The 228,453-nt window shown below is 39.5% G+C and overlaps 22 protein-coding genes, 1 long non-coding RNA gene and 9 other non-coding genes across 63 annotated transcripts; 10 read left to right on the forward strand and 22 right to left on the reverse strand.

Moving 5' to 3' along the window:
• Positions 1 to 281: 281 nt before the first annotated feature.
• Positions 282 to 353, reverse strand: TRNAM-CAU (transfer RNA methionine (anticodon CAU)). Its single transcript has one exon. It is a non-coding gene; the product is annotated as a tRNA-Met (tRNA).
• A 360-nt stretch (positions 354 to 713) lies between these two features.
• TRNAM-CAU (transfer RNA methionine (anticodon CAU)) lies at positions 714 to 785 on the forward strand. The gene has a single exon. It is a non-coding gene; the product is annotated as a tRNA-Met (tRNA).
• A 2,811-nt stretch (positions 786 to 3,596) lies between these two features.
• Positions 3,597 to 3,670, reverse strand: TRNAI-AAU (transfer RNA isoleucine (anticodon AAU)). Its single transcript has one exon. It is a non-coding gene; the product is annotated as a tRNA-Ile (tRNA).
• Positions 3,671 to 3,858: 188 nt separating this feature from the next.
• On the reverse strand, positions 3,859 to 3,932 carry TRNAI-AAU (transfer RNA isoleucine (anticodon AAU)). Its single transcript has one exon. It is a non-coding gene; the product is annotated as a tRNA-Ile (tRNA).
• Positions 3,933 to 4,145: 213 nt separating this feature from the next.
• Positions 4,146 to 4,219, reverse strand: TRNAI-AAU (transfer RNA isoleucine (anticodon AAU)). Its single transcript has one exon. It is a non-coding gene; the product is annotated as a tRNA-Ile (tRNA).
• A 124-nt stretch (positions 4,220 to 4,343) lies between these two features.
• Positions 4,344 to 4,417, reverse strand: TRNAI-AAU (transfer RNA isoleucine (anticodon AAU)). Its single transcript has one exon. It is a non-coding gene; the product is annotated as a tRNA-Ile (tRNA).
• Positions 4,418 to 4,579: 162 nt separating this feature from the next.
• On the reverse strand, positions 4,580 to 4,653 carry TRNAI-AAU (transfer RNA isoleucine (anticodon AAU)). The gene has a single exon. It is a non-coding gene; the product is annotated as a tRNA-Ile (tRNA).
• Positions 4,654 to 4,865: 212 nt separating this feature from the next.
• On the reverse strand, positions 4,866 to 4,939 carry TRNAI-AAU (transfer RNA isoleucine (anticodon AAU)). The gene has a single exon. It is a non-coding gene; the product is annotated as a tRNA-Ile (tRNA).
• Positions 4,940 to 5,997: 1,058 nt separating this feature from the next.
• On the reverse strand, positions 5,998 to 6,713 carry LOC108008806 (thioredoxin C-1). The gene is made up of 2 exons (XM_017072711.4): positions 6,438 to 6,713; positions 5,998 to 6,373 (listed from the first exon to the last, which is right to left on the reverse strand). Exons 1-2 carry the CDS (start codon positions 6,608 to 6,610, stop codon positions 6,109 to 6,111), a joined length of 438 nt encoding a protein of 145 aa, XP_016928200.3. The 5' UTR covers positions 6,611 to 6,713; the 3' UTR covers positions 5,998 to 6,108.
• A 683-nt stretch (positions 6,714 to 7,396) lies between these two features.
• Positions 7,397 to 8,897, reverse strand: LOC108008942 (uncharacterized). 2 transcript variants are annotated; one of them, XR_011603801.1, is made up of 3 exons: positions 7,799 to 8,604; positions 7,479 to 7,745; positions 7,397 to 7,411 (listed from the first exon to the last, which is right to left on the reverse strand). It is a non-coding gene; the product is annotated as an uncharacterized lncRNA (long non-coding RNA). The 2 variants fall into 2 exon arrangements; XR_011603800.1 differs by lacking the exon at positions 7,397 to 7,411 and having other exon boundaries at positions 7,432 to 7,745; positions 7,799 to 8,897.
• Positions 8,898 to 9,650: 753 nt separating this feature from the next.
• Positions 9,651 to 10,256, reverse strand: Obp56e (Odorant-binding protein 56e). The gene is made up of 2 exons (XM_017072365.4): positions 10,121 to 10,256; positions 9,651 to 10,059 (listed from the first exon to the last, which is right to left on the reverse strand). Exons 1-2 carry the CDS (start codon positions 10,247 to 10,249, stop codon positions 9,718 to 9,720), a joined length of 471 nt encoding a protein of 156 aa, XP_016927854.4. The 5' UTR covers positions 10,250 to 10,256; the 3' UTR covers positions 9,651 to 9,717.
• A 9,115-nt stretch (positions 10,257 to 19,371) lies between these two features.
• Obp56d (Odorant-binding protein 56d) lies at positions 19,372 to 20,125 on the forward strand. The gene is made up of 2 exons (XM_017072444.4): positions 19,372 to 19,570; positions 19,631 to 20,125. Exons 1-2 carry the CDS (start codon positions 19,523 to 19,525, stop codon positions 19,976 to 19,978), a joined length of 396 nt encoding a protein of 131 aa, XP_016927933.2. The 5' UTR covers positions 19,372 to 19,522; the 3' UTR covers positions 19,979 to 20,125.
• Positions 20,126 to 22,667: 2,542 nt separating this feature from the next.
• Positions 22,668 to 23,775, forward strand: Obp56c (Odorant-binding protein 56c). Its single transcript, XM_017072870.4, has 2 exons — positions 22,668 to 22,803; positions 23,019 to 23,775. The coding sequence occupies exons 1-2, from the start codon at positions 22,735 to 22,737 to the stop codon at positions 23,655 to 23,657; spliced, it is 708 nt and encodes a 235-aa protein (XP_016928359.3). The 5' UTR covers positions 22,668 to 22,734; the 3' UTR covers positions 23,658 to 23,775.
• A 705-nt stretch (positions 23,776 to 24,480) lies between these two features.
• Positions 24,481 to 25,049, forward strand: Obp56b (Odorant-binding protein 56b). Its single transcript, XM_017072763.4, has 2 exons — positions 24,481 to 24,562; positions 24,636 to 25,049. The coding sequence occupies exons 1-2, from the start codon at positions 24,503 to 24,505 to the stop codon at positions 24,987 to 24,989; spliced, it is 414 nt and encodes a 137-aa protein (XP_016928252.3). The 5' UTR covers positions 24,481 to 24,502; the 3' UTR covers positions 24,990 to 25,049.
• Positions 25,050 to 25,601: 552 nt separating this feature from the next.
• On the reverse strand, positions 25,602 to 26,502 carry Obp56a (Odorant-binding protein 56a). Its single transcript, XM_017072382.4, has 2 exons — positions 26,350 to 26,502; positions 25,602 to 26,073 (listed from the first exon to the last, which is right to left on the reverse strand). Exons 1-2 carry the CDS (start codon positions 26,407 to 26,409, stop codon positions 25,714 to 25,716), a joined length of 420 nt encoding a protein of 139 aa, XP_016927871.1. The 5' UTR covers positions 26,410 to 26,502; the 3' UTR covers positions 25,602 to 25,713.
• A 13,188-nt stretch (positions 26,503 to 39,690) lies between these two features.
• Positions 39,691 to 43,148, forward strand: LOC108008657 (uncharacterized). The gene is made up of 7 exons (XM_017072542.4): positions 39,691 to 40,120; positions 40,831 to 40,997; positions 41,154 to 41,546; positions 41,611 to 41,787; positions 42,142 to 42,425; positions 42,489 to 42,634; positions 42,736 to 43,148. Exons 1-7 carry the CDS (start codon positions 39,847 to 39,849, stop codon positions 43,050 to 43,052), a joined length of 1,758 nt encoding a protein of 585 aa, XP_016928031.3. The 5' UTR covers positions 39,691 to 39,846; the 3' UTR covers positions 43,053 to 43,148.
• A 4,499-nt stretch (positions 43,149 to 47,647) lies between these two features.
• On the forward strand, positions 47,648 to 48,105 carry LOC108008932 (uncharacterized). Its single transcript, XM_017072843.4, has one exon. The coding sequence runs from the start codon at positions 47,769 to 47,771 to the stop codon at positions 48,027 to 48,029; it is 261 nt and encodes an 86-aa protein (XP_016928332.1). The 5' UTR covers positions 47,648 to 47,768; the 3' UTR covers positions 48,030 to 48,105.
• Positions 48,106 to 57,054: 8,949 nt separating this feature from the next.
• Positions 57,055 to 59,869, reverse strand: Kpc2 (Kip1 ubiquitination-promoting complex subunit 2). Its single transcript, XM_017072162.4, has 6 exons — positions 59,323 to 59,869; positions 59,176 to 59,187; positions 58,632 to 59,121; positions 58,241 to 58,576; positions 57,879 to 58,182; positions 57,055 to 57,813 (listed from the first exon to the last, which is right to left on the reverse strand). The coding sequence occupies exons 1-6, from the start codon at positions 59,724 to 59,726 to the stop codon at positions 57,665 to 57,667; spliced, it is 1,695 nt and encodes a 564-aa protein (XP_016927651.3). The 5' UTR covers positions 59,727 to 59,869; the 3' UTR covers positions 57,055 to 57,664.
• A 1,352-nt stretch (positions 59,870 to 61,221) lies between these two features.
• On the forward strand, positions 61,222 to 65,875 carry hrg (poly(A) polymerase hiiragi). The gene is given in 7 exon segments (XM_017074592.4): positions 61,222 to 61,871; positions 62,633 to 62,757; positions 62,823 to 63,586; positions 63,654 to 63,850; positions 63,911 to 64,492; positions 64,555 to 64,827; positions 64,888 to 65,875. Coding segments are annotated over 5 exon segments (2,589 nt in total). The 5' UTR covers positions 61,222 to 61,871; positions 62,633 to 62,757; positions 62,823 to 62,856; the 3' UTR covers positions 65,695 to 65,875.
• Positions 65,876 to 67,508: 1,633 nt separating this feature from the next.
• LOC108008745 (uncharacterized) lies at positions 67,509 to 69,071 on the reverse strand. Its single transcript, XM_017072642.4, has 2 exons — positions 68,883 to 69,071; positions 67,509 to 68,817 (listed from the first exon to the last, which is right to left on the reverse strand). The coding sequence occupies exons 1-2, from the start codon at positions 68,940 to 68,942 to the stop codon at positions 67,912 to 67,914; spliced, it is 966 nt and encodes a 321-aa protein (XP_016928131.3). The 5' UTR covers positions 68,943 to 69,071; the 3' UTR covers positions 67,509 to 67,911.
• A 3,718-nt stretch (positions 69,072 to 72,789) lies between these two features.
• LOC108008105 (uncharacterized) lies at positions 72,790 to 75,596 on the reverse strand. Of its 2 annotated transcripts, none has more exons than XM_017071895.4 (4): positions 75,462 to 75,596; positions 74,438 to 74,598; positions 73,378 to 73,550; positions 72,790 to 73,275 (listed from the first exon to the last, which is right to left on the reverse strand). In XM_017071895.4, the coding sequence occupies exons 1-4, from the start codon at positions 75,466 to 75,468 to the stop codon at positions 72,855 to 72,857; spliced, it is 762 nt and encodes a 253-aa protein (XP_016927384.2). In that variant the 5' UTR covers positions 75,469 to 75,596; the 3' UTR covers positions 72,790 to 72,854. The 2 variants fall into 2 exon arrangements, with proteins under 2 accessions (XP_016927384.2, XP_036669280.2); XM_036813385.3 differs by lacking the exon at positions 75,462 to 75,596 and adding an exon at positions 74,654 to 74,771.
• A 5,209-nt stretch (positions 75,597 to 80,805) lies between these two features.
• On the reverse strand, positions 80,806 to 84,446 carry LOC108008106 (uncharacterized). Its single transcript, XM_065863846.2, has 4 exons — positions 83,739 to 84,446; positions 82,616 to 83,158; positions 81,798 to 82,327; positions 80,806 to 80,923 (listed from the first exon to the last, which is right to left on the reverse strand). The coding sequence occupies exons 1-4, from the start codon at positions 84,444 to 84,446 to the stop codon at positions 80,806 to 80,808; spliced, it is 1,899 nt and encodes a 632-aa protein (XP_065719918.2).
• A 6,243-nt stretch (positions 84,447 to 90,689) lies between these two features.
• On the forward strand, positions 90,690 to 91,872 carry LOC108008864 (uncharacterized). Of its 2 annotated transcripts, none has more exons than XM_017072768.4 (3): positions 90,690 to 90,966; positions 91,062 to 91,597; positions 91,685 to 91,872. In XM_017072768.4, the coding sequence occupies exons 1-3, from the start codon at positions 90,766 to 90,768 to the stop codon at positions 91,758 to 91,760; spliced, it is 813 nt and encodes a 270-aa protein (XP_016928257.3). In that variant the 5' UTR covers positions 90,690 to 90,765; the 3' UTR covers positions 91,761 to 91,872. The 2 variants fall into 2 exon arrangements, with proteins under 2 accessions (XP_016928257.3, XP_036669322.3); XM_036813427.3 differs by having other exon boundaries at positions 91,688 to 91,872.
• Positions 91,873 to 102,955: 11,083 nt separating this feature from the next.
• On the reverse strand, positions 102,956 to 103,612 carry LOC108008886 (uncharacterized). Its single transcript, XM_017072791.4, has one exon. It carries the CDS (start codon positions 103,513 to 103,515, stop codon positions 102,964 to 102,966), a length of 552 nt encoding a protein of 183 aa, XP_016928280.3. The 5' UTR covers positions 103,516 to 103,612; the 3' UTR covers positions 102,956 to 102,963.
• Positions 103,613 to 108,818: 5,206 nt separating this feature from the next.
• On the reverse strand, positions 108,819 to 109,361 carry LOC108008773 (uncharacterized). Its single transcript, XM_017072671.4, has 2 exons — positions 109,221 to 109,361; positions 108,819 to 109,159 (listed from the first exon to the last, which is right to left on the reverse strand). The coding sequence occupies exon 2, from the start codon at positions 109,115 to 109,117 to the stop codon at positions 108,950 to 108,952; it is 168 nt and encodes a 55-aa protein (XP_016928160.1). The 5' UTR covers positions 109,118 to 109,159; positions 109,221 to 109,361; the 3' UTR covers positions 108,819 to 108,949.
• A 59-nt stretch (positions 109,362 to 109,420) lies between these two features.
• Positions 109,421 to 110,845, reverse strand: LOC108008772 (uncharacterized). Its single transcript, XM_017072670.4, has 2 exons — positions 110,604 to 110,845; positions 109,421 to 109,594 (listed from the first exon to the last, which is right to left on the reverse strand). The coding sequence occupies exons 1-2, from the start codon at positions 110,814 to 110,816 to the stop codon at positions 109,526 to 109,528; spliced, it is 282 nt and encodes a 93-aa protein (XP_016928159.1). The 5' UTR covers positions 110,817 to 110,845; the 3' UTR covers positions 109,421 to 109,525.
• Positions 110,846 to 112,008: 1,163 nt separating this feature from the next.
• LOC108008107 (uncharacterized) lies at positions 112,009 to 112,294 on the reverse strand. Its single transcript, XM_036813520.3, is given in 2 exon segments — positions 112,009 to 112,254; positions 112,256 to 112,294. Coding segments are annotated over 2 exon segments (285 nt in total).
• Positions 112,295 to 118,785: 6,491 nt separating this feature from the next.
• Positions 118,786 to 228,151, forward strand: sm (heterogeneous nuclear ribonucleoprotein L). 28 transcript variants are annotated; one of them, XM_017073319.4, is made up of 12 exons: positions 118,786 to 119,347; positions 121,654 to 122,270; positions 148,771 to 148,908; positions 178,897 to 179,079; positions 179,167 to 179,245; positions 188,685 to 188,756; positions 210,363 to 210,410; positions 218,396 to 218,577; positions 218,765 to 218,857; positions 225,243 to 225,518; positions 225,578 to 225,776; positions 227,230 to 228,151. In XM_017073319.4, the coding sequence occupies exons 2-12, from the start codon at positions 122,121 to 122,123 to the stop codon at positions 227,364 to 227,366; spliced, it is 1,557 nt and encodes a 518-aa protein (XP_016928808.1). In that variant the 5' UTR covers positions 118,786 to 119,347; positions 121,654 to 122,120; the 3' UTR covers positions 227,367 to 228,151. The 28 variants fall into 28 exon arrangements, with proteins under 28 accessions (XP_016928808.1, XP_065719471.1, XP_070851289.1 ...); XM_017073316.4 differs by having other exon boundaries at positions 118,788 to 119,347; positions 225,578 to 225,782; XM_017073321.4 differs by having other exon boundaries at positions 118,788 to 119,347; positions 188,685 to 188,735; positions 225,578 to 225,782.
• Positions 153,318 to 156,622, reverse strand: TTLL6A (Tubulin tyrosine ligase-like 6A). The gene is made up of 5 exons (XM_017073314.3): positions 155,790 to 156,622; positions 155,569 to 155,722; positions 154,623 to 155,516; positions 153,656 to 154,405; positions 153,318 to 153,545 (listed from the first exon to the last, which is right to left on the reverse strand). The coding sequence occupies exons 1-5, from the start codon at positions 156,488 to 156,490 to the stop codon at positions 153,432 to 153,434; spliced, it is 2,613 nt and encodes an 870-aa protein (XP_016928803.3). The 5' UTR covers positions 156,491 to 156,622; the 3' UTR covers positions 153,318 to 153,431.
• Positions 163,858 to 164,250, reverse strand: LOC108009184 (SCO-spondin). 2 transcript variants are annotated; one of them, XM_017073336.4, is made up of 2 exons: positions 164,133 to 164,250; positions 163,858 to 164,074 (listed from the first exon to the last, which is right to left on the reverse strand). In XM_017073336.4, exons 1-2 carry the CDS (start codon positions 164,206 to 164,208, stop codon positions 163,878 to 163,880), a joined length of 273 nt encoding a protein of 90 aa, XP_016928825.1. In that variant the 5' UTR covers positions 164,209 to 164,250; the 3' UTR covers positions 163,858 to 163,877. The 2 variants fall into 2 exon arrangements, with proteins under 2 accessions (XP_016928825.1, XP_036669135.1); XM_036813240.3 differs by having other exon boundaries at positions 164,129 to 164,228.
• On the forward strand, positions 188,242 to 188,313 carry TRNAE-UUC (transfer RNA glutamic acid (anticodon UUC)). The gene has a single exon. It is a non-coding gene; the product is annotated as a tRNA-Glu (tRNA).
• Positions 201,948 to 202,421, reverse strand: LOC108009183 (uncharacterized). Its single transcript, XM_065863037.2, has one exon. The coding sequence runs from the start codon at positions 202,354 to 202,356 to the stop codon at positions 201,970 to 201,972; it is 387 nt and encodes a 128-aa protein (XP_065719109.2). The 5' UTR covers positions 202,357 to 202,421; the 3' UTR covers positions 201,948 to 201,969.
• Positions 228,152 to 228,453: the final 302 nt, after the last annotated feature.

Here is a 228,453-nt window from a genome sequence, read left to right on the forward strand (position 1 = left end):
CATATTTTGTAACAAATAATTTCTTCAAAAAAATTTATAATTTGTAGAAATCACTTTATTAGGAATCACAACAATAAGCAAATTTAAATATACTTATCAAATTGGGACTGTTCAATATATTTATATGAATTTTACTTTTTTAAAAAGGAATTTTCAATTGCCCTTGTTCTTTTCTTGCCCGTGTCTTAAATACCCCTGGTAACAAGGTTTCTTTACATTTTGGTTGCATGTCGCTTAAATAAAAAACGGAAAAAAGAATTCGCACATGTGAATTCACACCATAGCAGAGCAAGGTTTCGATCCTCGGACCTCTGGGTTATGGGCCCAGCACGCTTCCACTGCGCCACTCTGCTTGTGATTTCGCAAGCACAATGTTGATTATGAGTCAACGTCCCTGAAGTGAGCGAGATGGCACTTAACTAAATAAATGTCAGAAAATAAGGGTGAAAAAATAAGGGTTGGACACCAATAACTAAACCAGAATCTTACTAATATGTGCTTTATAATTTATTTTTGCATTTATTCAGTTCTCATTTGTGTTATCAGTGGTTTTATATTCTCTATTTATATTAGTTTATTTAACAGCTTATATTTATTATTTATTTGCCAATCAAATGAGTTTCACAAGGAATGTAAATTATTTCAAGTAGTAGAGTATTTTCCTTCACGGAACCACGTAGACTGATATGAAACTTGGCGCGAAGATAACCACAAGCAGAGTGGCGCAGTGGAAGCGTGCTGGGCCCATAACCCAGAGGTCCGAGGATCGAAACCTTGCTCTGCTAAGTGGTACAATCGCAAGCGCGGTTTCTTTTTTCAATTTTTTTTTTGTTTTTCAAAAAGTTTTAAAAAACAATATAATAATTAAATGTTTTATTTATATTAAAAAAAAACTTGACTAAGGTACTCTATATAAATGAAAAAGAAACACTTACTTTGCTAGTTTAAATTAAATAACCAATGTTTTATAAAAGAAAATAAACACATTTTTTCAAGTTTGTATTTTGTTAAATTATAATTTTTAGAAAACAAAAATCCCGAAAAATATTTAAAAATTATATCGAAAATTTGATTTCGTTTCGCTCATTCCACAATGCGTGTCATCGGCTCCAGCTCACGTGGATTTTGTATTTACTCGGTGCCTGGCCGCCACCTCTCTTATCGCGGACTTGCAGCTCGCCCCCACACATCTGCTGAGGCTCTGCATCCATTTTTTGCCCACTGGCACAGATACGGCTTTAATAACCACTCACCGAGTGGGACTCTGTTGGTTTTGCCGCTTCTGTTTGCATTGCTAAGAGATGCGATGTGGCTGCGAGCAGGAGTCCAGGTTTCCGGTCATTAAAGTTTCCGAAAAGTTGCCTTTAAAGAAGTTAAAATATTTTCCTTAGCAAACCAGGGATGTGAAAAATGTTACCAAATGTGCTCAGCCACGCGGAGGGTTACCAATCATACTGACATATTTGTCAATAAATGGCAAAAATTTTAATTAATTTTCGCGCCACTTAAAAGCGCGCCATCAAATTGCACAAAACCATTCAGTTGAGATGGATTCGGTGGGGCGTTTGAGTTGCGGGCCAGTGGAAGCCAACCGCAAACACTAAATTGCAAATAAATTTGTTTAAATATGCAATGGCAGAGCGCGTCAAGTTTGGCACAAACCCCATGGACGACCAATGGCCAAAAACTGCGACGCCAGACTGCGACATTTTCACCTAGGAGAAGGGAATGTCATAGGTTGGTATGACCGGGTATACGTATGGGTTGTTGGGAACCACCTATCTACCGGTGGTTTGTCCAGTGCCTGCTGCACGTGCAGCTGCGACAACGAGACAACAACATGCGCATCAAATTTTAATAGCAAAACCCCCAAAAAGTTTCAAGCCACAAAGTCCATTTCCATTGGACTCGACCCAAAAGGGTTTGGGTGCTTCTCCTTGCGGATTGCCCCCCAAACGTTGTTGTTGGTTTTGTGTGACATGCTTGATGTACGCTTTTGGTTTTGCCCACGAAGATGTTGCAATGACATTGAATATTGATGAAAATAAATCGAATTTCCGTCAGCCCGGCATCCGACATATTCGATAGACGGTAAAGGGGGTAAAAAAAAAAAATAAACTGGACACATTTCCTCCATATTCTCCCTCACTGGTCGGTCGCCGGCTTTCCTATTGAGACAGCAAAAGGGTTCCGCCTGAACTGAGCTCGATGCAGTCAGCTGGCGAGTGTTAAAATCCCACGTTGTCAGTGTTTTTGGGGGGTATTTGTGGTTTCTCCGAGTTCCGACTTTTAGTTTTTTAGTCGGCTGGCACTTCAGCAATCGAAAATAGTTAAATAATACAGATTTTAATGCATTTCTAGGAGTTAGGTATATTTTTTTTAAAGCATTAACTGTATGGTAATAATTAGGTTTTATTTTTACATTTTGTTCACAGGCAAAAAACATTTGTTTCTACCAAACAAATCAACCAAATTGGTCCAATAAAGTCCAGCAAAAAGCATCGAATTAAAGTCACAAACATTTTTTTGCGTAAGCCTTTAACAAATTTAAATTTTCTCAAATAAAAAGCAAACGTGATTGGGTTTTTTATAACCCCTTCGGTGGCCAACCCACAATTAAGCCCCCAGTTAACACTTGATTTGTATTTAAAAATTATTGACCAATCCATGGGTACTGATTAAGTTTGTGTTTGTGCTTGTCAAACGATGGACGACTGCTGTTTGGGGGAGGAGGACCGATTGATTTTTGCCGCCACAAGGCAACGGTGGGTATCGGAAATTGCATAAACTGAGACCGAAAGAGATGGGGAAAGACAGAAAGAGAGAGGGAGATAGAGGGGGAGACAGTGCAGCACATATGAAAATCCAATTTTCCAGTGATTGATCAGGGCGATGAGGGGAACTGAAGAGCTGGCCACATACGTGAAGTGGGGAAAGTTTGTTTGCCGGGCGTGTACGCAAAAATAATGTAATTAAAGCAATGTTTGCATAATAAAAATTAATATTTGTTGCAGTTTGTGTCGCCAATTTCTGGGTCGGTAGAGGGAAGAAAATCCAGGGGAGGTAATGCATTTAGCTGGCCCTTTCAGCGAGTGTTTACCTAGGCAGCGAGGACCAGAGTCCTTTGCTCGCTTTATGCGGGCTGTCAAAATCAGACAGTGTGCACACATGCACCCACACCTCGTCGACATCCCCATAGATTTCGTCCTGGTGTTGTCCACACCGAAGAGCATCCTCTCGCCATCCTCCAGAATCTCAACTGTTTGTCCAAGTTTCGTTTCACCAAATTATGCCCGAGCATATGAGGGATTTATATCCGCTCGAGGACTCAACTGGACTGCATACCACTCGACACAACTCGACTCGGCACTCCTGTCTGCTGGTTGTCTGCTGAATTTATGCAAATATTGAAATAAGTCTTAATTGAATACAAATACTCAATTACATTGCGGCAAATCTATTTTGTGGGTGCGGCGCAAACAAACTTTACTGCGGACTGTACATTGTCAACACTTTTACTTTACAATTTTAATTGTGAATTCGTTTGGAAAATAAAATAAATAATTTAAAAATTAAAATATATAAAAAATGTTTAATGGCCCATGAGGGGATCGAACCCGCGACCTTCGCGTTATTAGCACGACGCTCTAACCAACTGAGCTAATGGGCCTAGATGACGCCATCTTGATTTTTAAACGTACTTAATTTAAAAACATATTTTAATTCTAAACTGTTAATTTACCTTCTGGCGTCGGTGGTTTATGGCAAAAAAAAGCCAAAGGATTTGTCAAAAATTGATCTCCAAACGTTTTCATGTTTTGCTCAATTCGATCAAAAACTGAGAAAGTAAAATAGTTATGGCCCATGAGGGGATCGAACCCGCGACCTTCGCGTTATTAGCACGACGCTCTAACCAACTGAGCTAATGGGCCTATATGACGCCATTTTGATTTTTTAACCTATTTAACTTAAGAAATGTTAGTCCTGAATATTAAACATGTCTGACTTCTTAACATTAAGTCTTAATTTAAGAATTCGATTAATTCGACTTAACATTTTGAAAGTTCACAAATTTTTGGGCCTGAATGGAATCTATTTTTAAAAATACACAACAAATTAAAAATTTAGAAGTAAAAAAAATGTTGTGGCCCATGAGGGGATCGAACCCGCGACCTTCGCGTTATTAGCACGACGCTCTAACCAACTGAGCTAATGGGCCTTGTTGACGCCATCTTGATTTTCCACCCTTTTTGAATTAAAAAATGTTACTCCAGCTTACGTATTTATTTATCCATGCATTGCTCAATCTTGCAATCAAAATTAAAAAACAAAAAAAAATTGTGTGGCCCATGAGGGGATCGAACCCGCGACCTTCGCGTTATTAGCACGACGCTCTAACCAACTGAGCTAATGGGCCTTCTTGACGCCATTTTGATTTTTTAACCCATTTGACTTAAAAAATATTCATTCTAATGCGTCTGCATTTTTTTTTAATATAAAATATCAAATTGATTACTAAACGTTTCTTTGCTTTGATCAATCCTCAGATAAAAATTTGGTTAATTAAAAAAAATTGTTGTGGCCCATGAGGGGATCGAACCCGCGACCTTCGCGTTATTAGCACGACGCTCTAACCAACTGAGCTAATGGGCCTAGTTGACGCCATCTTGATTTTTTAACGAATTTGACTTAAAAAAGGCTAATTCTTATTTACGCAAATATTTATCTATAGACTGCGACAGTATGTCGCACTACAAAATGTGATAGGGTTTAAAATATAACAAATAAAAAAGTAAACTTCGAATGTTTTCATGTTCTGATCAATCTTTCGATCCGAAATTGGAAAATTAAAAAAAAAGATGATGTGGCCCATGAGGGGATCGAACCCGCGACCTTCGCGTTATTAGCACGACGCTCTAACCAACTGAGCTAATGGGCCTTCGTGACGCTGGCAGTCTCGGTGCCTGATTTCCAGCACGGGGGTGGTTCTTTCATTATTTAAAGATCGGCATTGCTTTAAAGAGAGGTTCTTATCAGCTTTATCCGTAAATAGCATATTAATACAATATTTTTCGTTTTTATTCATATTCTTTGGAATATCGCGCAACCATGTAGCAAAAAACATTTTAATTAAAACCCAATAGAATGGTATGAGTTTTTTTCTGTATGTAGACAATTTAAGTCGTATTTATAATTAATTTACCACTGACTGTAGACGGCATTAATTGTGTTTCTTTTGCGCTCCTGAGGGAGTTTAATGCTGCTCGACACCACATGCATCATCGCAAGCAACACATTTGTGACACTTCATTAAAAAGCAACATTACCAAAATCAATTAGAGACATTCCCCCATGCATTGCCATCGCCTAGACAGGCTGGGATACACAACAAAAGCACACATGGCCACGGAGAGCGGGTAAGTTTGTTGTTTTTGGCAAACAAATACGCAAACAATTGAGATGTGTATGTTTTGTATTTGTTGCTGGCAGTATATCCTTTTCCCACCCATCCCCGCCCCCTTGTCCACCGGCGCCGATCCGCAAATTGTTTGAGCACGAGACGAGACTTTGTTTGCATTTTGAATTGCCGCCACCGGGAGCCAAGCTATTTGAACAGAGGCACACTGAGCGAAAATTGTATGATTTAAAAATTTTATTCCAAACTAAAAATTGAGCTTTAACGATCTCCTTACGATATAATAAATAAAGTAAAGTAATAAATTTTACTTCAACTTAACTTCTTTTCAACAGGTCTGTGTATTAAAGTCCTTATTTCTATAAAATAAAATACTAAGTTGAATATACATTTTTTAAAATATATCTATTTCTTAAAAATTTTCAAAATGCTTAATAATAATAAGTAAAACCAATCAATATTTAACTGTCACTATGACAAAGAAGATTTTGGTGAATATAATGAAAGTACCTACAGTTTGCAAAAACAAATATATTTTATTTTCCTCAGTGTAGAAACCCTATAGGTGAGGCGCCAGCAGACAACTTGTTAAATCGAAATTTAATTAAAAACGTGTTGCCCTGAACATGGTTTAATCGTACTTAAAGCGAGCCTACAAAGAACGTGTTTCCACTCTCGATTGACATGCTGATCTATTTCTTCGCATCCGCAGATGATTTTTGGGGCACAACTTTATGGAGCCACTTGCGGATGTATTCGCTGGTCTGTAGGCCAACCATACGATTTACCACCTTGCCCTTGCTGATGACCACCAGGGATGGAACGGATCCCACGTTGTAGTCCATGGCCAGTTCACCGTGCTCATCGATATCCACGCGGGCCAACCTCACCCGACCGCCCTGCTCGGACACGATGTTCTCAAGTCGAGGGGCCAGAGCCTTGCAAGGACAGCACCAGCTGTTCGAAGAGAAAGTTTGGGTCAAGGACAAGGATCTAACTGGGTAATGGGGGATGAGCTCACCTGGCATGGAAATCCACTACCACCGGTCGATCACTGTTTATCACCCGCTGTTCAAAGTCCTTTCTGGTCTCCACATCGAAGATCGGTTGCCTGCCTGTGCTGGTCATTCCGCGGTTCGCCTTCAGCAGATTCATGAGTCGCTCTGCTCGGTACAGTCGTCTATAGCTAGACATCTTCACGCGAACAACTTTAATTTTAATCGAAATAAATAATTTTTCAACCAAATTTTGATCCAAAATTTTTGGGGGCTAAAGTTTGCTTACGGTTTGAGTTTTTTGAATCAACTGAATACCGAAAATTACTCTAAAACCCTTTTTGAAATAAAGCTAAATTCAATGGCTGCTTGATCATAAAAAAATAAAAAAAATGTTTATTATACAGAGTTTTTAATATAAATTTGTTTCATAAAATCTATCTCTGTCTATTCTGGATAACCCATTTGTAGGACTACAGAACCTTGGGTCCCAATTCACATTTTCTGGCTACCTTAGTGGAATGACACTTTTCATGCGCTTGTTTTGATTAATTCCCGAATGCCAAACATTCTTTCAAGGTAGCTCTGGGCTGATCTCAATATTTGAGATGATTTCTCTAGAATCCATTAAGCAATGCTCAAAGCACTTACTATTTGGTTATCGAAAAAATATATAACATTTTTTAATCTTTTCAAAATATTTTATCTGGGATCGGGAGCCATAACCCGTGCTGAAATCGAGGAAAAAAAAATTCTTAAAACCCAGAATACTGAAATAGAACGGGAATCGCTCTTAAGAACAATCACACTTTCGTCTCCATAAGAGAGATTTTTTACTAAAATCGTAAACTATTAACTCTAGAAAATTAAAGATCTTACCCTTGGAAACGAGAAGGCTTATGCTTGAATTTGAGAATACTCCTTCTCGGATCGCCAGCCTTCATCCTGTGCCCTAAAAGACAATCCATCTCAAGACATCACTTATCCTTGTTGCTTTTTCCTTATCGAAAACACAAACAATGGCATTGGAAATTCCAACTTTATTTTTAAGTCAAAGTTGAAAACACCTATTTATCGTAATAGCATTTAAACTTTTTCAAGCCCTCCTCGCACTTATCCTCATCCTTGATCAACATGCAGTGATCGACCTTGCTTGGCGGTACTAAATTAAAAGCCTTTCTGAAATTAATCGATTCTTCGATGGAACAGTGCAAAAAGCACTTGACCCTGAGATCTATGGGCTCGGTTCTCCTTAAAAATACAGCTTCGTAGGCTTCCATCAGTGTAACATTTTCTTGTCTTTCGCAATCACGCGTAGTTTTGAAGTCCCTCCGCTGTAATTTTTAAAAATTAGAAAAGTACTATCTCCGAAATATTTTGTACTTACTTGTGAAGTTGTCACAGCCATAATGCCTAATAGAAATACCAAAACAAAATACCATTTCATTTCGACGGCTGTGCTTCTATACCGATTTCAGATGCTGCGGACGTGCTTTAAATGGATTCATTTTACCGACGAATTGCACGCCTATTAATGATTAATTTATCGTTCCAGTACAACCTTCTAGATTTCGCTTGAACAAATTTATTCTTAAAATACATTTCGCACAATTTTGAAATGTAAACTTTATTTGTAGTTAAACTGTTTTGTCAAAAACCTATATTTCGTTTTAGTGATAGGAGCATTGCAACTTCTTAAATTTATCATTACACATATCGTTATCATTGATTGATATAAGGCGGTCGACTATATTGCTCCAAAATGAAAATTTTCTTTCCTTCAGATACTTAAACTACATTTTTCACTCTCATCAAGGCTTTCAAGCATGTTCTAAATTGATTTCACATGTGTTACGGTTTAGGAGAACCTTTAAAATAATTGTATACTTTGATAATTTTAGGATACGCTAAAGGTAAAGTAAATTAAATAAAAATTATTTCTTAGAATATGATGTTAACTTTTGTCAGCAATAACTGTGAAAGATTAGGCCACTCTGCTCCAGGAAACAGTTGGCGAAGCACTTCACCTTGGGATTGGAGTTCCCGAAGTAATTTCCTTCTGCTCGGCACAGGATTTCATCTCCTCAAACAGTTTGGATATCTAGCTTATAACTTACCACAGCAGCTGCAAAGAAAAGTGCTGCTTGTGGTGTTTAGAATCTCTTGAAATCGAAACTGTTGGCTGAATGTCTCGGATAGTAAGCATTTATACGATTCGACACGATGGACTTTAACCTTATATAAAGTGAATGGATCCCTTACCTCACATTCGGGTTCTTGGAGAATCAACCTCGCCATGCTGACTGGCAGTTTTAGTTTTAGTCTCGCGTTCATATGTCTTTTATATATCAATTAGCTAAGATTAAAAACTTATGAAAGCTTTGCAGCTTGTAAGGAGTTTCGTTGGGCCTTTATCTTTCCTGGGACAGTATGAATATACCGAAGAGAGATATATTTTTAATCCTTTTGTAAATTAATATCTTTAAATAAAGTTTGACCTTAATAAATTGATAAAATTCATATACCCATTGTCAAAATGGCATAGGCCAGGGAAAGATCCGAGTTTTTTTTTTTAAGCTTTGCCGTATAAATTAACCAATCGTTTAACTACATCTGTACGATACAAGATGGCGAACCTTAACTGAGGTCCATATATTGTTCCCTTTCCTTTAACTTATGTTCGCTGTGTGTTCGCTATGTTTTCATTCAGGGAATCATAATGTTTTATAGATTATATGTTATTTGATCAAGCTATAGAAAAAACATTAGTTATTTAGGATTATTAGGGTAGTTGAGTTCCTTTTTTTTTGTGTTAAAATTTTTGAAAACGTTCAGACCTTTTTTTTGGATAGCAACGGCAGGTTTATTTTGCAAGTATGGGAAAAATGTATAACATATTGTTTTTAAAGAAACAAATCAAAGTTAATTAATGTTATTGTAATGTCCTTTTCTGAGAAAAGACTGTTTGTGAGTTTTCGAGTGAAACTTTCTTGCCCCTTTTGCCAAAATGTTAGAATTGAAATGAGAACTCTAATACGTAAAATATAAACATGTCTGAGTATTTTATTTTTAAATCATTATTTAAAGGTTTAAAATTATAGATTTTTGGTGGTTGCTTTATCAACAAAGTTCTTGCGGTTTTCCACAAAAGAAATTTAGTTGATTATTTATGTAACCTTTTAAACGCTTGTTCAGGAGCTCACAACTGATTTCTAAGTGTTTTTAAAAATACCAAATAATTTTTGCAGCTCAATTAAGGAATGTTTATTTCATAAAAATGTCAATGTTCAGATTACATATTTTGACTTATATTTCAGCGCGGTTTTCGAAGTAGCACTTGTACAACTGGTAGCTGGTGTCGCACTTATCGGCTCCCTGGATCGAGTCGCACTTGGCCTGGACCTCCTTGACCTTTGCCTCCCCGGCGATGGGACCCAGTTTGGCCAGGACCGCAGCGGGATTGACCTGACCGTTGGCCACCAGGCCACTCTGCTCCAGGAAACAGTTGGCGAAGCACTTCACCTTGGGATCGGAGTCCCCGAAGTTGCCGGCGCGCAGGGCAATAGCCTGCTCCTTGGTGATTCCCTCCTGCTCGGCGCAGGCTTGGGCCCTCTGTCTAACCACGGCGATCTGGGCCGGCGAGAGTTCCTGAAGGGTTACAAAAAGATAGGATATAATCTCTGTAAGGAACCTCTTGAGAATGTCTTACCACAGCAGCTGCGAAGGACAGAGCTGCAAAGGCGACGAGAGCGATGAATACTTTCATGATGCTGATCGGGAGTTGCTTAGAATCTTTTGGAATCGAAACTGTTGGCCTAATGTTGTGGGCAGTCAGCATTTATACGATTCGATTTGATGGACTATAGACCCTAGTCTGATTACCATATTAAGTTAACGGTTGCCTTTTCTCTAACTTGGGTTCGTGGAGAAACAACCTCGCCATGCTGACTGGCAATTTTTGTCTTGGTGTCATTTTCATGTATCTTTTCAGCTTTCAATCAGACTAGCTTGAGCTTCCCAAGACTTTGCAGTTTATTAATAATTTTCGTTGCGTTCTTTAAAGTATCCTAAGTCAGCAGGGATTAAGCCACCCCAGCTCCTGGCTATGAACCACCACACATTTGGGTCAAACTAGATCCCAAAAAAGTGATAGCATTCACTCGCTGGCCTGGCCATATTTGTTTGGGCCCAATGAATGATGACCCGCCCAGCCTCAGTTTGTTCTCTAAACATTTTTATGATTCAGGGTTAGAGATAGGATTCTTCTTACTTGCCTGTGTCTTTACATAATCCCCACTGCTTACACAGGCATCAAGGCGTTTTAGCAATTAGTTTCTGTTTCTGCGAGCATCCAATGTGAAGATAAGTAGCCCAGAGTTTTCACAGTCCTGATGGGTTTGTGGGGGGCTTTGATGGATGATTGACAAGCAAGTGACAAGAGGACGAGTGTGTGAGTGGGTGTCGAAAATGTGGGGCTAATGCTGAAATTAAATGGGTTAATGTGTATGCAAGAAACGAGTTCCCCACGTCATCAGTTAATGATCATTTCCATGCAGCCTCTCTAAAAAACGAGATTCGCCAAGCTAAAGATAGGAATCTAATATATTAAGCTGTAAAAATAACTAAGTAGCTGTGTTGCTAATGAAATTTACTTTACCTTTTCAGATCAAAGGTATATTTTTTGACCTTTGCAATAGGCCATACTATCCTCTTAGTTAAAAAAGATCTTTTTAAAGACCTATCACTTTTCCACAGCTCAATAGAAGGTCAACTTTCTACTACCAGTGCTTACTTAATTTCTCATTTCTATTTTATAATACCTTTCTGAAAAACCAAAGTAGCTGTTAATAAAAAATGTTTTCAAATAAACATAATCAACCTGCATTCCTCTTATTTTTGGTACCCACACACACCATTAGTGTCAAAATAGGTGGCAAAAAAGGGAAACAAGTAAAAAGTGCACATTAGAAGGAGTATCGCTTCTACAACAAGAACAACGGCTCACTTTTGTGTGTTATCGTTTCTAATTTGTTTCAAATTAAATGAGTTTTAAACATTTTCCCAGCCAAATACAATCATAAACCGTAAAATATACTCTGAATGACGCGAGTGTGGATGTGTTTTTCGGATGGGTGGACCAAAAGGATCTGGATGTTGTCGTTGTTTTTTCGGTGGGTGGTTCGGGACTCCTGCAAATGTAATTAAAAAACTTTTAAACCGCATCAACATAAATGTATGGCGCTTAAAATTCTGTGCATTTGACAATTTTCGGTTGGCAAAAAGTTGACATTTTGTGCTCCTGTGTTTGTGGCCAAGTGTGTGTGTGCAAAAAGTAACCGCCAAAACATGTCAGACTCGCCCCATTATCCCATTCCATCAAGTTTCAGCGGTGGCCATTTGTATTTGAGTTAAATGAAAAGCTTTAAAAGTTATTAGCGTTCATAAATAAATGTCAGTGGAGGGCATTTATTGATGGCAACCAGCACCCATTTAATGTGTTTATCATTTTTACGAGCCACTCTTTTCGGCAATTTCATTTATTTTAATTGAACCCCCGGCCTACCATTAAGCATTGGAAGACTTTCCATTTAATTGCATTTAAATCGTCGGTCAAACACCTTAATAGACCATTAAGTCTGGCCCCAAACCCTTACCCATTTCTCCGAAAAGGTTTAGTTCTGCAATGTGTGCAGGTAAGAAGCATTTGCAACCGGAATGCCATTCCGAGCATTCCAGGTGATAACGCTAAATTGCTTTGCCATAAATTCAACACTCGACATTATTTTTCAGTGTGAAATTTAATCAATTCGATATTGAGGAATGTCTGAGTGCCATGTAATGAAACGGCATCCCATTAATTGTCCGGTGGTTTGTATCTATGTTTGTAATGCCACCCCGAAAAGAATCTCTTCCGCCGTAGCCCCCAGGCTCCATAACTTTCCATTAGCTTTATTATATACTCATTTGGGGAAATGTCTTATATCATTGTTATTAGTAAATCTTACGCCTCAGTTTATTGCCTACCCCGTGACATGTGGGAGGTTTTGAAACAGAATTATCAGTTTCAGAAACTGTAGGACAATTCCTTTGGGGTTTCTCGCCTTTGGAGGCGCCAGTTCGTTGAACTCTCCCCAAAATATTTGAGGATAGTTTCCAGAGAAAAGAATATTTGGCCACAACTAAGGGTTGTTCTCATCTTTAGATAACCATTTAAGAGTACTTTTACGCTGGTAATGTTTGCCCTAAAGGCCAAACCTGATATAAATATTATAACAAAGTTCACTGTATGGAAATCGGTAATTATTTATGTGGAACTTCATGAAATAGTAATTATCATGTGCGTATTGCTTATTGGTTTAATATTGGCCTTGTATTACAATAAAAATGTACAAATTCATCACACTATCATTAAGTAATAAAGGTAGTTTGACGATATCAAAACGATTTCCATTTTTATGTGTGAAAATAAATTAAGCTGGTATAATTATCATTCGACTCATGTATAGATAGGTCTAAAATCAGCCAATTGGTGCTGTTAAAATGGTTCAGAATATTGCATAGATAGGTCTAGGATGGAGCCAAAAATATTTGGATATAATTGGTGCTGTCGAAATGGTTCAGAAAACACACGAACAGAATACTCGGTTCGCCGGAGCCTGGTGCAAATTAAAGTTTTCGCACAGTCATTTCACGGAAAGAGCTCTTTTTAATTAATTTAATGACTGGCTGATGTATTTGCATATGGAAGTGCACGTGAGGAGAACTTTGTGCACGTGGGTAAATAATCAACTCTTTTGTTGCAGTTCCAAATTTAACAGACCTGCTCTCGGCCAAGCTTTACTTTTCGCTTTGCATCTGGATTGTGGGTGTGGGGTAGCTGCCATTTCCCACTAATTATTTTAACAGCTTGAAAAGAGGTATCCGCCCGAGTGCTAAAATAATTTCTTTCTCCACCCCCTCCCCCCTGGCAAGTTCCGGAAAAGAAAGCTCAGTCTCCTTGGTATTTTCAGTCCGTAATCCGGGATAGCTTATCACAAATTCCGGGCATAACTCAAAACAGAATCGCCGGCCAGTTGGGAAGCAAATTAATGGCATTGTTTTGGCCCATCTGCCCCAAGGCGTTGCAACACTTTCTGATTGCATTAGATGCTTACAATAATTTTCGGGGCAACTCCGCTAGGAATGGGAACGTAAATGGAATATTTTATGCAATTTATTTTGATCAATTTGCACGTCGCAATGGCAGTTTCCTCTTAGGGCGCCTAAATATTCTCCGGGTATTTTGTGGATGCAATCGTGCGTGCTACGGAATGGAAATTTCCGAATGGAAGCCACAGGCTGTCCTCTATTATTCGAATATTTTTGGGCAAGTGAAAATTTAAAAACAATCATTGGGCATAAAAATGTTTTCCCTATTTCAAATAATAAAATTTAAAGAGCGAAATTAAAAATGTTAATTTAAAAGTCCTTTGTTTTAGAAAGCTTTATTTAATACCCTTATTTAAGCCAGATATATGCCGTATTATCATTGGGTATAAAAATGTTTCCCCTTTTTCGACTAACAAAATTTTGAGTGTTAAATTTAAAAACGAAAATTTAAATTTCGTGCTTTGTTCTAAATTTTGAAAGGTCTCCCATATTTTTTACTTCGCTATTGACTTAAAAAAAATTAAGAAATTCTCTTAAGAGTACTTTGTTTTAGAAAGCTATATTCATTACCCTAATTAAAGCCATAAAAGCCAGATATAAAATAACCTATAGTGACAAAAAATTAATTCGATTTGTAAGATTTACTTTTTAAAAGTTTCCGCAGGTTAATGGAAAAATGACCAACCATGCGTGTGATAAGTTCTTTCAAGTTTCCCGTCTGGCATTAGTGGAATGTGTATATTAAACCCATTTGCAGCCCACCTCATTACACACTAAAAAAAGCAATCGAGCATCAAATTACAAAGAAAATAAAATGCAAATAGGTTTTTCTTTTACTTTCAGGTTGTTCTTTTTTTCTGGAGCGGGTCTGCCCTTTTTCCCATCCAGTTTATCTGCCTCGTATTCCTCGGACGGAGTTCCAATTTCATGCAGCTGACCACGGACCCTGTAATTGTAATTGCCGAGCTGGATTGGAGTGGATTAAACAATTTCCACATTTAACATGGCGCGCGTCTTTAACCTTTGCCACAATAAATTTTTCCCGGCTTTCCTTGTCGCCTTTTCCTCGCTTTTCTGGCTCTGCTCCCCAGTTGGGGCTTAATTTTGGTACCGGCGATAAGAATTTTTAGCGACGTTGTCATTTGGGGGCTTTGGCTTTTACGAGGCGGCACAAAGGACGCATGTCCTTGTTGTGCGTCTCTAATTAGATGCTTTGCCTAATTAGTCGGTTTTATGTGAGGCTCTTTATGCCCCTGGATTACCTTTTTGGTTGCAGTTTCATGGAGTCAAGACATCGTTGTATTCTCCTTCAAGGATAAGCCTCGGGCGTCGATATGTACTGTATGTGGCATACAGATTACGCTGAGCGTAGAATGTTATAAACTTTAACGTTTATTAAAAATTCCAAGCGCACAGGAAAATATCCGCACAGCATCATGACAATAATGCCAGTGAAAGCAGCGCGTTTGCTGCTGATTTTCGCAGCTTGAGATTTTCCATTTTTCCCATCATCGGGAAGCCGCCGAAGCTTCCCCCAGTTCGGTTTTTTTTTTCAATTTCTTACAGAACGCAGAGCACTGCATTCCTTCACCTGGACGTCTTTGATGCGCCATATGACAGGAAGATTGGAGGATTGGAGGATTGGAGGAGCAGCAGCAACAGTTCGCCTGGAGTTCCATATATGAACTCCGCATCCCAGCCACTGACTGGCCCCTCAACCGAATTGAACTTGTCACAAAAGAATTCATTTTGCAGAGCTCGGAATTTTCCGGCTGTTTGGGGGAGGGGGGTTTCCCCGGGTGTTTGGAAAATGTGCGTTGAAAAGCTTTGTAAGCTTTGCTTGACTCCATGGCCCCCCGTCCCTATTTTTCCCCCTTTTGGGTCTCGTACACACTGTCCATTATCCAACGCTCCATCGGTTCTGGGTTCGTTAACTGGAATTCAATAAATATTACTAAAACACTCGCATACGCATTCGCCTTTTCCTTGCGTTTTTATTGGGAAATGGTAGGGGGAGACAACGGCAGATGCCAGAGCAGACATTTTCACATAATTTCCCCCATTTGTGATCCATTTTTAGGGCCAAACCGACCGCCATCAGTTCACAGTTCCCGCGGGCCAAGTATATTTTGGCTTATTTTATGACGCGTTTTGTTACCAAAACGAAAATTTTTGGTAGTACCAAGACATTTAATTGCCTAATTGTTTTGTTTTTGGCATTTTATTGCAGGCGGTCTGGTTTTTATGAAGGAGCCAACCCAGCACGCCACTCTTTTTTTATGACTTAATTACTTAAATGCGTTTTATTTTGCATGCGGCCATAATCGTAAACAAATTATAGAAGTGGAAATTATGATATCTTTTCCATTTTTATTGCGAGCCCTGGGAAAAGATTATCCAATGGATTGTAACATACTTTTAATGCACATTATTTTAAGACCCTTTTTTGTGATGATTAATAGAATTTGGCATATATTTTATTTTTATACAAGTTTTAGTACCCATTCTTTGTAGCGGAGTTCATTATTTAAATTCCACTTGGCTAATACAAATACGCACACCATATTTGTACAAGTTTTCGCCTGCTTTTCATCTTTCCATCAGCAAATAGTATTCTCTGCTTAGCCCCCGCCATCGTGGTCTCATTATAATTTAAATTAACTGAATTTGCTTTATTTGATTTACCTGGTTTAGTGTTACACTGGCTTTCTGGCCCATTGAGGATTTTCCGCTCCAATTGTGGAAAAGCCAAGGATGCTTTCTGAATTTATTAGCCACACCGGGTTCTGACCCTAAAGGGTGCCTATTCGCCAGCCGAATCCCATCCTATCTGGTGGTGGCTATGGTTTCCTTTGGGCCATCTCTTTTTATTTTCTGAAATTAATGCGGCAAACACTAATTAATTGCGCAGGTGTTGCAGCTGTTCTGTAGCTCTTGTTGTTGCTTGCGGTGTTGTTATTGCATGGGATAAGCCTAATTGAATTTCTGTAGCTTTTTGCTAGCCTTGCGAATTCAGGAGCGGGAGATCCTATCTCGCCATTGGTTATAATTAATTACACAGCTGCCATGATAGGAGGCCTTTTGCATTCATTATCTTTAAATTATTGATTTTTATCAGCAGCATAATATAGAGTGACTGGGGCAAGAGCCTATAGAATAGTTTACAAATTATTAATAAATAAAAATATATAATATAGTTAAAAAGGGTTAAAATACCATTAAGAGATATTATAAAATAATATTTTCAGTTCCAAATTTATAGTTCCATGTAGGAAACTTTTTACTTATCAACTACGATACGTTGTTTTTTATAATGATAGATTTTTGACGATCTATTTGGCGATAGTTCCAAGCCTATAGTTTCTTATAGACAACTTTTTACCTATCAACTATGATACATTGTTTCTTACAAACGATAATCCATTTGGAAAAAAAATTAATTCTAAGTAAATGAATAAAAAACTTCACAAAAGCTCTCAATATAACACCTAGTCTTTTACTCTAATTGAAATTTAAGAGAATTTCTAACTAACCTGTAGTGCATCAAATTTCTGCTTTAGTAGTTCCCAAACCATAATCAAATTCACGCTTTGCACTTATTTAATTGTTTTTCTTTTTAATTTCTCATAGCTAATAAATTGGCTTTTATGACTGGTCATGAGAAGCTCGTAAAATTTGCATATGACTGTTAACCGAGCTTTTGGCTTTAAGACGGGGGTCCTTCAACGGTTGACGGCATTATTATTATGTCAACGTAATGTTCTCGTCAAATGGTTTTTCGCGTGACATTTGCATTTCAGTTCAGTTCGGTTGAGTTGAGCCCTCGGGTCCGATGACATTTCATTAGCCGTAGTTCTTCGGGCACATAATAACGTGTGCCATTGTTTTTCATTGTCGTTTTATGTGCTGTTTATATTTTTATGGCATGCCATATAGTATTTAATATTTATATTATATATGAGCCACATGCGACCCTCCCACCCGTCCTATCATGTCTGCGAATAAAACAGTTTTATTCCCTTCTTCTAAGGGGAACTTTTAGGGACCAACCAACTTTTTCACCAGGTACAAAAAAGCTACATCTCCATCTCCTTGAACTGAAATCAAACTACTTGAGGAGTCACCCGCTGCTTCGTGTTTGCAGTTATTATTGTCTATAAATCGTTGGGAGGAACCCGATAGGAGCTGGAGCTGTATACACGATGACATTATGAATTTATTACTATTTAAATATTTTACTTCTGTTATGGCCCTGGCAGGCGACGATGGGCCGCAATAATCGTTCTGACATTTTGTTTTGCCTGGCGTGCGTAACTATTTACGAGTCTACTCTGGTAACTTTTCTCTCCGTAAAGCCCAAGCCCATGGCACGGGTCTATGGCTTGAGTAGGTCATGAATTATCGATGCTGTCAGCAATAAATATTGATAAAATATAAGTCCAAAGTTCTGGCACGTAAGCATCAACTTTGGGTAGCTGCCTCTATTACCATAATTTAATAATTCGGGCAGTTAGACCCCTTAAACGGTTCCGCTTAAAACTCATGCATAAATGTACATATATCTCCATTTCATCTGAATGTCACTTTAATTATTAATCAGCCAGACATATCTGGGCTACAAATTAATCAGCAAACCAGTTCGTTTCGCCCCATGGACTCGAGATTTTGAGACTCGTTTGCATTTTTAGACTTTGATACCGGCACTTGACTTCAAACTTTGCCCAAAACAAACAAAGCAATGGAAAAAACTCACGAACTTAAAACCGGTCTGATAATTCAGTACGATCATCTGTCAGCAATTAATTTATACAATGTAATTGCAGATTTATTTTTAACTTTAATCAAATAAGGGCCAAACAACTCAATTATCTTTAAGAAATTACTTACATGACTAAGTAATAATTGTTAGGAGTATTGAGTATAGTAATTAGTCTTTAGATTAACACTTCAATTTTTTAATTATAAGACTTGTAATCTGACAAATATATAATGATAGGAAAGATTGGTGGTTCAGATTTGTATTTCTAATAGATGACGATCGGTTTATCTTTTCATAAATATAAAACCCATAGGCGATTTACCGCCGATTGAATATATTACTATAAATATTGCACAATGATAGTTGTCCACTCATGCTTGACCTGCAATTCTAAGTAATGAATAATGGCAAATAAATATATTAGTTTTATTACCTATCAATAATGGGTGGATAAATACTTAAGATTACTCGCATTATTACCAAAATTTGTTTTTTTTTATGTATGTTCTTAAGTAAGAGAAAATCTTCTTTCTACCTTTATGTAGTCCCTTTAAAACTGCCCTCTCATGCTTTGCCCGCACTTTTTTTAACACCTTAATAAAAACCTACGTTAAATCGTATTTCAAGTTTAAGGTTTTGAGAGCTAGAGGTATTGTTAAATCCAATTTGTTGACGTTGACGCTTCGCTGCCCACTCTGACCCTTGGGAAGTACAACATTTTTATAATCGTTGGAAAATCTGAAATTACAATTAGCACTTACATTATGGAAATCCAATTATTTTAGCCATATAATGAGCTCGAGTCTGGGGCATTAAGGCCAATTATAACTACAATGGGAACCGCAACGAACTTGCTTCATTTGCTGAGTTGAGTGTCGGATGAACTTTAAGCCGAAATGGCACAAAAAAGTGAGTCAGTGTCGGGTTATCAACAAGATCGAAGGGGGTTGGACCAAACAAAAAAGCAAAAACAACGAGAGAACCATTAAAACGGCGATTTAAATAAACTAACCGATATATAGCCGTGTGTATATTTAATTGCTTATACAGTGTGATCACCGGAGTAAAGCGAAAACAAAACGCGATAATCAAAACAAAACTCTAGCGAAGCAGCATCAAAAATCGTATAAAAGCCAGATGCTAGCAGAATAAAACAAACAGTTCCGATACCAAAGGGTTCCCAATAACATCTCAACCGGCACCATGAAATTCCTGATTGTCCTGTCTGCCATTTTGGCCATTTCTTTTGCCGTAAGTTAAATGAATACCCCACCGATTGAGTTATATGTTTATAATATATGTATCTCATAGGAACTTCAGCTGTCCGATGAGCAGAAGGCCGTGGCCCATGCCAATGGCGCCCTTTGTGCCCAGCAGGAGGGAGTCACCAAGGATCAGGCGATCGCTCTGCGAAATGGCAACTTTGGGGACAGCGATCCCAAGGTCAAGTGCTTCGCCAACTGTTTCCTGGAGAAGACCGGATTCTTGATCGATGGAGAGGTCCAGCCCGCTGTCGTTTTGGCCAAGTTGGGACCGCTGGTTGGCGAGGATACCGTGAAGGCCGTTCAGGCCAAGTGTGATTCCACCAAGGGAGCTGATAAGTGCGACACCGCCTTCCAGCTATTCCAGTGCTATTACAAGAACCGCGCCCAAATCTAAGCGGAAATCTTGCAAATTCAATATGTGTGATAATCTGTCTGTGACCTGTTACTTTTTTGTTTTAACTACCTTTGTCCTATGAGAATACCAAGAATATAACATGAGCTCCTTGAATAAAAAGTTACCTAAAAATGTGTTAAAATGTAATATTTGGTAATAGTATAATTATTTTTCTAAGGTTCTAAAGTATAAGGAACGTTTTAAAATTAATTTTTGCTTCGAAGTATCATCAGGTGCAAAAACTTAAAAGTTTTTGTTAATACATAAAAATAATATTCATAAACTGGAATTTTAGTTGTTAGATTAGCACAGGTTATTTTAGCTCTGTAGGTTAGGAATCTACTCAACTTTAAACATCAAATAATATTAATTATAGAAAATATCTTTAAGATTACTTAAATCTTAAACGGATCCACGGGGGTGGGCGATATGGAGGATAGATCCCCCACTCGGGTTAAAAAGTACATTTAGTATTTATTTAATTCCAAATGTAGGATTTCTACCCAACAAATTTTTTGTATATCCCCCCACAACGAAATTTTGGATCCGCCACTGATTTAAATGTAAATTTAACTGATTTTAAAGGACAATAATTTTATAAAAATAATTATTTATGTAAAACCGAGCATATTCTACGAAAATGTTTAGAAGTTCCAAAGGTCTTTGAGTCATTAAGGGAACTTTTTACCAAAATTACGTTGCCAACTTTGACAGCCCCTCACAGCCCATGCCCCTTTTTGTATATCCAAAGAAATTAGGACCAAAATTCTTATACATAATTATTTATGCATATTCGACTTGTCAATGGAAGCTCCACTGTATGACCCATTTGCGTGGTGGTCCTGGCCACGCACCCATTTGCATAACAGTGGGCCATCATTAGGGACCACTGTCAGACCGTCGTCAGGGGCTTAAGTCCTTGGCCAGAGTACCGATCCCAGAGGTATTTGCCCGCTCATGTCTGGCATAAATATTGATGAGCGACGGCAAACTTATTCGCACAAAGACCGGGATCCTGTGTACCGAATCCTGGGATCCTGGATACTGGGATGGATGCGTGCGGGCCGAGCAAATGAATTGGACACATGGAAGCGTGTTTTTAAAAGCCCAAATCCAATTAACAAATCATTAAACATTCATTGAGCACGTGTCGCAATTGCATTTACCGGCTGAACTTCTGGGGCCAGGTGGGGCACATAAGGCACAATTGCTTTGCCTTTTGGCTTTGGCTTTGGGGATTGTGGATCGCAGCCAGGGTGGCGGACTTGGCTTGGCGTCCATAATTCATTTTGTCACTTCCTGGGGACGGTCTGGCTGTCATGTCACTTCCATTTAGCATCCGTTTCAGTTGCAGTTGTCTGCACAAGAGCTTGGCCAACAAACAATCACTGATGCGTTTACTAATGTCTATTAAAAAGGCAGTCCAATCGACGGGTTTCAGGGTTCCACCCCCCAGAACTAATGCATTTAAGTAGACAGCCATGGCGGCCTGTCAAAGGAACCAACACGCGTGAGATGGTAGCACATTGATGCTCGACATCAGCCTTTGTCTTGGCCCTCTTGTTTGGCTTGTCTTGCTCCCGTTAGTTGGCTTTCAATGGCCAATGGAGCAAGGTCTGAGGAAATCGCTGGGGTTGGGTGGGGTTGATTCCTAATGCTTTGGTTCAGGCGGGAGGGTTCTCTAGCCTGCGGTTCTCACATTAATGTAATTTAATTTTATAAAAACTTCGCTGCAGGGTGGCTGCCACTGTCTTGTTTCATGCTTCGATGTCCCTCGCTTTTTGTCTGTCCATGTGCAGTTTCTTTGATCTTAAAGGCCAATATGTGATGTGGCCGGGGATGTTGCGGTTGTATTCCTGATTATCAGCACAAGACTGTTATTAAGTCCGTCTATTAGAGAGAGCCAAGGAAAGTTGGAGTTGAAGTTAACCAGTTGGTGTGGTTGAAACTAATGTGATTGAATTGGTTCGCAATAGAGCTGGCAAAGTATTCGGCGTTTAAAAGATAGAAATACCATGATTACGGTTAATGGCCAATACAGAGCAGAATACTGATAGTTTTTAAAACGAGGGTAATGCGCATTTCTGTATTTTCCCCCTAAAATCAATAGCAAATCATTCGTTTTGCCCAGCTCTATTTTGCAACATTACCATATCTGGAATCTAATTAGAGCTGAGTTAGAAAGTATATTTTGTTGAATTTATTCGAAAGTATTTTATGAAAAAACTCCCATTAGTCACCAAAATAAATTAGTCAGTAATTACTATGATTATTTTAATTGAAATAACTAACAAATGGGAACAATACAGACTAAAAGTATACAAAGTAATTGCCTCGCCAGTTTTTAGACACTTTTATGGAACGTCACTTAAATGTTTTGTAGATTCATCTACCAAATTGAGCCTGCCATTTTTTGCGTAATTATAGAAGCCATTAAACGGGCACATTATATATCCCATATGAAGGCTTTTAGGCGATGCTAATTTGAATTCCCACCCGAAAATGATTTTGGCAATGCACTGAGGCATGGCACATTATTTGCTATATTTCTAAAAAGGCTAACCTAATGTCTGACCAGCTAGTCAGGCATTAAATGGATTTGCGATCGATTTAGACCACAATTAAATAGCAATTTTAAATGAGATGGGCTCTCCAAAGTAGACTCTATAAAAGCAGCCTGTTAAGCCACGACGGGCCTTATAGTTCAAACCTGTTTTAAAGTAAAATCATAAATATTTGTGAAACATTGTATTTAGATGTATTTTCGAGCCAATTTGCTGTCTTTGCTTTGCCTGAGTCTCAGTGATCTTCTGCCAGTAGCATGGGTAATGTTTCCTCAAATTATTAGAAAACTAAACGATTTAATAATACTGATAACAAAGAAAATTAAATTTCCTATCAAAACGAATTTTACAAATTCAATTATTATTGACAATAAAAGTAAGAGAAATGTGCTCCGAACGTAAATACTTGGAAATATAAAGATAACAAATGCTAGTAAATTAGGGATTTCACAATGCTAAAAATAATCTATTTGCAGGCCCGATCGCTGACCGTCTCGCTAAACTTGTCCATGACACGAACCCTGGTTCCAGATCCCCCAAACGGAACAGAGACCAAGCTTAGCCAGGATATGCTGAGGTCCTGTATGCGAAAGACCGAGATCTCGATGTCTCAGCTGAAGCTCTTTCACATGAGCCTGGTCAACAGTGACTACAACAACGAGAACGATGTGGCCCCGACGCCAGTTCAGTCCATGGGTGATGTCAACAACCTGGGCGATTTGGACTTTAATGGCAACTCCCAGATGCCTTTTCTCGACCTTAAACACAATGAACCGCTTCAGTGCTTCGTGAGCTGCCTGTACGAGACCCTGGATCTGGATAGGTACAATGTCCTGCTGGAGGAGGCCTTCAAGAACCAGGTGCAGACGATCATCCAGCACGAGAAGGCCGAGATCAAGGAGTGCAGCGATCTGCAGGGCAAAACCCGCTGCGAGGCGGCCTACAAGTTGCACCTGTGCTACAATCACCTGAAAACCCTTGAGGCGGAGCAGCGTATCCGTGAGATACTCGAGCGAACGGAGGCGGAGAGCGAGGGATTCGGTCCGGATGGCAGCGACTTTATCGACGGCATCCAGCACTCGGGCGAATCAGTGACCACAACCAAATCGGAGTAGTTAATTTTGTATAATTGGTATAATCTTTACTTATCGATGTCTGCTTAATCAAAAACACAGTAAATAAACCAATGAGTGTATACAAAAGTAATTTGGCTACTCAAAAATTAAATAAATTGTCTGCATATAACCATTTTAAAATTTAACTTATCCTAAGTTGGTAATGTAGCTTTCACGTTTTTTTTAAATCCCAACTATTACCAATAAAGCACAATTTTGGGCTTAAACTTTTATCTACGTAAGTACCAAATATCCAAAGCATAGTTTTGGGATGTGGGCTAAGTAAAATAAATGTAGGTTATGTAAAGAATTTGGAAGGCATTAAAAATATATACATATATATATAATATTAAAGTATCCAAAAAAGATTTTAAGCTTAAACAGTATTAACAATTTTAATATTCTATATAAATAATAGAGCACATTGGTATTGCAAGGCTAACCATATTTATTTTTCTGAGACTTAACAATATTAAAAGTTGTACCCATATTTTTGGCCAATAGATGCACTGTTTACTTTCCAAATTTATTTTATTTACCACTAAACTTAAATTATAACTATAAACAAATTTAAATAGGCTACGCACAGCAAAACAGAGTAAATAAATACTGAATTAGAGCTCGCTGACCCGAAAGACAGCTGTCCGAAATGTGAAAACGACCAATTGGTTAAGCAAATTATAAAATTAAATTGTTCAAAAACGAAATAATATATATAATTGAATTTTAATAATAATAATCACTTAATTAGCACACCTTATTCTGGAATTTAAAATTTTTACGAGTATTTAAGCCATGCTGAATCAAATAGAATTCAGTTGTATAGTGAAAATAGCTTTGTGAAGATGAACTTAAACTACTTGGTGGTGGTATTCCTTGTTTGCGCTTTAAGCGAAATGGCAGCGGTGAGTTATAAACAAATATAATTTTTACAGGATATAATACCATTTTAATTTGTTATATATAACCCTGTTATAGGGTCAGACGTCTGCTGAGTTGGCAGCCTACAAGCAAATGCAACAGGCTTGCATTAAGGAGCTCAATATTGCAGCCAATGATGCCAATTTGCTGACCACTGATAAGGAGGTGGCCAATCCTTCGGAGTCGGTGAAGTGCTATCATAGCTGCGTCTATAAGAAACTGGGTCTCCTTGGAGGTGATGGAAAGCCCGACACAGATAAGATCGTCAAGTTTGCCCAGCTCCGTTTCAGCAGTCTGCCTATTGACAAACTGAAGACTTTGCTTACAAGTTGTGGAGCCACCACATCGTCCACCACCTGTGACTATGTCTATAACTATGAAAAGTGTGTGGTCAAGGGAATTAGTGCTTAAAGGTTGTCCCTACCAATCAGCAGCCTGTTTAAAACAATAAAGTTATTTTGAAGTGTTCAACGCACTCGACGGTTAATTGTCCGGTCGGGGGGTCTCATGCATTTAATTATGCAAATTGAAAACGCCGAATGACCTGGCACACACATGAATATGGATTATAAGCGGTTTACGCGAAACAGGGCCTGAAATCCCCAATTAAGCTGCGGAAAATTCTGAACCCCAACCCACTGATGCAGACTGAATTATTTTTTCAAAGCAGCTTCACAATTTACAAAAAATTAAACATAAATAGAATGCAGCAATAAGCCCAAAAGTAAAATCTGTTGAATTAACACAAAAAAGGTCAAGGAAAAATTAATTAGTTTAGCAATTTTATAATTGGTTAATTCTGCTTCCCAATCCAAGAATTCATCATATTTTTAATTTCGATATATCAAAGGTTTTTTATGCTGAATTAATATGAGTTAAACCCAATTTTTAATTGAATTGAAGAACATTTCTATGATATTAAGGTTCATTTATAAGCCATTTCAGAGCATTGAATGTTAACGATCAATCCTTACTCTGATACTATATTACAACCCATTTGAGAACATTCAAACAAACAAGAGATTTCCTTTGACAAAGCATATATTCCAGTTTTGCATACAAATGTTTTAAGCTACTTTTCACTGTTGTTTTATAAATGGATCACAATTTGCCAAACTTCAAGTCCCGAAAATCCTTAAGCCTTAACCTCGGGGGCGTGCTTGAAGGTCTCGAAGCACTCGTGCAACTTCACGGCGGTTTCGCACTTGTTCTCGCCCTTGACGGACCTGCATTTCTCCAGGGCTTCCTTGGCCTTCTCTTCGCCGATGAAGGAGCCCAGCTTCTCCAGGACAACGGACTCCTGCAGCTCACCGTCCTTCAGGGTTCCGACCTTCTCGAAGAAGCAGTTGGCAAAGCACTTGATGTTCTCGGTGGGGTTCTTGAAGTCCTTGGCCTTGACCTTGGCCTTCTCCTCCTCGGTCAGTTTCAATTCAGCGGAGCACTGTTCACCATGCTGCTTGGCCAAGGCCTTCTGATCCTCAGTCAGTTCGATGGGCTATAATCAAAAATATATGAGAAAATGTATCATATATAATGATCTCAATATCGAAAGGGACTTTTATATTAGAATTTTTATGAAATTAATCTTTGTTAAAGTTGATCATTCATATATCATGAAGTCGTGTCCACAAAATTTTATCTTTGGAATAGTAAAAAGAATAACTATCCCTAAAGAATAGGATTTTAGTAACTCTTAGAATTAGTTTTAGAATTTTTCGGACTGTTATTCAGGAGTGATCTTAACTTTCCTAACTTAGAACCACAAACTCACCGAGGCAACAGCCAGAGCCACAAACAAAGCACTCAAAGCGATCACAAAGTAGGAGTTCATGTTGAGAATTGCTATGACTTGCTAGAACGTTTGGGGAAGTTCTGATGCCGGTCTGGGATGTGATCGCCGTTTTTATACCCGCATTCGCGGTCAATAAAAGCCGGTTTCTCTTTATGCCCCCGGGCAATGATCCATCTAAGCCCAGCTGATGTTTTTGATTTTTGTTTTGGTTTTTAGGTTTTGTTTTGTATTTTGTATCTCTCCCATTTCCCTTGGCCTAGCTCAGGTTTTTTTATTTTACTATTTGGTTTTTTTTTTTTTTTTGCATTTTGGCGAGTGCTTTCGTCTATTTGTGGCCTGCGGCCAGGTAGACAATCCAAAGTTATGGTCGCTATGAAAGCATGGTTCATTAAACTGCCTTCTCCTTCGCCGGCCGGGGGAATCGAATCAATTATACAAATAGAACGCAGACGTGGTACAGACAGGGACGCCTCGAGTGGTCTCGAGATCGTAGGTCGCTCGAGTTACACGTACAATCGCAGACGGACTTTGAGTTTGGGGAGTTGGAGTTGCGGCTGCTCACTCATTATCGCGGCACTCTATCAAAAACTTTCCACTGCTGATGCCACCCAGCCCCATTCCAGGTGGCAGATCCCAAGCTCAGGCCAAGAAGAACCATCCCACAATGCCCCAAACAGTCGGATTCTGATTCAGATATATATCTTAGGATCTGGGCGAAGAGGTGTGGCGCGTATTGAAAGTTGAGAAGCGCAAGGAGACAGACGACGGCGACGACGACGACGGCAAAGTTTTTTCATTTGAATCCTATTATTTCAGCGTAGTTGTAATCTTATTATCCACGAGATGACAGCAAAATGACATTTAGAAAATTTCACGCTGTGTGAAATGTACAAAAAGAAAACACGGGAATGCAGGAAAGTCAGCCCAGCCAGCAGGCAGTGCGTGTGGGTGGATGGTTGGTGATGGAATCGAGCCGGAGTCGTAGTCGGATCCAAAGTCGTGGCCGGGATCCGGAGTTTCTGATTGGGACTGCGTACTGTGGCGAAACGAGACTGCCCCACTCCCTTCGGAAAAACCTTCATCTACTTCTTTGAGTCGGGCGTGTTTTTCACAAGTTTTCCACTGGCTGCTACTGCTGCCTGTCGCCGCCTTCCTTTTAATTTCAATTCTGACATTTGTTTGTCTGCTGTCAAAATAAAGTAGCTTTGGCGCAAAAGAAATAAACCATAAGATTGCGATTGAAAATTTTCCAACCCACACGCAGCCACCCAACCACCCAACCGCCCAACATCCCACCCCCTGACCACTGAGTGGCTGAAACTTTTCGCTCTGACGCAATAATAATAATAAACTAAAGCTTGTTTGACTTCTCCGCAAATGCTTTGAAATCCTTGTGTGGTAATCTTAATTCAATTTGCTTGTGGTGGGGACAGTCGACTTGGGTGATAAACTCCGGCGTTACACATGCAAAGAGTTTTGGTTGGGTCTAAGGAAAAACCAGGAAATTTAATCTGAAAACTTTATAATAATAATGATTTTGATAGACAGCGTTTGATAAAAGCATTCTACAAATGTTTACAGGTGACATTCTTTTAGGCACTCAGGGATTTACTTTCTTAAAATGTAAGCAAAGGGAATAATTTGAAGTACCATTGGTTTGAAAATATTTTATAACCTAATCAAAGAAATGTTTTTCACAGATTAAAGAAAAAAGCTATAATATATCCATACAAAATTTAAATTTAAATTCAAAGTGAGTTGCTTGTAAACAGAATTTATTTTCCAGAACTTCTGTATTTTTTGTAAACATTTTCCGGAATCATTTACCAAGCTAAAGTGTAATATTTGTGCTAGCTTATTTCTAATGAACAAGGGCTGACATAGGGATGGCCCTCCCTATAGAGCACAAAGCAAAACCATGAAGAGCATAATCAGTCTGAAAAACCCCCTCCCCCCTTCAGCTAGAAATTAAGTACAATTTTCATTTTAAATTAAGCTGCCATGGCATCCCCGCCGAGCAGATCCTGCTAAGCTTTCGACGTCATTAATCACCACAGAAGCAACAACATGCTGGCCAAAGAGCATTTGTCAGAGACTTTTGGGTTACTTTCTTCGGTGGTGTGGGCCATGCCATTTTCTAATCGCCCCCATGCAAAAAAGAAAAGAAACCGAGTTGGAAAAAGTTGCGCCCCGAAAATCAGCCCGTGTACACATGTCAGCTGGAGGGGGTGTCCGGAAAATCGCCCCCAACTATGAAAACTCCAGGCTGACGAAGGCCCACCTGTCTGAGTTTTATTTCTGTGAGAAAAATGGTCGCTAAATTTGCGTGAAAAGGCAAATAATTTGAAATTCCCAGGGGTTCTAAATAAGTAAATTTAAATTGCATTTGTATGCGTTCAAAATTTGTACTCCCTTTCTTTTTTTTTTTTTTGTTAAGGGCTGGAGGTTGGAGGATTTTGTATGTTTTGGCCACTGCAAGTTTTTGTTTGCACCGTTGCCGTTATAAATTTGCGTGTCAAAAGCGACGAGGTGAAGGTTTTTCCGCCTTTTTTTCTGATGTTTCGCATATGCGGAAGGAAGCTTTCCCCAACTTTTCACCCTCCGCCGCCCCCTTCCTGCTTTTCCGCATGTCTATGTGTTTGGCCAAATGTTAATGTCCTTATCAGCGCTTCAGCATTTTTACATGTGTCCGCATTTGAAATATGCGGCAATGGCAAATGTTTTTCTGGCACTTTGCATGCACTAACCCTTTCCCCGAACGAAATGCAGGGCTGGGGATTTTCTTTTTGCCGCTCCTGTTGCCGCTTCCGCTGCAGTTGATGTCAAGTGTCAAGTGTCGGACAGTTGAAGTTATTTATTATAACGACAATTACACGAAACCAAAAGCTGGCCAACAGCTCACGTCAGTGGATTCGGTGCTCTGCGGGTTCCCTACATGGCCATAATTACATTTCCCACGACTCTGGGGGTGAATGGAAATTAGAAAATGCCGAAAAACGGAAACGGAAGTGAGCGAACTTCGCGTTGGTGTGCAATGTGTGCTTTGTTATTGCCTCTGCCGCGCCCCCCTCCATCAGCACACACTCACACACACATGGCAAGTCCTTTTATCGAAGTCCTGGATCCATCGTCTCAATCGAAATCACCCTATCCCCCGGAATCGGGGAAATTTGCTAATGTAATGATGCTTAAAAGTGTTTCAAAGTATTCCTCTGCCTTGTTTATTTTTATTTAAATGCCAGCATGTGTGGACTATGTGTGTGTGTGTGGGGGGGGGGCGTTTGATTGAATTGAAAATGCTTTGCCAAAAAATTTCCATTCGCCTTCGATGGCTGTCTGTTCTCGTCTACACAGCCCCGCCCTTCCCTTTTCGATCGTTTTGTATTCAAGGGTTGAGGCACGTTGCGAATAATTTGCTAAATGGCTTAAAGCAAGTGACTGGCCGGATTGAAATGCTCGAAAGCCACAGCAACATTAATAGCCGGTCTGGACTTTGAGCTTGATTTTGGCCAAATCTCTGTGTAGAGCTATCGGGGAAGTTTGCATCGCACTAATGTTGTTTATCTACCTTTATTGCTGTAGCAATAAAATTCAATTTACATTAACTACCAGAATGAGTAAGACGTTTTTGAAAGGGAATCCCAATTTGAATTGCTTGAGTTAGCACGAACAACAACAAAATAAAACTAATCTGATTCTTAATTAAAAATGTTTTCTATATCTTATCAATTGTTGAGGGTAAAGTTCGAGCTTACTTTAATATTTGGAATGTCATCTCTTTAATTCTTTAACTAACTAGGTTCAAGAAGTCGAAATTTGATTAACAAGCACAAATATTGGGAGAACAGAGGTAGTAAATATCAAAGGTAATAGAGGAATATAAAAGCATTGCATTTATAAAGATTTTTATAGCTTAAATATTTTATTAAAAATAGTATACTTTGTACCTTTATATACATATTTATATGCCTTTTTAGGTAAATAAAGCCTTTGGCATATTATTTACACATTTTGTAATAATGTCTTTCATCTGCTCTCACAAAATCCTAAAGGGCAAGCCCTAATCTAGAATTCTGTGGTCCCGCAATTAGTTAGTCAGAATCATCCCTATAAAATGCCATCTGCAGCCAGTTGCATTACTGCAGCTTTAGCGCCACTTCAACTATTCATTTTGAGCCACTCGAGCATGTCGATACACCCACTTGTGGCCAAGAACCTCAGCTCCCAAGGACCCTTTCCTTTGGCTAAGTTCAATGCCATAAGTCGCTGTTTCTGTCTCCCTGGCGAGAAGGTTACTCTTTTACTGTGTTTTTGTGGCTCTAATTCCATGTGTTCTGTGGGCATATTTAACGAGCGCCTGCTGTGCCACTTCAGCCACTATAATATGCCAAATTAAAACTTTAACTAGCGCGCCGAGAGTCCTACAGCGTCAGCATAAAGAGCAAGTGCAGTGCAGCCAGCGACAGACTGTCATCATTATCATTAAGAGACACACACACCCGACTCGTTTTCGCACCTTATCCAGTGCTTAAGGCACTGAGAGAAAAAAGTTCTACCAATGAAATCAATGTAAGTCAGTGTTGGAGTCAAGAATTTTAGATAAGCAAGCAAGCAGTATGTAAATAAATAAATAAAAAAAGAATATATTTTAAAATATTTTTATATATTTTTAAAATTTTTTTTGTTTTCTAAGGGCATTTTTGAACATTTTTTTTAAGCTGCACAGAGAGAAATATTCAAGTACATTGTTCTTGAATTGAGAACATTCGTTCTTAAAAACCGCGTCGGCACATATTTGTTTGATTGTTCTCAACACCAGAAAAAAATGGTGAGAAGAGAAAAGTTAAATTGAGTTTATTTAATAAGTATGTAGTAACGACTAAGACTCAGTTGTTGAGATAAACAATTTATCTTTACTTGGGCACATTTTTAACTCAGATGAGAACGTCAAAATTCTTATAAATTTATTATTTTTAAAATAATAGTTAAATAATAAAAAAATATTTTTGTCTTACGGTTAATTTAAAAACTATCCAATTTATAATCTAAGCTAATCAGTTATCCTTCGTAGTGTTGATAATTAGATTTAATCATTTATTTTTCTCAGTGCCTTGGGGCTTTGGTGGTATTATTGTCGCTGTAGTTGGCACTGAAGTGGCCGTCATGAAACAGTCGCCCAAAAGTGACAGAGTCGGTGGAAAAGTGGGGGAAAAGCTCGACGAGGAGGTGCAGCTTCCGTTGCAGTTTGTTTTTCCTGCTCCTCGCAGACGGCTTAGTGGCATAAGCATCAGCATGTGGGCGAGTGGGTGTGGAAATGGTGGCAGTGCATCCGATGTGAGTGCCGTGCCGCATTAAAAACAAAACGAAGGCGTTAATCTTTCCAACAAACCCAGTCCGTCTACATAACTTTGCTTGCACTTTGGCCTAACATAATTTATGCACTGCAACTAGACTGAAACTATGCGAATGGGGGGTAAGGGCAGCATACGCCCAGTAGCATACGTAATTACACACTTTGGGATAATGCCAGAGCTTTGGGGGCAGCCACTTTGCATCATTGTGAATGTGAAGCACAGGAAATGAAGCAGGAAAGGCAAAAAACAATCAAGAATGCTGAATAAATAAAGCCAGGAAATTGTATACAAGAGCCAACAAGAGGCATTATAACGCAATGTCTCCATGGCAAACCATTCAGGTGTTGAGAGGTAAAATCCCTTAAAATGATTGCTAAGATGGAACTGAAATGTAACTAATACTTATTGAGATGGGTGTGTTACGGAATCTGCAGTAAAAATTACAAAGAATCGAAGTATTTTAATCTTTTATTGATAACTTAATCTCTTTGCCACCCAGAGATATAAGATACTATTTTTAAAATGTTTCGAAGAACGAAGTAATATTAAATTGTTTTTTGTTTAATAGGAACATGCTCATGTTAAATGCAGAACAAAACATAGTTATTTTATAAACATTTTACTATTTTATCGGCTAGGATCGGTTGGTCGTTGACTGACAGCTTCTATATGTACAGACTCCAATTTCTAATCAGCACTTATTTTTAGCTTTACTACCTATAGAAACAGTAAAATTTGGCAAAGCCTTAAATTTTATGCCTTTCGGCAATCAAAATGTTCTACAATTGACATCCAAACCCTTGAGCTTTGTTCGAAGCACTAACCAAACCTCAGAATTCGCTCTCCGATTTTTCCGAATTTCACTCAATATTGCGACGCATGCGTGTCGTAGTACGAGAATTGAACGCCACGAGGAAAAGTGGCGCCACTGTGCCCGGAAAACCTCAATTTATTGTTTCTCTCAACTCTCAGTTTTAGAATTATTCACTCTCTTTGGGGCTCTTTCTTAACCAGCTGATGGCCCGAAGTTATTGCTAACATCGCGCTTCCATCGCCTAAAAGCGTGCTTCGGTTTTTCCTTTCAGGTTTTCCCTTCACTGTTTTTTCCCTGCTTGTCGTGAAAATGCCTTGGGTTGAGTTGAGTTTTGGGTTCGAGGGCTGGGATTCGACGGGGTTTTGGGGGTTTTTTTCGGGGCTGGGTGACCGGGAGCAGCGACTCTTTGTTGCTTTTGCTGCCACTCTGCTCCTGCTTCTGCTTTCAATTCAATTTTTCGCCAGCTGTTGTGCTTAATTTGAACTTTAAGCATTTCCCTTCATGTTGTTGTTTGGGCATTTCCGGCTTTAATGCGGCGGCCGTTTTCTGTGGCTGGGCGACAGCTCAATGTGAATGGAAAATGGCGAGTTGTGAGTGAAGAACCGATTTCACGGCACTGAGAAGTCCTTTGTGGGTCAACCAGTCAGCCTTTTAACCGCTAATGAAGACTTATTTCGCAGCACGGCAAAGGCAATGCACTTATTTATGGTTAGGCTGGAGTATTTCGTATTTCGTACTTCCCATCCGAAATATGGACCGGTTGACAGTATAAATAATGTGTTCCTTTGCCAGAATTTATGGCACTTGTATGTCTTCTGGTCTTCGGCATCCACTTGGCTGCTATAAATTAGAGCCACCGACCAGTCCGACCTTAAATGCCAAGTGCGTGTGTGAGGCTCCAGGACCTCCACCCCCACTTTCCCCTTCCCCCACTGCCACTCACACACACGAAAACACACACACACATTCCCGACACGCAACAAAACACACAGATACCGTTGGTAAACTGGTATTGGAAAACAGCGGCTTTTGAGGTTTAAAAGCGTTTTGAGGTGACACATAATGATTAGCCAGCCATTAATTGCCTAGCACTCGAGGCACTCGATTACACTAATTAGACGGCTTATTAACCTTAGACATACACACACAGTTACAGAACTTCCTTGGGGCAAACGTATTTATTCTACTTCAATCCTTAAAACTATCGTAAATTCATTGTTAAGTTGTTAAATTCCTTAGGAAATTGTGCAGCAAAGGCAGCAGGGACGAGGAGGTCCATGATGATGGGGTGGACCATGATGATGCGGTGGTCCATGGTGACCTCCATGATGCGGAGGTCCACCGTGATGCGGTGGTCCACCATGTCCATGACCGCCGTGTCCGTGTCCTCCAGGTCCTCCGTGTGGTGGTGGCATATTTCTAATATTTTAGTTTACTTCGAACAACGTGCGAATGGATCCAACTCTTATAGGAAACTAAACCCTCATTGACAGTGCAAATCTAATCGAGACTCTCTCCTTATAAAGATAAGACTTATCTAATCTGTGGTATATAGCTTGCTAATCGATAGACGTGTTTGTTAGCACAAGATTTGGTATAATATATTGCCCATGGCGATGAGTAAGAACTTGTAAATGCCTGGAGCAGAGTTAGTCATCGCAAATATAATGTGGAAAACCCCTTGTTGGGGCGGTGCGGCTTGATCGTTGAAATAATTGAAGCCCCAAGATCGAGTGGTACGCATAAAAATACGCGGGTACTTTTGGGTTTTTACGCGACGTGCGTAGGTGTTTATTAGTACACTTTGAAACATTAACTGCTTAAGCCTAACTTAACTTAAGCGCTCCAGAGCAGAGCGGAGACTTAGGGGAGAGATGGAGAGGGAGAGCGGACGGCAGTGCGAGCGCGCGAGATATAGAAATCTGGATAAAACTGCGGCTCGACACTGCCTCCTGAAATTAAACGCCCTTTTGGCGTGAACATTCTCCCCCCCCTTGCGAGGACACCCGTAGCAAGAACCTCAGGATAGTAGGCTCAGGAATATGTTGGAGGTGTAGATCGGTCGTCCGTATGTAGGAGAGTGTGGTGGGCCTTTCCACACTTGTGGCAGTGATGACCACTGCGGCAGGAGTCCTTGGAATGATTGTGAGCCAAGCAATTGGAGCAGTACTTCTGGATATGTACTTCCTGAAGCCGATTCTGGGGGCTTAGCCGTAGAAAGTGGTGGCACTTCCGTAGAGGATGGATCTTTTGGCAGACTCGGCATTGGTAGGATTTAATACCTCGAGTACGTCTGCCATCCAAGGCGGGGTATGAAACCCAATATTCGGATGGAGTATTCTTAGGAGGAACTTTTTGTACGGAAACTTGCGTTGAATAGGACGAAATGATGTGTGGAACTGAGGCGGATACTGGCCTTGGAGGTTCGGATGGAATCGTCGGAGTAGTAGGACCGCTGTTTCGATGCAGCAATGTGTGATGCCGATCTTGGCAAGTGAGACAGTTGTGAGCGCTTGTGCAATCCCGGAACTGATGGCTACTTGCAAAGCAATTGGAGCACAACTGCTTCCTTTGGATATAGGCTAAGCGATCTTCTACCGTCATCTGTAGGAAGCGTGGACATATACGCACGGGGTGGTTCTTCTTCGAACACAGATCGCAGCCTTTGGTTATCGGAACTAACCTTGTGTTGAAGGAATTTATTTTTGGAAATTCTGCCTCTCGATTTGTGTCTTTGGACTGGACGTGGTGGAAATTGGAAGATCGGAAGCTATCGACGGCCTCAAGAGTTAGATGGCGCTCCGTCAAATATAAATCAAGCTCAAGCCACGTAGGAATTTCGGCTTTATTTTGGATGGATTGCTCCCATAAGGAGAGAGTGAGCTTTGGTAGTTTTGTCGAGCACATATAAACCAGGATAGGGTCCCAATTCTCAATATTAACACCGGAAAATTTTAAGGAAGTTAAGCAACCTTGAAAAGTGCGTTGAAGTTCCTTTAAGGCTGCTCCCGACTCCTGTGCTATGGATTGCACATTGAAAAGTGTTTTCAGGTGACTGTTCACCTGCAATCGCTTATTTTCGAAACGCTCAGTTAGGTTATTCCAGGCTGAGCGAAAGCCATCATTGGTGAGTGGGGATCTTGAAACTATGGAATGAGCTTCGCCACTTGTTTTTGAATTTAAGTGGAATAATTTTTCAACGGGCGTTAGACTCGGATTGTCTATGTATATTGCCGTGAAAAGGTCCCGGAAAGTCGGCCAGCGAAGATAATCGTCAGAGAAAACCTCTGTGTCGATAGGAGGGAGCCGACAGCCATAGGACGTGGAATTTTGGGACGGAGTTACTGGAGCTTGAGGTATTTGGGAGGAGCCTTTTTGGATTTGTTCCATCAGCTGCGCGGCAAATATTTCGTAAGTGGAGTACGTTTGGTAATACTTGGACTTTAGTATGGATTTTGTGTCTGCGGCGCTCTCGCCTGCAGCTATAATGCAGTCGGAGCATATGTCGTATGCTGCCTTTACCGATTGCCACAAGGAATTGAGGTGATCGCGACGGATGTTACAGGCGGATAACGTTGGTGTAGGAGCACCTGGAGCGTTCACAGTGGCCTCAAAGTGGATCAGACAGTCAGCTGTGGCCATAAATCGGGTTAAAGCGGATTTTACTGATGTTGCCATGACGTTAAATAATTTAGAATTTTAATTCAGATGTAAGGAAACGGATTGGAATCAAATTGGAATTTAGGAACCAATTAAGATTGTAAATATATACGGTCACACTGTCGGATAGGCAATAAATATTTATTATATCGGATGGTCGGACTTATGTAAGGAATTACGGACTTTAATATTGTTTGTTTGAAAGGAACACTTTTTGTGAGCTCTTGACCCACTGTGCACTGGCGAAAATATCGATATACGTATGTATGTACACTGTACGTATGTATATATGTGGGGTGCGAATAGCAGAATAGCGTTGCGGAAATTGGAAAGACTTCGCTTATGTTTGTATGTCGGTGCGTTTGTTTGTCACCTGCACAACTAAATTGCAAACGATTTGCTGGAGTAAATTTGTGGATATTGTAACTTTGTTTTTAATTTTAGAAATAGTTTAGCCGTATTTGTAGCTCGAGAAAAGTAGTTGGAGTGGACTGTATTAGAAAGAGTAGTTAGAGTGGACTGTATTAGAATATTTATGTAAATATACACACGCAGCTGGAACACAGTAAAAAATAAAGAGTGCAAATCTTAAGGAAAAATTTTATGACCGGGAATTTTTTACTGCGGCTGAGTTATATTTTACACACGATTGGAATTGAAAATATATTTGACAAATATTTTCGTTGAATAGTAGCACTGAAATATTTACTGGAATTGTTTCAAGTGTGCAACTGTGGGCAAAGGAAACTGGAATATTGTCGGGCACAAGTAACGGAATTGAAATACATATATTAAATGCCGTTGCGTCGGATTAATCTCTTTTGGATTTAGACAATATATCATACAGAAAGTTAGTCGAAATAGGGTTCGAAAAACTGGCTGTATGACCGGCAATTATAGTAAGCGGAACTTATCTGGAGTGTTTCAAGCCTGCTGGGACAAAATCAAAGGAAACTCCAGGAGAGGAAAGTCAAAAGATTTTGAAATCCGGCTCGAAGGACCAAAATGTTGGGGCGGTGCGGCTTGATCGTTGAAATAATTGAAGCCCCAAGATCGAGTGGTACGCATAAAAATACGCGGGTACTTTTGGGTTTTTACGCGACGTGCGTAGGTGTTTATTAGTACACTTTGAAACATTAACTGCTTAAGCCTAACTTAACTTAAGCGCTCCAGAGCAGAGCGGAGACTTAGGGGAGAGATGGAGAGGGAGAGCGGACGGCAGTGCGAGCGCGCGAGATATAGAAATCTGGATAAAACTGCGGCTCGACACTGCCTCCTGAAATTAAACGCCCTTTTGGCGTGAACACCCCTCTAAGGTTTTCTACAAAGATAAGCATTTCTATGAACAATATTATTTTAAAGCAAATCTTTTAAAAGGTGCGTCTTGTATAATAAAAGTTCCACTACCTACGATAAGATAGAGTTTTTCAAGGCATTAAAAGTATGCGAAAGTCAAGTTCAAATTTATAAAAAGAGCTAACGACGATAAAGACTTGTATTCTTTATTATCCTAGAACAGCGTTATTCATCAAATACAACCTAAGTTCTTCAGTGATGTAAACTTTAGATATAATATACAATAATTTCAAAACTAATCTATTCCAAGGTACGCCCAGTTTTATGAAAGGTTTGTTTGGAAATCGATAAGATAGAGCTCCCAAAATAATCGAATTCAAGTCTTAATAGAAAGCCCCTACTCGATAACATCTTTTCTACAGAAGGCAGATAAAGATATTTTAAATTTTTTGGGAATATTAACTTATCTACTTGGGCTATTCAATACAATAGGACTTTATTTACTGCCTTTAGAAATCAAACTTTCCACCACTCTGCATTTGAGAATTTGCCATGCGAGTGGAACAACTTGATTTTAATTCCTGATTAAGCCACTCGTGGCCAAGTAACTATTTACTTTCCTCATGACATGACCCAGAAAAGTATTGCGAAAATTCGCCAGCCAAGTGCAGGCACTTTGGCAGGAAAACGGAAGGAGCAAGACCAATGGCTTGGCTTTTTGAATTCAATTAATTTTATCTGCATCAGTTTTCCTTTATAATCGCATCAGAGGACGGCTCACATGCGAAACGGAAAAGGGCGAAAGGACGATTTCCCGAAAAAGGACCGCAGCTCGTAAAATGTATAAAGTCATTGCGAAAGCCAATTTGTATATCAGCGTTGGCGGCTGAGGCCCGGCGATTATCAAACTGCGAAACTTACTTAAAATGCCCTCAAAAAGGGGGGGCTTTTCGTTAGGCGATGGGTATTTGTATTCGAGTTGGCCCTGCTTTCATGGTAACAATTACATTTCACAGATTTTCATTTGGGGTCGCGTGTGCCGTTGCATGTTGTTGGTGCGGTCGCATTCGCGTCCCTTATTTCGGGCTTAAAGGGGCTTACATTATCGCCAGGGGCTGTGGGAAAAGGGAAAACCCCCGGCAGGCGAATTTCCACTCGGCTTTTGGCTGATGGGCGACGTCTAAATATGAGAATGTTGTGTGAAAATGTTTAAAATCCACGCGAGCCGCCTCTCTTCGGTCGCAAATGCTTAGCACGCCATAAGTGTCAGGCAGCCAGGATTGCGGTTTTCCCAGTGTATTTTCCCCGGTATATGTATGTGTGGGTTTTCCTCCCTTTTGGCCAAGGAGTGGCCACTTTTGCATACCGCCCCCCTCACCACCCTGAAAATGGCGTGGCGGGCGCTAAGAAAGGAAGTAAATAGTGGAAAAGGCATAAATAATAGCAAATAATACGGCGACAATGCGCACAAATTTGCCGCTAAAGTGTAGTCATTGTCGGGTCCTTCGTGGCGAAAAATAAAAAAAAAATATGAAAAAGTCCTGTGCGTGAGCTAAGCCACACGGACCTGCCTTTGCTTTTTGCATGATTTTGCTGTTTAAATTTATTACACATTAGATTTATGATCGCGTTGAGTTCAACACCCACCCACTCCCTCCAACGTCCAGCACTTATCACTGCCCTTTGTGGCGGCTTTAATTTCATTGTTACAACTTCTATTTGAACTGGGTGTGAAGCATAATTTATAGGTGGCCGTGTGGGTTTTTTAAGTGATTTCTTTCGCTCGGTTGCCACTGGGCATGCACAATTATCGGGTGGCCTGTGCCACTTCTGTCACTCGCCTTGCGGTCGGATTTCCACAGCGGTTTTCCCCCACCCGGTTTTTCCCATTTAATCACAGGTTTTGGATAGCCTTGCGTGGCTTTTAAGCGCTTATTAGAAGTGTGACAGAATTCGAAGTTGAAGAGGAAACGGAGACGCCCCCTCACTTGCCACTTCCACCTGCCACTCACGAAAGGCCCACTGTAATAATATGGGGCAACCATTAGTTGTGCCTCGGTACACAAACAGTTGGGTAAATAATGTTGGCAATAAGTGAAATCTTTGATCAAAATAATTCATTTTTGATGATTTCTTTGAAGAAAGAATGTTTTGCTTAAATATTTTATCAACATACCTCTGATTTTATGTTTTCGTATTAGACAGACTTCACATTCTGTTCAACTCACATGTGTTTTAACCTTTGTTAAATTTATAGTAAAATTATCACCACTGTTTTATTAAAACTTTACCAACATTTACCACTTTGCACTCTACTCATTTTAAAAACGCGCATCAATACTCTGAGCCAAAATGACGTCGATTGTGGAGATGCCAAAGGCGAATTTGGATGAGGCCTTGCCGCCATGGATGAAGATAGACTGGTCGGACGAGGTGCTCCATGACATTTACCGGGACTGGGGAACCTACTACTCCCGTCGCCGCCGAGAGAACTTCGCCCTGCACTATCTGAACAAGGCACTCGCCTTGGAGCCCACGGATCACATGACGCTGTACAAACGGTGCCAGAGCAAGAGGAAGGCTGCCCAGATGTTGGGTGCCCTGGCGGACAGTCGGGATGCTGCCAGTAAGTTACTAAGGGATAGCTGAGTTTAAACACATCTCGTTTAAGATAACCCATACTACTTTCACATTTTATAAAGAATAATTATGTGGTCTAAAAGTATGCGTTGACAAAGATTGTTGCATGCTTTTATACGCCTTTATGGTCGATTTCAAAATGATATTAACTTCTATGGCATCCTTTGTAAATCAGGAATTTAGATAGGGATAACAATAGGTACAGCCAATTAAAGTCACTCTTATTTTACTAGATTTAGTCACTCATGTTTAAGATCATCATTACTATTATACCATCATCGGGATTTGTGATTGTATCAATATATACACCATTATGTTTGATTTAAAAATCTTATTAATTTTTGTGACACCCCTCTTAAAGCAAGAATATAGGTAGGGTCTACCATTGGTAAGACAACTTAATGTTACCATTATTTTATTTATCCTTATCACTCAGTTTTAATATGTCGCGATGTCATATTACCAAGATTCGCCAGTATCCGTCCGGTCCCTGAATTCAATACATCTGTTTATCAGTAAGTCCAATCTAATTCTTAATAAAGAAACTATGTAAATAACATCATCACCAAGCATTAATCCTAATAGCAATAGCTATAAATATGGGTTTGTTTAATTTAAAATTCCGGCAAAATCAGATAAATAAATACAAATCAACTTACATCATGTAAACTTATTTAACCTTATTGCTTTTTTCAGAGCTGGCCCTTAAAGTTGATGGCGAGGAGAAGGCCATAATCAACCTTGACATTTGTGACGTGCTTTACGAATTAAACCAGTTTGAAAACAGCAAGGCTGAGATGCACAATAACATGCGGATCTTTATTGGCAATAAGAGGAACAGCTTTGTGCAGCGCCAGCTGGTGGTAAGTTTTTATTTAAAAATTGGTCATATTCATTGGGGAAAAAATGTGTTTCGACCCAGTGTTACCGATTAACCACAGGAATTTAAGACATTTCGATGCCATAACTTTTATTATATTATCTTTTGTGTGCAAATAATGTTAAGACAATCTTTCTAGGTGGATGGGGTGATCAAAGACGTGACTGGAGAGGCCATGTCGGCCTTCTTCACGAAGAATCTAAAGACGGTCAGCATTGTGCACGACCTCATCAAGGAGAGGGAAAGGATCGACGATCGGCCTCTGTGGAAGATACTGAAGGAGCAGGGCAAGTGCGATGTGCAGAGCATTCCGGAGGTCCCAGAGGAGCTGCTGTCACCAATGGAGATTGCCCGCCGAAAGCGAGCCTTCAACATCTTTCACCAGTCGTACATCAACGACTCCTGGATCGATGTGCTCTTCATGAAGATGCTCTGCAAGAATCCCAACCTTCTGCTGCCACAGTGCAAGGAATCGTCGTACTTCCTTCAGAATCTCTCTAGCAAACAGTACGAAATCGTTCGTAAGTTCATGGTAAGATGGGATTAGTGGGGAGTTTTCAGCTGTCGATCCTGATCCTGGCTTTTCCCGTCTGCAGAAAATGCTGCAGTCCCGTTGCCCACTCTACCTGGTCAACTACCTGAAGTACCGCAACAAGGCCATGTCGGACAGATACCGAGAGGCCTACCTGTTCCGCGTACAATATCAGACACATCGTAACATGAACCAGGCCCTGAAGCAGATCCGGGTACTTCGTAAAGCCAAGAAGGTGCAGGTGAGTCGTAGCGGTATTCCTGGAAAATTATTGTATGTAATATTGTGGGGTAAAATTTGGATTATAGAAATTATTTGTAGACAAAAAGGTACCTTCGACTTTAGCCATCTTTCTTTTTTAGATTTACAGATGTGTTCTGCATCTCAGTTGTGATCAATTTGTCTGAATCGAATTGAGTATCGACCAATATTACAATAAATACTATCATCATTTATAGGTTACAGTTTTATCTGAGATAACAATTGGAATTTAAATTCCAATTGAGAATGAGTCGAACCCATCCCGGTATCTTTTTTAAACAATTTTATTAATTCCAAGGAATTAATCGTTTAATATTATTTAACCGATCCATAGCAACTGGCCAAATTCGTGGAGGAGCTTATGGGATCATATGTGGTGCTGAAAACAGCCCGTGTGATGTGCTGGAAATTCGAGTTCCTCAACGAGGTCTACAATACAATGGCTTTGGCTCTATCCGAGCAACTTCGAGTGCCAAAAGGTTTTATACCTCAAGGTAGTAATGGAATATTGAGGTTACTGCGTTTGCCGGTGGAGAGAATAAAGGACTTCGTTTCACTGACATTTGGAGATCGACAACCGGAGCCTGAGGGTAACGATCCAGCGACCACACGGGCCAAGTAAGTTTTAAATTCTCCAACAATCGTAAGATTATATTAAATGCCCATAAATAAACTTTACAGAAAGCTGACTGCCCGGCTGGAACATCGAATGGTTTTTGCCAAGTATTCAATTGAAAAATGTTATCTGTTGCATCAGATTTCCCAGTCGTATTTGGACCAAGGACGTCATTCCGAGTGTGCTTTTAACGCTCGCAAGGCAATCAAAGGTAAACAAACTTATTTATTATGTGTAATAGCACAGAATAATAGACTTTACTTAAATCTAATATTATATATATCATTTTATTTCTTAAAATTAATCCTTTAGAGAGCAAGAACTGCAATAGCAATCTGTGGAAGTTCCTCAGCGTGGTTCAGATAGTCAAGGCCAATGCCATTCTCCACAAGCTGGAACAGACTAAGGAAGCCCTGGACGATGCCCTACCCATCGCCCATAGCCTAGGAGCTCCGGAGTTGGTTCTCTTCATAGAGAACTGCATGATGTGCAACACAGAGGAGTCGATCAACAAGCGGGCCACCCTAATGCAGTCTCGGCGGGTTAGCAAATCCGAATCGGTGGCCACCCACTCCTTAGTTAGCGGTCAGGAGAATGAGGAGGGTTCCCAAGGATATAAGTCGGCATAACTGCCGATTTAATGTTTAGCATTAATTTTACATTCGTTACTAATGTTTGGAGTAAGTTTACACTTGGCAAATAAATGTTTTACAAACGTTAAAATATGCGTAAATTTTTTAGCCTTCTTTAAAAATGATAAAAATAACTATTTTTGTAAGATAAATTTAAAATTTAGTTTAGAAGCAGGTAAAATGCCTTTTTAACATACCTATTATATATGCCTAATAAATTAAATGATTTTTTGTAGCTTTAGTTAATTGCTTAAGCCCATTTGCGTATAAAACCTAAGGGATTTCACTTCTTATTGTGCACTTAACATTTCTATTTCAACTAAAGTTTAGCCCACGTAAAGTTGGTAATGCATTTTCTTATCTTCATGGCCAGCAATAAAATGGCGACGTGTGATTAAAACTTTTATTTTGTCCCACATTTTAAGCAAAGGTTCGCGTAGACACACTTCCGCACATACATACACCTGGAGAAAGGTGTCGTAAAAATTCTATCAACTCGATTAAATTATAACAAGTGGATTTTCATGTTTTTGTGCCGCATTTATGTGTTTTTATTGTGCTAATTTTATGCCAGTCCTGGCTGGGTGAACACCTCAAGGAGCAGCTCCTTGGGCAATTTCGGCAGAGAGCTGAGACACACACACACACAAATGGCACGTGTGTGTGTGCAGATAGGCACCTGGTGGCACCTGCAATAATACTTGGCACACATTTAGTGGCAGCATTTAGTGGCACACTGCGGTCGCAGGATCCAACGGCGAAGTTCATTCTTGGGACATTTCCACTCTGGCTTTCCCGCTGCCGCCACACTTGGCAAAGTTTTCGGCCTTCTTTCGCCCCCTCCCGTTTTTCACCTGCCACCTTTTCACCACCCACCTGCCCAACAGCCCACCTGGTTCGGTGGCCTCGGCTCGGCTCTTTTGTCTTATCAAAGTTTTTGGCGCGCATGTGTTTATGCCACAAATGGCACTTTTGCGGCAGCGCATTTTATTTTTTACTGCCACTTTTCGCCATTTTGCTTTATCATTTTTATATGTATTGTGTATATATATTATATGACCCCGTGTTTATACAGAAACAAAGCTGATAGGCTTGGTCCTGACCTCTGGTAAACTAGCCATTGGTATTTTGGGCCAACGATGCGTATACTTTATTTCCAGGAAGGACTTTCACCTAGTTTTTATAAGTGATTATATTAGGTTAAACATTGTTATTTAAAATTTTTTTATACTATTTTACAGCCATTAAATTAACTAATATCTATACAATCTAAGAAAAACAGAAATTACCTCGTTTTAGACATTCCCCCGCTAATAAATCTACGGGAACCCCATTAACCCTTTAGTTACGTCGGAGGAAAGTAACGACTCTATTAGTCGCCGGCTTTATATAGAGTAGAGGGATTCAAATTACCGCCTAGTTCGTTTTTATTATCCTGTAGGAGGTCTGGGACCTCTGGCTAAAGGTATGCCAGCCAACTAATGACCCCGTATTTATATGACAGGGGAAAGTTTATAAATATTTATGGGCTCCGCTGTTGCTTCAGCTTCGAATGCTGCCTGCTTTCATCAGGCTAAAACTCATTTGCTTATTTTAAAATTCCGAGCAGGCGTAGTTTCATTTTTGACACCCGGCATTCGCCGCCAGTCCCCCAAAAACCAATGTACCCCATCCATTGCCTTTTAGGGATCTGCCGCACGTTGTTGCCATTGTCACGCACACACGTACTATATTTTTTACGCGCATATCATATTACACCCTGCAAACACACAGGGACATTCCCCTGGCTTAAAGGACCCTCCTTTTGCGCCGAAACACCCAACCCCTTTCTCAAACGGGGATGCTACTGGGATCCATGGGGGTTTTTTGCGGGGGGCCCAGTCGAAGTAAATAGAATCACGTACACTAATTATCATCGCCATTGCAAGAAGGGCGCTCAAAAATATATATTTTTATTAATTTCAGAAAGGTAACGCCCCTCGGAACCCAACGAATCCACCTTATATCCCATCCCCCAAACTGCGGTGTTGGGTGAAATTTTTAATTGAGATCTCGGTTTTATGATAGCAACGAGGAACTATTCGCCCGAAATTGATGCGACGCCTGATGCTGATGGGGCCACTTGGATGGCTGGTTTCGAATGCAAAGTGCGTAGTCGGATATAGTTCTGAGTGCTCAGATAAGGTGGCATATATAATTAGCTGCCCCATTTGGCATTATGCGACATTAGCGTGTTTCCAGTTACCCCTGATAGTTTGTGTAATGTGAGTCATTCAATTGATAAACTCGTGGGGGAATGAGGGCACCGGTCTTGGGTGTAATTAAAGTGGAAACTCTACTTCAAGTAAATGGAGAATTAAAACCTTAATAGAGCACCATAGTATTGCATTGGTAATATCATAGATTTAACAACCATTAAAACCAAGGTTTGGGTAGGAGTTACAATAGACATATTTAAAGTGGACCATTCACTGCAGATGACAAATGCAATATTGTATCTCAGTGACGTAGTTTGGTAGACTACAGATATTTAAAGCCAGATAAGATATACAACTAAAATAGATAAGAATTATCTGCATTTTATCAGATTTGCATAAGTGATTTGAATGAATATGTGGCCATGTTTATTTGAAACACAGTATATCCGTAAACATTTTGTAAATACAATCATGTAATAAATAACCCATCGATTTGGTGTTCCCTTATCATAAAGCTGGTTGAACAACCAAGGTGAGACCACGACGAATCGCTGGGTACTTCACACAAATCGCTGGTAACTGATAACAGTTCCAGTTACTTTTATCTATAGATAAAGACGCAGATTGGCGAGAGCGTGGCTATAATAACACAATCCCGGTGTTTTGACCAGTGCCAAACGAAACGCGTGCGGTGCAACAAGTTGTGTTGATGTTATAATAGACCAAACTACCGTTTAACTACAAATCACAATGGATCACAGAACTCGCGTTGTGGAGGTGGTTCAGGTACCGCCCCAACCAAACACCACGGTGATCGTTCAACAACCTCCACCACCACCCCCTCCCAAGGATAACAGCTGCTGTTGCTGTCCTTGTTGCCCCTGTTGCTGTGGATGTGGCGACTGCTGTTGCTGTTGCACCATTATGTGAAAGGACCAAGAGGAGGCTTCGGAAAAGGGGACCTCAAATCCCCTAATTCGTTACGTTAAATTAACTTTCTATGTCTATGGCGACCACAAACAATTCACACAGTTTTTTCGTGCAATAAAATTTTACGATTTGTTATAAATAACGCTGTGTTTTGCTTCACACTCTGCTTTCTCTTTTTGGGGGGAGAGCCATTATATTGTCTTACATAAATCTCAATGCCAAAAGACCACATGATAATAAAAAGCCAAATTTAATAACATGCCACAAAAATTTGTAGTTTTATGGCGGCCAAGTTGGAGCAATCCTTTTTGGCCGCCGGCAATGCTCGCCACATCATTTCAAAGTTAGTTCACATTCCAAGTTATTATTTATATGTTTCTCAATTTGCCAATAAAAGCGGAAAATGTGTCAAGAGTGCTGCCAACTTCGGTTCCATGGGCCTGCTGCTCCCATTTGATAAAGGATTTTATGACTCTTGGCGCTTGAATTGCAACCGCAGCGACAGAGTTCTCGCCCCAAATATTTTGACGAGGGTCCTCAACTGGGGCATTACGACTATGTGGGAGGGAGTTCGACTTCCATGGGAGTGCTTTTTCTGGTGTTGACCTGCTCATTTAACATAATTTCTGGCCCGCTCTCTTTCGTTGCCAAACGTTTATCTAAAGCCCAAACAATATTACTCATACGCAACGTGATATGCCAGCCGGAAAACCGTGGTGCGGATATCAAAGTGAATTGGATAAAACTATCTTAATTTATAATATAAATATTCAAGAGTAGTAAACACAATTTAAAAGCAGGACAAATACAAACTTTAGCCTTAATTGGGATTTGTTTTAAACCTGTTTATAAAGTTTGCTTATATGGAAAGCTACTCATGTTGTTGTTGAAAAACTTGGCATAACATTTTTGCTAATAAAAAAGTAAATACCAGTATAAAGCTCATACAGAAGCTGACACATGCCAAAAGAGGTTAGTAATTAATGGGAACAAAACACTAAATAACAATGTAGTTTTATTTGATCACTTAAAAACTTAAAACATTATTATTTAATAAGGAGGTAACTACGTTCTCAATCTTACCTCCTTCTTAAGTTTTTCTTAGGTTGTTTCTTATTAATTTTACTACACGGAGAGAATGGTGACGTTCTAATATGAGTTCAGAATGTTCTTAACTCAATTTAACTTTTCTCTTATCACCATTTTGTTCCAATAATGAGATAAATGATACCAAAAAGTACTAACACGGTTTTCAAGAACGAATGTTCTCAAATCAAGAACAATTAACTTAAATATTTCCCTTTGTTTAGAATATCCTATCCTATCGTCCCACTGTAGCTGTTTTCTCAATGTTATTTGCGTGTACACAAATTCGTAATCAGGGCAGGGCATTGATCAAATGCCTACCGGCTTTAGATAATAATGAGTAAGATATTTTCACCAAAGCGCCAGCCATTTGCGTTCAATGTTTCAGTTAAAGGCGCGTTACCGAGCGGGGTTCACTTAGTCGAGCAGTTTAGGCCAGTTACTATTAACAATAGTCACTAGCTAGCACCAAAGTCAGTAGAAAAGTTAAGCAAGGAGGATGTACAACCCAGGCTACCAGGTGGACGTGATCGATCCTTACTACCAGCCGCCCGTGGAGGTGGTGAATGTGATTGGACCCCCTCCGCCCGTGGAGGTGATAATGCCGTCACCCATGTATAATCAACCGGTGGTCGTGGTGGAGCAGCCCAGCTACAATCAGCCAGGACCCCCTCAGTCAGGACCCAGTGACGCCGAATGCTGCATGCTCCTGGGAGCCTGTTGTGTGATGGAGGAGTGCGGCCTGTGTGTCATCTCGTAGGATTGTGCAGTTGTCAAATACTTGATATAAATAAGAACTATGTAAACTAAACGCTAAATATAGACTGAAACTAAGAGTGACTAAACGGAGTGATGATTCAACTCGGTTCCCTAAACATAACATATCAGTTTAATACATAGGTTTGTGATTTCAAAACGGTGGTGTATTTCGTTATATGGTTTGTTATACCTTTTATCAGAAAATAACTCCTAATCATGCCGACATGTGGTTTTTATATTTTACATTTAAATACTTTGTTACAAAAACACCATTCTGATATCAGGCAGATAGCTAGTTCCCGAATTTTCGATAAATCATAAACAGCATTAAAGCCATTGTCAACCGATAACGGCCCTTTGATATTAAAAATTACCGAAGTTGCGCCCAGTTTTAGCAGTAAAGTGCTTGATGAAATGTTTTTCGACAGTCTCTTGCAGTATCCTTAATTTTCCTGGCAAACTCAGCCATAAATATCAATTACCATAGAATTTCTCCATCACCAACAAGATGAAGGATATACAAGCTTTTAGCAAACTGGGAATCCTTCTTGTTTACCACATTTTTTTTGCCAACTGTCAAAGGAACTTCAGTGTCTACGTATGGACACATTCATCCCCCTCTTCAGAGGGCCACGCCCAAGACCATTTTCTTGGGTTTCCTTTTAATAAATATAAAGCGTTAATTTGCTGCATAATTGCGCCCTGCCACACCAAGGACTCGGAGCCCGAGAATCGAGAGACAGGACTCAGAAAGGACGGACCCTTCCCTTGAAGTCTCAGTTAAGTAGCGCAGCCTCGTACTCCATCAGCTCAACTCATCAGAACTCGGGCCGAAACGGAGAAATTGTCTATCCCCCATCGGAGCTCCCTTTTTCATGTCTTCAATGACAGTTATTTCATTTTTCTTGTTGATGTCTTTCCCTGCACTCATTAAATCAAGTTAAAAAGGCATATAGCACGCAGTTGCTGCTGATGTTGCTTGTTGCCATTGCCGTTGCCGTTGTCGTTGTCGTTTCCGTTGTAAGCCAAGCTGTTGAGTTGTTCTGGCCCCAAACACTCTGTTGTTCTTGTGGCTGTCTTGCCGCAGTAAACAACAAACAACAAACGACGAATTTTCAAATAACATCTCACAGAGCTCCAGAAAGGAAACAATAAAGCCGAAGCAAAGAAAGCGAAACTCCCCGTTGTCGTTTGAGACTCGACTTTAATTATAATAACTTGGCAGTGGCATCGTCGTGTTTTGACATCCTGGCTGACTTTAATGGCTCTACCGCAAATGGGGAAAACCGAAAAACACCTGACAAACAGCTACTTTCAGTGTCCTGAATGGAGTTACGGCTCACATTCACCTCTAATATTGCTAAATGTTTCAAAAAAAAAAACTGCAGCTACTAAAAGTAATTTGGTGTCTGCAGAAATGCCTTTTTGGAAATGTTTCCCTGGGGAAATGGTTGAGTCACCTGCCAGATACGAACTCTTTATAAACTTACATGGTTGAGATAGGAAAAGAAAAGTTAAGAGGCTGGGTTGTTTTCGAGAGAGTTTTATGCTCTCAATATTTGAAAATATATCTAGGAAAATGCGGAAGATTCACGATACCCAAGGGAATGTGGACTTTCAAGTTGTAATACCCCTTTTGCAATATCTTAATGCTTCCTAATACAGGAACAACCAAACCAAACATGATAGAAAATGTATCCATAGGTCATGCGGATGCAAATAATATTTTTTGCATACTTTTAGGCGCCTTAATAAGTGATTTTAAAACCCTTATGATTTATGTGATATTCTAGATAATCCTTTTCAAAACACCTTTCAAATATTGTATGGTAATAAATTCTAAATGAGCTCTTTATTTTATGGCCTTTTCAACAACTATTTTGATTGATTACCACCAACCGATGTAATATAGATTTTCCCGACTTTTCAAAGCCCCTTAGAGTCAACCCTCGAGAAGTGCAGCTAAAAAAGAGCTTGTTATCATGGAGTACAACTGGCAAACTAATGCATATTTCGTGTTTGCCAGGCAATGAGGGCAAACCCATCTAGTTGGCCAGTCACCCGCCCACCAGAATAACTTCCACCCACGGCGCCAGTTTCCTATTCCTACCCTCTGAAACAAGGGTGTGTAGTATATCTTCTACTTATATTTGAGCTTGTTGCATTTCTTGCAAGTAATTTTGTTATGAGTTTTTACTGTTTCGGGGGAGGTAATCCTTATAAATGAAGCAGCAAATTTGATGCTGCGTGCAACGTGCCCTCGAAGGATCGCCTTCTAGTTGATTCCCCTCTATTTACCACAGTTAGTTGACTTAATGCATTCGCCATCGCTTCGTCTCTTGCTAATACACGTTAATATCCTCTGAGCTATGAAATTTCGCTCATTTGTCAGGATTTAGGGCAAGAAGAAGGCCAGAAAGGACACGGCTCTGGACACGGGAAATTGCAATTGTATTCCATTGTGTTTTTCTACTGCCGTTGTTGGCTTTTGGCAATGATGATTTATTGGGGTGGCACGTGAGACCGCATCCGGTGGGGGTGGGGAAATCGGTGGGCGGTTTGTTGCTCTCTGCCTCATTAATTGTTGCCTAACTGGCTCATTAAAAATTAATCCGTCTTGGGACCCCGTATCGATGGCTCAGTGTGAGCCCATCTTCTGAAAGTCAGATCGGCTTAAAAAGCCGAGAAATAGGGGAACATGATTTCTATTAAGCTCTCTTTTGAAATCAATCTGATAGTGATGGACGGATTTTCTTATAACGCGAAGGAGATTTGTGTTTCGGACAGGAATTAACACATATTTTTCTAATTGTTCTTTTTTAATTACTCCATATGTGTAGATTAGGAAAATAGGAAGATGTTAGAGATATATCATATATATACACTGAGAAAATTCTGACGTTCTTATCTGAGTTGAAAATGTTCTTAAAAATAGAACAACATTTTTGAAGATAAAAATTTTGTATTTTGCTCAAATCAAGCTAAGAGGTATTTACATTGTATATCTCAACAAATAAACTATGTATTAGTCCAGTCAGTAGTGTATACTTATCAAAAATTTGATAAACAAACTTAATTAAACTTTTTTCTTCTCACCATTTTGTTCGCTATTTAAGAACGAATGTTCTCAATTCAAGAACAATTTACTTGAACATTTCTGTCTGTTTATCTGTTTTCTAATTTTTTTTGCGTTACCTTTTAAACTTTTTAAAGTGTCTGAAAGTATGCAATGTTGAAATATTATCATTATTATAGAAAAAAGTCGCTCGGATATGAAATGTGTTGCTGCATTCTTTTAAAAACCGTATAGTTTATTTCTGGGCTCCAACAAAAAACTATTTTTGTACAAAATTGTATTTTTTTACCCACACTTAAAAAAACTAAATGATGTTGATGAGGGTAATTTTCTAAGTTTCTTTTTGACCTTCTGAGCTCTCATGGTATCCATTTTTGTATTCTGTTTATATTTGACAGTATTATTATGACAAAAGGATATGAAAAATGTGCCATTGTACATTTCTAAAATCCAAATAGAAGGTCACCCAAAAAACACATTTCATCTGAAATGAATACTTTGCAAAATGGAAAACACCTGAATGTCGGCATTTAGCCACGCATTAAGACACTCAACCCAGTTGCATTTTTAGCTGTTTGTTTACGGGGTCCTTTGTGCAGGATGGGTGCTATAAAGGGGGTTTTGGGAGGAGGGTGGTGGGTGGTGAAAGGTGGGCGCACTGACCCGTCAAGTACCGTTCGACTCTTCACCGCCATCCATCTCGCTCCCACCCGTTCGCTGTGCATTGTATCAAGTGCAAAATGTGCAATGCAGGAGACAAAGCAACCGCATGCTGCATGCAACCTCTCTCTCTGCCCCTCTCGCTCGCTCCCTGCCACTCTGAACTAACGGCACTCGCATTGTGTCAGGCGAAATAACGGTGAAGGAGCGAGGGAAAAGCACAACACGAACAATAACTTCTGTGTGACACATTTGGCAATGCGTTTTTAAACTGGCGAAAACAAAACGAATGTGGCAGCCGCAAAACAGAATAGAACACAGTGGAAAAGTCAGCGGCAAGTGGGAAAAAGTTTTTAGCATTTTCCTTTTTTATATTTTTTTTACCGCTTTTTTTTTAAGGTTTTCTTGTCCTCGGCACTGAATTGCACTTAAAGTCAGCGCCAGTTAAAAACTTTGTGTAAAAAACTAAAATAAGAAGAGGAAGGCTGCAGAAAACTATTGCATAGAGTGCGAAAGAAACAATTGAAAAGTTTATTGCTTTTGCCTTTGCCTTTTTCACTTTTTCACTTTTTGTGTTCGCAAGTATGTTGCGTCACACGGAAAAGTCGTTGACAAAAACCAGAGTGTGATCAGCTGTTTAGGCGAGAGGGAGATGGCGAGATGGGGCCTAGGCGTTTGCTGAAAAGAGAGCGAGCTAGCTGGAAAGTTTGGGAGCTTTTTATTAATTTTATAACTGTGCTGTGCTGAAACGGAAACGGAAGTCGGGGGGCGAAAGGACTTGGAATCTGGGCTGGGTTAAAGGGGCGGGAAAACTCTCAGCATCTGCGGTCAACTGGGAGCCTGCCCACTAATTGGCCTTGTGAAAATATTTGCTACGCTTATGAAAACAGTTGACCGCCGGCAGCCCACGACCCTTGAAACTGAAATGACACCCACAAAGGACGAGGGCCCAAAACAGTAACACTCACACATGGGCATGAGAACACACACCATCAAAAACTATGGGTTTATGCAGCGAAAATTGGTGAAAAGATATAACAAGGCTAGCCTTGACATATCATGCTTTTTTAGAACCTTATTGTTATTGGTTTTCTTAACTTTTTTAAAAATAATTTAACAACTAAGTCAAAAAATTAATTACAGAGCAGCTGGATTGGAATGATGGGGCTAATGTGTTAAAAATATATTTTAAGGATTAGTTTAGCACTCTTTAATATGATTTCGGTCTAATGTGTCTGTGCTCGAAGACCCTTAATGAATTATTTATTTAAAGATATTAAAGCTATTCAGAAAAACAAATATTGTCTTTAGGTTATTATTAATAAGTCATTTTATACGTTTCTTCTTGTTAGGTAAAAGTTTCCTAGGAACATTGGTAAAATTTTGGTGTTATTTTATACAATATTTATATCTTGAAAAAGAATTCTTATTTATATCAAAAAGAATTATTATATAAAGAAAGTGTGATGTGGTGATGCAAAAAAAAATATTAATTAGTAAATACCTAAATTCAGCTCTTAATTCGGAACAATTTAGATATGCTTTTACTATTACATGTTTGTTGGTGGGCAATTCCATCCAAAATCCGCATAACCCAAAATTAATGTCCTTTGATAATTCGAGTTACGCATGAACATAATTAGAGTCGCAGCCATTTGGCCATTCCCAAACACACACAAACTCTCGTGGAGGAGCTCATGGGTAAGCCAGTCCAATCACAGACACATGCCGGGCCAGCCACATAACCCTGCTACGCCCCCTGCCCCATGACCCCCGCCCCTCTGGCACTCCAGTCCCAGCCCCTCGACCTCCTTTGCCCACCAGGCAACACCGCAATTTTTGTCAACTGAACTAATTAATTAATTGTGGGCGGCCAGCGTGGCCTTCCAGCCAAGACCAAAGCGAAACGTACCGCCCAACCTCCCAACCACCCACTTGCTAACTGACCGGCAACTAATTTTTATATTTATGAGGCTGGGGGACTTTGGCCTACTGCGTCATAAACTGTGGCGCTTTGTTTACTATTGTTGCTGTTTGGTATGCATGTGTGTGTGTGTGCAGTCTGTGCGGCCACAGCGACCAACCACCCACTACCACCCACCGCCACCCACTTAGAGGACATTTTATCCTTGCCGCAGACTCCATGCCGTTTGGCCAACATAAACTTGCATGTTCAAATTTTTAGTATCTTTGTGTGATTTCATGCGTTAAAGCAGAATTTTTATTTGCTACCCGTAAAGACAAACAATTTCAGGACATATATGGGGTATGTGGCAAATAGGATGGGTGTACCATTTCGTTTAATTTTCATGTCGCGTTGAAAGTTTCATACAAGTATTTATGGCATATAAATGAAATATTTGCGACGAGGGAAGAAATTGGGCAATGTTTGCTAATGAAGGAGTTCGATACGCTTTTAAATGGTTAATTGGTCTGAGGATTTCGTGATGAAGGAGGGTTTTCCTCGAAGGGAAGATGCGATGTTCGCTGAATACTAAGGGTCTTTCTGTTAACAACTATTATCAGATTGGGATCTGAGTGCCTCCCTGAAATGGGATTGTATAATTAAAAAGGCTGAGATTTTGGGAACATGAGGATATAAACTAACTTTTTGTTTATCAGTGATTTATTCATGATGATGTGTCTATTGCAGTTTCTAGGAAACTTTTGCTTATACTCTCAACTTATTTTGAACTTCAAGCAATTTGGAAAAATTCTGTAACTATTAAAATTTTGGAAACCTTTTCAAAGAACATTTTTTAAAGTGTCCAACAAGTGATCTTTTGGTTGTTAAAGATGGAAGGATTATCTCTAATAAGAAAAATGGAACAAATAAAATATAATCATAAAATTCTCGAAGATAAACAATAATGTATTTTACAGAATTAATTGATTCTATTTCCTCATTTACCTAATTTAATTGTTTAAATATTAAAATATTTTTCATTTTGTCTTTACATTTTTTTAATGATGATTATTACTTTATTTTAACTTTACTCACAAATTGTAATACTGTAAAAGTATTTCCTTTATACTTGCATGATGCGATTATCTGAAATTGGATTTCCTGATTATCTGCTCATTAATATCCTGGATTTGTATAACAAAAGTCGAGAATTTTTTATTTCGCCCTCCGGCGACGGCAGAATATCACGTCTTATATCTTTCCCAATCTCAATATTTTATTATTCACATTCGATTTTGGCTGATGATGTGGATAATGCCGCTGCCTTGGTCCTGGTGCCATTAATGCATATTAAATGCAATTTTTTAAGAGGGCCATTCTATGGAGTTATTCGGCTGGCTGCCTTTAATGGCAAATATAAACATGGAAAGCTCGCCAAAAACGCATGTGACAGGAATTTTAAATCATTGAATGCGAAATGACAAAACATTTTCATTTTCATACAAATTGCGGAATTTGGCAGGAGCTCTTTTACCAATGCGATTCCAGCATTGTTTCGCTTTTTTGTGGTGGTTGGTGTGATGTTCGTCGATATAAAGCTGTTCATAAATTTGCGGCGCCTGCAAATATGCAACGGAAATTGCCAAAGCCACACTCTTCAATATTATACCATCTATAGATTCTATATCTACCCTATGGAAACTCCAGATGCTGGGATGTTTTTTTTTTTTATAGGCAACGCGTGGCGGGGGACTTTTGCTGCGGGGTAGGATTAGTTGGGCGATGTTCAGACCTCGTCGTCCTTGTCAATGCATTTCGTCTTTTGATAATATCAAAAACTCATTTGCCTTGGCCACTTTCGGGAGCAATCACTCCAACTTTCACTTAGAAAAAAATATGACTAAAAATAATATACCATTATTATTATTTTAATATAATCATATTATATCATATCATACCTTTTATCATATTATTCTTACATTTTCAAATTTGTTTCCTTACCTGGAAACCAAAGCAAATGGAACCAGATTTTGGTATACCGAAAGTCAATATAGTACGCTAAAGTGCAGGTTGAAAAACTATTTTCCTATAGAAAACATACTCAAATGTATACCTATAATATAGGTCCTATATACATAATTTTATTTTTCTCCGTGTATTAGCCGGGAGCGCTTAGCAAGGGTCCAGATGATTTATTATGCTCTATTTCCATCCTCGCCCGCTGCATGCGTCATCAATTTTTAGAGATAGATTTGCATGGCCATCGCCAAGGGCCATTAGGCGAAGCTTGCAGATACTTTGTACGCTTCCGTTCCGCTCCGCTTTTGTTGCAGATGCAACATGCAACCGCAAACATTTAATAAAAACACGAGCTGACCATAAATAATTTGCTCTTTGCCCGCATCTATATCCTAAACAATCCAAATATTGCGCGCAAATATTAATTAAAAGCCACCAGATAGTGAATGTTACTCATGGATACACAACCACTGCAACAACCACTTAATAAACGCGCTTAACATAAATTAAAATGTATCTGCCCATTTTCTCCCTCCAGGCTAAAAACAATGAATTGTATGTGTTTGAAAAAAGAATGTGCAACAAATGAATAGAAAAGTTTTCTTTCGCTGTTTTTGTTTACTGCGTTGTTGCGATGGAATAATGAAATGAAAAATGTGCGGCCGCATGGAAAATTAATTGTAATACATTAAAAGTGCAAAAGCGAAATAATTCAGTAGATATCCAAACTGCCCTGCCAACAAAGCAATTCAATTTGTACAAATTACGACCCTGAGTAATGGGAACAGTTTAGCTTAACATATGCTTTGAATTCCGGATGAATGGCCACCGACTTTTCACCATGGGTGACTCATTTCGGTTAAAAAGTATCTGCAAATATTACTCATACGCAGTGGTTAACTCAATGAAGCATTAGTCACTTACTTATCTATTTTGTCCAAAGGTAATGAAACCCCAACTTGGGAAATACCCACGGGCTTACAGATAAAATTTAGTATTTCATATATTATGGGTTAGACACTGAGCGCTCTTAGTTTGAATGCAGTGGAGCGACAGAACATTAAAGAACATAAACGAATTATACAGAAAATTTAAAAGTAAAAGATCGCATTATGTTTAAATTATATACACACTTTTAGTTCACTTAAGGCCATTCCGAAGATGAACATAAATATCTCTTTCTTTTCTACAATTTGTAATATGAATAGTCTCACGCGATTCAAAAATGGGTTTCTGATGTAATCCAAAACCAGATCATTACTACAAATTGAATCTATGATTAAAAAATAAACTTATAAATTACAATTCGGATCCACGCTCTTTACGAAGTAATAACCATACCATAATAAAAACGCCATCTCTTCCTTTGTTTTGTATCAAAAACTAATTGATTTATTTGCGTCTTGTTAAAACAATGCAAATCGAATATTTGGTTTACAAAATAATACTTTGAGTTGATGGTTTCGCAGGCGGCATTTTCAACAACCTGTCATTACAACGCACTGAAATCACCACAAGTTTACGCGCTTACAACTGATGATGGTATGTATCTGTGGGATGCAGTATGACACATTTTCTAGGTATAGTGCGAGATTCGGCTGAAGATGAGCTAGCAAACTAGATGAATAGAGTAGGTGTTTAGCCTAATAGAATCGTAGGATGAAGGCCTGACTAGAACTAGTTCCTATTTATATTTATGTGTATATATATAATGCATTTCGTACTGATCGGTAAGCGTTTGTAGTGCAGTTTCGCGTGCTCTTGGCGAAGCGATTGCAACTTTGGCTTTGTGCAGTTTTACTCTTATGGTTTTTGGCTACAAAAATACTCTTTACATATGGGCACATACACAATGTATAATGTGGGCCCCAAAATGGACCAAGCTACAGCCATGCACTTCGGTTGTGTGATTGTGTAGGTATATGTATAAATATAATTTGGTTAATCTCATAATAAAGCCACTTAGCGGCACCGTTCACCAGCGGTTCGTGTAGAACTGGTTGATGCCCAGCACATGCTTCTCCTCATGGTACTTTTGCAGGATATGTGTGATGACCGAGGTTGTGTCGTTGTCGCCACGCCACACGCGTATCGCATGCTCGTTCTCCAGTATGCCCAGAAATGCTGTAAGAATATACATATTTAGTTTTGTTTTTTAAATGATTTGTTTTTGCTAAAGGTAGACCTACCCAGAAAAGTCTTCGGATTGCTAAGGGTCATCTGGACCTGTGGCATTTCCAGAATCACCTTTAGGATGGGCGAATCGGGCGCCAAGCCCTCGCGCAACTCAATAACGCTGCCCGAGCGATTGTCGCACAACCATTCGCAAGCAGAGGCCTTGTTGTTACCAGTCTTCTTCAGCGCCGCCAGCACTGCCGTCTCCTCGAATCCCATTTCAGTAAGCGATTCCACAATTTCATCACTGGGCGGTGAATCCCGATGGCTGTAGATTCGCACAATCTCGATCAAGGCGGCGGTGTTTTCAATGGTTTCCTTCGAAATCAAAAAAGGTTGTAAGTTACATGAAAAGCGCTGATTGGATTCCACTTACATTATTGGTGACTATCGTAGATGGCGAAATGGAAGATAGACTGTGCTGCATGTTCATGGCCGGAGGTTCCTGCGGGTTTTCCTCGTTTTGGTTCTGTATCAGCCACTCCATCGTGGTCGAGTAAATGCCATTGTTGGCCTTCAAGGCAAATGCAGCAAGCTCCCGTTTGAAGCCCATGTCCACCAGGCACTGCAGCGTATCGGCCTGCTGATTACGCCGGTTAATCAAACGTTGCTTCAGCATGGCTATCAGTCGCGGTGCATAGGGACCCGCTCCTATAACCGCCGCCGAGGCCTGTGCTAGCGATATGAGCACCTTCCGCACATCGTATTGTATCTAAAAACAAGGTACGGTTAACTAAATTAAAAGGAGTGAAGAAGGTGGCGCTCACGTTTGACTGCTGAAAGATCTCATTGATGTCGATGGTGGGCAGCTGGTTGCAGTTGACGGGCACATATCGCGTGGCGCTTTCCACCAACTGCTCATTGGGGCCGGGTACCTCGCGGATCCGTGATACAGTTTGTGGCAGAGTGTTGCGCCGTGGAGACAGGATAAACGTTTCATTGTTGCGCACTTTAAGCTGGGCCAGAGTGTCCCCCTCGTTCAATTCGCCGCCAAAGTATTCCGCCCGGTAGAGACGGTATCGCGGGTTTAGGTGCCGCACGTCCGGGGCGAACAGTTGGATGGATTCGGGATCGTCACTGAGTTCCAGGATCACCTCGCTCTTCAGCTCATTAAGGCGCTTGTTGACGTCCGTCTTGAAGACCAGAACCCGCGAGCTGGGGCAGATTACCCGCACCATGATCGACTCACCCGGCTTGTTGGCATCGTCTGCCTCGCCAGCAGAAGTGGAGGAATTGGGGCGATTGTGAGATGATTTTCTAAAGAAAACTATTAGTAAAGAGATGATACGTTAAGTTCAGAGCATTACGAACCTGAGGAACAAACTGCGCAGTTTTTGCATAGTTTGATTTGGGACGAGTGGGCAAGCGAATCCAACAGAGAATTTGGAATAAATAAATATATATTTGGGGTAAGCACTTGGAAATACTTGAGCATGTTCGTTTTGCCTGTCAACTTACGCATGGGCCTGCTGCTGTTGACTGGGCGTGGGCGAGTCATGGGGTGCCACCTGCTGCCCTGTCCGCTCCTCCCGGCGCTGCAGCTGCAGTTCCAGGTGCATGCGACGACGGCGGGCGGGCGATGGAGTCCTCAGGACGCAGCCGCCGCCGCCCACGAGAGGCCGGGATTGGGAGCCGGCTATCCCGCCATCCGTCTGCGTCTCCGACTCCGCCGTGTGGACATTCAGCGAGGACCCGCTGAGGCTGAGGCTCTCCGCATCGCTGGCATCTGTCCCCGTCCGCTGGCTGTGACTGTGGCTACTGCTCCGAGGACTTTCGTCCGCAGGGGAGCCACCGCTCCTCTTGCTGCGCGCCAGCCACTTGGCCCGTTTCTCGTTGAACTTCTCGCGCATCCAGGGTATCATCTTGGGTCTGCAGCTAGGTGCTCTCCTGTTTCGTTACATTTTGCGGCGCTTTTCCATGGCTAATCTGCATTTTCCCCGCAAATAAACAAAATCAATGCCAAAAAGCGATTTTTATTTTTGCAATGTCGATAACAAACAGCTGATTGGAGGAGTTTGCTAGCGACGGCCAAGCCGCGATATATCGGTATTTTATACTATTTCTAGTATTTAAAATTATGTTGAATAACGGTTACTTTTAAAAGTGTAAAAGCTGTACTTTTTATGTTGAGTCGATTGATATAAATTTATAAATTTTGTAATTCTGTGTGCCAAAAGAAACGTATTTTGTCGAACGAAACCAATGAAGTCTAAAAGACCAATCAGAAATTAAAAATCGTACATTTCTTATTTTTGTAGGGGTGGTAAATTCTTGTTGATGGGACAAATCCAGTTCAGAGATACGTACACTTTGAACAAGTAAGTGCTATTTACCTGATAAAATGTTGACCAAAAACCCAACCTACATACTTACTTGAAACCAGTTTGAGCCGGGATTTCAAAGTGCAGGTATAAAACTTTAGGTAGGAATTTACCGCAGCCAAAGGTGAATTTTTTTCCATCTGTCGAGGATCTCAAAAAGCAGATGGCCATATTAGGTATGAACTATAAAATACAGCTATCCCTTAGGAAAATGTAATGTAGCCATAAAAGTCTGTGTTGAAAATTCTATTGCCTTACAAGTATTAGCTACTAAGTTAATTTAGGTACAAGTACAAAAAATGAAAACATGAGAATATTACCAAGTGAATTAATTAATTATGGGTTTTACACAATTGGTTTTTATATTTAAGAAACGTATAAAAAGCCTACAATCAGTAAAGCCATAATTCCGAAATAGGCCTTTATGTATTTGAAATTAAATTTGTTTTAAGTATATGAAAAATGTTTTTTTTTGGTTTTTTGGAACTAATATAATTACATGATTTTGTATTGCTTATATCGTCAAAATTCAACTAAAAAAGCAAAAACAGCCAGGTGCTCCACTATTTGATACCGCCAACTAAAATTACTCTCAAAAGAACAGTAAACGTGTTATTAAATTCTGAATAAAATTATTTACGATTACTTGTTTCTTATTTTTGGCAAATTATTAATATTTGAGCCTATATTAGATTTAAGGTTGCTTAGAGTTTTCAATAGAACCTTAATTCAGGAACAATCATTTTCAATGCTATTACTTTGACCGCAACTGTGTGTTGCATACCCAACGGTATTTGGCGGTGTTTCACCAAAATTATTTAAATTTAATATAAAAGAAGAATTATGGTAGCAAGAAGCCAATTTATAATAAGTTGATATTGCTTAAGCATAATAATTTAAAAAATATGTATGTATATCTTTTTTAACCTCCCACGTTATAATTATTGAGATGGTCGACCATTCACAATAGATGCGCGTGCTCCAAACATCGCGACACGCTGCCATCCCTAGCTGCCATCACGGGTTCATCTCTATGCGCCAAGAGCAACGATACCGATACCAAAAGCATTCAATCGATTGCTACACATTTTAATTATTGCTAGAACGCGCAAATCAGTGGCTAAAAAGTCAGCGAAATATGTTTGCCGCCCGCTAAAAGCCACCGCGTCGATACCGCAGCGTTATCAAAGTGCCCCCCGTCGCCTCCAGCGCCCCACAAGTGGGCGAAAAGTGTTTGTGTTTGCGTTTTGGCAACCCAACTACTGGCATATGCATATCGGTGTGTGCGTGTGCGTCAGTTTCGTTTCAGCAGAGCTCACGTAGCATAAAACGCGAGAGTTTCTGTTCTTTGGTCGAGGGAGGGGGTGAGACGGGAAGCGGGAAAGGAAAAGAAAAGAAAAGCGAGGCGAAGAGGAAATGTGAAGAGTGCCGCAAAACAGATCGACACGAATTGGAAGTAGAAGCCGGAGCAACAACACATGAATGGGATACACTCTCCTGCCAAAAATTCTAACAAACATTCATACATACATATGCACCACTCACGAATGCAGCGGACATACAACACGACACACATCCACACACCCTCAAATATTGTTTGAAGCGGCAGAACGGAACAGCAAGAGAGACCGAGAAACAGAAAAAGAAACAACAAAAACAGGCCAAGAATCTGAAGACGCAGCGCAGGTAAGCAAAAACAAGCGATAAAACTTTTCCCTCATGTGTGTATGTATGCGGTGCGTGTGGGTGTCCGTGAGTGCGTGTGCGAGAGTACCGTTTACCTGCGCGGGAGGGGGAGAGTGGGTGGGTGCAGGCAAATATTCGGTTTGAATTCGCTTTCTTTGTTTATGTTTGTCATTGTCACAATTATTCTGCTTTTGTGCACACGCCGAGCAACAACCTCATCCTCCCACTCCTCCCCGTGAATTTTTTGCTAATTGTTTTACGCATTTGTTTATATGCCCAAAGGCAAAGCGGAACCAGTGTGACCAGCTGATGTGCAAAACTCATTGTTATGTTTTTCGTATATAACGGCAGTATCTGAAATATCTTATCGCACATAACAAATTGCATTTAGTCAGCGCGAAAGTAAATTGTAACTGTCCATCAACAACTGTCTAGCTACACAGTAAGAAAATAAGGTAATTTTGATTGTAACCAATCGGTGTTATATATAGTAAACATTCCGTTAGCCCTTATCAAGTAATAAATGTGTATCCCACATTTATAATGACATATCAAAATTCTCTAGTTTAAGTATAAGTGATTCACTTTTTGAAATCCGCTTCGTCATCTGTGTGTGCAAATCTCGTTCACTTTATAAGATCTAAATATTTCACAATCTACATTATATAGTGATCATATTGGCCACATACCCCCAAGCCATTCCAATTTGGCTTTATTATCTGCTAATTATTGAAACTCATGATATACTTATTGTTTTCCAGCATTTTATTAACCGCAGCATCGTAAACAGAGCCTCAAGAGGAAGTGTCGCATATATATGATTCCATTTTGTCTTCTTGGAGAGCAAACTTAAGTATAAAACCCCATACGTTTTAAGCCTAGATAGGTGAGTAAGCAACTAGAAACATACACCAAAAGATCAACTAACATTCCTTTAAAATCCCTTCCCAGGACCTAACTTTAAGCTCAAACAAAGGCAGACAGCATGTGGAATTCCGAACCAACACATCGCCAGCACCACCATCAGCACCAGCATAATGGCAACTCTACCTCGGGCGGACCGCCCGCCAAGCAGCTGGGCATGACCTCGGCCATCAGCCTGGCCGAACCACGGCCAGAGGATCTGCAGCGGACCGATGAGCTACGCGGCTCCCTGGAGCCGTACAACGTCTTCGAGAGCCAGGACGAGCTGAACCACCGCATGGAGATCCTGGCCAAGCTCAACACACTGGTCAAGCAGTGGGTCAAGGAGATCTCCGTCAGCAAGAACATGCCAGAGTCAGCCGCCGAGAAGCTGGGCGGCAAGATCTACACATTCGGCTCGTACCGACTGGGTGTCCATCACAAGGGCGCCGATATTGACGCCCTCTGTGTGGCTCCGCGCAACATCGAGCGCACCGACTACTTTCAGAGCTTCTTCGAGGTGCTCAAGAAGCAGCCGGAGGTCACCGAGTGCCGCTCTGTGGAGGAGGCCTTTGTGCCGGTCATAAAAATGAACTTCGACGGCATCGAGATCGATTTGCTGTTCGCACGTCTGTCCCTAAAAGAAATACCCGATGACTTTGATCTGCGGGATGATAACTTGTTGCGGAATCTGGACCACCGCTCGGTGCGCAGTCTGAACGGCTGCCGAGTTACGGACGAGATTCTAGCTCTGGTGCCCAACATTGAAAATTTCCGCCTGGCCCTGCGCACCATCAAATTGTGGGCAAAGAGTAAGTGTTAAAGAATTAAGTTTTCTGTATGGGATTATGACTAATTCTCCTGTTTTCCCCCATCTAGAGCACGGCATCTACTCAAATTCTTTGGGTTATTTCGGCGGTGTGACTTGGGCCATGCTGGTGGCCAGGACTTGCCAACTGTATCCGAATGCCGCAGCTGCCACGCTGGTGCACAAGTTTTTCTTGGTCTTTTCGCGCTGGAAGTGGCCTAACCCAGTGCTACTTAAGCACCCCGACAACGTTAATCTGAGATTTCAAGTGAGTCAGATACAATTGTACAAGCTTTCCAGATTAACTAATCTTATTTCCCTTTTCTAGGTCTGGGATCCGCGTGTCAATGCCTCTGATCGCTATCACCTGATGCCCATTATTACGCCCGCGTACCCACAACAGAATTCCACATTCAATGTGTCCGAATCCACCAAGAAGGTCATATTGACCGAGTTCAACCGCGGCATGAATATCACGGATGAGATCATGCTCGGCCGCATTCCGTGGGAACGTTTGTTTGAGGCGCCCAGCTTCTTCTATAGATATCGCCACTTTATAGTCCTGTTGGTCAACTCGCAGACGGCCGACGATCATCTGGAGTGGTGTGGTCTGGTGGAGTCAAAGGTGCGTCTGCTGATAGGCAACCTGGAGCGGAATCCCCACATTGCTCTGGCCCACGTCAATCCCAAGTGTTTTGAGTTTAAGAAGGGCCAAAGTGCCAACAACTCGCAGAACAACAGTGGAAACGAAGACGACCTGAAGCAGTCGCAGGGCAGCCAATCTGCGGTGACATCGGCACCCTTCTGCTCTATGTGGTTTATCGGTTTGGAGTTTGAACGTTCGGAGAACCTCAACGTAGACCTCACCGAGAGTATACAGAACTTTACGGAGCACGTTATGATGCATGGCGTAAGTAGATAAACAAAAACCGAAATTTTACAAAGTATGTTATTAATTTATTACATTTGCAGGTGAACATCAAAATGCTCAAAGAGGGCATGACCATTGATGCTCGCCATGTGAAGCGCAAGCAATTGTCGCTCTATTTAGACTCGGACTTCCTCAAGCGCGAGCGCAAGTCCATGGAGAGTCACAATAATTTTAATAATGCGCTACTGGCCAACCGCAAGCGATTGTCCACGGAACTGGCACAATCGCAAGACCCACTGCCGCCAGGTCAACAGCAATCGAGTGGAAATCGCGGACGGGATAGCGGGGCCAAGATACATAGGCTCAGCGAATCGGTAAGTGATTATAGCTATTTAATTTCGAATGTCCAATAATATGAACCACTTCCTATTTAGCTGACAGAGGATAACTCGAATGCCTCTAGCGATATGGGGGCAGGAACGCCTACTACGCCCACAGCCGCGCAAATGAGTGCGCCGAGCTTCAAGAGCTCGGGCAAAAACGGTTCCGAAATGGACGTAGTGGAGCAGGAGCCGTCGCAGCCGCACAACAACGGCAGCAACAATGGCAGCGCCAACAGCAACACAACCACAACGGAGGTGGCATGTTCGTGACAACCGCCAACGCTACATCCACATCCGCCGCATCAGCAGCCACCGCCCCCGCCGCCACAGCCCCCTGCCCATCATCATCATCATCAGAAGTTCCGGAAGAACAACAATGCGGCTGCGGCGGCTGCCTCCAACAGCATTTTCAACCAGCGCTCGATTCTGCATGCCGCTTCCAGTCTATCGGCTGCTCTAAGCATAACCGGACACAAGCGCAAGCAGCAGACGGCAACATCAACAACCACGATCAGTAGCATTGCTCATAGCAACTACAACCACCACAGCAACAATAATAACAACAACGGCGGCGGAGGCGGCAGCGGTCACTACAACAAAACGTACTACATTGATGATGATGATGAGGACAACAACCAACAACATTTGACACCTAGCAACCAACCACAACAGCAACAAAAAGCGGTCAGAGTAGCAGCAACATCGACGACACCAGCAACATCAGTCCCTGTAGCTGCAAGTGTCGCACCACCGGCACCGACAATTTCTTGTAAGTTGCCTAAATGTTTTTCCTTGTTCTCGTACTCTCATCCATTTTCTCCAACTTCCTTTGACACGAGACTGTTTCTCTATTCTTAAGTTGCCTATCTACTTACTATTACGTATTCTATAACCAGTATTTCCGCCAACGTGGAAACAATCTAACAAAAAATTACTTTTAATTTAAACATTTTTAAAATCCAATTTACAAAGCCGGAGACTAAGCTCAATAAATGATGATGAAAATAAACTTTTAAAAAAAGAAAAAACAAAAAAAAACTGAACATTTTTGGTATTTTTATTTTCCAAATTATTTACAGTGAAATTTGTTTTGGGCAAATGATTACAGGTTTATGAATCTGCAAGGAATCTTTGATTAAGCCTTGTTTGGTTCGAGTCCAAGAAGCAATTTCATAAATAAATAAAAATAAAAATCTTTAAACATGATATTTTTCTTTTGGTTCAAGGAATTGAGAAATTTTAACATTGCTTGGTTCCATCTATTATTTATGGCCTTTTTCTCTTTCTTTAAATGGCTTTAAGTTATTACTTATCTAGATGCTAGATAAAGTATAAGGATCAGTTAGGAAGTTAAAATCATGTTTTTAACGTTTCGATATTATAATTTTTTGGGGATATTAGTTAATTAATGGAACACTTTCTCCTCGAATGTGGAGTTATAGTTAACATCCGTCTTATTTTTAAAATTATAGATCAAAATTAATATTCAAGATTCTGCAATTTTTCTAAGCCATTTCTGTGCTTCTATTATGTTGACTTCTTATTTCTTCTTCGTTAATATATGGAAAGCACGGATTGATCCGTAAACTAACTAATCAAATCATTTCTGAGAAATACTGATCGACAAATTCGAAATGAAATTCGGGTTGAAATTTGTTTGCCCCATAACGTATCACCTATCCAAAAACCTTATAGTCCTATTTTTATTTAAACTGATAATTTATTATTTTGTTGTAGTCTATTACAAATATTTTCAACGATAAATATACATGTAAACTAACCATTTTAAACCATTTTGTAATATCTTTGCAGTGTAAAAAGCTATTAAACATACCATTTAAGGATTAGTTATCATAGTTATTTTCTCCCCAATGATTTTCTCGGCATTGATGCCCAAACAAAAATGAAGCCCACAATATTTTATACAAAACGGTGAGTGGGACGCCTAACTTTTGACCACTGTCGTATCTAATTTTGCTGTGTATCCATTGCAGGTTTCTATCATACACCTTCTACAAAGTTATGTTAAACATTATTCTTTCAACATACTAACATTGACCAATCGTCAAGTTAAAATTGGCATTAGGAGATCAACAATCGCCGCTAAGACAAGAAAACATCAAAGACTTGCTCGACCTAATAGCGGCAGAGAAAGCATTTCTCTAACATATGTCTTAATAATATTGTTGTACATCTTTTTTACTTCCCCACAGCTGGTTTGAGGAGTGCGTAGAAGAGAGATGTGTGGAGAGGATGAGGAGGAAGATGGATGGGTGAAAGCAGCGGACAGACAAGATCCTGGAGAAATCTGCTGCGAAAACTACTTACAAATTAAGAAGATTTCTTTATAATTTTTCATCTTCTTGTTTTCAATATTTGTTTTCTTCTTCTTCTAGTTGTACAACGCTGAAAATTTGAAACAATTATGTTCGTTTTTCTAAGAAATGATATCTGAAAAAAGGTAATAACAAAAACATATAAATGAAATGAAGATATTGATTTAATTTTACCAAATAAACCAGAAAAAACAAAGCGAAAGCTAAAAACAACAAAGTATTTGTGTTTTATTTCAATGTACTGGGAACCGGGAATGGGATTGAAAACAAATGCTCCAGGAAATCAATAGATGTAGTTATAAATTGCATAATAGAAAACAGAACTGTTAAATCGACTTGAGTTTAACGTATTTTATTGTATCAATGAAAAAGTATACTAGACCTATATAAAATCTCTTTTAAAAAGGTAAAAGATTTAGAGTTAGCAGAGTCAGTCTTGTGAAGTTTGATTATATTGTAGTTAAAAAGTAATAACATTTTATCTCAGGAACCAGGAATCCAAGATACATTTATATTTGCAACACTTCTAGTTAAACTCGAATTTTTACAGTATGCGCCTTAAAAAAGTATTAAATAATTTGAATTTACATTTTAATGAAGGGAAAGATCGTAGATATAATAATCATTCCTTGTGTTGTCCCAATAATTTCCTGGATTTCACATGAAGGATATATCATGATCAATGTCTAACTGAAATTTGAACAGAATTGTTGCGTCCAAGAGGTACAGTATTGGGAGATTAGTTTGTTGCAAGTTGGTGTCGTGGATACTTGGGGATGAAGTACTCCATGCGCTGGTTTCGCCGTATAGCGCACTCCTGGTACTGCAACCAGTCACTAAAAGACGTCTTGTGACACTGCTCCGAATCGCCCTTTTCGTATAGCTGCTGACGCAGAGCGAAAAAGAATGGGCGGACTTTCTTCTTCCTGCTGTAGACATAGCGCATCAGCCATTTCTCGATCTTAATATCGTTGTAGATGGTCGATCTGTTCAAGCAGACGGTCGTCAGGTTCTCAACACTGGGATAGTAGTTCTGAATCGGATTCGGTTTAACCGACAAACGTGCCCTCTGACCACTTCCCGGACCGAAGCGGGTGTCCAAGAATTGATGTCCAAAGGTGATTCCCCAAGGATTGTATACCTTGTCCCCATATTGATTGGTATAGAACTTTTGGATGCTAACAGTGAGCTCCTTGCCTGTTTCATTTCCTGCTCCTCCACCACCGGCTTCTTCAGCTTCTCCTCCTCCTCCTGAACCTTCCCCTTCCGCCCCTGCCTTAGTCACTCCTTCCCCATCCTCACCTCCGGCTTCTTCATCTTGTGGATCAGCATAGAGTCGTATGCCACTTTTGGGTGATTTCTTGGGGACAATAGTGGTTCGTTTAGTCACAGCAATGGGCAGTGGGGCATGAGTTACATCGTAGCCATTTCTTCGGTCATAGTCGTCTTGTAGTTTCTTTCCGAAAACTCTAAAGCCATCGGATTTATGCTGCATTTGGGTATTGAAAACATCAACATCGGACTGATTTTGATTGATCTGCCTCGGAGCTCTCTCCGCCGGAAGATCCTCCGCCATGGTGATCGGAAGTGACTCCGGATCGGGTAGAGCCAGTGGCAAGCCAACGAGTCCTTGCACCCATAAAATCTATATGAACATAATACACACACATAAGGACAATTTTGAAGAATAAAGTTGCGTTAAACACTCACGATTATAGATGTTATCGCTAGGAGGACCCCTTGGAGTACTCCATAGCTATGGCTATGCATTGTGTTCCGCGCTCTTTCCTTTGCTCAGTATTATTACTTTTGTGTTACTTCCCTTATTTATATAGTGTGATTGTACCTTACGAATGTAGAAAATAAGTGTTTCCAATAAAGAGTGTACATTGACTTCAATAACACAGGAACTTAGATTCCCAAAAACTAACCAGAAATCAAGGCCTCCTGACAAACCAAAACTAATTTTATTTAAAATAATTTTGTTATTGTAAAAATTTAACAAATACCTTACGTGTAATGTAGTACTTAAAGGTACAAGTAAATAGTGGTTATAATATCCAGCACCAGAAAACCTCATAAAATGTCCTAGCCTTATCTCTTGAAATGAATTTAAAATTGTTTATATACAGTAAAATGGAACAGAAAAATAAAGCAAAGGGTAGATAGAGAATTGTAATGAACTGATAAAATGTTATCCCCATTAGTTCCGAATTCTAATATTATTAAACAAGTTTTTCCGCTGGTGATCGGTTGTACGGTGGGTATTAAAATAAAATATAGTCATAACCAAAGGAATTCACGTTACGAATTTATAAGACTGTAAAGTATACATTAAATCCGATTCCTATTTATAAATAAAATAGGTAGTCGGAGGTTTCTTGTGATTAACACTCTTTAAACCTACACGGATTTAAATTTAAATTTAAAAAACTTTAATATAATTCAGAACAAAAAGTTATTAGTTGAAATGTATGGTTAATTTATGATGTATTCAAGAAATGTAAGTGATTTCAATACCAGGGAAGAAATAGACAAAGTCCTCGACAAGAGTATAATATAATTTGGTTAACTACAATTTCACAGGTGGTTGTCTCAAGAGCGACCAACATCAAGGATGATCCTATCCTATAGTAAGTACAGTCACCACAAGAACAGCTTAAGGTAGTGAAAACTTCTTGACTGATCCTGCGTGATACCTACATTTCGTGGGACGACACGGGGAACATACTTCGCGCTAACTACCCAAACTAACCCGACGGTGATTTTCGATCCCAAGTCCTTGTGGGTCGTGGGCCTAAACTAATTGCAATTCTGCGAAAATTATGCGCGACACAGCTGCGCGTTTTTCCCCGAAGCCGAGTAGCATTAATCCGTTTATGGCCATGGATTAAGTTGCAAAATATTCACGAAGGTCGCCGCGATCCGGGACGCGAATTCGCGGAACCACCTCGACCCCTGCAGGTAAACTCACCCGCCACCCACAGGTAAGGGATTACAGCCCAAGAAAATGGGTATATAAGATCCAGCCTCCGGCAGAAAGATCATCAGTTACCAAAGCATCTTCAGAGTGTGACGATCCAGCAGTGAAATAAAGTAAATCAGCTCGGGACAGCAATTATACGACAAACCTTGTTCGGTTTTGCCAATTTCCTAGCAGCACTGGGTAAAGTTTGTCCTATAATCTCGAAAAGACGACCAGCAAAGTGTGAACCACCCGAAGGTCTCGATCTTGGGATGCATCTTGTGCAGTTATGGTTCTATATCTCATCACTGGGCAAAGTGTGTCTCAAGATCCTGGCCACAACATCGTAACTTAAACGGAAAAAGACATACAAAAGTAAGTGATAAAATCGCACACCAGTTTTAAAATTGAATGGCGAATGTCGGTATGGTCTCTTTTTCAAACGGTAACGATCAAGCGAAGTGACTAGACCGAACACTCGTGCTATAATTTTAAAATATTCAACATGCAAAGTGAAGTTAAAGGTGCAATTAGGCAGTCTAACTGGGTTGCAATTAGTTTCTTTGGTCGTCCAGCCTTAGGTGACTCTTCTGATCATAAAGCTAGACAACCATTGAAGTTCGTTGTGGCATTTGCAGCACTACAAGCCAATAAATAAAGTTAAGTGATCCCAACATATCTCGGGCCATTCGCCAAAAGGAACGATCGTTGTGATATGCGTTGTTCCGTTACATATCACAGTGATTTTCCTTTATAGCGCATGTCTGAAGCCCAAAACTCTTCAAGGGAAATACTATCCCAAATTACTAATCTAATCCTGAAAAACAGCCTTTAAAGTAGAGGGAATAGTTGCTGTGCTGTAAGTTAACAAGCTATATCTATATCACAGTGGCTGTTCTTTTTGTACCTAAAGTGCCTAACATCAGAGGTTTTGTTCTTCCTGACAAATAACCATTCCGTTTTCAACCCCAGGGAACTTCTGCTGCTGATATATTATCTAAAGCTGCTATATCACAGTGGCTGTTCTTTTTGGTTGCACGGCCAATTCCAACGATTTGTCATCTGCGGCATGTATTTGTGTCACCTCAATGCGAAAATTGAAAATTGTTCAAAAAGAAGGGAACGGTTGCTGATGATGTAGTTCGAAACTCTTACAATTTATATCACAGTGGCTGTTCTTTTTTGTTTGCCAATCGATCTACGTTTAGTGGTTTTCCAGGACGTGTAATAGACAATATTCTCTTACAGCCAATTCCTCGAGCTTCGAACTTTGGAGAAAGACAGATGAGAAGGTGGTTTCCTGGCTTGTAAAACAATTCGTCATCTGTCTGAACTTTTGTCAATAAATAATGCCCACCTTACAATGAACTCATTGCTTTTCTTGAACATTTTTTTGGGATGGTGGAACTATTCATACAAAATATTTTATAACTTATTCAAGATGCCTTGAATTAAATAGAAGAAGCTAAGCAATAAAATAAAACATTGTCTTTTAAAATGTTTAGTTAGGAACAAACGAAAGTAGTTTCTTTTTTATTAACTTTATTAAATATTTTCTTCGACTTAGCATAAACTTAAGTAACTGCAACTTAATAAAATGTCTCTCTAGCCCATTTCTATTACTTAAATCAACTTAAAGTTATCTTGAGCATTTGACAATATCAATTTCAATTTAAACAATCGGTAACTGTCGCCTCGTGCGTTTTAAATTAATTGTGATATGTGGCTTAAAACATGAGCCAGGAAGTGCCATGGTAATGTGGAACTTTTGAAACTTTCTCTCCTGCATCTGCCTGCTATGCGACCCTTTTCAGGTGAAGGAGCACCTGACTCGCATTTGGAATTTCACGCGTGTGCGGAATGACCAAAAGTTGGCCAAAACCAACTCTTTGCTCGAGGCGTGGCCAGTTTGCTGCTGGCCAAATGCAAAACAAGCAAACTGTGAAATCCCATTTTGCATTGACAGCGTCCATGGCGTCCCCATGCCATAATGTTCGCAATGGCTGCCAATGGCCAGTAGCCATTGTTGCATTGTGGCCAAGGACGGTGCTGTCTATGCCACTGTTTCTGTTTCTGACTTTGGCCACCGGCTCCAGGTGGGCTGCTAAATCCTCCTTCTCGGCCGGAAGTGGGGAAACGCAAAAGGAAGAGGAAACCGAGTGGCGGAAATGCGATTAAAATGTTCCATACAGTCAATGCAAGCTTCCGCTATGAGGAAAACAAAGAATAATGTTCTTGAAATTAATTCTCTAAACGAAGATAAAACGTTCCTAGTTTCCAACACGATTTTAAAATCTATTTTGTCTTAATTTAGCTGGAAATTTAATGATTGCGATTGAAACTCCAAGTTAAAAATAATAAACTCTTGATTTCAAAGCCATAAGACACTTAGTTAAGTTGAAATATCTTTACATCCAGGAATTACATTAAAAATTAATATTAAAAACATAATGTTTTGTTTAATTATACATAGTTTACAAAACTTTTTTAGCAGGGTTTAATTTTTCGTATTATCCAATACTCCAATGTTTTTTAAACATTAAAAAAATATTCTTTTTTAAATTAAAATTGTCTTGGATCATATTTAAATTCATAAATCTTTAGAGGTTTATTTGATTTCTAGCAAGAGGTGGAAGAATAAATCATATCAACTAAAAGGAAAACTAATTTATTTCTTTTATGAAGAGTTTAGGATAGAATACATTTTAATGAAAATTCTACTCTTTCTTCGCATTGAGACGATACAGGTAATTTTCCACGCGAATCTTTTGACGCAACACCTTCCGCGATTCCCGCTCAATGGTGGCCGTGGTGCCATCGTGGTTGTGGAAAAATCCGCAGTAGCGGGCGGGCACGAACTGCTTGATCTTCTGCTGCCGGCTGTACCTCTCGGTCACCTGCAGGTTGCACTTTTTGATCGCTGCCACCTCGGCGTGCATGCAATTTCGACACATGTCCGCATCGCTGCTAAAGTTGTGGAAATAGTCACCCACCGGCTTTTCGCCGCACACCGAACACTTGGCGTTGTTTTGGGGACTGCAGAATACCGCCACCGCTGGCCAGATGATGCGCCTGCATCCGAAGGCTGTCTCCACATCCCATTCCGGGTATTTCAGGTGGTGCGTGTAGGTGGAGGGCCTGGAAAATCATTTTATAAATTATCACTTTAAATTAAGAACTAAGGCTAGTTAAAGAACCCTATTTATTAATGAAATATTAAAGTGGTTTTGAAATATTTACCCAGGGGTTACCCATTTCTGTTCGCGCACAATCTGCTTGTTAAAAGTGAAATAGTACTGAGTTCCTGGAAAGTCGGTGGCGTAGGATCCAATAGGTGGATACCCGAGCTCTCGATAGGGCGGTAGGCGTGGCATCTTGTTGGCCAAAGCTGAAAAGCCAGCTTTTGACGGGTACTGTAATAGGGGTGGAAAGTGTTACTAAATTAAATACGTGAAAAGGCTCCGAAATAAGCTGGACAAGTTAATTATATGCTGCCTACTCAGCCATTTTATATTTTTCTTTATTCGGGTACTAAATATATTTGTTTTATTAAACAACATTTTCTCTCTAGCAGGTTAGTGATAAGAAACGTTACGATAAACCTTTTAAGGGTAGAACATCTACTAAAAAACTAAATCGGCTTAGTAAAGCTTTTCTAACTTTTAACTGTCTAAGGAGCAAGTTTCACCCTTAACCGACTAAAAATTGAACTTAAGTGCCTTTAATATTATTGAACTAAAGAAGTTCACACACTTAGAGGAGAGAGCTCCAACTTGTCTGCAATTGGACATTCACACGTAAGATCCATATATTTAAAAATTTGGTAAAATAGAATGATATTCCTAATGAGAATCGCAATTAAAGTTTCTTAGTGTATCTTCGGCTCTCTGCCATAATAGGTGTGTCCCCATTATTCAAATTTTATCTTGTCGGTAATCGAGTACATCCATTCTGGTTTTGGTATTACCATTATCGTGCTGCTCATTCTTAAGCGCACCACCCTTAGGCTTCTTATAGATAGGTAAGACTTCAATATATAATTGCCTGTTTATGACCAATCTATTCACAGAATTCAGGATAGACAGTATGAGCAATTCTTAAAGACATTTGCAGAATATTAAATAATTGTAGTATAGCATTTATAAAAGGCTATTTCTAAAATGAAACGATGCATTCAAATGAATTATTTTTTGAGAAACATTAAAGTTGAATAAAAAACGTATGCAATCAAAAAGATAATCAACATTTTTAAAAAAATTCTCAGGATATGTGTACAAAATAAATAAATTTGGGATCTTACCTTAAATCCGATTGGTCTGTCTACATCATAGGCATTTGGAGCGACCGACGGAAGTTTTTTCGTATAGCTATCCCGACAAAAAGTGCCACTCGAGTCCCTGCGGATTTTCCTGAGAAAACCGACCGTCGGCCAAACTGGCGGGTTGACCACATACTCGAAACCTGCAAGAAGGAAGTCCTGACATATTAGTGACACTTAAAACCTGGATGTGTCCACCTAGATCATTGCATCGGGCCACAACGAGTCTCGTTTCGGAGCGCTGGCGACGCAGTTTTTCGCGCTCCTGGGCATTTAGCCTCTGGGCACGCATCTTGGATGAAAGTCGAAGTAAGACTGGAAGTTTTACCGAAATTGGCGGACCGTCGAACCGTGACAGCCACCGCAGCACACGCATCGCAGCACGCACAGAGTGATTTAATGGAATTCGCGTATAGCCCGCCCCATCGATGATGATATAAAATCAATATGTCTAAACCGTCGACGGTTCGCCGCGGAATCAGTATACGATGTTTGATTTCATTTGGCACACGTCTAGACGACTTTACTCGCTTCATATTTTTTCAATGTTTCTATTTTTCTATTCTGTTTCGCTGTTGTTTGGGCTGACTCCCCGAACTTTGACCCAGTTGTGCCAATTTTATTCGGTTTTAATAGCTTCCAGGGGAAGAGGAAGTAGGGCATAAAGTGGTTTGTCATTGGTGTCGATAACAACGGCGGTTGGAAATTGATTTACGATGCGTGCTGGGTTTTGGAAAAAATGTAATGAACTAATTATTTCAAGTTGTATGCTGTGCACAGAGTTATGCAAGGAAGTGTAACCTATGTAGAACCCGAATCCAAAAGAAAACCGAAGGTTAAAATAAAAGTAGGTTTTAAACGAAAATAACATATGGATATTTGGAGTTCTGAGCATACATACTTTCAGTTTAAGATTTGTAGGAGAAGACGGATAAACAAGCAAGCTCGTCAACATTATATTTAAATGTGTAATTTAATTGTCCCAAAGTGCATTGTATCCACTCACCCTCCATCGAGGAAAACCCCTTAAAAGAACAGAATTAGCTGCCAATAGATAACAATTAAAATTTGGTCACAAATCGGCTCTACAGCAAACTCAATTTGATAGACTGAAACGTCGTCGACTACTGATCGGAATACAAAATCAAGAGCTTTTTAGGCGTATCAGTGCTCCCCCATAGTTTCAAAATATTTTCGAAATACCTCACCAAACATTGAGATAAATGGCATGGCAAATGTTTTAAAGGCGCATATACCTGGGATATGCACACTCAAGGTTTGGAAGTCAGACAATGCCTTACAAAAATTTTCCGAGCGGTTTCGCCGGCGGCTTCCTGAGCTGGCTGAAGGGACAGAATGACTGCATGCCATTAATGCCAGTTAACCCCAACGTTGTCATCGGCGTCAGCTGCAGCCACCACTTGGCTTGGGGTTTTTTGGCCAGGACCTCTAGGTCCTCTCCCACTTTTCCAATTTCCCGCTTTTCCACCTGCCGGATGGCACACACGCACATGAATGGTAATGCAGGCAGCGGCAGCACGCACAAATGCACAACCGCATCGCAACCACAGGAGGATCCCAGCCAGACATCCAACCGGATGGGGACAGTGGGTCAATTTATTTTCTCTAAGGACTACAATTATTTTTACCAGGAACTGTCAATAAGGGTTTTATGTGGTTTTAATTTTAAACCAAATAAGACTTATATACACTTAGTAAATATTGTATTTACTTTCCCAATTTATTGTTCGATTTTTACTTTGTGAATAAGAGTAAAGGATCGTTATTGTTTACGTTTAAAATACAATATCAAAGTGGACCTTTTCAATAAAAATCTCAACATTCCCTTATTTACAGTCCCTGCTTTGTATACCATAGTACATTCATAAGACCAGGGAAACTAACATCATGCTACTATAATTTAAGTAGAAAAATTTTGGTTGACTGGTACTTTAAATAAGAAAACTTAGCTCCATTTGGTTTCATTTTCGTCAATGAGAGAACCGGAATTTTCTTTGCACGATTAGAAGTGTGGCTATGCGAAAAATTGACAGAAAAATGTCAAAAGAAAATCTTTTGAAAGCAATTTAATTACAAACTCCTACAAAATTAAATACATATCTTTCCATATATTGCATTTTTCTGACATTAAATATAAAGTCTATTTGATTAAACCTTTTGGGTACACAAATGTAGTTTGCCATTGTATATGACGATATATTTAAAAGAATTTGGAATTATTGTTAATTGTAATCCTAAGACTTAATCTTTTATGTGGAATGCAAATTATAAATGTAATTGGAAAATCATTATTTTTTCTACTTTCGCCACTGTAAACATTTCACGACGAGTGCCGCTTAATTCGTGCAAATAAAATGATTGTGCAACATATGTTTGGGTAGTGGGTCTATTATAATACAACGTGACGGGGCTGGCAGGTGGCACGTAGTGCTGGGCGCATCTCAAGTGCCCCTGCACTTCCGTCCGGAGTCCTGCTGCACGCCACATTGTTGCCGCAAACTTGCAACGCAATTACACAGAAATTGCGCATTATTTAAGTGTTTTGGCTGCTCCCAAAATTTCGTAGGCGATGTGCGAAATGTTAATGAATGGTGCCACATGGCACAGCATCGACTGCTCCGATGGGGAGGTTAATTATGTCAACAATTAGACTGTTGGGGACCCGGGAACGCTTGGAACTGCCAAATGGAGTTGAATTCATTTAGCGTAAGCCAACCCACAATACCGGGCCAGTTGTTGCACTCGGCAAACAAACAATTCCATTGCTCCTGAAGGCGGGGCTCTTTCATTTTGGCTAGCCAAGTGCCATGTCCTACACAGGCAATTACAGCAACAATGGCTGCTGGCAAGCCATCGAGTGAATTGCAAATAAAAATGCAGCTCAAGTTTGCGGCATCGCTTCTCTATTTTGCATGGCACGCAGGGAGGCTAACAAGAAAGGCCCATAAACGTGCCATTCACAAGCAAAGCTCAGAAACTTTCGAGAACAAACTATAGGACAGAGGGAAAAAATCATAGGATTTGGTCACCAGTTCTCCTATCTAAATTTTTAACAAAGCCTAAAAGTATGTTACATTACTTTAAAAGCTTGAAAACTACACAGACAAATGCTGAAAGACAAAATAATCTTTTTTAAAGCATACTTTTAGGCACTTCTAAATTGTTTTTAACTTTCTTTATAAGTGTGTGGCACATTTGCAGTGATATACAAATATTGAAAATCTCATTTTCCTTTGTGTACTTTTTAAAGGCGGCCTGAAGTGACAGCATCCTTGTGCTGCTCCAGCTCCTGTCTTCCGCCTGAAACGAAAATTTGACTCACAATAAAAACAGGACCTGGCAAAAGCCAACAATGACAGCGCCGAAAACAAAACAGTTTAAGCCCATTGCGGAGCGGAAGTGCCGCTTATTACGCAGGATGTGGTTAACCGGAAATGAAACGAAGCAAGCCAAGTGCGACAAGCCTTTCGGCTTTTTGTTTAGGGCCCGTATGCGTGACCCCTTCTCTCTCCCTCTATACAACCTCTGTGAAGTGCATCCAAAACTAATTAGGCTCGAACCTTTAACAATCTAGGTATACATTTCTTTGAGCCACTCAAATTGGTGCTCAGGCAGCCAGCCTTTGTTGGCCATGGCAATCAGGAAAATGTCAGGCCAATAACCAACGGCCAGCTCACAAACAGCCAACAAACAGCGGCGCCGATTGCCAGGATGACGGCGAAATCAAATTACAAGATGCTCTGACATTTTCCACCAACCGCTATATGGCACCACCCACAACCCACTGCCCTAAACCACCGCCAACACGCCCCCAATCCGACATCAGCCCCCCTCATTATCCGCCCGCTGACCTAAATTCAATGCGTTTGCAATTTGTGCGGCAATGCGGCGGGGTTAATCATGCTAATAAACACCAACGTTGCACTTGCAGTTGTCGCTGCTCCTGTTTCCATTTCACAACGACTAAGGATGTTATGGTCGAATGCCTGATCAAGGAATACCCAGCAATCCGCTTAGCATACTTTTAGGCGGATCACTCATAGCTGGTTAAGTTAATTTGGAATCTAATTGAAATTAAATTCTTATGATCTTTAAAAAATTGATAAAAATTGTTTATTATTATGCTTCTATGAGGAGTCTTAGAAATCACTAATATTTTAAATCGCCTTTTTAAGTTATCTAATAATAGGTATTAGAAAAGAAAATAATTTGTTGTCGGCTTTTAGGGAAATTTATAAATGATTTTAAAATATTAGTTGTTTTAAAAGCCTTTACAGCTCTTCATATTGATGCTTACTGATGCCCAGTACATTTCTTGAGGTTCAGCCTCTTCATTAACAATTATAAATATAATACACCCCTGCATATTCCAAGTACCAGATACAAAAATCTACTTTGGGTCCCCAGACTCAGAAATGAATTTAAGTCACATTTAAGAGTAGGTATTTTTACCGGGTCTTAGACTTAGCTTCTAGGGATCTTTATAAATGATTTTAAAATATTAATTATTTTTAAAACCTTTACAGCTCTTACATTTGATGCTTACTTTGACTGCCACATTTCCTGAGGTTTAGTCTCTTCCAAGTACCAGGTGATAAAATCTACCATAGAGACCCTTAGAAATGATTTAAAGTGGCTTTTAAGTGTGGTTATATTTTTACTGGGTTTCACCCCCCTTAAAATGATTTCAAAATATTAATTATTTTGGAAACCCTATTTACATTGATACATATGATACGCCCCATCATAATCCAAGTACCAGGTACAAAAACCATTGCATACTTACAGGCGGCGGAGTAAGGATTTTGGTCCCGGCAAAAGCCAGTGTCGATACAGGACCGTTGCTTTTTGCGGTCGCTGCGTGGCATTTGCCATTCAAGTGGGGCGATTGTGTTGCGGGGGCGGGGTCAAAAGGGGGCACGGCTGGAAATCATACAAAATTGCAATGATTATGCACGCGCCTAGTTGGCAGTCAATTGCGGTCAGGTCCTCATTTGGATGTGGCCCAAAGTGGCCCATTATTGGTGCTAGATGGTGGGCAATGGCTGCCAGTTTATGGTAATCCGAACATGCCAAAGCAGCTGCTGCCTGCCCAAAGAATTATTTTTTCAATTTTCAATGCATTGGTCTTTAATTAAAGTGGAATTAAACATAAATTTATCAGTTACAATGTATTTAAAATGGTTTAAGTTACTTACAATGTATCTTAATGTTATTTTATGCTATATATAAGGTTCATAAGAACATGAAATGTTTCCTTAATACCTGTTGTTATTGCAACTCCGGCCAACATTTAAATTGTGTAAACATATCTCTAGCTGATTAAAAAAAACTATTTTATTCAATTAATTGTATTTTGTATATGTCTTACGCAATTATTTATATTCATGATTTTCTATTATATCTCAATAACCTTTTTTCTATTCCAAAATATGTATGATCCATACAATATATCATTCATGACGTGCTGAGCCCACGCAAATCCCTGGCACATTATCTAATGATTTACTGGAATTGTCGGACTTGGCCTCAGTGAAACGAGAGTGAAACTTTCTTGACACTGCAAAATGCATAAGCCATGGGGTCAAAGGGTGGTAGATGCAGGGTGGCAGGTGAACAGGTCTACACACACGCTGTCAGCACAAAGAAGCAGGGGGTGGAATAGGAACAGGAATCCTAGGCTGCCATCTCATCATTTCAGCTGTCACATTAAAAATGCATAAATGTTGCTTAAATGCAATCCAAGAAATGCAACTTGCCGTAATACGTGCAAAAATAAGGGAATGGGGCAGGGGGCCTTCAACCAATCAAAGTGCTTCAAGGATCCGGAAAGGTTGAGTTTGGAAGGGGAACATGTAGCGAGGAGCTAGAGCATACAATTTGTAACCTGCCTGCCATTTTGTGGGGGAAATCGTAAACACACTTGGAAAAACACGCATTCAAAAACCTTTGTAGACTTGTAGACTTGCATATTGGAGAAATAACTGTACCAATAGGCAGGAATGGGTAAAATGTCGTACTTATGGCAATCTAAATCAATCCAAAAAACCAAAGCTAATTTGTTAAAGCTTTAGCTTATACTCATTATTTCGATCTATATATAGAAATTTTCATAATCCTGTATGAAAAAATTAAAAACCTATCCACTTTTTTATAACGATCTAACAATATGATATAATAATGGGGATAGGTTCGGTATGTTAATAGGTTAAGGTACATGCTTTAAATTCTTCATTATTTCACTCACATAGTCGTGATATCCATATCCAGAATTTATGGTATTATCAAGACCAAAAACAGTATTGATTCTAGATCTAAGTTACATAGATCTAGTTTTTCTCCGGTGCAGATGTCTTGGGGCCTCCGGCCTTGTCTTTGCCTTTACCTTTGCCTTGTCTGATGTTGCCTACGTTGCAGGTGAGAGTTCTGGGATTGGAAACGGAGTGGCTGTGGATGTGGATGTGGCAGTGGAAGTGGAAGTGGGAATGGGAATATGTTCCTGACTGCGGATGTGTGTCTGTGGGGTCTGGGCCTGTTTCTCTGCTGATTGTCGTACTGTTGATCTGTGTTTTCACTTAGATATTGGCCCGGGGGCTGGGCGATAACGGTACGTGAGTGTTACCATCGATACAGGAAGTTTGTTTGTGGCCAACTTGCTGAGTGGGCAGAAGCCATGGGCGGGGATTGGGCAAGGTTTTTTGGGGGGGAGGGGAAGTGGGTGAGCTGACATGATGGGAATGAGGGCCAGAAGCGTATGCCATTCGGATTGCCTGTGGAAAGTTCTGCTGAAGGCTGGCCCAAAAGTGCACAACAGACAGACTGGCAGGTAGGAAGGCTTTCGTTATCCAGTAAGCAATCGCTTCAAATTGAATTTTCTATTTACCCAGTCGTCGATATGTTTCCAATTGCCCAACGACTCTCCGTTCCATCTTTCGATTTGCTTTGCGAAGTTCTGCAGACAAAAGTTAAGCCAAATGAGTTGCGCTCAAATATGAATGTGCCACCCCTGAGGGAAATGATAAACGGTCTCAAGACTAGCGCCTGGTTCCATATTGTAAAGGGATTGTAATATCCATTTTGAAGTTAGTTTAAGGTTCTTGTTAGTCTACAACAGAAAACTTTTTTTTTATTTATTTAATTTTTTTTTTTTATTATTTTATTTGATGAACAAACTTAACTTAAACTTATAGATAACGGGTTCTTTAACCATTAAATTCTTCAAAAAAAATGCAACGAATGCAATGTGTGATTAGAACCTTAACTTTATCTTGCATTCCTGTAATTATTACAAAAATTACAAATAAATTCACCAAAAAGGCACAAACTACTGCCCAGCAAACAAAGCAGGTATATTTTGATCAGAACTTGGAAATCCGCGAGTGTCAAGCTCTGGAAGGGCACATAGTCATCAGTGAGTTCGACGACGAGACGCAGTTGGATCGCCTCCAGCAGACTTTTCCTCGTCCAGTGAGCCCAGAAGCCAAATTGCAGCGAATGGATGCCAAAGCGGTTGAAGTTCTGCTGGAAGGGCGAATTCCGCTGAACGGGAAATCGCAGAAATCGAGGGGTGGTGCAGAGGTTCGAGGCCAGTCGAAATGGTGGGCGGTACATGCGGCGTTGCTGCAACATAACCACACTCCAGTGCTCCGCGGTGGTGCAGTAGGCGTAGCTGCTATTCAAGCTGTCCAAGTGCTCCATCAGCGTCGTCTTGTTGACCACGAGGAGGCGGGGCATTAGTGCCGAAGGCAGGAGTCCTGCGGTAAAATACATTTCCACTTCCGTTTCCGTCAACATGAGCCGTAATGGCGTGGCCAGAAAGTCCTTGGCGGTATTAATCTGCCACCCAGGAACCTGGATTATAAAAAAAATGTATATATCATCATCATTTTATAATTAGTAAAAGTGTAAATGAAATTTGTTCTAATTATCAATACCAACCTACATGGCCAAAATGGTTCAAATCGGTCTAATAAAGTGTGCAATCTCAAAAACAGCCCATATGCTGCATGCATATCTCCATCTTCCTCGCACTACCTTCAGTTGAGGCCACCGACTATGCGTTCTTTCATGTTTTTTATTATGTTACATACGACGTTCTAACGCCAATAACTTTTTTTAAATATTTTTTTACCAACCCACCTGTGAGGTAAAAACCGATGACAAATACCCCGCACGCATTGTCCATAGAACTAAAGAGCCGAGGAGCAAGGCAACATGGATGATCTTGTATGGCTCGGCCAATTGATGAAACTCTCTGTTCGGCACCGATTGCTGAAAGAAGGTCACCAAAGTGAGATGTACGCCTCGTCGCCATCGTCCATGGACCAGCTGCCAGGATAGGGTCATCGCCACAAGGAGTATCAGGAAAAAGGGACCATTTATTTGGGCGGCCACCTGCATGAACCGCACCTGAGGCGATTCCCGCTGCCAGGGCACTAAAACACAGGTGTTGGTCATACCCAGAGGGAAACTACCGGCCGTCAGTGAGGAGTTGAGCTGCATCGAGGAGTACGGATGCACGCCCATCTCGATTTCGCCGCGGGCAGCGGCCAGCATCAGGTGCTCCTGGTAGCTGTACCTATTTACATGGGCGTTGGGCTCCGGGCGGAGAACCCCCATTCTGTGGTGCACGTAAGCGGAAAACATGAGGCCCAGGGAACCGGATAGATCACCGTTTGGGAGCTGTTACAAAAATATATAAAAGATGCAAAAATAAGTCTATGTTAACTTAAAATCAAATAACTAAGAATTATATTAAAGAGAATAATTGGATTCATAATGTATGGGATAATACTGTTTGTGGGTCTGTTTTGAACCCAGAAAACGCATATAAATTTTTAGGATTGATCATTTAAAGAAACATTTAAATTATATAATTTGTTTTACTTTTCTTGAAATGCTTTAATAGGCTTTCAAGTAGTTAGTAATCCGTGAACCTGATATGGTTGAATAGAATTATCATTTAACATAATTATTTAACTGATAAAATTCTTTTAGAAGAAATAGGCAAATAAAATTTTAAAATTCATATACAACTTTTCTAAACAACATGCCAAAGATAATTTTATAAATGATATTGTAAAATAATCATTATCATTAATAATCATTATCATTATAATATCATTATGACCAAACTGATGTAATTAACAATAGCTGTCATGTTTAGAATAATAAACAATTATGTATTAAACATCTTATTACTACTTCTTTTGATTATTAATAATTTCTTTAATCAAAATTACAGTTATGACAATTATAATACCTGAAAGACCGTGGGGGGATCCTGAAATACAGGCACTCTAAACTCATAGCCCGTTAGATTCATCATTATATCCACTGGCTGATATCCCGTCTCAGTTATATTCCGAATAGTGAGATTGGGAAATGGTGTGTAGCTATAGATTTCATTGCGCCCACCTTTACTGAATTTCCAAGAACTATTATCAAGCGAACGTAGATAAAATGTTAGAAACACATTGGTGAACCTGTGCTGCCAGCACCAGGCAAAAAATACTTCTAACATATCCCTCGTTGGCGCCATCATTCGCAAAGGTTTGTAGATAAAGAGCATTGGAACATAGTGCAAGCCCACCAATCCATCGTTTAGGACATCAAAAATGGGATCCACGTCGGGCACCACACTGGATATGCTAACACATATCAAGGTTTTGTAGCCCAGTAAATGGCGAATACTGATATTACGTCTCAGTCCCCAAACGACGATTGGTACTTGGAATTCCTCCATCAACGATTGCTCAATGGATTTGGCCACAATCGGTCCCAATCGGTACCGTTCCCAATTTACTCCGTATGAGGCCAGAGTTTCGATCCGGTTTTCGGCTACCATTTGACTGGTCAAGTTATGTAGAAAAGCCGATTCATAGGTCTTTCCCTCAAAGGGAATCGGCGGCAGAGCCAAGACCCCGAGAAAGAAATAAATACCGCAGACGAAATGCAATCCACGAAGCATTCTTAAAGACTGAAATGGAATGAAACATTAAGTCTTCAACAAATGTATAACCCATTCCTTGTTCTTAATCTTACAAAAGATCTCTAAGTTAAAGCTCTGGGTATGGCAATTTTTGCCAGTCATCGATTGTAAAAGGGTTGAAGTTGCTTAGTTTCAAGATACAATTAATAGCACGTGATACTTATGGATGACTTGACAAAATATCCTTGAATTTTCAACCCCATTGGTTTTAACTATGTTACATAATTATACTGACGCCGCATTCTGCATTAATGAGTTTGAAAGTTTAAACCAAACGTGGCTCAACGTTCAACTGCTCTGCAACAAATTTGTTTAAATTATATTATTTTGAAATTTTAAATAATTAATCAAATAAATAAAAACATTGAATAATAATATTTTGTATACAGTTCAATTTATTCCCAATAAATTTTTTTATTTTGTAACTCCCAAAACAATTGAATAAATAATAAAACAAATTCAAAGCACCTACATTTATTTACTTTCCCATTGAACAATTATCCCATCCAAATATAATTTCCTCTGTTGACACCTTGCAATCCTGGCTGCCATCTCCTCGGCATTCGTCACTCACCTTCTGCTAACTGAACCTCAGGATGATTGATGCTCAAGTTGATTGATGCCTCTTTGCGGCGGGATGAACCCTACTTCCGGGCAAGTCTGGTGAAAGTTTCGCTGGAGACACCGGGCTCACGGCCCCGAAAAATATTATTAATATCAGATGGCAGTGTCGCTCAATTTAAAATATTACTAGCGAACACATTCCATGAACTTGAGTAATTTTGTACAAACAACTTTAGGAATTACTTAATCGCAAAGTTCTGGCAGAGAAATGTTTGCGAAAAGGAAATAAGAAACGAAAAGGTAGGCGGCACATAAATTGTGTTTATTATGAAGGCTGGAGCATACTTTTGTGCGCAATTTAAAGTGCAAATAGCAAGGGAGAGCGGGAAAATCCACACCAACTCGCTGTCAACCCACCATTTTCCCTTACGCATTTCATTAAAGCGCAATGAAGACATTTTCCGGGGGCGAGTGGGAGTGTGCCAGCGTCGGGGGAAAGCTGTTAAAAATATTTGAAACACTTGAATGTTTCCCAACTGACACTAGGCCGTGGGGTTGGCATCTTCGCGGCCCTTTGAGCTGCCCCATAAAGAACAATAAATATTATTTATGTGCCCAGTGATAAGGATACACACACATTCCTTCGCGACTGCAGCACGCGTTTATTTGACTGTCATATGAATTTCTCCATATCTAATCGTTGGCATTCCTGGCATGTACACAAAAATAAATATTTCTAAAATTACTTTTAAAATAAAAGACGTTAGCAAATTATATTAACAATATTGTTGCTACAAACTTTAAAATCTTATTTGTAAAATGATATTGCGCCCAACCTTCCGTTTTTCATATGAAAAAACAAGTTTTGTTATATAAAAAATATATTTAATTTTTGAAATTATACTTTTAATTCATTATTGTTCTTTGTTAAAAGTGTTTTGTTTTTTTTTTTAATTAAAGTGCACACATATATGTATATTGCGCCCAACCTTCCGTTTTTCATATAAAAAAAACAAGTTTTGTTATATAAAAAATATATTTAATTTTTGAAATTAAACTTTTTTTCATTATTGTTCTTTTTTAAAAGTGTTTTATTTTTTTTAAATTAAAGTGCACACATATATGTATTAATAATATACTGCTGATTTATAATCATATTTTTTTTTTCGTGCTTAAACTCTTAGCGGGAGTTCGTCGGGTGCCCGATAGGTGGCTGCGCGTATAGTTGGCCTAATGAACGCACATACATAGAGGGCTGAAATGAGCCTTTGAGCCCACCATTTCAAGCACCTGCGTCACATAAAATTAAGTCCAACCTATACAACACGTGTGCGTATGTGTTTCTGTGTGTTTACCTGATAAATACGGGCGCCAAGCCAGCAGAGAGACGGGCATGTTTATTTTAATAATGTTAACCTAATTAAGTGATTAATATGCAAAATGTGCGCAGAGATTAAAACGATGAGCGCACTGTGTTTAATTATCAAATTAATTTTTTTCGTTTTGCCACCTGGCTGCGCGAATTCGCTTGACGACAGTTTAAGGCCAAAGTGCATATACACAGACTCGTTGACAACATTGGATAGACCTATTTTTTGTTTGCCTTTATATTTGAACTTTAGATAAATCACATAATTAATCCAGAAATTTTCTAGGCTGGCTGACAGGAAATTTTTAGCCTTTGACATTGACACTTATTTATTTACATAATTTTAAACAGTTTTAAATATATATTTAAATAGACCATTTATGTTAAAATTTGATTTTCAAATTGAATTTTATTACACATACCAAACAATTTTATCATTATTTTGAATGCAAAATAAAATATATGACCCATCTTTAATGTCATTTTTAAGAGAAATAACCTATTTTTCTAATATTGGGTAATTTATTTCCCAAGTAAGCAGCATAAACAAGCAAAAGCCTGATTTATATGTACCAAAGTGCTGGCCACATTCGAATATTGTTGAAAGTGAAAACCTCCGGGAAAGTTTGCGAATTTACTCAGCATCACAAATGCATTTGAATCGCAATAATTTGAAATTTTATGCGGGTTGGTTAGTATCTATTGGACATGGTTTTTTGTATACATAGAATAGATGATTTTTGTTAAACCTACTTAAATATTAATATGCGTATGGCTATTGTATCTGCCAATAGATGATTGGTATTTAACGCCTTAATCCTTTCGAGATGTATATTCTTGGCACTACTCAGGAAAGTGTAAGATTTGCAATGGCACAAAATAACATCTGCTGCTTTTGCATTTAACAGTCCATTTCACTCATCCACTTGAGAATGCGATTTACCAAAAGGGGCCCTATAAGCCTGACAATTATTTACGAAAGCGTTTCTGCCGAAAAAAAACTGGGCAAGGCAGAAGTTTTTTAGCATAAGCCTTTTGCCTGGCAGTCTTACGACACTAAAAGCTATTCAGCGTTTGCCTCCTTTTTTCTGCTTTCAAGGAGCTAATTGATGAAAGCTCCAAATGGTCGTGTAACGACAGTAAAAGAGCACAAAAAAGGGGAAGATTTTCTTTCGTCGGCTATAAAGTGCAAAATTAAAGGTGCTGCTAAACGGCAAGCAGTTATAAGGGAAAAGGCAAAAGTCCTTGGACTGGCATGGCTTTGGAAATTAGAATTAATATTTTTCCGCTGAGTTTACACAATTTCAAGTTGGCTGCCGCGAAAAATGCATGCCCTGGTCAACATCCCACAATCGCTGTTGTTGCCTTGCTGCGTGTTTAGCACCCCTTTTACAGCATTTCTAAGGGTATTTCAGATTTTTTAGATTTTACAACCTCAATAAAGCATCAATGATTGATTAAAACCGGAACGAGTTGCAAGTTTTGATACCTTTTATAGCCAATACTTAAAATACACATCTCACAGAGTTTCAAAAATCCAGAAACATTTGATGGGAGAGGGAAACTAAAATAGATACAAAGCATATAAGCAACGAGGTATTAAAAAAATGATTAGTAAAAAGGCTTTAAAAATTCATTTATTTTATTATTAACAATTTGATGTCATAATGCATGAAATGTTTTTATGTACAAGCATATTAAATATTTTCTATATATTTTTGAAATGCACCATAAAAGGTACAGTCTATAATCTCAAAATAGTATATTACATAATCTATAGATTATGATTTTAAGACCATTTTTTGTTGTCGCTTAAGTAATAGTCAACGGTGTTAAAGTAAATTTTTAACTGGAAAGCCCGATGAATGTATTTTATAGGACTGCCTTTTTATCACTGCATACTTTTAGACACTTTTAAAAATTATTTAAATTTCCAGAGATTTTATTTGTCCCCCTAATGTCGAAAAAACGACGTAGTACATAATGATTAAACATCTAGGGTACTTAGAGTTTCGATCCTTGAAATCCTTTTTCCATCTTGTTGTGGCTGTGTTTGTGTGCAGGTGAGAAAGGAAAGGAGCACATCTTGTGCTGAGCAAGCGTGCTGCAGTGGTGCATTCGTGGCAGCTCCAGATGCAGCTGCTGCAGCACTGATAATAAATTCATGATGAAGTGTAATTTATACACTTCATATGCGGCCAGCTCCTTTATACCCTTTTTGCCTCGTTTTTTTCCCACTTTATTTTAACTGAGCTTGACATAGGTCTGACCCAAAAGACGAAAAAGTTTCCTCAAGGCTCGCCAGCCATGCATTAAACCTTGAAATGTTTGCGGCCCAGAATTCGCTTAAAACTAATTACAAATGCCGGCCAGCCCCGAAGGAAATCCGCGGGCCTTTGGCTGAAATTTCATTTCAAATTAATCTAATTTTTTGAGGCTACACTTTTTTTTTCTTAGGTTTGGCTCTGAGAATTTCATCTAATGAGAAATGCTGATTTTGCACTTTGCCTGACGTTGCATACAAATGAGGGACCATGACGGTCGAGAAGTGGTCTTGGCATATGATTTCCCTGGAACTGGCTTGCATAATTGCATAATTAGTGGTTAGGTGTTATGTAAATGGAGCGGGAGCGTTGATTGGCTACGCACAAGAAACTGACCTCCTAATTACTCAATGGCAGCTAATTGGAGAGGCGAAATTCGATGGATTCCTGGATTAATTAATGACTTTTCGATGAACTATAAGTGGCCATGCCTGGTGAACCTCGAATTATGATTTGTACGTTGGTTAAGAAAGGTATACAGTTTAAAGGGGGGACATAAATCGCAATATATTATACCATTAATCTGTATTGGAGATTACTGTCTAATGAACAGGGGTGGATAGCATTTAACATCCATTTGAATATTCTAGCAGACCTTTCCCTTGTCACTTACCCACATCAACAGACCTCAAATGAACTCAACTGGACTGTCTGACTATTTGCTTGGATGTCCATCTGTTTACCTTTATGATTACATATATGCATTTGGTATTAGCCAAGCTGTTGGTCAGTTGGTTTCCAGCTCTTTCAAGCAGCTCCTTAGCACCTCAAAGGTGCTGTTTGTGTTTGCCTAGTACACCTAAAAACATAGTAAGTGGTAGTGCTTTGACTTTGATTCAAATATTTTCAGTATTGATTTAGCCACCACACATACCCATATAATTCTAGATTCGTAAGATTTTTCAACATCTAATAATTTAATTTCAATTTATAATAAATTATGACCCATAGAGATAAATCAATTTGTATTAAACTGTAAACAGTTTGAATTATAATAATTTTACATTTTATTACTACTTAATTTAAAGAGATTCATTTTATAATATTTTGTATAAAAGGCATAAATAAATTTCGAGTATTTCTTAATAGATTTTTTTTTATATTCAAGAATATATTTAAACATAATTCATATTATGGTCAAAATCATATGGATTCGTTTTTAATATTTTCGTGTTTAAATTTCCAGTGTACTTTTTCAATGGGTGTAGATAGTAAATATTGTGCTCATATATTTACATAGAGTCCGGCTTAAATGTGCATAGAAACACCATAGTTAAATCGGTGCAACATTATCCCGGAAAAAGAAGTATAAATGCCAGTTACTTGCACAGAATCATGCTATAATTGGTCCAAAACATAATGGACCAAAGATTTAACCACTTCACACAAAACCCAAAAAGACAACACAAATATGCGTCCGTCTTTTAAATTAAAGATGTGTTGGGAAAGAGAAAAATGTGAAAAATAGCTTGTTTTTCATGGTTCTGGAGCACTAAGGCCCGGATTGTGTTTTACTTTTAAGAGCTTTTAAAAATAAAATAAATAATGTGCATACAAAAGTTTTTTTGTGAGTATTGTTAGCTATTTATTTACAAAATAAATACTTTATAAATAAAATAAGACCATATTATAATGCATACAAATGTGACATAAAAGCACTAGGGGTTTGAATTATTTTTAAATATAATTTTTTAGGTGTCAAAAAGTAGGCAACAATATATTTCCAGCTTGGAAGTACAAAAAAATAATTCCAAAAGACGACCATCTTTTATTCGCTGCACATCTAAGATGATAATAAAAATGATATTTAAAAACAAAGACCAAATTTTCGTTTATTTTCTTATATTGTAATACAATTATATTATTTTTAAACCAACTTAAAAAATCTTCTTTTCTCAGTGTGGCCCAACAAAGTAGTACCTTTAAGTAGGGCCATCATACCCAGCGGCCAGCTCAGTTGCGATCGCACCTTCAAGAAGAACAAACGTACATTCAGCAGAGATTCTTTTCGTGCCCACTTAGAACTGGTTTCAATTGGAAAATGCTGCTGATATCGCTTACACTGATGGCTTTCGGCCTGGCCCAAACGCTGCCCATCGAGGAGGCCGAAATGCCGACAACCAGTGAGGCTCCCGATTCAGGGCGAGTGCTCTTCGATCAGCGGCAGACGGGCAGATTCAACATCCACGTGAGCATCAAGGATGTGGCCATCATCGAGGTGGGCCAAAATGGTCTGGCTGAGGTGAGTGAGTGAGGCGAGGGCCCAGAAACCAGTTAACCAATATGCAGCTAACGAGTTGCCAGTGAGCTAAAAATAACATGGGATCTCTCAATTAGGAGACGTATAACGATGAGGAGGATTACTACTATGATGACAGTGCGTTGACCGTCAAACCGATCAAGTTAACCACAGAGGCGAGCAGCAGCACCACCACCACGAGCACCACATCGGTGGCAGCACTGCCAGAGAGCACTGTAACTACAGTGGCCACTTCCACTGTGGCCACCACCAGCGATCCCAAGCTAAATAGCAGCTTTAGTTCTAACCTCTTGGCTGACATTGCGGCCCATGTATCGAAGTCCAAATCCAGGCTAAACAATCTGATGATTGTGGAGACGCCAATCGGTGGAACAACTAAGCCCCAGCACCACCCACTTCATGGCCGATCCAAGGATGTACCCATTATGACTGCTGCTGCAATTACACCACCCACTTTGCCCGAGAGCATTGAGTACACACCGCCCAAGAATCACAATTCGCCCATTTTCAAGGTTAAGGTTCAACGATCTTCGATGCCGGCCGCAAAGAAACCCGCCCGCTGCCGAAATCACCAGGTGCGAGATGCCCAGGGCAAGTGCTCCGACTCGATCTAGTAAGCCAAAAGTTATATAACATCCCCACTAAGCCGCTTACCAATCACCCAACTCTTTCCGCATTTACTTTTCATTCTTTTCGATAGCAGAAAGCTGTACAGCATGCTGATGGGAATGAATTTCCCTTTTTTGGCAGCTGCAAATGCCGCGGATAGTGCCTGATGACTCAACAATTACTAAATAGTTTACTCAGACATAGAATTTAAGTGCCTCTAATTGGATCTTAGCCATTGGCTTGAAATATATTGACTGAAAGCTGATTTATTCACCAGAATTGTCTTACTATTAATGGATTACCTTTTTACATAAGAATGTTTGTCTTATTTTTTAAACATTTTTGGTTTGCGGGGGCATCACAAATTTTTATTTTGTTTTTATTTCAGCTTAATACTTGTTTTCACATTTTAATAAACAATCCGTTTAACTAATTTTAAAGCAGAATAATTACATATTATTATAATAATAGTTTGGATTTGCATAAAAAATGTTATTAATGAGTAAGCATTTGTTTAAATAGTTTAAATTTTTGGTTGAGCTTTTTTCCAATAACAATTTGCTTAAAAAATGCTTAACATTTTTTTTATTCTACTGAACTTAACAGAAGGGCATGAATGGAGTTATTAAAAGATTAACATGTTCACTTCGTTTAAAATTGAATGTATAATCGTTAATTTTTTTTATAAGCTGCATGTTAAAGGGAACTAATTTCTTAACTGGCAGTTTTCGTTAATTCACCCCACGCATTTATCAAGGCCACGATTTTACACAACACATTGCTTTTGTAAAGGATATTTTCAAACATGGCCTGAAAGGACGTTACATTTAAATTTGCACTTAATTGAAAACCAATTTCCGTTTGACTTTAAAACCCTTTCAATGTAGGCTGTCAGTGGGAATTTTAATTTATAAAAGTTAATACGTTGTTTTTCAGTATTTTTTTTATTTACTGTGAATTGCGAATGTCAGTTGATGAATTGCGTTTAATTGGTTAATGGAGAAATGAATTGCATTCCGATTTCATATGTGCTGGCACTCGATTTTCTTTGATATCACTGGAGTTCCCTGGCGTAAGCCAATTTTTCACCTTACATAACAAGGTTTTTATTACCGCCATATGCCATACATGTGCACTGATTTTGCTCTATCAATTTGAGTTTGTAATTTCCGCATGCGCTTAAAATGCAATTGCAGCTGAAAAAGCATTGTTTCTCGTCTGTGTGGGTGGTTGTATTGGTGTGACTGTGCCTGTATTTGTGTGGGCGTATCTGTGTGGGAAGGCTGCTTAATTGCAACTGTTGCGTGTGCGGCAAATCTTTGGGGTCGCACTGTGCACACGCCGTGCTCTAATTAAATTAATTGCTTAATTTTAAGTTAATTTGCCACATGTGGCAAGTTGTCCTCGTTGTCCTCGTGTCCAGACAAAGCCCGCCCACGTGTCCTGGATCGGTGTGTCCTGCCTGCAGATGCTCCGTATCTCTCGGATAGCCCATAAACTGGTCAGCTATATTCCCACAACAACTGCATTATCCCGATGTCCTTGTGCGGGGCTTTAATCGAGTTTAAAGTTTAAACTGAATGCGTAGCAAGGCCTATATATGAAATTCCAGTTAGCTAAGAGTGCATATCTGTGCTGGCTTTTATGTTGGTCACCTGAGTGCTTTTCTATATGCAGCAGGTTCCAGAAAGCACTAAATCAGGTCGACAGTTATTGTTAATGATAATAGTGCACTTAACGTTAAATCACCTTTACACTCATTAAGAGGAATAATAATGTTTAAAGCTTATTTAAGCTACTGAAATTACTGTTGCATGAGTTATTTCTCTTTTTTAATATTTTACATAAAAGACGTTACTTAAGAATTTCTTTATCTAGTCAATGAATAAATCATAAATTTAAACAGATCAAACGAATTGTTTTAATGTGAGAGCCTTTTTAGCTATTATTATTTATGGGGAATTTTGAGACACACCTACATATAATGTTTTTTCATAATATTTTTTGTAACTAACTTTTAAAAAATCAACAAGGAAGAACGCTATGGCGGTTTGTGGGCGTTAGAGTGGGCGTGGCATATTCGCGTAACAAACTTGGGCTGCGCTTAAGGATACGGAATCTAAATCTGAGGTGTCTAGTGTCTAGTTTATTACGTCCGGGTGCATTCCTAGGTGCATCTGGGTTGCATCTGGGTGCATTCCTAGGTAAAATAATTTTAATTAACACTGTCTAATTTATGAGCCTTATATACCCAGTACTTTCAGAAAGTGAAAAAGTGAATTTGCAACCCTAGGTACATCTGGGTGCAACCCTAGCCAAAAAGTGAATTTTGAGGGCGAAAAAATACGATTCCGTAAGGATTTTGTAAGGGGTGCAACCCTAGGTGCATATGGGTGCATCCCTAGATACATCTGGGTGCATTCCTAGGTAAAATAATTTTAATTTTAATTTTAATTAACACTGTCTAATTTATGAGCCTTATTACCGAGTACTTTCAGAATAAACAGTTGGAAATTATTAGAGTTGGCAGACATTAAAATTCCAAAAAGTGCTCAATATGAGAATTTTTAGAGCACGAACGTTCTTCCAAAAAGTAAATTTTGAGGGCGAAAAAATAGGATTCCGATTTTGTAAGGGGTGCAACCCTAGGTACATATGGGTGCAACCCTAGGTACATCTGGGTGCATTCCTAGGTAAAATAATTTTAATTTTAATTTTAATTAACACTGTCTAATTTATGAGCCTTATATACCGAGTACTTTCAGAAAGTGAAAAAGTGAATTTTGAGGGCGAAAAATAGGATTCCGATTTTGTAAGGGGTGCAACCCTAGGTACATCTGGGTGCGTTCCTAGGTAAAATAATTTTAATTAATTTATGGTACCTAGCTACATTTGGGTGCAACCCTAGCCAAAAAGTGAATTTTGAGGGCGAGAAAATAGGATTCCGATTTTGTAAGGGGTGCAACCTTAATTTATGAGCCTTATATACCGAGTACTTTCAAAAAAGTGAATTTTGAGGGCGGTAAAATAGGATTCCGATTTTTTAAGGGGTGCAACCCTAGGTACATATGGGTGCAACCCTAGGTACATCTGGGTGCGTTCCTAGGTAAAATAATTTTAATTAACACTGTCTAATTTAATTAGCTGTCTAATTTATGAACCTTATATACCGAGTACTTTCAGAAAGTGAAAAAGAGAATTTTAATGACGAAAAAATAGGATTCCGATTTTGTAAGGGGTGCAACCCTAGCTACATCTGGGTGCAACCCTAGGTACATCTGGGTGCATTCCTAGGTAAAATAATTTTAATTTTAATTTTAATTAACACTGTCTTATTTATGAGCCTTATATACCGAGTACTTTCAAAAAAGTGAATTTTGAGGGCGGTAAAATAGGATTCCGATTTTGTAAGGGGTGCAACCCTAGGTACATATGGGTGCAACCCTAGGTACATCTGGGTGCGTTCCTAGGTAAAATAATTTCAATTAACACTGTCTAATTTATGGTACCTAGGTACATCTGGGTGCAACCCTAGCCAAAAAGTGAATTTTGAGGGCGAAAAAATAGGATTCCGATTTTGTAAGGGGTGCAACCTTAGGTACATCTGGGTGCATTCCTAGGTAATAATTTATGAGCCTTATATACCGAGTACTTTCAAAAAAGTGAATTTTGTGGGCGGTTAAATAGGATTCCGATTTTTTAAGGGGTGAACCCTAGGTACATATGGGTGCAACCCTAGGTACAACTGGGTGCGTTCCTAGGTAAAATAATTTTAATTAACACTGTCTAATTTAATTAGCATGAATTTTGAGGGCGAAAAAATAGGATTCCGATTTTGTAAGGGGTACATCTAGGTACATCTGGGTGCATTTCTAGGTAAAATAATTTTGATTTTAATTTTAATTAACACTGACAATTTATGAACCTTATATACCGAGTACTTTCAGATTAAACAGTTGGGAATTATTAATGTTGGCAGACGTTAAAATTCCAAAGTGTTCAATATGAGAATTTTTAGAGCACGAACGTTCTTCCAAAAAGTAAATTTTGAGGGCGAAAAAAAAAGGATTCCGATTTTGTAAGGGGTGCAACCCTAGGTACATATGGGTGCAACCCTAGGTACATCTGGGTGCATTCCTAGGTAAAATAATTTTAATTTTAATTTCAGTTAACACTGTTTAATTTATGAGCCTTATATACCGAGTACCTTCAGAAAGTGAAAAAGTGAATTTTGAGGGCGAAAAATAGGATTCCGATTTTTTAAGGGGTGCAACCCTAGGTACATATGGGTGCAACCCTAGGTACATCTGGGTGCGTTCCTAGGTAAAATAATTTTAATTAACACTGTCTAATTTAATTAGCTGTCTAATTTATGAACCTTATATACCGAGTACTTTCAGAAAGTGAAAAAGAGAATTTTAATGACGAAAAAATAGGATTCCGATTTTGTAAGGGGTGCAACCCTAGCTACATCTGGGTGCAACCCTAGGTACATCTGGGTGCATTCCTAGGTAAAATAATTTTAATTTTAATTTTAATTAACACTGTCTTATTTATGAGCCTTATATACCGAGTACTTTCAAAAAAGTGAATTTTGAGGGCGGTAAAATAGGATTCCGATTTTGTAAGGGGTGCAACCCTAGGTACATATGGGTGCAACCCTAGGTACATCTGGGTGCGTTCCTAGGTAAAATAATTTCAATTAACACTGTCTAATTTATGGTACCTAGGTACATCTGGGTGCAACCCTAGCCAAAAAGTGAATTTTGAGGGCGAAAAAATAGGATTCCGATTTTGTAAGGGGTGCAACCTTAGGTACATCTGGGTGCATTCCTAGGTAATAATTTATGAGCCTTATATACCGAGTACTTTCAAAAAAGTGAATTTTGTGGGCGGTTAAATAGGATTACGATTTTTTAAGGGGTGAACCCTAGGTACATATGGGTGCAACCCTAGGTACAACTGGGTGCGTTCCTAGGTAAAATAATTTTAATTAACACTGTCTAATTTAATTAGCATGAATTTTGAGGGCGAAAAAATAGGATTCCGATTTTGTAAGGGGTACATCTAGGTACATCTGGGTGCATTTCTAGGTAAAATAATTTTGATTTTAATTTTAATTAACACTGACAATTTATGAACCTTATATACCGAGTACTTTCAGATTAAACAGTTGGGAATTATTAATGTTGGCAGACGTTAAAATTCCAAAAAGTGTTCAATATGAGAATTTTTAGAGCACGAACGTTCTTCCAAAAAGTAAATTTTGAGGGCGAAAAAAAAGGATTCCGATTTTGTAAGGGGTGCAACCCTAGGTACATATGGGTGCAACCCTAGGTACATCTGGGTGCATTCCTAGGTAAAATAATTTTAATTTTAATTTCAGTTAACACTGTTTAATTTATGAGCCTTATATACCGAGTACCTTCAGAAAGTGAAAAAGTGAATTTTGAGGGCGAAAAATAGGATTCCGATTTTGTAAGGGGTGCAACCCTAGGTACATCTGGGTGCAACCCTAGGTACATCTGGGTGCGTTCCTAGGTAAAATAATTTTAATTAACACTGTCTAATTTATGGTACCTAGGTACATCTGGGTGCAACCCTAGCCAAAAAGTGAATTTTGAGGGCGAAAAAATAGGATTCCGATTTTGTAAGGGGTGCAACCTTAGGTACATCTGGGTGCATTCCTAGGTAACACTGTCTAATTCATGAGCATCATATACCGAGTACTTTCAAAAAAGTGAATTTTGAGGGCGGTAAAATAGGATTCCGATTTTGTAAGGGGTGCAACCCTAGATACATCTGGGTGCGTTCCTAGGTAAAATAATTTCAATTAACACTGTCTAATTTATGGTACCTAGGTACATCTGGGTGCAACCCTAGCCAAAAAGTGAATTTTGAGGGCGAAAAAATAGGATTCCGATTTTGTAAGGGGTACATCTAGGTACATCTGGGTGCAACCCTAGGTACATCTGGGTGCATTCCTAGGTAAAATAATTTTAATTTTAATTTTAATTTATGAGCCTTATATACCGAGTACTTTCAAAAAAGTTAATTTTGAGGGCGGTAAAATAGGATTCCGAATTTGTAAGGGGTGCAACCCTAGGTACATCTGGGTGCAACCCTAGCAAAAAAGTGAATTTTGAGGGAGAAAAAATAGGATTCCGATTTTGTAAGAGGTGCAACCCTAGGTACATATGGGTGCATTCCTAGGTACATGTTCCAGGTGCATTAAAGAAGAGTGCATTTTCGTTCTTCAATCAAGTATAAATAATTCTTAAATCAAGTCATATTTGGGCTAAAAACAAGAACGATTTAATAATAAAGTAAGAAAGTTCCAGGCCTGATTTAAGGACGAATATTTCTTAAATCAATATATAGATGTTATAAAATTAAATCAGTTTTTAATATATGCTAGTAAGAGAAATAAGTATTGGAAAGTATCAATAGCCTAGCTCTTATAGTTTCCGAGATGTCAGCGTTCTTCCGGACGGACAGACAGACGGACATGCCTAGATCGACTCGGCTAGTGATCCTGATCAAGAATATATATACTTTATGGGGTTGGAAACGCTTCCGACGAATCTAGTATATCCTTTTACTCTACGAGTTACGGGTATAACAAGTATTTTTATTTGAATTTTATTTAGAATAGGACATTTATACATTATAACGAGTTTTAGGACAGATCCTTAAATGTTCCACAAGTAAGCCCCTTTAATAATTTTACTAATTAAGGCATTATTTAATTTAATTTACGTTTGTCAAATGCCAACCTGGCTTATCCAATCCCTTTAAAATATTTTCCCGCCACGACGACAACTTATGCAATTGACAAAAGCCCATCCTGGGCAACTTTGTGCCGGAATCTTTTTGGCAAAGTTGGCCCGCACTAATTACCTACATTAGGCCACCTGCACAGACTCGGCACACTCAATTAGCAACTGTAAACTGCAATTTCTATGCAGGCCAAGTGAGTCTTGGCCAACAGCAGCCGGTTAGCTCAAGTCCGCAACTTTGTCGTTTTCGTTGTTCCCTGCATTATTTATGCCACCTTTTTGACCTTTCGCCTTGATGTCGCTGTTCGAGGAGCGTAAACTTTACCCTCCCCTTAAATGCGATGTTTTGTCAAATTAAAGCTGGGGCTAAGTAAGCCAGAGACAAGGAAAAGCGGAAGCACGACCGCCCGTAAACGCGACAACTTTCGCAACCGGAAGTGTAGCAGACGCCCAGCAACAAAAGCAGCGAAAGTGTGCGCTGAATTGGTTGTTCAGCTATAACGGATGCGGGGCGCCATCTTGCAGTTGTTCACAAACATGGCGGCAAAAGCCCAGAGCCAAAAAGCCACCCCCTAGCTCAGCACCCACACCCCCAATACCATTCCAGCTATTCACGAGCAACAATTGCATTTTATTTATTGCATAACTAGCGGCGTTTATGCGTTGGAAAGTGGATAGCAACAACAGCAGAAAAAACTAAACAAAATATGAGAAACAAGTAAAAGTGTCCGAGACCTGAAATAGAACCATTCTTTCTTTCAGAGTAGCCAACCCCCCTACACTATCCCACTGGCCCGCAGTCCAGCATAATAATTACACTCGCTATCAGCGCCGACATTTCCCAATGAAAAACTGCATTGGCACGCAACCTGTTGTTGGCTTCCTGCTTCGGTTGCCAACTCACTGAGAAAAAAAATATAAGAAGAAAAGGTAGAAAAATTAAAATATAAAAATATTAAATTCATAATAATAAATTCAAAATAATAATTCACACATCATTTTATAACAAAAGTGTAAGTGGGAACTTAAAAATGATTATTAACAAGAACTAAAGAGACTTCTAAGTATCTAATTTCCAAATTGTACTCTATATTTTATTTGTAGGATTCCAAAATAACTCAGTCCACCGAATTTCTTACATTTTATGGAATTCGTTTCCAGCGGTAAATGTATAATACAAGGATTAGGTATTTTTAAAATGACTAATTACGTATTGGTCGGCTTGAATATACGACGATTAAAAAAGTCAGGTTTGTCGAAAACATAAAAAATCATTCTTAAATGACTAGATAAAAAAATCATACATTTTCTCCGAGTGCAGCTACACATCCAGCTCCCTTGGTCCAACTAAACGCTGGCTAAGAGGAGAGTAGCCTGAGCACACTGTCCAGGAAGAGGTCCCTCCTTTAACAGGTCCTAACTATGCAAAGCCATAAAACGCAAGTGTCGCACGGATTATTCATGGACGGGGAATGAAGATGAAGAGCCCAGCGGGCTGGCAGTGACAGGTAAAGGGAAAGAAAGGAAACGAAGGACCAGTTGGAGGGAAGGGAGAGATTCTTAGGAATAGGATTTAGAAGTCGAGAAGATAACTTAAGGCTAATTTGGCATCTTTGCTTGGGAAATAACTTAAATCTTACACAAAAAAGAGGTTACAAACTTAGCAATAATCTTAAAACACAAAATTATACAGCGGAGTGCGGCTTTAAGAATTATGAATGGTACAAATAAATTAATGTACGATAAATTCAGCCTAATTTTTTTACAAAATCAATAACGGATTTATGTGTCTCAGTTTTTGACAAATGCTTTTTATAGTCAATAGAGATCTGGGATTAATATTCCATACTGCTGAAGGAGGCCACCGTGCTGTTCAAATGAAATACCAAAATAGACATCCTTTTTGTACTATACAGTTTTTGGGCCTCGATTACATTGTTCACCACAATCTCTGTATTGTCTAGAAAATGAATTTTTACATCCTCATTGTTAGTCGCAAAACAATTTTCCGCCTTGAGCTTTTCGATCTCCGAAATCAATTCCAACACATCCGTATTAACCTTTTACATTGTGGCAGTCTTCAGGTTCAGTCTGTCCCTCAAGATTTTAAGAGTATTACGGCATCTATTTGCTTTTGGTTCTAGCCCCTCTATTATTTTATTTATATCGTTTAAGTACTATAAGTCAACCGGGTCTTCGTTACTCATTTTATTAAATAGTTATTCAATAACTGTGGCCTCTAAATATGTAATCAACAGGCTTTAAACATTCTGACGTTCTTCCAAAATCAGTTTTTTTATTGACCACTTTATTTCTTGCTTTGTTTGGTGTTAAGGCAAATATTTAAATAACATTTTTTCTTAGCTATGGTGATTTAATCGCTCAATTCGATTCTTTTAATTTATATATCATATGTATTGGTTTTAATTTTTTCCGTTCGTCACAGCTCACTGCCTTTTCCATCCTGTTTCATTAGCTATCTCTGCTCTGCTCTGCAAACTATGACTTTCTATGGATTCGCTTTCAAATTATTTGTTCAACGCATTTCTTTCATTTCGTTTTTATTTGGGTGCGCTTTTTTGCGAATTTGATATGCGCTAAAAGTCAATTTATTCACTTGACTTAATTTGATTTCAACCTTCAAATAATCCAATCGGGTTTTTTGTGCGGTTGCACTTCAAGAGATGCGATAAAGCATTTTTTTCAGGTTTTAGAGTTGGTTAGTGCTATGTCAAGAGTTATTTAAATGGTGGTTAAATTGTTACAGAAAAGTAAATATTATTGTTTATGATTTTAAGTTAGAAAAACAAGTGGATTTTAAAAGTAAATACAAGATTTTTTTCTTTAACCTCCCCTTAATGTTTTTAAGGTCTAAACTCTTTAAATCTTATTACTAATAAGCTTAAACTAAAAAAAAAAAAGTTATACCATTTAGGAAATTAAACATAATTATCTATGTTAACTATAGCTTTTCATCTAACATGCCATAAAAATAATTCATTTAAATATATATTTTTTTTAATTATAAAATAAATAAATTATTTACCGAATAAATATAAAATGATTAAAAAATAATTAGAACAGCTTTGCAGATAATTATCCTGTCAAGTTCTTATAGATCTTACCTAATTATCAAATACGTTCTTGTATTGTTAAGCAGAATTACTCATACGCAATGAACTAAATGAATTATATTTATGTAATAAATGTATTTCTATTTAAAGGTGTAAATTCCGTTAAAATAATTAGTTATGACCGTAGCTTTGGAGTGTTTAAAATAAATTATATTAGATAAATATGCTCTCAGATTCTTAAAAGTCTTGCCTAATTATCAAATAAGTTCTTATATCATCTAGCAGTATTACTCATACGCAGTGAACGCCTACCCCATTGATTAAATTCAAGTTATTCACTGGCAATAGAGGTTCGATAGGAGCTGCCCCAATCTCGGCAGCCTCATTGTTAACCCGCACTCAATTTCGATTCCCAATATGCTCCACATAACCGAGAGTAGGGCCCGATTCTCTATGCCGGTAATCGTACGTGTGGAAAAGACGTCAGCACTGATTGCTGCATAAATGATTGAGCATGTGTGGCTGTGTGTGCGCCTGTCTTTCAATCCTCGTGAGTGTGAGGGTGTATGAGTGGGCTGGCATGACTTGCCACAGACGAATCCCAACTACTATCAGCATTCCTCCATGCAACAGGACCTGCATCTCAGGCGAAGGGACGGGGTTGCATTATATGAAAATTGATGGGAAATGCCAAAATATTTAAATCTAATTTTGTGCAAAAATGACAGGCAGCCAACAGTCGCAGAAGCCGCAGGCACTGCATTTGATTTTGATTGCAGTCCAGTTCTGACAGTGAATTTGGCGACTCTCGCCCTGGCAAGCATTTAAATATTCAATACGATTATATTTTTAAATATATAACCCGAGAGGAAAGAAATGAATTCTTGAATTTGACCGTGCCAAATGAAAAAGGCTTGCAGAAAGCGAAACTTTATTCGGACGAGGGAGAGAAAATAAAGGTGATTAAATTGGATTTTTACCTTTGGCGTCGTTTTTCACTCGCGCAGATCGTGTTTATTTTAATTTGAAAAGGCTCTGAATAAAAAGCTTTAAAAATGTGCTTGAAATTATTTGGAAAAAAATATAATTATGTCTGTATAGAAAAAAGAAAATAATAAAAGAAATGACTTTAAAATTGCTTGTCATTTTTAGGACACCTTTTTATGTGATTATTAAATTGACAATTATTCACTTCAATTTATGCACGTTTGGAAAACAATTAAATTAAATGTGATATATTTATATACAAAAAATTAAATAATTCAACAAATGTCTTTTAAAGTGCTCGTCATTCTATGACAATTATTTGTGATGATTACATTGCGATTTTCATTTAAATTTATACACTTTTGAGGCTAAATTTAATAAAATGTTATAAATTGTTTTGCAAAATATTATTTTTCGGAATTGATTATTGTGTTTTAGTTTTAGAATTAAATTTATTATGGTTTTCAATAAGATCGTGACAACATTGTGAATGGCTAAAGCCAATAAAAATTAATTTAGCGTAGAAAACATCAGTTATTTACTGTATCGCCAACAGAATCAGGAACTGATTTTTGGTTCTTATTTCGCATCTCAGCTTTATACCAATCCTTAACATACTCGACATTCATCTTGGAAACTCCCTCCAGATAAGTGACATGGTCCACATCGCTGTCCAAAGACAGTATCTCACCATAAATGAAACTCATCTTTACGCTATAATGTTCCAGGGCATCTTGTACACTGTATTCCTTAATCTCTGCCTCGTCTAGAAAATGCAATTTTACTTTCTCACCGTTAGTCACAAAACGAATCTCCGCTCCGGGCTTTCCGACCTCCGAATTCAATTCAAACACATCCGTCTTAATCTTTTTCATGGTGGCTATCTTTAAGCTGAGTCTGTCCTTCAAGATGTTGATAATATTACGACATTGTTGTACGTTTGCTTCCAGGCGTTCGGTCAATTCATTAATATTGCCATTAAAGTTTTTGGCATCGGACATGAACTCGCGTATATCATAAATGCGTTCCACTTTGGGCACATTTAAGTCTTTTAAGTTGTGGGAGAGTAGTTCCTCACTCATCTTAGTAAATATGTATTTAAATACTGTTGCCTCTAAAAATTTAGTGAAACGCAAGCTGAATTTTCAAATCGTTTCACAATAGCAATTTTAACAATGACTACTATTTTATTCTAATTGCACCATACCTTTGTTAATTTACAAAAACTAGCTGCTTTTACTCAAAGGTATTATATCATATGTATTATATTATATCAAGTATATCATGATATAATTGATTTCAACTATATTCAAACAGCTAGTATTTTATTTATTTATTATTTTCTTTTTACCTCTATATATTCACATGATATTTGTTGAAAAATACTAAAGAAAAATCTTTATAGCCAGAACCAAAGAGGGAGGTTTTTTTTTACTATAAGATATATTAAACCATATCTTAGATTTAAAATGGGCTGTGTTACATGTCTTCGAAATTGATAGGAAATGTGTTCATCGTTTGCCGCTATCCATTTCCTTATATTTGCTTCCTGATGCACTTAAACAGGACTCGAAATAAAATTTAAATACCGGCAAATTGTCTACCTTGGCACCTGTCTGCCTGTGCCCATCCCCCCAAAAGGACCTCCCCTTTTTTAGCCCAGCCAACCGCCCAACAATCCAGCGTCATTCGCATTTGCTATTTCCGTTTTGCACGGCCGTGTTGCTGTGTTGGCATTTCATTTAGCGCACAACTTCACATTTGCCTCAGCCGTTGTCTTTCTGCCGCCTTTTCCCATCGCTTGCAATTGCCATTTCCGCTTCCTGAAATTTGCCATTCGTTACACACAGAAGAACACGGCGCAGACACAGATACAAACACACGGATCTGACACACACACACGTGTAAAAAGGACTAAAAGGGCTCGCTCTCTGAAACCGAAACTTAAACAGAAACAGAGGCAGAAACAGAAAGCCGCTCCCCGCATGCACCGACATTTTCATTTCCATGCTTGGGCGCATCGCAGCGAATCAATTATTCATCATCATCGATTAAGTAAGGGGAGTTTTTGCCCCCAAAACGGCCAACGGCCCACCATCCATCCCCTTTTCCCTTCCGCCCTGTCACACTTTTATTGTTATGATTTCTGCCGTCTGTAATGGGCACACTTGAAGGACTCCAGCGACCAGCAGGAGCAGCCAAAGTCAGCAGGATAAGGACAATGGGCGCGCTGCCTGCTCCATTTCGCGTAAATTTTTCCCTCATTTTTCAGGCTTTTCATGCGCTGTAATTGGCAGGCGTTATGGGGTATCTAACATAATGAATTCACACATTTTTACAATCTTAAGAAACTTAAAAAAATTTTAAGGATCACAAGAACCACCGACAGGCAACCACAAAAAAATTTTCTCAAAACACTTAGGTTTATTTATGTGATACAGATAAAAAATATTTAAATTTTAATAATAGCAGTTGAAATTGTTTGAAATAAAATAAATATATATATATACATTTTGCAAAGAAAATATTGGGTTTCATATTTTTATACACTTTATATTATACCTTCCCAACAAATTTCTACAAATTTGTAAAATTAAAATTAATTTTATAGATTTTTAAGTGTAAAATACAGAAAATAAAAATGTTTTACAAATGATCTTATTATGATGAAATCTAATAAAAATATGAGGTATACAAATTTTTATATTTTATTTGATACCTTACCCTTCAAACTCCTCCACAAAAAATTATAATGCTACACAAATGATTTTATATTTTATTTGGTACTTTACCCTTAAAACTGCTCCACAAAAAAGTATAACGCTTTACGAATAATTTTATATTTTATTTGATACTTTACCCTTAAAACTCCTCTAAAAAAAATTATAATGCCTTACAAATGATTTTGTTAGAAATAAATATTATGAACAATTTCTTGAAAAGAACCATTCTGATATATTTGTATTGCCTACTCTTAGGCACCTTTTCTATAGATTTGAAAAAACAAGCTTAAAAGGTAAAACATCTGTTGAGACCCTCTCTTACGATCCTTCTTTTATGTTTTTGGTACTTTAATGAGAATCACTGGGGCTCGGGTAGAAACTAAAAGCTGAGATTCGCCCACACACCCACGGATATGCACACATATGTTATGCTGACATATCAATACGGAAGAGTGGCGAACCCTGCATGAGAATCATACATATATCTACACAAACATCACAATACATCGTCGGAAAACTGGTGGGGGTGGAAAACAGACGGACATGTGTAGAGTCGGCCATTTCCCTGCCCTCCCATCATGCGGCTGGGCCCTGCTCCTGGCGCTTATTTTCGCCATTATCCATTAAATATTTATGAAAATTGCTTTTGCTGCAGTTTTATTCACTTTCCAGCTTTCCTGCTTTCCTGCTTCACTTTGCATGCGTCGCGCGGGGCAATCCCCCACAGATCCCAAACTGAGTGCCAGAAAAGGAGGGGCCAGTGAAACAATAAAGCTTAAGATTTCAATTTCCTTACGGCTTAAAGCTGACTCTTGGTCTTTGCCCCTTGTGTGCTCTTCCTGGCACATAAATCCCGGCAAGACATGTGCCTAGATAATCCAACATTATGAAAAAGCCGGGCCACAATAAATATTCGCATCAATGGCGCCATTTTTAATAGCCGAATGTTAAACGAGCTGCAAGGCTCTCTATAATGAAATATGGCTGCTGTGATGCGAGATGTTTCCAAAGTACTTGTTAGTCCTACGATATGATCTCAATGCTCAAGACTGTCTTTAGAAATATCTTCATAATAACTGAGTCAGGTCACTTGAACTCAATATTCAGATTAGGATATTAAGTACTAGACAAGCCCACTAAACTACCCAAAATGCTGAAGAAGGTTGTTGTCTTTGATCGCTTCTTACTTAGTACAGTTTTATATTTTAAATATAAAAACACTAAAACTTATTAACAAAATGAGTAAATTAACTTATTTTTAAGCCGCGTATGACTGCGTAAAAATATTAACAATAAATATAAATACTTATAACATTTGGTTTTGTCCTTTTTAGTATTTTTGCTTCTTTTGGTTCTTACCACATTCCCAATATCCTTGGATCCTTGAATATCACCAAACCATAAAGTATTTAAAGCGTAGACGCTGCACGAAGATGGAAATTATATTCAGGATACCGGAAACTATGGCAGATAGTCGAAGAAAAGCTATGAAACTAATACTGGAAATCAATTAATTAATATTTTACTCTGGTATAACTTGTCTATATACATTTTTAGCACTGACTTAACCAAAAGATTCTATGCCTAAATCAAGGAGTTTTACCCTGTATCTCGTACTACTAACCAAGCACATACATTAGTCGGTTTGATTTGTCTGGTAAAAAACCAGAAATCGTATAGGGGGAACGTAATCTTTAAAGGATTATAAGCAATGTTGGGCAACAAAGTAATAATCTAAAATTATGTTTTATATTTAATTTCGATCATAAACGCAGCCGATCAATCTTAAATCATCTTATACATAGTATTCCCTAAACTGTGGAAAACTTACTAGGTTAACATAGGCTTTCTATTCGTATAATTTGACTAGAAGTTAATTATAACCACTCACAAGTAGTAGTAGATTCGTGAAGGTGTGCGGTTAATGGCAGTCCCTTCTAAAAATTGTCTTTGAGCCTCTCGTCTTTTCCTGTAAATCTTGTAGGAGTCGGAGCTTTATCCTCTGGCATTCCGATGCCATTCCGCCTGTTTAACACATCACCTACCGTGACACCTGGCGATGATTTTCCGGCTGGCGCACGTAGCAGCTATCTAAATTTCAATTAGAGTTTAAACCACCCGGTCAGGTGAAGCTGGGCTCCCGTGGCGTGTTCCAGTTACCAGGTAGCTACTGCCTGGAAATAACTCAGCTCATTAGTTGCATGTTCATGTGCGGCAGCATTTTCACTGGGTGTCTGCAAGCCGAAGAAGAAACTGAAGAAAAGTTATATAATACCCCCGACTATCACATCTTGAGTATATTTACAATATAAATTTTTCAGCATTTTTTTTTTTCATGGGGTATGTCTTTTGGAAACGGCGCATCATAAATTTGTTGCGAGGGATTTGGTTCGGGGTATCTGGGCAGGTTTTCCTTCTGAATAACGATACTTAATAAACCCGCATCATTTTCCCATTTGGTACTCGCACTTCATACGATCCCCTGCCCCAAAAACCATCGTGGTAGCACTTCCACTTCCCCTTCCTGTTGCTGCTTCCAAATTACCTGTCATTTCGAAATTATGATGCCAAGGAATCGCTGCTGGCTAAGGATGGTCCGCCCCCTCCTGGATACTGGATGCTGTCATCCTGGGGATGCAGGAGCAATTTTTATGTTTATGACAAAAAGTGCCTCCTAATTTTATTTTCTTTGCCGCGGGGCCGGAGGCGTTTTCGGCACACATATCTCAAACTAATGCCTGCGACGGGCGGAATGTAAAACCTTATGCGCATTTTCCGATTGTAATCTCTAAGCAGGATGAGAGTGTGTATCATTTGGGGAATCATCCAGCTCCACGATGCCTGTCAGCAGGCCTCACACTTGGTTTTTTACCCAAAAGTAACATGACAGCCCGATGATATTCCCTTAAAGTGGACATTTTCACCAAGACGTCGGCATCCAGAAAATGGTTAATATGTGATTTACTTCTGGCAAAAAGCTGACAACTGAGGTTTTGATTGGTCCCAGGAAGTGAAGCTGTGTCATAAACCAAATGAAAGTCAAAAAGGCAACTGAAGACGATGAACAGGCTATTGACAGATGAACACAAGTTGGGGCATAGAAATCGAAAGTTTTCTTTAATATTGAGGAACACAAAGTAAACTCAAAAAAAACCCAAATGGGCTTGAAAATGCCACATGTTCGAAATGGGCTTGAATTTTATTTCAAGAACGTTTTATTCTTAAATCATCTCGGCCACGCTCGGTTTTACGTGGCAATGGCCAAAACATACAGAAGTATTTTAGATTTCATAACCAATCTTACTTGTTTTTTATGTGTATTGAATAATGTTCTTGAATAAAGGACATTTTCGGATGATTTGAAATTTAAGAATGATTAATTCTTTATTCAAGAACGCGCTCCATATTGATTCCTAATACAAGCACCAAAAATATATTCGGATAGTATAAGTAAATCGTGCTTAAATTAAGGATCAGATTTTATCTGAGATTCTATTTTTGTTTTGACTTTTCAAGTTTCTTAACAGAGGTCAAAAGTTGAAACACCATCCTACGTGAAACAGCCATTGATGTACTTAGAAACCCTTTACCGACCCATCCATTTGGTAATTGGCAATTAAATACCGTAAAACAGTCAAAACTTTAAACAATATTTGTTTAATTCGATTTAAATCAACAAGTTAAGTACCATGACGATACAAAATTTCAGAAACATCAATCTGTTTTTTTTTTCTCCGACGTCAATTTGGTGGGATGACCAGCATTATGATCCTACTTTAGGCCAGTTTGAGGACTAGATTTCGGGAACCAAGCTGCTGTCCGGCAATTTTCCGTCGAGGCTTCGCACCAGGAGTACCCCGGCACAAAAAGCAAGGGAACACTTGACGAATGACCACGAATGATAGTCCCTGTAGACCGACCTACACCACTCCATGGGTCTCAGCTGCGACCACAGAGACATATTGAGCTTGAAAAATTTGCGGTGGAACTAGTCCTAATCGAGCTAGAGGTGTGAGTGGGTGAGATGCCAATGAATTACGATTTAATCTGGACGGATTACTTACCAATTTGTATGGCGATATGTACACTCACGTCGGTAGATATATTTGTAAAATGTGTTTTATCTGCCCAGGTATATAGAGCAGAAACGAATGGCAATTTCATGACACACTTGCTCAAAAGAATTTCTGATTTTGGTTTTGCGTATACATTTTTCAGAAATGCAAACAAGCAAGTGGGTCAAGACAGCCAGCCAGCGGGCAGATGTGTTGATTTGGCAAGCTTGTTAATTAGCCAAGAAATTTATTTGCGAACCATACACACTAACTTATATACGATAAACAGATTAACTTATGCGCCATGTGCATATTCACTTCACGGAGCTGCTAAAGTTTTTCTCATTACTCAGGCATTGATTGCAAATGGTGCAGAAGATTTGCTGGAAAAATATAAGTGGGTTGTAAATGGGAAAAATATTAGATAACTTATAATGCAAATATAATACACATGGAAACGTTTAAGTTTGGGGTATAAGTCAAGTGCCAATTTTGTATTTATCGTATTTATTAGGAACCAAATTCGGAATTATGGGAATGTTTGGAAAATCTATTTTTAAAATATTTTAATCGAATTTTAGCCAAGCGATGATAGTTTGGCTGCAGTCGCTCTATCGAACAGTTTACAAATTGAAATATTAGAAGGAGTATAGTTCGAGTATGTCAAGTGATAATTTTGTATTTATCATATTTATCAGAAGAAGAACAAATTCGGAATTAAAGAAAAATTTGGAATATCTACTTTTTGAAATTATTTGAATCGAATTTTGGTTGTTATCGCTCTATATATTTACAAATTTAAATTCATTGTATCTTTAAAAATAAACAATAATGTTTTGCTAAATATAAATTATAGTATAAAAATTAATGAAATTATTTTAAAATGCAGTTGCAATGTGAAATGATGAAAACGCGTAATAAATCATACCAAAACTAGTCTACTTTTATTTAATAACTCCATTTAAAATTCAGTTGACTTTATAAAATAAGGTTAAAAACCCTTTTGACTTTATAAAATAAGGATACAAACCCTTTTAAAAGAATTTAAATCGAAACTAATATCAGGAGCTAAAAAAGGCTTCTCATTCTTCTGACGTTATTAATTCTGTCGCATGTGCGAATAAAATGTAAACTATTATTTTTGTGTCACCACAGATGTGTTCTATAATTTGAATAATATATTTATAGTACAATTAAATTTTTGAATTTACTGGATTGCTTTCACAAGTTATAATTTTCTTGAAGGTCTGAAACTGCTGTTATAGGCTATAGCACCTTAGAAGGTCTGGAACTTGTATTATCGTTGTGAAAAGAAACGACTGCAACTGGGGACTTCAGGGGCCGCCAAGCTAATAATATGTATCTTGACTGGAATCTATAAGTTCAACTTACTGGCAGCGAGGATCGTGCGTATCCGCCGCAGCCTCCTTGCGAGGATCCCGTGCTCTCGAAGTGCCTCAGCCAGGACTTGATCACGTTCGTCGGCGGCGTTTGGTAAATGCTGAACTGCTTCTTGAAGAGCCGCTGGGCTCCGCTGATCGAGTCGTTGCTCTTGTAGTAGGCCCGAATGACGAACGCCCGGTGCACACCCGTCCACTGATCCATTCCGAATGCAACTGGCGCCGCCGCAGAGAATATGCCATGTGCCCACTGGCACTGCCAGTTCGCTGGTGCGACAGTTTTCGCCGGCACTTCCGGCTCATGGCCGCCATAAAAAAGTGCTCGTTGCCCAAAATCTGAAATATCTGAAAATGTTGTGCGAAAAAAATTTCAAACATTCATAATTTATTTGAACGAAATTAATTGGTCCCAGCGCGTAGGGGGGGGATGGGCAGAAAGTGGGGGTGTACCGATGCCTATATGTGCAACGTTTTGCTTCTAAAATTATCCACCGCACGACGGCTGACGCGGCGTATGAGCAATCTGAAATTCTTCTTGCTAGAAATTCATATGCGGTCGGTCGTGGCTAAGTTTCAAGTGCAAACTAAGGAAGCCCCCCGCCACCAATCCTTCAGCTATCAATCAATCAATCGGGCGAAGCCATCATCATTATGCTTCATCAGTGCCAGAAGTATCTCATCATCGATGGGGGGGCGTAACTGGAAAAGGGGGCGGTGGCGATGCTGTTCGATTTGCGCCCAAAATCTACTTGAACTCATTTAAAGTTTGGCTACAACTTAAATCCGCTTTGCGATTTTGGCAAGTGAGTAAGCAGTTGGCAATGCCAAAGTCTTTAAGCCGTTTTGTTGGCTTTATTTTGCCATCAATGCCCTTAGTTGCGGCTTTTTGGTTTTGTCATTAGCCTGGTTGAATGATTCCAATTGTCATTTAATTTTAATGTTATATTATAGCTTATAAGATCATCTTGTAAATGAAGTTTTGTGTTTTCTATTTCTGTAGGGGTTTTATTTTAAATTACCAAAATGTTGTGGGTGCAACATAAATTTCGCTGCAAATGTATCTATATATAATTTAAACTTTTATATTTATTGTATCCAAATAGTTTCTGTGAAATACGCACAATAATAGTTAAAAGATTGTTTTGGTTTGCTTAAAATAAAAAAATAGAGGTTTAAAAAACGATGAGTAAAGCCCAAAATTTGTTTAAATTTAAGTTAATAAAGTCAAAATTTGAAAACAATAAACGGACTCTGGTTCAAAGTCTTTTGTCGGGAATGCCACCTGTAGTTCTCTTTATTAATTCCATGCTGGCTGGCTATTTTGAGAGCTTTTTTCCCATGTTTATACGAGTAGTGTATTCAAGATTTTACAAACGAAAAGCACCCTGCTGTTTCTGCTACTTCTTTGTTGATTTTGTTTCAGAGATTTTTTGTTCGCTTCGCCATTTTGCTGGACCATCGAGCACGTAACTGCAATACAATGCACGGCCATCGCTTAGCTAGATATAGCTATAGATACAGATACATTTATGTAGTTCTTGTTGTAGCTGTGCTGTAGCCTTTGTTGCTGCTGCAGCAAAGTTAGCAAATGCTGCTGTCGCTTTGCCATTTACACAGTTAGGCGGTCTAAGAGGCGGAAGGGGGCGGGGCCGAAAAGGGGCGGCCCGGAAGGCGGCCATCCATCCATCGCACGTCCAACCCACTCCTCTTGTATCTCAGTGTATGTGTGCATCCTTCGTTTCCGTTCTTTCTTTTTTTTTTAGCTGTCTCTGCTTGTCATTTTGACACCTTCATTTGCTCTGAACATTCAGCTCCAGTCAGGGGGCAGTGATTCTGTTTGCTTTCGTAACTTTTTTGCCCCTGCCATCCAAATGTGTGTGTTGGATGGTGGTGGTGTATCTGTGTGGGCCGTTCGAGAGCGTCATTTTGGGTGAAAATGCTTTAAATTGGGCGGTCAGGGGGAAATGTGGCACCCTACGGTCAGATTGTTGAGTAGTAAATGAACACATTGTCTGCTAATTTATACTAAAAAGGGAAAAATAATTGTTTTTTTTTTCAGCGCAAACGTTATTTAAACGTTTTTATAAACGATATTCTATGAATTCAACAAGTGTAGTCGAATAAATCTCTTAATGAAATTAAATTGTTAAATTTTTTAAGACTTGTTAATACATTTTTAATTCAAAAACAACATTCTGCATATTATTTTAGGATTATATAATGATAAACAAACATTTTAAATTCAAAACGAACATACTGTATATTAAATTTTGGTTATATTATGATAAGAAAAACTTTGGTGCTGTTTTAAGTTTGTTGCCAGCTTGTACTGCATGGTCCATCAATTTTTATTACTTTTGGATGACTAAATACACACGGTCTATATTTTAAAATAGAAATTTGTCGAAAACCGCAATTAGCTTTTTAATTTACACATACCTTGGAAACGAATTCAGCTACTGAACATTGTTGAATCTATAAACATTTTAATGTTTTTAAATAATTAGTTTTTGAAAACAAGCGTTTTGTATATGTGTAAACTTTTAACTGCTAGTTTTGCCCTATATTATTTAGTGCTAATTTACAGTAATATTTAAAAACTCCAAAATAAATTCTCCTTAAAGGCGTTTGATGCTATAGTATTGTAAGGAAAAAAAATATGTACCAACTGGCTGAACCTTATTTAAACAAAGAAATCTTTATAATTTGTTTAAACAATTTAAACGTGTTTAAAAAATAATATTTCGGTCTTGAACATGAATAAATTGTATTACTCCAAATATTTTTTCAGTAAGTACGTAAAAGGTAGTATCTATAAAATTACTTCCTTCCTATCTCTGATGCTTTGAACTGAGATGCCTGAAGAAATACCCGCATTGTCGTTCAACTCTTGATACAAAAAAAGAAGACCGAAAAAGAAATCTGGAGGAAAAAGCAACAATGCCAAGACAAATGATCCAATGACTGTCTGACTGCACTTTGCCCCATATCAACCAGCCAAAAAAAAAAAGGGAGCAAAGCAAAAAATTTAAGGAAAATGTATCGGGTTAGGACGCCCCTACCACGTAACCCCGGTCGCTGTCTCAATTTCGGTAAGCGTCCGTTTTTGTATGTAAAGTTGGTGGATTTGGCACCACCCACGCTGGATGATGATGACAAAGGGCAGCGCAAAAAGCAACTCTCAACTGGGTCAAGACTTCATTGTTTATCTTTTTGGAAGCACTTGTATCTGTGTGAGCTAAGAGCCGGAAAAGAGGATTCCACACACACACTCGAGCCCGCATTCGGAACTTGCATTAGATGGTTTCGAGCATTCTTCAGCTGGCAAATTAGCAGGGAGCCCAGCTTACGGTTATATATTAAATTTTGCATGGCAAATGCGCCGAAGAAGGTCAAATAGCTGGGAGGCTGGGGCAGCAGAACGCTTCCATAAGCATTTCACTTTCCGGCGGGGCCGCAGATAAACAAACTCTCACATTTACATGGAGAGAAAAAAAGGTGCGGAAAATATGTAAAAATATTTGTAAGTATGTCAAATATTTATACAGAACTTAAAAATAAATGGGAACATGGCTTAAAGTTAAGCCAATAAATAGGTTTCTCATCGAAATCTAAAATTGAGTCATGACAATATTCCTTGTTCATAATTTTTGGAACACTTAAGTAAAATCTATCGCGTTTCAATTAGAAAACACAAATTTTACATCAAACAATTTATGATGCTTATCAAAGTGTCTATTAAAAAAAATATTTTCATATGGCTACAAAAAATACAAAGACATGAACAATCTACTTTATATCTCGGGATCCCAATATCATATTTTAGTGGTGGTTTAAAATATGAATTTTCAACAATGTGTGCCACACATATCACTAGGGTTTTGAAATAAATTTTAAATGTAATCTCAGGTTTCTAAAATGATTCAGTGAATAAAGGATAGTTGTCTTTCTGAACGAATTTATTGTATCTAACAGTTTATAATATATTGTTGCCTACTTTTAGACACCTAAAATTATATTAAAGGGTGATTCAAAAACCCTAGTGATTTGAGTAATATATTTTGTGTGTAAAAATACAAACAATTATATTCTTTGAACCTTTATAATACATTAAATTCTTCTATGCAACTTCAGAAAGAACCTGAAATCGTAAGATATTCTGTTTAATTTTATTGTATTGTACTAATAAGTTTTTTCTCTGTGCAGCTACGGAATTCGAGGAGTTCGCTTGGTTGTAAATCTGGCTAAAACAGGATAGCAAGCTCCGGCAGATGCAGCGGAAGCGGATGCAGGAAGCGGGAGATGCGGAGTGGAGAGTTCGGAGAAAGGGAAATCCCATCGCCAAGACACGCGCGGATGTAAGGCGTTGATAGCGTCGGCTTATCGGCCTTCCGAGAACTGGGAGCCGTTACTCCCGTTACTCCCGGGATGCATCCTGCTGGGGGACACATTGCGTGCGCGGGCATTAAAGGAGTCTTAAAGTGGGGGCGCATATGGTGGATGCAACCCAGAAGTCGAGTGAAAGTTGGCAGCCAGAACAGGCCACTTACTTAGTGCCCTTTTAAGCAGATTTACCTTACTTGAGTTGAAAAGTGGCTAAAGTGTAGGTATTTGTCGAATTAGATCAGGGAAAATCCGTTAATTGAAAGCATTTATTCCACTGCAGCTACTCCATGATCCGAATCTGGTTGCTCAACATCACGCAGTCATCTTAAATCTGTGTAGCCTTCGTTTCTCCTCCTGTTATAAGGATTTAAACAAGTAAAGATCCAAAAATATGAAAAGTTCTATATAATTGTTCTCCGGTTTTTGCAGCTCAAGCGTAATATTGCTGATTTGGGTATAGTATTTTTACAAAGCATCATCGATGGGAAGACATTTCATGAACGGCGCCATTATTACCCATTTATCTTTTTAAAAATGTTGCGACCTTCTCCCCCTTTTTTTCTCTGTTCCTACACTTTTATCTAGCTCAAAAATTCAATATTTTTGAATCAAGGCGCCATGTGTTCTTCCTCTTCATGAACATGAGTCATATTTTTCCTGATCAACCTCCATGTTTTAGAAACCAAAAATATTGCATATTTTTGGGATGGAACACAATTTCCTTACAGGCAAAGCCGATAAGTATATTATGAATTTTCGATTAGTAATGTTCTTTTGCTTGTACAGTCGAACTTCCCAAAAACGTACTTCCGCTACTCAAATTTTCTGTATAACCAACATTAAGTCCCTCGCTCGTTTTGACTTACATGGGTCGAGTTTTTCCAGGAACAAATTTTATTAAATTAAATTAAATTTATTTCTGAATAAACGTATCAACATTTACAAAGAAAAAAATATTTTTTACCTAGTCCTTGTAACTCAAACTTTTTACTTAAGAGACGAAGGATTGATCCTTGGAAGTTCGACTGTATATTGTTAAGCCGTTTAACCAACTACTTATTATTATCTCAATTTCCAACTGATGGCAGCAAGGTTACCATATGGAGATTATCGCGAAATCACTGGAAAACTGCAACAAGTGCGGTGTTCCACGATAAGTTGAAGCCCACAGCGGTATGCATGTACCAATATACGGTTTAATCCATACTTTATGACACAAACATTACCGAGGAGTGCGGTTACGGTCTAGGGACCTTCGACTACTACGGTTGGCACCCATTATGTACACCACCCCAAAAGCCCGCCCCGGACATACACGCACCCACCCACTCATAGACTAAATAGTTTATGTTGTTTACCATTCAGCTGACTGTTGTTGCTGCTTTGGCTGCTGCACTTTGGCATTAGGCGAACACGGAGCACGTCCTGGACACTCAAAGTCATTTGTGGGTCTTGCCAAAGTGGAGGCGTCCTACGAATCGGGTGATAACGGGCTTAAAGTGAAATATCTCGACCACTTTTCGGCCTACCTCTTCAGATCATCAATTCAGAAATAAGCTTCAGGAACTTAAACAGACAAATTCAAAGATTTTTAAAAAAATTTACAAAAAAAAAAAAGATGTTTTCTGCACCACTACAAAGATGTATTTTCAATTCTATGGCACGACAAAAATTTATAAAATTATAAAAAACATTGGTATGCAATAGGAATGTGAGGTAAGCGGGGTTTTGGGGGTAAATACTCCCCACCCACAATACAAAAGTTTTATTAAAAATCCCCACAACCAAATCCTGGATTCGCCACTGAACTTCACTGACCATGTAAACCTTAATTTGTTAGTAAATAACAAAAAAAGCCATCGGTAGATATTGACCGATATCTATGTATGGCAAACATTGTCATGCCTAATCCCAACGTTCTAGCTTTCAAAGTTCCTGAAACGTAGACGTTTGTACGGGTTCAATCACAAATACCAATTTCATTAGAATATGTTAAATGTTTTAAAAATGTTTTATCAACCAAAAACACCTTATAATGAGGTCGCACCTTCAACATACAATAGTTATAATATCTGGGGGTGATAAATTGATAATATGAGGGGAGCGGAGTCCACAATCCTGAAAACTATGATTACGTAATATATGGACAGCCCTTTAGCGCTCCCCTATATACAACTTTGTATCCATTCCCAAATATTTTTGCTTCATTTCTACACCATAATTTTCTATTGCGGCATTCTTCCTGCCTTCTAGTGCATTTCGTCACTACGTGTACAGCCCCCGAATGATATTAGACAAGGTGTGATTTAATCACAACTTTTCTCCAAGGGCCAACAAAACGATTTCGGCAAATTTGTTGGCTGCGCCTGGGTAAGTAAGTGTACTGTAAGAGACAATTTGCTCTCTTTCATGATTCTCTTTAGAAATGCAGTTGGATAAAGATATCTTGAAGATACATAATTGGAAATAAGATGTGACCATTAAACTTTTATAATCAAATTGAATATATTTATTTTTACCTACTACAAATAATTACTTTATGAACCTTAGAGATTTTGTAAGATATTTACAAATTGTTATTTGAATAAACTATATGTTTAAAGTGTAAATAAATTAGATATTTAATATTAGTTCTTGCTAACGTATCATTTTTAAATTAAACTATTTTGGGAAGTAAAATAAAAATAACAAAATAACACATTCAGAATCAAAGTGGGTTTAATTATAACTTCTAGTAAGGATAGCTGAATAAATTGCGTGCATGTCCCACTGTGCGCTGCTGAGATTCGCAGTTGCCCATTACAACGCCCGCAGAGGGAAAGAGAACAAGTATTCTCTCTCCGCTGCCAGCACTTGCGTTTTCTCTGGCTGTGTGCGTGTGCGTTCGTTTTGGTTGAATCCGTGAGATATGCGCGCGGCTGTAAGAGCGAAAGAGTAGCGCCGTAAGTTGTACTCTTTGCTGTAACTCTTTCTCCAAAAGTATCTGATGCGCGCAGTTGCAAAGAGAGGATGATTACAAGCGCATTTAATATTGCTGCACCGCTTGCACATATTGATCAGCATTTGCGGTTGTCTCGCTCCTACAAAAGTAAAACAAAAATATAATGCTCTCATTTTCTCATTACGACGTGGAAACAGCGCACAGTGGTTACAATAACACAAATCAATTTATTTTTTGGTGAAATTGGTTTGCAGATAAAATTTGTTTATTATTTCAGTTAAAATTAATTAGCAAAAATTAAAACCTAATAAGCCTTTTTTTCTTAATTTTTTTGCGGATTTTTGGAAAATTAAAACAAATAAATTGTTCAGTTTCTGTCGATTTGATACCATTAGTTTTCTTTTATAATAAAGGTAATGAACAGGTAAATAGTAAAAATTTGAAGAAATTCAGAAAATCAATATACGTTTTTGTTAATTATATAATATGGCGCAATTAAGATTTATCAAAAATTCTTGTAAACCACCATTGATTGCCTAACTTTGACCACAGTGCAACGACAGCGACGCCGACGTCGACGCAGAGCGGTTGGCGACCGCTGCTCTCATTTTCTCAGCAGTTGCAGCGGTTAACATAGCATTTACAGCGTGCGTGGAGTGAGAAAAGCGCCTAACAGGCCGATTTGTATGCGGCTAACATTCTGCGTGAACTGAGAAAAGCGGTTAACAGCGGGTAAGAGAGCGAGACGGTAGAAAATGGCCTCTGCCGACGTCGCTGCCGCGGCGGCAAGAAGAGAGAAAACCGTATCCGCGGTTTTGCTTGGCGTTCGGTGAATTGCCATTCGCAACCTCAAACAATCTTCGAGCTTCGAGCTAAAACTTTGTGCACGGTTGGAAATTGCTTCCCAGTAGCGAAAAAAAAAATAAAATAAAATAACAGAGAAACAGAGGAAGAAGAAGCAGCGGCAGCAGCAGAAGTAGCTGAAAGAAAAGCGACGACAACAACAAAGCAACAAAAGCTGATGAATATACGTGTGTTCGTGTGGGTGCCGTGCATTTTGCGTACACAGATACACAAGTACGCTTAAATTAAATACTTTGGCTTAATTAAATACTTCCGCGGCGTCGTTTATCGTTGTTGCTGTTGTTGTTGATATTTTGCCTCTTCTTCACGCGCTTGTCTACGGTTATCGATTCTCGTCGTCTCGCTCCCCCGCACGCAGCGAGTTGTTGTTTGTTTGTTGTTTGTGTCTGTCACTCTCTCGCCCCGTCCCTCTCTCACTCTCGCCCGCCGTCGCGATTTGTTTGTGTACTGAAAAGAGGCAGCAACAAAATAAAAGCCAAAAGACTGCGAAAAAGCATAAATAATAAACAACGAGACAAGTGCAAAAAGCGCAGCGAAAAGGCCAGGTAAAAAAGAAAAGCTGGCGCTAACGGTGAAAGTGAGCCGTTACGACTGTGTGTGTGTGTGTATGTGTGCGACTGTGTGGTGCAGGCGTGTGTGTGCTAGTGTGGAAAAAGCAGTGTGTGTGCAAAAGCAGAAACAACATTTGTTGAATAAGAACAACCGGAAGATTTTTCCTTTGCCACCCACGAAAATTCAGCACAAAAGGGCCAGGCAAAAAGGTAGCGCTCTCCCGCTCGCAGGGAGAGTGTCGAAGAGAGAGAGAGAGAAACAGGCGCGTGGCAGTGTTAAAAAATTAGTGTTGCAGTTGCAACACTCTCTCTCTCTCTCTATCTCTCTCTTTTTTTGGACACCTTGCAACCCTTAGAGAAATGCTCTCTCTGCGCCTGACTGCTCTCTCTCTCGCTATAGCCGTCTCTTTCTGGCCTTTCTCTCGGTTTCCACTTCGCTCACAGGTTTCCACTTCTTGCATTTGACTGACATTCGCCAGCTCGGCGTCGAAGTGGAAAAACTCAGAAAATCCGAGTCGGAAAAGCTCCTTGCGACCGTTAGAAAATTTCACTTAGTCCCATCATCTCGCGTTTCTTCCTCCTGTCCGTGCGTGTGCGTCTGTGTTGCCAAGTTGTTTCGCAGTTTTTTCGGAAGTAAGTTGGGGATAGAAGAGGATGGTGACAATCATTCTGCCGCCGAACTGTCATCCAGTCTGAATTTCCCTTTTGACAGGTGCACAGTCGCACATTTCCCCACTCAGAGTGCAGTTCGTCCACTTAGCGGTTCTTTCGCAGCACGCTCTTTTTTCAAATCAAATGATGTGATTGCAGGACTAAATTCAGAAACACCAAAAAAACTACTTACAAAAATACACAAAAGAAAAAAACAGTGAAAGACTTGAGATAAGAGGCAAAAATTTCCAATTTGCTAAATTGATTTACATACGTGTGTGTGTGTGTGCAGTCAAAATTATCGCTATTTTGCATTGTTGTTGTTGTTGCCGCGCTCCACCATTTTGTAAGCGAAAAATGGGAAACGAACGGGAAAATAACAATCGCCGCCGCATATGAAAACAAAATAGAAAAGCGCACGTCACAAAGTTCAGCGTTCAGTTTTGCCGTTCAGTTTCCATTAATGAAAAATCCACCCCCACAAACAAAACAAAGTCAGCCGTCCGTCCGTGTGTGTGTGCTGTGTCTGTGTGTGTGTGCGGGGCATTTTCCATTTTCCATAAGGGTTGTACTCGAAGCGGGCCGAAAAAGTTTTTCAAGTTTACTTTTACGCGATTTTCACAGCACTTCTTTTTCGCTTCTCTGACAGTTCTCCGTCCGTCCTCTTTGCGCCTCCTGTTCGTCCTTTCTTTCTTTGCCTCTTCTCTTTCTTCGTCCTGACATTTCGGGCATATTCATTTCCTTCACTTTCTGTTTTCTCCCCGTTTCCGTTTTCGCTTTGTCATTTGCCGGCGCTTTTCGCTGCTTTTCCATCTGTTTTTGACAACTTTCCGAGGGTTGTTTCAGAATTTTCCTCTTTGTTTTGTTCTTTGATTAATGCCCTTGCCTTACCTTTCCAATTAGAACGCATTATGGATTGTCATTTGTATAGATGGCCCGTTATGTATTTCGACCAAATTTCCCATAAAAATATAATTGTTCTATTTCGTCATTCTCCGCTTGGGACGCCGTATAATTAACCCAATTAGACTCCGATAAGAAATGGTTCCTAGTTCTAGTTATAGTTCTATAAATAATGGTATAATAGAGGTTCCTTTTCAAGTTCTAAAATAGACATAGTAAAAGGTCAGCTTGATTCCAAATGTCTGGTTTTATAAAAGAAAGACAAATTTTCCTTTCATATGAATATTAAATCGTTTAGAATCTTTAAAGCATTTAATTTTCCCTCAACGAAATTGAATCATTTAAATTATAGTTCTTCACTTTCAAATTAAATTTTGCAAATATAATCCTTTAATGGTTACTCAAATTATATTTATTTTGATAAAAATCTCTATTTTTATCAGAAACCCATTATAAATGTAGCTCCATTAAGATAAGGGGTTTTTTTCGACAATAAATTATAAACTTAATTCCCCTTGATTGCCCCAAAACATTTAAATTATTTTCACGACACATTCAAGCTGCGAATCGTGCTTAAGTGTTATCCTGGGAATAGCAGGAAATTTGAAATGCAATTTAATGCCCAAGTTTCTCCTGCAGTCGTAATGAGCAACGAAATTCTTTTTCCCCGTTTCGATTCGCTTTTCTTTTTTTTTTTATTAATAAAGACCTCACCGCTTGTTTTCTCTCTTTTATTCGTCTTGCAGCTGGTAAATCCAACTCAGAAGAACATTCAGAGGAAACCGGAAAATTTATCACGCAAATCAAAAGTGCAATAAAAAGTTGAAAGTGTTTTACACAGCGCCAAAGAAGGAAGTTGAAGCGAGAATAGTAAATAAATGAGAAGAGTCCACAGCCACACCGTCATATAAACAACAACAACAACCCAAACATCCCACATTCAACACCAATTACAAAGTAAACATTTACAACTCATTTCTCGCCCAAGAGATTCGAGTGTAAGCCACAAGAAAATACAAAACAAGAAATCGCGCGCGCGTTTTAAAAGCGTTTTACCCCCAAGATCTCGAAATTCGCGCGGCTTCGTCGCACGTAACTTAAATATATCTTTCGCGCAACCACTGGGCTCAGGCCTCAAAAATCCGCCAAAATTCTACACCAACAAACTTTAATCAGCCCCGAGATTTCGCTCCAGTTCGCAACGGCGACCACAATGCCCTACAACGGCGCTAGTAATGGCAGTGGCGCCAGCGGCGCCGGCGGAGGGGGGGCCACCATAGTCGTCACCGAGGGGCCGCAGAACAAAAAGATCCGCACCGGAGTCCAGCAGCCCGGGGAGAACGATGTGCACATGCATGCTAGGGTGAGTACCACAAACTATTGGATATTACAAAAAAAGAGTTCTAAATCGGTAATAGATAAGATAAAAAATATAACTGATCGGTTCTAAAACTAACACTTTGTATCATGATGTTCATACTGTCCAACTGATAATCGTTCAATAAAATATTGCTCAATTTAATTAGCTTATCAAGAAATCTTGTCATTATTTCTAGTACCATACCTAAAAAAATGATTAGATATTTTTACCACTAAACTTTAATGATAATTACCAGGACAGATATAGGAAAAATTTATATAAATCCATATCATGTTGGCCACTAAACTTTAGCGACTAAAGTTTTTGAAGAAAACTACCAGGAAAGATATACAAAAAATGTATACAAATTCATATTATGTTGGCTTTGGTTCCGCTCGGAGTTCGAAACTAAACGATAAAGAAGGTTCCGGATTGTGAACCGGTTCGTCGATATGCTGGAAAAGTTTCAAAAAAAGTTTTAACGAAAGTAAAAAAAATATTTTGTTTAACCAAACAGTGTCAATTTTATTTGTATTGCTTTTTAGTAATATAAACAAAAAAGTTGGGTATTTAAAAAAAAAATTTTTTTTTCCCTTAATAAGCACAAAATGTTAATATGAACACAGTACTTCCAACAATGTTTGTCAATTAGAAGAAAAAAAGGCACGAAACATTTTTTTTTTTTTGATCTGATCTCAATTTGTTAAATTATAATTTCAATTCAGTTCTGGTTTACTTACAAAATAAATATTTGCTCAAGTTAATGATTCGGTTCATTTTTAAAAAATATTTGAACTGGGTTCGGAAGGGTTCACTGCCCTGATAAAAATAAACTTAAGTTATCTTTGATCTTCTTAAGCTCCTCGTGACTCTTTGTAAGTTCTAGCTGATGATCACATCCATACTGTTTTTTAAAATAGACTTCAAGTTCTAATAAGTATTTTCCAGTGCAGATCCCACCTCCATCAGCTCACAAAGCTCGTTGGGTGGGTGATCCACTCTAGCCACCCTTATCAGACGGTATTCCCGTATTACTGCGTGTTTTCGGGCACCCAGCTCACAGAACTCGGCACCCGTTCCATCAGCCCTCACCATCACCATCCCAATCGCCATCACCACCTTTTCCCGCTTTCTGATCCCTTGCATGTACTTTTTTCGATGGGTGGCCCTGGGCGTTCGGGGCGGCTGGCCTTGCTGATAAGTCCGGGGTAGAGGTGGTGGTAGTTGCTGCGCTGATTCTGATAAAGTTTTTCCGAATTGGGGGTTGAAGTGCCCGAATTGCATGGAGCTTATCGGGGAGTCGCGATTGTGAGGCTGTCCACGATATCGTTCAGTTTTATCGGGAATAGAGCGAGCTGATTTTGTTTTTTACTATTCAATATTGCTGGAAATGTAACCTGGAAATCAATGCATAGATAGATAGATAGCATTTTAAATGAACACCCGAGATTGTTTTATTTCCCCAAGAACAAAAGGTTGTGTTGTGTTTACTTCATAGGAAATAAATTTCATGCCGAAATGGGGAAAATCAAATATTTATATTCTCCTCACGTTTTCTGTAAAAGTTTTCTTTACGATTTCATTAATGCTTAATAACGAAGAACTTCACTTAGCATTTTTGTTTATAAGCTTTGAGGATTTCAAATATATTTACTAAGTATCTACTCAAGAATTCAAAATGGTTTTCTCTTTTTAATGGAATTTAAAATTAACAAATTTAATAATCTCTATTTGGGAAAATTTAATTGTTATGTGTTTTATGGTTTAATATTTTTTTGTTGTACTTTCGAATGTATTGTTAATGCATTTTACGATTAATGCCATATTTAAGAGTACATTTTGATGTTTACAACTGCGTTGCTGTTTGCATTGCAATTAGCTTGCAGCTTTCTCTGGCCGTCGGCAACCATTGCAATTTTCCACGGCCCGAACTTGTGTTCTCACCCACGTTGCCTGCAGCAGCAGCAATTGCAATGGCAGCAGCAGCAACATCAACAGCAGCAGCAGCAACATCAGCAGCAGCAACAGCAATTGTTGCTGCTCGTGTTATGTTTGTTTTTGGCGAGGGCTGGAAAAATCGATTTTGCCCAGTGGCAGTTGCTGGCCGGGAAATTCTCGTCTCTTGTCTGCTGGCGACTTGCCGGCGCTTATCGCCACTCGTTTCGATAAAAATGTTGGATCCAAGCGAAGGCAGGCAGTCAATAAAGCCCATAGAACATGATAAACAGGCTGTGTGTTCGATGGTTTATTGATTCGAAAGGGCTGGGTGCTGACAATCCTTAGCACAGCGTACTATATTACTTAATTTCGGCGGGCGTTTTTGTGCGCTGGTGGAAAATTCTTGTTGTGTTGCCGGCGGATAATGAGAAAATGCCGGAGAGTTTGTGGAGAGCGCGCAAAACCGTGTTTTCCAAAACGCTCTTCTTGCGGCCGCGCAAAGTATGCAACAATTTTTCTCTTAGCCCTGCTCTCAAACAACGCCTAATGGCCTGCTCATTGGGATGATATGATATATATATTATATGTATATGGTTGTATATATCTGTTTGTGGGTGGCCTTTGAGCTGTTGCTTCCGTCTGTGGGTCTGTTGATGTTGCTGGTTGCTGGTTGCTGTTGCTAGTCCTGATGTTGCTGCTGCTCGTCGCACACACTTGACTTGACAGCGCAATTAGCACATGAAGCAGCATCTTCTCGTCATCTGAAGAGTCTGTCCTTTTCCGTAGAATCCGCCGGACTGGATGGAGCCGTTTGTCGCTCGTCGCCTGTCGCTTGCCACTTGGCATCGTTTACGGTCTCGCTGGATACTACCTGTGGACCCATCCTATACCATCCCCTATCCCATCTTCTGGAACTCGGAACTTGGCGCTGCGTACGTGCCCAAAAGGCGGAGGAGCATCAGGCCGCCAGTTGGTTGCTCTTCCATGTGATTAAGTGCACTCGTAGGCGGATGCGCTAAATCCCATCAACGAGGCAAAGCCAAAGAACTTTGGCCCACTCGTCGTGTGGCAGGTTAAACGATTTAGTTCTTGCCCTTTCGCCAAAGCAGGTTGAACCCTGAGTGGGGAGGGGGGGGATTTGAGATCGGGCAATGTGTCAGCCATCAAGGGGAGGGGGTGGTGGCGCCTCTTGGAGCTCTTTTGACCCACTAATGACGGGTTAAGCCCCTAAGCAGCGAAAGGGAAATCTAATAGAATGCTTACGAGTATCTTTAAAGCAATTTAATATTCGGAAGCAAGTTAAAGATTCAATTTCTAAATAAAATGAATAAATAAAGGAAATTATTTAAAACGCTGCATTAAACCGGCCTGTTTGCTATGTTTATTATCAAAGAACTTGATTGAATTCAATTTGAGTTCTTAATTGTGTTATACTCATTTGTATCTCACATACTAACAACATATTATCATAGCCACATGATTTTGCAGTATTTTCCAGTGTGAAATGTATGTTTTGTTAATATCTGGTGATGGAAACTGAGAATAAATAATGAAATTCAGAATAATATGATTTTAGAGTGGTTCTTAATATAAGACACATATTATTATAATCAGAGTGGATGTTTTCTAAGATACAACAAAATTTTAGGAAAACATGTCCTAGCAGTGAAATAAACAATTTTCTGATGGGATGAGCTTTTGGAACACCAGCTCGTGTCTGAAAATCCAATATGCTGTGCCACCAAATTTCGTCTGGCATCTGATAAAATCATCAGCATCAGCATGCACGTCTGTCATTTGCACTTTTCCCCCAGACGCACGTTTCCCTTTCCATTTTCATCCTTTCAGAGCAGAAGGGTCAGCGGGAAAATGCGTTTGGTTGCGACATCGTCACCAAAAACGCGACTTTCACAGCCGCCGATGCGTCTGGCAGCGTGACGCATGCTGCAGCAACCAAAATCCACACTCACTCGCTACGACATGGTCATGGCAAATAAATTCTGCATCCAGACCCCGCCCAGCCAGACCGGCATCCTCCCATCCACATCCATCCCATCCTCCCAGCCATCCATCTATCCATCCAGACAGTTATAAATAGAGCAGGCAGACTGCAGTCTGACCAGCGGACGATGCATCCTTGGCAGCCACTCCTCTGAACTCCACACCACTCCACTCTACTCCAGTTGCCAATGATGTATTCAGGAAAAAAAGGCGAAAAAAAATCTGGAAGCATTTTTGGTGGTGCGTGTCTCGAGGCCAGAAACCCGCATGCAACCCCAAAATGAAAGCCCAAACCCCTGGACTAGATTTTTAACCTGCCAAAAAGGGTCCATTCTAATGGAACGGATGCAACGGTCAAAGTGCATTTCCACATACCCTTTCCCCGAATCAAGTTCTTAATTAAATGCAATGGCAATTCTCGGGGTTGGTATTCATCTTCAATTTCGGTTATTCGTTTTTTCAGTGTTCCTCGTTTTTTTCGGCGATCGTTTTACCTTTTGCTGACCAGCAGCTGCTGCTGGGTTCGCTGGCCTTTTATTAAAGATAATTGATTTTTATTGTCTTTCACGTTTCAAGTTTTAATTGCAAAAAAGTTGCCATCGATGTGTACCACACACAGGGGTGGCATCAAAGGAAAGGGTTGTTTTCCCCCCCGTTGGCAGGGGGTGCATTACACCCTCGACTCGGTCTCCTGTTGCAGTTGTGTAATTGAACTAATTGAAATTGCTGTTTGCCAGGGACTTTAAGGTGGAGTGGCGAATGTCCTTGGCATCCTCTGTGCGCATAACCTTTTAGAGGAAAAATGCATAGCACTGACTAACTAATTGGCTCCCTGACAGAAGAGGGTTACCTAACTAAGCTCTCTTGTCTCAGTCAAAGCCCAGCTCTTGGAGTTTCCCCTCAAAATCTGCTGGTGAAAGCCGTCAAATTCAAGTAATTTATCTTTGATAGACATAAGGACAGTGCCTTAACAGACGACCATCATCATTGTGTGCAGCATGGCCAAAATTGGAAACTACTATAAGAAATGGCCAATTGTTGCAATCAGTTGTCGGTTCTTGCGTATCGATGAGCAATTGATTTTCTCCATTTTACCCAATTTACTGTCATAGGAAATGAAATTCCTTCTCTGATTCGAATACTAAATTAGACACACAGCTGTGTTCATCGTGAATATTAATTTTCGTAGTTCATATTTCGGTCAAAGCCATCATAAATTCAAATCCGAAAGGAAAGTCTTGTCCAGAACTCGAAAACAACCCGTTATGGCTTTATGAATTGTTAAAGAGATCGAAAATATGTGGAAGTTCTTTGGACTGAAAAGTTCTGATTTTCTTTCACACAATGTCATGAATTTTCAAGTTTTGTTGCACTTCTTCAGTGTTACACATAGACATGGTGTTTCTTCTGGATATTTACTGAAAAAATAATAAGCAGGAATGTAATTGAATATTTATATTTTATTATTTGTTATTAAAATAGCTTATTCCGATTATCTTTTATGTCGATTATTGTCGATTATGTCAAATTTGTAAATCACGAAATATTATGAATAGAGTATAACATAAGTAAATATATTTATAGAACATTAATTCGCTATGAATATTATTTGAACCATAAATCTATTATCTATTAAATCTAACTTATTGTCACTTCCCTTAACCTTCGATGAATTGAGCAATCAACAATCGCCCTAAAACAAGACATCACACCATGATGACATGATGACGATGCGGGCGATGGGAATGATGGCCTGTTAGTAGCATTTCAAATTAACACCTTGTCATTATACTTTTTGGATTTTCTTTCGAGCGTAATAAGGCGATTTCATGGCATTAAAAATACATAATCTAAGACAGCACCAAAGTGATTCTAAAAATAATTTGTCAAGTTTGTTTTTCCTTATTTCTCTTTTTTTTTGTTTTGGTTTGAATGGATGAGGTTGTCGACTTAAACTCCAATTACAACAAATTATGAATCGTGTAGAAACAGCGGAGGAGGAAGTATTTCTTTGCGACAAGTTCGAGCAAAAAGTTCAATTTCATCGCGCTACTTCTGTTTCTCCCTCGTTTTTCTCCCCTTGGCCAAAAGATACATTTGGTTCCCCTGCTGCTATTACCGCTGCTTTCTTTATGTTTCGTTCTTTTCTCTTTTTGTCATTTACTTACATTGCCTGCCAGATGTACGAAAAGGGGGGGATCCGGGGGGCCAGTCGTGTATTTGCCGGATGTCATGCTGGGTCTCTCTCGAAGGTCGGAAGTGTAGTTTTTTAAGTACACGTTTATATATAATTTGATATATGGCGCATTGTCATTTGCCATCTTATGTGGACAACTATATACGTATGTACACATTGTCTTTGGGGGAATCAGATTCTGCAACTGTATCTGGAAGATATGAAATTGGGCAGAAGAAGTAGCTGCAGCAGAGGGTATTTTTGTTCGTATTTTTTTGGTGGAAATGGTACACAGTTGAACGAGGTCATATAGCTATGTTTCAATGTTTTAAGGGGAAAACCTGAACACAGAAATGCTTTAAAATGAAATGAAGTGCTTGGAATAGTGCTAGAAAATATGTGTAAATTATAAGGTGTTAGAGAGATAATTATTCTTAAAAAGAACTATTTCACAAGGTGATAATTAGGCTTGCTTGAATCTATATGAAACTATGACGTTAAGTAAATGAAATATAATAAACTGTTAAGTTGAAAACGTTAAGTGTGTTTTGCCTAGGACAAGCTAGTACCTTTTATACAAAAAAATTAAAACTAAATTTTAATAAAAGCTTTGAAAATTTAAACAGTTTTAATATATGTATTTCAATATATCACCTTTTTAAGCCCCTTTTTTAATATTTAATCTATTTATCCACCTCCGTAAGTCGTAACACTTAGACACCCTTCCTGGGACTATTGTCAGCTGCAAGTACATTTATTTATTCAAAGTCACACTTGCGTATCTAGTTAAGGTACTTTTCAATTCAGTTTTATTTCGGGACCCTTTATTTACACTTTCCATCAGCCAAACAATCAATGGATCATCGCCTGCTTTTGTCGATGACATGCGACATACTTTTAAATGCCAATTACGAGGGGCTGCTAACGGTTCTCAAATCCGTAGCTCTTCTTCTTTTGCCATTACCAACAGTGGCGTATTGTTTTTTATTCATCGGTTCAGCTTTTCAATATGCCACGCACACGCTGTCTCTATCTATCCGAACCCAAGCCCAAACAGAGACCCATGTAATGCAGCACTTTGGAAACTTGCGTTAGGTACACAGAAACAAATCTTGGAATATTTTGGGAAATATGTAGTTGTATATAATATTTATAGCTTATATGTTATAAAAAAACAGAAATTTAAAGCAAAGAAAATGAAGTTGGATCGGTAAGAACTATAAATTTAAAAAAGAGTAGATTGTCTTAGTCGTGTTGCTTAAACCAGTTGGGAATTATAAGGGCATAGAAGGAAATTTTAGTGTTAAAGACAACTATATCTTTATATGAGGCAAGAGAATATTATCCACATATTTGGTTTTAGCTTCGTAAGCTAAGAACATTTTGAATCTTATAAGTTAAGAAGAGAAGAAAGTAAAGTTGAAAAGGTGAACATTATAAATTAAAAAAAAAAGTAGGTTGTCTTAGTCGTGTTGCTTATACCAGTTGGGAATTATAAGGGCATAGAGGGAAGTTTTAGTGTGAAAGACAACTATAATTATGAGGCAAGAGTATATCATCCGCATATTTGGTCTTAGCTTCGTAAGCTAAGAACATTTTGAATCTTAAGAGTTAAGATCAGCTTATTTTCGCCGTGTAGTAATGTGTGCGTGTGTGGGAGGGGGTGGTGGGTTTGTTTGGGATGAGAAGGTAACGCCGTGACTTGCATAGAAATGTACTTTTTTTTTTGCTCTTTCGTCGCCTTCGTCGCCGCTGTAGTTCTCCAAATTCCTTTTCCCCAACTTTGGGTCTTGCCTAATTCGCTACGCTACAATTAGTTTTCATTTGCCCGTGCCGCCTTTGCTCATCGCACCCTGGCTGCCACGCCCCCCGGCCACCGCCCCCGTTTTCCAGCCTCCCGCCGGCGTCAGAGTTCTTCGCTTTTGCCATCTTTGGGCCAGTTTATTTTCACTTTGAGTCATTACAACATTTTGCCATGTTCTTTCTGCTGTATTATTGCCATTATGATTATTGCGTGCCACGTTCTTGGCTGCTCCCTTTTTGTTTTGTTTTATTTTCCAAGAGAATTCTAATATCTTTTGGCCGTAATTTTTCTGTTTCTCTCTTTCTTTTCGTTTTTTTTTTGTTGTTCGCCTATGTCGAAATGAAATTCGTGAGTGAAATACCGTGATGCAAGTAAACAAAAGGCGCCATAATCAACGAGGAAAACTTTTTCCCCTGGGCGCATTATGAGCTTTCGGTTGTGGAGAGTTGCGTTAAAGTATCTTATGGATAACCAAGAACCGTAAGCCATGCGGACTGCAAAAATATGTGTGCTTGGCAATTTGATTTGCTGTTGATTTTTTAATTATGATTTTTGGCCCGGCTTCCTGATGTTCTGGAGTTTTTTTGGGTTCTTGCTTTTGACTATAACCGCTGACTAATGAAATTTAAGTCACATGCACTCCAAGTGCAACTTGTGTGCTGAATAATTGTTTATGACTTTGGCATGGCTTTACATCAAGTTTTAGATACATTCTAAATTGTTGAAGCACCAAAGTTTTGACCAAAGGAAAACCAAGTTAGCATCAATGGCATAGATATTTTGTACAAACTTTTTCTGTACAATACCATGCAGTAAAGTTATCCAAAAGCTGTTGTTAATATACGCATATGGCATAACTGAACAATTTCTGGGAAAATATTACATTTTTCCAGCTCAAGAGTGCTAAGAATTTTAACTTTTTATCCACCTTTGGACCGTGAAAACTGATGTTAAATTTTGGCAAACTCTTGAAACATTTCTAGTTTGACTTTGGCAAAAGAGCCATACTAGAAAATAATTTATATGTTTATCTTATTTAAAGTAAGAGTTAAATTGATCGAAAAATATATAACATAGTCTTTGAAGACACATCTATCCTATTCCTATTTCTATCTAATGTGATGAAAAAATCCGGTTGCACAATAAAGTCAGTGCTATGAATTCTCTGTGCATATTTATACTTGCCTCAATTCGTTTAGTGCGTCTTTCATGCACATGATCAACTTGCGAATCCCTCAGATACTTTTTGCACTTGGCTTGCATTTAACGATCTGACTAATTGATTCAAATATGTGCATGTCATACAGATTGTTATTAAGCCATTTGCTGCCGTTTAGCGTTTATTTAACCTGCTCCCTTTCATTTTCTGGCCCTACAATCACTACGAAATCCATTTGCGCCCAAGCATTTCACAACTTTTAAAGGCAAACAAAAAAAGTGGAGGAAAGAAAATAATAACAACAACGAGAAGAGTAGCTGGATATGTATCTTTATATGCAGGCGGGCCAGCTGTATCTGTATCTTGGTATCTGTATCTGCGCGCTCGCCTCAATCGAAGTACACTTTTGGGTTTTTGTTTTATTTTTATATTTTGGTTTCTTTTTTTTGGGGGCTTTGGCTTTGCCCCTTTTTTAAGTGTAATTCGTTTTGCTCTTTTCTGGAAACACTTTTTATTCGTTGTTGTTGTTATTGTTTGTCATTATTTGTGCTTACTTCTTCCCGGTTTCTCGCCTTTTCGGATTGGTTTGCTTTGCTTTATTTTACTTTACTTTACCGCTGCTTAAACATTATTTGCTGTTATGTAAGCAAGCGGTCGACGCATATTTTGTTTCAATTTCATTATTTTTCCCTTGTATTTTTCGGTATTTCTTTACTCAGTTTCAGTTTTTATTTCGTTTTTTTTTTTGTTTTTTGTGAGCTGCTACTGCCGGCGTTTTTGGTTCATGTGCATGTGTATGTGGCCACATTATTTGGTAATTGTCGTGGTGTGAGTGGGCATAACTGTGTGTTGGCCAGGTTATTGAACTTGAACGTCAAGTGACGTGTGGCCTGCTCTCTGGCCCTCTGTCGTTCCCCTGTATCTTTTGGTTCACTTTTTGGCTCTTGGGCTGGGTTGGGTTTTGTTTTTCAGTCTTTTAATGCTCGCTTTGCTGCCGAGCCGTTAGTTGTTAGTCAATTGTATCCGATGGATACAAAACGAGGTGGAAAGAGAGAGAAGCGCTAATGATTGCAGTACGAGCAGCTGAAATTTGAACTGCAATTGGGCAGGAAATGAAGTTTCAGGGGCCGAAAATGTGTATCGACAACAATTACAGATCAAAAAGGAACAATTTCTACATTCAGATACATGTAAAGTGAATCTGAAAAGAGCCTAACCTTAATTTAGATTAAATTTATTTCATACAAATTAAATGCTTTCAACTGAGTTTATTAAATGGCAAATGCTACCTTAAGCATGCTTAATGTAATTAAACCATTTTATCTCAATTCCACTATTTCAATTTGATTTGTTAATGAAACTTTGTGGCTTTAATTCACAAAGAGCCACAAAAACAAACGTTATATTAATTGAAACTTATTGATTACAATCAATCCTCAGTGGCGAATAAATAACGATAACGACTAAGTTGAAAAAATAGCATTCAGAAGCATAAACACGAAAACGCCAATGTCAACAAATTATTGTGTTTAATAATTTACCACAACGATAACAATAACAAGCTGACAATTTGCTGCTGTTGGGGGGGAGAAAAGAATATTTATGCACTTGGGGGCCGCAGAGCTTGTCTCATTTGAATTTATTTTATTGGCCAGCGGAAAAGTGAAAGACAAAACCGAAATAAATAATAGAGGCGAACGCGCGACCGCCGACGAAATGGGGGCGTCTCAATGGAGGCATTTTATGTGGAATATGTGTATAGGTATAGTGGCGGTATCTATCTTACGGGGGTTTGTCGCTGTGGACCGGTAGACTAATTAGATACAATTCCAGTTGGGTTGGCATGCCGTTCTCAAAGCACGTTTCTGTCGGATACATTGCGATAAATAGCAACGAACAACGGTTGCAGCTGAAAACACGTTTCCACTTTATCGTTTTCCCGCCCAACTCCCCCCCTTCTACACATTTATTTTCCCCGATCTCCACAATCTGCCGCACTTTGTCACAAGTGAACGTGTTGTTCTAGTTGGCAATTGCACATGTTCGTCTGGGCAGCAGCTAACAGGTATCCCCTAGATACAGATACGATAGCCATTACTTTGAGCCAGTGCACCAATAAAAGATATTGCATACAAGCCCAGACGAATTCGGGGAAACATCACTTGCGTATACGTGGGTTTCCAGTTCTGGGAAGTGTTTTTTAATGTAAATTGTAGAGTAATATAATTGTAGAGCTTTTTAAAAAATAATCATTAAATAAATATACTTTTTAAATGAAATAAAATAGGTTATGCAACCTTTATATATTATTGTTATGTTTTAGAATTTCTAGTTTCGTTTTTATATTTAGTGTTTTGCCGAAATTTTTTTTCTTATTATGTATTTATTACAAGAAGTTCTTCAGTTAAGATAACAAAATTCTTCAAATTTAAACATAAATAATAAATTATATACTTAATTTTTACAATGATCCTTTTGGCAATGATTAATCAAGATGGCGTTTCTACAATTCGATTATCTCGAAGATGTTATCTTCTGTTTATGACTGTATCTGTGTTCCAATTACCAACTAAGCATTCTTGCCAAATTAATCACCAACCCATAGAAGATCGTCTTGGCGGCAAAACCCTTTTTGTATTGTCATTCATTTCGTTTGGCTCTTTTGGCGCGCAATTTTATTTCGGCCACAATTGACTCATCGACTTGCCACCGTCAAGTCAGGCATGCAAAAAAAAATCAAGAAAATAAGAAAAAGTCGAGAAATGTGTTGCCTTTCTTGCTTTCTTCTGACTGTGGACGTTCTCCCGCTCTGCTTGCTTTCTTCCGCACATTTCTTCTCTCTCTTCTTTCCAAAACAAAAAAAAAAAAAAAGAATGAAATGTTTATGATAGCATTTAATTGCTCTCAAATCTCTTTGAAAGCGCTTGGTATTTGTTGATATTTCCATTTTATTTAGCTTATTTTTGGGGTAGCTCTTCCAACGTGGCCCACAGTGTCGATCGTAATTACTCAATTGCTCATACGCCACCGACAAATGTAGAAGCATTGCTTCTTCTTCTCGCTATGTTTCAGTTAAGTACATAGATAAAAAAAATAAATGGAATTGTTTTTGCGGTTGGTTTTTTTCTGTAGTAGCCGTCGTCTTGGACTTGTCGCTTTTTTTTGGGCAGGTGCTTGAACTCTCTCCCTCACATTTTCTCTTTTCTTTTCCACTCTCTTGCGGATCTCACGCTCTCTGCACAGATAAAACAATTAGAGCACCTTATGTTATGGGTTCAAAATTCCATATGAACGTATCTTATTGTATATTATCTCGTAGATACACTTATATCGAACCCCGATTTTATGTTTAATCAAGAACTCTGTTTGTCAAACCTTAAAAGATATCAGTTTTGATGTTTCGGAAAAATATTTCTATTGACATTTATAAATTTCATGCAAATTAAAGTAAAACATTTCAGAGATAAGACAATAGACTTAACTTAAAGAGGTAACATTTTTTTTTTCTTTAAATGATTTAATTGGATCTTATAGTTCCACAAAGATATTTACTTTTATTCTCTGTTAGCTTCGATTTTCAAAAACAGGTTGGACCGATCTTAGCCAATATCAAAATTGTTCTCTCTGTTGAAATGTTTCACCTTTTATGGAAATTTTTGCACTGCAGCGCTGCAGTTTTTTTTTTTTTTGTTTTTTTTTTTTTTAAAAACGTGTTTTGTGCAACAGCAAATCCGAATCAATGCAGTTTTAAAGTCTGAGTTTTGTATATCTTTTTTGCTTTTCTTTATTTTTATGCGCCGGTTTACCTTCACTGCAAATGTTCTCCATATTGTTGTGGCTGCTGCTTTTGAAATCCAGTTTTGCGCAGCTGCAGCGGATTCAGTCGCTGCGAATCGAAAAGCGCAGCCGCGAAACAGTTACGAGGCAAACAACGCTGGCAGAACAGCAGCAGCAGCAGCAACAATAAAGATAACAATAACAAAAGCGCAGCCAACAACAACAACATAATTTCGCTGACCCACTAAATTAACAACAACATAGCGCAAAATATAATTAAATGTGCGTGTCTGTCAATGTCTGTCTGTGTGAGTGACAATCGCGCGACGCTTGAGATACAGTTGAAATTCTATAAGATACGCTTCACAAAAAATCTTTTTTCACAACAGCATTTTTTAGGACTTAAAATTATATTTAATTTAATGTATCTATTTTTAGGAAACAATTTGTTTTCTTTTATAATTTGCTACATTTATTTATTAAAAGCAATTCAAGTTTTTTATACAAACTAAAAATGATTGATCAAGTGAAATAATTTAGATAAGATATTTTATCTTTTATTTGTTTGAGTAATTTGCACGAATGTGTGTGAAAAACGAAAACGAAAAAAAAATTGATCAACTAGGAAGTATCTTAAAGTGTATGAAAAGTATCTTGTATCTTAAAGTGTATCAAAAGTATCTTGTATCTTAAAGCGTGTCCAAAGTATCTTGTATCTTAAATTAACAGGAAATAGTTTTTAATTACAGATTAAAAATTTGTTACAAATTCTATTACATGGTTCTTCCAATCTTTAAGTGGTTGAAGATTTCGAAACTAATGGGAGTGATAGTATCTTAAGATACAGAGGCTTGACTGTCGAGAACAGTTGCAATAGCGTTAGCCATTAAACCTGCGAGCATCGTCAAATGCAACGTTGCAATTTCAAAGCTCGGTTCCAGCGGCAAAAAACGAGGCGGTTCGAGAACCCTCGAGCGTTAAAAATGAACGTTAAGATACGAAATGTTCGGCGGCGGACGCGTGAGAGCGTATGAAAACGCGAGCGGGAATCGGTCAGTCATGTGCACCGCTCGTCTGCATTGCAAAACCGATGAATTTGCCTCTTGCCATTTTTTCGCATTTACTTATTTATTTATTTGTTTCTTTTTTTTTTCGTCATGCCAACGATTCTTTGTAGGCCTTTCTTTGCCTTCTTTTTTTTATTTCTTATTTTTATTTCTTTATGTGTTGCTAACGGTGCTTGGGCCTTATTTATATATAATTGTGTGTCTTTCTCTCTTCCCCCGATTCGTATTTGTGTGTAAACACGTTTTTTTTTGGAGCTGCGCTTTGCGAAATCGAATGAGAAATGCAATGCAAACTGTGGTGGCAGTTAACCCATTGACGCCCCAAGAATTGGCGAGCGTGTAATGCAACCTATTGAAGGAATTGAACAAAATTACAAATAACAGGAGCGATTTTTTACGGGTCGAAAAAGTATCTACCATTTTTTCCCCTTTTTACATACATTTTGTAACCTAACAAAATATAAAAAATTATTATCCTCCTACATTTCTAACTGATATTAAAATGTAAAGAATTAGGTGCCTAAAGGTGATTTTTTTTACAAATAAATTATTTTAAAAATATTAATTTTATAAAAAAAATTCGATCAAAATTTAGAAAGAAATAAAGTATTATATCTTTTACCAGGTTCATAAAATTTATAAATTATGAAAGTACGTCTAAAGTAATAAACTCTTTTAAATGTTGCAGTGCTTATATGGTTTACAATAATCTTTGAAAGATATCAAAGAATTTGTATCTTTGAGGATAACCTCAAATTTTGATCGTGAAAGAATTGTGGCTTTCTTTTCATGCCTTTTGGATTCCATATGATATTAAAATGTAAGGAATTAGGTGTCTAAATGTGTTTTTTTACAAATAAAGTATTTTAAAAACATTTTTTGTAAAATTTTGATCAAAGTGTAGAAAGAAATAAAGTATTTTAAATTTTACCAGGTTCATAAAATTTATAAATTATTAAAAGTACGTCTAGAGTAATAAATTCGTTTCAGTTTTAAATATTACAATGCTTTTATACATTACAATAATCTTAGAAATATATCTAAGTATTTGTATCTTTGAGGTTAACCTCAAATTTTCGTCGTGAAAGACTTGTGGCTTTCTTTTCATGCCTTTTGGATTCGATTTTCGAGTTTTTTGCGACCTTTTTTTGGTTCTTCTGTACATGCCTTTATATACAAATGCCTACGGTATATGTAGGTACATATATGGATATGTATCCAAACAATCCCGATCTTTTTGTGCGTTTGCATTTCCTTTTTCGTGCTTTAAATGTATTGACCCAATTCTCTGGCCTGAGCGTTGGAATTTCGTTTGCATTTCGTTGAAGCGATTTATATACAGACAACGATTTTTATCGTCTTTAAACGACTGCGACTGGGATTTCAATGAATTAAAACACAATTGCATTTGCATAATTATGATGATGGCAATCAGGAGCCTAAATAAAGTATTTTTACATATTTATTACACATTTTAATTGCTTTGCACATCTGCGGTTTGCCGTTTGCCTCATAAATCTTTGATGTGATGTGATTTTCAAGACATTTGAATTGTATACCGGCTCTTTTAAAAGGCACTCAATTTAAATTGTTCTCGAAATGAGTTCGCAGCAAATCGGAAAACTAATTGCTGGGTGATTGGATAATTTGATTTTTCTTTTGATGTGTTGTCAATCGACTAATGAAAACTCAATAAACTATTTGCAATAGTTTTATTCACGCACACTGAGAAAAGAGATTTTAAATTTAGTTTTTGTTGGTTCACTTCGGTTTTGGTTATTTTTACATATAGATGCGCGGTTTTTATTTTTCGTGTGGTTTCAAACAGAGCGTAATTTTTTATTGCTACCTCACATATTTTATTATTGCTGCAAATGCAGAAAAACTTTGGTTAAAAAATGTAATTTATGCGGATGTTTTTTCCGAACCGCTTGGCTGCGGGTCCCCAGTTTTTTCCATTCCATCACCTGCAATATATTATTGAAACGATTTCATTAAAAACGTAATAAAGATATTAATGCCGAAGGGCAGTAGGAATCAAAAAGGTGCATCTGTCTTTTGTCCTGTGTCATCAACATTAATATTTCGCTCTAAATGGTTTTAAATGAATTGTTAATCAAAATATTTCAGTAATTAACTAGTGCATCGCTTAATTAATGTTCTCGATTTATAAATATTCCATATGCACAACGTTAGCCAATTGCAACCGCTTAATAATAAATATTTAAATGCACTAATTATATTATTTTCTCTCTTTATCTCTCTTTGTAGGTAAGTTTACTGATATCTCCTGCCACTCGATTCAACTTTAATTTATGGTATGTGGCTTTAAAACGAACTACTTCATTGCCATGCTGTGATTTAATGGATTTCGATTGTAGGCCCAATCAATGGTAATCGTAGATTAGAAAGTGCAAACAAGAATTTAGTGTGGAGTGGGTCTGTTTTTTTTTTATGGCCGCTACGGTTGAGAGTAAATGGTAGCCGGAAATAATCGTAAGCGTTGATAATCAAATAACTGTTGGCCAACTGGCTCCAATGTACAATATCTTTAGCCCCGTTTTATTGTATGGGATATACATCGCGTTATTGATAGCAACGCTCAGCCAACCATGACGTTCCTGTGCTCCATATAAACGAGATAAAAAGATACAATACTTCAATTTCATTTATTTATGTAGCGCACTTTGCATTGTTGAAATAACAGCGCATCAAAATGAGCGACAGTTCGTTCACACCAAACACGCAATGGGAGCCAACACAAAAAAATTCCACTTTCCTCTTCAGCCTTCGCGTTTTATCGTGAAATATTTAAATTGTTCCCTGGCACATTTCGCTACTGATAGCACATTTCAACAGAGCAACCCGGCTAACAAAAACAAAGCAAACACCTAAGAAAACAATGGCAGGGGAATGGGAATTGGGAATGGGGATAGCAAACAGAACAGATCACCTTCCCCGACGCTACAGAAAAAATATATCCAAAATACATGAACTGAGCGAGTAAGGTGACACAGAAAGTCGATTTAAATTTATTTTTGATTTGACTGCACTCAAATGAATCGTAGAGATAAAAGCCAAAAGTGTTTAAGCATAGAATATCTTGAAGATGCAGATACAAAAATTGTCTGTAGATGCACAATTTAAGACTTTAAAAAGCATTTAACTTGCAGATTAAAAGCATTCAAGCTTAAAATGTGTATTTATATTAAAGTAGCTTTTACGCACGTAAGGTATTTAAAAGAAGAATTTAGAAGTACTTAAAAAATATTAAGTAAATACAGCTTGGGTATTAAAAAGACTTATAAAGTTATACAAATGTAAATGTATCTCACATTAAGTTTATTTAAAAATAGGTTTTTTATCTTACTTTCCTATTCATTAAAGAGGTGTGTAGTTTAGTAGTAAATCGTCAATGGTAGCGCACATGCTAAACCGAAGAAAGCCAAAGAACGCCAACAAAAATAAAGTGAAATGTGTTTAAATATTGATAAAAACAATAAGAATAACAGCGACACAAGCTGGAAAAATGCTGTTGCACACAAAGAAAACAGAGTGAAAACAACAACTCAGCTGGCCACATGTGTTAATTTGCGCTCACAGGTGAAAAGCGTGGGGAAATGGTAGGTGCGAGGAGGTGGTCTTTCAGGGGGTATTGCCTTGCTGGTGGTTTTGGATGGGGTGTGTGATGGGTTTTGTCAGCAAGGCAGACAGACCTGGGGGCAAACTTTGGCAAACTGCTGACAAATATTTAATGCCTGTCGAGTTCAGCACGGTTCGGTTTGCTTAGATCCGCTCGATTCAGTTTCTGCCAGCGAATGTGTAGTAATGGTGGTGGTAGTGGGTCAGGTGCAAAGTGGTGCAGTGGGTGGTGCCTTCACGTTGGTGTGATTCAGCGGGGCACTGTGTTCTGTTTGCACAAACAGCTCCCGTTTCGTTTTTATTTTCCTATTTGATGATTAACACATTTAAAGTAGCCGATGTCGTTGGGTAAGCTGGTGCACAGAAAGAAATTAGGAATGTATTTTAAAATTTAAAATTCTATAAGTAGTGATGCAATTATTATTGAATGTATAAAAATATTTTTAATATTTTAAAATTTGTACTTTAATATAAATAATATTTAATATATTTGAAGTATTATTTATTATTATTATTATTTGTATTTAAAGTATTACATAAAAAAAAGGTAGAAAACGGGAAACTAAATACCATGACAAATTCATAATTTTTTTTTTGGTAAATTGTTTTTATCTTTTCAAATGATAGTGGATTTAACTAACTAATAAATGGTTAACTAAATTGTATGTTTGACAAATTTACTGTTATTGATTTTTAACTTGGAAAATATTTCATGACTTTAAAATACACAATTTGTAGATCCATGTATCTTTGAGATAGTTTTGCTACTTCTTGAAGTATTTAAAGTATTACATAAAAAAAGGTAGAAAGCTGAAAACTAAATACCATGACAAATTCACAATTTTTTTGTCTTGGTAAATTGTTTTTATCTTGGTAGTGGATTTAACAAACTAATAAATGGTTAACTAAATTGTATGTTTGACAATTTTACTGTTTTTGTTTTTTTAAATGGAAAATAATTTTTGACTTTAAAATACAATTTTTGTAGACCCATGTATCTTTGAGATAGTTTTGCTACTTCTTGAAGTTTCTCTGCTTATACCTTTTTGACCAAATCCCATTCTTTTCCGTGTGCCAAATGAGATTGCCGGTTGCGGGGGAAATGGGTAATGATGTGGCTCTTTGGCCAAACGATGCGACTCGTTAATTTAGTGGCCGCCAACGACGATGAAGATTCCGCGGCCAACGTAAACATTTGAATAGAGCCAGCGAATTGCTCCATCTCTCTTCCTTATCTGCCGCCCCCGCACTCCCACCTTCACTCCCACTTTCCAGATGGGATTAGGGGGCGTGGTCGCCCTCCTGGCGAGCGGAGTTCGGGCCGCTTTGTTTGCCTAGTCGTCGTCGCAGGTGGTGTTGATGATGATTATGGCCATAGCTCCTCGGGATTCTGTTTGCTCGGAAAAGTTGGTAAATGAAATTTTTATCGCACTGCAATTGCTTTGGCTCTCTTTGGCCATAAATTTGGCCGAGCACTACATAAAGTTATTTTGGGGATTATCTGGGAAGTGTGCGCAAAGTGCGAGGTTTACCACTTCAAGTGGAGGGGCTAAGGAAAACATTACAATTTGTCTGAAATCTTTTTCAAGTGCAAAGATATGGGTGTAGATTTTTAAATACAGTTGAGGTACAGATTTACAGAAAGAGTATTATAAAAAATTTCTAGGAATTTTTTAAATTGATCTTTTTACCAATTTCTTGTCATCGTACTCAATTGCCCATCGAATGCAAATGATTGAGTTATTTTCAGTCCCCAATTAGATGCGGTCCATATAATTGCGAATTTTCCGATGAGCTTATTAACTGCTCATTAAGTAAATGATAAATGCTCGTGTTAAATCGGCCAGACACTTATTTCGCCAACGGCAGCAAATATAGATTTTTGGCATTTGGCCTAGAACTGATATTATACGGCTCTCCGTCATGCACTTTGTAAAATAGATCAAAAGCAAAAATTTTTGTATTTCCGCTGGAAGAATCAAGAAATAATTAAAGCACATTATTATTCTATATGCTCTAGCAGCGGTCCATTTGAAAAGTTATGTGGGTCGGGCACGTGCCCAAGCCTTATATAAGTTTCACTTTTTCGTTGAACATTTTTTTGCGACCCAGTCGACGAGGTGGATTCGATTACGCACCGCACTGATTAGTTTTGCTTTGTCGGTCGGCCAATTGTCAAGTAAGAAAAATAGCTCAAATATTTTAGTCATTGACGTAGCAGTGGTCCAAATAAGTCCGAAAAAAATAGAGGAAAATGAACCTAAAGCCCGTTGAAAATCGTCGAATGCCGCAGACTCTTGCAGGAATCGAAGCACCTCTTCGCACAATGAGTAAAATTTCAATTTTGCACACCCAGCTAGGAATGTCTACCCAATTTCCCAGCACCACCAGAACCACCAGCACCACCCGCACCACCATCGCCACTCGATGAGGTTCTCTTGTCCATCTACATCATTCCACATGACAGACGGAGATTGCGTGAAAATCTCAGAGATTTGTTGACATTTCTGCTTACATTTAATTCAATTGGCGGTTGTGCGGCTGGCCTAGGAGAGACCGCTAAACAAAAATATAAAATAATCTTGTCCTCATGCATGTACGATTTACTTTGTGTTTCTACGCAATTGAAATTAGTTTTACTAAATTAAATTTAATTAAACGGCCAGCCCCAAAAGGGGTTGGCCGCATTTTCAGATCATTTCCTGAATTGTTTTTTGGTAGCGCAGCATCAATTTCTGCCGCAATACAAATTGGTTTTTCCCGCAGCTCAACGCCCAACCCGTTACCTTGCATTTATTTTTATGCGCATTTAAAAGCATTTTCCATAAATAAAAAAAATTATGAAAAGAGCAACCGAAAAACTGTATAGACGAAACGAGAACCCCCAAAACAGACGAATTAGTGAAGATTTTCACATGAAAAGCGGCGCGTAAATTGCGCGCAGGCCACAAGAAGAAGCTGGCTGAAGTCAAAAAAGGGGGAGGAAATGAAAATGAAAATTGTTTTATGTTTGAAGCGCCCGAAAGATTTTTCCACATAAATTACATGCACACGGCCGAAGAGGCAGCGGCATCGGTGGCAGCAGACTGTTGTCATAAGTGATCAACGCGGTCAGACCTCAGGCCCAAGTCACTCGGCCCATCCACCCATCTATCCATCCATCTATCCGCCCATCCATCCATCCATCCATTGGTCCATCTGTCCCTCTGAGTATCTTCTCGTGTGAGTATCTCTAGTTTGTTGCTATATCCACTGGCACGTCAAGTGAACTGACATTAAAATGACGAAAACGCAAATCAACAGCAAACAAAAACAGCGGCAGCAAGAACTTTCCGCCTTTGGCAGAGTTTTGTTGAAAAGATGGATGGATTTATGGCTCATTTTGTTGTATTTCCTTGCTCTTTTTTTTATTTGCGCATTGTGGGTGTCTGGCCCGTCAATAGTTTGTCTTCGGCAAAATGGCCAAGATGTTTGCTGTGGCTAGGGTTTTGCAATTAAGTCAATTTTTGGACAAGTAAAGTAGTTCAAATGGGGGAAATTAGATAAGAAATCAATCGATAAAAGATCATTGATGTGTATTGTGTTCATTTCTTGAAATACAATGTATTATGTAAAGATACAGGCTGCCATTTTTCTTTTATGAATGTGTTGCATGCTGTATACTGTGCGAGTGTCGGCAGAGAACCGGCAGAAAAAAAAACCTATGCCTACTAGATTGGATATGCCTACTAGATAGATACCTGCTCAATATGTGATAATATAATTTTTTAATTTGCTGGAAAATATTTTTTTTTAACACAGAAGGGTAAAAATATTTTAGAAAATATAATCGAATGTTATAGATAAAAAAAAGGCTGAGTCCTGATTAATAAAATCCTATTAATATCATTAAATTTCATAGCAAAAGACCAGACAATTCCTCATTGGCCTTAATCTCTTTATGTGGCCTAGTGCCCACAGGTTCTAATTAAAAATCATTAGAAAGCGAAGCACATGCAATTTACTTTTCTCAAATTGTTCGCTGTACACGTCAGCTAAAAATGGGTGAAGATATAGAGGGGAAAGGAAAACAACGAGCACCAGCACGGAAAAATCAAACGCCGAACTAATGACAATTTTCAATGCTCCACGTGCTGTAGCCCTGCCCCCAGCCAGAAAACGCCACCACCCGCTGTGACTAATGAGCGTTTCTAACCAAGATAAGAGATCTGGCCAAATGGCCAATGCCTGAATATATAGAGAATTGAGAGCTGAACAGAAAAACAAAACCGTACTGAACTGAACGAAACGAAACGGAATAGAGCAATTGCCTTTTTGTTACCAAGAGATTTCGAAACAAATCAGATACAGATACGAAACATAGAAATGTGTTTACCGAGTACTTATGTCATTCATGAGAATGTATCTCTGACGTTTGCGGCCGCAGAATTTCGATGTGGTGATGATGATGATGATGACGCCGATGAGCAATGCCAATAGCATGCGATCGGGGGTGTGCGGATGGGGCCGATACCATATGTATATTATATAGTTTAAAAGGTTTGTCTTTGCCAAAATGATTGATTGCCGCCCAAGTAGTGGAGGCCGTTGAGAAATGTATATCGCGCAAGATACAAGATACAAATGCAGTGTGCGACCAGACTGTTTATAACTTACACATTGTTTCACTATTTTCGATGGCATTTTTGTAAATCCATTTCGCCTGCTCTTCTGTACATTTCCTACACTTGATCATTTTTGATGTTGGACCACTTGACTTGGACTTTTGATGTTTTTACTTTTGGCCTGGCCCAAAACAAACCGAGGGATCTCGGCACTCGCTCTTGTCGCTCACTGATCTGCAGCATTTAATTTCATTGTGGTTGTTGTGGCTGCTGTTTTAATTAAATTTCGCAACGCGAACGTTGAAGAAAACATTTTGTAAATTGCATTTTGTGTGCAATTTTCGTTCGACATTTGCGGGCCTTCGTTTGCCGTTCGCTACCAAAAACAAAAATCAAAACCGAAAAAGGGGCTTTTCGGGGATGGGGATTGGAGAAATGCCGGGAGTGCGCCCGTCTGCTGGCAGAACACAGTGCATCTAATTGCGAGTAACAAATGCCGCCTCATGTTGCTGTCGCCAGACATTTCCCTCTGCTTTCTTTTGCTTTTTTTTTTATTTTATTTTGGCTAGAAGGCAGGAATTGCGATGCGAAGACGATGATGATGATGAAGCTGCCGCCGCAGTCTCCCAGAAATGAAGGACACCAGCATATGGATGCCGGCTAGAGAGATGAGATGGACAGTTCTGGGGCTGTTGGGGGAAGTTCTTGATTAGCTACCTGGGACATTGGACAGCAGCAAATGAGCTGAGCAAATGCCGCAAATGGATCATCTTGTCTAATTCCAAATGGGAGACTAGCATGAAGATTTCTTTGTCAATTATGTTGCACCTCCGAGGTCTCAAAAATACAAAGTCTTTCAAGCCAGTTTTTTCTTAACAACCATAACGAAATGATTTTTATGGCGTAACGAAAAGTCATGGCTTTGGTTTGAGAGGAAGATACAACTTCTTGTAATGCTTAGTTGCATAAAGTTTAGATGTTTCAGTTACCGTTCGCAAAATCAAGCAGATGAAGCAGCTTGTTAAGGGTTATATATCATTCCTTCATAACATAGTTTAAACCCAATTAGGATTTCCAAGTGTAAACCCAACTCAGCTGTTGAATCTCAAGGGTTTCAGACTTTGAAATCCTTGTGTGAAGATTTCTTGATCAATTTGAAATATTTGCTCTGCACAAACTTTGGTTTGCATATTGCATTTTGAGCAATCCTTGCGAGGACAGTTTTGGCAAATGCCAATGCATACTTCAATTGTCTGTCTCCCAGACTGTCATTCTCCTTCTGACTGTCTGTCTGCCTGAATCTGGCTATATTTCTTGCTATTTTTACTACCTCGATTCTTTATCTGTGATTCTGAAACTTGCAGTTCATTGCGATTGCGACTCAACCCAGCGGCAATTTCTTCATCTTCATCTTCATGACGGCGACACATCGTTTTCTTTCTTTCTCTCTCTGATTTTTGTATTTTGTATATATTTTTTTTGTGATTTTTTTTTTCGTTTTTTGGGTTTTGCGTGGATTTCTTGGCAAACGCATTTATATTGTGCACTTGTATCTGTACCTATGTATCTGTATCTGGTGGATATGTCGCTGAGGCTGAGGCTGCACTTTATAGCGGCAGCGACCGCTTGATCGACCGAGTGCAAATTTCTCGAAGCAAAATTTATTTGTGATTTGCAATTCGCAATTTGCATGGACAGACCGACCGACAGACAGACAGACCGACCGGCGTAGTGATGTTGTTGTGGTGAAATTTTGTGGGTAATTCATCTTCATTTCGTTGCGGTTCGAGCTGAAATGCGTTGCGGTATGCAGCCGCGACACTGCCACACCGCTGCAGGCTATTTTCAATCCGTCCGCCGCTGTGCTAAAAATGTTTCAAATGTTTTTAACCAAAAATAAAGCGAATTTTAAACAAATCGGCAAGATAAAAATCAACCAACACAGCAATGCAAATCATACAGTTCTTATTCTATAGACTCTATGCACTTAGGACCAATCCCCGCCCAAACAAAACCATTCATCTATCTATGTAGCCATCCATCCATCCGTCAATCAATCATTTTTAGTATGAGGGTTTTGTTGTTTTTATGAAATTTAATCAACAGTTTCCAATGCTGTGAGAATTTTCTACTCTTGCGGGGGTTGGAAACTTAAAAAAAAAAGCAAGAAAAAGAGCCTGGTAGATAGAGGTGAAAGGAAAAGAAAAATGTTGATGGTGTATTATTATTAAAGGCAAATTTGACAGAAAACAAATGTTTCCTTCGGCTGGCAAGCCGCTTAGCTCTTTGTTATTTTTTCTTTTCCTCGGATTTTCACACAAATCGCTTTGTATGCGTCAAAGTTGTTGAAATTTGAATTAACCCTTAGCTGAGACAAGGACGTTGTGGCAGGAAGCTGTCTGTTGGTATTTGGTATTGTATTTCACTGGATAATCCCATTCGGATAACAAATATGCCAAACGGTCATTCGATGCTGCGGGGAAGTCGTTAAAAATGATTTGAATTTATGTATTTATTTAAATTGGTTATTGAAAGAAAGCCCCAGGTGTTGAGGTATTTTAAAATAAAAGCGGCTTTTGCATCTGTCTAAAACGCTTTTTAAACGTATCTTTTCTTTTCATTATTCTACTCAATTGCAAATATAAAGCTAAGGTCAGCAGTTACCTGGGAGTTCAGCATTTGACTTAATGTTTACACATTTGTATTTAAAATACGTATACAGAACTTGCACAGGCATCTAAAAATACGTCACAAAGGCGAGCCATTAACCTAATTGCAAAAGTCAGGCAATGGAAACAAAAGCCTTAGGTAGCAACAGGCCGCAGCAAAATATATAAAAATAGGGTTAAGTGCGAGAACTAAGTGGAATCCATCCAATCCTTTAATTTCTATCAAAATGCATCAGCGAATGTTTAAAGTACGCCAAGTCAGCAAATAAAATAATTGCAGAGGCTGAATCGCAACTACGGTAAAAGTTAATTAACTTTAATAGTAATTAGTAGCTGGTGGATTGCCAGCAACGACACTAACATGTTCAAGTTGTGTAAGCGAAGGAAATGCCAGTAAGACTAGAAAGACGAGCGAGCACAAACTGTTGGAAAAGTTAAGAAAATGTCAAGGTGTTGTTGTTGGTTTGTGGTAGATGGAAAACCCATGTAATGATTAGAAATTATCCAAGTTTTACCACCTCCTAAGTACCGAGTTAATTAGTGCAGGCATCAACGGTACTTTTGGTGTCAAGACCAAGTGGCCCAAAACACCTGGCCCGCCTGCGGAAAATATTCGAAATATTTGAATTCACCACAGTTGTTGTCGCTGATTGACATTCGAACGTGACATGAACATGGTTCACCTAAATTCCGTAATGTATTTTGAACAAATCAGCTAACCGAAAACAAAGCGGAAATTATGTTAGCAATGCCTGCAGTCAACCCAAAATTCTGGTTTGCTCCTAACCCTGCTGCTGCTGCCTTTTCCACAACATTTTGAACATTGAGCATTCAACATATCCCGATGACAGCGTCAATTAACGTGAAAAAATTGTGCAAATATTGCGTTGACTTAAATTTTTGCACTCAGCCAGAGAAAATGTGTTTTTGCATTGGCTTAAATTATGCCATTAGTGCAGAAAATCAATTCGTTTGGTTTTACGTAAGCGATCGGGCTGTGAAGTAGTTTAGTGAGAAGAAAAATGTTCAGGTGCTACATTTTAAAATTATTTAATTTACTGGCTAATCTAAACTTCTTAACTAAACTGTAATAAATAAGATAATAGATCGGGAAACGATTCGAGTAATAACGTATAATTATTTCCACCACTACAGAAGTTTTTATAAACCTAAAAATATGTCTTCTCTGATATATTGATTAATTCCTTTGATTGTGATTGGTTACCAAGTAGCAGTAATTAATTCCATTATGACAGAACTTTTTTATTTAACTTACTTAGTTGCTAAACTAGTTTATAGATCATTGGCTATACAATTAAAAGTAACTGGTTTTCTTATAATACAAAAATAAATTTGGTATAATAAGGGGTAAAACAGCGTTGGTGCTAAAAAGTATCGAACCTGAAAAAGACCAGCATCTGTATTGAATGTAAAGTATTTCTTATCCAAAATGAACTGGTTAAAAGTAATATCCTTACCAATCTGAATTTACGACAAATAAACCGAGAGAGCCGCATCATAAACTAAAATAACACTGAACACTCGCTCAGACCACGAAAAAGCCAGGCTTATTTACTATATATTGATAAATCTGTTGTTATACTCTTCGTCACCACAAAGCCCGATACTTATCCGTATATGTGTGTTTGTGTACATATTTTTACAGTCCACACAACAACAGAACCAGCAGCAAGCACTTATGAACAAGTCAAATGACGACCTACGGAGAAAGCGTCCCGAGACTACACGGCCAAATCACATTCTACTCTTCACCATCATAAATCCCTTCTATCCCATCACAGTTGTAAGTACACACAGCAATATATATCTATATTTTACTCTTTCTCTCTCTGCAGCCTCTCCTCTCCATACATACATTATATTATACGACGATATTATTCTTATATCCTCCTAGCTACTTAGTATTGCAAAAGGGAGATCTCTCTACCGTGTCCTCCCATTTTTTTTTTCTTTTTTTTTTTTTGGCAAGAAATCGTTGAAAATAAAATAAAATCCATTGCAATTTGTTTGGTAGCTGTTGGAAAACTTGTCACACACTCGAGCGGAGTTTTCAGGCATGTGTGCTGGGGATAAGAAAACAGTTATTTGCCACACTGTCGCCTCTGGACCCCGAATGTTGTTGTAGCTTAGGCTGCAGACGAGTGTTGATTGCATCTGGCTTTGTGGTATGCCCGGTCTTATAACAGCATTTGATACATTTTAGCTACAAAATGGCCAGAAAGGGAGTGTCCTTAACCGGGGCAGGCAACAACAACAAGTGTGGATAGCAGATGGGCCGGGATTTGGATGAGTGTTTAGACCAAGTGCATTGTTAGGCGAGCAACAACCTGCAACGTCAACAGCAACAATTATAAGAGGAGAGAAAAACAACACAATGCTAGGACAAAAATTAAAAAAAAAGCATAAAGTACTCAAGTGTACTGAGGCTGAATAACGTGCGAAGCACCCTCACATCCCAAAAAACAAACGCATGGACTAGATAAAATGACTTAAACGGGGACTCGAGATTTTCTTACTCTACTCAAGTTAGGAAGGTTAATCGTTAACTTTTTTATTTTTAAGGAATATAGTTTTGTAAAAAATGATGATTTTTGTCCAGGTTGGTTTTAATAAACTTAATAGAACCCAAATAAGAACTTAAGAATATATTTAGTTAGTTTAACATTGAAGAGACTTTAATTTCAAACTTGTTTATCCCATCATAACAATGTTCAGCCAAAGATAATATTATAGTAATATATCGTAATATTTATAGATAATATTATATATTTTATAGTCTTTAGTTCAACTTTATTTTATGATGGTATAACCATACAGATAGTAAGAGGTATATTTTTAGGGCAGCGAATACTATTTGACATACAATTGTGAAATGAAAAATCCAGATTGGGGATTCATTTTTAGGCGCGATCTTATAGTAACTTATAAAAGTTTAAAATAGTAATATAGTAGGATGCACTGCCACTAAGTTGTCGAAAAATGTTTCATTTTTTAGTTAAAGATAAGCGTTTTTGTTGAGGGAAAGCAAGTTGTAGAAAGCAAAGTTACTCCATTTGAAAGTGGATCAAGAGGCTTTTTGCTTAGGCCCGTTTCCCAACCCCATGTCGTCCTATATCCTGGTTATATAGGGTAGTCATTTCTGCATCCACACGAAAGTTAGACACGCACACTGCTACGGGTTATTGTCTTCTTAGCAAAGGCAAAAACATTTGGCGGTGCAGCAGAACAACAAAGGCAAAGAAAACAAAAAATGCGGAAATGTTCTCCCTGTCTCTCTCTTGCTCGCTCTACTCCTTTCTCCCTCGCTCCCTCGCAGTGTGGGAAAAGTGTGTGTGTTGTGCCCAGGCAATTGTATTTTCCAACACTTGAGCCAAGTGCGAGCGAAGTGGAACATAAAATCCTGTGAAGTGGAAAACATGCAGTATAAAAACTACAAAACTGGAAATTATTTGGGGCCAGTAGTTGCATTGCTGGGAGTGTGCGTGTGTGTGTGGATAAAGCCAGAAAGCCCAGACATGTTAATTCGCATCCGACAAAATGGCTGCCTGGTGCAGCAGGATTTTCCGTTCGTCCGTCCATCCGACTGAATGACTTTTCCCCAGGTCCCATTGTCGTAAAGTCCGACTGACTGGATTTATACGTTCGCATTCGCAACCAGCCTCTCGCAGCTTTTCCAACGGAAATAAATCTTTCTGTTGACTTAAGTCATCGCCATGGAGAGAAGAGCCTGTTTGTTCTGGAATTAAGCAATTCCCTTTATAATTCTCCGTTCTTCTTGCGCGTTATGCGACGCAAATTAAAAGCTTCTGGCATTTCAGAAAATATCTGTTACATCCGGTTCCTTATTGAGCCGCATTCCGTTGTTAATAAAGCTGCAAATCGGATTAAATGCATTTCCTGTGTCATAAGAAGTATGATTCAGGGATATCGGCAGCCAGGGTTCGTTTCACGTGCAACAATTAATTGATCTATTTAACAAATTGGTCAGAAGCTCATGGTAGAGATGAATATGAAATATTATTTTCCGTTGCACTTTAATCTCCTTAAAACTATTAAGCACTCTTCGGAACTATTTAAATTTCAATTTATATGTGCCTCTGCCAAATGCATTTTCCCCCTCCAACACTCTGCACACTCAGAAGAGGCATGGCCAAAAAGAAAACTGTTTCCGGAAAGTTTTCGGTGGAAACTTGGGCTGGGCACGTTCGTCGGCGAGGAACGCTCCATCACACGCTCCAACTAGCTTTGGCTTAACTAATCGCAAACTAAACGACCTCTAATAGCATCCGGAACTTCTGTCAACAATGCAGACTCCCTCTGCCACTCCCATTTTTCGTGCCCGCCCTCCTACATTTCCACACATGCCGAAACGAAACGAAACGAAGAGCCAAGTGAGCTACGAGTCAAAACTTTTCCAGAGCTATGCCGCCCGGCTCATTTCCGCAGCAAAGAGACGTAGAATTTGGGGAGGGGAACTTTGCCGCTTATCCGCATGGAACAAAAAGCTTTCGGTATAAGATTAAAAACTTTTTAATAAGAAGACACTAAAAGCATCAAAGGAAATTTGCTTCTGCACACACATATGTGCAGTCAAAGTGGCCAACAAAAAAGGAAGAGTTTGAGCCAAAAAACCAGATGATAGATGGATGATAAAGTTGTGCAGGCCCCCAAACACTCTGCAACAAAAGGCCACGAGATGTTAAAGTTGAAGAGTTGCTAACAAAAAAAAATTATATATATATAGGAAAAAAATGCAATAAAAGTTGCAACGACGACGGGTATTAGCTGACACCAGCGCAGGGCCAACAATGTTCAATAATGTATTAGCATGGGGGCCAGAAGGCGTTGCAGCCACAATGCAAATGCAACCGACCCCTAGGAGTGGAGGCATATGTAAAACCCTCTTTTGAAGCGGCTTATCAGAACGCTGTTCGACTTTGTTGGTAAAGAAAAAAAAATGAAAATGGGTAAAAGATGGAAAAAATAAGGCAAAATGCAGCAGCAGTCAGCCATAAGCTAAAGCCCAGGAATGTGTAACGGCAGCTGCAGCCTTTGCAATATGTGACACATGCAGGAGCCGGGCTGAACTGAACTGAACAGGCGGAGCACCAGCATCCAGTAGACCATAATGCGTAGCCTGGCAAATGCCAACGAGTTGGGTGGGCACAAATGGCTGTTCAGGGGGTTGTTCTCTGCAGCGAAGGACATGCGGTGACGGCAAAAGCCGAAGCTGTAGCCCAGGCCCAAGCCCAAGCCAAAGCCAAAGCCATAGACCTAAACCAAACCAAACCAAACCCAACCAAACCGAGCCCAGGAAAAGCCAAGCCCTACGCCTCCTTTCGGGGCTCACAAGCAGGGGACGAGATGGATAAGGATGAAAAAACGGGGAAAAAAAGGGTGGAAAAGTGGGGAAAACTGAGGAGGCGTGGCTCGGGGCCACTGAGGTTTTCAATAATGCACGTTGTACAGCTCCCATGCCGCGTATTGTATTGCATTTTGTTTATGCATGCGCCCATCAAAGATGGCAAAGATGCTCGGCAAATGGAACTACAGTGAAAAAGAGGAGAGGAGCGCACACTGAGGATAAAACTGTGTTACAATCCTTCTTTTTAAAGAGCATGTAACACAGTATTTAAAAAAGAGAAAAATCACCAGAGGTTTGAAATCACTTTAAAAGAAGCCTAAAAGTAGGCAATGAAAAATGCATACAAAATTTCAGAATAAATCCTTCGAACTCCGTGCTCCAAATATTTTGCTGCATACTTTTAGACACCTTTCTAAGCTATTTTAAATCCCCTATGTGTTTCTGTATGTTTCAGTCCTATAATTGTTACGCCCACCAACTCTTCTTTATTTAACAAGTTTAGTTTTTCCTTAATACTTCCACATGTTTTTCTAAGTGTTTAAAGGAATATAGATATGGCTCTTTTTTCTTCTTTACCCTGGAAGTTTGACAAATCGATGAGGATGTTCACCGCACTTCATAACCATTCCTCAACACCCACTTTCAGCACCCACTGCCATATTTTATGGGCTTCTTTTATGTTCGCCGCTGTGTGCGACAGAAAATCTAGCATAAAGTTGCCTTTATGGAAATATGCAAAACAATAGGTTAGGATGTGTGAGGCCTATTGAACTTTGATTGGTTCCCCTTACTATAAAAACAACCTGGATCTTTGAGAACAACGTAGTCTGATTTTATTTTTAATTTAAACGACACCAAGATGGCAGTATACAAGTTGCAAAGACAATTCACTTAGCCGACACACATACAGATTGCCGAGATAACCAGAGGAAAAACCCCATCTATTGACTACTTGCTTCCGTGAAATCCTTGCTGAGTATACGGTAAAGTAGATCCGGAAAGCACTTGATGTCGTTCTTGGTCAGATGGCCGTTTTCGTACATTTTCGAGAAGATCTGAGGGGGATAGGAGATGGTATTTTAAAGTTCTATTTAACATACAATTTAGTAATCTCTTCTGAGACTCTAAAACTGGATTATATTTGTATATCCTCTGTTAGGCTTACCAATTCCCTGAGCCGTGTGTTATTCAATTGTTCAGTCCTCTCCTTTCGCCAGCTGAGATGTTCGTCGGCTTCCATTTTGCTGATGGTGCCTGCTGTCCAGTGGATGGATTGTTGAATTTTGGATGCAAGCTCTTCCCTGGATTTCTTCTTCAGACTGTGGTTGCTTTCCCGAAGTATTCCCTTTTTGAGAAAGGCTTTGCCCTTGGGCCTCATCTTGTTTTTATAGCTGCCCTTGCTCTTAACGCTGCCTTTGCTCTTTGTGCCCGGGGATTCACTTTGACCCATCACCCTGCCGCCCTCGAGTCGTTGTTTTTTGGCGTGCTGCTCCAGGAATTTGGCATCCCTTTGGGCCTCCATTTCGAGCATCCGCTGATGACGAGCCCGCTGGCTAAGGTTGTGCAGCTGCTTGCGGCGATGGGCTTTGGTAATGCTGCTGCTGCGTTTGGGCGAAAACTTATGTCGTTTTTCCCGCCGGACACTCTGCCAGATGCCCAAGCGCTCCTTGGCACAGGTGGGCGCCAGTAGCTGCTCCTTCTGCCGCTGAATTTCGCGGGCGATCACGGCTCGATGCTTCTTTGCCTGGGCCTCCGCCTCCTCGCGACGCCGTTTCGACTGCAGGATCACAGGATTCACTTGCAGCTGATCACCTGGCCAACGAACATTTTTGCTCATGCGGTGCTGCGCCTGCGCCAAAAGCTGCTGCTGCAGGAACTGATCCTGCAGGCGCTCCCGCTGGTGTTTCTGCATTGCCTGAAGAATACAAAAGAAATTTTTATTTGCATTCAAAAAAGGAAAACCGATCATTTGGAAAGCGCCAGTGTACACTGTACATGTTGCGGCAGAGATCGAGCAGAGCCCGTCGACCGCTGGGTTAGCTTAGGACTTAAGGTTTTTTCCAATCAAGTATTTTAATGAAAATGGGGGAAAATACCTAGAGATATTATGATATATTGTAGAAAAAACCCACCTGGTGGTTTAGTTCCTCGCGTCGCCGGCTAGCGACTGTATCTGCGAACATGGGCTGCTTGTTCTGTTCATAGAACTTGCAGTAGTAGTTGACCTTTTCAGAATCTCGTGGGGGCATTATGCGTCGGTAGTTGCCCAGGTGACTCTCCTCCCAGGCAATCTGCTGGGTAAGTGCCCCAATGGAGCAGGCCTGTCGCACATCGTGGCCGCCGACTTCTCGGGTTGGTGACGAATAGCCGGGCATCTGGGCAGCAGCCTTCTTATTGTAAATGTTCCTCAACAATCTGGCCCTATGTTCTGTTCGATCATCCCGTATAATCTGCTCTTTGTCCACCAAAGCTGTGCTCAGCATGTTGAGAGTGTCCCTAATCAAGGGGCGCTTCACTTCCATGTCCACCGTCTCATCTGCACTCAAACTAGGCGTGTGATTGACCTCCAGGATGTATGGCTTCAGTTTCCAGTCCACCAGGATGTCAAAACCTAGCAGCTGGAAACTGGCCTGAATCTTATCGTGCTTTGGGAAGCATACATTGTAGTTGTGCTTCAAAGTGGGCCAAGCACTGATCAGCGTCTTGATGATCGCATCATCCACACTCGCCCAGAACTCGGCCACATCATAGTTATGATCCACTAGCCACTTATTGAAAGCACTTAGTTTTCGCTTGGAACCCGCTTCCGGTCCATTGCCCACCATGTACTGGGAGTTCCGGCGATTCAGGCAGTAGTTGGTCAGGTGCATGAACACATTGTGGCTATTTCCCATAGTTGGCGGCACGTACTTTTGGGTTGCAAAGCGGGCCAGGCCTTCATTGTACACGAAAATACGCAATGGATCCACCGAGGTGACAAGGGTATAGACCCGCAGATCAAACTTGTAGCCGTCAATCAAAAGGGGCTTTAAAAAAAATAGGGGAATACATTAAATTTTCAAAAATATTTGGACATACCCGCTCTATGTAGGTCTGGCAGATAAGCTTTTCCCGCTTGCCCACTGTGCGAAGATCAGTGGTTATCCAAATCCCACGCCCTTGACCCGCCGAATAGGGCTTGAGGATGAAGGTCCTCTTGTGTTTACCGGCATAGATGGCCACATCGTAGGCACTGTCAGAGAAAAGGTTTACCAATATTAATACAAGCAAATCAGTTGAATCAAACCCCTTCAACCCACTCTGTTGGCATGAGCCAAGTCTTGGGAAAGATGCGATAGTCGCCGGGGAACATCTTGAGCATCCGATTCAGGTTCCTCGACAGCAGATCCTTGCGACATATTTCCACCATGCCTGGGAAATGATTGATCTGCTGAAACCGCTTCATGTTACGCAACAGATCGTGATGGGGCGTCGAGTCCGACCACTGGATGTTCCACAACCTGTGCTCGGGCACATGCTGAAAGCCCATGTTCCTGGTCACCTTGCCCACCAATTGGAATCGGGTGTGCTCCACGCAGACGCTCAGCCTCAAACCACGGATACTGGGCACTATGTCGGTGCCGTCCACATGGAATTGCATTGGCGGCTCCTTGATAACGTCGTAGCAAATGGCATCCAGTTGGGAGGCGGTATACACTGGCTTGTCCCTCGGCTGTTGGGTGCTATCCTGGGTGACCACCATGATGTGGTCCTCGTTTCCGGCGCTGCCGCCGCCGCCTCCACGTCGTCGCCAGGTGGGCTGATTATTTTCTCGAATCGGTCTACGTTTTCCCCGCGGCTTATTCGAAAGTACATAAACGCTTTCTCGATTATATACTCCACCCGGCTTTTGGCCATTACTATCTCCCTTATCCTGGGGCAGGGATTTCTGGGCATCAAAGAAGCGCGTGTACGGATTTAGCTGGTGCTTTGCAGCCTTTGGAGGTTTCTTGGAAGGCATCGAAAGATAGAAACAGAGAAGATGGTTTTGATAGTGGTTCCCGGAACGTTCTGCAGTGCTCTACTCTTCAATTTGTCATCTAAAAATCCAAATACGAGAGGGTACATTGAATTTTGACAGTAAACTAATTGTAGTGTGTGACGAACAAGGTTGTAAGGTTGCTCATCGGTTGCAACCTTAGTACGCCCACCACCACCACCCATCAAGGTCAAGTGCTCGGTGGTTGACACTTGAGCTGCGAGCCACTCGATTACCAAAGTCAGTGCCGCGGGTAAAACCTGTGCCATGCGGTTAGCCAAAACACCTTGCGACAATCGAAACGAATCAGTGCGCACACCTGGCTGACGGATTAATTTCCATGTGAGAGGCTCTTGGGGTGGAGCTCATTAACCGCAGTTTAATCAGGCTTTAGGCTCACATGTGGTTATTAGTTCGAGCAGTCAATGTCACAGGGAAAAGTACTGGAAAAAGGTATGAAACAAAGGAGAGAGAAATCATCAACAATAGCAATTACATAGCCACAGATGTAAATGTCGGCCTGTCATACGCTTGGTTAACTTGGGGGCAGAGGGCTAACTGGCAGAAAGCCAAGGGGGCGTGCCGTGATGGGTCACCTACGGTGTGGTAACCCCAACCCACAAACTGCAATCCGTAGAATTACTGCAGAGAGAAAAAATATAAACAAACATTTTTGAAACTTCAGGACAGGTGTGGATTTTTCCAGGAACTAACTATAGATACCATTTCAATGTTTATATAAGGCCAAACAATATTTTAAAAAATATGTTTCTATAGGGTTCTCAGGATAAATATCAGAAAACTTCGGAAACATGATTATTAAATAATTTTGATAATGGTTCGTTATCATATATTAAATATTGTTATATTAAATAACACACTTACGCAAACTAGGGCCTGCAATAATGCTTAGGTTTCAAAATAAAATGATTATTTAAACAAAATCAGCTTAAACCCCTTTTTAGAGTTCGGTTAGCAATTGCTCCACCCTTCAATTTAATCAGAGTGTTTTGGTTCAGTTTTATTTTTCTTTTGTTTACAAATTAAGTGACACAAACAATTGTCGAGGCTTGTGCCTCATTTTGCACATGTGTTGTTTGACTTTCGGCAACGAACCATATAAATTGTCGAGTTTATTTGGTTGAGTAACGCTTTTGGGCCCGGGTTTCAATCTAACTGCCTGCTTTTCGCTCACGGGCTCTTTTTTCCTCTAATTGGCTGTCCAAGTTAGTTTTGCTGGGTGCTTTATTTGTTTCTGTTGCGCAGCTAATTATGCGCCCGCTTTGTCGCTAGAGATTGTAAACAGAAAAACAAGTGGGAACTGGAAAGTGTTGGCAACTTTTCTGCATTTCAAATATTAATGATAGTGCACGAACCGCCAACAACCGAGAAGGAATGATAACGATGGGGGGCACTTTTTGTTGACAGAACAGGAGCGTTGATAAGCTCGAGAGAAATGGGCGGAAAATGGCGATTAATGTTGTTTTCACTTACGGAAAGCGAAAGAGTATAAATAAAACGGGGTTTTTCATAGAAACCTTTTTTTTAATTTATTGTTGGGAAAATTGCATCCTCCTTAATTGCCTGCACAAATAATCGTAATAAATTATTGCCCAACAATAAATCTCACTTTTGATTTTTTTTTCTGCATATATAAATTTTATATTATAAAAACATACCAAATATAATGAATTATTGCTACTGATTGAATATTTCACACTTTTATATTTGACTGAGAAGCGTAACAAGCGTAAATGTTGTTTATTTTTTTCCTCATTTAATTATTAATTGACATCCTTTCGGGCAGCCTCGCCTCGATGTCCTCTGGTTTTTTAATCAAGTGCAGGAAGGACGCGCAGCCGCCACGTGAAATGAGTGTAAAATCAGAGGACGACAAACTGTATTAAAAATTTAAAGGTGTGTGCTCGCACACATTTCATTTGCAGCTGCAAGCGCGGCAAGAATTAAAAAAAAATCGTATAAAAAACAGGAGCCCAAGAGCATAATAATAAAAAATTAAACAAAAGAAAAATAACAAAAACCAAACAAGGAGTTGGGAGTACTGAAAATGGTTCATAAACTCGCCCCGCCAGATGATGATGGTGATGATGGAACCCGAGAGCCGTGGTATAAATTACAATGTGTGAGAATGTTCATATGGGGGGGGCCGTGTATATGTGCACTAGTTTTCACAAATCCCTTTATTTTTATGGAGCCACACACAGTCGCATTTTGACTAAGCGCGCATTAAAAATTAATCTTTTAATTACCGCCTGGTTGGCTGGCGGAATCATCGCCATCTCCCCTACAACAATGAGTTGCGTGCTATTAATTTGGAGTTCAGCAAGTATATGTACACTTTTTTTCCGCATTTCCATTGACAACCATGTTGAGTGACACTTTAATTTCCATCTTGACTAGTCAAAAAGGTTTTCAGAAGTGCAGGGATTTTTGCGTTGAAGTAATAACAACATCATACACTGGAAAAACGAAGGAAAATTGGAAATATATATCTGCTTAATAAATTCAAAAATTAGAATTTTGTATTTAAATTAAATTGAAATGAGTTATTTTAAATATCCTTCGGTTTGTTTATCCTCCATTGCTGTTTTTATTGACTTTAAATATGGAAATATTACATGTTACAATCATAGTTTATTTGAATATATATTACACATTGATTTGATGATAGCAAATAATTAAAATAAAATTTATAACATCATATTAAAAGTTCTCTGACTTGATTAAAATATTTTCAAATTAAATCTAGCAGTTTAAAATGAATTGTATTGAAAGTTTAAATATGTAATTCGAATCTATAAATTCAATATACAGATATTTACTTTGATTTTTCATCGTTTTTTCGGTGTAATCATCATCTTTTCTTAGCTGAAAATGTGAAAAGCCCTCTATTTCTCTCCACTTTTAATCTCCGTCATGCCTTAATTCCCCTTTACAGTGTTCTTTGTGGAAATCTCGCGCAGCTTATGAAAAAGTTCTGCCGCTCTAAAACATTGTAGCATATTTTCCAGCTTAGCAACTTCTATTGCCCAACTCTGAATTTTAATTGCTTTAATTGACCCCAGGAAATAAGTGCCACAACTTCCCACATAAACCTAATGGCTGAAAGGACACTATGCCCTCGGCTCAAATATCTCTGCCATACACTTGAATTCAATTTACACTTTGTCGCATTAACATTTCTGGGGCTTTTAATGCCTAAACTTTGGCAGGGGACTACAATTTCGTGTTAAAAGCTCTCGCAATTCTAAAGTTTTAAATGCCCGAAATGAACGTTTATTGCCAGAACTAAATCCAGTTTAATGTTACCCAAAAAAACCATGAAAAAACTACATATCTAAGCCATGATTTAGTAATTTAAATATGAGAGTCAAAGTGGCGTCCCAAATCACATTTATCATTTTCGCCCTGGGGCTGTTTTGGAATCCCCAGGATTAGATCTAGCAAACGTGATTAACATCGCAGAGAGTGTGATACAAATATTTTTCGGTGTCATTTGGAATTCCACGTTTGATTTATATATGCAGGTCATACAAAATGTCTATGCATATAGCCTGCTTTATTTTGTATAACCTACGAATCCCCGTAATTATGCATGAATCGTGAAATCAACTGCATTGGGGGCGTTGCTTTTGGGTTTCGGGAACTAAATATATATATGGAACTATGGAACTGAGAACTGGAAACGCATGAATGAATGCTCCCAACAATGTATGCGCATAAATTTGAACACTTCACCCTGCGAGACGCAATGAAAATGTTGAAATGTTAAAATGCTCGCACGTACTGCAAAAAAGTTATTTGTAATGCAAAACAAAACGAAATCAACAGCAGCGGCAAAAACAAGAACGTGGCCTGTGAAACAACAAACTAAGGAAAAACAAAAAAAAAAAATAAAGAAAAATAAACAAATGCAAACAGCAGCAATAAGAACAACTGTGAAAATAGTCGAGAAGTGGTAAGACTTTTTGTTTGGCTGCCTTACTTTTAGTTCAGTTTCAGTTGGCGCATAGAGTGCATAAACAACAGACGCATTTGTAATGAAAATAAAATTTAACGGCACAAAACACCAAGGACATGCCCAAGTGGAAGACGCTACAAAGTATGCAACAGTTTCTGTTTCCGCTTCTCGGCCTAGAGCACTAACGGCATGCGGCACTTGGCCAAAATAGCGATGAAAACTGCGCCAACAGCGGGCAGAAAAAGACATTTTCCTTCGTGTCCAATATTCCTGGGGCACTTCTCAAGGTGCCTTACTGAGAAATAAAAGTTGCAGAAACACGAATGGTTTCTAGGAACCAGATGCCAAAGTTTTTAGAAGCCTTTTTTAATTGGAAATACTATATTTGGAACATATACAAAAGGTTTATTAAATATCAAATTTTATTAGTGATTACATCGAAAGCCCAACTTTTAGGAAGCCTTTTTTAAGTTGGTAATACAATATTTGAGCCATAGAAAAAGTTTTAAAGGGGACTGTATACATTTAAAATCAAAAGGTTTATTAAATATCAAATTTTTTTAGTGATTAAATTGAAAGCACAACTTTTAGGAAGCCTTTTTTAATTGGTAAATCAAAAGTTTTACTAAATATCCAATTATCTTTGTGATTAAAAATATAAACTTTTGTTTTAACTGTAATATTCTGTAACTGCACCATATAAAGAACGTTGGTCAGGGATTTAACCTATGATCTCATGATGCACCAGGGTTGAATTTATACCCCTTTTCTCAATAGTACATGTTATAATAATATGTTTATAAAAAAAACCTAAAATAGAGCTCTTGATCTAAGCCTCTGTTTCTCCCTGTGTATATGTGTGACTGATTTATGACATGCCTTGCAACAAATTGCTGCAAAGAGAAAAATGGCGACCGAGAAATGTGATACCTTCTGGCCACTTGTCAATGTCATAATTTGCCATAATGTGCGAGGGATGGGCAGGATCAGGGGCAGTCAGATGAGAGATGGAGATGAACTAGCAGCTAGCGAGACGGCAGCCATCAAAAGTTGTATGGATGTCGAAGGCTGATGCCTTTTGGCCCGAGGCCGTGGTCGAAAGGGTCCTTCTGCTGGGACTAAATAACACGATGGCCTGGTGTTTTTACCAACTCCTGCCATGTCCTTGGCTCTCTACGACGAGCACTGTCAACATTAACACAGCCCCAAGGCATAAAAGGCATATCCAATTGCAAAAAGACGCATGCCGATAACAAAGGCTCGGCAAACATTCAACTAACATTAGAGCCACGCCCCCGCCCCGGCCAACACACACACACACACACACACAGGGACATGGTGGCACACACAGATACACGAATACATGGACATGTGTGAATCCTGGTTGTCGTATCCTGGTGCTCTCGTTTGCTGTCTATTTTACTTGGTCATTAAATTTGGATTTTGTGCTGTGCACATCGCCAGCGCTTGACTTTGCTGTTAAATGTATATGTCTACCCAAAACCCAAACACACAGAGGCATCCACATCCAACGTCTCTTTAGTGGCCTTTTGTGCGGCTCCCTAACCTCTCACCTCTCGCCCTGGACCCCGATTTGCCTTTAACTTGCCGCCATTGTTGGCCAGGCTCTTTGCATACATACATATATACATATCTATGGGTATGTATGTATGATGAACATATAGGGAAAAAGGTATGGTTTGGGGTTCGGGGATAGGTGAAAAATCGGCCCATCGTTCGCTCTGCTTAACATCGGTTTTGCCCTACCCTCGATGTTTTGTTTTGCTTTCGGTTTTGAGTCCTTTGTGGCTGAAGATTTTTCCCACATTGCATAGCAATTGCAACAAGCAAAAAATGGCTCTGAGGGCTTAATGCTACGGATTTAATAGTGGGTTGGGTTTCCACCAGGAAAACGGCTCGTTTAGGCTAAGCTGCAGTGCCAGGAGCACATCCATTGATGGGATTTGTGGCAATTGGAGTTTTGAGTTGGACAATCTGGCAAAAAATCGATATTCCTTTGAGTTTTATAGAAAATAAAAATCCTACTTACCAAACTAAATTACTATTATCAACAAAAATTTATAAATATAATATATTCTATGAGTGTCACTCACTTAACTAATTACCTTTTATTTCTTTTTCTTTCTAGGTAAGTGTCCTTAACCCTTCAAGTATTGTTTCGTGAGTGATAGACATAAGAATAAATGTCAAGTAAACACGTTGGCACACTTAACTCCTGCCTAGGAAATTGTTTTAAATATTTTCTAGAAACACGAATACCTAACAACGCATATTGAACCATATAAGTCAGATCAAGATATCAAAAACTCCGACATATTCCTCATTATCCACATTCGCATTGTCATCCTGACCATCAAAGTCAGATTGAGATATCAAAAACTCCGACACACTCCTTATTATCAACATTCTTATCATCATTGTCATCCTGGCCAATAACAAAGAAGTGCAAATGCCCATGCCAACCCAATAAATCTGTAGAAAACTTGACGAAGGCCCACAAAGAGCTTTTCCGCAGGGTCTCGGCAATCACAAAAGTTTTTGAAAACGGCCTCCCCAAAGTTACACCGTAATTTCCACGATAATAATCATAATAAAAATCAAGCAAGCGATAAAGCATAAAACCAAATTACATACAACTCGGTCCTTTTTGAAGGAGCGTGAAGACTTCGGAACCAAACACTTTGGGTTCTACCTTGTATTCCCCGTTGCTTCCGCTTCCAGTTGTGGTAAAACATAAAAATAAAAAGTTTTTTTCTCAACCCAAAAACTTGCACATTGTCAAAAAAAACCTTAAGAGATTCGGCCACTAAAATATATGTGTGTATATAGATATATATATATATAGATATATCGACTTGGTCAGGGCTGCCAGACATTTTATGGAGCACGTAACGGACATTTTTTTGCGGGTTATTTTCGTTTGAAAAGTTTTCCCATAACCCTCTCACATTATGTAATATCGGGCCGACTGCAACCGAATATCAGCACGTATTGGGGTTAAGATAATGCCCTCCCAACGATCTGGGCGGTGGAAAGACTTTTATTTGTGCCGAGCGAAAGAGCTAAATTCATTAAGTTGTCAAATGCAAGTCAACACAATACGAATTTCTGACATGGGCATGACACATCCTCAGCGCCGCAAAAATCGCGAGCAGACGAAGCAAAAGAGTAGAAAATAGGAAGTGGAAAATATGTAGGGTGTGGGGGGAAAAGCCCAAGTGGCTCTAGAAAAGCCAAGGAAAATGAAAAATGGGAATGCAAATCTTTGCCATTGTCGTCAGACTTTCTTCCGTCCCCCATTTCGGCAATTTTAAATGCCAAGAAAAGCAGCCACATTAAACATTAGTTTAAGTTCTTGCAAAACATTTACTCTATGATATGTCGTTTGCAAGATGCTCGCGGAATACAATAGCCCTGGACATTCTTAGTTAGCAACCAACCCTTTTTACAGGCGCATCCACGTTCACATTTTTTCGCGATACATTTGCGAGTATAATAGTAATTCGAGCACATTTTGGGGCAAGGTGGCTTGCATTTAACCATTACACGGTGGTGGTGACAAGCTGGGGGTATAAACAAAAATTTAGATAGAAATTTGGAATAATATGTATACTTACATACACTCAATAAGTGGTATTTCAGCATGTGTAGAATATAATATCCACATTATAACTAAGGAGAACAGACTGAAGTACATCTTTTACGTTTTATTCATGGGATCAACTGATTTATAGAACGTGCCTAGTGAACTATGGTGTGGAAAATCAATTCTGTTCCAGTTGATTAGTTGCAATCCAATGATTTTCTACATTTAAAATTAATTAAACAGTTTGTTGGCCAAACAAGCAGCCACCTCAGCGATAAATTAATGACACTTTAAAGCCCGCCCACGTCACCACTAAGCCTCTTACTTCGGGAAAATTAACTGGAAAAATCCGTTGCTGATGGAGAAAATGCCGCAAAGGGCCGGCTTAAAATCCCGCTGCCCGCAACAAATGAAAAATTCAGAGGACCGTGGATGCGGCAGCCTATGGGTAAACATTTTAATTCTACTAATTGAAGCAGTGAAATCTATTGGCCGGACCAAATCAAATGGATATCCAAAACTAATAAACGGTTTAACAGGGCGTATGCGCGGTTTGCCATGTTGATTTTGCATAATACACATTTTTTTTTCTTTCTTGATTATTTGCAGTGTAATTAACTGTCCAGCTGGCGCATAATTACAATTTTGAAATTGTATGCCCTGAATATGTGGCATATGTGCGGAAGAAAGGTGCATTGTGTGTGCCGAATGCGATGGCTCACATATCAGCCGTGGTTTTTTTGGCCAGAGAAGGAAGGGAGTGGGGTGGTGGTGGTCATCTGATATGGTGGATGGCCTAGACAATGGATAATAGATGCTGGTCATCGTTTGTTGGCTCAGTCCGCCTGGCATTATGCGTTATTCTGCGGCCAACGATCATCATCATCGGGCATCCAGGCGCTATTTGCGGTTTTAATTATGTCCAGCTCGTGGAACGCAGCAACGCGGCGAAAAACAATGCGAAATGTGGAGGTGGGGCTGGGGGCTTAAAGGGAATATGGGGACGAGGCAGTTGCATTGTTGCAGCGATTGAAATAAATGATGCGAGATGGGACTACTGAATATGCAGGACCAAAGAATGGGCCCTAATTCGGGACAACAGTTTCGGGAGGGTCGTAAGAAAATCAATATGCAAAGCGTCCAAGGGCATGGGAATGGGCCATGATTAATGGATAATGTGCCGCCGGAGAGCAGTGCATATGGCGTGCATATATGGAAAACGTTTCGCTGATTGATAAACCAAATGCCAAGCAGAGCGAATAAATCGTTGCATCAGAATGGCACATACACTATATACTATTTGTATATACAATACAACATCAGCCACGATCCGATACGCCCTTTGTGCTCCCCCAAAAAAGCTCCGTTGATGGCACGGCATTCCATCAACGTTGAGGGCTTAAAGTGTCACCCTCACCTCAGCTGAACTCAACTCAACCAACTAACACAACCCAAAAGGCATGCTACCTCGTGCAAACTTAATGCTAATGTTAAGCCGGGTTTCTGAAAAATTAATGCCTACTAATAATTCAAGGGGGCCGCAAGGGTCCTTACAATGTATACCTAAGCATGCTTAAATAATCTAACGCACAATTAATTGAAGGTGCCATAAATATTGCGTATACGCAACGTAAATCAGCCAAGATGGCAGCCAGGCGGCAGTAAAACCCCTTTTGGGCAAATTCCTGATTATGCAAACAATTAATCCTGGAAGCGTTTATTGCAGGGCTTATTTCCTGTGAGGAAAGACAGAGAGTCTGAATGGTTAAACCCAGCTCATCTGACCAGGATGAACTAGCAAATTTGGTCTATGTATGTCTTCATTAGGCTTGATTGTCGACTGTGCCTGGGAAAAGCCTTTGTTTTAATCAATTTGGCAGTGACTTGCTTGCAGCCGGAAGCACGCCATTCAGCAATCACATTAGCCAGGATTCCTTGCTGTTGCTGGCCGGAAATAAAGGCCAAAAGGCAGGAGGCAAAACGTCAGTTGGCCGGTCAACTGGCAAGACCGCAGCATTAAAGCAACATTTGTTTTAACATCTCGGCAAGGAGAGAAGGAAAAAAACACCATCCTACACCGCAAAAGGCGAAGGAAGCTGGACTGTCAGCTGCTTGCAGAATGCTGCCGAAAATTTCAAACAATGCAACACAAATTGCCGGCAACCGCAGCAGCAAGCGCGGTTTCGAGGTGCTGGCCCAGAGTTCCGAGTTACCAGTAACCAGTTACCAGTTTCTAGTTCCGAGTTTCCTTTGTCCAAAGGAAGGACGTCCTGTGAAGGAGTGGCCCTTCGACCGCAGTTCACAATAGTTGACCAGTGCAATATTTTGACTTGGTCAGCGGGAAAAGCCCCCGAGAAACTCAAAGGAAATAAAAAAGAGCAGCCTTCATCGAAGACTAAGCTGAGGCAGTTTGTTTTGCCAGCGAACAAAAAAGCTTAGAATAATTATGGAACAAAGCAAGTCAACAATTTTTCAACTTCTTACATTTTTCAAGAGGACTAAGAGCTTTAGAAATATATAAGAAATAAATAAAAATGAATTATGTCACCTTTGGAGAAGCAATTTAAATGTTCAATCCAATTTCTCGAAACGTTTGCCATTAACCTCGTTAAAAATATGATCCACAATAAATTGCATTCATTTTAGCCAAAATCTCTTTTATATTTTAGACGCACAAGGCCGAAAAGTGTTCTTGGTTTTTCTATATTCTCCGACGTATTCAACGTTGGCCAAGCAACCCCAAAATTCTTTACCCATTCTTTTTGCGAATTTGTGGCTTTATTGCAATCAGTGTTTGGAATCCCATTTACCGCCGCATTTCTCCTGGCCAGGCGAGTAATCAGTTTTAGCCATGACTGTAAGCCCCACGGAGATAGACAACCCAAAAAGCCAACAACATCACAAACGATTTCAACCATTCTCTGACTGCCGCCGCCTCTCCATGTACAAAAGTCTAGGTGGTAGTAGTAGTCGGTTTTAAATGCTTGAGCATTGTATAAAATTTGCATAAATTTCTTGCATAGTTTATTTAGCGTTTGGCCATGCTCGCTCTTGGTTTTGTTGGCCATTTTGCCATTTTTCGCAACGCACACACAGGCCAAATGATGCACACGCCCCAAAATGTGTGCTATACATGCACATAAAGCGGCCAGGATGACAGTGGAGCTACCACCTCCTCCTTCTCAGCCAACTCCACCCACATTTTGGCCTGGCCATATTATAACTCAATTTCTGCGTGAGGCTTTTTCCGACCGCAGCGCGCGGCAATAAAAACAAAAACAAGGCGCTGATGGTGATGCACCATTTATATTCATATATGCGGCGTGGAAATGAATCGTGGACCTGGCAGCTCTCACCGCAGGATGTCCATTGGTACAATCTCAGGGGGGGGGGGGGGGGCGGGAGAAAAAATAGGAGTCTGTGAGGCATGTGAACCAATTCAATCGCCGCCCTTTAATTTTCCCCAGATTTATTCCTTGCCATGGAAATTTGCATGCTTTTTACGCACATTAGCATAAGCACACAAAGGAAGTTTTGAAGAAGTAGGGATTGGGGGTAGTTGGCAAATAAGGGGATCTGCCGATTCGAAATCGGCTTTCGTTTGCAGGAATCCAATATGTCAAATTTGAAGCACGCTTCACAACAATTTTTTGAATTTTTTCCTCCAGCTGTCAAATGTCAAGTGTCAAGGCAATTTCATTCGCCAAGGAGAGATCTCTTTCGGGCAAGTCGAGTTCTGACATGCACACATTCGTCATCGATGGCTGCCCTTCTCATTTGTCCAAGTCGCGTTGTTCGACATGTTTGCTTAGCCAACGGACCTCGAACCCATCCAACTTTCCTGCACCGCCTCTTTTCATCCTGACATGTTTCAATAACTAACTGTCCATATTGGTTCATTCAATTAATGTCAATAGGGTTCTGCATTTATGCACGAGCAATCGTGTCCATTATTTATCCTTGAGCCAGTTAGCAAGTTGAATGGCGCAGCTCTGGGTCCTGCTAATTGCACCAAATGCAACTAATACCCAATGGCTAATGAGACGAGCTGTAATTATTACCCTTTGGCCCACTTGGATTGAAAATGGCAATTCAACTTGACGACGGATCGATGGCTAAATCAGTTTGCAACATGCTTGTGCAGGCTAGAGCTTGTGGGGGATTGAAAACAAAGTACCGATTAATTGAATACAGTGTGTTTAAGGATGTGTGTTATTGATATTGTCTTGACGACTGATAATTGTGTTTCACTGAGAGTAGTTAGCTCTGGATGTTTAATGATATTTCGTGAATTGTTCAAGAGGTTTTCAAGAAGTTAAGTCGATCCTAACATAGTCAGAATTTTCCAGAATTTTAATTGATAAGCAATTATCTAAATAAGAGTCTAGTTATGAATCAATATATTACATTTGTTTGTTACGAAGAACCTTTAAGATGTCTTACCTAAGAACAAATGCTTAATTTTCTTAATGTGTTAAGTATACACGCTTTAAGATGTGATCCCCATACATTATTACTTCCATTGAAATAAACCATTATCCCTCCGGCTGCTTGAAATTCAAATGGGAACCTCGGGATCCGCGTAATTCCGCTTGCATATCCATTGAGAATTCTCTTCCGTTTGCCTTGCACCCGCATGTTTCATTAGCCCATCCGTCTTTCCTTTTTGTAATTTGTGGGCTTTCAGCAATTAAAGGCGAATTGTAATGCCGTATATACATAAAGTAGAGCCTCAGGCACATTCATTACACCTTTACGCTGGCGGAAAGCCCGGGTTAAGTTCGCCCTCGGCCCTCTTCTTGGTTGCTGAAAATTGTTGCATACTTCTGCGGCTTTTTGCCACTTGATGCCGCCGTTGAAAGCAGAAGGCGCAAGGAAGGAGGCAGCGTCTGCCACTTTAGCGCGCCCACTCAGCCACGCCCCCCGTCCACGTTTCATCAGCCTTCAGCCCCGCCCACATGCGCAGCCCACTCAATTAACGCAACTCTCGTCGGATGTGTGTGTGTATGTGTATTTGTCTTAACAACTCTTGCATACAACCTAAATGGCCCGGGTTCTGGATCCTGAATCCTGAATCCTGTATCCCGAATCCAGGTTCCTGGCTTCACTTGGCTCCTTTTGCTTCCTTTATTTTTTTGTAACCCAGCATAATTACTTTGACTCGACTTTTACGACCTTTCTATGAATTACTCAAGAAGTGTTGGGAGCACGTCGCTTGTGTGGCTGCCATTCCAACAGGATTCCAACCAGACCACCACCCACAATCCACTCGCAGTTTATCCTTTTTTACTGCCAGCCATCCTTCGTCCTTCGGCCTTCGTGCCTGCCTGTCGTTCCTTTTATTTATTTCTTTTACTCGTGTTTGCTTGCTAATTTCTCCTTCGCTGCCTCTGCAGTAATCCATTGGGGATGGGGGCAGGAATTGCTGCCACAATTGCATAAGGTGCAGGTGAAAAGGGAGTAGGAATAAGGGTACTCCGCCAGGGTTGCCGAGTTTCCATTATTCGAAATCGATTTAAGGAGCTACAATACTCACTACTTTTAAAATATTTTTAAAACCATTCAAATGTGAATTAAAATTGGGTTCTAGCACACTATTTGTTTCGACATTTATTCCTTAAGTTTATCCATAAATTGATCACAATATCATTACAGCCCCAACTGCAATAGGTGCAGGTAAAAAGGGAGTAGGAATAAGGGCACTCCGCCAGGGTTGCCGAGTTGCCAACACTCGAAATCGATTTAAAAATCTACAAAACTCATAACTTTAAAACTATTTTTAATACCATTACCATACCTTACCAACATTTGTTCCTTAAATGTATTCATCAATTGATCACAATATCATGACGGTCCTAATTTCTTAAGGTGCAGGTGCAAAAAGGAGAACGAATAAAGGTTCTCAGCCAGTGTTGCTGAGTTGCTATTACTCGAAATCATTTTTTAAATCTCAAACATGCATTATTTATATAAAATTATTATCAGAATTTAAATTTACATTCAAATTGCTTTCTAGCACATTACTTTTTACAACATTTATGCCTTAAATCTATTACAATATCATTAAAAATGAAATTATTTTTATATACATTTTTCGACTTAGTGTTAATGTTTCTACCTTTTTTCTTGAGCTTGCTGCCTTTATTGCCTGCCCATTCCTGCTTATCGGTTATTATATCTCGGCCATGTCTTCGTTTTCAATTTTAACTCCTATACAAAGATAAGGCAATGCAATTTCGGTATTTTCAATTTCTTCTAAGCACTTAGCTTTTGCCTAACTTTTCCCATTTCCCTTCGAGGGTCTGCCTTTGCCCCAAAAACATCTTTTCCAATCCCCTTTTTTAATTTCCTCTGCAATCCTTTGCAACCCTGACACAGTTCCAAGTATCCCCCACCACCACCACCGCCAACCACCACATTCATTTCTTCTAATGCAACATTTTTCTGTATATACAGAGAAGGGTATACTATGTGTATGACTAGGGGAATGGGGGACTAAGAGGGCTATAGCTGGACGAACATTATCTGCGTTAGCTTTTTAGCCTAACGACCAACACCTACGCGATGTTGTTCACAGCGTCTTACCAGTTTTCCCTGGGTCTGGTCTCTGTTTTTCCACCCCCTGGTTTTCCACCCCCACCCCACCCACTTGACATTGTTAAACGGAATTTATGCGTTCAGCTGCTGCTCACTAACGATACTTTTTTCATCCACTCTACCTTTGTTGGATCCTCCCCGGCTTGGCCAACTGTTGTTGCCATTACGTTTATAATTGTCTTGTGCAACTTCTGGCGGGGCCCCACCTGGATTTGGCCCACCAAAAGGGAGACCAGGTACCGCCTGCTGCCACCCAAGTCGTTATACATCCATCTTTCCCTCTCTCTCTTTTGGGATGGTTCTCCGAGGGTTCCATGTTAACGGGTTGTTGTTTTCTACCTTTTTTTTTTTTGCTGCCATCCTCTCTGCCACTTTCAGGCTCATTGGCTAACTGTTGATTTTGTTGCGGCGCTGCTTGCTGCCGCTTTTCATCCGCCCCGTTGTACAGCTCGAACCGCTTTTCCATCCGCCCCGTTGTACAGGTCGTACCAATTGCGACACACATTTTCGCCTGCCTTCTCCTGGCTTTTTTCCTTGCGTCTTGTTTACATTTTCATGCTCGAATTGGCCCTTGTGCTTTGGTAATTTCCCAGCATTGTCTTGGTTCTTGCTTGCAGCAGCAGCAGCAGCAGTAGCAGCCACCTGCCACGCCCCCTGTTTTCCCTGCTTTTCCTGTTGGGCGTTAGCCTGTTGGCCAACTTCAAACACACACATTAAGCGGGCTGCGTCTTTGGACTTTTTTGTTTGCCACTGACAGGAGCGCTGGCCCCCGGTAACCTGTCGAAAACCCTCCATCTCCTGGATCCCCTGGAACTTCCGCTTCCTTCAGCTTTCAGCGCTGCCTTTGTGCCACATAAATTTGGTTTAAAATGTATCTCATGCTTTCCTCCACTTTTCGTGTCCCCTCGAGCTGCCTTTCATGTTCCGCTTTTGTTGCTTTGTGTGTCGTGTTTTGTTTTCTGCTTATTTTCAATTTGAACATTTTAATGTTTGTGGTCATAAAAATCTTTTTATTGGTTGTAAAACTGAAACTGAAGAGATGCTGCCGCTGAGGGGGGGGATTTGGAGTGGTGGTTGGTGCTTGAAAAAAATTAGCAGCCTCTTTTTTGCCTTGGCAATGGCCACTTAAGCACCGCGTTAAGGTGCGATAAGAGTAAGCACCGAATTTGTCAAGAGAAATCGAGTTCCGAATTGTTTGCCAGCCTTCGGACCTTAAACAGATAACTGTTCGGCTGTAACTTCGTAATTGAAACACAAAAAGTCAGTTAAATACTAAATTACTCTCTTCTTTCAAAGGTAGAAAACTCTTTTTACGATCGAGATACAAATTCTCCAGTTTTGGTAATTTGAAATTTTTACATTCGCGCAAGAAAATCCTTGATAGTATTGGATTTATCATTTTTTAAATTGAAATCTTGAATTACTTTGCTTCATTTTCAATTAGATCTTTTGGTTTTCCAACTAACAAATAAAATAGATACATTCTTTGAGCTCTATGATGTTTTTCAAAACATTTTAGCTTTCAACCAAAAAAAATTGCTTGTGCTCTATGAAGTTTTTCAAAACATTTTGGCTTTTCACAAAAGCATTGTCTTTTTAAAATATAATGTGCTGTTTCAAAAATATAAAATATTTTAGTTTTCAGTTTTAGGCAACCAAAAAGGAATAATTTTCCTGGTCAGCTGTACCCTAAAAATCGTTTGCAATACCAAAAATAATTTGCATTTGACAATTTGGGTTCTCAATTTCCACCCATTAGCATAGCACTTAATAAAGGCATCCATTGGCCCCTTAAAAACAACTTCACAGCTGGCAGAGTTTTCCGAGTTTCCCTTTTTTGCCTAGGCCTCAATTAAATGGTAATGGCAATATTTTATAGCTGACACTCAGCTTCCTTACCACCGCCTCCTGGCCTGCCCCTCTGTTTAGTATCTTCATCTTTGACTCATTTACATTTTGCTCACATTTTCAACCGCCGGAAGTGTCTCTACCTCTCGACTTTTCTCTGTCTGCTTCGAATTTCCACGATAGCTGTCTGTTGTGGCTTACTCCATTCGGTCACTTTCACATACAAATTTTCCAATTTGCTTTTTTTCTATTTCTATTTTCACTCCACCCAACAGTCACGTCAGCTTTTCCAAACGAACGTATGCATATTTTATGCCCCTGCGATTTTTCAATTTTGATAATTTGTATTATGCTAATTTTTCCGTGTTTTTAATGCAGAGCAAAGGGGGTTGTGCACACGCAAATGGAGGTGAGAGAGTGAAATGGAAATGAAAATGAAAATCGAAATGATAGCATAATATTTGTAAAATGTTTTTCCGATACGACATTTCATTTGGTTTGCCCTGCGATTTGTGTTTGTCCATGGGTCAAATGGGTAGATCACTTTCTGCATAAATTTATGTTTTTATCTATCGAGCTATTAAAAATATAACACCTTTGTTGACCCAAGGCGAATATTTACTCTTTAAATAAGTAAAATCGAATCACTGCAATTGCTTGTTGGTATTTCAATTGCTTTTGCCAGGATTTAATTTCTTTTGTTTCCTTCATCTGCTTTACTTTCGGCTCTAATAAATCTGCAAAGTCTTGCCTTCAAAGGAAATGCATAAAAAAAGGGAACGATTCGATAAAAACCCGTCTTTCCAGTTGTTGAAACTTACTTGGGTCTCAAGGGCCGCGATTCTCCTGTTTTTTTGTGCCTTGCTTTTGGCTAACAACTAACGGCACTTGCAAAAAGGGGCAGGAGATGTTGCAGTTGTTGGCCAAGAGGCTTTCCCCGCGGAGCGACCTTCCCCTGGCAGCTGCAGTTCGGAAAGTGTTGCAAACGTTTCGATTCGAAACCGGTTTAGATGGGCTTGGGACGGGTTCGGGTTCGGGTTCTGTTTTGGGCTCAGTCTTTGGCTCTTTTTCGCCTTATGTTTTGCCCCGAAGAAATGGGTCAATAAGAAATTCAAATGCTACAAAAACGAAAAAAGAACGGCGAGCGAAAAACTTGTTGAATTTTTGCGGTTATCCGAAGAAGGGGGATAACCACACTAAAACAGGGAATTGCAAGGCGAATGAACTCCAATTTGTGTTTGTTATTCCTTCTCTTTGCGTTAGGTTCAATGACTTCCAGTTCCTGAGCAAACCATAACAATTGATCGAATTGCAGAAACCAGTTCGGAACACTAAACAGGGATTATGTAGAGTTGAGCGATATCGTAAGGTCCGATACTGTAATTTAAAATGTCTGCCATTTTTGTTTGGTATTGATTCCTTAATCAATTGCAAGGGGTTTTTATATCATCGCGGACAAGTTTGTTTATAATAATACGCTGAAAAAATTCTTTAATAAAAGAAAAGTCAGAACCATCCGCGGCACGGATTTGAACTCGGGACCACCTTTTCTAACAAAAAGGCACTGAACCACCCTGGAAATTCACATTTCCCGATGGCATTTTTAAATTTAAATACGTACACTTCCTTTTCTAAGAAAAGAAAATATCAAAATATCAAGAACGACTTTGAACATTTTTAAGAACATTCGTTCTTAAATATTTTGTTTGTTTGTAATAATTAGCGTATTTTAGACCTAAACATGATGTTTATATAGAACCCGTACAATAATAATAGGTTTTTAATTAGGACTTTTATTGTCACAAACAATATATTAGTTCATATCTCTTTTTATGGTTTTTGTTTTGAGTCTTGAATAATCTTTAGCTGGGTAATATTTCAGCACAATGGTTTTAATAGCTTGGCCTAATTTCTGGATCTGCTAAAATGTCAGCCTCATAAAAATGGGAAATGAAAGGACAATAGCTGACCACAAAATGATTTGATATCGTGCCACTAAGCACACATTATTATTAATATTTAATGCGATTTCCGCGCCGACCATCCTGTGCATTATTGTGTCCTTTGTGGGGCCGAGTGATATGGCTGGAATAGGACGTTGATGGACCTGCGGAAAGCCGCTTAAAATGTTTTCCCGGTATACTTGGGGGACTGCCATCTCCCCACCTCCCCTCCCTCCCCAATGTTGTTTATGTTGTTGTTGTGTTGCTGGCATTGCGCTGATTTAATATTTAGCACGCCTGGACAATCACCCTGGAAAAGAACCCCCCCCCTCCGTTTTCACATCAACTCCTCCGGCATGACGCCTTAGTAAAATTTTAATGCGCTTTTGATGATGGCCATAAAACGGCAAAACAAAATGCATGGCAGTGGGCGGTCGTCGGAGGGGCGTGGCCAGTTCAGTGCAAGCGAATCTCTGCTCTAGATAAAATATTAATTTATTTTTCCCGCTTCTGCTGGCTGTCCTTTTTTTTCCCCCCCATTTTTTTCCTTGGCGTCCTGTTCTTTTGGGGGCCCGCCAGTCGAACAAGTTATAGTGCGCATAAAATTTTACGTATGTATCGCCGCGCAAGCTTGGCTCTTATTTTTTAAATAACTGTTTCATGCTCCAGCCCCCGATGTCCAGCGCTATATAGTGTATAGCTATATACCCCACCACCCACCGCCCATCGACGCACCCCTATTCCAGCCTCGCCCACTGGTTTATTAATACTTTCATTTCGAGGCGGTTTATTTGTTTTTTACTTTTTTGTGTTTTTTATTTCGCCGCCTTCGTTGCTTGCATTTTTATTTCTCGCCTTCTTGTGGATTAGTTTTTTAATTTCAACAGCTCGTGAAATGTTGAACTTTTTTATTTGCTTGCCCCTAGTTTTTCAGCTTTGCAGCCAGCGAGCTCTAAAAAAGCTGCTGCATTTTCGTGGAAATCTTTATGCTCAACTGCAGATTAGAAAGATTTGCTGCCGAAATTAAAATTTTAATTACTTGAGGAGTATTTGCAGATTTGGCATTGTAAGTACAAGCATAGCAAATATATAAAAAAAATCTTTTATAGTTTATGTTGTATTTTATATAATAAAATTCGGACTTGCTGTAGAATAGTCGGGGTAAATAGGAAACATTTTAGTCCAATATTTCTGAATTCATTTTGCTTTATTTATTTAGAAATCAAATGAACTATTTTAGCTGCAGCGATTTATAGGCCAAAAGAAAATTTGAACAAGCAAAAGTCTTATATTTCATATTTATGTTGCTTGAACTTGTTCAGTTTTCTTGCCAAAGTTTTTAGACCTAAATCAAAAAGTATGTTGATGGTTTTTTGTTTCCCAGTTTAAATGAATAATTTAGCAACTTAGATATTCGATTGGCTTAATTTATGTTTAAACGGTTTTTAATAGAGCAAAATTTTCCGTTTTAATTTAAAAAGCTTTTTCTATACTTTGATTGCTCTCAGTGTAATTACAAACCACGCATCCCACAGATACAAACGTACCTAACTTACATCGCTTTGAACAATTTATCAATCGAGGACCCTCGAGACTTGACACTTCCCATGAACGTTGACGATCCCCCGGAGAGCAGCTCTAATCAGCCTCCATCATTCAACTGCCCTCCGTCTCTGGAGCTCCAATGCCATTCACCTAATGGACTCAAATTACCGGCAAACAATGAGTGGGCAGCTCGTCGAATATCCTTTCCTTTTACATGCCCAATGGCCATCAGTCCGTAGGCGACGGGGGAAATGGAGAAAATCGTGTGAAAGGCGGGGGAAAGTGCCAAAGCACGCGCCTCATTTATTCAATAAGCTGATCTCATAAACAGGAGTAATTTTTCCTGACCCTCCCACACTTTTGCCCTTCGCTTTTCCGGCTTTTCCTCGAGGATGCGACGCTCTTGACTTGCTCGATGATTGCGCTATTTACAATAATTGCAGACATTTTGTGCGCCATCGAGCGACAGGCGCCCAGTCTACCAGTTTCCCAGTTTCCTGGTTTCCTCCGTTGACTTTTCCATTTACGACGCTTGTCCTGCAGCAGGACCTCTGGCAAATCGCATTAAATGCAGCTCTCCACCATTGCCGGCAACGAATTGTAAAATGTCATTCCAGATGAAAATGAGGGAGGCGAAGAAAAAAGAAACGTATTTTCACTGCACTTTTCTCACTCGCCCACACTTCTGCCTGTGTTTTCCCAGCACCCACTCCATTTCCTTTTGGAACAACTCACACTTTCTGTCTACTTCCTCTGCTTGGCACTTCTGTTTTCCTGTATTTCCATGGCCAGAATGCACAACTATAAAGCGCAGTGAGCACACAAAAACTAATTAGAAAACTTTTGCGGTTGCAAGTGACAGAGGAGTGGGGTTGTGGGGGTCTTGAAAAGGGGGTAAGTGTTAAGTGTGTGCGAACTGGGGTAAAAAGGCAAACAAAAAATATTGATAGAGGAGTAGAAGAAAGAGTAAGCTGGTTGCTGCATTAATAATTAAGTAATAGAACGCACACAATGACTATCAGTTACATGACTTGTAAGGAAGTGTTAACTAAAGAATGAACACTGAAAATTTACACAGAAAAAACAAGAGAGAACGCTATAGTCCACGGCCTCGAATATAAGATACCCGCTACTCAGTGAGGGAGTGCGAGAGAGATGGAGACATGCTAGCAACAAAGCGCCGATTTCTTTATTTGCCTGTAACTTTTTAGTGGATAGTCCGACTGGAACCATATTTGGAATGAAGATAGGTAATGACAATCAAAACAAAATCTCATTTACACTTTTACAAAATCTTTAAAAATGTGGCCCTTAGAGTTGGCTTGCCACCCTGCTGAAATTAACTTGCGCTGCGTAAGAACCTATAGAACCTGCATGTCTTATCCCAACTTTCTAGGTTTTATAGTTTCCGAGATCTCAGCATTTATACAGACGGATGATTACATTTGAAACTTAGATAGATCTGATCTTTATAAACTGAAAGCCATTTAATCTTAATTTTTTTTCTGTGCAGAAAATTATAAAACCCATTATTGGAAAATGGTCATGGCTTCGCAGCACTTAACAATCTTAACGATATATAACAAAAAGTCGTCCATCCCCCTATTTCAAAGTTGCCCCAAACAATTTGCCACTGGAAATTTGCATAGACCAAAAAAATTCGATGGAATTTTGCCTAATCAAATAGCTACCCCCATTTCCCCCGAACTTCGCTTTCTCATGTCTAATGCAAATCAATGTTGAAAGTTTTCAACAAGATTCAAAATTTCATGAGCCAGAGGACTTATCGATGAATTTCATGAATAACAAAATATTGCTGCTCCCAGGAAAATAGGCGAAGACAAAAGCCGCTTTTCCAATTTTCCCCCCTTCAACCCATTTTTCTAGGAATGGGAAAAGGGAGGTAAAAACAAATTGAACATTTAACCCATTATGGCCCCTAAGCAACCCAAAAACGCTCCCCTCTGCCAACGAAAGACTTGCGAACGATTCGCTTGTAAAATGAATAAATAGAAGTCGTTGGAGGATTCTCAAAAAGAGAGGGGGGAGTTTTTTAAGGGCACGGTGACGGAAAATTTGGCGGCTTAAATTTTCCATAAATTTCCATGCCAACGGCCAGTGCTCATTATAATTTGCCATCAATTCCCAGACGCTGCTACTGCCACCGCGGTATTCTTATTTCATTCTTGTTGGCCTAGACTTGACACGCCCTGGCTTTTGCTGCTGGCAGGCTCTCTTTAGCACACTCGAAACTCATTAACGTAATTTCCGAAAATTTATGAATGTTAATTGGGAAATTTCTTTAGCATAGTACAGCGGCAAGTGCTTATTAAATTATGCTAATGAGTTCTTGAGCCTCACACAGCTGACACGGAAGAAACTCCTCTTCCTTCGGCTGTTTTGGCCAACTAAATGCGAAATACCAATTATGCCAAACAAATGCAAATAGTCAAATAAAATTGGGAGTAAACAAGGTGAAATTGTCCACAATGGTCAATTTCAAAACGATGGTCAATGCAAAGGAATGGAAAATCATTTATTTTCAATTAACCATTCACCTTGCTCTGATTGATTTGGCAATCTAGGGTTATTTGTGTGTATTTGACCACACTGTCCTGCAATTTAATTTAAAACAAAACATTTACACAGAGAAAATCTTGGGAAATTACTATATTTGAGAAGAGGATATAAATCTAGAAAGATATCTTCAATAAAATTATAATTTTTGGGTTCTTTAGTTCTCACGTTTGGAATTTAAGTAATGTGACCATAATATTATATAAATTAAATACCACTTTCGGTCATAAATTTTTCTCTGCCTTTCGAATTCGTTTCTAATTTCTCGCCCGATTCCAATTAATTTCAGGATGTCTTGCACAAAATCTGTCATCCACATGGCCAAGTGCTGCGCATTGTCATATTCAAAAAGAATGGAGTACAGGCCATGGTTGAATTCGATAATCTGGAAGCGGCCACAAGGGCGCGCGAGAATCTGAATGGAGCCGACATTTATGCCGGATGCTGCACCTTGAAAATCGATTATGCCAAGGTAAGATCAATCGGTCGATCAATCAATCGATCGATCATCGATAATTGAGCTAATTTAAGCAAGAAAACTACAATAACTTAATTACAGCCGGAGAAATTGAATGTCTACAAGAATGAGCCCGATACCAGCTGGGACTATACGCTGAGCACAGGTGAGATTCTACCAAGTGCGTTCACATTTTTTACTACCTTTTTCTAAACTAGTCGATAAGCGATGCACCATTACATCGACACTCGAGCACCCACACACGCACACCCTCGCCCACCAAACAAACAAACACACACCAAACTCACACACAAACCATATCATAGAAACGCGCATTGACACCAAACACTCTCAAACACACAAGTACACCTTGAACATACGGAGAGTTAATTGCTTTTTGTGTCCAAAAAGTTGGATAGAAATCCTGAAAATCCTGAAAATCCTGGAGCATGCCTACTACATGCGTCTCTTTAGAACTCTTTTTGGCTTTGTAACTGTTTTGCTAAATGTATACTTTAGTTAGCGTTGTGTGAGGCGGCTGAACGTGGCGTATGCGTGATTTCCTATAGCGGTCTCCTAAATAAACACCCCATTCCTACCTATTAACTTAACCGATCTTGAAAACAATACACACAATCCACTCACACGACTAGAACTCATTAAATCAAGCATTTAACGACACTCTTGAGATGCTCAAACAAACATTAAGGCCCACGCACACACACTGAGATTTATATATATAAGTTGCCACCTGTTCTTGCCACGCCCACTCCATAGTGCCCCCACTGCACCATTTTGCGCATTTCACATGTCCCACTGCTTATGACGTGCGACAAAGTTGCGCATTAAATGCCATTTTTAATTTGTGCATTTCACTTTGAATAAAAATGAAATTAAATGCTTTGCCCGGCTGCTTTCGCGCCAGACAACCAGGCGGCACTGTCAACATTTTGTCGGTTGTTGTCGGTTGTTGTCTGTGTTGTTTGTGCCGCCTGGCCAATTTGTTGCTGGAGCAAAAAAGAAGAGGTCGACAGACGAGGGGACGACACATCAAAAGGCCGACAAACCGAGCCACCAGCGGATCCTGTCCAGGCCAACGCACTATTAACGCTGCCAAGTGTCAAAGCTGCCACAGCAGCAACACAAGTTGCAACATCAGACAGTCGAAGAGGGTGTGGTGAGGGGGTCTTGCAACCAAAAGCGGTAGCCACAATAACTCAGACAGCCAGTTGGGGCAGAGAGTTACCAATGTATTTTTTGCCCTGGACAGACACAAACTTTGGCTGATCCTCCGCAGCATTCAGCCGCCCTGTTGTATTGCCATTTCCATTTGGAGGCCAAAAGTCTGCCACAACCCAGCCGCCGCCGCCAACGCCGCCGCATTCCCTATGTTTGTTTGTGCCACAGAGTTGCCGAGTTGCCCGTCTGTGCCCCATCAATGAATGGGAAAACTGAATGAACTTGGCGCCCCGCCCCCATGAGAGTTCCTCCAGAGGAACAAGTGGGCGTAGATGTGTTGTCGGCACATTATGGGGGCGTAGCAGGGGGAAGTAGTGGTGTGGCAGCTTGCAAATTAGGCCCGGCACTATCTTTGTGTCCGATATAATGAACATGCCACTGTGTGCCAACGATTTCAGTCGAAGAGGAGCCAGTCGAAGGTGGCTCTTTCATCTCCTTTGTGAAGGATGATGATGCTCGTGATGGAATTGCAATTGAAGGACCCCTGGCAAAGCATACGGATTTGAAAGCATTGCTTTCACAGATGCCTTCCCTTTCCAAATATACGAACTTTTGTATTGTGCAGCTTTTAATTACCTTATTCTATTAATACCTACTTAATTACCGTGTAATTATGGGATATAATGGAAAAATGTTCTATAATCAATGAGCGTAAGGATAATACTGCGTGCGCAAATTACACAGGGTGATTAATGTAAAAGCTTTTGTAATTAGTAATTTAATTATAACTAAAATTAAATGATCTTTCGAATTGTTAAAGATTATTTTATTTTTAAAAACATTTAAAATAGTACATTAACATGAGGGTTGTTTAAAAAAACCCTTTTCAAAATTGAAATTAAAATTTCATCAAGATCTAAAATAGGCTTATATAACATTTGTTCGACCTTCGTGGATGACTTTTTCTCGAGCTAAAAATAAACCCACCTTAACTTACAACCACCAATAGTCTGGTTAGATATGCAATATTCAAATGACCACTTGTCTTAGCCACTGACCAATAGTTTTCACCCACTTGCCAGGAAAAACGGACTCCTGACATGAAGCACACTCCTCGACGACCTGCTGTCAAGTAAAATCAATAGAATTCATTAAAATCCTAGCAAGTGACAATCCACGTCCACAATTTAGTTGCTACGTCAATTTCAAAGCGACTTTTCCTTATTGTCTTAACAACAATAACAAGCGGCTAAGAACAACGACCAAGCGAAGCGAATCGAAGGAAAACAAAAAGTGAAGTGAGGCAAGTTAAATATAAAGTGGAAAATGCAAACATAATATTTGCATAAGATTTTGCGCTCAACCTCAAGGAGGAGGTGGGGGAAAACCCCTTGCAGCTATTTCCATGCCGTGTGTCCGTGGCTTTCCCTCACCTTTTTCCTTTTTCCGGACGAAAGGAGTCTTCCAAGGCAATCGATACAAAATGCCAGCACGTGAACGAGAACGAGGACACCGCCTTGGGTAAACAAGAGTCTCCAAAAAAGCATTCGAAATGACTAGCTAGCTGCCTGGCAGCGTGTCCTGGTTGTCCTGGCTGTTCTGGCTGTCCTGGTTGGTCGTCTAAAGTAGCAAAGAAGTTTTTAACAAGTCGACTTGAGTGCTCACCCACCCATTTGCCAATTCAGCCAACCCATCATCATCATCCCCCCCAAAAGCTCCTGCTGCAGCTCAAAACTTCATCAAGTACACACCGAAAATTTGTATTTGCATTTGCATTTGACAACCGCCACGGTTGTGCATATATTTTTCTGGGTAAATTTTCCAACCCCCTGCACTTTATCACTGCGCGTTTTGTTAATTTTCTACTCATTTTCTTGTCATCCGACGGGGTTATCCTTACGGATACCTTTTCCTATCCCTATCCCAAGTCCTCGTGCTCATCCTTAGCATAGTCTATAGTCTGAATTTGCCTTCGTGTTGTCACGCGATGTTCTCTTTCTGGTTTCTTATTTTAACCACAAATTGTTTTTGCTTTCTAGCTGGTTTTAGCGCACTTTTGGCCCAAGGACGTTCGATTTTTCCAATTTTTTTTTTACGCCTCACCACGACTGCAACTTGACAAACCTATGTGCATTTTCAAGCGATTTTTCCTCAGTCTGATGTCAAGTGACAGTTGCGTTTTTCCGGATAGTTTGTCTCCGAGTTAATTTGGTTTTGTGGCTGAGGTAAAAGCTGCGCCTGCTGGAATTGATTAGAAACACTTTTGGAAATGGTGCAGAAAATTGCAGTTTTTATGGGGCGCGTTAGTAGTCCACAAAATAATGGTCGCCCCCAACCGTTAATAGAATCCGGGAATTCGGGTCTTGATTGCGTATTCAGATAACCGCAAAGAACCTGGCCATAATTAACCACAGAAATGTCAGTAGGCAGCCCATGAAAAAGTTTTTACCCCTGCTGCCTGCCTGCTTTTTCACCACAAAACGTGCACCGTAATGGCAGTCATTATTTATTTTATTTCCGAATGCACGGAAACAGCAGCGAAATAACAATCATAGAAAGTGGAACAGGGATAAGTCAGGGAACTCTCGGCTACCTTGGTAGCAATAGTAGCTATAGTAGCTACAAAAAAAATTTCAATAAAAGGCGGGACACAAATAAAACCCAGTAACCAGACAAGGGAAAGCGGAAGGGAAAGGCCAAATGTCATAAAAAGAAAGCCACAACAAGGGACACACACCAGCGGTTGATGAGGAGTCCGCACTGGAGGCCATTAAAAAAGGACCTCTTTCTCTCTGTCTCTCCCTGCTGGCAGTTGAATAATAAAACATGACAAAACTATTTTATGTTTATGATTAAATTATGTCGTTGGAAGTCCCTAGCCAGGCAGGTGACACCACCTTCCTTCCACCGCCACAACTTCCTTCCTCTCGTGATTCTTGTGATTCTGCCACAACAATCGAATTAAATGCGCATAAATTATTCATAAACACTCGCACTAACACTCGCATGCAAATCACGTTGGCAACTCGGTTTCCCAGTGATTTCAATTATGGCTAGATATTCGGAGGCTCATTCCTATTTATTTAAATTGCTATCGAAGAGCTCTCTCATGGTTTTGTTGCTTACTTTATCCTAAATCAACATCACTATACACCCGGTTGTCTTGTCTTTGGGTTATTTATTTTTATGACACTACAATTTCTGCAAGTTAGAGAGTGTGTGTGTGTCTGCGAGTCCTTCGGCCTGACTGCCTGCTGATTATTTCGGTTTTATCTAGAGCCCCGTGCTATTTTGGACCCCCAATTTGTTTTTAGTGCCCTCCATATGCTGCCTGCAAATGTGCTTCTTACATGGTATATACAGTTTATAGATACGGATGTGTTGTTTGGGTGTTTTGGTAGCTGCTTGTCATTCGCTTTGGCCATCTAATGCATCGTAATTATAACGATTTACTTTTCCAGCATGGTTTATTTTATGCCAAACGGAGCGAAGACTTCATGTAATCAGTGTGAATAATTTGGCCTCTGTGGCACCGATCTGATATGGTCCCTTATTTGCAGGGGAACCCTTCCATCACCACCCACAAGTCGCCCACATTTATGTGCGGCATTATGTCTTGTCTGTGCAATTGCGTGGACCTCACTCATTTAGAACCAATTAAAATGGCTTTTATTGCTACCCACATAATGGCAACGACCAACTTTTCGGCTAAGCCACACATTTGCCATTTGTCCCATTGCCGATTGGGATGAATGTTCTTTGGGGTGTTTTTTGGGGTATTTACCATGATTGAGTCTCGGTTTCGAGTTGTGGCTAATTATAATTATAAGAATATATATTTCCAATGCAATGCCTGATCTTTTGAGTTCTCGTCCCACACTAAACTAAGACATTATCACAGCACGGTATCATCCATAAATATATATCACCTACTCTATAACTAGCATACGAATATACACGGCTCGTTGAGGGTCTAGATACTATATAATATCTCCTAGCTTAAGCCTAGCTTAGCGTAACATTCCAAATACCACTACTGAACAACATATCTTTGACAACCCAAGGGGAAATTTGAAAAATCTATTAAATAGGCTCTTCAGAGCTCATGTTTAGCTTTTCTTTTTCGTTTTTTATCATACAAAATATATGTATTGTGCCAGTGAATGAAAAAAAAGTGACAACGAAACAAGCTACGTTGATTTCTCAGTTCAGATCAGATCAATTTTATCCTGTCGACACCAATCGCAACCATTTATCAAGATACCAGCAGCAACAACCACACCAGCAATAAGCAAGCAACACAACAACAACAACAACTACAGAACCAACAACACATCAAATGCGTCTTACTAAACCAAAAAAAATAAAACCAACAACAGCCAAAGACAATTAACCCAACAAGAAACGACTATTGCTAAAACTACTAAAATCAACTATGAATCACACTTGTAAAATATGTCAACGAAACCCACCCAGAAAAAAAACTACAACAACAAACCACAGAAAACATTGTGTATTATATGACAACAAATCACCACAACACAAGAACAACAACAGCCACATCAAACAAAAAAAAGAAAAGGTCTAAAAAGAGTTTTGATCTAATATATATTTTATAAGAAGTAAACGAAGTAAGCTGAATCAAATATGCAAAATGAATACAAAACAATATGAGACAACAAACATCGATATGCAAAAACTAAATCAACAAAACGCAAACATTAATTAACCAAAAACAACAAAGCTTCTCTCTTGCACTCTCTACCGAAGAATCAAATAATATCGAACAGAAGAAATGGAAAACTTGGGCGGAGAAAAGCATCAACTAACTCACCACTAACTAATTAATACATTATGATTTTGTTCATCCTTTTCTAATGTTATGTTTTTGTATTTTACAACAGTTTTTCGGTTTTGATAGACAATAACAAAACACCAATACAACAACCACACGGATAACGCTTAGAATCGTATGAGTAGCATACCTAGCATCCACTGCGTCGGTCCCAACAACTACTATATATTACCATCTACTACTACTATCCCGCCCACCAGCCACCCACCTGCCTGCCTTGCCTGCCAAAGCTATCCAAAACGTATCTAACTAGCTAATCCCCAACTAACCAGAGGGTACTACCAGAATCTATCGAATGATTACAATACAAAAAGTAAAAAAAGAGAATCGGGAGCATCTAATTATCGATAACCATAAACTCTTTGCTACCTTACTAACCCAATTTTTGTTGTGTATGTGTGCGTCTCTGTGTGCGTAAATAAGTGCCAGATCAGAAAACGATTCTATATAGATATAGATATATATATTTATATATATTCTACCCCAAGTAAAAACAAGTATTCCAACCAGAACATCTACAGAAAAAACAACCTACTACTACTTTATAACTATATAACTACAACAACAACAGCTACAACAACAACAGAATGCAACCAACAAAAAAAATATCTAAAGTCTAAGCAAAAATGCACCAAATTCAAGAAAAAGTTCAAATTCCTTTGAAATATATCATTCAATTTTATGCAATCTATACAACCAAATCAAATCAAATAAAAATAAAAAACTGAAATTCAAAAACCACGAAAATGCAAAAAAAATAAAGTATAGATATATGTATTTAAAAATAACTCTTTGGGCAGGACCAAGCATCACAACAAAAACGAAACTCGCAGAAACAAACTAAAAATTTTGCAAGAATTCTCACTGTCTCTCTCTCACTATCAAAAATCAAAATAAATCACAACCAACACTATCTACTATCTATCTCTATCTCGCTTGTGTTTGTCTGTGTGCAGGAGAGATGCAAGGCACTGTTGTTGTTGCACTTGATGATGCAGCCGAGGAGCGAGCGGAAAAGTGGGAAAATTCGGCGGAGAGGCGGATACTACGGATACTACGTATACCCATGGCATGAAATGGAAATTGGAATTGGAGCATCGCAACGGCGCCGCAACGAAAATGGAGCCCAGAAGCTCCCGTGTTCAGATACCTCCATCAAAGATACTACCGGCACTAATACTACTGCTAATGCTACTAGTACAACTGCCATTACAACCCCAGCAATTAGTTGTCGTTATAAAGCAAAGTCGTATTTGAACAGATCCTTGAAATGTTGTTTGAGTGCCGCATAAAGATTTTGACGGCCCAAGTTGCAAAAGTTTTTGAATTTTATTGCATAAAACTGAAACATACAATCGGAAAAAACCCGAAGATATACATTTGAGCGAGTATGTTGCCAATTTGTGGTTGTTGCTGTGCCTGATGTGTTGACAATCCGACGAATCGCGATTGAAACTCTAGAGAGAGCGGTCCCTAAAACGAATCATTTATAGAACTGCTTGTTGGAGATCTCATGTATAATATGTATACATATACTTTTTGTTCTATTTATCTTACCATGAACCACAGCTTTCAATTCGAACTTGAAGTTTATTTAATTTACAATGTTATTAACGGAACATAATTATCAAAAAAAATTTTTAAAAACAAAAACCGACTGGGTAAACATTTACCATTGGGATCTGTTCAAAGTTATGTCAGCCATAGCCTATACCATACTCGTATTATTATCGCCACTGATTTTGGGGCCTGTAGAGAGAGTTGTATGTACGCTGGTGGTATTAGTCGGTCGGTATCGCTATCGCTATCGCTTTCGGTATCGGTACTATCGTATCTCATGTATGTAGTTCCCACCGCCGGGCACCGAAACACCCCGCTTTTTGTTTTGTGCCCGGCCGGTCTCAGAGGTGGTATACATCGAGATGAGAGGCGTCGACTACACAGCGACTGTGCCGGAGGTGAGTCAGTTGAAGCACTCTAATCTAACCCTATGTCTAAATACAAACCATTTCATAGCTTTTAAGTGCAATGTCAGATCCAGCCCCCAAAGCAATTGTAAACTGTCCAGGCCCAGCACAACTTAAGAAAACCTCCTCACAATAAATATCTGCTGTACTTAGATCTAATTCATAAGATAATATATTTCACTTAAGATCAGAAAACTCACCATTAATTATGTGAAATACTTTTGTGCTAGATAGATGGTTGTTTTTGGGCATACAAATCAACTTGTCCAGAACATTCTTCTCTCAAATCCACTTGATTTGATATCCCAAGGCCGTTAAAATGAATTTCTCTAACCTGGCAATCGATGTAAATCATTAGTCCATTTAACCATAAAAAGTCAATAAAACAAACGCAAAATGCTGTACATAAAAATTAATTGCATTGCTCAGGCCAAAAACATTTTGGCGAACTAGTGGGGTGAAACAAAAACAAATAAATAAGTTAAACAGGTTCTGAACAACTCGTTGTTGGGCCATTAGAGGTGGTGTATGCAGTTATTGGGGTCGCCATTGAGCGATTGCTGGTTGTTTTGGTCAGGTCGGGCACTAGATGTTGGCCCTGAAACCGAAACTTTGGCGGAGCGTGTGAACAACCCAAACAAGCTGGCGAAAATTCGCAATATAATGCAGGTCGAGTAGGTATTGTGATGGATTTTCTAGATGGCTAGATGACGTTCTCCACTTATACTTAATACCTAATTCCCGATAATCTTGCTTAGAAAGCGCTTGATTTATGGGGCTGTCGCCTTTTATCTTGGCCCGTGACGTATGGCTCATCGGTGTCCAGTTCGTTTTTGCTAAAATGCTGTGTGGCTGTCATAAATTAATCCACTTAAAATGTATTATATAAGCTGGCTGGCGTGAGTTTCTGAATTGTATTTCTTTGTGTTGATAGCTTGTTTGACTGACCTACCCCAACTTGGAATGTTTTTTTTTTTGCGTTCTACTATATTATATAAATATACTGATTCATTGGCATGCAAGGCAATGAATAACGCGGTAGCAGCTGTATAAAACACAAAATATTAGTGTGAATTTTATTTATGAACAATTTGATGACTCTTCTGGGTATTTTCTGTTCTGATGCTCAAAGCTAAGTAAAAGAAACTATGGAATTGGGAGCTGTTCACTTGTGGCTCCCATATGGTCTAGTGGCTAGGATATCTGGCTTTCACCCAGAAGGCCCGGGTTCGATTCCCGGTATGGGAAAACTTTTTGCCACTTTTTTTTTTCTTTTTTCTTTCGCATTTCTTAGAGGTTAACCGGATATCAAACACACATACACATGGGTGGTTTTTTTCTAGTTAGCCTTTAGTGGTATTCTCAAAAAAAAAAAATACAGAAAAAACAGAAAAGAAAAAGGAAATGAAGAAGCAACGCCACAGATACACACACCACAACAAATGCCAAACAACCAACCAATCAACAACATCAACAACAACTACAAAAACAACCAGAACAACAACAACAAGCAACCAACCAAACAACCAACCAAAACCAAACCAAACAGAAATTCAACAAATTTGTGGATACATTTATCACGCGCAAACTGTTTGCCATTTGCTCTTATCTCATTTCAGTTAAGGAGATTGGAAATGGCCGCTCGCCATTACTGCAGGAGCCTCTATACGGTACACGACCTCAGCCCTACAGTGAGTAGAAGGCGCCTATTCATTTGTAGTTTCTGTTTAGCTGACAAATGTTGTACCCCCTGACCTCTCAGACACCTTCCTTAAAGAAATACCAACCCATCAACACACCACCCACCCACCTACCTTCTCATTAATTTTCATACCCTATTCCCAAACCAAAAAAAAAAATAAGAAACAAAAACCCAAACTATGTTGGTGCGTGTGTTTGTTGATTGTTTGGTTGCGTTGAAATATTTGAATTATTTATTGTTTTACGTTATTCATATAGCCACTTAAGTTGTGGGGATCTTGTAGCAGCCACACGAGTTTAGTTTCTTTAGCCAGTGAAAACCCAATTAAGGGAGATATACACATACACATTCTCACTCGCACACCGATTCACACCTGGCTGGGAAAAGTTCTTCTAATTGCAGGCTCTTAATGCAATCATTACAATTTTCTAGCCGACATATGCGCAATTAAATGCAAAATTATGAGTCAAGGCAAGAACCAGAGTGTAATCCTAATTAACTCGCTTATGAGAGCGACAAACACTCGACCCAATTTCCTTGGCTCGAAGGAAAACTTTTGAGTCAACAAATAATCGAATGTTGGACTTGTTTGGGCCCTAAAACGTGACTCGTTGGTTGGTCTCTAAGCAAAAGTCAGTTTCCTAAAGCAAAAAAAAAAGAGGAAAAAATAGTGTCACATAGAACTGCAAAAGGAAATGAGAGCTGTATAAAGTGGGCGATGGTGGTGGTTGTTCAATATTATTGTACGAACATGTGTCTTCATTTCGATGCCGACTTTGTGGCCTGCCAAGACCATCAACACTCTCCACTTTTCCCCCAAATCGATTTGGCTTCCAGCAGTCTATGCGCTCGTGTGCGTGCGAAGTGCAAAATTAATTGATTTTTTATAGCATTTCGAGTATTTCCTAGCATTTCCCAGCATTTCTATTTCAATTGCGAGTATCGAAGTGTGAAATTCCCAACGAAAGCCACCAGAACTGGGTCGGTGAGTTGCTTTCCCTGTCTTTCCTTGCCTTGCCTTTCCTTTCCTCGTCTTTCTTTTTTTTTTTTGGCAATAAAATGATAAATGCGGCCTGGCCGCAAATCAAGGGGAAAGGATTCCAAAAAGGCGAAACTAATCCCTTAATTAAGGCGCTTCAGTCGTTGGCTTAATTTGGAAGCATACTTACTTTGTTGCTTATCGATCGTTTGGAAGTGAAACTTTTCCAGCTAAAAGGAAACTCAACGCCTCGGGGCCGCACCTAGTTACAACTTTTGCATTATCTGAAAGCCGCAAACTATAAACTAAAAAACCTCGGCAGCATCCTACCGTTGCTGGTTATCAAAACTTATGTAACCTGCCCTGCGGATATGCCGGCTCGTTTATAATTTTTGCCAGAGAAAATCTACAGCCTTCTGCCAGCCAGCCTTGCCTGCCTTCCTGTGGATGTTCTAATTTGTTGTGCGTAAATAACATTTCGAATTGGCCTGCCTTTGCATTAGGCCGGGCTCAAAGTTTCCTTGGCAAACAACAATTGTTTGCGGAACTTCGTACCCCTACTTCGAAGGTCTCTGGTTTTGGGGGCTCTGGGCTTTGGGGACAGACAAACTGATGCAGAAGATTAAGTAAAAATCCGTCTCTAACTGATGCTTGGCTGCTGCTTTTAATTGCATTTTACGCAAAAGTTTAAGTTCTCGTCGTCGTTGCCTAGGTTTCAATTAGAGGCTTGGGGTTTGGAACCCCCATTCCCCAACTCTATCTACACATTCCTATCTCTTCTGTAAGACCATCCCAACCCCTATGCGAAGTTTCTTTATATATATCGCAAATACTGTGGGGAGTTGGTAAAACTTTTCGGCCACTGCTGCTGGCTCCTCTTTGTTGTATTCCTGGGAGTTATTTCGTTGATTTTCGATAGTAAGCGGTGGCCCCTGACCTTATTCCCCCAGACCCTACACACCCCTCAATTTCGTCCAGAATTTGGTAAACTTTTGCAAGCAAATTTTCTTATCCATTCTATTTGTTTGATAATTGGCCATGGCCACGGCATTTGGCATTGTGTACTCCTGCCACCTTTTTTGTTGGTCTAAAGTTTTAGTTTGCTTCCAGCTAAAAAGTCGAAATTCAATTGATTTGAAAGAGCGCCCAGCAAAAATGGGGTAGAGAGTTCAAAGTGTAATGGATTCATTCGAAGAGTTTGTTTCGCTCTGTTTTTTTTATATTTTATTTTATTTCTTTTTTGGTTCACTCTATTTTATTTCTGTTTGCCTTTAACCCCCCACATTTCTTCTTGGTTGGTTGCATGTTTGCTAGTGGTTTTTGGCATGCTCGGGGCTAAATATATGTGGTTAAGAGCTGAGCTAAATATGTTTCGTGTTGGCAAATATTTTTCCATGATTGGACCATTTGTTGCCTTTTCCTATTAGATGATTTGTTCTTGGCTGAGTTAATTTACAGCTGTAGAGCGGGCCAATCAACGAGTTTGATACTGCACTCATAACAAATTTATTAAAGAAAAGCGAAAGTTAAACAAGTAGTTAAGAATGCAAATTAATTATTTAGCTATTGATGTTTTCGGTTCTTAGTTAATTTTTAATGATTTGCAAGCTCAGGTAAACGAAATTGACATTTATTTATCTGTTGGTTGTTTCTTTTTATAACGTAACCCTCGAGTTCATCCCATTATTTGCACCGACCTGCCAGATGAGTTTATGCATAGCTGATCACTTTTCCGTCCGCTGTTTTCCCTTTGTCAATTTCCCCTTGGATTATGTATGTGTCTTCCCTGACTTCCCTGGCCTAATCAGAAAATAACAGCAAGCCCAGTCTCAGTTGCACTTATGACAACGCCGCCGAGTAAGAATTCCCACATTCAAAGGGGCCCGTAGCCGGCTTTCTTTGGCTGCCTAATAAGCATCCTTGGGGAAATTATGATGAGCAGAATTCAATTTCGTGTTTAATTTGCAGTGAATCCGTTTCTTGGACTTGAACTCACTTTTAGTGGTGATTTACCAGGCACAACAGGAGTAATAAAATATTATATATAAGGCAAGAAAGTAGCGGAAGCAATTTTCACTGGCCCCCAAAATCTTGAGAGAAACCTTGTGTTGTTGGGCTTTGTTTAGGCTGGCTAAAGTTTTTATTTTCCTCGAACAATTTTCGTTAAGAGTTTCCCCCGAATATGCAAATTTGTTGCTGCCTTTGTTTTGCTCTCTGGCCCCCTTATATTATACAAATAAATTTCTATGTATTATCTTTCTCGACTGCATTCGCAGCTCTTTGGCCTTTCCTCCATTTTTATTTTTTAACCACAATGAGCGCTTTTCATTATTTGCTGTGAAACAACATTTTCCCTTTTGCTTTTCTTTTATTTTCCTTTCTTTTCATTATTTTATTTATACTTTATGCTGGCACTTTTGTTATTCTTGCTGCTGCATAAATAAGTATTTTTAATTTTACCACAAAGTTTTTTTCGGCTTCTTCATTTTGAGCAAAGCAAATGAAATGCTAAAGTGATTTTTATTAAAAAGTTTACTTTTTAATCTGATGTGCTCGTTGCCTTCGCGCACCCCCTTGCCCTCTATTTATTTAATTTTTTTCGACTGTTCTTCTCTTTTGCATAATTTTACCCTGCGGTTTGCCCCCCGTCATATGGCAGTGAGGTTAATTAAAATTACAATTTTTTTTGTGTTTTCCCCTTAAAGTTAAAGCGCATTGAGGAAGCCAAGTCTGTAGTATGCATTAACTGCAAAGTTTCACAAAGTCGTTTTGTTAATTAGCATGCCATAACTACCCAGAAGCCCCAAAAAGTATGCTAAGCAAGAGAAATGATTCCAGGGACTTATCCCAGTGCAATTCACAATTGCAATTCATAATGATTAACATATTTATGGGCCTTTGTCCTGTGCCTGGGGACCTGTCTCACTGATTCTCGGCAATCGTTCACACCTCTAAGCCGGTAGATTTCCCAAAAGCGGGTCACAGTCTACAGTCACTCAGAGAGTTGGTCTCCAAGGGGTTCCGAGTGAAATGCGTGAAAGCCGTCGGTCCCCAAGGAGGCGCAAATCCATTCGACGACGGGGCGCGCCTGTAAAAACAAAATGGCCAACATCCAGGCCGGAAGTTTCGAGTTGCCTCGAGCGGTTGGCTGGAACAACTGTAAATGGGAGCGTGACTACAGCAGCTTGGTCTGCCATTGCGGCTCGCTTTACTGCTGTTTCCGGCGCGGTAGGAAGTGTTTTTAATTTTAACGCAAGTGCTCTTCTGACTACTCTTTGTGGATAGGCTTACAGAGGGAAAAAATATTAAGAAAATAAAGTAAGAAAGAGTAGGAACGCTTAGTATTTTATTAAGGGGTGTAATTTTTCAACAACTATTTTGAAAACGAGCTCAAGACCTTTATCTTGTTCGTACAAAACAAAAAACCTTACCTCCAGTCCAGATTTAATGGTCTTAAGTATTGAGGGTATGAAAAAAATTTAGTAATAGATAATCAGGCTTAATGTTTTTAAGTTATTTGGGTATGGTACCAAATAATGAGTAGATAGGAATTTTAAGGAATATGTTTTACTACTAACGATCAAAATAATGATATCGTTTTAAAAATGTTTATAAACAATGTGAATTATCCCAAGATTAAAGTTTTTGTTTATTTGTTATAACAAATATAAATGTTGTAATTTTTCAAATAAAGATATATATAGGTATATAGATGTATTTTTAAAAATGTTTACTAGCAATGTTAAATATCTCTAAGATTAAATCAATTATGCGATATAAAAATATTAATACCGATATTTGTATCACTAATAATTTATAGTTTTTTTGTTATAAGAAATATAAATGTTGCAATTTTTCCAGTGCGAGAAATATTAAATGCAATTTTCATTTACTTTACAACGATCCTTTGAGTTTTTCCAGTGCACACTGTGTGCTTCTGAATCGGAACTTGGAATTTCAGCCTCTTGGAGAGCTAGAGAGCATCTCCCAGCTGATGGCATCATCAATTCCGCCCACAATTCGAGCTTTTTTTTATCAAAAATTCAGCAACATGCAATGCAATTCCCAAGTTTGAATTGTATGTCATATATTTTTCTTCTCCAGCAGCTTGTCCTGCGAAGCCTGCTCCTGTTGTTCCCTGGTGTTGCTTCAGCTGCCAGGGGAAAACTTTTATGAGAAATTGAACGTCAGAATCTCGCCGTCTCGGCCAGCCCGCAGTTGTGTTTTGCATTATTGCCATGCCATAACAGCCTGCGGCATTGCATTTGAAAGTTATCAGCGAAAAAAAAGGAAGCGAAATGCCGAGTAGAAAAACTAGGTGAAGATGGGGGCAGCATCTGCTGCAGGCGGTATTGTGACGGAAAGTTACTTACTTGAGCTCGATTTCAGTTGCTGAGTGTTTTTCAATTGTTATGCTGCTGCTGTTGCGCCGACTTGTGTATATATATGTTATATGCCGGGGTACTCCAATCGTATCTGCCATCAACACATCATCTCGTGTACCTTTTTTTTTGTGGAACCAGGGAAGGGGCAGGGGTGTTTTATTGCGAAATATTGGCAACAGACTGCCGCAAATTGAGGAAGCCCAACATTTACCCCTAGACCGATTCCAATCCCCCAGCTATCTTGGCCATCTCGGTGGTGCCATTGTTGTCGGTGGGCTCCCTGTCACAGTGTCTTTGTGGGGCCCTGACTGTTATTGAAACATTTCTGGCCAGATAATAATTTTGCTTTATTATTTTCTGGCTTCTGTGGGCTCTGTTCGAGTGGCTTTTGTGCTGTGTGATGGTGCTGCTGCTGCACTTTGCTGTCCGTCTCTCCGGACATCGATAATTGGCGAGTTTTGGCACTTGCAGCCGCTTTTCACACACCCCACACCCCACACTTCCTCTCCCCACTCGATCAAAATCTGAATCTGACAAGCCATTGGCCATTTTCGGGGGGCCTGACATTTTCCGATTGTTTAACTGCCGTCATCCCAACCAAACCAGCCCCATACTTGTCGGTTGCTGGGAAAATATTGCCAGCAATTTGGCCATCATCGCTGGCATCTCGTCATCTCGTCATTGTGCGTAATTGAGTGTAGCTTTCTGTGATGCCTCCTCGAAATGTTGATTGCGATGGAGGGCAGGACAATAAGTGGCGAATCCATCGTTCGTTCGGGTAAGCGGAAGGAATCCCAGAGGGCAGATAGCAGTTGACAGATTGCATAGTGGCTGAAAAGGAAATTTAGCTATTCACAAAACATCATATAAATACATAAATAATTTCTAGTTGAGCTTGGTAATTAATTGATTGTGGCTTTGGTAAATATAAATGTGATATTAATGGATTATTCAACACAATTTAATTGAGTCTGAGTGGGAAGCAAGCAATTCATTTTAGCTGCCTTCTGATTTATATTCTTTGGGAGGGTTTTAAATTTTATTTACCTTTGTATAGGATAAACATATTTTTAAAAGAAAGAATATAAATAGAAGTATCTTATTTATTCATTGCCCTTTAGTTTTGATAATGGTTATTTAATAAGTCGCACGACTCTATAGTTTTTAGGGATTTATACTAAACATAACAGAAAAATAATATCGTAAATATGTAGAAAGAATTTTAAATAATTTGTTGTACATTAATCCTAGTCTTTTTTGAATAAATTGATTAAAATTTGTTCTTTGAATCCCGTTCATATTTTATTATATATAAATATTTAATTTTACAATGGTCAAATATCTTGTAAAATAAATGAACAGTAAACGAATGAATATAAATTTCAAAGAAGTAGTTAGCTAATATATCTAATAAAGCTTAGACAACACTGCGTGTGAGTGATGAGTGGAGGAAATGTAACCAGCGAATTTTTTGTCTCTCCTTAAATAAATTGATATAAAATTTGTTTTTAAATATATATTAAATAGTTACATTTTTAATAATAGTAATACGACAGTTAAAATATCTTGTAAAACAAACTGTTAGAAGTAGTTAATTAATATATCTATTAAAGCTCAGACAACACTGCGTATGAGTGATGAGTGGTGGAAACGTCACCAGCGAATGCTTTGATTTGGTTTCTCCCTCGTGGAAATATTTCCGCCCATTGGGCTGCACTGAGGAGGAAATCTTTAACGAGGGGCCAAAGTTCGAATATCACATGTCAAGAGTCTCGTGTTCCTTGGACCTTGGGCCCTTGCCTCCTCTGTTCTTGCTGCCGTTGTCAGGGCTCAAAGTTGCATGCCACGTAAATTGGCGGCGCCGCATCTCCGGCCACTCAGCCCGCCGAGGAGCAGCGCACTCGCACTGGGACAGATTACATGCATGTGGAAACAAAAGACTGACGGGGACATTGTGCAACTGTCATCGGCGGTTGTCGTCCAACTAAGCATTTAATTTTAGCGCAGCCAGCGACAATTTTAGTGGTCGGAAAAGTCGGAAAAGTCGGCAAAGTCGGGCTCTCGCAGGGCCTGCGGCCACTTTGTTGCCATTGCCCCGCAGTTGCGCAATATGTATGGAAAACGGCTGTTAACTGTTGACGTTGGGAAATTGTAACTGTAACAAAAGACAAGGCAACTTGTCCCAAACACAATGAATGCGAACCGCGAACGCGAATGCGAATAGCAAACGTCGCTGATGGCCGGGAAATTGAATTAGCAAAATGCCTGCAATCGTAGGAAAAACTGAAGAGTGATGGGGCAAGAGGGATGGGGCAAGAATTGAAATGGAAATGGGAACTAACTCTGAGATGCCGCGAGTGGAAAAACATCTTAGGAGGTCGGTCGCCTGAATTATGCACTACTCAAGTTAATTGCAGCCAAGGGTAGGAAATAACCAACTATATACCCCCCCTCCCATGGCTAACATCTGACAAGCTGGCTTAAAAAAAAAAACAAAAAGGAAACTTATTCAATTAAACTTTGCCATTTTGCCATGGCATGTAATGGAAAGTGTGCTCCTAATGGAGGGCAACCTTGGGCAGCTTTACCACCAGTGTAACCACCGACTGTGGGCCTGAATAAATTCCGTTTTAAATGAAATTTCGTTAAAATATAATATTTGCCAAGCTCCATTTGCTGGGCGTGGCGCCACACACATGTGACATGCGTTGAAATTTTTCATTTGATCATCCAGCAGTTGCAGCTGCACATGCAAATTAGAGCGTTATTATATGGGGCCACTCTTTCGGCAAGCTGGCAACTCTGAACTAAGAGGCTCTGATGAATGGGAATTTTGCGGAACGCAGGGGGCAACCCTCGAGCGAGCTTTTGACTTTTTGGCCAGCTCACGACAAAATCTCTGGGGACGTTGTTTCATTCAACACACAACTATGTATATTCTAGGGAAAACTGGCTCTGATTTATGCATGTTCTGCTGCCACATGAGTCCTTAGCTCCCCCTACCAACCCCACCCATTCATCCGCTCAACATTGTTTGATTAATTTCATAAGCTTTTGCCCGGGGTCGCAAAAAAGGACAACACATATGGCCCGTATAGTTTGTTTTAATTGTTGCAGCACTTCACAGGCTTAAAGAGGCTTGAGCTGAGCGCCTTTGAGCATCAAGAACTAGATCTCTTCGGGCCATTAAATATTCTATTTATAATCTTTAAATATTTATTAAAAGATGAACAAAAGAAGTGAAAACTAATTTATATAAAGTTATGCTTCTTCTCCGCTTTGTTAGCTGGGATTTTGTCTCAGATTTGTCGTTTGTGTTTTCCTTAAGCCAGCTGACCGAAAAACCAATCTGTAAACGTTGACAGCTCTGCTTAAGGAACCCCCATACCATCACCATTTAATCCCTTGCAAGAATAACAATGGCAGACAGACTATATATCCCAGCAGTTGGATATGCAACAGTTTTCATCCGACTACTGGGTGTTGTGCAATTTCTTGTAAATTTAATTTCCTGCCTCACATTTCTGCTCATTTGGCTCGGCACTCGGTGCGAATTGACATTGAGTCTCTCTCGATTTTGCTGATTTGCATTTGGCAGAGACGATGGAGATGTCTTCATTGCTCATCAGCTATGCAGAATTCATTTCCTCTTTCGTTCAATTACACAGTCATCGTTTTGGGTGAGGCATCATCACCATCAGCTTTCCACCAGATTGCAATAATTTACGAATCAAATATTTGTCAGGTGTCACAGCAAATTCATTGCATTTTGCAAAAGTTAATTAGTTTTCTCTGGGTTCTCTAAAGATTTCCATAACTTTTGGAATACGAAAATTTCAAGCATATTGATTGTGGCCTTTTGCGTACAAAGTAATTGCCAATTAGTCCTCGACATATGTAAAGAATAATTTCTGAGGTTTATTGTTTTAGAGCATGGGCTGTGCAATGGCAAAAAAAAATTGTTTGAGAAATCAATTTTGGGGAAAATTTGCTTAATTTGCCAACCAATCGAACCAAAACAAATGTCAAATATTTGCCAAATTACTCAGCAGAAAAACCTGAAAGCCAAAATTTATGTGCAAAAATGTTTTTGCCTGCCAATGAGACGTGAACTTTTATGGTACCTACTTCACCGCCCCCAACATCATCATACCCTGACCCATTATTTCCAACCTGCACTCTCACGTCAAGGCAACCTAATTGATTTTAAAATAAATAATGACTAATCACCACCTGCAAGAGCGAAAGGGAAATGTGTGCTCTGCGTTCACTCTCTGAGTTTTCTGGGCGGAAAAGCGGAAAAGCGGAAAGGTGGAAATTTCGTGGCATCCACCTTCTCTTCATCTACTTGGTTTTCTGGGTCGATTCCGGTTGCTGTGTAGACACGGGTTAACCCGTCCAGAGGGATCCCTTCCGCCGCTTGATTAATTGAAATTTCACTCACTGTCAAGGTGTACACTGTGTGTGTGTGAGTGTTTGAACGGGGGCACGTCTGTGGGCGTTGGTAAAAGTTGGGGGCGTGGCAGCTGCAACTTGTCTCCACTAGGATATTTGTTGGTTAGGGAGGGGTGGAGGTGATGGCAAAGCGTTTCCCAAATTAATTGAGTGCGCTAATTTTGGCAAAAAGGTTTTTTAATTGATGGGCCAAGTTTCGGAATTGTTGGGAAACTTGTTTACTTCGAAACTAGTTTGCTTCGAGGAAAATTTCAAGTAAATGTAGTAGGTAAATTCGATAACAACTAATCAAAGTCCGTGTATTAATTGACCCTCTGGCAATCTTTCAATTAAGCTGATTTAATTGTTTATGCCCCAAGCAAGTGATTCGATTACCGCTCGATGGCCAAAGTTAAAGCAAACATAATTAGGGATGTTTGAGGTTGAGGGCTTAAAGTGTAAACAAGATTGGAAATAATCCACTTGAGGTACTTCACAGTGATAGCGCTATAAAGCTATTATAGAAGTTCCATTGATAAGGTATTTGTGGTCATAAATTTCTAATTCCAATCAGGTTTTATACCAAGGGAAATGAACATGGAAAGTGGCTAATGAAACGATGGTGAATGCTCCATTTTAGTTCACCTGTTGTAGTGCTCTTTGGTTAGCCATTCTCAAAGAGTTTTTTCCAATTTTTCACCCCGCTCGTTTGGTGTTTTCATTACCATTTACCAGTTGGCCATGGTCAATTTGCATCCCATATGCATATGTGTGTGCGCTTTTGGCCCATTCTTCTTCATTTTGGCCTATGAATGAACATGGTTTTTGGAAAATGCTTTCCACCGCGTTTGTGTGGGCAATATGCGCTTTTCTGCGGTGGTGTTGATGCGATAATTGTGTTCCGAGTGGCATTTGATCCAATGAATGGTTCAGCTCACAGCAGCGGCATAAATGCAGTGCGGGATTGGCAAGCATTATCGCGTAGGCCAAACGGTCTGACTTTCCAATCGATAGCTGCGAAATATGTGTGCCTACGAGTTTTCTTTGGCAAAGTAATGACCCAAAAATCTAAATTTTCCGTACTACATTTGCTGCTGCTGCAAGGCTCGTATAGATAGGGGCGAACCCACCCATCACCCTCCCCGAAGCTCATACATACTTGTGCATACATTTACATTTACCCTAATGCCATGCCCGGGGGGTTCCAAGACCCCCTTCGCCCCCTTTTCGCTCGCTGTGTGCCAGCACAAAGTGCTGTTCCAGAAGGATACAGATACATATAGATGTAGATATATGTACATATACGCACAGGCAGCAACAGTCTGCCTGTTTGCTCTTCGCCAATATTCAAAAACTGATTTTCATATGTCTTTTAAGTTTATTTGCGAGCGGGCAGATTGCGGGCAGACACATCCCGCCCCCATTTCCATTCCATTCCATTTCTGCTGTATCTGTTTTGGCATCGCCTTGTGGCTCTTATCGCATCCGGCACACGCATAAAAGTTGGCCGAGTGTTTGCAAAATTTTTTTTTTTTTATCTCCTACCCGTCGTCGTCGTCGTCGCTCTCTTTAACTTTTTTTATTGGTCCCGAATTTAATTCACAGAGGAAACAGCTCCTGTGTGTGTAAGTTTCTTTTTTCGAAAAGCGATTTCAAATGCAAATTTTATTGGAACAAGAGGGAGTCGTCGTCGGTAGGGAGATTAAAATCAATTCAATTTGCTGCAGACCCAACAAAAGTGGTAATAATTTTCCTTCTTTGTTTTGCCAACGAACGAGCATATACACAACACAGAGTCAACCTTTCTTTTACTTAACATAATGAGATTTTGAGCGAGTGCGTTTATTGTTAGGGAATTTACAATGGCTTAGCCTAGAGGGAATTTTGTGTGTTTAGTCAGGCAAATGAAACTGAGCTGGGATAGAGGGATGCTGGCTGTTTTGGGCCCAGTCGTCAGTCAGTCAGCTGGCTATTAATTGACCCATTTCTTAGCCCTCTTTGGTTATATGCCAGGCACACTGCTGGCTGTCAATATATCACACGTTATGCACCATTAAGTGCTCGCTTAATAGGTGGCCATTTATCAAAGGCTCCCTCGATGTGCTGCCAAATGTTAAGGAATCGTGTCGGGATGAGCTTCGTTTGGTTGGCTGGTGAACAGAAAAATCAGGAATGAAGCCAGGCGTCAGATGCCGTCGCGTTTGTCATAATAAAAGTTACTTAAAAATTGCGCGAAAAATATCTGGGCGAGCATAAATCAATGCCGTTGGCAGGTACAACATGGCGCCTGGGTGATTTATGCCTTGGGGATAGTGTTGTTTTTCTTCTTTTTTTTGCACCCAAAAAATATGCTCTTGGTCAATGAGGCCTATAATTAGCCAGCCCACGAGGCGTATGCGTTATTAAAGCCAGGCTGTTTATTGCGCATACGCCCCATGTTACCGATAATAAGCGGAAATAAGGAATTACTGCAACTGGAGGATGCGTACGTACCCTCGTAAATTAACAAAACTTAAGCCTGCCGGTTGATAAACACACAACTGTGTATCTGTGTATCTTGTGTACCTCTCGCTCCAGTTTGCTTAGGCAAAGTGCAATGGTAGGTAGCAGGTGGTGCCCCAGTGCAATTGCAACGACAGTTGCACTTGCAACTCCCAACAGGCTGCCACAATTTATTGCCCTGGCTTCGACAGCCTCGGGGCAATCAAATAACAAAATGGCAGCGCAGCGCTTTGACATTTAATTGCCTTCTCGTTGGTGGCAAACTTATGAAATATTTTTGTGACACGGCTCCAGAGCGAGTAGTTTCCAATTGCATCCTCTTTTCCTACACATTTTGCCATCTCTCATGTGCTGCCGATTTTAATAAACGGCAGACCTTGTCTACTGTTGTTCGATTCGCGGCTTGTGGCTCCCATTTGGTTATGAGGAATCCAATCCTGCCAGCCCATTGCACTTTTTAATTTGCTGATTGCGCATGGCAACAGCGAAACCAGCAGGCACGATTAGTTTTATGAAATTCAAATATTTCGATTAAGGCTTAGAATCTTTAATATGCAAATTTATGTTTTGGGAAAATTTATGTAGCATTTCCGTCCCTATAAAGTATGTATATTTTTGATCAGAATCACAAGCCAAAAAGTATTTAAATCGGACCATGCAATAAAAAGTTATAAGCAAATAAAATGTTCCCTCTCGAAAACAGCCGATTTGCTGCATGCATATGTCCATCTCCCTCGCACTCAATTTAGTTGAACTTTTCCATTTTGCATTATTATGTTAATAACTAAATGTATTTCAATGCCCGTCCTAAAAGAAAACTGCATAGAATATTAAAAAAAGATGGGATATTATTTTTAAATTTTAATATATTTTTGACGAACTAAGACAAAAACTCCGTTGAATCATGGAATCTCTACAGAAAAGTCACCTTCGTCCCTGTCCTTATATGCATAGCACTTTTCTGCACCCAACTCCAGCAAGCATAGGTAGGCTGTTTCGACTTTTCGAGCTTGTTCTTTCTTAGATTCACTTGGCGTGGGTTTGTTCAGCTTGCATGCCACATAAAGCAGCCTGAGGATGAACTTAATGCTCTTTCCGGACAAAATAAACCTGGAGAACATGGACGTGATTTGAACCATCATACTTGAAGAGATCGGCAAGTCCTCGTTAAACAGTTCCACCTGTCGAATCAGAACCTTGACGCCAGAGGTCACGGCTAGATCGAAGAGATCTTGCCTGTTCATTTGTGGAAAACACATTTCAGCATGGTGACCCTGAGTCGACCCCATGGCAAGGCCAAAAAGCAAAATAAAACAGAAAACCAAGAGCCTCTTCTGTAAGGGAAAGGGTTTTAAATAAAGATCTTCAAGATCTTAAAGATCTTACCATTATATCAAAACTAATTGTTCTTATCTAGGAGATCCGTCTAGGAATAAACATTTTGAAAAGTTAAGAACTTAACCTATTGCTAATCAGCAGGAAAATCCGATTTCCAATGCTTTAAATCGAAAATCAAGCGTTTTGTCTGGTCTAAATGTTATGTAAGCGCAGAATATTCCAGGGAATTCCTACCGCATTATTTCCAGAATTTTAATATCTCTCATTGGCGCAGTTTCGCTGTGCTGGCATTGACCTTGCCTCGCACTTGGATAGTTGGCCAAAATGGGTATTCATTAACAACACCAAAGGCAAACAAATAGAACCGAGGCACGCGAGAAATTCAATGTGAAATAAAAGCGATTAATAGAAACAGATTCGATTCTGTGCCTGCACTGCGTTAAATTTTTGGTTCGAATCTACCTCATAAATGAGATGGCAAAATCAAATTTCCACTCAGCCCCATGGAGTGCGAAGCTTTTCCTCTTAGCCATTTGCAGTGTTTACAATTTCCCCAGTGCTTTATATATGACGCTCGGTTGTTGATAGTTTCTGCGTGCGCCTGTTTTCAATGAAATCGTTGAATATGGATACCAATTTTGTGTGGGAAAATAAAATTGGCGAATTATTCATGTGTCGAAAGAGGGGGTCGGTGGGGGGTCTCTCTTCATCAGAATGTCCGCTTGTTTATCTGGATATTTGTTTACTCCAGGCGGTTCGAAAATATGCAGACAATTAAATCGCTGTGATCTATGCTTTTCACTAAAAATCCACTTGAAGAAAATAATAAACTATATAAATATGAAGAATAAAATGTACGGGTGTATGCCACAAAATGTTTATAAAAAACATCCAAATAAAGTCTAAAGTAGTTAATATTAAATTTAATATATAACTTGAATTTAAAAAATTAATTTTCTCTGTGTAGCGAATATCTGTTGAACAATTAAAATTAGATTTCAAATTATTTTTGCGACTCTTGAACATTGTATGGCGATCTTCTCTGTGCAATTTTAGTTTGCCATGAAATCTGTCGCATAAATCCCACTGCACATATATTTCGCCAACTTATGGCACTTTTAAGCATGTGCTCAGCAATTAATGCATTAATCCAAAGTGACAGGCAGATGATGGCCAGAATATTTATGTATGGATATATGTTCGCGGCTTATTAGATTTAGCACGTGCATTTGTTTGTTAATTTTGTTAGGATCGTATGCGGTATTTAAATGAAATTAATTTTCGCTATATACGGTTGTTTTGTTATGCAGCAAGGAAGTTCTTGTTTTGAATTTCCTGGTTGAGATGGCACAAGGAGTTCTCGGTAATTTCAATTTCCATCTCTTGTGCAAGCCACACTTGTGTCCGCAATAAACAATTTCCCATTTCACCAATTTCGTTTCACCGCATTATTTACTTCCTTTTCGCCATATCCACAGCCACATCCATATCCTTCCTCTACCACTTCCATCTCAATCGCTCCAGTTTTTATGGCAGCCAGAGCAGCGTTTATGGCCAAGAGCCATCAAATACGCTCGTGGTCATCAGGCTGAGGGAAACTTTCGCCGCAACAATGTATCCACCACTCACGCATATTTCTATTTGCGCTGTTGAAATAGAAAACAAACAAATAAACGTCGCAGTGCATCGTATTCCTGGACGAGTTTTCCCGTTTTCCCAGCGAGATATGCTTACATAACTGCCATGATGACGATGGCAATATCCAATGGCCAATGGCTCCTGATGAGCTCGGTTCAATGGCTCCATGGCAACGCACGCACATTCCGAAAGTGATTTTGATTTCGATTTCGTTCGATTCCGTTCGATTTGCTTGCATCAGATGCGAACCTCTCAACCAAAAAAGAGACAACGGCAAACGAGTTCAATTGGTGAAAACCGCTTTTGGCCGCCAGTTTGCATCGCTATTTCCTGGCCATGGACACTACTCCACTACACTGCACTCCACTCCACTCCACTCCTCCTCCCGCGGCGAGATGGGAAAACTTGATTTTCCAGCTGAACCCAAGGCGAGCGGAAAACGCATTCCCATTCGGAGCGTGAGTTTCCCAGAGCTGTCTTCGTAGTCGTCGTCCATGTCGTCGCATGTTGCTCTAATTGCATGACAAACTCTCTGCCAACTTTCACACACTTTTAGCGTTATCTTCGGAGGTAAAACTGTAGCTTTGGTTTAAAACTGCCTGGCCATAAATGTCACATATCAAAAGGAAAAGTGAAATTTTGCTGTTACGACCAAGGCAGCCTGCGGAAATAGTTAAACTGATGGAAGAGTTCAGGGGGCTTTTCAAAACGATAGCGTTCCTAACTTTTAGTGGAGTTTAGGAAGTAATAAAGGTGCAAGAAATATTTTTAAACAGAAATATTTTTGTTAATATCCTTAATACTTGGGTAAGCTGTTTTGCACTTGAAACCATAATTCGATCACTTAAATTATAGTAAAATATTTGCAAATTCCTGCGGAAATGGTTAAACTAATAAAAAAGTTCAAAGGACTTTTCAAAACGATAGCGTTCCTAACTTTCAATGGAGTGTAGGGAGTAATAAAGATGCAAGACATATTTTTAAACGGAAATATTTTTGTTAATATCCTAAATATTTGCGTAAGATATTTTTCACTTAAAACCTGAATACGATCACTTCAATTAGTGTAAAATGTTTTGGATAGTTTGGTATATATTAAAATCAAGTCCTATGGTTTTAAAGCTCTTGGCAGCTTTCCTGCGGAAATGGTTAAACTAATGGAAAAGTTCAGAGGACTTTTCAAAACGACAGCGTTTTTAACTTTTAGTGGAGTATGCGGAGTAATAAAGATGCAATAAATATTTTTAAACAGAAATAATTTTAATTAATATCCTAAATATTTGGTTCAGGTATTTTGCACCCAAAACCATAATTCTATCATTTCAATTAGTGTGAAATGTTTTGGATAATTTGATATATATTAAAATCAAGTACTATGCTTTTTAAAAGCTCTTGGCTACTTCCCACAAATTCCAACTGCCTTTTGGATTGGAATTTAGTAATTACACAATACTTCAAAGACGCAAAACCCATTCGAAACAGAACAGAACACAAAACCGAAATTATTCAAGACATTTTAATGTAATTAAATTCAAACGCAGCCTCTAATAATTTCGTCTGCATTGCCAGTGTTTTGCATCCTATAAATGTGCTAGAACAACAATAGAAAATGAAAGAACAGAATACCAGAGACAGGCAAATCTAATAAGCATAATGAATGAACCCCGAAACTCGGGAATGTCAGCAGCTGAGTTGCTGTTTTCACTCAACACGTTGAACTTATGCTGTCACCTGTGAAGGCAATGATGAGCAGCCCCCCTTGCACGCCACTGCGTATTTTTTTCCCCATTTTATTATTCTTTTTTTGTTTGTATGTGTGTTTTTTTTTTGAGCTCCCAGGGGGTGACCATGGCCGCTGGCATGTGGCAAATGTCTTGCAATCCACACCCGGGCCATGTAAATACGCCTGCTTTGCTGTCGTTTGCTGTTTTGTTTAATTAATTTCTATATTAGATACACTTCATTAAAAATGCCTTGGTGGTGTGCCATTGTTGTGGGTTATTTTTGGCCATCGAAAGGAATTCGGTGATTGAGCGGCACAAATGTGGCTCGAATTGAGATCTGTGCCAGGAGATGCGTTTACAGTTACGGATTCGGCCAGCGCCTAATGGCTCGTAAAAGATCTATGGCTAGCTTGCATAATTCAGTAAATCTTTGTGTGTGCATGTCCGGAACCCAAAACACTTTAGTCCCAGCATTCAGACAGCTTCTGTCTTTTCAGTACTCCTGACCGGTCCTTTCCTGTCCTCCTGACCTCTCAACCATACCATCCATCTGGGCAGTGCCAGAGCAATTAACGCACTCTGAGCCCCGGGGTCTAGAGGTGGAAATCGGGTCAAGAGGGGCTAAGCAAAGTGGCGCCTTGGAGTTAGGGGCCATGCATTTGTCGTCGCCGGCATAATGAAATGCATTTCAGTTCTCATTAGGCATGCCATTTTGTGAATCTGATTCTGATTCCGCCTGATGGGATTTCACCCCTCGAGCCTGATGGAGTTAGTCAAATTGAAGTGCACAGAGACTGACTTTAATTGGCCAAACGGTGGCAATAATTGAGTCAATCGAAATCAGCCCCTAGAAGGAGCTCTACATAAATGGTTTCTATTTCTTCAGGTCTTTAAAAAAACGATGGGAAGCACAAAATAACGAAAAAGTAAATGTAGGGGAAACCAAAAACTCATTAGGGTTTCTTATATATGTGTCTAAAAGTATGCAGTGAAAAAGTGGTTAGTTTTTCGGAATAACTCCAAATGATTTTGGGAGTTAAAGTGTTGCATACTTTAAGACCGCTTTTTATGTGATTGCAAAACCTTAACTAGATCTAAAAGTATGCAATGAAAAAGATCTTAGTTTTTCGGGATAACTCCGAATGAGTTTCGGAGTTAAAATAAAATGGTGCATACTTTTAGACCGCTTTGTAGGTGATTTTAAAACCTCAACTATATTTTTAGTTTAGTAAACCGAAGAGCACTATCAGATTTTTCAGGTCTTTTTAACGAAAAAGTAAATATAGGGGGAAACCAAAAACTCATTATGGTTTCTTATATATATATATATGTCTAAAAGTATGCAATGAAAAAGAGCTTAGTTTTTCGGAATAAACCCGAACGATTTTCGGAGTTAAAATAAAATGCTTTATACCTCTAGGCCGCTTTTTAAATAATTTCAGAACCCTAACTAAATCTTGAGTTACTCACTCACTCAACATTTGTTTGGGTAATATTTTAAGTAAATTTATTTAAGAAAAAATCTTTCTTACTCTACTTTACGTTGTTCCCAGTTAATTTTGTCCCACAATTAAGGGGTTTTTACGCCAGAAGCGCAGCTACCACTTAATGCAACTTTGATGTTTTTCTGGCCACGCACCAAAGAAGAAGTTTCACCTGCTGTGGATTTTCGGGCGGAAACGAGTAAATAAAAACTTTTGCGGTTAAAGTTTTTCCGCCTTTGTTTTGGCTGTGCAAATGTGCTTGCAGCAAATGCAGCAGCAGCAGCCCCCACCCCTTTTTTTTTACTACCACCGCCCCCTCCGTCCGGAAAATGGACTTCTCATTCGTGTGGCATTTTTTGGCACTTGCCACAATGGCCACGTTCCGCTCTCACACTCGCAGGCACAGACACAGACTCAGGCGCATTCCGTGGCTCGTGGCACGTTATTCTGGGAGCCCACTCTTCCATTCTACGGTCTGTAGAATGGGCGGCAGGGCTGAGGGGGCGTGGCCGCCACGGCTTTTTGGCAGCGGCAACTTTGCTTTGTCATGTGCCATATTTCTTTCTCGCCCGGCAACTGTGCTGCGGTGACAAAGTATCTTTTGTTCAAGAACTGCAAATGCGGCTCTTTCCTAGGCAGCTTGATTCGATTCCATCAACGACTGTTCACATTAGCTCCTGCTGTCTTTTTGAATGACATCCGTGCACTTTTCATTGATTTTTATATGAATCAGGTATAATACGGTTTAATAAATAATATAATAGATTTAGGTTTTTAATATCAGTCCGTTCAAGTGATTTATGGGATTTGACCCAAGTCTCGGTTTCACAAAATCTAGTTGTTTCATAAAACGCAAATATAACATACATATGTATAATGTGCAGTTAAAGGATTTTTGTTTAAATTCAATGTATTTATAGTCATAGCACTGAGAAGGAATTCCCCGCAGTTTGCTTAAAAAATAACTTGACGCGTTTTTTACGTTATCACGAAATCAAAAAACTGAAATACCAACTTTTAATCGCTCTTCCTGAAAAATTCTTTAAAGAACAGTTAAAAACACGCCCTAGACATGGGTCAAACCACTAAAAGAATTATTTCTTGATAAAGAAGGAAAGTAAGAAATTTTAAAACATGCCATTTGATTTTCACAAGACTTACATGCAGAAAATAGTTTTGTGCAACAAATTAAGGCTACCTTTGAAAATACATTTCGGCCTACGTTTGATTTAATTTTCCGTTACGACTATTTGAACCATTTCTCATCGATAATTAATCACTAAAAAAGGGGTTACGGAAATGCGATAGTTAATGTGGCAACACCGCTCTAAAAAGGGTTGCCAACCTAACTTGCCAGGGCAACTCTATCTGAACTTTTCACCTAGTAGGCTCTGGATTCTAGAAAAATCCAAAGTAGGCTTTTGCGTTAAGGACTGTCAAATTCTGGGCCATTCAAGTCATTCGTCTGTGCGACGTCTTACCGTAAAGTACACCTAGGCATACATCAACCACAAATATATATAAAATAAAAAAAAACCAAAAAAAGATTAACTCTGACCATAAAATTTGTGTTGTGTTACCTTATACAAAGTGTCTTACCATAAAACGTGTTACATTCAACCGTGTTACATTCAATCGTGTTACCGAAATTTTTCTTGTAACTTCTTGTTAACACTTTGACTTCGCTGCCGGCTTGTTAGTTTGCCCTTCGATCTTTTTCGCTGTCCATCGAGTAGTTCTTCGGTACGAAACAGTTCTAAAGAAAAAAGCAGCAGGATGAACAATCTGAACGCCAATGCCAGTGCATTTTTGTGGCAGGCTCCGACGCAGCAATTGCCGCAGCAGTTGCAGCCGCAGCAGCTGCAGCCGCAAACGATGCAGCAGCCAGGGGTGCAGTCCGTGCAGGCCGGCCAACTGCTCCATGCCGCCGTCGTTTCGCAGCCGCGCAAGTTCGGCGGCAACAAGAGCAACTACAACTACGTGCACGGCCAGTCAGGTCCGCTCTTGGCCGCCGGAAATCCTGCCGGCAATCTGATGGACGGGTTCGGGGGCAACCCTAACATCTACCGCAAGCGCCAGCCGATCAACGCCTACAACCCCGGCTGTTATCAAACGAACGGTAAGCAATGGGGTTCTTCGGCAAGTTGGCCTAAAATTGCACACCCCATTGGTAACATAAAAGTTGCCATATGTGAAAAATTTCTGCTAGATGATTTTGTTAGACAATTTTGGTTAAAGAAAATATATATAGGTATATGACTCAGCAAGTTTTGACCCGTAAAACATTTGTCTCATTTGTAAAGACACCTAGAAAATATGAACTCAACAAATTTTCCTCAACGATAAATTTATTAAATATAAGGGAAGTTGGGGATATGGGAACAATTTTTTCATCCTTCTATATATATATATTGATTTTTTTGTAGGCATAATGACTTGGCTGTTATTAAACGAGCAGTAAACAATGGGGTTCTTCGGGGAGTTGGCCTAAACTTTCTTACAAACCAAAAAGGGATGCCATTTTGTTTAACAAAATGTAGGCATGTAATTTCTACCAGAAGATTTATCAAGTTTTTTCTCATTTGTAAAGACGATTTTGGTTACAGAAAATGAATAAAGGTATGCCTCAGCAAGTTTTTACGCGTAAAACATTTAAAAAGCCACCTAGAAAATATGAAATGAACAAATATTCCTTTCAACGATAAATTTATTAAATGCAAGAAAATTTTGGAATGGGGAAAGAATTTTTCCATTGTTATATATATATAGATTTTTTTTTTCGTTGGCATAATGACTTGGCATAAATATTTGCCTAGTCATACCATAGGTAACAGACCATAACTACCAAAATCCAAAATAGTGTTTAAAATCCCTGGTGTAGAAAGTAACATTTTCCAATACTAATTTTATCCCCCTTCCCACCTTTTGCAACATTTGTCGCTAAACGCTGTTCAACACAGATGAATTATTCAAATTGAATTCTTGTACTACTCACTCACTGTTTGAATTGTTAAATACAATATATTTATATATATATATTCATATATTTTTGTGCCGTTTCTAACGATTGCACAAATCATTAAACGCATTTATTTTCTTTTGTCTTTTCAGGTAAGTCGCTGTTTTCTATACCCGAAAATGTTGTTATGCTTGAGAGCCGTAAGTACATTTGAAACTAGAGCACATTTCAAACACACACGCACACTAGAAACACACAACTCCCCCACAAATACAAATACAAACACATACATCAACATTTGCAGATTGAATCAATCAATCAATCGTCCTGGGGCCAAAAGTTGAAGAGCAACGCGAGGGGTTTTTGTGATGAAATGTAAACGGCGAAATTAATTTGCAATCGAAAAGGGGGGCGAAAGGGGGCTGAAAGTTCAATTACAAAATAAAACAATGCATCTGGGCAGAGAAATATAAAGATCAAAAGATGCCAGGGCCAAATTTGCATCTCTATGTGAAATTTATTTTTCAACCATTAATCAATTTCGCTTCTCTTCCGTTTGGATCGGTTCTTATTCCAGTTTCCTGCTGCCGGCCAGCAAAATGCAATTTACATTTTTTGTCTTGCATGAATTTTCAATTGCATTTTCTCGGTGAGCTTTTCTTCTGTGTTTATATCGAGGTCCATTAACATTTCTATAACGATGACGTTGCCGCTCGCCCAGCGACGTCCAAGATTTTCACGATTCTCCTTGGCGTTCGTTTATTTTTCCCATTTCCCGCATTGTTTTGGCCATTTGCATAATTTTCCAATGCACGCAATTTTCATTCAAAACGTCGAAGGGGTGTGCGCACGGTAAAACCTCCTATCTATAAGGCCATAAAAGGCTTGTAATGTTTTTAAAGTGTGGCATTTCTGGGCGTTGTGCCTTTAAAGATGCCTCTTGAAAGGTGGAAAAATATTGCCCAAAGTCAATTATGGTTATGGCTCATTTTCTTAATCGTCCCCAAAGATCCGCCCAAGTGTCATAAAAATATGAAATTGCCTTTTGAACAGTTTTTCTCGTTGGACACAAGAAGCCGAACAAATTTGCACCATAATTAAAATAAATGCTTTCAATGGCCAATAATTGCCAAATAAATTAATTTTAATTGCAAGCAGCCGACGGCGGTTGCGGGTGGCAAAAGCAGCACAGCCTGCTAAAAATATATTTCAAAGTGGCTAAAATAAAATGTACGCTTTACATTCGCAACGTGTGTGTAGGTTTTCTCGACTCTCCGCCTTCTTGGCTCTCAACATTTTATATTTATTTTTAAATGTTCCGCTTTTTTCTGTCCAATACGAGCGGTGCCACGCCCACTGTTCGCACCACCAGTCGCTGCGGCAGATGTCGCTTTTTTTGCAGGTGGTAAGAAGCCGAAAAACACTTAAAAATACATAAAAATACCAATGGGGATTCAGGGGGGTGATGTATGTATGTGGATATGGCTGACATGTTTATGGTGGTTGCCTTCTGAAGATTTTCCCCAAGATTGTTTTCCATGGGATCAGCGGCCGAGTCACTCGAAGATTTATGTGGGCGTTCATTAAACGCACTTCCGTCCCGGCCGCCAATCACTTAGTTAATATGGCAAAATTCTGCCGCCGAGTATTTGCATTTTCATTCAAAATGGGACAATATATGCGGGGGAAATTCGCATATTCTTTAGGTTCTTTCCCTCAGCCAGGGTTGTCAGGGCCACCGAGGGCAAACTTGACTTGTTTGTTTATCCTTACCCTGGCCAACTTCAGCATATACATCCATCTCCACATATCTACACTTTTTCCGGTTTTGGGCTTGTGGATTGGATGGATGTTTGTGTGTGTCTGTAGTGGCTTAATTTGCTGGCATTATTACCGTGAAGTGGGTGGCATTTTATTTGCCTTTGGGGGCCTGATTGTTGTGGCTTACTTTTGCTGATTGACAGCGCATTTCGTTGCCTTTTGTTTTAGCCCAATATTTGTTCTCGCCTAATGCAGTTTTCCCCCGAAAACTTGGGCTTAGTAATTGTGTTCTGCGGCAGCTAAAATTAATTAAATTAACTTTTTGTTTCCACCCCCCTGCTTCTGCGAGGTATGTTCCCAAAAAACCCTTGGCTGACAGGCCGTAAATCTTCGGTAGACATCTTCCCACAATAAATTCATAGTGAAATCCAATAATTTCGTGGGTTGCCAGGAAAGATCAAGTGAAAAAACAGCAGCAGCAACATGTTCCATAATATTCCACAACCGCAGCCCGCATGTCCAAAAAAAGTATAAATTGTGTCGCTCGCATTTTATGGTAATTCAATAAATTGAAAATGACAAATTGTGTCATGTTGCGGTCACTGGATTGGCAGACCAGAGAGCCCCCAAAAAAAAATACTATATATATATAAAACCGCTTGCGGCAGGAACGATGGGGATAATTAAATCTATGTTGGGCATCAATAAAAGTTGCAAATGGATTTTTAAAGTCGCCGGCTAGGCGGCTGAAGCTGCGAAGCAGCGACCGTGTGGCACATCCATCAATCAAAGACGATCAATCAAATTGTTGTCAACATCGGCGCACGCAGCTAACGATGAGTTGGTGGATGTTGCCGCTAGCTGTCGCTAGATGGCGTGTCGAACAAGGACAATGTCGCTGTCGTCGCCTGGCTGAACTTTCAGTCGAACCACCACCACCACCACCTGCACCACCCAATATCCTTGCACCACCAGCTGCCCCACTAACGAGCGCTAATGGACACACCAGTCCTGCTGCTTCCGCCAAGGAAACTATTGAGCCAAATTCGTGTGGGGTGCCAGGGATATGGAAACTTTGCCACTCCACGCAATATTGCGTCGATTATCTTCAATCAAAAGGCAGTGATTGATGACTGCGTCGACGACTACTGGCCGGATGGGACTATATTCATGCTCCGGAATATCCGGATGTATCCTGGAAGTTTTAAATTTCCCTTCAGCAGCTGGCAATTCTGGCCTTAATGTCGGCCATTCATCAGCGTCCTGCGGTATTACTGAAGGCTTTATTGGTTTTGATTACATTTGCAATTGATTCAGGTTGTGGATCCATTGTTTCGGTCTTTTTTATATTGCCATTTAAATTACGCTGCCTTAAAAACAAAAAAGGGGCAGGAATATTGCCACTTAATGTGCCTAATGATTTTCTTTAATGTGCCGCTGCGCAGTTTTATGAACCAAAAAGTCCAACATTTTGCTGCCTAATTTATGCAGGACGCGGCTGCTTCAGCTCACTTTTTGCCACGCCCCTCTTCTCTTGCCTAATAATTTGTAATTAATTTAGCATCTGGACAGGCTGGCATGAAAAAATATATAGAGGGGGTAAAAAACGCTGGCAGCTTTTTGTCATGGAAGCTCTCGCATACTTTTTGGTGTAATTCTGCAAAGCAATTAATTGGACATTTTGCTAATGCGTTCGCCACTTGCATTTTTTTTGCCCTCTATCCATCTTTCGCTTAGAGAACCCTGCAATTTTCCAAATTACAATATCGAAATTGTCCTCCAGCTGCACATAGCACTTTGCCCCATAGTTCGCCGTTTTGGCTCTTTTTTTCCTGCTCCTTATTGTTTGTTATATTTTTATGGCACTATCGATTTTCGCTTTTCCCCCGGCCGATAAGTGAGTGGGAAAAACTTTATCAAAGCGAGCACACCAAGTTTGTTATTAGAGCTTGGTTGCGCAATTCAAAGAGAATTTTTGCACAGACTCGAGATAGTTTTTGGGGTGTATGAATATTATAAATATGCAGGGTATATTTACACACTGTGAACTCCATTAAGTGGAAAAAACGCTCGACAAATGTCGCATGCAATCGTCAGTGGTGGAGGGCTATCGCTTTTCCACCCACCACCACCCACAGAGTCAATACATCAACAACCACAACAAACCAGGCGCCTTTGGCGAGGGTGGCCACTAAAGTTGTAGTGGTTGCTCCTCAAGGCAGCTTATATCGCATTGAGAACTCTTTGCTCTCGAAATGTCACTTAACATTTATTTTCTGCTCTTGACCAAACTGCATCAGCTCGAATTGAGTAATTCGAGGAGGGCTAAAAACTCGAGAGCTGCTGGCCAAGAGAACTCTCCAGCCGATAAGTGGGCGGATGAGTGCGAGTGTGTGTGTGTGGGCGTGGCTGTGGGGACACACTGATTGCACATCTGTTTGCATGCCATTAAAGCATCGGGGGGTCACTCGATGTTTACCAATGCGATAATTAGGGGAAGCCAAGAGAGGAGCATCGCTGGTCTTGGCCAAAACCGAAAGCAAAGGCCAAACTAAAGGCCAAGCCGTGCCAATTTGCTAAACAAACACCCACATGCTACCCACCGTGTGTGTGATTATGAATTATATTATAAATCCTCATAAGCAAGGTCCTAACGCTCCAGTGGTACACACACCCAACTTAAATGCCATTTTCTGCTTCTAATTATGTTGTCCTCGTTGTTCCAGCTTATTTGCCCTGTATGTTTGTTTGTTTGTTTGCCAGGAGTGAAGGAAAGTATGCAAACAAAAGTTGTTGGAGACGAGGAAGAACGGCAATTACATGCGTTTATATTATTCAAATCCGCCGTAAACGTAATTAAGCCCATGGGAGTTGGGCACAAATTTATTTCCACGCTCCCAGGCTGTCGTAAAAAATCCGCAATCCTTTTCCCCCACTTTGGGTTCTCCTTATCGGACTAATTTCCACGAAGGAACGGGGATTGCGTATCGCATATAAATTGGCTCATTGCCGTGGGTTCTGTGGGTCTTGCGTTGTCTTTGCGCTCTTTGATTTCTTTTTCACGATAAGCACTGGCTTTTCCGCTGCTGCTGGCTTTTAGATTCAGTTAAAGGCTTAAAGCCAACGAAGTTTTCGGGAACATTAAAAACCAATCAGGGGCCGCATTGTCACATAATCAGCTTCGGAGATTCCCCCGAAAAGCTTACATGTGTGACGGGGTTTTCTCGCAATCTCTGCCCTCTATTATGATTATTTTTTATAAGCTCTCTCCGCTGGGGTTCAGCATCGTTTCAGCTGCTATCATGCTATCATGTCACACACAGGGACAACTCTTTGCCAACATAATAGTTTTGCTTATGAAAACAAATTCAATTTTGAAGCTGCTTATGGAAATGTTTATGCAAGACGTGAGCGCAGATAGCCCCCATCGTTTGGGGGAAAATTAATGTCACATGGATGGAAGTGAGCGCGCGCACGAGTCGGAAAAACCGGGGGAGGAAATTCGAGAGGGGGCGTGGCATGCTGTGCATGATGCAGCCAGATAAACGGGACAACGGCGTCATGACTCTTGCCATATTTTCCTGCAGTACAGTCTCGCACATCGGTCTCTCCTCCTAAGTTGACTCTAACAAATTGAAAATCATCGAACGTTGCTGAGGTGGCTGGAGAAAATGTAGGGTTGGGAACTGCAGCTGAAAAATATTGTAGCATACATTTAAGCAAATTGCAATTAAGGCGAACGAGAGAGGGCTGTTTGCCAGCCAGCTATTACCCTGTTCATTGGACCAACTTTCCAGCTACCAATTCCCAGTTTCCAATTTCTACCCCTGCTGTTAAAAGTGTGCCAATACACGCCGCACACAAAGTATGCAACAATTTGCAGCACAAATACTTTGTGGAACCATCACATCCACACCTCCAGCCATATATGCGTTGTTTTATTTGTTTAGCTCTTCACCACCCACTTTCACCCACCCACCCACACATTGAGGCCGAGTTTTAATGGATTTCTGTGCAGATGGTTTTTGTGGTTTGGTGAAAGTAGTGCCTTCTTTGTAGCAGATCCTCTACTCTATTTTGTTGCAGGGCGCTCACTAAAATACTTGGTTAAATTTCTAAATATCTACTGTCCACTACAGTGTGAGTGCGTGTGTGTGAAAGTTCCCTAATTGCAAACCAACAAAGCACTTAATCGCGACACACGTGTCGTATACGTAATCCACTGGGTAACATTTCTGTGTTTCTGTATGCAAATGACTGCGGTTTGGCGCACAAACAAACCATCTAACTCAACTAAAAACGAAACTAAACTCCAACTTCCGCCTGGCCGCTGGTGAAACACATAATCTAAAATAATTTGTGCGCGGTGAAAATTTACACCTGCTCAGTTTGCCACCTTTGGCTCCCTTTTCGACGCCTTGCGTGTGAAACATTTTCCAGCAATTGCATGCAACAATTCCCCGAATGCTTAAACATTTTAGGCACGCTTCCGACAGCGCCCCTCCCCCCAGCCAGGGGCATGAATTTCTTTTCTTGGCTACACACAAACCTTCTCGAAACCCTACCCAACCCCTAGGCGTATACTTGATTTTCGGGGGCAAACAACGGAAGCTGCTGGGGCTAGCAATTTCGCTTGGCTGGCGTCACGCATACGCCCCGTGTTGCAGCAAATCAGCCAGGGCGGTGAATTTCAATTAAAGGCCAAAAACAGCGGGCACTCAGCTCAGTCCCGCTCTTGAAATGAATAACTATGTGGCTTCGGGGCCTTGGCTGTGTTCATGCGAAATTGTTATTGACTCGAGGGGCTATCGAAGGCTTAGTTTGATATCAGGGGGGGGGAGGAAACCCAAACATTTTCCTTAACCAAACCGCCGCAAGTTCCATTGGCCAAGGATTATTTACTTATGGCCAAAGTTGGTGAATTGAAACGTGTCTAGGCCAAGTTTTCCGGGGGCAGCAACGGCAACGCTTTAAAATTCGCACGTAAATTCAAACGGATTAAGGGCTTGTGAAAAATTGCATCAATTTGTGTTGTTTGCATTGGACTCTCTCCCCTCACAGCCGCGAATAAAACAACATAAAAATGCCAGATTTTTTTTTGGCATACACAAACTTTTTTGGCTATTCTAACTTCTCACCGTGTGTGTGTGAGTGTGGATTTTTATGCAAATATTTTGTCAGGTAGCCCCAAAGTCCAAAATAAACCAGCCATGACGAGAGGACGACTCTCTGGACTCTCGACTCCCCAATGCAAAGCCACAGTTGTTGGATTTCGCAGGACGACGACGTGGACGTGGTGCAACTAAATCAAATCAAAACAAAAACAGCTCCGAAATGGCAACTCGGGCAGCCATTTTGGCATAACAAGCACCATGCAAATTGAGTTCCCAACGCGACTCTGTTGGCTGTCTCACTTTTTCCCTTCCCCCCCTTCACCAACTTTGCGAGTGATTAGGTTAAAGTGTTTGGCTTAAACAAGGCCAACAAGAAAAAGTTGCATGTGTCTGCCGGCTGGCGACACTTTTAAAGTTAATTAAATGCCTGCCATGCTGTCTTTGGCCATATTTGCCGCGACATTTTGGCAGTATGTGGCAGTTTTTGGCTTTAATTACAAGACGTCAGCAGATTTGCGATGCTATGGTGCGCTGAGCCTTCCGTTTTTATTGTTTTTGGGTTGGTTTGGTGGTAATACCAATACAGAGTGGTTCCATTTTGAAGCCACTCTTTCGCTTGCAACCGCAGTAAAGCAAAACACAAAATGGAAACCCAAAGAACCCCGGCTACAGACCAATTTGGTCTGTATATTCTGCACATTTTTTTCTACGCCTGCCAAAAATTCAATTAACTTACATGCCAAACCGCAGCCGGCATGAAAGAGAGGGGGGATATCATTCCCCAAAAACCGCAGCCAAAAATGTCAGCATCACCCAGTCGTCGTAACCGAAAACCCCCTTTGGAATAGCCGCCCCTGGTCAGTGAGCCCAGTTTCGTGGTTTCCTTTAGCCCTTTTCTGGTTTTAGGATTTTGATATTAGACAGGGAGCTCTTCAACTTCTGAAACCTCGCCGTGTTACCCTGCTCCTCCTCATGCAACAACAATAATTAAGCTAGCCTTAAGTTTTAGTTTAAAAGAATTTGAAGCCACTAAAAAAAAACCGTTTTCCGTTTATCTTTTTCGTTTCATTTATATATTTTGCTATCGCTTATTGTTGTTGCATGCATTGAATAACAAACAAATGTACAAAAAAAAACATGTGCAGTACCAACACTGCCGACACCACAACAACAACATGTACAACACCACCACCACCACCACCAACAACAACAACATCTACAACAACAACATCAACAACATGCACATGCACCACCACATCATCAACAACTAGTTGCCCCAGCTCAATCGCACAATCTTTGTCAATTTAAAGAGCCACCGCTATTGGGACCCGGCGCCGCCTTCCCGCCATTCGGAGCCCCAGAATACCATCCCACCACGCCCGAGAACTGGAAGGGTGCCGCCATCCATCCCACTGGGCTGATGAAGGAGCCGGCAGGCGTGGTGCCCGGACGGAATGCTCCGGTGGCCTTCACACCGCAAGGGCAGGCCCAGGTGAGTATTTCGCCATGTTCCAGAGGCGGTGCACAAATATAATTGTTATTTGTCCGCAATTTCTGATCCAAGACGACGAGACCCTACCCATTTCCCCCACTACCTACCCCTATCCAAGACTGAATTTTAATTAACTCCTGTTGTTTTCCCACTTTTCCTTATCTTCCTGCTGCCGTTGCTCCTTCAGGGCGCCGTCATGATGGTCTACGGCCTGGACCACGACACTTCCAACACGGATAAGCTCTTCAATTTGGTGTGCCTGTACGGCAACGTGGCACGGGTAAGTTGGAGCATTCAAATTGTATTTAAATTGGGAGACCATAGAGATAAGCAGAGATTTCATTCGGCAGAATCGGAGATCAGGGAAAATTCATTTACTGAATTGGGAGAATACAAATCAATTTTTAAAAGAAAATATCGGAGGAAATCGTACTTAGTTCATAAAATAATTTATTGAATTGGGAACATACATAAATATATTTCAAAAAGGAAATTTCAAGAGAATTATATATTTTCCATATATAGAATTGATCTAGTTAAATATTGAAGGTTCTATTAATTGTATTTAAATATTTTGTAACGCAGAAGTAAAGCAACGTAAGGACTAATTGGAAATTCACATGGTTAACTTATTAAAGTAAAGTTTCATCTATCTCTCTTTGAAAATTCTCTCTAATCGAAAAAGAAAGAGCGAAATAGCGCCTAAAATTACTCTGGGTAACAGCAAGACAGCATTTTAGGAACTCTCCGAAAGAGAAAAGAGAGCAAAAAGCAAAATGGCGAACATATATATAAAAAACGTAGCGTATCTAGATAGAATGATTATTTTCATTGATCAAAGTGAATAACGCAATAACGTTTTTTGATGTTTTTGTATAAAGTAAAGTTTATCTTTTCTCTCTTGAAAATTCTCCCTAATCGAAAAAGAGAGTGAAATGGCGCCTACTCTGGGTAGGAGCGAGACAGCAATGTTTAAAACTCTCCGAAATAGAAAAAGAGAGGAAAAAGCAAGGTGGCCAAAACTAATAAAATAGATACGCTGTACGCTTCTAGATAGAATTGATCAAAGTGATCATCATAATATTTTGTAGGGTAGGGATATCTGGTTTACCCAACCATTAGGATTTTATTTGGAGTTCTTGTGATCTATTAATCTCCTTCACCTTTTTAACAACTATGAGAAAGTGTTTTTACTTAACCCCCTGGTTTTTAAACAAACTCATGTTAAAGCACACTCAAATGTTCGTTTAACACCAGCACTTCAGGGATCTTCTCCCTGTCATCTGCCCGAACCCTTTGCTTATGACCTTCTCGATTGTAAAAGAAGGCGAGGAAAGAAATATCCTCAACTTGCACTTAGCCAGAAATCTGACAAAAAACGAAGAGGGAAAATACGCTTTTCATTGCCGCCGCTTCGCTTTTGGTCGTCAGCACTTTGCGGCGAAATATCGGCTAAAGGAGGAAAAAAAAGGTGTTTTTGAGTGGGAAAGTCAACCGCAAGAACACTTTGTGTCTGTGTGCCATTTGTAAATGTGCAAATAAAACGAAAGGCAATAAAAGGACGAGGCCAGGACACAGCGAAGACGACCAGCAGAACCTCCGGCTATATGTATTAGGCCAGTTGGAACCTCAAAACACATTTAGATAAAGCGTTTTAGATTAATATCCCCGCCATGTGTGGGGACTCGGTGCTCCATTTGCCTCGGGACAGCAATCAGTGCAGCGTCATCAGCTTTATCTGTGTGGGGGCGTGGTCGTTGGCCAACCTAAGCCAACCAAAACCAACCTAAACCAACCCATATACACCCACCTCCTTCAACAATGGCAAGTCGCTTGTAAATCAAAACACGATGACGACCAAAAAAGAATCCATTAAAAAGGTTTTGGTGAATGGCAATTGGGAATGTGCTCATTGTTAGTCGTCGCCGGGGCGAAAAGGAAAAACCCGCTTGGGGAGCATTTAGTGCAGCCACAGAAAATGAAAACGCCTCAGCTATCTAAACCACCACCCACTTACTACTGCCCCGGTGAACAATGAGCTTGTGGGTAGCGCCACCAACATCAAAGTCAAATGCTAAAAACTTCTTTGGCGTGTGCCAGAGCTTTCACTTTATTGCTACTATGATTCCGCCCCTCATGTGAGTGTGTCGTATGTGTGTGTGGTGTGTCCTTTGACAATTGCGCTTGCCAAGGACAACGGGGGATCGCTTCCTTTACTCCCTTCAAGCACCCACATGTTTTGTTTAGTTTATGTCTGCGATAAAGCGAGTCAAGGCGACCAGGGGAGACCACGAGAACCACTTTCGCTGCACCCTGAAGTAGCTGGGAGCCAGGGGTTATTCAATCCTTCAAAGGAGTTATATCGTTAAGGAATTTCACTGTGTCGTATACCAAGTGAAAGCGTTCTCATACAATATCACTTATATGGAAAACCATGATTTTGCAGTAGGAAACAGAATACATTGAAGCTTGGTTTCGTTGGTTTTGCTAGATTTCTTTTAATGGGTACTTAGTATAAACTTCAACCAAAAGGGTCCTGAAAAGGGTTTATTCTTAAAAAAAGAATTTTTAAAGCCTTGATAAAATTCCATCTTCTATTAAAACCCTTATGAGATTTGCATGATTTATGGCTGACCAGACTAAAATTAGAACTATTGGAAAAAATATCTTACAGCTTATCATTCCTACTTAAAGGTACAATAAAACCATGTGGTATAATTAACTACTTAAAGATACTATAACAGCATTTGGTAATTTAAAATAGCCACACTTTCATAACTCAAGCAATTCCTAATTAAATTATATTATTAATGCATTGGATACTTGCTTGATTTTTGACCAACTGCCACGATTTATTTTAAAAAGTCTTAGCAACCTAGAGAAAAATCGGTGTACAGCCTAACCAAATTTTACAAACTTATATATTACATCATGTTTAGAATGCCAGGTCTTCAAAATAAATCCCGTCTGTTAGTCAAAAATCAAAATTAAATCCAAGTTAAGAAGGAAATAGGAATTTTCGCCAAGACCTTAACAGTCAAATATAAATCGATACCCATCACAGCACTTCCACTTTAATTTGTTTTTCATTTTTTGCATTCACCAACTGGCCTTCATTAGCCGATAATTTAACTGACCTTTGCTTTACTTTTCTTTATGCCCAGCAATACACCCACAAGTCCAAGAAGGACCCCCTTTAGCCCATTACTTTCGTGGGTGGGCCGCGATAATTCAAGGCGCGGCCATTTAGTTCAGTTTCTTTCTCTGACACTTGCAGCGGTTCGAGGAGAGTGGATGTGCATAGGACCAAATTTATTGCCAACTTCCTGTCCGAGACGGAAACTACTCATTAGCCATTAAAAATGATTATGCGCAAACATTATTCACTGGTCGGCTAAGCCGCAAGCATACATTTCTCCATTCTGGCCCTCTGCTCTTGGCCACCCACTCGCTTTTTAGCCCAACTCTTGGTTTCTGGCCGAGTTTTCCCCCTCGCCATCGCAAAATGCTCGGTTCGCTGCGCCTGTCGCTATGCAACTGAGTTCACAAGAGTGAAAAGCCAGGGCTGTTGCCTCATTATAAAGTCGATGGGCATGTGTGTGTGTGTATCGACGGGGTCTGTTTGGATGTATCTGCGAGTTTATGGGCCGACATGTTTGAATTGCGAATGAGAAATTGATGGCCACTCAATCAAAGTGCCGTTGCCGCCTGAGTTTCCTTGAAGCCCCACGCCTCTGCTTTTCACCCCCCACACCATATGTGGGTGTTAATGGGATTCCCAGGGAGGAAGGCATTTGGGATCGTGTCATCCCTAAATTATGGATAAACGAAACCCGGATGCCCTTATCCTATGGATGCGAAAAAACGGAAATACATCGTATTAGATTTCAATAAGCCGATCCTAATAGGGTTTGGCATAAACATTCTGCTGTAAGGAATTTGATTAACCTGCCGAAAAATGTGTTGCTCAAAGTTTCATCTGTCGATATTGACTGGTAAAGCTGTCAAATATGTGAGGGGGAGGGGGGACCCAGGGGAACTGCCCTGAATTGTGTTTGCATTTTGCGATTTGTAATTTCCACTTTCCCCGCACCCAAAGAAAATATTGCCAAGCAGTTTCCTTCCGCACCAACGAAGCAATCTGGTTAATTATTTCTGGGACCGGGCGATGAAGTCATCAACAAATTGATTTTCAGGTTAAATGGCATGACAAAAATGAGAAGGGAAAGTGGGTAGTAGTTGACCCAAGGGACTTCTAGCGACAAGCTGTGCTGACAGGGCAAAGGTTTTCCGGGGAAAAGTCAAATGTCTTTAAAGGGCCAACCAAATACACGCACTCAATTAAATACGCATTAAAAAAACATTTGGATACAATGTGGACCCCATTGTGTATCCAAGTTTGAAGGACTGGTTTTAAGGGTGGGGGTCATAGGTCAGCCGATGCTGCTCTCGAGCTGCGCGTGAGCAATTAAATCAAATGGCAGAGCAGACACCATGCCACATTGCACAACAAAGCGATCTCGGGGGCGCGGGGGGGTCGCATTTTAATTAACGCAGTGGCGGCGCACCAGGGGTCATGGGGTGGAAAATGGCAGCCAGGGGGATGAAGTACAGCACAGCTCATTAGACACGCACCGAATGTTTGGCGCTGCTGCGGCTGCGGCTGTTGACCATCCAGCAGTGACCATCCAGCCATGAAGCGCTCTTTGATTTGGCCAGAGAGTCCTGCTGGCAGGCGGTTCTATTTCGTACATGTATATAATATATCTATATTATATACATAACCTATGTTTGCATGTTTGGGATTTCATTATCCTTTTGTTTCTGGGGAATCCAGCAGAGTGAAGTAGGGGGGCTATCTGTACGCTTTCTGCTTGACTGATTTATGGTCTATATTTATTTTTATACATTGTTTTATTTTTATGATTTCGTTTCGGTTCGGTTTCGTATTCGTATTCGATAAGCCCCATTTAGTTTTTATTTACTTTTCTGCCAGCCATACCACCCATCCCCACTAGATCCCACACTTTCCCATACCATTTCTACACTCCATTCAGGCGTATTCGTTTTGATTGCGGCCCACTTTAGATACACTCCATGGCATGGTAGTTGCATGCGGATGTGTCGGGGGATTGGTTTAATTATAAGCAAATTGTTTGCCCCATTTGCAAACGTACCGCAATCCCCACTCTCCACTTGCAGTTGCCTTTGTTTATTCTGAAATGTTTGCAGTTCATTATAATATAATTGGGTTGGCAAAGGACATACATGGGTGATATTTAATAATTGAATAATTTATCAAATGAGCTTATAATTTGCGCAGCAAAGCCGCGGAAAAGTTTATTGATTTTTAGGACTTCTTGTCGTTTTTACACTGGTTTAAAATGGCCTCCAAATGGCAATTAGCCCGGCCAAGTGCCTGCAGTCATAATTAAATTCGGTCGACCCCAAACTGCAGTCATACACACACACACAAATCGAGTGGAAAATAAATCAAATTGGCATAAAATTTACTAAATGCCAAGCTCGCTGCGTGCAAAGAAAAAAAAAGCTGACATCAATACGCCAAATTAAGGCATTTGGAAAACAAAATTGCAGCGCGCCCGTCGTCCAATTTGGACAGGTGCTGGGTCCGCTTCTCTATTTCGCTGGCCAACCGAGTCGATTGCGAAAACTCGTTTCGACTCTGGCCAAAACCAGCTCCCCCTTTCGACCGAGTTCAATGCCTGGCGGCGGCCAGCAAATTGATTTGCCAATGCAGCCAGTCAACCAAACGAGCGAGCGAGTGAATGAACGAAGGAATTATCCAAGCCGAGCCAGCATTTCCATTGATTTTCACTTTCTCTGGGCTCGTTTTGTAATTATTGCTTGGGAAATTATTATGGTCAATTGCTTTCATAACGCAACAAATGGCTTTTAGCGAGGTGTGAAGGATTTCCAGATTTTTTTCTTGGAATATTGAAGTTTAGTTATGACTAAAATGGAAAGTAGATCGATCAAAAATCTTAAATAAAATATTTTTTCTTTTCCTTATCTGTTCCAATCCAATTAAACTCAGTTGCAACTTTTTGGCCATTTCAGCACTATCTATTTTCTATACCCATAATAATACAAGGCAGTGTCAAATGACATATCGAATATTTGTCAAGTGAAAATCACAAGCAATGATAATATTTTCGGCTATTTTTGGCTATTGGGCACGTACACGACTGACTTTGATGACCCAATAAGAAGGGAGGAGGGTCCTGGCCATAACCATTGTGGGAGTGCCTGGTCGTATGGGTATACTCACACGGCAGAAACACACACACAACACACACAATGAATGGAGAATTAAGGACGCCATTCTGTTATATAATTGCGTTTGAAGGAAATTTTAAATTGAATTCAATGAGAATGTAGGACTCTGCTCTGTGCACCTCCCATGTGACAGATTGGGTTAAGTGCGAGAGATGACAGCGACAAGAGAATTCAATCAGCCAGGGGCGTCCTTAAGCAGGGGAACATATGCGGTGGGCATTCAGGGGGTGGAGGTCTTTAACCATAGTGCCGGGCAGTTGGAGCAGATAATTTAATTTAGACTGCAGGCGAAACACCAGCCCTGTGTGGCCTAACCCATTGTGACAAATTAACAAGACTAACCTATGACCTTTCCTCTCTTGCAGATCAAGTTCTTGAAGACCAAAGAGGGCACCGCCATGGTGCAAATGGGCGACTCGGTGGCCGTTGAGCGCTGCGTACAGCACTTGAACAACATTCCCGTGGGCACTGGTGGCAAAATACAGATCGCTTTCTCCAAGCAGAACTTCCTATCCGAGGTGATCAACCCGTTCTTGCTGCCCGATCATACACCCAGCTTCAAGGAGTACACAGGCTCCAAGAACAATCGTTTCCTATCGCCGGCCCAGGCCAGCAAGAATCGCATTCAACCACCGAGCAAGGTGGGTTAAATAAACATTTTCCCATAAAATTTGATATCTAACTTGGTATTTCCTTTTAGATTTTGCACTTTTTCAACACACCGCCCGGTCTGACCGAGGACCAGCTGATTGGAATCTTTAATATCAAGGATGTGCCCGCCACATCGGTGCGCCTGTTCCCCTTGAAGACCGAGCGCTCGTCGTCGGGACTGATCGAGTTCCCCAATATCTCGCAGGCAGTGCTGGCCATCATGAAGTGCAACCATCTGCCTATTGAGGGTAAAGGTGAGATAGTGTTGTGTTTAAGTGTTATTCAAAAGAAAGTCAAATCTATATGTGGCCACCCTCCCGAAAACACAAAATTCTCACTCTCTCTCTCTTTCTCATCAAAACCTCCAAGAACACGCCCCAATAAGTAGGCATCATAACTTTGTACCACTCGAGAGACCTACCCAAAAAACTCCTGGCTGAACGACAGTCAAAAGTTTCGGCAGCTATTCTGCATGGCCTTTGGACTTTTGGTGTTGTACAGCAGCAACCGCACATCAAAATCACACCCCGCCCATCCACCACAATACCCACCAAAAAACCATCTACCACCATCGCCTACTTTTCCCCCAATGCGAACTTTAACCTTTCATGTTTCTTCAGTTGGTTGTTTTTGGGCCAACAAACTTTTTAGTAACGTCGCGCTGGCTGCGATGAAAATTTTAATTTGGTAATTAAGATAAACAATTTCAGTTTGCAGTTATTCATAAAAGGGGTTCCGGGCTCAACACCCACCGCTTGCAGCGTTTTGCCAACAATTAGTCTCGGCACTCGCGGCTCGGTTACAAATGGCCTGACGACCGATATAAACTTTTCGCATAAATATTTCACCACCAGCAGGTCGACCCCAGAACAAATTACCATTCCACAAATTCCTAGGGTTTTATGAGCTTGTTTACATGGCCAATATTCATTTGACATCTAGAATGTTTAGCATTGCATTTTGCTTCGAAATGTTGGCACAAAAATAGTACACCTTTAAAGAGAGGGGAAAAGGGCTGAAATCGATTAGGAAAGTGGCCACCAACAGAACTGTGTTCAATGCTCATGCATAAATTGTCGATATCCTCGATTTGATTATTTGTCGATGGCGCATTTGTGATGCTGCTCGGTGGGCTGCTCGAGTGCATGGTAAATAGTAATTAAAAGTGTAAGGAAAGCAAACACAATCGCACACGGATGCATGACCCTTGGCCCCGGCGCAAATGGAAATGCAAATGCAAAAGCAAGTGCATGCCGAATGCAGAATTATGCTGAAAGCAAATATATGGCTCTTTTCACCCTCCATCGGATATGCATAGGCATTGGTGTACCACAATGCTGTTTTCTAGCATTTGAGGGTTTTTGATTGCTCGTTTATACGGGCAGTAGTATTACTTCTATTCAGCCAGCGGTCTTTAATTCCAATGCATTGGTGGGCAAAAGTGGGCTCTATTCATTTCTAACCCAACCCATAGAAACTAACCCCCCCACCCCCTCCAATACCTTCGCACAATCAAAGATTGCGCTTGCAAAATCAATAAAAACTAAATTCAAGAATATACAACACTTATACACTATACTACACCATAACTTAATGATTATAATATATATGTTTGTGAATATATAACCATTGTTTTCGTCAAGGCACTACATCATCTTATACATCTTTTATGCGTACTCTCTCCCCTTTCTCCGCAAACAGGCACCAAGTTCCCATTCATCATGAAGCTGTGCTTTTCCTCGTCCAAGAGCATGAATGGGGCCTGGAACAATGCGACCAGCGAGGGCATGATCGAAAAGGAGAACGAGGTCGATACCAAGGTGGACATCTACAATTGAGATTTGATTACGATTGTGTAAGCAAGCAAACAACAACCGGCTTAACTAGAACACAATACAAAACTATACTGAAGGAGGGGAATTGGTCGTAGACAACAGCCAAAAGACAACAACTACAGAAGCAGGCATCAACTGTAACTACAGCAGCAACTGCAACTGCAACTGCAACAGTTGCAGCTTCAACTTCAACAACAAGAACAGCAACAGATCGACAATTCTGATGAGGGCTTACACATTCGATAAAAATATGACTGGCGGGCGGCGAAAGCTGCGACAAACAACTGAAGAATTTCAAACAAATTGATTGCTAAATCAACTTCAAACAACAACAAAAAAAGAAAAGGAATCAAGCAAAGAAAACCAACAACTCTACCATTAATTCAATTAGGCGCAAACGCATGTAACTTTTCTACGAGCCATTTGCATAGATTTACTGAATTCACCGTATATCAAATTCAGCTAATTAGTAAAGACAGCCTATGTACGATATGGCCTCGTTCAAAAGCCACACCGAATGAACACTTGATGCACTTTACATAACATTACATGCGTTTGCGTGGCAACAACAAAACAAGCAAAATAATACATAAAAAATTTGAATTGTTATTATTGTTACGATGAAGCATTAGGACTTTCTCACACAACAGCAAGAAAAATGGAATCAACTCCAACCAATTGTAAACTATGTAATGTTTAATTGATAAAAAACGACAAACAAACTAAACCAAAAATAAATAATGTAATTCAAAACGAAAAAAATGTTAAAGTAACTAAAGAAAATCCCTGCCCCAGCTCCGCTCTTTCCCCCCCGCCCAACACACATGCACCTTCCACTCTGACCTCCGACCCCAGTTTCCCGCACCCCCCCTCCTTGTTCCCACGGCAGACTTCTGTATAGTTAATGTAATATGATTTCTCGATCGGTTACGAAAAAGAAACATTTCTTTGGACAATATTTCGACAAGTATTCGGGCGTGAGAAAAAGTCTTAACAAAAAATATTTATTGAACGGATAATATTTGTGTAAATTAAAACCAAAAATTTAGCAATTTTAAATGAAATTTATTAATTTTAGTTATGCAAAAAA

This window comes from Drosophila suzukii, chromosome 2R, assembly GCF_043229965.1.
Source record: "Drosophila suzukii chromosome 2R, CBGP_Dsuzu_IsoJpt1.0, whole genome shotgun sequence".
NCBI classification, from domain to species: Eukaryota; Metazoa; Arthropoda; class Insecta; order Diptera; family Drosophilidae; genus Drosophila; species Drosophila suzukii.

Coding starts and splice junctions, on each gene's coding strand:
- LOC108008106 (XM_065863846.2), bottom strand. CDS start 84,446: ATGCTTCGTGGATTGCATTTCGTCTGCGGTATTTATTTCTTTCTCGGG. Junction 82,328..82,615: donor CATCGGTTTTTACCTCACAG/GTGGGTTGGTAA, acceptor TTTATAATCCAG/GTTCCTGGGTGGCAGATTAA. Junction 80,924..81,797: donor TGTTTGCTGGGCAGTAGTTT/GTGCCTTTTTGG, acceptor CCACATCCACAG/CCACTCCGTTTCCAATCCCA.
- sm (XM_070995188.1), top strand. CDS start 122,121: ATGCCCTACAACGGCGCTAGTAATGGCAGTGGCGCCAGCGGCGCCGGC. Junction 148,909..178,896: donor CCTTCTATCCCATCACAGTT/GTAAGTACACAC, acceptor AATTAATTTCAG/GATGTCTTGCACAAAATCTG. Junction 218,858..225,242: donor TGTACGGCAACGTGGCACGG/GTAAGTTGGAGC, acceptor CCTCTCTTGCAG/ATCAAGTTCTTGAAGACCAA.
- LOC108009183 (XM_065863037.2), bottom strand. CDS start 202,356: ATGGGGTCGACTCAGGGTCACCATGCTGAAATGTGTTTTCCACAAATG.
- LOC108008745 (XM_017072642.4), bottom strand. CDS start 68,942: ATGCATAGCCATAGCTATGGAGTACTCCAAGGGGTCCTCCTAGCGATA. Junction 68,818..68,882: donor TAGCGATAACATCTATAATC/GTGAGTGTTTAA, acceptor ATGTTCATATAG/ATTTTATGGGTGCAAGGACT.
- Obp56a (XM_017072382.4), bottom strand. CDS start 26,409: ATGAACTCCTACTTTGTGATCGCTTTGAGTGCTTTGTTTGTGGCTCTG. Junction 26,074..26,349: donor TGGCTCTGGCTGTTGCCTCG/GTGAGTTTGTGG, acceptor TTTTGATTATAG/CCCATCGAACTGACTGAGGA.
- LOC108008886 (XM_017072791.4), bottom strand. CDS start 103,515: ATGAGTGAGGAACTACTCTCCCACAACTTAAAAGACTTAAATGTGCCC.
- LOC108009184 (XM_017073336.4), bottom strand. CDS start 164,208: ATGTACTTCAGTCTGTTCTCCTTAGTTATAATGTGGATATTATATTCT. Junction 164,075..164,132: donor TGAAATACCACTTATTGAGT/GTATGTAAGTAT, acceptor TTATACCCCCAG/CTTGTCACCACCACCGTGTA.
- LOC108008773 (XM_017072671.4), bottom strand. CDS start 109,117: ATGTCTCTGTGGTCGCAGCTGAGACCCATGGAGTGGTGTAGGTCGGTC.
- Obp56d (XM_017072444.4), top strand. CDS start 19,523: ATGAAATTCCTGATTGTCCTGTCTGCCATTTTGGCCATTTCTTTTGCC. Junction 19,571..19,630: donor TTTTGGCCATTTCTTTTGCC/GTAAGTTAAATG, acceptor TGTATCTCATAG/GAACTTCAGCTGTCCGATGA.
- LOC108008806 (XM_017072711.4), bottom strand. CDS start 6,610: ATGTCTAGCTATAGACGACTGTACCGAGCAGAGCGACTCATGAATCTG. Junction 6,374..6,437: donor GTAGTGGATTTCCATGCCAG/GTGAGCTCATCC, acceptor CTCTTCGAACAG/CTGGTGCTGTCCTTGCAAGG.
- LOC108008657 (XM_017072542.4), top strand. CDS start 39,847: ATGACGTCGATTGTGGAGATGCCAAAGGCGAATTTGGATGAGGCCTTG. Junction 40,121..40,830: donor GGACAGTCGGGATGCTGCCA/GTAAGTTACTAA, acceptor TGCTTTTTTCAG/AGCTGGCCCTTAAAGTTGAT. Junction 42,426..42,488: donor CCAGCGACCACACGGGCCAA/GTAAGTTTTAAA, acceptor TAAACTTTACAG/AAAGCTGACTGCCCGGCTGG.
- Obp56c (XM_017072870.4), top strand. CDS start 22,735: ATGTATTTTCGAGCCAATTTGCTGTCTTTGCTTTGCCTGAGTCTCAGT. Junction 22,804..23,018: donor ATCTTCTGCCAGTAGCATGG/GTAATGTTTCCT, acceptor ATCTATTTGCAG/GCCCGATCGCTGACCGTCTC.
- Kpc2 (XM_017072162.4), bottom strand. CDS start 59,726: ATGATACCCTGGATGCGCGAGAAGTTCAACGAGAAACGGGCCAAGTGG. Junction 58,577..58,631: donor AGATCTTTCAGCAGTCAAAC/GTGAGCGCCACC, acceptor CCTTGTTTTTAG/ATACAATACGATGTGCGGAA. Junction 58,183..58,240: donor CTACGATAGTCACCAATAAT/GTAAGTGGAATC, acceptor TTGATTTCGAAG/GAAACCATTGAAAACACCGC.
- Obp56e (XM_017072365.4), bottom strand. CDS start 10,249: ATGCTGACTGCCCACAACATTAGGCCAACAGTTTCGATTCCAAAAGAT. Junction 10,060..10,120: donor TGTCCTTCGCAGCTGCTGTG/GTAAGACATTCT, acceptor GTAACCCTTCAG/GAACTCTCGCCGGCCCAGAT.
- LOC108008932 (XM_017072843.4), top strand. CDS start 47,769: ATGTACAACCCAGGCTACCAGGTGGACGTGATCGATCCTTACTACCAG.
- TTLL6A (XM_017073314.3), bottom strand. CDS start 156,490: ATGCCTTCCAAGAAACCTCCAAAGGCTGCAAAGCACCAGCTAAATCCG. Junction 155,517..155,568: donor GCCAGACCTACATAGAGCGG/GTATGTCCAAAT, acceptor TTTTTTTTAAAG/CCCCTTTTGATTGACGGCTA. Junction 154,406..154,622: donor GCGAGGAACTAAACCACCAG/GTGGGTTTTTTC, acceptor TGTATTCTTCAG/GCAATGCAGAAACACCAGCG.
- LOC108008864 (XM_017072768.4), top strand. CDS start 90,766: ATGCTGCTGATATCGCTTACACTGATGGCTTTCGGCCTGGCCCAAACG. Junction 90,967..91,061: donor GCCAAAATGGTCTGGCTGAG/GTGAGTGAGTGA, acceptor TCTCTCAATTAG/GAGACGTATAACGATGAGGA. Junction 91,598..91,684: donor AAGTGCTCCGACTCGATCTA/GTAAGCCAAAAG, acceptor TCTTTTCGATAG/CAGAAAGCTGTACAGCATGC.
- LOC108008105 (XM_036813385.3), bottom strand. CDS start 74,747: ATGCGTGCCCAGAGGCTAAATGCCCAGGAGCGCGAAAAACTGCGTCGC. Junction 73,551..74,437: donor ACAGACCAATCGGATTTAAG/GTAAGATCCCAA, acceptor CCCCTATTACAG/TACCCGTCAAAAGCTGGCTT. Junction 73,276..73,377: donor CAGAAATGGGTAACCCCTGG/GTAAATATTTCA, acceptor ATGATTTTCCAG/GCCCTCCACCTACACGCACC.
- Obp56b (XM_017072763.4), top strand. CDS start 24,503: ATGAACTTAAACTACTTGGTGGTGGTATTCCTTGTTTGCGCTTTAAGC. Junction 24,563..24,635: donor CTTTAAGCGAAATGGCAGCG/GTGAGTTATAAA, acceptor ACCCTGTTATAG/GGTCAGACGTCTGCTGAGTT.
- LOC108008772 (XM_017072670.4), bottom strand. CDS start 110,816: ATGGATCAGTGGACGGGTGTGCACCGGGCGTTCGTCATTCGGGCCTAC. Junction 109,595..110,603: donor ACGCACGATCCTCGCTGCCA/GTAAGTTGAACT, acceptor ATATTTTTCCAG/CAAATCTTCTGCACCATTTG.